General features: G+C 38.3%; 2 protein-coding genes across 19 annotated transcripts; one reads left to right on the top strand and one right to left on the bottom strand.

The window, feature by feature from the left end:
• Nucleotides 1–246: 246 nt before the first annotated feature.
• Nucleotides 247–213,371, bottom strand: nr2f2 (nuclear receptor subfamily 2, group F, member 2). 18 transcript variants are annotated; one of them, XR_006096148.1, is made up of 8 exons: nt 212,977–213,371; nt 212,600–212,690; nt 209,678–209,743; nt 209,448–209,510; nt 201,821–201,889; nt 150,319–152,658; nt 149,738–149,798; nt 147,739–149,620 (listed from the first exon to the last, which is right to left on the bottom strand). XR_006096148.1 is itself a non-coding variant. In XM_042411177.1 (5 exons), exons 1-5 carry the CDS (start codon nt 146,760–146,762, stop codon nt 1,883–1,885), a joined length of 918 nt encoding a protein of 305 aa, XP_042267111.1. In that variant the 5' UTR covers nt 146,763–146,875; the 3' UTR covers nt 247–1,882. The 18 variants fall into 18 exon arrangements, 5 of the variants coding, with proteins under 5 accessions (XP_042267111.1, XP_042267112.1, XP_042267114.1 ...); XR_006096157.1 differs by lacking the exon at nt 212,977–213,371 and adding an exon at nt 212,849–212,961; XR_006096149.1 differs by lacking the exons at nt 147,739–149,620; nt 149,738–149,798; nt 150,319–152,658; ... (1 more) ...; nt 212,600–212,690; nt 212,977–213,371 and adding exons at nt 4,719–4,744; nt 13,831–13,886; nt 61,101–61,155; nt 120,887–120,974; nt 212,129–212,296.
• Nucleotides 213,372–215,102: 1,731 nt separating this feature from the next.
• lysmd4 (LysM, putative peptidoglycan-binding, domain containing 4) lies at nt 215,103–220,774 on the top strand. The gene is made up of 3 exons (XM_042413037.1): nt 215,103–215,209; nt 218,593–218,870; nt 218,990–220,774. The coding sequence occupies exons 2-3, from the start codon at nt 218,607–218,609 to the stop codon at nt 219,545–219,547; spliced, it is 822 nt and encodes a 273-aa protein (XP_042268971.1). The 5' UTR covers nt 215,103–215,209; nt 218,593–218,606; the 3' UTR covers nt 219,548–220,774.
• Nucleotides 220,775–238,360: the final 17,586 nt, after the last annotated feature.

Raw genomic sequence — 238,360 nt, 5'->3', positions numbered from 1 at the left:
CACACGCGCGCGCGCACACACACACATACACGCTCACGCACACCACGGCACCTGTCAAAGACCAAAAGGAGCAATAACACTAAAGTTAAAATATCAGCTCCTTTTTTTCCAAACCTGCACACCCTGTTTAAGTCTGTAGCCTAATAATGAACGTTGTTTCTTTTCTTTTTCTTTTTTGTTTCTTTAAATACAAGGGCTGATTACAGATTATATCTATACAGTCAAAAAAAAAGAGAGAGAGAGAGAGAGAGAGAGAAAACATTTACATTTATATATCAAAGGTAAAATAGGTTAGCGACCTGTGGCCATGCATTCACAGTCTAAATATACATGAAAAAGAAAACATTTTGTAGTAATATGTATATACATTAAAAACATAACTTTCAGTGCTACTAGCTAAGTCTGCCACTCAATTTGAAGACGTTGTATTACCGAAAAAAAAATGGCAACCACAGATTTTTCTTAATCACATATACTTCTGTATAAAGGAAAAACTCGTTGAAATGAATTGACCTATATTTACAAGAATACTGCCTCTAATCCGTGTTTTTCAAGTGAAACACACGACTGAAAGTTCTCAAATCTAATTGTGTTCCCCCAAAAATTGTTGCAGGCCTACTTTAACAACGTTTTGATAAGAAGTCACATCATGCTTGTCAGGCACTTAATGCTTGAAGTGAATAAAGGGTGACATTTCAGGGACGCTTTAATAATACTGCTATTAAACACTACTCTGGCTAGGCTTCAAACTTTTATGACCCTTGACCTCTCCATTAAAAAACAAACAAACAAAAAAACAAGTCAGTTATGCTTTTAGTGCAGTTTGAGCGACTGCAAACGCCCTTAAATGCACAATTTACGCATTTTAGAGCAACTTGTGTTTAATATCTTTATAACAGTGGGTCTAGCCAAATTGTAGGATTTTTTTTTTAATTTGCATCCAATTTGGGGAACTGATGCCAAATATTCAGAGGTGGATGAAATAAGGGAAGACTATTCGCCAAGTAATTCAAATTGTGTAAACTCGTCTTGTCTTGCGAGCGTCAAACTAACAAATCCTTATTTTTAAGAGAGCTTATGTGGCTTTAGTGGAAAATAGTAGTGGAAAACAAGTGGATCCTGTAACTTCATATTAATAAAGAGCAAATGTTTCCGCTGGGTCATAAAGTTGAACATGAACTCCAAAAAACCTCCCTTTTCCTCTCCAGATGGAATTGGTCATCCTAAGAATATAAGTGCGCTTGCAGCATTAAGCCTAGATTATAAGCCTATACTCCTATTGCTGTGGTTTTAATTCTTTTTAGAACTTTTTTTTGTACATTATTTCACCTTCTCAAAATAAATCATTGTCTTAAAAAATAACACCACCTGTACTACAGAAATCACCGGTTTGGAACCAGAAAGGAGGAACAAAGAAAGTACAAAACACAGCTATACATGGACACAGGACAAGTCATTTGAGAAAAGAAAATTCACGTTTCGTATTTTCCCTTTCTCCAGTTTTTTTTTTTCTTTTTACCCAAATTATCATTTTTAAATGCACTTAATACTTAAAATTTCCTTATAAGGATCAACAAAATCCCTTTTCTTTTTTTTCTCATTTTCTTCTTTCATTAAAAAATGGATCGAAGCAGGTTGTTCTGCATGAACACTGGGAGCTTGTATCTGCCATTTTGAAAGTTCAGTGGATGTCTCAATTTTTTTTTTTTTTTTTTCGGAGTAGGGGGGAATTCACAGTCATTTACGTCAATGTCTTTCTTCATGAAAGCCAGCCCCGTGTAACAGCCGGTTGGTTTTTTATTCCTTCCACAAAAGCAGCTATAATCATTGTAGTCTCGCAGCCCCCCAACCCCACCTTTTGTTTGTTCGTCTCCTTCTTGGTTTACTGAATTGACATGTAAGGCCAGTTAAAACTGCTCCCCGAAAGCAACATATCCCTGATGAGAGTTTCAATTGGGGTTTTACCTACCAATCGGACGAAAAATAACTGTTCTATGACCGAGGAAGAGACTGTGCGGAGGGAAGGCAAGCGGAGTAACAACTTCCCAAACCGTGTTGGCTGGTTGGGATACTGGCTCCGGACATATTCCTCCAGGGCGCACTGGGACTTCTCCTGCAAACTTTCCACATGGGCCACATCTGAGAGGCCACAAGCATCTGAGAGGGGGGGAAAGCAAATAAACATTAATAAAGTGTAACCTAAAGTGTTCCTCTCACTATGAGTTTTGTTTTCCCACTGTGGCGATAGCCTGTCAGAGTTTGAAAAAGCAATTATTTTAGGAAATTACTCTTATCCCATTATATCTAAAAAAAAAAAAAAATTTGATTATTTGTCTCAAGGCTTGTTTTCATAAATAACTTAGTGCAGATATTTTCCAATGTGAGTGAATCAATTAACTAGAACTTGTAGTAATAATAATAACAATGCGCTAGATTAATAATTACCACATCACAGATAAAAATATGGCTCTACGCTGTGATTGCAACTTATATTGCTTTACCGATTATATTATGTTTGTATAAAAATTATAATAAAATAAAACTTGAGTTTTCCACAGTCAAGAAGCAGATGAAAATGGGAGCTTTGCTTCAACTTGCTTCACTCGGTGTTTATCGCTGTGATAAGTCGCTTATTTCTCTCGATGAAGCCACTTACAGGTGAACTAAATAATTAAGCATATTCATAGCTAAAGACTGTTTTAGATGGGCCTGTCTTTCACAGCCAGAGGGAGAACGAGGTGGAGAGGAGGGGGAGGGAGAGAGAGAGGGAAAGACAGGGAGACCTGCTGACCTTTAGTGAGCAGAGATTTAGCTTGGAAAAAAAGGCCCCATAGCCTACGGAGTTGCCGTCATACTATACCATCAGAGACGCATAATCACTATCTGTGCTGCTGCATGTGGGCGGCAGCTGACTATGTGCCAAAAACGCTTGTACGCGCATTGGTTAAGTTTGTAAAGTTTTATGCATGACAACAACCAAACCACCAGCAAAGGCGTGTCATTCAAGCTACAACACACAGCTCATGTTCAAGCCTCCGGGACTCAGGTATGGAGAAGACAAATTAAGCCATCGTGGCCCTATCAGGGTTTAATAATAAAATTCAATGACCTGTAATATGATTTTTTTTTTTTTTTTTTTTTTTTAAAGAAAAGCCTAACAAGCCACCAGGAGAACAATAGAAGGCTGCTAGAGCTGAATGAAATACAGAGACTGATGGCTCGCAGGTATGATATCATTTCAAAGACATGCATTAACTCTACGGTGAAACCTTGTAAATCTCTTCCACATTTTTTTATTCCCCCCCGCTTTAATGGTGTAGCTAATGTAACAAAATATCTGGGAAGTTTAGGTCATGACCTAGTTCTGGAGCAAGTCCAGAGACGCCTTGAATCCTACAAGGCGCTAGCGCAGAGAATATTTCTGCAAATAAAAATTAAAGCCGCCCCTCCTGTCACTGCTCAGTATCACACAATACTGCTCTGTACTGACATATTTGCAATTACAGGCGGTGCATGGGTTTCTACATGCTTTTTCTCGGACATGCCTGTCCCCAAATGACAAGAGAGCGTTGAAACCTGCGCTTTGCTTTTACTGTGTGCAAATAGGACATTAGGCTTGTCTTTCTTTTTTTCTATTCCCCTCCCCCTCGGAGCCTGACATCATTTATATCTGTCATTGCCTACAAACAAGACGTGGGGTATACACACATTGATAAATGCTGGGAAAAAAAAAAAATCAAAGTGTAGCAATTCATCTGCAAGCTATTGGACTCTCTAAAAGTGTACTAATAGCTATATTTTAGGATGCTCAAGGCTATTATTGTTGAGTTATCAGTCTTGTTTAACTCGGGCTTATTTACTGTTTCAATCAGGTTGTATTATTTCCTCTGTTTTGTCGTCCAATTTAATTTTAAAAAAAATCTTGCGTAGTCATGCCACAATTTTCAGTTTAGCCCTGTGTATGTGTCTGATAAATCAGCTGATTAATAAAGTGGTTTTATAATTTAGTAGCCTAAGGCCTATCCAAAAAAAAGCCCCTGACCATGAAGGCAACATAGGTGAACATTTAAGCAGGATGTTCATCTAAGACAAGCAACAACCTCTAGCCAGTGCAGATATATTTAGGTCAGCGGTGATTTAGCTGATGTCAGTGTGCATGTTATAGTGACATTCACAGAGGCTGAACTTGGGAGTGTGTGCCAGTCTATTGTCTTACCTGTGGTGAAGAGCACAATTGCCTTTAAGCAGCTATATTCAGCAGAGTCAACGTGCAAAGCTTTGAGCTTTTCCACTTGTTCTTGGAAGATCCTAATGTGGTCCATAAAGGCCACCACTCTGTCCGCAGACATGGGGGAGGCGTGAAGGCCAGCCGCCGCCAGGAGAGGAGCCACATGCAGGGGCATGGAGCACTGCGCGGCGTTGAGCACAAATAACTCACTCCACGTCAACCTCAGCAGAGCCACCTGGTCGGTGATCTGAAGGTCTGGAAAGAAGGGAATATTCCTGGCCCACTCCACGGCACTGAAGAGCATCCTGGCTGCTAGTTCACAAATGTTCTCGATGCCCATTATGTTGTTGGGTTGCATGCATTGACTGCCATACCGGGACGTCGGGTAGGGCTCCGCTCTCAACAGGAGAGAGATATATCCGGATAAGTAGGAATGGCAGTGGAGTGGGTCTCCATTTGTCAAGGCGAACTGACCGTGGTGTGGCTGTGTGGGTGGCACCCGTCCCCTTTGCACGGCTGCAGTAAAAAGAGAAACTACAGATATTGAAGCCTGAATTCTACAAATCATCATACAATCACTCTAAGCATGCTATACATTTTTTTTTTCTTAAAAAAGTGCTTACACCTTCAGAAAATATATGACACACAGCATGTTTGCTGTCTCAAAACACACACACATTGTAGCCTATTATTGCACACGAGTTTAAAAACAGACAGGTTGCACTGATAATAATGAAGCCCCCAGTGTGACAAAGCATGTACAGAAACGCCAGCGATGGCTTTAAACGCGTTTAACACAAGCCATGCATATGTCGAGCTTTAAAATGATGTTCTTTAGCAACAGCAACATGAGCTGGCTGTGAAGGAACACAAAGAGGGCAAGGGAGACCTTGCATGTTTAACCCTTAACCTACTTAGCAATTCATCTCGTTTTACCATACATGCAGGCCTATTTTCAAACCAATATTCTAATAATTTCTTGAGGTTATGCGGAGGCTTTGTATGCATAATTCACGCTGATGTCCAGTTTTAGACACAGTGGAGGAGGCAGGCAGCATAGATGTGGAGATGTAGCCTGAACACGCTCTCTCTCTTAGTTCGACACTCGCCATAATAGCGCAGAAGCTATATTGTATCATCTATTCAATACAGATGTATCTATACGCCCTTAGCTTTTGTCTAAATATAAATTCGATAGCCTTAGCGTGGATTTGGGTCGGATCTTATTTGTGAATTGCTGAGCTATAATGCGCTGTAGCTGGATAATAAAATGCAACGCTAAAAAAAAAAACAAAAAAAAAAAAACAGGACGATCCGGCGAGCCCCGTCTCCACCACAGCGGAGAGCGGCTCCATGGCGTGCTCCAGCCGCACAGCCTCGGAGGGAACAGTCGGGAGGGAGAACAGGCAATAGGGGAGGGGGAGACGACATAAGATGGTTTCATATTGGAAAGCCTATAAACGCACAAACACATACATCAATAAGAAAACAAAAAGTCCCAATACCTTCCCGTCTCATGCCGACTTTAAGGCATTTTTTGAGGCGGCAGTACTGACACTGATTGCGGTGGTGTTGGTCGATTGGACAATTCCTGTTGGCACGGCATGTGTAAGTGAGGTTCCGTCGTACGCTCCGTTTGAAGAAGCTTTTGCACCCCTCGCAAGTAAACTGGCCATAGTGTTTGCCACTGGATTTATCCCCGCAGACCACACATTCAATGTGCTGTGGCTGTTTCTCCGACTGCTGCGTCGTCTGGTTCGTCGGCGTGGACTGTGTGTTGTTCGGGGGTCCTTGGACCGGAGTCTGAGGGGTCGGAGGGGCGACCTGAGAGGCTGTCAGATTCAACTGGCCTGGTTGAGGGGTGGGAAGAGATAGTCCTCCTTGGGTTTGCGAGGAAAGGGCGCCTTGGGTGTCAGCCACATCGTCCTGGGAGCCTCTCCACACTACCATTGCCATATCTATCAGTCAACGTAAAGAAACTTTTTGTCTGCCGTTTTGGTGTCGCGGTGAATAATGTCTCAAGGAAACGCGGTAAACTGTGATTAACAGCCGGACACACACAATGTCAAATCTAGCCTACGTTGAATCCACTCTGGATCTCCCGAAAACTGTCGATTTATTGCTGTTGGAGACGTTGCGAAGCACGTTTTCAAAACTGATGCGATGGCGAGCTGAGTCGCTGCCTTGCGCTTAAAGGCCAAGTCCAGGGGCGCTTACAGTCAGCCATCCAGTACACCCATCAATGGGGAAGGTGGGCTAAATATTAAAATAATCAGCCGAGGTAGCATGGACTATTCAGTAAATGATGGAGCAGGTTGGTGAGACCGTGCCTGCAGCAGCATAAAACAATTGGTGAGCACACTGTAGCAGCTACTATCAAGTTCCAGCACAAGTCTTGAAGAAAATCACCAACTGGGTAAAAAAAATAGCGTCTTCTTCCTTTAATTCTTGTGAGGTAGCGCCAGCAAGCGCGCAGCTGAAGCCAATGTTTTGAGAGCTTTGGAATATGAAGACAACTCTTCCCCCAGAAAAGCGAAAGCACTAAAACAAAAAACAAAAAAACAAAGATCACAACCTACAAACCTCCTCCGTGCGCTGAAAAATAATAGGAAAAAGGAGTAGAGAATCAAAGTGATCAAATATGTTAAAAAGGCGGAGGTTAGGAAGTGATTTGCGATTGGTAGGAGCCGGGCTGGCAGAATGCTTTCTCTCTGATCAGCTCACTGAGCTCTCTATATAGTGAACTTTGACACGACTGCTGCAACTTAGCACACGTTACCATGGAGATCAGCTGCCATATAAGGAAGGAGAGTGTGTTTGACTGGTCAGAGCTCAGGGACCTCCCCCTCAACCCCATTGGCTAGTCGGCACTTGTGCTACTTGGTACCTTGCCAGAGCCAGCATGGAGGTCGAGAGGGCCGCTTGGTCCTAAAAGGAGACGATTTTCGGGAATGAAGAATCATTTCTAGTCACTCAGATTGCCCAGACTATAGGAGGCTATACTCACATGCACGGTCGGTAAAGCCTTAGAAAATTCATGAAAAAGAAAAATCTTAATTCAATTATTTGCCTCATATCGTGTTACAGTATTGAAACAAGCTGAAATATCCAAATAGATTTTGTCCCTAAGACACAGTTGCGCCTTCTCGACATGATATGTGCTCATTACAATAAAACTGTCCATCTATTGTGCCCTTATCTTGATCCTTTAGGTCCGTGGATATGCACAGACTACATGTTTGAACAAAAAAAAAAAAAAACACAAAAAAGACAAAAAGGATGGATGGTACTGTAGATGAGGATTGTCAATATTATAGGATAATAGTAAATACATGTGAAGACTTCTTGGTCTATGCATACACACAGTATAAAGCAGACACTGGACCAGGTGAACAAGACAATAATAATGCCTTTACTAATTTCTACATTTTACAACATGTTTGTGTAAATTCCTGGGATTAGTTTCGGGTTAATATATCTATTAGTGCTTCTAATGACACCAGGTACCATTCATCACAATCCACACCTCTTATAAAAATATTATGATAGGCTACTGACATCATCTGGACACCCGCTGCAGCCTGCTAATCCCCCCTGGTCACAAATATCCCCAACCAAGGCAGGTCAGAAAGGCCAGATCTGGGTCGAAAAAGTCAGAGCTTTGTCTGCATGCTTAAAACGTTAAATGACTATGTCTTTAAATAGGGACTACATTTAAAAATGCCATTTGAGGTCAAAGGCCATGCCCTGCACGTTAAAAGTTAGGATGTCACTTCCTGATAGAAAACACTATAAACGCTGTTTGTGGTCATTTAGATGCTTTTTAATGCCTGTCAGATGTTGTTCTTTAATAAATATAATCTGAAGTTCATGACAATAACAAACGTTGTGAAGGATGCATGTAAAACAGGGTCAGTGGTTGGTCAGAGTTGCTTCATATAATATATTTTACTTTGTATTTAAAGAGCAGTAAAGACTGATATACTTCTACTATGCCCGGAGTCTATCAAACTTGTACTGCAGGTAAAAACTTACACAGACATACAGATGAACATATAGCCTGAGCTGTGTGTTGGTGAGCAGCAGCAGCAGCAGCAGCAGCATGCATTGTCCAGGATGTATTACAGTATATGGGTGCCCCCTAGCGTATGAATTTTTCGCTTCAAATAAGATTCAATTTAGAGGAGCCATCCGACACGGAAACTGCTTCAGTCTTGTCTCTCGCATCGACCAAACTAACGAGCCCCATTTTAAACTGATGGCTGTTTGTTTAAATTCTGTTTTACATGACTTGGACGGCAAAGCTTTGAGAGTTGCCAAAGTTGGATTTACTTTTTGCCACTTCAGGCAGTCCCAGCGGTGGTATTTAGACCAATTATGTCTTTATTCTAAAACAAATGAGCCGATTATATTTTGTCTGCATGACTATTTTGTCGGTTTTTATTTACAGATCCCGAAAACACGGAGAGTCTGTAAATAAAATACTACGCAAGGTCTCGACTTATCAAGGATCCAGCTTTGCTCCAAATGGTAAGTATACATTTTGCAACCTTTATTAGGATAAATCAGCCAAATAGCAATGCTTTATTCCTCGGCTCTGAATTAAATTTTGTTAAAATGAAGCTTATCTGAAATATAAAGACGGGCTGCTGCAGACTGAGCCTTTAACGTAGCCTAAACGGTATTTCCACAGTGCGCATAGAAAACGGGCGACTCTGTCAGTCATTTTCGCTTATTAGCCGAGTGTTCATTTATATGATGATCACAATAAGCTGCACTACTTTGCAAATACTCATTCATAAAGTTATTTGCTAGTCATAGTGAGGCAGGAGGCTGTATTCTTATAATAACAGACCTACCAAATGCATATGTTGCGGATTCTTCCGAGGCGGGATGCATCTTCTCTCTTATTCAGAATATATTAAGTCTTCTCTCTTTTTCGACACAATGCTCAGATTGAAACTGGCAAAGCTTCCTCTTCAACAGACGGGATCAAACACAAAAAAAGCCCCCAGCCACGTTGTTTATTAGAAAACTGCAATGTCTGATCATGCAAAAACTTTGGAGAGCCCGAAACAAACAATCTGATTCACGTCAATGTGTTGCTGAGCGAGAAATTTGGAATATAAACTGACGTGTCGTCCGAGCAGACTATCATTTGACTGCCTCTGGAAATGATAAGTAGGCTTTACAGCAGCAGAGAGCCTGTGCGCCTTTTTCTCTCCTACAGTAATATGGCCAAAACGCGTTTGCACGCCGCTGCTTTGTGTGGGCTACAGAGGAGAGAGGGAGGGGGTGAAGTCAGAACAGACACCTGTCTTTAAGTATGGCGAGCATGCATTACGAGATTCAGCACATTAGAAATTATATGAGGGTGGAAGTAAAGATGCAACAAGAACTGTCATTACAGCTGTAATTAACAAATTACTAAATTTAATTTAAGCATAAAATAAAAAAAATCCTCTACGCTAAACTGGAGCCCATAAAAACAGAAGTGTAGTTTTATTATTATTATCATTATTATTATTATTGCTATTTAGCATTAATAATTATAATATAAATTAATTGTATATACATTAAAAAATAAAGACATGCGCAACTAAATAAACAATAATATCATGTTTTTTGCAGGCACACCTCTATCAATTATACTTTATGAAGAAAAAAGAAGGCCTATATAATAGATGAAATGAGGACAGCCTTAATTAACCTCGCGTAAATCTATAAGCTACTACCTTGTAAAAATAGAGCACCTTTCACACGCATAAACATTTCCACACTAACACAATTGATTTGCTATTAAAATCCCCCAATACCAAAAAAAAAGCTCTTGTGCTGCAGTTTTTATTTCTCGGGTTTAAAAGTTTCCTGTGTGATTAGTAGTTGTTCTCCCTTCCAGCAGAGGATAAAGCACTATATGCTCAGCAAGCCTGCATGCACACAACAATAGCGCAGCCCAACGGGACTAGTATCGATTAAGACGAGACAGAGGATGTCGCCTGCACTAAATATTTACTGATCACACACAAATAGCTGGATCTTTAACGATTTCCCATGCCCTGGCTGAGAGAAAGGACTAAATCACTTTATTATTGTTAGTATAACAAAGCACACGCTCTGGAACACAGGAGAGGAGAAGTGCTGATTGGGATAAGTGCGGTTAAATTAATCGATAGTGAGTAGATAATAGTTTGAGATTTACGGGCGTGCGAAGAAAAAGCTTCCACTCATGTATCAAGTTAAAGTGACACGTGCACTGAGATTGGTAATTCCCCTTATAAGCCAAAACGCGCGCAGTGGTCAAAACAGGGAAAAGTCAACAGATTATGGACTCAAAGTACGAGCGTGAATTCGGTTAAAAAATATGTAATTTTGCATATAAATCTGACTTTTTAAAAACGCTTTGAGATTGATAATCTAAAATAAAAAGTGTTATCTTATTGGCAAAAGGATTCCTCTCACAGTAAAGTGTAAAAAGTCAAAACTGGGGAAAAAAAAGTTGACTTTAATCTTATCTCTGCTCACGCAGATAGAGAGAAACTGACCCGGAGGTCTCCAAGTTCCCGGCCTGATTAACCCTTCCAGACCCGCGCAGGAGCAAAGGTTAACCAGGCTAATCAACTTCAAGAGTCTGATTGAATTAGATGACTGTGGAATCAGGACAGAAACTAAACTGCACCATTTACAAAAAAAAAGACACCATGACGTTGGTCATTGGGCTCAAATTAAATGAACTTAAAATTAACCAAAAATATAGGGGTTAATTTAAGATAAAAGAGGAGATGGTTTACTTGCAGGCAACAGGTTTCAGCTGTTATTAGTATAAAATGAAACCAGTCCAGCATAGTTTCAATGTTAAAAACTCTCTTCAGCACCAACAAATAGTTTCAAGTTCCTGCTTGATTAAGATCACTTGATTGATGGTGGTTATGCCACATATGTAATGGTGTTTTTATCTGTTGGACTGCATAATATCAATAAGTATCTTTAAAAATATCTCTTTTCTCTTCTTCTAACGCTTCATTGTGATGTTGCTTATATGCAAAGATGAAAAAAACTAGACCAATTAAGTCTAATGTCTGCTTGTACATTTTGCTTAATTTAAGTAAATTCATTTTCTGACAAAACATAATTAAAGTTTCAAGAAGTTACTTTAGACACAAGATTATCAGAGAGAGAAATACAGCAGCACGAGAAAAATACTCCCTTTTAAGCATATTTATTTAAAATAAAATCTTTAATGACATAAAATATTTAATTATTGCGTGAGTTATAAAATTATTAAACTTGAAACCTAACTTAAACTTAAATTATTATAAAACTACTGATATTGAAAGGAATTTATACATGTGGGTTTCATACATGCTGATAATGTCTGCATATTCTGTTATATATACAGTTTCTTTTGATTCGACTTCCTCTGTTTAAATAGCTTATTCTTATTCTTACTTTTGACCAAGGTGATCACATATCCTTGAAATTATGCTCCTGTTTTTTTTTTGTTTGTTAATAATATGTAATTACTAAAAATTGCATTTGATTATCACGATTCAGACCGCCTTATGGTTTGTGTGTGTGTAAGTGATTTGTCTGTGTGCATGCACATGTTGGCTACATATAGAGGCATTTACATACAATGTGAGAAAAAGAGGTGTGTATAACATTAACCTTTTTTCTTTGAACGTGTGTGTGTAAGCAGACAAATGCGTTTTGGTCGAGACCGTTAATAAAGAGTTCATTCAGTGGTGTAGATCACTTTCTCTCTGTCTGCGTGCCCTAAGGGCCGCTATCTAAAAAGGCAATAGATCCCAGATAGCTCACTGTTCAATTTGCCAATGATAGATTATAGCGCCAATTTAAACAGATAGGGATCAATTTGTCTCAATGATCACTCTTTAGGCTGACTGCCAGCATGCTCTTAATGTATTTGTAAATGCTGGTTGTTTGAATCACAGCTGTTGGGTTTAAAGTGATCAAAACTGTAGAATGGAGAGAAATGAGCGGTGTAAATGATAAATGATGTGCTGTTTTGGCTGCTAAACACTGCATAGATGAAGCATTAGTGACAATTTCTTCAGGCAGCAGCGCTGTAGCAGCAATGACCAGGAGGTCAGTGGTTTAACTCTGAGGACTCGCTGGGAAAGTCTGGGTAGGGGAATTGTGTGATAAGTGCTCTCTAACCCTTAGGAACTACTGCTGAAGTGCCCTTCGGCAAAGCAGCTTAAACCCCATCTGTCTCATTGGAGCTGCACAGTGACCAGCAGTACAAGATTGCGGTTGTACTGGGTACTTGTGAGATGTGTCTCTTTGAGTGTGACCTGGCCTCCCTTTTTTTTTTTCTTTTTTTTTTTTAAAAGAGAGAGAGAGAGTGGGCAGTCCACTCGCCTCACACATTTTTTTTTTATGTACTCAGACAGTGAAAAAGTTTGGGAGAAGACACAAGAGAGAAAACTCTGGCAGCATTCAGCCCTGCAGACATGGTTCACATGTGGCCCCAAAGGCAGCAGACAGTGTATTGAATTACTGTAACTCAAGGTGTTACATGGTAGCAGTTTGAAGTTTGAACGGCTGTAGGAGAGAATTATTTGAGCCTCAGCTTTCTGATAACTTTAAATTGTTCAGCATGTCTTTTTAAATATCAATTACCATCATTTCTTAGTAATAATGGTGACCTTACTGTGTATAGTGATCATTAAAGTCTCATTATCATTAGATTTACCAGTTACATCACATTGCTGTTGTCATGTGAAAGCACTTAATGTCCAGTTTTAGTGATCATGCATGTATTGTGTATATAGGGGAAGACGTAATACTCATAAAACCTTGCTGGACCAACACATAAATGCATGGTGGTAAAGCTAAAATGTAGTCATGTTTTGTTGTATTTTTTTTTAACATTTTGGAAGTACATGGTTTTCATGTGACAGTGAAGTACGCACACTTACGGGATGACCAATGAAGTATTGCTGTTTATAACGAAGTAGCCAATTAAGCAGTGCTGTGTATAATTGCAATTTGCAGTGTTACACCTGCTACATCTGTGACCAATAAACTTTTGTTATAACATACTTCAGCTGTGTTTTTTCTCTGTTTAATGTATTCCAGGTACATTTCAAGTGTTTTCAGTTCATGATAGTTTACTGTAAATGAGCCAATAAAGTCTGCTTTTTCTTCTTTCCACTGGAGCTATTGTTTCAACTTAAGGAGACATGCTGTAACAATCTGTAATGATAAGTTGGAAACAGTAAGAGTGTGACTCCCTGTTTGTTACCCGCAGTAACTTTCACATTATTCTCTGCGGCTAATTCAGTCTTTGGCTTCACTGATTCTGCACGATATTTAGATTCAAAACACACTCATCAATGTTGTTTCTGGAGTTTTATCCAAACCACATGGGCATTGTAAGTTTTTTGACTGTCAGTTGTTAACTTCTCATTTATTGAAAATAAGATCAGGACATTCAACATTTTGTTAAGATTATTTCTGTAGTGTAAATAATGAGGACTCAAAAACTGAAAAACATGGAATATTGTAGAATATTATCTTGAAATTTCACAAAGTAGATTTAAAGAAAATGTGAAGAAATGTGCCTGAAGTCTTACCTTCAGCGTCAGGACCGAGAAAAGTATGTTGCAGTTGAACAGTACAGTATCGCTGTCTGAAATGAAAGAATAGCTGGAGGTTTAACACCGAAATAAACAACAGTAACATACACTTATATAGTTTCAAGCATAACAATTGCAGGCTGAGAAATCAATCAAGCTGAAATGTTTTATCACATCATGAAAAGACATAATTTTAGGAACTACAAACAAAATCAGCAGCCCATGAATATTGACGATGTTAACTACATCTTTACTTCCACAGATACTGATTCAACATTGGTGAATGCAACACAACGTATAAACACAAATATTGCTATTTGAGGTTTTTCAATCATAAAAAATCCACGTGATCAATAGTCCTTGAGAAGTGACGGAGGGAATAAAAGGTAAACGTGTGAATGTGATTTGGTACATAAAACCTTCACCAGAGTGATGACTCCAAATGAAGAGAAGACAAGATTTTCTCAGTGTAGAGATGACTTCAAGCAAACAAGAAACAGACTTCGCTCATTCACAGGATTTTAGCTACTTTATTGTCATAAGAGGACAAGCAGAAGCTGCTTTTAGAGCTCATGACATGAGCCAATACTCTGTGGATGATGTCATCAGAGTCAGACCTTAGACTTTCTCCACTGACAATAATTGAGAGGGGGTTTGTGGACATTTGATAGTGCCCGGAGGTTAGAAAAAGGCCAAACTTACCGTGCTCTCACATAAATGCTACAGGGTAAACACTATTTGTGTATAATGTTCCAGTTTATGACCAGGGACCTGCTGATTAACTATCATGGCTAGGAATCATGATATGATATGATGTAATTTTACTATTTATTCAAATTTATGTGACATTATTTTCTCCATAAGCGTACTCTCGCCAACACTTTTCTACACACACAATGTCCATTGCAGTGCAGAATTTAAACACTATTTGAGACAGACAAGAGGACCAATTTTCTTTTATTAAGATTGTAAAACCCATTCAACACTGAGACAGTGACATGTCATGTCAGTTACTGAATATTTTATGTTTGGCACCAGTGCAGCAGTCAACAAAGAGCAAATAAGGAGTAAGTATTCCCTGCTGTACAGTAGCAGGATGACTGTTTGTCTACAAATAAAGGTATACTTCCTGTTCTACTGTTCCTGAGTCCACACGATGTGTCTCTAATTCATAATCTGTCAAGATGCTCTGTGCTAACAGCCTGATGACATCACAGATTAGAAGAGTATGTTAAAAGACATTAAAAAGGAGGCGTTACCAACTGTGCTCACTGGCAATATCTTACAGCGACGAAATAAAACCCCTAATGATGTTTGCTTGCCACCTCCTTCTGTCACATAAGCAGTAAAGTGATAAATATTACCCAACAGAAATAATAAAGGTTTAAGACTGAATAAGTAGATATAATTTCTTCAAAGATGACGCTTGGTCCCAACAAGATAGAGATAAATTATCAGATTATCAGAGAAACTGTTATCTGTTTTCAATGGTTTGCTTTAGCAGAATGGCTGAAGTTGTTATGATTTATTAGTGAGGAATGAGTTTAGATAACTGTCACTGTATTTGTTACCAGCGTTTTTGCAGGTGCAAGGTGGAAGAAAAAATTACGAAAAATACTAAACTTGTGTCATATTCTTAGGCTAAGGTGAGCCTTTAATGTTATTTTTATGTGTTTTACACCGCATGAATACTGCTCTCTGTGCAATGGCAGTATTTTTTTTAAAGGATTAAACTAGCAATAAACTACTCACACAACACAGTCTCACTGCACTGAGAAGATTAAGGGGTGTTTTGCACTGCTATATATTTTATGATGAGACGATATTAGAATCTACTTCAGGTACGCCTAAAAACTACAACAAAGCAAAAAAGGCACACACAAAACGACAGGGCGTTGACATCCGAGGTGATTAAAAATGTGGTGAAACCACAGAAAGCACTTGTGGCGGTGGTGAATCACCACCACCACAGAGCTACATCTGTTTGTGGATCAATCAACAGGCGTAACAGAGCTGTAAACAGCAATGGTGGCTGCGGAGCGCTGTCTGTGCAGCCATAGCATCTGGCATAGAGAAACTGGAAGGCATTAAAGCAAATCAAGAACAAAAATGAACTTATTTGCAAAGTGTAAACACTAGCGAGGCAAGAGCAAATGGATGATTATCACTGTCTTTGTACTAAAAAAACAAATGCTATAAACTGGTATAATTTCCATGACAACAGCTGGCACAGGAGTATGTGCCCTCAGGCAAAACCGTAAAAGAAGAGGGTGGCTACACATGTCTTGTGCTGTGTTGAAGTTGAGAAGCCTCGTCTGGCTCGCAGGGCAAAACGTCCGTATGAAAAGAAGAAAAAAAAAACAAAAAAACAAATCAAATGTGTCTTGAAGCCAACAAGACAAACATTAAATTACTAATTGAGAGAGGAAAGGCTTGGAGCAGCGGGGGTACCGAGGCGGTAGGTACATACTGTACTGTAGTGAGCAGTGGGTGGGTGTATTGTTAGTACATCATTTAGTTAAGTTGTTTTAATGATGATGATCTAACTGCAGCTCTTTTCTTGACATTTCATACATCATATAGCTTAAAAAAATCTATGAATTATGCCTTTACTTATCTAAATGTTTTCTTTTCTGCTTTAATAAGGAAATCAGTCATGCACCTGGATTCACATCATCAATCAGGCACATGAAAAGAGTATGTCTCTATTATTTTGTCCACTCAGTGTAAGTTAGGTTAGTCGTGTGTGAGTGTACTGTATTCTGCCCTGCAACAACAATTGAGTTACTCTTCAGTTTCTTAACATCTTAAACATGCTTGTAATTCTTTTAAATTAACGTATTATCAATTAAAATTCATTTAAATACTAACTGAGTATGCTCTAGGACATGTTCATGTATGATTATCTTCACTTTTAGAACAACTGATGAGCCGCACAGGCACATAACTCTTTGTATGCACCCTTTGGTACATATGTATGTACAGTAGATACACCCACCTACTGGCTCACCTACTTATATCCCTCGAATAGCCGCAATCACTAGAATAGAACCAATGATATTCTGTTGGTTCAATAATCTGCAGTCTGATCATTTTTTTCAGTCATAAAGCCATTAACTACAATGGGTAAGGTAATAATCTTTTACACAGCTTATTTCAGAGGAGGATTTATAGCTTTTCAGATCATTAGACTGCTCTCGAGTGTTAACTAATACTAACTCCTGGCTCCTTTTTTGATCCAGATTTTCCTCTATGAAGGAAACATTAGTAAAGCTCAGCTTGTTAAAGAAGGGTGTGACTGATCCTTTGCAGGGAAAATGGGGGACAACTTTGGACAGTTTAGTTGTGTAACTGGCAGGGCAGTGAGCGTATAATGCAGGGATTAGGTTCTCTAGAGGAAAACTTTAAGGCAAGATGGAAAGATTGTGTACACCGGCTCAAATTTCAGGTTTGCATCACTTATTAAAGCTTTTTATACGAATGTTAATATTTGTCTGAAAGGTAAACAATTAAGCCATATAGATACTTAATACATGTATAAACTGTTTTTTCTTTCTTTTTTCAGAATATACAGTACAAGTATTAATCGTAGTATGTTTTAATGAAGTTTTGGTGTGAAATGAATGCAAGAAGTCTGCACCCAAGTTATTTATGTGGCCTTTGGAGTTTGCACTGGTGTGATACTTGCCACCAACATCACATGACTTAAGCACCTTGTTTGTTTCTGAACTTGTCCTGCTCAAATTCAACTACGTAGTGTCTGTGCTTTTTAATACAGAAAAAAAGCTTCAGTTTATTTAAACACCATATTGTTTGCAGCTCAAGGTGAAAATAATACCATAAACTATAAGGCTGCCCATAATAATATGGGCTCACATAACCGGGCTGCGAAAAAAAGTAAGGCCCATTTCATCAAGCTAATTGCCTGTTTGTGAGCGGGAGCAAACTTTTCTACCGCCACTCTATTATGGAGGCTCTTTCTTAATCATAAATAGAGCCCTTGTATCCCAGAGGGACTTGCTATTCTAATTTACAATTGAACTAAAGACCAAAGCTATCAATCTTTCACAGACACTTTATTTTCTGCCCCCCTTCTCGCTTGTAATTGTGGTGACATAACCATAAACAACAGAGAAAAGGCTGCTGTGACTGATCTGTGGAAATGACAGCATTAACACATGAGCTGCACATAAGCACTCCCATCCACCATGCACGTGGTTGTGAGCAGGCACGCACGCACACACACACACACACACACACACCTAAAGGTGTATTGAGCAGCCAGGGCATACATGCAGTGACACAAGCTTGAAATTTAATCAAGGCCTCTTTATGGCACATTAGGATTTGAAGGTTTATTAAATTTCACTATTCTGAATCAAAATAATAATGCATGGAAGCCAATGCAACACTTATGTAGACTCAGATCAACTTTCTAATATGACCCTTTACAAAGAATTCATTCGAGTTGTAACTAATGGCATTATTAAGGATTAATACATAATTTACTAATGATTATAGACTTGTTAGAAGCAATTTTAGAGAACAACTTTTGGGTTGCCAGGTTGTGAAAAATCCCTTTGGCTGATGTTGCTCCTTTCTATTAGTTAATAATGTAGTTATAAATGTTGGTAATAGAGTGATAAATGCTTGTGGGATTCCCACTTTCTAATAAGATGTCAAATCTTTAATTAGAAATGATACTGTCATTACAAGGTTTGGGAGTTTCACACTTTATTTTGTTCCAGATGCTCTGCAAACCTTTCCCAGAAGGTAAGAGGTCTGGCGGTCTATTGAGGGTCTTTCTGTTGTCTCTTTAGCTTGTTAAAGTGTCATGCTGGAGGAGATGTTTATCCTCCTCAGCTAGTGAAATTTTTCACAACCTGGAAACCCAAAAGTTGTTCTTATTGATGGCTTATAACTGATCTATAAAGCATTATTAAATGATGTATTAAACATTGATTAGTTGCAGTTTATAATTACTTTATAAAGGGTGTCTTATCACAAAGTGGGATTGCAATCTTATATATCATGTTGCATTCTTTCTTCATGTACATCCACCGCACAGTGTATATGAGAACAAGGGAAACTTGATAGCTTCACATCTGCAACAAAGCACTGAGAAAGTCTCATGCTGTCAGCGTGCTGCTGCAGAGCCTTCGACACATTCCTGCTTGCAGTGGCGATGCAGTGTCACCACTGCTGCACCGTGCCTCCGTGATGCCTTTAATGATGAGTCTTTTCGTTAATGAGTTAATGCAAAAACTCTCAATGTCATCAGCAAAGATAAGAGGGAAGAAAGCGGTGCATTGTACACATAATGACAGGCTCCCTGCTTGCCCCTGAGATGTCACGGGTCAGCCATGTTAAGAATGTGTGTGCCCAATCATCCACTGATCTTTATCTGGTGGGCCTGCAGCTAACCATGACATGGGCCCAATCAGGGGTGCTGATGAATGGACAAAGGGCCCCTTGAATTGTTGAAGCTGCCACATGACTGCTTCTCTACTAAATCATGATGACATTAGCAATCAATATACCAATTACTGAACAAGATATTAAACATGCAATGATCTTTGCAAACTATATGCTGTACAGTGCAAGGATCTGAGGAATTTTGTGCATCATAATGTCACTGACAAGTGCATTTCTGTTTTACAACTTTTTATACGGATGTTTAAAGGACAATTTCATGCTCAAGATGACAGATTCTAACAAATAACCATGACAGATTTATTTTTGACCATGCCCTCTCAATTTTGGAAAGTATAATAGTTGTAATCAAATACAACAAAAACAAAGATTATTTATGTTTAAGGTAAGTGAGTGATCACACCATCTAAATTTATTTCTTCCTTTTAACAGAACCCAGATCCATGAATGATGTGCATAGTGACAAATTAGGATCTTAGATGTCTTTGGACGACACAATGAGGTAGAATATAAAAGGTTGAAGAGATAAATTCCAGCTGTCACTGACATCATAAAACCTGACAAATTGTAATAACGGACTGTGTAATCCACACCACTGTCATTCTCATCTCTTCAAGCTCTCTCTGACACAGTCACAGTCTCAGATTCAACTCTGCAGCCAGGTTCAGACAAAAAGCCCCATCCGGTCCGGTGGCATTTGTCTCGTTCTACATTATCTGAAATCAAACGCTCTATTCCACTCCCTCCGTTCCATATAGAACAATCAGTCCAGCCCTAATGTGGGAATGTCTAATCCTCACAAAAGGACGCTGACATTTATACCCGGCAGAAATGAATCAGACAGGGCCTGGATTCCTCCAGTGGCTTTGTGCATGGCACACTAGACTGGGTGGATAGATAATGACACTTTATTACAGGGTCATTATGGCAGGTAGCTCTCAACGATGAAAAGGCAAATCTAGTCAACATGGACAGCTGTGAGACAGGTGACCCAGCATGTTAACAAATATGGCAAATGGGCATTATGGGACTAATGAATTCAAAAGAAGCTCTAGGGAAAGATCAACATAATGGCTGGGCCCATCCAAGGATTGCCAAGAAAGATACACATCTTAAGACTGGTTTAAGGAAGTATTCTCAACTATTGTGACCTTGCTTTCCCACAGTACTGGAAGGTGAAAAGGGGAAGAATCTGAAATATCACACATGTTACACATGCTTCATAACTGCTATGCACAATATCTAGGAATAACAGTAAAGTAGATGTTTAGTTTGGGTGTTGTCTTAGACACTGGTATCATTCTTCTTGTCTGATTGTAATTAGCAGACTGACAACAAATTGATTAATACCACATTCTATTCATAGTGTTACAAAATATGTTCTGAAGTACTCTGAACTCTGAGGTAATCTGTCAAATTTAGTGCAAGTTGTTCTGTTGTGTTCATGTTACATATGTTGATTTTGGCAGAGCCAGACGAGGTGTTTCCCCCCCGGTTCAAGTCGTTATGCTAAGCTAAGCTAACAGCCTGCGGGCTTCAGCTATGTACTTAATACACAGACAGAAGTGTGGTATCGATCTTCTCATCTAACTCTCAGAAAGAAAGCTAAAACTATAAACAACTTCCTCAATATCTTATGAATAGAGCAAAAAGTATCCGAGTAGCCACAAAGCCTGTATTTCAAGTTAAAATAGCTGTTGAGATAATATATTATTTTTTGTTCTTTGGTTCTTTATTTGTGTATATAAAATATAAAACAGAAGAGAAGAAACATATTATAACAAAAAGAAATGAATACAAGGGTTACAATAACATATGTTTGCACTGCTTTCATACACTGTTATCATACCTCATTTATATAGTACTGTACTCCTTCAAGAGAAGCTGTTTAAGATCTTTTTTAAAAATATGAAATGAGGAGTGACTGCGAAGTGAAGCAGAAAAGCTTTTCCATATGACTGGACCTCTGTACCTGATTGAAAACCGGCCACGGCTAGTTCTGTAGAACTGACTTTATAGAAGATCAACAGATCTGATGTGATAACAGTGGATCTGAGACCTAGATACAAAGAAACTGTAAAAATAAATGGGAAGTGAATTGTTAAGAAATCGAAATACAAAAGTACCTATCTGAAGTTTATTGATGTCAGATACAGTATGTTTAATAACCCCATGGTTTGAAATGACGGGGCATTATAAGCTTTCTAGCTAGAGATAGACCATCCTAGCAATTTTTTTGGTAATAAAATGGAGGAATAGAGACTGGTCTTATATGTGCTTGCCCATACTATATTGCCATAAGAAATGAAAGGATAAATCACAGAATAATATAGATCCAGAAAGTTTTTTTCTTGACAAAATATAAATATTTTTAACTTTATTGGACACATAAGAAATATGTTTTCCAGTTAAGCCGATCATCGATGATTACACCTAAGAACTTAACATGGCAAACATATTTAAGTGCATTATTAGCTAGATTGAAGATAACCTGATAAGTACAACATTAAGGGATATTTTATTGCAGTTGAACCAGATATCCATCCTTTCTAGAAAATTGTTCATATGAGTTATCAACCTATGTTCATCTTTATCTGTAGGAAATATATTGGTATCGTCGCATATAAAATGAAGAGTACTTCTTTTGATACCAAATGTAAATCATTTCTGTATATAAGAAATAAAAGAGGACCTGGTATGGGACCTTGTGGAACACCACACTGTATGTAGCTGTATGATGAGTTAGTTCAACTCCAAATGACATTTTTTCCTGTTAAGCAGGCAGCTTTTAAACCAATTAAGCTCAGTACCAATAATACTGATACCTGATAATGCTGATAATATAATACCAATAATACCATGAGCTTGTAGCTTATTTAATAATATATTATGATCTACAGTATCAAAAGCTTTTGACAAACTGACTAACCTGTTGTAAATATGGATTGTCAGCTTTAAATAATGGGATAACCTTGGTCCATTTCAGTTGGTCTGGTACAACACCTGTTTGAAGTGAACAACTGAAGATGTGATACAGTGGTTGTAGAATAGCAGCAAGGCACTGTTTCAGTAACTTCATTTTAAGATCAACATGACCAGCACCACTTAACTTCAAACTTGATATAATATTACATATTTCACATAGCAAATGACAGCATGGCCTGGAAAACAAGGTGCACCTATTAATTGACTCAATAAAAATGGGTTCAACATAACGATCTGTATTAGGATTACCAATTACTAGATCTTGTCACAGAGTGTACCTAATAGACTCTTTAACAAAGAGGGATACTCTACTGTCTGGTCTATGTTTTATATGATTGAAAACATGATTGTAGCCATTTATTGAGTAGAGAGACACTATAGAGTAATTTAACCAAGTTTGAATAAGACCCACAACAGAAAAATGTAAATGTAGTGAGGCAAAGTAGTCAATTAATGATTCAAAGTGCTTTGCCATACTCTTAACAGGAAGGTTAGGAATGAAGTCTTTATCTAACTTCTGATCTAAAACATTGAAATGATCATCAGGATCAGTGTGAGAGAAGGGTGACAGATTTAAGTAGTTGGAAAATGCTGTAAAGTCACTCACTGGTTTGGAGGAGTCCAAAACAGGGTTATTAGTGTCCATAGCATTATTGAGACAATTAGACCCAATCTGATTTCGATAATATGGCACATTTTAGATTTGGCAATGATGCAAATGTTACTATAATACACTGTAATAAGATTCCTGTCTTTAATACATAAAATTAAGTCATTTTGAGACATGCTATCGCTTCTTTTACTGCATGTTGTTTGCTGCCTCCTTACACCTGACTGAACAAAACATAAGCAAGTGCAAATTACGAAACCATTGAAAATGTTCAGTGTTGCCCCATAATGATCAATACATACTTAGGGTTCTCTGACCTGCAACATCCCAGTTTAACCACTGAACAAAACTCGAAGTCATACAGTATTTTTCCAGTTTCTTCCAATGTGTCTCGAATGTTGCTCCTCAGTCAAACACCAGTATATGGTGAAATGTAAAAATGGTAACATCTGCATTTGTTCTTTTCCAACCAGTCACAGGGGTCAGGTTGCTGTTGGTATATCGATACTACTCACTGAACTTGGATGTTCATCCTGTTCTTTTGTCACTGTGCCAAACGTTTACCCAATGAGATCAGTCTAGGTGGCTGCAAATCCTATAACACGAGATTAGCCCTTTTGACTTCACAGACAAGATAATGACATTAGCTAATGTCTGAACAATAGAATACCTCTGTGTGCATTCTGATACCTCAGTGAGAAACACACGCACTTTGTTGCTTTGAGTTCTCTGTCTCCACCTGATCAGCTACATTGTCATTCATCTTACATGAAACCTACTTTTCAGAGCAAATTAAAAACAAAGGCTTATTTGTCTTCTGTACTCTATTAATGACTGAGCAGTGCAGTTTTCTTAAAAGTGCTGACCAGAGAGAGTAATTCTCATCACGCACAGTGGTGCTATTAGTGGGTCACACTTAATGCACAAGTGGTTTAACACTGTACCCTGTGAATAGATGTTAACCTGACGATGGCAGGTTAACATCAGATGCTAGTAGCTCCTTCACCTGCAGTTTGATCTCTTTCCTGAACTGAAACTGTGTACTGTATGTTTTTTCTACACAAGGATAAGCCCTAACAGCCTCAAGATGTTGCTCAAATATGACTCACTGAAGACCTTGGAGGAAATTCTGAGCACAAACCATGTGGGAAGTAGTCAAAGACGACAGTGTCCCCTAATGTGTAGCCTGTATGAGCCAGCTCTGGTACATGTTGCATTGTCAGCAACTTTTGCATAGAAGGTCAAATGGGGGACTTTTTGATTTTAACTTTTCTTCACCACTGAGAATTAAAGAAGTATATTTTAACAATAAAATCACATTCAATCACGTTTTTTCTCAGAAGTATGTGCATAAATTCTGATTATTATAGTTGCAATACATGTGTTTAAGATTTTCTCCAACGTGTTGCACTTGCACCCAAAATGCATATGAATGACAGTTACACCTTAAGGCAATTGAGGCAACATCAGGACTTGATTCAGTTGAAGGTAATTAAAAGACAGCTTGATTTGTTCAGCTGGATAACAGCAAAGAACATTTCACAGGCTCTGATTTCTTTAGGGAGGTGGCCACTGAATCTATCCAACGTACACAGAAAAAAATGAAACAATGATAGTTTCATAATGCAATTACATATCATAACCTTATGACAATGAGAGAGAGCACATGCTTTAACATGATGTTATCACATAACAATTAGGAAAAAGCACCAGTGGGAAGGTTCAAAGCACAACCAAGGGTGAAAGTCCCTCAGCCAGTGAACTTTGTGACCTGTGGGTTTTCCATGTGACCCCACCAATAAGAAATGCCTTAGGTAATTTGAATCAAGTGGAGGTGTGTCACTTTCAAACAGACTTGGCTTGAATAGCCCTGCTGGAGCAGCATGCTGCTCCCCTGACCAGATGTGTGGGGCTTTTTTATTACAGGAGAAGGAGAAGCTGATAGTTGCAGGTGCAAGGCTGACATGAGGACCAGCTTTGCAGGCCTTCATAAAGGGGGATATCCATTGCCTGCGTTTAATCAGAGCCAGTGGGACGGGATGGGATTCATTGCTCTTTGATGGAGAGCACTGTTATGAAGATGGACAGTCACTTTGCTCTCTAAGTGAAACCATCGTTTAGCCTCAATTCCCAGAGAAAAGGCCCATTTGTTATCCACAGGGGAGTGCAGCAGGGGTGGTTATGCTAGGTGGAGACTGCATGCATTTTCCACACATTTACATTGCATAGGCATACATTTATGGTCAGAGAAAACTGACTATGCTAAAGCGAAAGTGACATACAATATAGACTTTGAATATCCTTCCCTCTTACACCAACAGAGTAAAACTGCCACACACACGCATACAAACACCTGTGCATGATCTGTGTGCGTGTCTGTGCATGTGTGCAGACATGCTCACTACCGTTTGCTTATATACTGTTAGTGTATATGTGCACATAGTCATATTGCAACTGTGTATTACCAATTTGAAGGAGATGCTGGTGCGTCAAATCATCCAAACCCTATTGCCAGAAAAGAACATCAATATTGGACAAATCTGTGAAAACCCAGATTAAGTTTAATTACAACGTTTTTTGTCTTTTTTTATGTCCATTGCCAACGATTTTAAAATTCTTGCTCTCTTACAGCATGGCAACTACAGTATGGTAAAGGTTGTGGTACGGTTAATGTTGGACAACTAAAACACTTTATTATGGGAAGGATATGTTTTCAGTCATTAATTGCAGGTCTGTGACAGAGCACAAACTCTGCATGAAAGTCTGAAGCTCTACACGCCCATCCACCTCCACACCGTTAGTTTCCGTGTAAATACATAAAGGGCATGCTACTTCCTGCACTGGCACTGAGCGTTGGCACGAGGTGTTGAATCATCAAACAGGAACGTTATTCCTTTGGATACTGAGCTGAATTATCACCACTTGCCTAAACTGAAAGAGCTGATTAGATGCCTTTAAAAGCAGCTCCTATTAACAGTCTGTCCACTGTAACAGCGCTGACCTCCATAAGTCTGTTAGGATTCATTTGGGGACAGGTTTATCAAACTGTTTCTTCACTAACAGGAAAAGAATGAGCCTTGTCAAAGGGAGTGACACAGTGAAGAAGACAAGTGTATATGTCGCCTTAATTCCTTACTCAGTCATCCAAGAGGATGAGAAGTACACCATGTATCATTCTGATAAAGAAGGTCTACTCACCTTGTTCATGAATTTGGACTCAAATTCTAATATGCTAAGTGGGAGTGTGTCTAAAAGGTTAATATATAGCAGAACAGGCCTTTGATTGGACATGAGTTATTGTTAATGATAATAACTAATCAAATTAAAGATTAAATTTGCTGAATTAGATGGTGTGATACAGGCCCACACCCCATACACACACACACACAAATGTGCACAGACATAGTCTCATGAAAAACTCGACAAACTCTTATCAGGTCTGACATGTCCCTAATTTTCTAAGTCTGGCACCAGGCCACAGTATCCTTGCCTTAGCTTTTAGTGATTTTAAATCTCTCTGCTGTATCCACTTTCAGGAATTTTCCAGATCCATTGTTTTGTTTCTAAATAACCTAACTTGACAGGCTCGCCTTGGACCAGTGCTTTATAGTATCAGGGTATCTGTGCCTTTTCAGCCACATGTTGTATTTCACACTTGCATTGCCCTGTCTCAGCTATCATGCCTTTGTTGTGTTTAATGGTATCTCTAGCCTTGGACCACTGATACCAGCTGAGCGGTCAGAGTGTTAGCACTCCTCAATATCTATTACAATTAGTTTTTGATTAAGGAACCCAGCGCGGCTGTTTGAAGCCTTTAATGTTGTGTCAACTGGATGATGATGGAGAGAGCAGCATGGATGCCTCCCAGTAACAAAGCGGCCAGTAAAAGGCTCCAAGTGAACCATTTTATCTTCTTAATGGAAACCAGATGACCTTTCTTTCCTTTTTTTTCTCCCTTTTTAATGTTGAAGTTTTTCTTGAGGTGATACAGACTCAGAGAATTCTCTCACTTATGTAATTTATGCCAGGGCTTTTCGTTTCACCTTTCCTATTTTAACTTTGGCCAGTGTTTTTTTGACACAGCGTTAGCTTTGGAAGAATAAATACTGTACATACCAGCTTAGTAAGACAGTTCAACAGCTCTAAAGATGATGTGCTCATCATCATCAGGATTTATTCAAACAAATGAAAATATTATATTAATATTATTTGAGAGGTCAAGGTAAGTCACAATTCTATTATATCCTTATATTCTGATGTGTGTAGTGAAATGAGGTCTTTTTTTCATAATATATAAATGAACAAAAGTGCTCACAAAAGATATCTCGAGTGCGTGGTTTACGGACTGAGGTACACTCCAAGAGTAACATACAGTAACATAATATCTTCTTCTCTCATTGGGCAAAATGCAGTAACAAACTTTTTATACAATAAAACATGTATTTGTCAAGCAACAGCCTTCTCTGTCCCCAATCAGGTCTTTGATAATTATGTTAGCAACCATTAGAAATCTTTCATATACTCATTTTTTCTTAATCATGATAAATTAATATAAATCTTTTTTGTAGTCAATGTGTTGTCAATTTGTTGGATTTTTTTGTTTGAAGAGAGAAATAAACAAGCAAAGAAAAACAATTCTACTTATTTGCTCTTCTTAATTTGACTTAAAATTAAGCTTCAAATATGTACACAAAAGTGTAATGTACATTTGGTAGAGTAACAGATGTTGTTATAAATTTAGCTGTGTGAAGGTAATCATGCCAGAAAAAAAATCCACCAAAAAAAACTTAAGCAAAGCAAATCTTCTAGACTTCTACAGCTGCCTTTCATCAATTATACTGTGGTAGATTATCTTTAAAAATGTATGATATATTATTCATTCATTAAAGACAACTTAGATAATTCCTCTAAACACCGTGTGCAGCAAATACCATTATAAAACTTGGAAAACGTAGTTGTACTCTAAACAGTGCCTACTGATAAATTTCAAAGTAGCCAAAGGATTTCATAAATAAACATGTCAAGGTCAAACAACCACTGCCTTTCTGTATTTTAAAAAGGTGCAAAATATTCAGGATCTGTGTTTTGGGCAATCTGGTGGTTTTGAGTGATCACATATTGAAGCAATTCACAGAGAAATAAGTTCTCCATACTTACCAGATGAAAATGAGAAAGCAATAAAAAAAAACTGTTCTCTGCATTTCATCAAAATAAACAAAATGATCATCAGAATAGCTTCAATTATGTGCTGTTGAGGCAGAGAATTAAAGCGCTATTTCCTGCATGGCTGTGACTAGAGAACATATTCACTGTTATTCATTCTGACACTGAATAACCAGATAACTTGCCTTCCACTCTGTCAGTAAAAAGTGATAAATCAGCTGGGTAATCAATTACTTAGGAAGTAAAAAAAAAGCATGAATATGCTGCAAACAAGCGATCATAATAACACATGACTGTGCAATTATTATCAGCCACCACTCTAACATCACACATACACTGACTCCTTGTATTACAATTTTCCCAAAAACTGCACAATTTCAAATTCTTTTAATCCTCTTTATTGAGGAAAGAATATGAATTCTTAGCATACTGAAGGTCTTTCCAATGTTTGACACTGCTGAGGACTGTGAGCCCTCTCTGTCACACTCACAAACATGAGGGGGAGATAAAAAAGTCCTGGCATGCAAGCAGTCTGATAAGTTGCAGCTTGTGTAGTTTTGTTTAGTTTACTTAATCCCTGAGCTGGAAATGACCTTGTGAACTTAAGTTGGGTTGAATGTTTTTTTTCTTCTTCCGCCTTTCTCCTTTCATTTTACTCAGTCAGCAGCTAACTCTCTAAACAATACCTGCATTACAATTCGGATGGCTTTCAACGACTTAGATCTCATAGGTGAAGTTGCATTCAAGTGTCTGTGTGACTCTGCTGCTTGACCAAAGTGATCTAGAGCTTTCTCTCTACTGCATTCACACATCACAGGTCAAAGATCGTTGTCCTAGAACAATTACACTCACTCCTTAGCACCAGAATGAACCTGCTTTCATCCAACATACTTTTGTGCACACATGGCCTATAACCTGGCCAACCTTGGCTTAATCATTACCATGACCTGTTTATCTGATTGTCATGCAGGTAACCATTAATAAGTGTTTACTTACCGATGACCTCTGAAAATGTGCACGCCGCCTTTGCCCCACAAATGTCAGCCCCTGCCAGACGAGTTGGAATGATTTTTATTTATTTTTTCTCTGAAAGTGGCTGCACTCTTGGACAACAATAATTCGACTGGGCTAGTATGATAAAACTCCAGATTTATAGATTTGATTTTTCCGTAAATTGTTGCCAATTCCTTCTGAAAAAACCTCTCACAGAGTTCATCCCCGAGCACTGGGATTGCTGTTATTACTTCTTATGTTATTACTTATATTACTTGGAAATTTGGGACAAAGAAAGAAAGAAAGAAAGAAAGAAAGAAAGAAAGAAAGAAAGAAAGAAAGAAAGAAAGAAAGAAAGAAAGAAAGAAAGAAAGGAAAAGATTAATATTGAGGCAAAAATGAATCTGGCTGAGATTTGTATTGGCTTTGTGAAATCCTGCCATTTCCCAGTGACCAGCCGTGTCACCCATCTTGTGTTTAGCTGATGCAGAATGATAACTCACCAGTTGTCTTCCTCAGTGAGATGGGTAATATATAGCTGAGAGGTGTCCTGACATAGTTATATCTGTTGGTGTCCTCGAAAAGACAAGGAGAGTCAATTACAACGGCAGAGCAGAACGCCTGTACGAATGTCAACTCCCCGTGCAGACGGCTGTGATAAATAACACCTGACCTCACACCAGGCGGTGGTTTCTCTGCAGGGCCCGAGACAAGCCTGCATGAGGAAATGTGAAATCAAGGCAGAATGTGGGGCACTATAGGAGGAAGGGTGTAGGGCATAGCACAAGAGGACAGGGGACGTCTGAATGAGCAGCGAGACATGTCAAGAAACATAGTGCAATTGCACTACTGGTGTTTATTTTATGGCAATGCTGTGAAGATATGAAACCTCACTCGGGGGGTGTTGTGGCAGGCCCTGCTGTTATTCATACCTGTTTCTGACAAGAAAAACAAAGCTCCAACCCGTCCTGCGCATACTGTATTTGTCTGCGTGAGACATAAAGCAGCAGGTTGGTCTGCCTGGAACTCCCATTGCGCTTGTCTGAGTGTAATCTTTGTTGACAGAAAGCAAGTGTGGGTATCAGGTCACTTTCTATGGCTTCCAGTAATGCACCACCACAGTGTTCTGAATCCAGCAGAGACAGCGTGCAGATTGTTGATGCTCGAAGTGCACAGACTCTGTGCATGGTCGTGAACAGACTGGATTATTGGGCCCCTGCAAAGCTGACAGTAGCAAGGTGAGGGTAGCATCGAGCACTGCAGCGGTGAACGCAGCTGAATATTCTCACCCTCCCTCTGCATGTGCATGTGGTTTGTGTATATGCATGCACACGAGCGTGTGTGTTAAGGGGCAGAGAGGGGCAAGTGGGGGAGTCCCGGGTCCCATGGGAGACACGCTGGCTGAAAGAAGGGAGGAATGAGCAACAGGCAGACACAAGGGCACAGGCAGATGTGTGCAAAGATAAATGAGGGGATAAATCACTGAGTGTCTGGGCTCAAGGCATTTGCATTCCTGAAATGAAACTCCAAGGAGAAACACTGGTACTGAGCTTCAGGGACTTTAAATAAAATGTATACAATATGTACAGTGTTTGTCTATGGAGTATGTGTGTTTGAGTGTGGGAGACAGAGAGATGATATTTTTCTTTCAGGCAGTTAGACAGTAAAATGTATAACATTACTTCATCAAAACAGTACTGCAGTGATTAAAAAGGATACTAGCTATTCTTCCTGTAACTCTATAATGATGTAAAATGACTGTTACCAAGTGACAACAACTCCCGGCGGGTTCAGCTTGAATCACACGTAGCATTTAAATGAAATAATAGACTTGGGCAAATTGGAGGTAATTTTAATAACAAGCATTCCTCAGCTCTGCATGCTAAAATAAATGGTGGTAGGGGTCACCTACACATGGCTTATTTAAGGCAAGCCATGTTTGATCTATGGAGGTCCTGGGTTGTCTCAATGTCACAAGGAAAGGACACTCCCCTTTTGGGATCTCAGCGTTCCACATCTGATTTTCATGTCCACGGAACAGACAGCTCAGAGAAAAGTATGCTTGACAGATAAATGTGCTTTTAAATTCATATCCAAATCCTGATCAGATTTTTCCTGCCATTACCAACTGCTTTAAGGGATCAACAGTGGGTGAACATCGTTACGGAATAGATATTATGCTCGCCAGGAAACAGAGTTCTTGTGCTGTAAGGACACAATAAAAAATATTGCAGGCTTTGCAACTTATTCAATGCACACTAATAGAATGCTCGCACATTTACTGATTTAGTATGGAAAGTGATTCTTTTTTCCTGTTCCTACATAATCATTCACTCTGGTCATAATGTTACCAACCCTGGGACTTTCCCATGAACAGAACAGGCAGAGAACTGAGAAGACTCGTAGTGGGAGGCTCTGGGTGTGTGGGAGGGAGCATGAAGGAGAGACTGTCATCACTAATTCCTTGCCAGGCAGCCCAAGAAGTGTTGACTAACTAATGACCGTGTTTAACAAGTGAAGTGTATCATGCTTGAGGAAACACAGCTGGATATGGGCCCTGTGCATTGAGTGACTCAGAGAAAACAATTCGTTGTCTTAAATGCTATCCACCCACCGACAGTTTTCTCCTAGCGATGAGGATACGTGATCATGAATGAAGTGAAGAGGGAGTAAAAGTGGCGAAGGGAAACAGCTGGATTTTTTAAAAGTGTGGTTGGCGGTTAGGTCACAAAGGCATATCTCTGTGGTACTGTGGTGGGAGTGGAGGATAAAACGGTAGTCCAAGACTCGTAAATGAGGGATAGAAGGTTTAGGATGCGAGTGCAAAGAAGAGGAGTGAAACTTCTCTAAAGGATGTTGGTACAAAAAGGATGAGAGAAACTGAGATATTTCCTCTGTAAATCATAACGCTGTGTCAGCTTGTGAAACAATCAACAGCAGCTCATTTAGAAGAGATTTCTGCACTAATAATAAGTCAAACTGAGTTCAGAGGTGTTGTGTGGGAACAGCATGATGAACATAAATTAGTCTGGAGAAATTAAATCACCTCTTTCTACCAGAAAATGCCTCAAACTTACATGGGATTTAAGCATATGTTATCAACTTGTCTGACAATTATTCTAACTCAGATTTGGCATTTGGCAGCAACACTAACATGTGTTGGGATGATGCAGCGGAGCCAAGTTAATGTTTTATATTATAACTACGGCACTCCTGGCCAGACTAAGGCTCATGCTGTTTTGTATTCCTCTCAAGAGTGTGTTCATAACTCATTTCACATGCCAAGATTCTGTTTGCCTATAATGAGGCAGAAAAAAGGAATTCCATTTTACAGCAGTGTTTTAGTTGAACGGTGAACTAGTGTTTCCCTAAATGTTCCTTCTAATGAGCATTTTTGCCCATTATCATTTATGACCAGGCCGTAGTTGCCTTTTGACCATGTGGTCGAAAAAAAGAAAGAAAGAAAGAAAGAAACTGTCCCTATTTATGGCCTCTCCATTACCTTATTACTTACCCCATACAGTATATGCTAAGTCAGTAAAGCAGATTTTACTAATTTATTTGTACGGACATACATACTGCCCTGTCTCCTAGAAATTCTGTTTATATAGTACTAATTTGCAATAGCAAATATAATATGATAATACATTTTGTGAGGAATGTATTATCAGCTGAATAACATTTTTTTTTATCAATAATGTAAGTGAACTTTTAATGATTGCATCTGCAAAGTCACACAATATCATATTTGAACATGTCTGCAAAACACTGACTGACTTGGTTAAGATTAGGGGAAAATCATTCTTATACTTGAAGCAGCTATAATCAGTATTTAACTACATGAGATCACATGACTATCACTATTATCTGTGATGAACCCACAGAATATTATCACTTTACTCTACAGTTGCCCTCTACAGCTCTACAGAGCTTTGTAGCATCTTATAGATCATTGTTTTGGCTATGCAGCCCGCAACTTTACTGTTTTAGTTTACTCTGACCATTCTCATAGTGTAGTTTTCAGCTACAGCAGGTGGCTCAGCAAAAATGCTCTAAAAACTGACTGTACATTAGGACTATTTGGCAGATAGACAAAGTTAGCGACTAGCTTGTGACTATATCAACTAAAGAGACAGATATGGAGAGATGGTAGAGATTCAAATGGAGCTAAACACAGAGAGAATATTAGACTTTGGTTTGTCAGGTGGCCAGAAGCATGACTACAATTGAATGTTGATGTTACCCTGCCCATCTGCTGGATGTGTAAATAAGTTAAGTTAAGTTAAGTTAAGTTAACCATAACCTACAAACAGATAATATGTCAGCGTTGTGTTTACAGCTTACTTCAGCCCATTCTCACAAGAAACACAACAGTATAGATCTAAAATTCGGGCCGGCAAATACGACATATAGTTACATTTACGCCATCCAGTGGCCCTAGTAATTATGACCTGGGGAAGTGATGCAGCTGAGATGACGTCATTATAAGTTGACTTGATAAGATTATTTTTCCCTTATTGGGAGGAGGCAGGTTGGGTGGATAGCCCAGTGGACTTGGTTGCAGGAGACCACTGTTCACTTCCCGCTTCCAACCATGAGTGTTGTTGGGCCTCAAACCATGGGGTCATACAAAGTAGGCCCACATGTAACCTCTGAGGCCTGACCACGAGGCGCCTCTTCTCCTTTGTCCCCCCTGGGATGAAGGAACAGCGCCAAAAAGGTTCACAAACTCCATTTCCCCTGATGCTTTGCAGATTTCGCACCTAGGTGCTAAACAGGAAACAGTCTCAACATACAGTCTCTCATTGGAAGAGAGTTGACTGCTGTTTTCTTCACCACGCCGCTGAGGACCAGCTCGCCATTAGGCCCGCTGACAGCGGCAAGGCACCATCAGCATCCGAGCTGGACCAAAAGAGAGACTGAACACACCCTGCTCGCTTTCTGTAGCGACCTGAAGTAAGAGGCTTAAGTCTGGGCAGAGGCAGTGTTATCGTGTGTTAGTTTCAGCATCGGTGCTGTTGTTTAGCTTTTAGCTTTTTAGCTTTATTGCTATTGTTTTGTTGTGTGGATTGACGGACCGCCGAGTCCCTTTGTCTGCTTTACTCTGAGGAGTATTTTAAGTTTGCTGCCTGTTTAGTAGTTCACCACGCTAGACTGTTTTGTGTTGCATGTTCTCTGTGGACAAAGGAACCGCTTCTCTCCCTCTCACGATCGCTTTCGCTCCTCTTTCTTCCCTCTCTTGCGACACACACACACACGCACTGACATCTTTTTGCACATCTGATGGTCAGATAACATGGGACTCGTCCCTCGCTATCCGCCATCAGACACGTGTGTTTTTCACAGAATTTGGTGGGTGCAAGACGCCGACCACCAGATGGCGCCATCTTGCTATTGTCTAACCAAGAAATCGCCGTACACCGCCATTTGATTTTCGCATGACGTGACTTCCCTCCATAGTTACATTCGTGCCCCAAACCCTCGACGTCATCATGTCAGATCACGTTGCCATCTTGTCACACACACACACACGCATTCACCTGCATGTGTTCACCTTGTTCATAGCTTTGTTGTGTTTTGCTTAGGTAGAATTAGATTTTAGGGTAGTGTTTATTGAATGACGCATTTGTTAACTTTGTTAATTCTGTTAAGTTTAATAAACACTTCTATATCTTTAAAGAGAAGTTCTTTTGTCATTATTGTGTTTAACATATTGTGAAAAGTGGCTGATTGAAGCAGTCAGAGCTCGAATTCACCCTTCTTTGTTCACCCTTGAATGTTTATCTCTTAGATATTAACATTCTATGTGAACTCTTTTATGAGACTACCTTGTTTGGTTATTGGTCCCGGTTTCCGGGTGGTGCTCCGTAATTGTTAATTCATATTAATAATTCTATTAATTGTTATAATTAATTAATTATCATTGATAATTGATAATTATTGCAAATAATCAACTGTGCTCCTCACAGAGCCATCATATTGGTGCCTTCCTGTGTGAGACTCCCCTGATAGCATAAGTTGGTTCCTGAATTATTGATTGATATTAATAATCTCTTGATTTCATAATTCATAATTATCTATGATAATTATGAATTATTACTAATAACCAAACGCACTCCTACCCGTCCCAACAGTGTCATGTTTCAAACCGTGAGTCAGGACATTTAAAAAAAAACAAAAAACAACAACGTAATGTCATGGTGTTTACTGTTGCCATAACAACGAAGGTTGCATAATTTTAAGGAAGTATAAACTGTATAAACCACATTTCAAGTCATCATTTTAACCCAAACCTGTGTGCCTAAATCTAACTAGGCCTTAACCACAGTGTTGTCACACCACAAAACATCATTATTTTTTAACAGTGATTTGTAACAGTTTTGGAAAGCCGGATTGCATTACTACTGCTATAAGATGGCGTAAACCTATCTATGGGTTGTTTTTGCCAGCCTGAATTTTAGACCTATACTGTCGTTGTTCTAATGAGGATGTTTTTGGCTTGGATGTTTGGATGTTATTGCAGCTTTAATATTGAGAAAATCAGAAGTGACTTGAAGCACAGGATGTGTTTACTTTTTAATATTTATCCAAAATCATGATATTTCCCTATTCTTAGCCAAAGTGCTTTTGGAGTCTAAACATAAGCAGACTGTGAACTTGCATGAAAAGTCTCTGGTGTCAAAGTCCTACGTACACCATCATCCACCACAATCACCTCCCTAAGTGTGTGGTACAAGAACGTATGTAGCACTTCCTTCACTGGAAAAACAAAAACTTTGCCACTGAACATGATCCAGGCAGCAAAACTCAAAACATATCTGGGAAAACAAATTAGTAGTATATTAGGAGTATATAAACATAATTTCTGGGAGACATGGCTGACTAATTAAATGTATGCTTTACAAATAAGTACAAAAACAGCAAGAAATCAAATTCAGATAGGAAGAGTTTAACGCAAGCCACTACATGCATACACTCACAAACACACACACACACACACCACACCACAGCAACACTCTGTGAGGAAGCTGTCCTAAGCCACTTAAATCTGTGCTATTTGATAGTGTTTGTGAAACGTTTACTTGTGACCTGCGCTCTCAAACTCCTTAAGCCATCCACATGACTGAGGGAAGTGAAGGGCCTTTTAAGGCCCTAAGTATTGCCAGAGTCCTCCTTATATTACTGATGATATCTGTCCTGAGGAGTTTGCTGACAAGAGCCCAGGGATCAGAAATAGCCATAAAGCAGATGGGAAATTACATCTTATCCAACACATACTGAAATGGCCTGTCTGTTGATAGAAAAGGCTCACTACGGTGTCTTTAAGCAGGGATTTAGCCTTTGACCCATCCTCCTCAAGCCCATGGACACTACTACATCATGACTCAGTTGCCATAGATAGCTTTACACTGCACTGCAACACACTGTGCTGTAATACTGGTATGTCTGAAGGCTAAAAAGGGGTCAGGGAAATCCTTCAGCAAACCATCTGGCAGAAGTACAAAATATGTTCTTGTACGGAGTACAGCAAATAGATGTATATTGTTAAACTACAGTGATGAGGACATGTTTGTACAAATTGTCCTGTATGCGTTCTCACAGCAGAGTTTGATTGAATATTGGAGAGACAGAGTGAGAGCGCAAGACAACATTAATCCCTTAAGCCCTTCAATGATGGCCTCTGACCAGGCCATATGAGATCCACTACCCTCTACTAATCTGCTCCGAACAGTGATGAACCCAGAAAGTGGCTCTTGCATTTAACAAACTGTTGACAGCAGGATTATCCAGTTTGTGGCAATGCAAACGTCATAAATCCCACCATAAGCGCATGTCTCTTGATGTAAACATGCTATTTTTTCTCCAATCAAACCTATACTAAACTATTACATTTATCCTGTTGAAAATTATTGTTCCAATAGTGACCCAAAGCACCTCTGGAGCTACTGATCACTTATCCTCTGTGGGATATTTACAGATGTATTTACAGACAGTATGATTTATAGTTTAGACGACCACTACTGTCATTTCATGAAAACTGTACTAAACTTTGGAGACGCAATAGTATTTCAGGTGTATTTTTTTTGGTATTTTGGCTTAACATGGTCAAAGAAGGAATGCGTATTTCTCTTAGTAAGAATTGGCACCACACAGCCACAAAATCCTTCTTTGTGGTCTTGGCCTTGGTCTTTTCTGTGGTTTGCATGTTCTCTGTTCACATTTCCCTCCCAGGTGCAAAACTTCAAGGAAGAAACTGCCAGAATGTTGGTATTTTACACTGATTAATCTTTACCTGTTGTTATTATTTAGCTGTTTTAATTCTTTAAAATAGCAAATATTAGAAAGCATTTAATTTTCTTTTATCCCAAAGAAACCCACAGAATGGTGTCCCGCTTTCATTAGCACTGAAACAAGACCAAATGACCTTTTTTAAAAAAAAATATTGTAAACACAAAAGGCTTAAGTTCTACTGTATGTACACAACAGCAGCATTAAATATAGATTAATCAAATGATTATATGATTTAGATAATGAAAATCCCCCCCTTAGAGAATACAGAAAAATTATATTTTCTTAATTGGTATCCAATTTGTTGGAATGCTTTACATGAACCTAAAACGAGTATTTGATAGAACATACAGCATGGATCAGCCATTAGTCAAACTCTTAACATTTCTTGCCAACAAGTTTCCTCTGTTAAGACTTTTCAGATTCAGTGTTTAATTTCTGGCTAAAAATGTTATAATAAATATTGTACATTGTTCATAAAGAACACATTCTTCTTCAGCTTGTCAAAAAAAACTGGTTAAATGAAAATAATTCTGGGACATGAACAGAAGATTTACAATCATTTCAGACACTGAGGTCAACCAGATTTTTTTGTGCCTTTATTTCCCACGTATGTCTTTCTTGAAACTTTATAAACTTAACTTCACTGAAGACAGAAACTTCCGTTAACCCTCTCACACACACACTGATGCACAATTAAAGTTGTTGTGTGTTAATTTGTGAGTGTGTTAGCACCTAAAAACAAATAACTCCACCGTTCAATTCATTATCTGTAATACCGTCACCCTTTGTCTAAAAAAATCCTTGAGTATTTGACTGACACTCTCAGCCATGTTCACACTATGCTGATTAAGATGCATGAAGTACATAAAGTCAGCGTGTTGAGGTCAAATGAATTTCTTCTCTTTGAAAAGGGACAGTGTCAATTAAACAAAGAACCCTTGTATTACCTTCTACCAAAAATTGTCTTGTCACTATCCAGGCCTCCAACCAACAGATAGCAAGACACCAGATCATAAAAGAGTAATTTATTCACATAACAGTGATTTTTGTAGGTTTTTCAATCTGTTGGATTTTAACTAATAATTCACTGTCTTGCAACAAGACCAATCATCATGCATATCAAACCCAAATAAAACTTTATTAGTACAGTAATGGGTTAAAGCCAATTATCTTTTGTTCATCTTTCTTCAGGATGACAAACTCCTCATCTCATTGGGGGAAGCGTCATCCTGTAACAGGAATCTATGAGATTGGTTTCTCCCATTTTTATGTATTTGGACACAGATAATTTTTATGAATATGCTCAGCCAGTTACGTTGAGCCCATTCAACCCTTGTCAGCAACAGTGAGAACATAGCAAATTATGGTTTCATCAGAGGACAGCTCAAAATTCGTCTATTCCTGCCCCGTTTTGGTTGCGACAGTTGACTCTCTATGGCAGTACCTCGGTGTTGAGTGTGATGCTATCCAGACCAGATAGAGTGTGCTTGTTGGCAGCGGTGCGTCTTTTCTTCAGTAATGTCCTCAAATGGAGCTTTGCTGTGATGACAACACGGCCAAGTGTTGCTGTAGCTGTTCCAAGCCACACCCCTTCATTGCATTGCACTCTCTGCATTATCTGGAGCTGCTTTTCTGATGGATGTAGTGATTCTATGCTTTGTGGTGGTAAAATTAGCCTCACAAATCTTTCTCCTCCTTTGCTCTAGTAATCAGAGTGGGAAGAGTGGCTAAGCTTTCTGTGGTTTATACTAGTACCTATGATAAGCTGAGCTAAAACTCACAGCTGAAGGCCCCATTCCCACTCCACTCTACGCACTTGGTCCAGGGTGCTGTGAGAGGAGTTGCCGACGACAGCGGCCTGTCACAACATAGTTTGGCAGCCATCAGGGACCAAATCTAGGCCCAGTCGGTGAGCAGGAGGCATAATCCTGTTTTTACACAGACTGGCAGCTTAAAGGAAAGTAGGGTCCACCATTTGGATTCGCAGATGATGGAGCTGTCTTCCCAGCTGGCCTCTAATCTAGTGACGGGTGAGAGTAGCTATGCTGCAACTCTCTGTAATATGCAGTCATCCTGCCATACAATGAGTGGACATGTTTGAGGACAGGCTTCTAAATTTAATGTGTCCGCTGCTTTCTCCTTATTGCCATCGGGTATGCTCTTTGGCAGTATGCAGTCACATTATGGGACAATTCAGAAGAAGCCGGGGCTAAGCCAACAATGTCCACAGCCTTTCTAATAGGTGGACAGACTGGCAGTGACGAGTGCCAAGGTGGCCCTTCCTTTCTCTTGGCCTGATGAGCCAGAGTGGAGAGCAGAGTTTGTGGCCCATCCAAGTGAGGAGGAAACCTTGCATGTTCTCAGACTGCCAACCGAATGCAAAGTGAAATGAACCTGGAAAACGTCGCTCCCAGTTAGCAGTTTTGTTTCACATGTCAAAGAATAGAAAAAAATCATCAGTATGTTGTTTGTTCCGTCCAACAACTTCGTATTGTCAGAATGTATATGGCATCTGCTTGGGGAAGCTAGCTCAACTTTTAGCTCTCAAAAGTTCCACGAAGTTACGTGAAATTCATTTATGTATACGTACGGAACTGGTCATGCTGGAGGCTTGGTGAGGTAGTGACTACCTGCAGGTCTCACTGTGGCTGGTTTTCTTAATGTAGATAAACCACCAATAGCAGAAGGCTTCACACAGTGTCTACAAGCCTATCAGCCATGTTTTTCAGTCCTCTGTCTGGCACATGTCTGGCAGAACAGATATGTTTGTATTTTAATCAATAAAGCTGTCTACACAGACCACATTTCACTCAGCGCTTTACATGTCTATTTTCTTCAGATTTACATGTAACTACAGTGATTACGTGTTGAGCTCTGAGCGCTGCCAAAACGTGACCTACACTCAATACTGTGCCCGAACATATCCTATGTAGTCGCAGATGGAGGACTGAAGCTGCTACTGCAGCTCTGCTAACTTGCTGCTTCAATTACACGCTGGCAGAGTGGAGTTTTATAAGATTGGATGGTGAAACACAGTTTATATGATATCTTCCTCCATTCCTCTCCCAGAACATTGAAGACAGTTTGCAATTAGTCAGTGGCACAAATTAGTTTGTCAAAGTTCACTAAAGTTGCACCAGACAAAAATCACCACACTAATTTTTTTTTTTTTTCATTTGTCTTTGAGAGCAAATACTCTGATTGCTATAATTCCATTGAAATTGATTGATTTTGGGCCTTAATTTTGCTGCCATAAATGTTAGTGTTACAGGTCTTCGGTATTGTTTCTCTGTAAATTTCACAATGTCTACAATTGTTTGCTTTTTTTAAGAACATGTGAGAGAGGGAGATATAGACAATGTAGGTTTATGTAGAATAAAGATTAAAAAGTATGAATGTCGTGTTGTCGCACTATGCACTGAAGGCAAATATGTTGCAAACAAACAGAAGAAGACATTTGAAGATCCATAAGATAGGAATTTTCTGTGAGTTTTGTCAAAGGAGCACGAAACATGAAGCACCAAAACATAAGTGAATTATTTAGACTGGATTTGAAGAGCTTAAATATTGTACTGCTGCTGCACAGACCGGAAGATTTGCACAAACACTCCACACACACACAGACACACACACACACACACACACACACACACACACACAATCCTCAGTGTTCTCTGGTTGGCTAGGAATCAGACTTTGCTGGAAGAAAAATCCCTCCAACTCCCATCCTGATAGAGTCCATTGAAACCCAGACCCCACACCAAGACTAATAGCAATGGGAATCAGCTGAAAATATGTGACATAATCACATTAGTGTCTTAAAGAACACAAAGCGCATAGTCAACTTCCCTTGATCAAGGCACATCTGGAGGGGTAGGGGACTTGAAACACAGTCCTGCCTTTCCCCTACTGAAATGAAAACAAGCTGTTTCACTATGCTTCCAGGCCAAAGCAGAACAAGAACTTTGACACAGTAATGGATTGCTCCAGCAGCCGCACAGCTTAATGGGAAGATGCCAGAAAAAAAGGAGAGAAGGGAAGATCTTGAAAGGTTTCAGAATAACGCCCACTGCTTTCCCAGTGCGTTTGAACTCTGACCTGAAAGACTGAACATTCAAAGCTACGATTTTTGCTTGTTCTGCTCTGAAAGTGACTGTATAGCCCTGTGCTGTGGTCCAAACAGTGTTAACAGTGATGCCCAATTATTCCAATGTTTATGTCTATGATCTGTGTTTGATATAACATTTTTTTAAACAGTTAATAGTAAAATGGATTAAAAGTAAACAAAAATACTTGAAAGTCTTGAGAAACAAAGCAAAATGTATGAAATAATCCTTTATATATTCATAGAACATAATTCAAAATGATCATAATTTTTCAAAGCTAAACTGGAGTCCTAAAATTGTATACACCAAGTTGCCAAAGAGTTTCCAGCTGAGCACATATAGAGAGGTGACAGTCATTATAACAGCTTTGCGCTTTGGTCCAAGTGTTCTTTTAAAATATGAATGCCAGTTAATATTTTCCAGAGGTCCTTCTACACACTTTTAATGCCCACTTTTTGTCTTCTCCCTATCCAAGGAACAAAGACTGGTTTCTGTTTCTGCTCTCAGCCTGCTGTGAGAGTAAGGGCCTGGCCAGCCCATTAACACCCACCTCAACATGTTCCATTCCAACATTGGGAGCTAATTACAAACACTGGCTAGGCTTAAAAACCTCTTATAGACAGCAAAGAAAGAAAGAAAGAAAGAGCGAGAGTAAGGCGTTTGAGGGCGTTGGAGAGAGAGAGAGAGAGAAAGAGAGACATAGAGAAAGGCTTGGTGGGGATTGAAGAGGGGGGAGGCCCCAAAGAGGCTAATGAATCCATAGGCAACTCCACCGCTCTGCTACTGCGTAAATAATTGTTCACTATATGCACAGCTACTTAGGCAAAATGGGGCTTCAAAATGTTCTGCTTTTGTCGCTCATCAAATTCCTCAAGAGCACAGGCGCTGAAAGGTGTGGCTGTGTTTTATTCTCCTTGTGCCTCTCTTTCTTTTCGCCCTTTCAACATCTATTCCTGTGTAGTGTGAAGCGGGGGTGGGTGGGCGAGCAATGGCCATAACCCCCAAATAAAGCTGTTCAACTCTGCATTGTGTGTGTGTGTGTGTGTGTGTGTGTGTGTGTGTGATAGAGAGGGACCAAGTGTTAATGATAAAATTTTGTTCTATCTTCAATAAATACTAATTAATTTGGGTTAATTAGGACAGTTTGCATGATGTTTAATAACGACTGTTATCTGGAAAAACGTTGCATTTCAAAATCAACAGCTCTAAATTTCAGTAAGACTTTTAGTTAATTTGTTTGAATTTAAGAAACTCTAAAATTTAATGACATTTAAGATTATTACATGAGAGGTTTTAATAGTAGTTATATTGTTGCATTATATAATTGCAAAACTATGTGGTCTGTCTCTTAAGAAATTATTTCTACACAAGCATGCATTTATTTATTTTTTTTTAAAAAAAAGTAAGATTTCATGTCATCATGTGTTAATACAAAAGGATGAGAACCTTTAGAGGTAACAAATCTTTTGTTTGCGATGATCGACACCACCTTTGTACCAGAAAATGTACTCTCAGATCTAAAACTTTGAAAGAGAAAGTCAAAATACCTTGTGATCACTGTGAAGCGACTGCACCCCTTATCTTTGTAGTTATAACTACAAAGCTTTACCCCAATATATCTAAGCAAAAGACACATGACATGCATGCGGCTGACATTCGCTCCGAGTTGCGGTTAGCGCAGTAGTTCCCACATGTAACTGTCTCTAATCAAGTCCCGTGTCTCGACGCCTGAGGCAGAGAGATCAGACACATCTTAAAGTGTGCCATCAACCACAAATTACAGCCCTTGATTTGAGGTTAACTGAGTGCCACTCCTCCAAGAATAACAGAGACAGTTGTAATACCTAGATCGGCAGGAACCTTTGACAGAGCTTAGGAGTAATGCTCGGTATCAGATTTGGTATGGAATCAGACATTGTTACAGCCGGGTGGAGATGGAGACAAGGGACACCTTTCCTCAGATATATAACTAATGTTATATTATGTTAACAAAAAATTCTTATGGTCACCAGTGTATCCAGGGCAATCTGACCACTAACCTCTGTAATGGTCTAAGGTGATCTAAGGTTTTGAGGGTCTTTTTTTGGTCAGGAGAGGGGAAAACTGGGGGTCTTGGCAGAACACCTTAACTTACTGATAGTCTGGTTTACCTTCACATGCATGTGCAATCCAAATTCCACTTTTTGGAAAACTAAAGCCCTACACAGGTTACATCTCCTGCCAAATACCTACTAAAGTGACCCATAAAAATAAAGAGTGAAGACTGTTTTATTTCACCTCTCGAGGAGTTTTTATCATGTGTACTTTTTGGCACATAAATAAACAGAGCGGGGGTGAGTGGTAGCCTCATAAGGAGCAGCACAATGACATTTTGGGTGCCAGAGTTTAACTTTTGTTTTATGTCATGTCTTACTTTGCAGTCACCTTATTCAGCGCCTTTAGTTACCACATCATAAAGCTGAGGCAGACATTTTCCCCTACTTCTGGCACCTCTTGCTCTTAAATCTACTTTTCAAGAACGCTTGAACTCGTTTGTTAAGATGCAAGCCAAAGTAAAGCAAAAACATTTGTCATTAGTTGGCTGTGGTGGAGGGGTGCCCCAGATGTAGCCCTTGTGCTGGCTTAAATGCACAGTGTGTGTGTGTGTGTGTGTGTGTGTGTGCTAACCAGCCCAGCTCATGTGGCTGGTAGGCAAGCGGCCAAGAGAAAACAGCCTCCTACTGTTTAATGACAATAAATTTACTGCCCCACTCCGTACTGCTCTTGTATTTTGTAAACAAGGTTAATGCTCCTTTTAATTGAGCACCTGGTGACAGAATATGACCTTGCTCATGGTGACACTTACCTGAACGACTGCATCCCGCCATGGGTCAGGAATTTTTGGCTTAAACGCTCAAAAATCAAAATAATTCAGAATAACAGCTGCATCGTCTTTTACAGTAACTGGATTTCTTATTTTCACATCTGCATGTGCATTCGCTTGGCAGCAACTAAAGCCTCGAGCACAAAGTTTTTGTGCCGTTTACGTACAATTACGACAACTTTTTTTGCTAAGAGAATAATTTTCCCTTCCCTTTTTGTTAAAAAAAAAAAAAGATGAAAGTGATGTATTTCTTATGCCATCTCACATAAGGTGGTTCTTATTCTATAAGTAAAACTTTAAACCCCTTTATTGTCACCTCAAAAGAGGGATTATGGCTAATTGAGCATTGTAGCCAGATAATTGGGCCCGAGGACCTATCCACATGGAGAGAATAACCCTCCTAGTCTGATTCTGAAAAAGAGACAAAGCCAGGGGGTGGAGTAATGTGAGTTAAGGGATTCTCACCAGCTCTTGTGAGAGCTTGTTTCACATACACAGCTCAAAGTGGAGCTAATAACTTAACGCTAGTGTGTTTTCACTCTTGAGGGGTCTTTCTCCTTGGAACCTAGAACATTCTCCCAGATCCTTTGGTAAGGACTCTTGAGGGACTTTGTTGAGCTTGCCAAATTCTTTACAAAGACTTTCCCTCTCTTTATCTCCCCCTTTCTTGCTCTCTCTCACACACACACACACGCATGAACACACGTACAACAAACACTGCACACCTCAGACATAATTATAAACTGTTTAATTGAAATCAGGTTTAACTGAGTTTGTTATATATGTCATCATCTAAGCGATCCAATTTTTTATATTTTGCTTTTCCAAATTACTTCGGCAAACATTAGTGAATAAAACGTTTTATCTTCCTTAAATATGTTTTTATTGATGAACAAAACTTTTCGTGATATACTTGTCACTTCTTTTTGTGGCAAAACTAAAGACAGTTTCTCTAATTAAGAAAATACTCAATAACTGATGTTCTGATAATTACATAAAACTGTGTTCTTATTTTTATTCTGATTGAAAAGAGGATCTTAGCAGAGCTGTCTTAGATCAAACTTCTCTTCTCAGTGCTCAGACGGTGATTGAGTTGTAACATTTAGTTCTTCTTCGAGTTGGCAACGGGATCATATCCACAACTACCTGCCTGCATTTCTCTCATCGTTTTATACTCTACTAATTGATCATGAAATCTTGAAAACTCTGCCTATAATTACTGACGATCATTTAAAGTTTACCCCTACTGAAAAAAGTATCAACAAATACAAATACAGTATATAGTTAACAACCGCTCAGTGAGATGTTCTGTACAAGTTTGTTTTCATTGAACTGTTTTACTCAACTGAACGTCATCATGTTGGATTGCTTTAAGTGATGATAAACAAGCATCTTCTTAGTCTTTTGTGGTCACTGAATAATTTTCCTACTTATGATGCCAGCCAGAAAAATGATTCCTCTGCTTAAAATAGGGGCTGCACACATCTGTGTTTTTCCTGCATGTAAATTCCCCTCTAGATACCACACTAAAGAGCAATAACAGCTAGCATCTTTCCTTCTCTTGGTGGTAAAAGGCTGAGCTCAATGTCCTGACATGCTGGAGTTTCTGTCTGCAGAAACACTAAAGTTCATCATGAGGAAAAGCAGCGAAATTTAAACTGAAAATGGAGAAAAACAACTGAAAGCCTTCTGTCCAAACTCACTACTACTGTCTACTATACTGCACAGTGCATTGTGGCAGGATCAGGGTCCCCCTCCTTCTTATTACATAACTGTCATGCTAAAGCATGTTTAGAGGTGTGGCCCATAAGGCCTATATTTTTATTTACATTTCTTTACCTGTGGCTTGTAAAACACATTAGTTAAAACATGTTTTCTTTGCAAATTATATTCCAATGTCCGAGAACCTAAATGTGTAATTTCAGTAAGCTAAGCAGTCAAAAGCTAAGCAAGTGGAAGTAAGAGTAACACCGCTAATGGGGTCTCAATCCTTCTGCAGTGACCCTTACCCCCTCCCATCCTCTTTCAAGACAAACAGCCCATGACTGCCCTTGACTCCTCCTCTGGTGCTACAGCTTGATGCCCCAGTTCTCTCTTAGTGTGACCCTCGGTTGACAGTTCTCTCCCTGCCTTGAACTTAAGCTGCCTTCGCCTAAGCCTGGTCTGACGACAGGGGCATCAAGTGATCACTAGTCTCCGTATGAGAGCCCGCCCCCCAGCGGGAGGCTTGTTAGTGATCTTCTGTTGCTTACAGGAAGAAATGGCCTCACGTTTCCGCTGTCTAGAAACTGTACTCTGAGTCTGAGAAACAGCAGAGAGCAAATTAGTAACACTATAGCTTTTTAACAGTATTATATCAGTTCAAAGTCTAAGCGATGAGCTATCTGACTTACAGTTTTCCATATTTACTGAATTCAGGTTTGCTTAAGCAGGAATTTTATACTGCACACTCTCCAAACAGATAGTTACCAATAGCAGAGTTCAATTGTTCAGGTACTCGTTTATCCAGTTTGGCTCCTACTTTAAAAAGTGTAAAAAGTCTCTCTGCAGGCATCCTTACTCTGCATTTAAATCAAGTAAGGGTTCGCTGCTAAAGACTCAGGATCCCATCCAAGTTTAAAAAGGTCAGAAAGTCGCCAGAGACCTGATAACAAGATGTGGTCATCTACAAACCATTTGTACAGATGTTAAGAGTTAATACTGTTTGGGAATCAGCATGCAATAACACACCGATGCTGGAAATGCTTTATGAGAAATACATTCAAGAAGAATAGAAAATGAAGAGTCTTGTTTTACGATCAAGGTTTGCCTGCCCGTCTGCATGTTGAAATAGACTACCTACAGCAATATTTTCTATCTTTTTGGTTATACACACATTAATCTGAATAACTACAGTCTGCATAAAAGTTCAATGCCATAGAATTTTCCACTCACTATTTGTGGACCACAATTGTTTGCAGCATTACGCGTATGTCGTCTAATAGCGCTGGCAATACAGCTGTGCTCATCATCATGGCCAGGTTTCTGATGAAATAATGGGCAAGGATATGATAGTATGCATTCTCTAACTGAGCTGCAGGAAAAGGTCACAAGGAAACATATGGAGAATAATAGCTAAAGAACCATCGCAAGCAGTATGTTGCCTTCTGTTAATATCATGTAGCTTTCTATTGATGGTGAACTGTGTGGCGACCCTGGGACGAGAGCCAAATAATTCTGAAAGGTCAAAGATTTACTTTGTCTAAATTTTCTCTAAATGTGACTCATATACAAACTGTTTACAATTGCTCTGTCTCATTGCTTGAGGAAATAAAATATTGCCTACTGTCAGGGGAGAGTTACCCCTGAGAAATCAATTTAAGGCTCCAAAAAAATAATGATAGTGTATTTAAACCACAGAGAATACTATGAAGGTATTTTTAAATTAATTTAAAGCCAGACCATGGAAATAAGAAAAGAAATTTAAAAGTGACCATTAGAACTGGCATTGCATTGGCGTTGCATCATGTAGATATAACCTGGATTTTATTCACTGATCACTCACACTCTTTGGGGCAGAGATTTTCAAAATGGGATTTATGATGACCCCCCACATCAGACGTGCAAAAGAAAGTACTTTTTGATCAGTATGCTATTTTTCTGTTCACTGGAATTTTAAACTCCAGCATGGGAAAGTATTAGCTAGGATGAAAATCTCACATTCTCCTTTTACTGACCCCTCTGTGATATCTGAACAGAAACACTTCAGGTCTGCACTACATCAAATATAAAACCACAAATATTCTCCGTTCCCAGATGCTAAATCAACTGACAGGGGTCAGTAACCAACCAGTGAGCCATTTCTGCATTTCAGGGTATATAAAAATAAAGAAATCTAATTTGAAATAATTTCCCACTTAACCCAAACAAGAGCGCACAGTTGGTATGAAAACATTTCAAGCTAATTTGATTAGATAACAGCAACATCTCTTACTGCTGTGGTTTAAGTCCTCAGCACTGTGCGTGGGGACCAGTGGTAGCAGTCAGTGGTTAAACCACAGTAGCAGAAAGGTTAATACACTCAGCACATGTTGCCTCTTACAACAGGTGGTGCAGCACGATCGGCGGCTCCCAGCATTCCAGCTTTTCCATGCTGGTGGCCCCTGGTATTCTGGGATTTACGCTGCCTCCCCTCCTTTCAACCACAGAGGCCTGACTGACAAGCTAATCGTTGGGCTGGGATCCCCTCAGCTATTGATTCCACTGCAACACAACACCTCCCAGTCAATGAAACTGCAATATAATGCTTGAGCTGCAAAGAAAAGGGGAGTATTAGCGTGTTGAGCAACTGGAAGAAATTTGCTGCTGCTGCCTCCACTGCTTGCTCCTTGTTGCAGCTGCCGGTAGGTAGAAACAGAGCGGCACAAATAAAGTAGGAAAAATGTGTCTCAGGGGGTAGAAGCTTGAAGGGGTAGGTTATTAAAAGCCACAAAGTGGAGCCCATGCTGGGCATAGAGAAATAGCCGCAGCATGGTAGAGGCACAATGGAAAAGACGGGAGTCTGCTTTCTAAATTGTTCTAATCCTTTGAGTGTTTTATTTCATTCGGTTTTGTAGTTTAAAAATGCTGCCTTGGTCTGTGCGCAAGCTTTGGCTCAACTACAAGACATCCAAAAGGGTGGTATAAATATATATTTTTTAAGATAAAAAGAGACATCTGCTGTTTGATTGCAAGATAAATGTATTTAATTTTAAAAATGGTATCTTTTATAGTTTGTCAAATTTCCTCTTGTAAAAAGAATGATCAAAAGTTCTTACAGATTGCTATAAAAAACAATTTGCCATCAAATTCCCCAAGCCATTTGATCACTCCTTTTACTTTTTTAGAAATCTATACCCAGCTACTCTAAATATTGATCTGTGAGGCACAATGGCTGCAACAGTAACCGCAATTAGTCGTATTACTGTTGGTTCCAGTCATTTAGTCAAGTATCCAATTTCCATGCTGTGTGAACACTTAATTAAAACAAATGTGTTACAAATATATATTGGGGATCAGCAGCCTTCAGAAAGCCTCTTGTGGCTTGGTCAGTCAATGCAACAAGGAGGATAGCAAATCAATTTTGCTGGGCACTTATGCCACAGGGATTTAATCTAACGTGAATAGTGACAATAATGCCAAGAGAGGACAGTGAAATTATGGCTAATAGCCTCTCTGGGAAAAAGACAAAACGTGCTGTTTATGTCCAGTAAGACTTAAAAATAACTGTCGACCATTCCTCATTGTAGATTATATATAAAAATGCTGAAGTGCTTTCTGAAAAGCATACAAAATATCAATATCCAAACATTAATGAGAGCTGGCAGGAGTGTTCATATCAGTGTTTGATGGGTGGTCGTGTTTTCCAGTGTTTTCACGAGTGTCCTTTTGAATTTCAATATGAGTAACAATGTACTTACTGTAGTGTCAGTGTGACCTCTTGTGATATTTGCGGCCTGTTTATATTTGGTCTTAAACATGTCAAGATAATTGAGGGGATCATATTTGGATGCAGTGAGAGGGCTGTTATTTGTTTCCCCAGTATGATGTGCAAATAAATTATTGGTGGTACAGGCGAAATCTGTTGCTACTGTACAGCGTATAAGCAGAGGTCAGGAAAGTTCATGCACAAACAGTGAAAGACAAACATGCAAATCATCATCCTGGAATTTTTGTACTATGTGATCACTAATTTAATGACAGAACCAGCTTCTCTTGATAAAAACAAAAACCGCACTTTTTCATCAAGAGAGATTCGAGGAAAAAGCACTTGTGAACGTAACCAGTTCACTGCTTAAATCAGAACCAAAGTTCACTGACTACTTATCTATGAACTTTTATTCAATCAAAGTCAAACAGTATGACAGCTGCCCTGATGATGAATATGACATGGTGGCTAATTAATGTCTCAAGAGTTAAGTAGAACCTTTTCAACAATTGAGTCACACATTTACAGTTGACTAACAAAATGGCTTCAGTTTGGGAAAGATTGTCGTCATGGTTAAAAGAACGTTGACTGCAGGCTGGACACCGCAACCTCTGGTGTCAAAGTCATACACTTTGTACAAAAGCCCCACCATACACCCTGACCTCCTCCCTAAGACTTTTTGGGGCGGTATAATAACATCCTGCCACTTTCGTTTTTGCTTCTAGGAGATGACAGTGTCTGCAATAGGTCGCTTACTGGGAAAACATAGCCATAGGTCATTTTAAGTGTCTGAACAAATGACCAGTGCTCTCGTTTCTCTGGTGAGGACACACTTGTATTAAAATTTGATCTGAAATTTGATATTCTGCCTGCTGAATGCTCAAGGTGGTTTAAAGTACTGTAAGAGATGACTGGTAATTCTTAAAATGCTCTAAATGTAAAAATAGGACCATTCACAGATGTATTAAACACTCAGTGACTGCTATTAAAAATACTTTCATCCACACCTGTCAATTATGAGCAAATGGGACATTCACAAATTTTCACTTTCGCCCAATGCCTATAAATCTTAAAGCGTCTGAGGCACTCCGTAAAACAGAGACCTTTTGGTTGCTCAAATGTGGCGTTTCTCACTTAAAAGTTTAGCAATAAAGTGATTAGTGGTTTTAATTATTTTCAAGTGTGTTTGGTGACTTTTGATAAACAATATGTGATGACAAGTGCCTAACCTTGGCAGAGGCATGACTCTCTCCGACGATGCCCTAATCATTTTGTCGTGTTCAAGATAATGAAGGAATCAGTAGCAGATGGTTAGTGCACCATAAATAGCAAAGGTAATTAGAGAGCCCGTCATAATAGAAATGTGCTGTTGGTTCAGGTAAGAAAAAATAATGCAACCGATTCTATAACTGATAGCCCAGATTTTCTCAAGGGTGTTTCGGAGAATCCCTCAAAGAGCAGAACAGATGATTACATCGTCTTTAGGAGTGTAATTACTGGTTAGTTACTGTTTTAAGAAAATTTCCCAAAGCCAGATGTGTTATTGGACTCAGTGCCAGATGTGGATGTGTTACTGTGCAGCTCAAGTCAGAAAATTTAAATCTTCTGTAAGTGAGAAGAGTCGTTAATGTTGAGAGAACATAATGTACATGCTGTGTGGATGAAATAAAAAAAATGCTCCAAAAGTGTCGAGCAAAACAAGATTACAAAACTGCATTCGAAGCAAACAGTATAAAGAAAACACAATAATAATGACTTGCAATGCTTTGAAAATGGAATGAGGAAGTCATGCTCTGTTTATGTATGTGAGCGTCTATAAAGAGCTTCCTCTCTGACCCTGAATAGACAGTGACATGGTTTTGAAGTTTTGCTGAGACATATTCCACATGTTGCACTACAACTAATGACCTTATAACTCAATTTTGTGAACATTTTAAAACAGTCCAGTCTGTGATTTATTTCAGGGTATTTCACTTTAAACTTAACAAACACACATTAATAAAAGTACTTGCAGCGACTCTGTGTGCATCAAGTTTAATCCATGCTTTAACATTGCATAAAATAAATAAACATGTAAGTTGTGCTGCATGATTCATCATTTAAATATGGTGGCAGTTATTATTATTCCTGGGCTTGTTTTCTTGAATTGTTTTAATTGGATGATAGAATCTAGGTTATGGTTTTCAGGTCATTCTCAGGGAGACATGGGCCAAAATATCTTGGAGTAAAAGAGGGCCAAACTGTTTTCTGAATATTCCCCTGCAACGAGCCTGTGCTCTGCATAAACAATATTGCTCCAACAACATATTTTCAGTCCTCAGCCATTTCTAGGGCAAGCTCAGACCCCTGGGAGTGTACAGAAATATCCACAATATCAGAGTGGCTGGCTTTTTCTGTGGCTCACCTTTTGTTGTTTCCAAGGGCCAGAAAAGTCAACTGCAGCTGCTCGACATCTGACAACAAAAGATGAAATGAAATCCCTCTAATTTGGGTTTTTTGGGTTTTTTTTGAATTGGCAGCACTGTACACCTTTTGTTCTTTAACACAATGTGCTTGCAATATTTTTTTAGGAAGTTCATGGTCGAATCATACCATGTTTCTAAACCACACTATACTGCAAACCTAAGTGATCTAATGAGTTTACAGTCTGTAATGACATAGCCAAAACATGTAACAGTAACCATATGTCACAAATGAACAGTATTTACCCAAAGTTTAAATCTACCTTAAAATCAAAGTCATGTTTCAAATTCCTGTGGTAGCATTACTGTAATCTGAGAAAGGAAATTCATATTTCATGATGTACTGATTTTCCCAACATGAAAGCAGCGGGTGATTTTCCAGGGATTTGGGGATGTAATCTGGTTCGGAACATTCAACAACTTTACTGAAAAATGTGGATCATAAGTTTTAGAATGAGACGGATGAGGACAAACTGTGGCTTTCCTGGGTTTTATTCAATTTAAGGGTCCATAAAAAAAATTAGATTTACTTGTTTCAGTTTTGTACTTCTTATTCTGAGTGGTTAATAGATCTACTGCAAATGCAAGAATATACAAGGATAAACATCTAAACTTTGCTGGCTAACATCCAGCTAATGAGCCTGTTCTTCATTTTGTTAACAGCAGTAATCTGAACAATTTAACAGTATCATCGGGTGTGTTATGACCATCAGTTATAAATCGTTTAACTTGAATTAGGTTTTCTGGTCAGTATGGTAAGTTGAAGGGCAATAAATCCTGGAGTACCCATGACTCTCAGTGCCGATTACTGCTTAGACCACACACTTCTAGCATTTTCTTCTTGGGGCTTGTTACTTACTTATAGTATCTTCTGAGGCTGTTGACTTAAGTCTTCCACTTTTGACTTTTTTCAGTTTACCGGATTTTTCAAAGCAGTTACTTCCCTATTTAAATGGATGATTTAGCTATGCTCATCTGACAAGAACAGTCACAGTTTGTCTGTTGCACTGTAAACCCACTTACTTACCAACTCTATTGTTTCATTTCTTCTTTTAATACCAGTTATTACTAGTTGATTTTTAAAATGGTTTAAAATACTGTGAAAAATACAGAACTAGTTGCTCTTTTACACTAAAAAAAGAAAAAAGAAAAAACACTTTTACAGCTGGGCTTACTCCACAACATCTTTGTTGATAAGTTAAGAAACAGCCAAAAACTAATGAGACAGAAAGCTGTGTCTTTAAATCTCAGTGGGAACAGGACGACATCACTTGTAAACAATTGATGTCGTCCTGTTCCCACTGAGTCGTCCTGTGCTTATCAACCTGTCAGAGGCTTTGTTGATAAGCAGGGCAGCAGTAACGCTTACTATCGACTGTATCTACAATATCATTTATTATCAGTATAACAGTACCATGGCTGAAAAGGACATTTTTTTAAGTGATGAATTGATTCAAAATGATCAGTAGTGATTTTCTTGTAACTTAATTTCAAACTCAGATTTTCTCTTTGAATGTATCTGTGTTTCTGTAAATATCTCAACTAGGTTGAATGTTACAGTCTGCAGTAAAGCAGAAAAACTCTTACAGTCCAGCAGCATGTAACTTTGAACACTTGAAATGTCAGGCATAGCACAGCAAATTACTAATTTCCTGTCTGTGTGTATGGCAGCAGGAAGTTAGAGATACATCCTCCCCTCTGGCTGAAGGGAAGGAAACAGTGTGAATGGAGAGGGGATGTCACTGACCTCTCTGGAGAGAGTCAAGGCTTGACCTTGAAGCCTAGCTGACTAAACAGAGGACTTAAATCACACAGGGCTGAACATGGAGCTCAGTTCCTCTATGTTCTGATATTATTATGGTCAATGTTGTGTACTTAATAGTTACTTCATAGACAAACACAGTATATTTAAATGTAGACTGCTGAAATTTGACTGAAACGACTTCAATGTACATTTTTTTGAAAAATGTTGTCAAATGAAACACATCACTTCTCTGTTTATAAGGATTATTAAATGAGATGCATTATGAGTAGTTAATGCAGATGAAACAGTCACAGTTGAGCAGATCTACATTTTTTGCTCATTTAGCTGAAAAGACATACTGTCTTAAAGTAAACCCACTACTCATCCCACAAAAACTAACATGCTACATGCGTCGGATCATAAAGGTAAGAAGCAACTTCCTGGATTTATGAGCCTACAACATGGGATGAAACCATTTGGTTTTTATTATTCCATTTACTCTTAGCCGGACCACAAAGTGGTTCTGAGAGCCTGTTTTATGTATTCAGCTGCCTTCCCCTCAACAAGCATGTGGAGCCGCTTAAATAAACTATCAACCAGAGCACAGCTGCAACAACAACCGATCGATCGGAGGCAGGTTACCGTCTGAACACTGCGCCGCCAGCACGCTGGCTTCAGCAGGTGGGGTGGGAGTTGTAATTTGCTGCTGAAGGGCTTTTGTGCCTGCCTGACTTCAGAAAAACTGTAACTTGTGCCTCCCTTGATAGATAGCCATGAAGGCTGATAGAATGTGTGTGTTTGGGAGAGATTCGCCGCTGTATAAACAATCGACTCCCTACCTTCCACAACATCTGGGAACTCTCAAGTATTGAGGCTGAAACAAATAACCAGGGACTTGTTAGTTTCTGATTAGATTTTAAACAACTCATCATGGCTCATGGAGTTCCCCTCACTGTGCTGCGTGGCCGGTCATACAGGAATACACAAGGAAAAAAAATAATGGCAAGATTCAAAACAAATGAACATGGGGGCCTTTTCAGTATTCAGACATGCCCTCCTAGGAAATATCATAAACTACATGCTTATGTGTTGTTTTTTTCTTTTTTAAACTATTAACAGTCGAGGGTTTATGACTAGTGTTAAAGAAAGACTCTTCTGGTTACAATAAAGCAAATGGTGCAACTGCTCTGAAGAGTGGGCCTCACTGGTTTGACAATGATGGCAATCTCTCAGTGGTATTTACTTTCCTGAATTCTGTGTTCTCGCTCTCCTTAATCTCCTCGTTCAAACAAACAAGCAGCATCAGATTCTTCTCCCCGTCAGTCAACTCAGTCATGTTTGCCAGCTCTTTTTGAATAAAGACTGTCCACATTATCAGTAATCCTCTTGTCTGTCGTAGTCTAAAGTCTGGATGAGCATTGTGAGTAAAGTCTGGACCTTTCTTTGGCTTAGGAAAAAAAAAAAAGTAAAGAGGGGAAAATAAAGAGGAATTCCTTTTTGCATGAGGGAATTCTATCTATCACATAAATTGCATAAAGTTTATCAGTTTGCAGAAAGAATTATATGTATCTATGCCAATTAAAGCCAGACACAAGAAATGTCCCATTGAAATCTTTCCACAGGAAATGGAACATATAACAAAATCATTAATGATGCATAATTTAATTTTGTGCTAAATTTATTGTAACACAAATTATACAAATTTGTAGTACGCTTGCAACCTTTCAAAACAACAGAACTGTGCTTTCGCAACTTTTACTGGCACAGCTGTACAACCTGTCTACCCGGTTCTACAAGCTGCAGGATAACAGAATGTCAAACAAATTAAATCTGTGTTGCATTGCTGTTGCAATTTCAACTCACACACCTTGTTGTGTACTTAATGTGTGTCTGCGGTCTATCCATGCGTTTGGCTTACATTTACACATTCTCCCTCTAACACACAAACACACACACACATAAGATCACACAATCATGTCAGCTGCAGCTGAACTTTTGCACTGCAGCATGGCGCAGGTTCTGCCCCTGCAAATCCGGTTGCTAGACAATCTAAGCCAATTACAGTATGAGGGCAAATGGTTAACCTCTATAATATACATTTCCCAGCCTCTTTCTCTGAGCTTGCTTGTCATCCCCGGAGCAGAGTTATGCACCAGGGCCCAGTGTCCCAGGCGACCCAGTTTGAATTGGCTCAATTCATTAAGCCAGGACCCGTGCACAAGCCTGAGTTCACACGGCGAAGACACTTGCAGCAAACAGCTGCTGCACATTCCTGATGGGAGGGCCAGGCAGATGTCCAAGGAAAATCAAAGGGAGAGACAGGGGAAAGTTTATGAGCCAGCGTTTGCCAACCTCAATGAGAAGCTCTCCATCCCCTCCTCAAAGACAGGGTGCAGCTGGCGGAACTCACGGCCCCGTCCCTGTTTGGGGCTCCCCTGGTTCTCCTTCTCCCACTCAAAACACTGCAACAACTCAACATGCTGACAATATCAGTTGTCTCCTCAGTGCTCTCTATTTGAACCACAACCACTTTGGCACCGGCAGCAGTGGTCTGGCTGAGGGGTTGGAGTAATCATTAAATTTCATTCCTTTGACATTGTTACCCTGACACAATTTATTGTCAAACATTAAGAAGAATCTTTGTAAAATACGAATAAAAAATGAGTCTGTACCGAGTTTAACATTTTGTTTTTGGCTTAGAATTTGAAAACATGTCATTCTGATTTTTAGATACACTTTTATTGATAAAGTTAAGTGAGGATGAGATGATTCTATTGATGCAATTATTCTGTCAGTATAAATAAAGGTTTTCATACATAACTGAAGAACTTGCGTTTTTGATAGGAAATCATTATATTGTGTGTTCTTCAAATGATCGTAATGTAATCTTAATGTAAACAAACCTTTTACAGAATCAGAAAACAATTATTCTGAAGGTGAAGTTAGGTACTGTTGCTTTCTTTAAAGTCAACTCTCAAATAACACATCCGACACCACACTGTCCTCTCATTCATCATTTTACAAACAAGGACAGGAGCATGGTCATGCTTATACTTCTCTCTCTGTGATACTTTTTCTTTGTCCTGCATGCCACCTCCTAACCCACTACTGTCTCAGCTCTATCCCTCTTCAACACCCCCGCTCATCTCTGCCCGTGCTCCATTGCACACAAACACAGCGTGATGCCAGTTGTAATCACTGTTGGACACAATTTCAGGGACAATTTGAAGACTATTTATTATCCGTGGTCAATAAAAAAAAACAGGGGACAAGCATTTTGTGGATGTTCATTTAAAACATATTGACAGGTTTATAAGTGGATCACTGAGATAGTAATTTCTGTACATGTATATTTGTGTGTTTTTTATTTTAGCTTTTTGCCAATGAACACATTAAACATTTTTTTTTACACTGTCCTCAAATGTTGAATACACTGTATGTGCACAGTATGTGATCATGTAATTTATATGTATAACAGTGACATGAATGCTGGCTTTCCTTTTACTGTTTTAACCTTCAGAAATGTTTCTAATACACACAGTATATATCTGTGATTTAAAAGTAAGCCCGATGTATAAAAAGCATTTAATCTACAGTGGTGAGTAAGCTCCTGCCTGGTTACTAAATTGAATATGAAGCCTGAGAGAGTTCCCCTGGGAAAAAGAGTGATAAAACTACCGGTAAATGGTGCCGTATCCATTCGTGGCCTCCTCAGATTAGGTGGATGGGACAAACTCCCCTCCAGGGGAAAGTTCCTCTGCAGGGCTCCAGGTAACACAAACCTCTTAATCACACATGACCTGGCAGCTAAGAGAGAGTTAAGCAGCAGCATGGGGCCTCCCATAGTGTTCCCCTCCCTTCCTACAACATCATTAGCAGAGGCACATGGCCCGCCTGCATCCATCCCACTGTTTACAAACATCATCATCTGCGACATGCCAGGAAAACTGTGGCTTATTTTTGGAATTTGCTTATGATGAATTGGAAAGCGTTACAATCTATACTTAACTATTTGAATCGAGTGAATTTCATATTATGGATGGTGTAAACATTTTGTGTAAACACTTGTTATCTGTTGTGCCAAATGTGTTTAACCAGACTACCACTGTGTCAGTTCTGGCAAATTGTAATGGGTTTTCAGCAGTTAATATATAAATCATCATTACTAACACAAAATCTTTAAAGAGGCCATTACATCTGAAAAATGTGTCCTTTTACATGTGTTTGTATAGATTCTTTCCTCCTGTGTACTATAGTTTTAGTGCCGCACATGCACACACACACACACACACACACACACACACACACACACACACACACACACACACACACACACACACACACACACACACACACACACACACACACACACACACACAGGTTAATTTATCAAAGTGAACTTGATCTGATGAATGAAAACATCCTGAACAGTTGTTGAAGGTTTGCTGTTAGAGTGACCCAGGGTGGTGCTCAAGTTAGAGGAACAGTCTGTATGCCCTTGGTAGAAGCTGTCAGCGGAGTCGACAATATTTTGGTACAAGAACTTCTAAATATAACATATGTAGCACGTACATCTGTGACAGGCGTTGGCTTAACATTGCTAAGTGAACTTTATCTGAAGTTTCTTTATCACCTCTAACTTTATGAGCTGGTTATGATCAAGATATTCTGTGTCTTGGATTGTAAAGTTGAATTATTTTGCTTGATTATTTTATAAATGAAGGAGCTCTGTGGAAGAAATCATGAAAATTTGCTATATTCTACTTGATTTCTCTTTTTTTAAATGTAAACTTGATTTCCAGCTTGACATGGGTGCATGACAAAATCTCAGATGATTCAATCAACTTGGGAAGATAAGGAAAGTGTCTACTAAACAATAAATGGTAAGGACTGAGAATTGTTTTTCACAGTGTTGTTGGGTGGTTTAGTGTCTTTTTAATGATCACTGAACCAGAATACAGACTCCATCCAATGGAACATATATTGTGTTTTTGTAGCAGGTTCAATCAGTCAGTGTAATCAGTCAATTTAAATTATTTCTATTTTTACTGTATAGTTGTAAAGTTTATGCTTTTGGGTTGTTTGTCAGTGAATCCGCATTAAATGGGAATTAAACTACAATTAACAGCAACCTCAGATTTATCAGCACCATATGAGAGTTCACAGGTTTTCATAGGCTGTTAGTATGACTGTGTTTGATGGAATCACTGTTAAGTTTACAGCTTGCAGTCCACAATGTGCACTCGTTTGTATCAGCAACCACCTTCAACATGCTTTGACATATCTGGTGACACGTGTGCTTTATCAATTGGTGATTGATGCAAAATGATTAATAGGTTATTGCGTGACCAAATGTTAAGAAGGTGGTTTGTGAAATTATGGCCATTGCAACACTCAGGTAGATTAAAATTTAGTCAGTCTTGGCTAACTATCATGTATTGGCAGTCTAATGTTGATTAATGTACACTGTCCCTAATAAATAAATACAAAGTCCAGTTCCTTGAATATGTTACTGAGGTCAAAAGTGTAAAAGTTTTAAAAGTATTTAAGGGCAGCCTCTGCAGTAAAGGTTTAACTGCCTCAACTTACAGTCTTTTCTTTCTTTCTTTCTGTGTTTATTAGGATCCCCATTAGCACCAGCATAACCACTGGCTATTCTTCCTGGGGTCCACCGCACATACAGTCATACACACTTATACACACTCGAGCCACATAAACACAACAAACAAAACAGTTCATCTCACTGAATTAATGATCAGGTACATATGGAGGAGAAACAAAATTGTCATTGTTTCAATAGACATAAAGCCAAAGACACAATTATTAATCAATCACAATTCCTCAAGAATTCATAGCAAACTTGAAGTTTTTCCTTCTTCATACAAATAAATAGTCATTTGTAGTAAATTTAAATCTTTGTCTGAATGACCTCCTTAAATTATATATTTATTCATCCTGCGCTTTCACACATTTAATTCCAAAAAATAGGGTATTAAAATACATTTCTCATTCTCTGCCAGGGGCGATTTATAGTTTCACCCAGGTTCACATTTTATTTCTTACACCATTTTTTCCTAGTTTACACACACACACACACACACACACACACACACACACACACACACACACACACACAAACACACACACACACACACACACACACACACACACACACACACACACACACGCACACAGTTCAATTATGGTTCCTAAAATATTTGGAGATACAGTTTTAACAAAATTTTGAACCGATCTTTAGTATTATCATGAACAATATGTACTGGCAATGAATTCCACCTGCACATGGCTTTGTACACGCCTGTTTTCTGTATCCTACTTGTTTTCGCTCTTAGTAACATAACTCACATACAGAGCTGACTGATGAGGATGTATAGTACCACTTACACCATTAAGAATAATAAAAGTTGCACGAAGATAACATTAGAGTACCAATTCATTCGACACTTGAAGTTTAACTTGGCCATAATTCAGTTTGTAAACTGCATGGCTTTCGCAAAACACTTTTGCAAGGGGCAAAGGCTAAAGGAGGTCTTTAAGACCTGGGGCAGTTGATCCATGGGCTGGAATGCAGAGGGAGGCTTGTAAATTAGAGACCTAATGAAAACTCTCTGGTGTCCAACTGAAGCAATCATCTGGTTAGAATCAACCAGTTATTCCACTAATTTCCCTACCGCTCTCTCCAAGCCCTCAATGCCTAATTTAGAAGAAAAGTGCATGTTCCATTTTACACACCTGCAGTTTGAACTCGAGACTGTGATCCCTTCAGCAAAGGGTTTTTTTTTTCTTATTTTTAAAAGCTGGTTAAAATAATAAATCAAAATGAGGACATTCCATATTTGTTTAAACTGATCAGCCAAAAACGATAAAATACCAAATTGACAGTAACAGCATAAAACAATGCTGAAACATTTTGACTAAATTGTTGTTTAAAGTTTACAATATAAATCATTTACCTGCAACATGCGTCTGTAAATGCGATACACAAATGATCAATAGCACTAAATGTTTTCTCTAAGATTCTAAAGGATTAGATGGATCATAGGATAAGAAGTTACTTAAAACGAGGTCTAAAACATCTCCCAAAAGACTTGATCACTACCTTCCTTGAAGTTATTCAACCTTTCACCCACTGGGCCCCCCGAATCTGACCTTTAACCAGATGCCATTTGCTTAAAATCTCCCTGCCAGTTTCAACCTCTGGAATCTGCAACACATTATAAGAGAAGAAGGGAACAAAGGCAGTAGATTAGAGGCCAGCCTGGTTATTAGTTTGCTGATACAGTTTTACAAGGGTCAAATGCAATGATAGAGAAAACAAGATGAGGAAGAAAAAGTGTTTCAGCAACTTAAACTATAGGTTCCTGATAGAGTCGTAGAAAACCTTGTCATGATGATGCAACTTTTTGCTAAATCCAGTTTGCAGCTGGAGATTTACATTAATCTACAAAAAGTGGTCATTTAAAAGAAATACTGTGAAGCACTGTATGTGCCTGTACATTTGCAAGTTGCAAGTTTTATATCACGGCAGCAAAATGTCTTCTATTGCATCATAATGCTGTTGAATGTCTTGTTTCCATCTATTTTCAGGGGCATTTCCAACGCTACATGTGGACAGGAGATCAAATGATCTATTTCTCCTGTTTTCACTTCTCCTCTTTGCTTGCTTTAAATGTCTTTGTGGATTTCGTTCCCCCTCAATCTCACATTATCTCAGTTAGAAAGTGTGTTTTTACCAGGGAGGGCGGCAGCGAGTGGAGGTGCTGATGTATTGAGCAAAGTTGCTTGTCTTTGCTGAAAGCTTTTGTTTCCTGGGGCTCTCTATTCACCACAAAGCCTTTGGTGGGAAGAGACATAAAGACAGGCTCTGACCCTGGTGTGAGCCCTTTGACCTCTGTGAACCCAAGGGGACAGATTTTCAGCAACTGTGCAATCACTATTAGTTGACCGCAGGGTCTGTAGTGGAAAATGGCTGGAGCCAGACAAAATGAATGGAGGGACATGGTGGGAAAATCTGGTAATTTATAGAAGTTGAGAGTCTATTTCAAAAGAGGTGATGGTGGATCAGCTGACATGTGAGGTCAAAGGTGATGTTTGGGCATGATTTCCTGCCTGTGTTACTGTAACATCTGTGTGTTAAGAGACGTCTGGGACTAAAGTATTTTGACCCCCAGGGGCATGATCGCGAAAAAAAATAAAAAAATAAAGAAGCTGCAGTTTCGATTGCTGGTGTCAATGACCAGGTTTGACATAAAGCCCTTGAGAACTGCTGCTTGTGACAAAACAAAATCTTCTTGAACTGTCGCCATGCAGTTAAACATTATAATGATTAATGTAGCATTAAATTGATGTAAACAATTTTTATAACTAACTTATCACCACAACTTTCAGCATTGCACTTCATTAAATTAACTTTTAAAGACAAAAGATTCTCCCGTAAAACGGCTCCAGTCATGCATCTCCTGTGAGACCGGCTGTGATAAAGTGGATCGTTTTGGCTCTTGCACTGTCATCTACAAGTGTCCAAGTAAAGAAATACTGGGACTCCCCAGCCTCAGGGCTAGCCATTAAGTAAATTGGCCTCTCTAGACCTATAGCTGTGTCACTGTCCGTGACGAGCTGCCACCTATTTGACCCAGGGATAGTCCAGTGCTGACCAGCAGCTGTTCTGTGGGCTTGTCTTTCCAAGCCTGGGAAGTGGTTCCTAATTAGCCTCCCACACCCATAAATGTGTCTAGTAGGTCAGTCACGCCACACTCATTGATCGAACTGATGTTTTCCGTGCTGAGGTTTGACTTTAGCTCCTTCATCAAAACGAACGAGAGGCAGTAGGTGACACAAGCAGACTGCATGTGTCCATAACACTCTCAGAGATAAACTTCTCATTGGAGCAAATGGATGGGTTATCTGGAACTGATTTTTTAAATAGATTTACAAAATCCAACTTTAAAAAAAGAAAAAAAGGTGATTAATTTAATAAGAGATGTAATCCTTGACTGTAGAGGTGAAGCAGGATGAAAATAGTATATTTCTTGTTTCTATCGTCACCGGTTTTCTCCTTAGATTTATTTCTAATGTCCTATTACAGACATCATGACCAGGTCAATACTTCGGCAATAACAACCGCCGGTTATGACTGTAATGATAAATGGATGGAGCTACACTCAGCCCGAGCACAATATCATCTCTGGCATGTCAGACAGGGCTCTCTTTTAGCAGAGTCACAGGAAGCAAGTCTTGAGGGCCTGCCCTCCACAATCACTCCTCCAGATATTTTTCTCGTCCTTTTCTACCCTCCGTGAGTTGTTTTTCTTGCATTTAGCTGGCCTCCACCAATAAAAATGCAAGCCAATTTTCCAGCGCATTAACCCAAGAGATCTTTAATACACAAGAGTTTTGATGCAAAGGGGACGGCAAGGCCTCATGGAAAGATGGATGGGCCTGCCGACTAAGAGTGGGCAGTTTTCCCACTGCCCTGGTCTCAGCCTGGGACAAAGGCCTCATTGAGTGTGATGCTTGACATCAGCATCATAAACTAGTCATTGCTACAAAGACTCTGACACTTTAAAGTACCAGCTACTGCTGCTTTCTTTTCTCTCCTTGTTACAGCATTGCTTAGGCTAATCACATCACCGACAGTTGTTCCTTTTTTCTGCAGGTGCCAATACAAAGAGTTTAAATGTGAAATAATGTCAAGAGGAATTGCTTCCATTTTCACTTTCCTTTCTTTGCAGCTCTTTGCAGAATATTAAATAGACGGTCCTGCTGGATTCACGATTATCTTGATTTTGGTGACACCTTTGGTGATAAGCAGTCATTGCTTTGGTTATGTGATGGCCTGACATACTGTACAGCAATGATGATGCTCAGTGTTATAATGTATGGCTTTCTTCATAAATATTCATATTTCTTTTCAGGGTTTTAATTAGAAAATATTTAAACCTGTCTGTGCATCACTTCCTGAATAAGTTTATGATGTTTCTGAGAAAGAGGGACCCTTTTACATGAAGCCTTGCAAATATAACATTTCATATGCTGTGTACATGTTCAAGGACTATTGTTTATCAACTGGCAATACAGTGCAGGTCTATAAGAAAAATAGTATAAGATTAATTTAAGCACCTGCAGTAATTGGCTTGAGGGCACAAACCTACGGATATTTTTTTGGGGTCAATCTGATATGGGTCAGAGGTAGAACCTTTAATCTCCCTTACCTTTAACTTCTTTTGAATTATTCATTTACGTTACAGTATCATTTACCTGCAGAGTCTGATCACAGTGAATCAGACTTTTTTCTGACTGCATTTAACTCAAAAGTGCCCCTAATCAACTACAGTGGAAACAAGTAAACAGAATGAATAAAATTCATAATTTCTTGTAGATTATGGGTTTACTGCCAATTCAAATGTTCCTCTAAATAGATTATTGTCTACATTAGTCATTTAGTTGTTTGTGGTCCAGTTTAGTGTACACATCTCTCACTGTAGGCACATAAAACAATTCCAGTATTTTTCTTTTACAGAAAGGGATTATGCAACTGAAACAAAATACAGCTCAATAACCTTAAAGTCGTGGCATCAATAAGACAAGGAGATATGAGTATGCCCATGTCAATGGAAGTCTGATCCTCAAACATGATGTCAGCTCAAAGCCAGTTTCAGATTCTCAATGTCATGGAAAAAGGCAAGGGTGCACTTTAATAGATTAAACACCGAGAGCCAGACAACTGCGCTGCCAGGGAGGTGCTGATGGATGCAGTCACATTTAATATGAATTCATGCTGGATTGCAACAAAAAGTAAGGACCACACCGCATGAAACATAAACAGCACGAAGCAAATGTTTTAACATGTTAACCTTGAGGGAAACCTATACAGCATCCTTTGCAAAATAGGTAGATTAAAAAAAATGTAAATATAAAAAATGTACCTGTTGTGACTATAAAACCTTGATAATCTTAATAACCTGTTATTAGTTATTAATAACATTATTAATTATTTATCTTATGGAGCATACGCTGTCAAGCATTGTAGAATTAAACTCATATAGTCATACATATTAATTGAGGGATGAAAGCAGACAAATAAAACATACATTTAGCATACAGCCTATATTTTTTTCATGTAAATTATCAGTCACTCTATGTCCATAATTCACCCATTTACATGTATCTACATTGTCTTCATTGATCAGGTCATAATGATGTTTGACTTGAAGCAATAATTGCTCTCAAGGGCCATAGCTGCAGTACATTAGGAGACAAAGCACCCAGACAGAGAGGAGTGTGTGAGGATGGGATGACAGACACAGTGTGTTTTTGTGTTTGTATCTGTGTGTGAGAGAAGGAGAGTAAGAAAAGGGGGGGGGGGGGGGGGCGTTGTGGGGTGAAGCTCAGACTGAACTCATATACAGGGAAACAGCTGCTTCACATTGCTAACCCCTGGAACAATGTCAAAATAGTATGTTTAGACAGGTTTGGGCAAGAATGGAGGTCACCAAACCTTTAGGGGAGATGTCAGTTGTAGCTGTCAGCCACTGGAAACACACAGTGAAATAACATTAGTCCTCATTGGCATCTACTGCCGTTTTACTGCGCTCTAATCTTGCAGGGTAATGCATGAAGAATTTGTTCATTCCTTCAGTGCGTTTGTTACAGAGATGCAATTAAAACTAAGGCAGCAGACCACCTGTCACTGATGTTAGTCTGCATGGATACAGAGCGATCCAAGTTGGTCTGATCACAGGCCCTAAAGTAGGCAAAGACCTCAAAGAAGTGTGACGCTATTCATCGTCGTGACTGACAACCTTGCAGCTGCCCCGGCGATCTATAGGGCGAAGTACTCCACTGTGTTTTTGTCACCTATTTACTCAGGCATGTGTAATCGATCCTTCATGTGTTTGAAAAAAAAAAAAAAGAATACTTCAAGGTCTAAAGATTATCACCCTTGCCAGCTGGCTCACATGTGTCTGCGAGTCTATATTTAAATACAGTAAAATTATGATGAATGACTCGGCAAAGAAACCATTACACATTGGCAAGCCAGTGCCTGCTTAAACATACAGCATAGGTCAGTTCAATACAATATATCTGAGACAGTGTACCGTCTCTATCTTGTCATGATATATCGTTCTAGTCTGTGAATTTATGCACATTTAAGTTGCTCGTTTTTCAAAATAATACATTAATAGACCTTGTAGTTAAAGTTACACTTTTAAATTAAACCTTTTTTTTCATCTAACATTATCTAATATTGTTGGGTAACATAGTAATTGAGTTATTATGATAAACTGAAAAAGTGAGATAATCTTCTGAGATTATTTGCAACATCACACTAAACCAGCATCCATGCCGTCCTTTCTTTTTAAATGACTGTGGCATTATTCTGTTAATAGTAATCTGTCCTCAAGCCCTTGACCTCCTTGAGTTGTAAACACGTTTTTTACACCACTCTCAGCACTCTTTGACCAAGGGAGTTTTGTCGACAGTGGGGCCCAGAGATAAGCAAGCAGGGGCTGAACCTGTTCCGGCCTGCACTGCCCTCTGCAGCACCTCTGCTCCACACTCAAGTCAAATTTCTCCCAGCGCTGCCGGATCACATGGGTTAATCTCTCCTGACCCCGACTCCTCAAAAGCACAAGCCTGGCTCTTTTGGACTCAGTCCCGGTGTGAGCGCAATGCAGTGCCATGGAAGTAGACCCCACACACATCCCCTGTTCACTGGCACCAGTTTGCAGACTTCAGAATAGTGGAGATAAGGTACAAGAATGTCAGGAAGTCTGACACCAATGAGCGGTATGGTAAACAAACAGTTGCAGACGTCTGCCCGCATCCCCTGCCTCTTAACGACCTTCAATTCCACCCTTTTAAATGTCAAGCTGTGAAATATGGTTCTTTGGTAGGGCTATTAGTTAAGCAAATCAAGCTGCATTAACTCAACAGTCAAAAATATGAGCGTTCAAAATGAATACAAACTATTTACTAAATGGAATTAATCGAACCTGAAAACCAAATTTGCAATGTCAACCTTCAACAGATAATTATATGTATTACTATTTAAATTTTCTTTTAATAATTTACTTTTTCAGAGTGAACAAAATATAGCTGAGACATACAGTAAAACCTATAAAAGGCTGTATAGGCGATACTTAAGTACTGACCTTAAATTATAAAAATAATCAATGCAGTATTTATCTTTTAGTGTCATTTAAAAAAAAAGGGCAGGTATTAATTAAAGCTGTATGTCCACATCCAGACTTCATTTATATGCATACTGCATACAAAGTCCAACAGTCCCAGTGCAGCCTCTTGCCAAGGCACTTACGTACATATCACACAATATTGTGTGTGACATGTCCATAGAGGTTGCAGGTAACCCTGAGTGGGAACACTGACAATTATATATGCATACAAGTTAAAGAAACAGAGCAGGATCTCTCACTCTGATATCCTTCCAGGGTATTTGATCCCTCTGGTGTAGTGAAGCAAAAAGCCAATCATTCTTAACCACATAAAAGTTAACAGAGCATGGCCTGGTATTTAGCTTTATGTTTATCTGTGTTATTAATGTGGGCAAGAGGAGCGTGGCCTGTCACTGCGGGTCAGATTGGCAGGTGTTGAGCTGCTCTGACGCTGTGATTTCACAGCCTCTTTGCTCTCTGCTTCAGGTGAGTGAAATGATCCCTGTTTTAATAGGGGACTTCAGCCTGACATGTGTAGGTAGTATCATATGCCTCGACAACAACAACTGTCACACTGGAATCGCTGGGTTTTACTTTGTACTAGTCTCCCTCAAAGAATAAATAAAGCTGTGAGGAATTGTAATTAGTGTGTTGAGGGTTGAAAAAGATAATTCGTTGATCTGCTAAATAGGCAGTGCTTTGAGGGGAGATAGCATCTGGGGGACAAGTGAGTGGCGGTGGGAGAAAGGAAGATAAAGAAATGTGAGCACATTTTTACACATTCCCCGAAACCACAGGCAATTCTGATGAAGATGATAGAGGGAGTCTCTGATTAACCATCCGGTAAGCAGGATGTATGTCCCTGCCAAGGCAGACAAATGGAACTATTGTAATGCTATGACAGTCTTTGATCATTTCTGTGTTCAGGGAGATATCTTCATCAGAAGTGCCCCTTGTTGAAGCTGTCACAGGCTAGCAGGCATAAATATTTGCACTATATTAGATTCCATGGGCCATCAATATATAATAATTACATTGAACATATGAGCACCCTCAGGCAATTTAGAACATTAAAGCACATGATTTGTCTTTCTACTTAATAAAATGAATTTATTTTTATTAAGCTATTCAAAAAAATGAGGGAAGGACATTCTATGGCACATAATGTAAAAAAAAAAGATCCATTCATTATATTTACATATTAGGTTCAAATTATCTTAAATTTGTTCTACCAATGTGATTTATCTGCGGTATGTACTTACATACAGTGTATTTTTTTAGGCTAACTGACAAAAATCAAGATGTTGGACTGTAGACTAATTGACCTATAGCAGACAGCAGAAAACTTTTCACAGCCAGACGCCCATCTGTATGGTTCTGCTGAATATGCATGGGGCTAAGTATGGTCTAGCCTGAGCCATTAATAATCTTGTCATTACATCTCGGAAGTTTTTTTTTCAGTTATTGTCTAACTTATTTTCCTATCCTCTGGATTCTGACAACTTCCCATTACTACAAATGTCACAGCCTGAGTCCAAAAAAGCAATTGAAAGCAGTGGTTCACTTTTTCTTTTCATCTTTTAGTGGGATTAAACGCTTGCAAGGGACCGACCCACATACATACAAAACAACTCCCGGCTGTGTGCAGAGGAGACACTTTTAGTGATGCTAGTATGCTGAGGCTGTTACTGTGTGTGAATGTGCATGTGGGAGCTGCCCTCGCCCTATAGTGAGCAACTATCAGGAGTGAGAAAGCAGGGGGTAAGAAGACTGACGCAAGGTAGCATTTGCAATTGGGAGGTTTTGGTTTCAGGCTCTCCAGTCATCAATCATCCCGGGCCTATTCTGTTCTTTGACAGCTCACTACAAGGCTTGACATTTAACACTCACGACCCTGGACCAGGCTGTGCTCAAGACCAGAGACTTCAGAAAACACAAAAATTGAATAGAATGACACTTTCCCCCCTCTTCAGTAAGTGGTAGAACTGAGGCAAAGCAGATACAAATTAATAATTCCCATCTGCAATACACTTCACTCTGGTGAAATTACTGCTTAAGGCCCTGTGTTCCCCCTTTGCCCCTTACTCTAACATACACAAAAGAGCTAAATGAGAAAGTCAGGAGGCCTCTAGGCCTATTACACTAAATGCTAGTATGTTGTTTTTTTTTTTTTTATGTGTGGATGGACTCTATGAACTTTGTGTGAGGCAGCTTTGAAAGTTATACAAGTCACGAAATCATTAGTACTGTTTTCAAAAAGAGAGACCAAAGATATTTTTATAGCTTAATGTTTCAGTTAGCAATCCAGCATGATGGAATTTGGATTAATTGTACACATTTCAAATTATGAGGGAGCATTGCTCTGTCCTTAAGCTGCCTCTGAAATTACATTCATTCAAATTTCCAAGGGGAAATGAGCTTATGTTTTGTGACCACATTTGGTTTTCTGCCTTTTTGGGTCAGTCGGTCGCTATAAAGGGAGTAATAATGTTGAAAAAACACCGCTGTGATAATAACATGACCTGACATCAACTGGATAACACATGTCACAAATCGGGCTGCGCAGCCATGACGGAAAGAGGGAGACACACACAACCAAGCCAACAAACTATTGAAAAAGGAATAACATGAGAGCAGAGCCTAAACTAACAGTGACATGTGTAATGAGTGAGATCAGCAGTGTAGGTGAGCGCACGAGTGGGGAAATAATGTAGGTATAACGTCGTACAGTGCAGCAACACAAGCCAAACGCCAACCAAAAACCAAAGGGTGTCTCAAGGAGGAGAGCGCACGAGCAACTGAGCTCTAAGAGGGTTTTTAAAGGAGAACTGGCACACAGGGCCCATGTGTTGCTGATGACACTCTGCCACACCCACCTCCACTACCTGCAAAGACAGCAGTAACACAAGCCAAATAACAGGCAGACAGGGCGGGGGGGGGGGGGGGGGGGGGGGGGGGTCATCACACACAACACTACAGCCTATAAAATACCAGATTTACCAAACTTGGCTTTTTTTTCAATAAGCACAGCTGTCAATCCAGAGATGACTCCATGTGACCTCCCCAAAACTACAAAAAATGGTTCAGCGGCATTATATAACAAACCCCATGCACCTCTCTCTCTCTCCCTATCACACACACACACACACACACACACACGTATGCGACCCACGATAACGCGACAAAGAGCGTGTTTTTCATTTACACTGTTTTCTCTCGGGCCATACAAGCATGAACGTCACTGTCTTGCTTCTTTCGTGGATTTAGTATGTGGACACCGATAACATCTCCTGAACATCAGCCATATCCATTCACTCTTATGTCAGGGAATTGATAGCTTCTTTTGGATTGTGTGAGCCACAGAAAATCTCTTCCATCTTTGTGTGTGATACGCTCTGCTTGCTGCATACTAAACATGTTGCCAGACAACTGGTCATGTCTTAACTGTGAAACTGGCAACTATTGTTCGTGCAGCTATTGAACATGCCTCTAACGACTCCAAGGGCAACCTTTCATCTTGCACAAGGTACCAGGGCTCTTAAACCATTTACTATGTTCTGTAAGGCCTCTTATATTGTAACATACAGTAACTCTTTGTGGTTGGATAGTTTAGACAATTATTGAACTATAAACAAACTTTTAAGTAAAACATGTTTTGCACTGTTTGTCTGTTTTACTGAATAACATAAACAAGTGCATTACTACTTGTACCACAAATGTAGTCGTGCAGTATGTCACTCGCGTGTCTCTTGAGGATTTCCGTCATTCTCCTTAATTTGTCACTTTTAATGTGCGGCGAGAGCCACATGCATGCATGACACACACAAAATATGCAAGATGCACACATGTGCACACGCACACAAACAAACACACACACACCAGTGCAGATTGTTGTACAGACGATTGGTTGTGATGTCATCATAGAAAACCTCTTTTCTGAGAAAGATTCATCAGATTATGACCAAAGCAAAGCCTTTCTTGCAACACTCCACTAGCTGCACCATATGGTTGGGTCCTAAAGCCACGGGTGGAGGGTTTAATGACAGAGCGGATGTGCAGCGCACATGCCGAGGGATGTTGGGGGAAGGGCTAAAAAAACACTCATCAAGTCTTTGGCCTGGAAAGGCTGCACAAGGTCAGCTGTGCGGCGGGGGCAGGGTGAGGGAGCCAGACACATGTCTACAACAAAAGGCAGGTTACCGGAGCTAAACTTTGTATAGGAGAAATATAAGAGTGCACAATAAAATATTTTAACATCTAGTATCCTTCAAAATGCTATTCATCATTTAGTATTTCAGTATTTAAACATTTATGATAGTGCTGACCTATTTAGCGATTAATAACAACCATCTTTCCTCAAATCTATGAGGTTGATAGTATAGGCATATCACCAAAATATAGTGACATGGAGATCCAATCCTCTTGGCAAATATGCACAGCTGCCAGTGTGGGGTGTAGGGATGAGTAAACAAAGATGGACTCATAATTAATGTTTACTAAGGCTGATGCAACTGCATGACATTTCTACTGCTGCACGACTTGTCCACTGACCACAAATGATCTTTATAAACACTTAGTTTGACATCTCTCCTTTAGAGCTGCAAACATGTTTAAACATGGATTCTTAATTCTCTCACAAATTGTAGCTGCCTGACACCTCACTTCAGCAGCTATATCGACCGGATCGGATGCGGAGAACAAAATTATTTGTAGCAAAAAAAAAAAAACAAGCTCGATTTGACTTCTTCTGATTCTCTGCCCTCTAAACATCATCAATATGTATATTTTAAATCCCAAAGTTGTGGAGGAAGAATCAACTTTGTTTTTTAGTCAGTGCATGCCACTACAGACACAGCTTTAGATAATATTAGCCCAGCAGTGGTGAGGTGGGACATGGGGCAGCCTGAGGAGTAAGAAGGCTGGGCAAATGATTGATGGAGTTGTGGTTGGTCTATAAAGGTCTGCAAAGAGTGCTTGGAGATAATCAGAGAGAGGGTGTCTGCAGGCCTCATAACCACCCCCAACGCACACAAACATACCCACATGCGCACACATACGCTGACTCAAGAGAGAGATGAGACGGGCGCTTACGAATTATTAAGCAGACAGAAGCACTGATGATGAAATTCTGAAGGTTGGGCGTAACAAGAGGCACCTTACAAGGGTCACAACCTTTTCCTTGCTGGGTGTTTTGTTCTTTGTACCCCCCTCACAACATCACCTTCCCACCTTTGTGTTCACTGGGGGGCAGGTGAGTGGGGGAGTTGTGTTACATCCCTGTTTATCTGTTCATGACCTCTAGCCGGCAATTCTGCACTTGATAAGAGGAGGGCTCGCCTCATAATGTGCACGGCAGCTGATATCAGCCCTGTATCCTTGTGAAATTGATTACCAAGGCCCAGGGAGCGTGCAGAATATAATAAATAGAGATGACACATAAGGCACACATGGACTTGTAGGCTGATGGGTAACACCGCCTCAGCAATTACCTGCTACCCACTTAAAACAGGGGTCATGCAGGGCAGGCTGGCAGTGGAAGGAGTTATGGTTATTTCTTATTTTCTCTGCAGGGTGAGACACTCGGTGAAACATCTCTCTCTCTCTCTCTCTCTCTCTCTTCCTCTGCAAAATACGTGTGTGTGTGTGTGCAAGCAGGTGTGTGACAAAGACAAGTCAGAGAGTTTAAAATATGTGAGGTTTGGATGTAAAAGGCCCAGCAATGGTAGTTAACGGACTTTATTTCAATAATGTAGGCATGTTCCAATCATAACTATGAAACATAACAGGAATCATGAATAACAACCAATAATTTGATAAGAATTAGACTTAGTTGCTTTTTGTGGACATTTGTGGGTAATTTGCCCTGAAGCATCTCTCACCATTACTGAAAGATTATTTTGTTGTTGATTTATTTATTTTTGTCGTACAGACACTGGTTCATATTGCTTTTATTTCTGTCTGTCTCATCTATGGACATTACATGTTACATTACTGTAAAATTTCATAATCTAATATTTGCACATTGTGATTTTTGATCTAACACAGCACATTACATTAACGTAATTTGTATTATTACTATTATTATTATCATAATTATTATTATTATTTGCACACTGTATATATTGTTTACACTATGAACATTTGTGCATTCCTGTTCCATATTTTGTACATTTCATCTCATTCTCTTAAATTTAAAATTTAAACCTGTAGCAGCACTTCTCACTTATATATTACATATTATATACATATTCTACATATTTTTTATTGTAAATTTCTTTCTTTCTTTTTTATATTATTTAGGATTACTTAATTTTGTGTATATTTTGACTGTTATGCATCACAACACCGAGGCAAATTCCTTGTATGTGCAAACCTACTTGGCAATAAACCAGGTTCTGATTTGTGATTTTTCAAATGGGATTTCCCATCATGACGTCAATGTAAACAAAGTGAATGGGCAAAAATTCGAAAACACTGAATAACTGAGCCTTAATGGTAAAAGCCCTTCAGTGGGAGTGAATGGGTGCCACAGAGTAGTGATAAATATGCTGTAAAAGGAAGCTCCAGGCTTGTCCCTTCACCTGACCCCACCACCAGGCCTAGTAGGGCAATTAAATCATTGGGGCCCTTTTATGAAGCAACTGCAGTGGAGTACTTTTCCAGTTGGTCCATTTACATCAATGCATATAGGATAGGATCCTGTGCATGCTTTCTTTATTTTACTCTTTCCTGATTTAGGATATTTAGTGACTTTAATGACATATTGGTAGTGTATTATGAAATCAGAAGTTCGTTTTTGCTGCATGCTAGGTGATGTTTCCTTCTTACATAGTCATTTTTAATCATTGACCTTTAATGAGGCTTGTAATTAGATAGATAGATAGACAGATAAATATCTCAATATCATCTCATAACATTTAAAGTTGAGACATAAAGTGATTGTTCTCACATCTGCAGTGAGAACATAATCACACAATCTAATCGACAGCTGTATCGGCTGCACAATAAATGCTATGTGATTAGTATGTTATCACTTGTTTATATTCCATCCTGAACCATTTCACTGTGCATTGATCGGTTTTATTGATTTCTTCCAAATATTATAATTTATAGCAACTGATATGTCGTACGAGGAAAAAATTAAACTGTGCTTCATATCTGTGTAAATAGCCAAAGAAAACATTGTTTCTTATCATCTTGTTCCTCACTGTTTATTAATTATAAACAAATAAAACAATCTATTATAATCTATATGTGCTGTCAGTATAGGAACGCTGACAGCATAAAAGTTTAAAAAATTGTTAACATACAACAGGTTGAATGAAACACACACAACGTTATGAAAAACAAGCTAACCTGTTATGATGACAAGGATATTCATTCAAAGAGAGAAATGCAAATTTTTCTTGATTTAAAATTCTAATATTTTGGCTGATTGATTGTAAAAATAAACACTTTTTCAAATCTGTAATGTTGCTCTTATCCTAAATTAAAATCATAACGTTACGCTCTGATGAATAACAAATTATTAGCCAAAGCTGCACAAAAACACATTGTACTTTCAGGCTGTTGTGTTTAAACAGAAACCACAAACATCACAGTTGATTGTGTACTTTCCCAATTAATTGGCTCAAGAGAAAATGTATCTATCCATGTAACTATTCCTAAAGTTTCCACCTGAGATATCTTAGCGAGTGTGGTGCATAATGTATGGTTCATTTCAAAAACAGGCACTCCAGTTGCTTAATGTTAGCATAAAGCAGGCCATGTAGATTTGGTGCTTGCCGTTTCAATGAAGAAATCTGAATGGCTGTAAGCTGCCAGGCAAACCTTTATATCTATTTGTTCCACTTGTCTGGCTCTCAATGAGTTTAATCAGCTGAGAAGAAGCCGTGAGGGGGGTGTTGCCTTACCCGCCCATACATTAGAGGGCCCCCCTTGCACCACACACTCACACTCAAATACACACAACCCCACAGCCCCATTCTCTGTGCATCGATGTGAGAGTTGAGGGTCTCCCTCTCCCCTGTTGCCTCACGGATTATCAAGTACACTTCAATTACTGCCGATCGATACACTTCTGGCTGCAAAAGGGAGTGTGAGGGAAATTAGACAGACTTTGGGTATGGCCGTGACTACAAAGCAATGGATTAACACTGATATGCATCTCTTCATTTACATCAGGAATGGGCCCATTCTCCATCAGCATACTGCACTCTCCTCTGAACGGACGCACATTCACATAGGCTTTAAGGGGACTTTTTGAAAGATTGCTTCTTTAAGTGCTGGGCAAGGTGAGGGCAAGCCTGTCATATACTGTAGGAGGATTAAAACCTACTGTAGTCACTACTGGAAAAGAGCCACTGTAACCAACTGGATACAAGAAAAGAGGTCTTGTGTAGAACCATAATGTCATCATGATAATACTACGTCTTTGTAGAGGTGTCTTGTGTGTGTATGTGTGTTGTGGTCCAAATTGGCTAGGACTCATTAAATGATTAAAGACACAGTAAGCCCAGAGTGCTTCAACACCAAGATTTATAATCCAGCCAGGTTCAAATATTTGCTGTAAGAGAAGAAAGGAGCATTTCCACTCTTTGAAAATGCATGTCAGCAGATAATACAATGGCTGGCGTTCGTAGGAAATAATGCCGGAGTACTCGTCCTCCTAAACTGAGAGGAAAGGGAAATGAAAGCAGTACTGTGGAAGAGGATAAAAAAGAAGTAAAAGTGTAGGAAGAGATAAGCAGTGGCTGTATCCCCCTGAGGCAGGCTGTGAAGGTCTCCCAAGCACGGCCCCTGCCTCTGAACCCCCTCCAGGTCATCTGCCCTCGCTCTCCCACCCTTCCTCTCTACAGAGGCAGTAAAAACACTCCAACACCTGGGTTCCCCCTCTGTTCTGCGCAAGCTACAGTACAACACACCTCCTACTACATTTTTCATCTGCAGAAAACACAAGCTCTCATACACACACACACACACACACACACACATACAGAAAAAGAGGGAGCGCTTTGTGATTAGGGCTTGACATAAAAACAAAATCCCGTCTCTGATAGGTTATTGTGAAGGCCAAGTTATAATGAGTGCCATTACAACATCTGTAAAGAGATTATTATTGACTGACCTTCAAACATTCCTAAAACATAATGTCATTGATGGTTTTTATTTGAGGACTAAAAGGCTACAGGGTTTAATGTAAACTTTTAGAAATCATCAGCGTGTTTTCATCTATCTCAAATTAATTAGTGTTGCAAATATTACCATCCGCTTTCTGAAGCTTGTGAATCAAACAGATAATTTAGATTTGTCTGTCATCAAAGCCTGCGTTTACAAGGCCCGCTGAACCATATCCACTTCTCTCATCTCGGGGTCAGAGTCACATTACACATTACTACCCGGAGTGGGAGTTCAGTTTTGCGTCTAAAATGGCCTCCTTCTCCAAATAAAGATGCCTCTCTATTGAAAGCTCCTCACTCCGCCATGAATTTGGTCCCCCTCCCCTCCTTCCCTCGCACTGCAATCTGTCCTGCCAGCTCCCACGGTTTGTCTTTGGAAGTGATCCGTCCCTGAGCGTTGAGCAGAGCCACTTCATGTTCACATCGGCCCCAGAGGCATTCCTGCCTGCCCACTACTCTTGCTTTCTTTTGTCAGCCAAATGGATACCAATTAAATCAACTGTTCTCCAATTAGAATTTGGAAGAATCTATCTTGTTCAGCGTTCTAAATCCCACTGCTTGACTTCTTTCTCTCATGTAGCTCCTTTCCTGGAATCAGTTACAGAGAAAATGAGACTAGTTATTTCCTGCAATAGGATACTCCTGGGTTTCTTTGTTTTTTTCTGTTTGTTCAATATGTTAATAGTGCATTTAGTCAAATGTTTATAGGACTGTACACAAGGGACATCATTATGGTGCAAGTTAGGTTGAGGGCAATGGTCACTTCTGGAATAACGAATCAGGACTTTGTTACAAAGAATCCTAAAGCCGCGGCAATCATTAACAGCAACGATTTACATTTTAAACTGCAGCTTCTGTCTTTTAACTGTGCGATTCAAAAGCAGCACTTGCTCTTTTTCTCACTGGTGAAAAATAAAATGTAAAAACTTATTTGTGCCTTCAGAAATGTGCATAGGCACTACAGAGGCATGTGCTCATGTACTGCCCTCACACGGAGGCCACTATTTGATTAATACAAGGAGGGGCATATCTTAATCTGCAGACATGGACAGCAAATGGCTTGGACTTCAGCCACGTCATTATTGCCTAATAGTCGTGTTCAGAAAGTATGCCCCATTGTGTTTCATATGACCAGGCAACACCCCCTCCTGCCACTTGAAATCACATCCAGCTAAACAAACCAGCCGGCCTGCTTCCTGTGGAGCAGTGATTCAAATCCCAGGCACTAGTTCAGACCTTTCCAGCCACCATCCACATGTAGACCTCTCATCCCTTCTCCTACTCCTCTGCATTCATATGAATGTACTGCAAGATTAGTCTAGTTTAGTTATGTAAGATAGGATTTTATTTTCACATCCTTACTTGGCTTACATTGCCTATCTTTGTTAACATCAGCCTGTTGTTGGCTTTACAATACTGTTAGGTAATCAACCCCCTGTAGCGATTCAGGAATACAAATACCAATCAGGTCCTCTTGCAATGTAAAGACAATAAAGCCAGATACTAAATGAGGCAAATGTCTTCTCTCTGATTTGCTTGTGATTTATTGAAAAATAAATTGTATCAATTTAACAGCATAGAGTAGTAAAGCCAGTGACGATAACTGGGCAGTACTTCCATATCAAAATAAGTAGATTAGACATTTAATTCAGTTGTGCCTTCATCTAAAGAATCTATATAATTATTTTATCTGGGAGTAATATCAAATGACAAAAGGGTAAATGTGTGTGATTGTCAGGAGACTATTTCAATCAATACAACTTATTCAGCCTCCATGAGAATGGCTAATATGTAAATAGTGTTGCTTGGACACTTCTAGTTTTGGATGTTTGACGGCCCCCTACTTTTACTTTGTTATGCTTATCTGCTTTAAGAATGGAGGCTTATTGTGTCTGAACAATGGAAGCCCTTTTATGTCCATCACTGAACAAAGATGGTAACTGACATTGTGCAACAACACAGTGAGGGAACTAACTATTTCAAACTGTTTGCAGACTTGACATTTTCCTTCTCTAGAGATAAACAGCCTTTGTGATTTCTGAGTTTACTTCTTAAAACTTGGGAAACAACTCCCATTTCTACAGTTAATGTCTGCTTCGAATGGATTACCACTCTGCATATCTATGTATCTAAGTGATGCTCAAAGCAGCAAAAGAGACTAAATGTACATTTTGTCCACTCAACATCTTATTGCCACAAACAAATATATTTGTACGATTCAAGCGTTTTCTTCACACTGTTGCTCCTTGAATAAATACACGTTTATACACTCATGATATTAGTTGGCAGGTCAACAGAATTAAAAATGTAGTTCTTATCTAAGACATGACCTTATTCGGTCTTGATTTCACAGTATTAAAGAACCATTTATCCCCTTGTTCGGTTCTCACATCTGGCACATACCATGTCAAGAATGTATTATCTTTAGTAAGCATTTTGTTACAGAGAAAACAGAATTTATGTTAATACTTAAACTAATGGGATAGACTGTCAGCTTCTAGTTTTCCAGATTTACTTACAGTTATACTGAAATATACTATTTTGCGATCAATTAGTATTAAAGAAGTGTTTGATAATATTTTAAAGTAATTATGGACCAAAAGTCCTAAGTTTGACTGTCTGACACATGATAATTTATAATGGAACAATATATTTTTCATGGGGCATTCCTTAACCCACAGAAACTACATCAAATATATGATGTGTTGACTTAAATAAACTAAAATCCAAATTGAAAAAAAAACAACAGATCAACAGTGCAAACCCATCAGATAAAAAGACAGCAGTGCAGCAGACTAAAACAAACTAAAATAACATACTATAGCACACTGGCCTTAATCTAATCTGCAATTTAATACAAATATATTCTTTCCACTTTTAATAGTGTTTTTTCAATATGGCTGTTTCATGCATGTTGGTGCATTTTCATACAATGCCCTGAATCTTATATAAGATAAAAACTGCCCATTTTTTTTTATAAAGTGCTTGCTCCTTTTTCAGCACTTTCCAACCCCCAACCTCAGAGCTGAACTTCGAAATGCCTCCAGTCGGGAAACCATCTAAGTGAGCTCTTAATGAACACCATAATACAGCACTTGTTATTCCAGCTGTTGACACAGGCAGGTTACTGAGTGTATAAACACAAGGAATACATAATTTTCACTGTTCAAAGTAGCTTGATTTATATCATAGAAAACAGAATTAATATGCATAATTTGTATCACATGGAGAACATTTCCAAACATTAGTGCTACAGTTACATTAGAATAGTATCTTACTGAGTCTCCTATATAAGCAGTCACCGCCACCCACAGTTGAAAACCTTACTCACTGTAGGGTAAATAAAGGAACAATCACAGATTTTTTTTTCCTACTGACTAATTCCAGAAGAAGACAAAAAAAAAAAAAGAAAAACAATTAAAAGTCCCTTCCCCTTCCCATCCAGACTATTCCCACGCATTTTTTGGCAGAGCTCTGCTGATGATCTCCAGAGGCTTTGCTTCACGAGGAACTTGTCAGGAAAAGATCTACATTTCCCAGGGATGAGTGTGGGTGAAAGTGAGAAGGAAACTGCAAGACAGAGCAGAAGTTTGAGCACAAGCCAAAAAGCGAGAATTAAAAGTGAAAAGAGGAGTTCATGTATTGACAGGGGGGAGAGATGGGGTTAAGAATTTGAGGACTGGGCTCAGGGTGCGGGGGATTTGTGATATCCACAGAGAAAGGAAAGAAAAGGCTAAAGTGAATAGAAAAAAAATGGCACCTATCTGTCAGTGATTTCAAGCTGACTTTTGTATGTTAAAAGAAATGATGGCATTAAGGAACCAAGGGAGAAACATAGATCCTTTAATATCACTTTTGTTCTTCAAACTGTGACCCACAGAACACAAGTGCATTGCTAATCAGTTTAACCCTGTTATAGTGGTTCAGCTCTGCAGGTTCACATGATGTGTGGCTGACAGCAGTGCCAGGCCCACTCTAGAGTCAGTGTGGCCTGGAGCCCAGGCCAGGGCAAAAGCCCCGACCTCAGAGGCATACTGACCTGGCAGGGGGACACCTCTCATGGCATTTTGACATCAGGTTCAGAGACAATAGAAATCTTTCCAACAGCATCTTATAGACTCCTCAACCTGCCACTATTATGATATTATCCTTATTCAAATGAGGGTTCATTTCTTTTGTTTTTTGATTTGTCTTCGGTGACATTTTGTTGATGGACTGGGTCAGTCCTATGAGTAGTGGGTCACAAGCTGACAAAAATGTCAAAACTGGTTTCCTTGGCTTTTCAAACACAAACACACACGCACCATGCCTGTTTGCTTTATCTCTTGAAATGAGGCAGCAAAGAGACAGATGAGTGACTGAAACAGATATCCAGCTCGGGGACTAAGGTTTTATATGGCTTTATTCCCAGGTTACAGTGGTAAAACAAATATACTAAACTGTTATAATCTCATACATTATCTACACAGTGATTTTATCTAAAAAAATATAAGACATTTATATGTGCTGTACTTTAATCTACATATGCCATGGTTGAATAAAAAATACAACAGGAAAGATAATTTCAACTTAATGTTGAATACTTAATCTTTCCCTTATGAATAATAGTCTGACTCAAGGATAACTATCTTGTTTTCTTTCAGGACATTCATCTCAGGGGATCTTAAAACTTCACAAGCCCAACAGGAAGTCACTACCGTCACACCCGTTAGGTCAATAAGCATTTGTGCATCAGAGAGGCCCTACTCTCAACTGAGGATATTTATATAATGTAGACATGATTATTTCTTTTACTTCTTGTGCTCTTTATATTATAGCATGCTTTGATATGAAGTTTTCTAAACTTTATATGCTATTGTGAGAATCTTCAGTGGGCCTAGCTGGAGAAAACGATTAGGTTTTTTTATTTGTGTTTATTAGTTTTTCAGCTTGTTGTCTTTGGGAATATGACTAAACACTTAGATGCTAAGTTAGCATCACAACTCCCAGAAAGAACAAAACTGTATCAGTAAATAGTAAATCTACTATCATCTGTATAAACTTTGATTCAAACATGGACATCTCGCGTTGCGGATAATATGTTACCACTAGATTACTAGACTATGTACCCCAGATTTTTACAAATTAGAGGCTCATTGATTAATCAATCTTGTACCAGACCTACCTGTAATCCCACAATAATATGTAAGAAGGACTGATTTTACAATGTCACATCATTCTCTAATTCTTTAATATTATTCACTGAAGAAGGTTACGCACAACACATCTCCAAAACATGTATGTTAGATGAGCTACACTTCATGCTGACAGTGTCTGAGCGTCATTATACAGCAATGCATCTCTATCATTGCATTGCTGTTGTCAACTGAATGACTCGGGACATTAGTGAAGACACAGACAGCTACACTGGAAATTCCTTTATGATGCTATACTGTAGATCCCAGTGGATCATGTAAGTAGCAGATTCTTGAATGAGTCAAGGCCAAGGTCAATACTTGGGAGAACCTGGAGTGCCAGTGACCAGTGCATGGGTGACAGTTATGTATTTATTAAACACATTACTTTGTCTAGAGGCGTCATCAGCAGACCCACATGGCTGACGAACGACTAGCATCTTCCAAGACCCAAGTTCAATGGATAAAAGGACCCTGAGATCCACAGGTTACTCTTATAACATTTCATACAACACTAACTCTAAATCTTACACAAAGTCTACACAGCTTGTGTAGTGAAAGCAGCACATTAACAGAGCAGCCGCAGCAGCTTCACTCATCCGTCTGTCTACAGAGGATGTGTTCAGGCGCAGTACTGAGTGTAGGTCACCCACAGCACTCAGAGGCCAACACACAATCCCATAGTTATGTGCCTCAAACGAAAAAAGAAAATGATGAAGACTTGATATGTCTATAAATTTTCGATTTGGTTTGCGGTTATGCGCGTGTAGCACAAGTGAAACGCGAGCCGTCACGCAGCCTGTGCAGACAGCTGTACTGATTAAAATAGCAGCGCATCTGTTCCATTACGCGGCTGGAACGCTTTCTGTGTAGACAAGCCTTGAGGATTTAAAATGCATACTGTACTTGTAGCATTTCCTGATACTGTATATTTACTGCTTGTGTTAACATGCTTTGTAAATTTGTGATGCCAGATGGGAGATATCAAAACCTGGAACATTCTTCCACATATTCCGATGGTAGATATGATATTAATTTGAATGTTTTCTTAACAATCTGCAGATCATATTAACATAACATCTGATACATAATGAACACAATATCTAAATACAAGACCAGTGTGTATTTGTGTGTCTGTGTTGGAGAGCAGCGCTAACCAAGGCTATGCCAAGCTCTACAATAATGTACATAATAAACAAGGAAATGAGGTAGTTAGAGATTGAGAAGCAAATGTTTACACATTTTAGAATTGTGTATCTAATCCAATGTTGTTTATCGCACAATCACAGCAAAATACAAGTTCTGTTCAAGGATGAAACATTTTGAAATGATTTGGGCTATTACATTTATTCTATAACAAATGACTGCAAGAATCAGAAATTAAAACATACAGGTTTAATGTTTGATTCTTCTAACTATGAATAACAAAGCTGCTTAAGGTTGAGCTTCAATAATACTGCATTGGATTCAGTTTCATCCAAACCATATGTGCACCAGTGATAACTCACTGTTTTACGAAATATGGGTCTTATGTCTCTACTTGGTCACAGGCTACCAAAGAGTAGTGCATGTCAGTTTGTCTTTATTAAGCAACAAGCAAGTTTAATCAATGTTGGGGAAACTGTATGCTTTCTTCTCTCTAATGTGCCATTAAAAGCCATTCAGAGTGACTGAACAGTTGTCACAGAAAGTGGAGAAACACTAAGTAATCAATGATAGTTAAGAACTGTAATTTATCACCTTGCCACAACTGAGTGTTTGCAAAATGAGCCCTCCTGCTTGTAAGACAGAATGTGTTGGGGGACGCTTAGGTGATATGGTGGCCGAGGCACACAAGGGTCAGGGCCCAATTACTCTTCATCTACCTACTCCTCATCACCACTGGCAGAAGCACAGTTCAATTGCTGCATTATCTAAGCATATCAATAGTACGGAATTAAAAGTCATTGATTTTTTTGCAAGTTTTTTTTTTCTTCCTTTGGTCCAAAGAAGGTAGTGGGAGCTGTTAGACTGACTGATCTGATGTCTTTAAATAAGTAAACGCTTGGTGAGATTGAAAATTGAATGGGAGGAGCAAATTCTGTTGCTCTTTGTAATATACTGTTTAAAATAAGTGCAGAGTCAGCTTTATCAAAGTTAATAGCATGGTACACTATCATGAACTTTCTGACGATGTTAAACTTGCATTTAAAAAATTAGTTCAGCAAGCCTACATGACACAAATAATGAAGTAAAACGAGACCCAACCTTTCTACTTTTGAATTTTTTGTTACAAACTTATATATTTGGCTATGAAGTAAGTTGAGTTCACTGTAAGCTGAAGTCTCTATCATGGCCAGAGTAGACCATTCTGGGAAAATGACCCAATAGACATAAACAAAAATCTCAGCAATCATGCATCAATCACATTGTGCATGAACAGTCAGAATGACCATAGCAGGGAAGGGTTGAAAGGGCCAAAAAAAAAAAGAGAAAAATTTCAATTTCAAGAGCATTATTATTTTCATTAATCATAGCCCTGCCATCAACCTATCCTTATGCCTTAGTGAGAGATCTATTATACGCTCCATTTAGCCTCAGCCATATTACCTCATATGTTTTCCTGGCTGACCAAATAAGACTTAAGAGATAAAACAATTTACTGTTCATTATGAGCCATGTCACTGGAATCAATCTATTAACCTGTGTTAACTGGGATGGCTGGCAAGATCTCGTGGACTGTATTGAAGTAAAAAAAAATGGATATTTATGTTTTGTATGTCTACGGTCATAAAATGACTGGGCATTTAATTTGCCCCGCTCCAACTCAGTGGATGGCTTTATTTTTCCGGTGGCCAAGGCGCCCTCCTCGCCTTTAAGCAGCCCCTGACCTGTGAAAGATTCTAACAAATTAGCTTCTATTGTGAAGCCAAAGGTGCCATCAATGAGGAGACGCTCCACTGCGCCTAAAGTATGATGGTAGAGGCAAGCAACAGAGCAGAGAACCTTGACATGATTGAATTAACCCTTTGTGGGAAACGTGCTGATAAGGATGGTGGTAGGAGGTGGGTTAAAGGGTTGTATTGTTTGCCTCATCTGACAAGAAACAAGAGCCACGCCTGAATCTAACTTCCTAAACACAATGACTTTGGAGGGACCCCTTGATTAAAATTAACTGATACACTAAGTATGAAATCCCTTTTTTTTCTTTTCATATATGAGGAAAAAATACCCACAAAGTGCATTCCATAAATGTCACTTTTTAAAAATACGAAGAGAAAAATACCCAAAAACTGGCTAAACCTCAATTAAAACATTATAAAATTTAAATAGTTTCTTTCTGTATATGTTCCTGAATCTAATGTAGAGGCTGCTCATGCTCAACAAATCAGGAGCAGCTATTCAATCCAAAAAGAAGCAGCAACATCACTCCTCATACACTTTCTTTTTCAGTTCCAAACACGGCGATATAGGTAATGGTGACTGCTTGACAGACCGACCATCCTGTCCTGACTTGGAAACTGTAGTTGGTCTTTACTAGTTTTCCATAATGTGCCTTTATGTTAAGCATGTCATCAAGTATCACATTCTTTGCTCTTATTGACAGGTTTTGTCAGTGGCGTGATGAAGAAGTACTTTCAGGGTTCCTCTGCAAGAAAGGCTGTGGCGGCATCTCTCCCTTGCTCGGCTTCAGTCCTGAATTCTCCACAGTTGCTCAATTTTCCTGATGAGTGATTCAATGCTGCTTGGGGGACCCAAAGACAATCCCAACTTCATTTACCTTTTGCTACCTTTATGGCCCCATTAGGAGAATGGGCCATGAAACACACTGTCCAACTTCTGCAGCATGTACACAAGCAAAGATTTGATCAAGTGGACAACTCTGTTTCCTAGAAACTGCAGTACATTTATACTACTAAACTGCAACATGAAATACGTTTTGAGGGAAACGTAATACCACCTGAATTAAGTTTGTCTGTCAACATAATGAGAAAATGTTGTCTGGTAAGTCTGTCTGGTATCAACGTCCTCTGTTTTGTACGCCCGCCATCGACCCGGACCACCTCTATCCAACTTCTGTGAGGTATTTAAAAGTAGCGCTTCATTCATTTGAAAAAGACATTGCTTATGAACAAAATCCAGACAGTAATTACAACTGTCAGCACAATGTAATTGTGTTAATAAAAGTAATAAAATAGCAGTCAGGGTTGAATTGGAAGATAACTACATCTGATTCAAGCCAACATGTGTTGTATTTGGGTGTGCAGCTGAATTTTTCCACATTTACAGACGCCACACAAATTACTGTTGTGGAGCCAGTTTGGAAAGTGCAATACAGCACATTTTCTGCATGTGATGCCTCTGTTTAATGTCTGCTGCTCATCTCAAAAAGTGCTACCCGAGAGCAGCAACGTGAGTCATGACCATCCGATTAATGGTCAAAAAGAGCTAGAAATTAATGTAGCTTTACTATATTTTAAGCACTTTACTTTAAGATGTTTTACATTGCCATTGATACAGATTGATATTGCCATAGATTTAAAGGAATAGTAAAACCCTTGATGTACAACTGTTTATAGCACGACCAGCTGTACGTTGTCTACACTAGCCATGGTGAGCAGAGCATGAGCGGTGCAGCAGCTTCAGTCCGACACCATTGTTTACACTGGATGTGTTCAACCACAACAATGCTGTGTGCTCAGATTTGATTTGGCAGCACCCACAGCTCAACGCACCATCACTGTAGTTACGCACATAGGACGGGGAAAAAAATAGACTAGAAACCTAAAAAGATGCTCCGAGTCACAGTTACACAGATAAAGAGCGAGATTAATGCAAGCCGTCATCGGTGCAAATAGCTACACTGTACTGATTGACAAATGTGGCTGAAATGTATCTGGGGTTGACAACCTGTTAATTTTCAGAAACCTACATTCTGATAGAGCTTCTAACTTTTCTTAGAGTGAGCAAGGTCCGATGTGGCATCAACTTTAACACCAGAAAAACATGATTAATCTCCTTTTCTGTTGTCCACAGGTCTAAATGTTCTAAGCTTATAAAGACGGTGCATTACAATGCATTACAATATTACGACAACATCATTTAGGCATAAATAAAACCCATTATATTCACTGTGAGAGATTACCTATTTCAAGTCTCAAGCCTCTGCAATATTTTCGGTACAGAAAAAAAGGTAAACTATGGCGCATGTGGTGGGGGATACGACTCATTGAACAATTTTGAAAACAAAAGTATGATTACTAAAATGGATGGCAGTAATGTGAAGTGTTGTGTGATAAAATTGTGATGACATGTTCTTACCTCAATGATCCAGCATGCACTACGCAAAGTGTACAACTGTTTGATTAAAAACAAAAACAAAAAAAACAAAACAAAAAAACAAACAAACATCAAAGGCTGATGATGTTGTTGGTGTATTGTCAGCTAGTTATGGAGACAAAATGTGCTTCACACAAATCCAATCAACATTAAGTTGAGAGCTACAAAAACACACACAACACAATGTAATTTCACAGTCAAAAAACTGTATATTGGACTACAGTAGGTTTGTAAAACTGCTCCTAAAATATGTTAGATTCTGTTTGGATTATTCTTTCATTGCATTGTCAAAAGACTTTTGAACAAGGATATTTATATTATCATATTTTTAATCAGACTTCAACACCTGTGACACTTTCTATCACGGAAAAAGAGGGTGCCACCTATGAATATATGTTTGAATAGAAAATTAAGTTCATAGGTCACTAGCATGATCTGTGGGCTAACGGGAGGTGAAATGTGCTTATTTGCTTTTTAAGTCAGGACTGATTTCATTAAGACTGGGAAAGGTCAACGTGACTCGAAAAAGAGATTCAGCCTCTGTGGTGAGATCCAGCCACACACCACTGACTGAGACACTGGTGTGTCTGAGGATGCTGGGTTGTGCAAGAATCTTACTGGTTTATGCAAAGTCTTAATTCAGGTTTAAGGTTATCTTTAAGGTTATATACAACATGAAGACATAAGTATCAATAGTAAAATGAAAAAAAACTAAATATTGTGTCCGATTATAAATCAAAACAATGTGTTCATCAATATGGAAACTAAACCAAAGAACCTGCCCAGCTGATTATTAAGCTATCACCATGGGTAAACACCATTTAAAATCAAAACGTTAGCAGACTCTGGGTCTAAATGTTGGTAGGTTTACCCAAGGAAATATATGTACCTTATGCCTTTAGCAGGAGCCATACAAAGGGAAAAAAATAAATAAAGAGAAGAAAGGATCCCATACCACAGTATTGCCTTTAGGGGACTAGGAGTGTGGAGAGGACAATGGGGTCAAAGCAACTTGATTTGTATCTTATGTCCTGTGGGACAAGAGAATACACCAGTCAAATCCAAGTTACCTGGCCTTTGGCTACCCCTTTGCTCCTGAACAATAAGCTGGGATACTACTAGATGTCTGCCCCAGAGGTGGAGGAAAGGAAGGGACTAAAATTGTGTGTGTAAGAGACAGAAGACAGGGGAAAGACTGAAGGGCAGAGGTATGATTACAAATAATTGCAAAGCTACAGGGAGTGTTTTAGTATCTTTGCAATGACCATACAAATTTCCATTTAAATGTTGGTCAAATTCTAAGCAAAGCACAAAAAAAAGGCAAAACAAAATGCAAATCAATGTATCAATAAATTATATTAATTTATAAGACAGCCTAATGTTCTGTAACTGTTTTTTTGTTTATTCTTCTCCAGATACAGCTCAAATAAAATGTGTTGCTTTTTTGGGGGCTTGCCAGTCGAGTGAAGACATGTAATGGTGAGAAGCAAGAATGCAGTTCACTGATCCTGCATCTACACTATTGGAAACTAAAACAAATAGACGGACAAACTGAGGCAGATTCAGCAATGTCATCATACATCTGAAAAATCCATTTTTGATCACAGTTTTGCACAACTTGTTTCTATTCTCATGCCAACTTTTGCAGGCAGGGGCTTTGCAGCGGTTTTCTCAGCCAAGTGTAAAAACATTTTTTGGAAATCTGGAATTTCCACTCAGAACTTTAAATGGACAAATGAAAAATGTGAATAACAACAAATAGATGCAAACTTACTTAATGCCACACAGATGCGCTCTGTGAAGAGGGTAATGATGTCAAACTGTGAGGCTGCCATCATCATGAGCACTTTACTCATCAGCATTGTAATCACTCAAGTGTTTTTGTTATGTGAACATTTTACTTGTCCACACAGTGTGTGTTTCATAGTATTCAGAATAACAACACTCTACCATTGTACTGATAATTCATAATGCTTTTCTGTTATACATATGTAGTGCAGAATGAATAGAGTCAAAGCAACAGAGAAGGAAAAAAGATATGAATCCATCAGTCTTGTTTTTTTAGGATTTCAAGCACACAAAACCTGATAAAGCACATGGTACTGTAGTATATCATTTTTTCCTTGTAATCCAAGCTCAACAGACCAAAAAAAAAAAATTCTATGAGGGCCAAGATACCAATTTCTCTTAAAACAGAGAAAGCAAATCTAGGCCAGGCTTGCTGAGGAGTGATTTAGCACATAAGCTCCTTGTAATTTATCCTCTGAAATATTCAGCTAAACGTTTCATCTTTACTGTTTCATCATCATAATCAGGCACTGTGATCAGACGCCGTTTAGTAAAACACTGACCATCACCCATCCGTGTCCTCTTGACACGACTCCAAACACCTTTAGTACTGTGATTGCATTATATTTATTGGACACCTCAGTCATGGCACAGAGGTGTAATTACCAGAATAGAGAGGAACTTTGCGAAATAACACTGCAGGGTTTAGTTAAGTGTTGTAGCTATCATGTGATTAAATTACAAGTTGCAAATATTTTCCAGATGGCAACAGAAAGTCATTAACCTTTTCAAAGGTTTAAACATCAATGTTACATACACTGAACACGCTGTTGTATCATATTACTGTATGTCCAGACATCACCAGATGGAGATAACTGCAAGAAAAACGCATGACTATTTCCCAGACCAGCTTAAGTTGTTGCTCCGTGAACAGCTCTAGTCAGAAACATAAAGACTTAATTTCTTGTTGAAGACACTTCAGGAACTGTTTTGAATATATTTTTTATCGTTCCACACAGATTTTCTAATCCAGTCATGGGACTTGAACAAGCAAGCAATTGGTGCCTCCAAAAGTTTAAGCCTGTTAATGTAACTCGTGAGAAAGACTGGACAAATTTGGTTACCTTGTAAGGTCAAAAGTTTAATAATTAGGAGCTATAGTATAACTACAAACAGTTCAAATTGGCTGACAGGTGTCTGCATTGTACCAATATTGCAATGGTTGCAAATTTTGCTTAAAAACGAATATTTTGATTGGTTTTGCATAAAGAGGTGTTGGGACGGGTAGGAGTGTGTTTGGTTATTAGTAATAACATGAAATAGATAATTATGAATTATGAAATCAAGGGATTATTAATATCAATCAATAATTTGGGCACCAACTGTTGGATCTGTGAGGAGAAGTTGATTATTTGCAATAATTATCAATTATCAATGATAAGTAATTAATTATAACAATTAATAGTATTATTAATGTGAATTAACAATTACGGGGCACCACCCGGAAACCGGGACCAATAACTAAAACAAGGTAGTCTCATAAAAGAGTTCACCTTCAATCAGCCACTTTTCACAATATGATAAACACAATAACGACAAAAGAATGGAACATAAAGATATAACAGTGTTTATTAAACTTAGCAAAATTAACAAAGTTAATAAATGCTTTATTCAATAAACACTATCCTAAAATCTAATTCTACCTAAGCAAAACACAACAAAGCTATGTACAAGGTGAACACATGCAGGTGAATGCGTGTGTGTGTGTGTGTCTCAAGATGGCGTCGTGGGTCTGGGACGCTGACATGACTATGGGAGGAAGTCACCTCATGCAAGGACTAAATGGCGGAAGTACGGTGGTGTCTTGGTTAGACAATCGCAAGATGGCACCGCCTGGTGGTCGGCGTCTTGCACTCACCCAATTCCGTGAAAAACACACGTGTCTGATGGCGAATAAGGAAATAGAAAGCAAAGCTTTGTCCGACATTATCTGACCATCAGATGTGTAAAAAGATGTCGGTGTGAGTATGTGTGTGCACACGTGTGTGGGTTAGTCGAAAGAGAGGGAGGAAAGAGGAGGGAAAGCCATCGTAAGGAGGAGAGAGGCAGTTCCTTTGTCCACAGAGAACATGCGTACGGACGGCAGTCTGTGACGCAAGTTGTCTGGTTTCTGATCGACAAAGCAACTTGCTTTCTCTTTCACGGTGACACAAACACAGCAGCAGTCCCGAGTGGGACAAACACAAAACAGTCTAGCGTGGTGAACACAACTAAACAGGCAGCAAACTTAAAATACTCCTCAGAGTAAAGCAGAGCAAATGGACTCGGCGGTCCGTCAATCCACACAACAAAACAATAGCATTAGCTAAAAAGCTAAAATCTAAACAACAGCACTGATGCTGAAACTAACACACAATAACACTGCCTCTGCCCAGACTTAAGCCTCTTACTTGGTCGCTTCAGAAAGCGAGCAGGGTATGTGTTAAGTCCGTCTTTCGCTCCGGCTTGGTCCTCAGTTCGGATGCTGACGGTAGCCGTCCTCGCACTGTCGGCAAAGGTGTACGGCAAGCTGGTCCTCAGCAGTGTGGTGGAGGAAAACAGCAGATTCGACTCAGTGGAAGAAGAGTGGGGCAGAGAAGTTCCGTGTCTCTGTGAAGAAAATCCGTTTCTTTCTTCTGCAGGAAAATGAGAGCGCTGGTTGCAGCAGTGGTCAGTCGCCCAAAAATGGCCTATAGCTATGTTTGAGTGATAGATGGCATCTAGCAGCCATAGTAATAATGACCTGGAGGAGTGGCGCAGCTCAGATAACATCTATATAAGTTGACAAGTTTCCTCATTCAGAGGTGGCAGGTTGGGTGGATGAATTAACTCAAACCTGCAAAAAGTGGACTTCACAACAGGACACCACTGTTCGTTTCAAAATAATTTCCAACAGCGACTTGGGACAGTTTTTTAAAAACTGTTACTACAATCATCTCCTATCTGTGGTTCCAACAGTAAACTCTGTGGTGTTTATTGTTGCCATGACGACAAAGGTCACCTAACTATACGGAAGTATTAACTTTAACCCACACCATGTTTCTCAAACCTTAACAAAGTGATCATTTTAACCTAAACCATGATCTTTCCCCAAGCCTAACCAAGTGTTTTTTGTGCCTAAACCTAACCAGACCTTAACCACAGAGTTGTCACATCATAAAACATGAATATTTTTTAACAGTCATTTGTAACAGTTTTGGAAAGCACAGCTTTGTGTCACTCTGGAGTGCATGGTCAAACAACGCATTTAGTTGTTTAATTTGGAAGACTTGTTGGAGCGGTGATGAAAGCTCTGCTGGCTGGTATATGTACACTCAGTAGGGCTTCTTGAGACTAACATATTATTGGAACAACTGTCCGAAATTTCATCAATTTCATAGATGGCAGTAAAAGTCTGTGGGTTTTCTCTTCAGACCAATATTTTAAAAAGTTGCTGAGAGCAATTTTTACAAAAGGATTGGAGTGAACAATCCTACTTTATGCATGTGGGTAGGTAGGTAAGTACAATATATTTTTATGTATTCCATGAAACAGTGTTACTGATTACATACATTTAACCAAGTGATAAATGGTATCTGGAATCATATTGTTTTGCAGTTCAGCCAGTTCTGAAGGGGGTATTTATGGTTTTATGACTAATTCTGCTGACAGACGGCTGGGATATTTCAAGTTCATCAACACTACATCGTAAAATCTTCCATTGGCCAAGTAGTGGAGAGTTGTGCAAACCCTGATCTCCAGGGTTATTGGATTGCTCCGATTTATTAGCGAGTTGATTGCTTTCCTTATTACCCCAAGCACCATCAAAATACCCTTGTAATTGATTTGATTGATTTATACCCTTGTGTATTTTACCAAAACACTAATGTGATGAGGAATGCTACAAGAAGCAGCCAATTGATAATGATTAGGTCTTAGTGACCCAAGAAGCTTTTGGAACTACAGTATCACTAATGTCTCAGATTTAGGAGGTTTTAGAAAATACTTCGTCCAAGTTAAGTTGACTGATAAAGCTGTTAGTTACTAGCTTTACCAGTAAGGAGCTACTTTTAGCCCTGTTTGAATGCAAGCCCACATCTATTTAACACTACTACCAATTTAGTTTATTAAGTTTAACTTATCAATAAGACTGCAGTGCAGCAGTATATTTTGGTACCTTGTCTTTAGAAGCAAATTTTCAAAGAAAACACATGAAACAATAAATTGGTGACATTGCTGGTCAGTCAGCTGAACCCCAGAGGTAATCTACTGAGTATGTGAGGAGGTTCTTGTCACACTTCTCTAACTCATACACAGTAAATGGCTCTGGAAACCTATTATCAAGCTACGATATGACATGACTCACATAAATAACAGCCTCAATTTATGTTTTTCTTTGCTTCCCTTTGCCATAGGAGTTCATCAGCTGTGTATTGACATGTTTTGGCTTCCAATGAAAGCATCATTGAAAGCATGGTGGAAAATCAATACAAAAAATATTACCTAGTTTAGATGAGGTTGTAAGGTTAGTGCATTAAGATCACAAAGCAACAAACCAACACCATGGTTCATATCACCTATAGGGTGTGGGGTAGAGACGTGGTAAATAGACACAACAACATGTAGAAGACTTTCTTCAGTATACTTTATATTGAATGTAGGTGTGAAAAAGCAAAAATATGTTATTAAATTTGCACTGCATTTAAAAAGCGCGTGTTCAGGATAATACAGGAAAACACAGAATGATCTGTTTCATTTTACCAGTTCGCTCTCCTTGTTTCATCAGTTACAGTTCATGCTCTAACCAGTTTCACTTCAACAAGAGCCTATTTACTCATGTCAAATTGAATTATATACAAATTAGTTCTTACTCCTTCCCTATTATCATTCATTTTTCAACTCAGTTGCTATTTTTTCATTTGTGCATTACATCACGACATCATATTTCCTTGAATATCTACTGAATTGCTCGTACAGTACATTATCTTCCATTTCTGCTTCTAAATTGCTGCTCTTTCTTCCACTTCAACTGGTCAATCCATGACTGACTTTCTATTTTTGCTTGGGTTTATTCAAAAGTAAATTACTAGGGCAGTAACCAATGCCGGACTCACCTATTTGTGTGTTTAATTGGCCATGTTGTCGCTGGAGTTAATTGGTTCTCTGAGTCCAGGTAGTTACTAAATGTTTGGCAGCATTAGAACCTCAGCACTTTTCCATTAATGGTGCGTGAAATGAAATGTTTGATACTGCAAATAAAATCAGTGATATTCAAGGATGTTATGGTTGGTAATGTGTTGAAACTGCCATTTAATGGGTCCTGGAAGATTGGGGTAGTGTCAGCCGGAACCGCCTGGGCCCTCTCCTGACATTGCTAGTTGCCTCTCCATTCCCTTAACGACTGTCTACACTGATTACACAGACCCCCCGAAAGCTTAAAGCTGGGGAAACAGTCTCTATTAGTAGTCCAATTAGAGTCATTAGCATATTCTGCTTCATTTTGATGCAATGATTATGCTGCACAAAATATAAACCTTATATGGAGGAAAATTACAGTCAATAAGAATGTCTAAGAAGAAAAATGACTAGATCTGTTAAGGAAATAGGGGGAAACATGCAAAAAAACATGCAACACTCTTTTGCCCTGATCATATATTTGTTGTGCATTACTGTAACGATTAAGTATTAAAGCCTGGAAGGTGCTCTAAGCAGGGAAAGAAGGAAAAACAAAAACATTTTAGGACATCATTTTCTGCAGTGAGAACAAGAAATTGTCCATATTTTTTGTTAATTGTGCTTCCATTATTTTGTATTAACATTTATTAATGTATTAATATGATGATCTTTTTTTTTTTTTTTGCTATCACTACATAAAACACAGGTGGTTACTTGCAACCCACATGCGAATACGGCAAATTCACACTGTTATAAAAGGGTTGGTAAAAGATAATCTTGGAAATATAGGGGACTACCATATGCAATCACCAGTAGAAGTAGAGGAGGAAGATCTTGGGCAGAAGAGGAACAACACTGAAAGCGTAAAAGTATCTGAGGATGTATTTTTCCTTTAAAACCAATAACAAACTTTAAAATGTGAACATATTTATTCAACATTTTCACTTCATGTCAACACCACTCTGAAATACTTTCTTTAAAAATAGCAAAATTTCACCACAGTACTCTCAGTCAATATTGCTGGAGTTAATCAATCAGTCAAATATTGATTCATTCTCAAAAATGAGCAACAATTAAAGAGATTTAATCTGACCATCAATTGCAGTGACAACCAGAATTGAGCAATGTACAGATGTGAGTAATTCTGATTCTCATGACAACTCTGACATTGATAAATGGTGAAAACAAAGCAGCGCTGTTTGCGAGAGAGAAGGGTGACAGACAGGTTTTAATGAGCACAGCAGTGTGACAGTATCAGGTGAGAATAGAAATGAGGCCTCAATCTATCTTTGCAAAGGTTATGTCCCTATTTCATAAGAACATACAACCAGACAGTCTTTTGTAATGTAATTGATTTCCTATTTTTGAGCTCCAAAGTGGACACTGTGAGATGACAAATCAGCCTCTTCCAGCTTAAATTAAGTCCAAGTGTTTCACACAACAATGGCATATATTTTTTTTTATTTTAATGCAAATTACCGCTCTAAACACTTGTAATGTTTATGATTGAGGTAATTCTTTCTCGAGGATGATTTTTTTCCCCCCCTTTTTCCCCAAAATTGAAGTAAAACACACACACACACACACACACACAAACCATCTTTTTTTATGCAGGGGGCATTGCCGCTTAGCAATATACATTAGGCTACTTAACAGTCAAACCAGTCAAAAGAATGAGCCACGTGAAAGAGCAGATGTGTGACGCGTTATGGAAATCAATTCACATTGTTGAATTTATGGCTCATAATTCCTAAATCATTTAAAATTAAGCTCAATTCTATTGATAAAACAATATGGTATGTCACCCATTGAAAAACCATAAATTAGTCGCCCTATGAGCAGTCAAACACATAGCCATACAATCATTTAACTTGTGTTAAACTGCAATTTAAAGGACCAGTGTGTAAAATTTAGTGGCATCTAGAGGTGAGGTTGCAGATTGCAACCAAATCAATACCCTTCCTCGCCCCCTCCCCTTTCCTACCATGTGGGGGAACCTACAGTGGCCACAAAACTCACAAAAAACGTGAAAGGCCCTCTCTGGAGACAGTGTTTGTCCATTCTGGGCTACTGTAGAAACATAGCGGTGCAAGATGGCGGGCTTTGTGGAAGAGGACCCGCTCCCTATGTAGATATAAAGGGCTCATTCTAAAGTAATGAAAACACAACTATTCTTATTTTCAGGTGATTATACACTAATTAAAACATACTTATGAATATTATATTCCATTTCTGCCAATATTTTTGCCAATAGAGCCCCCTAAATCTTACACACTGGTCCTTTAAAGTTAGGTGAAGAGAGAAACGGTCAGTATCACTGTAGGATCCATCATGAAAAGCACAGTTACTAACTGCCAGTCTTAAATCGAATATCTTTACGTTTTAAGGGGTTGGTCGGACAAACAAAAGAGCTATTTGATGATGTCACCTTTAGAGAATTGTGATGGGCATTTTTCACTACTTTGAGACATTTTATCGACCAAATGAAGAATTGCTTAATAAAGAAGTTAATTAGCAAATTATTAGATAATGGGTATTATCCTTATTTACAGCCCTGATCAAGAACATGAATTATTGACTAATTAGTGACTAAATTCAAAGAGTCAGAATGATGTGATATAAAAAGTCATCCACTATACATTTTTTCTGATATTCTACCAACATCATTGGGAAATTGCTGTATAGGTAACTGTTAACAGTGGGACATACGCAACATGTAATTATGTGTTAATTTTGCAATTAGGATTTATAAATGAATAAATAAATAACTGTGTGATTGGCAGTAAGATATTCAAACTAATGAGACCCTTATCTAAGGCTTGATATATGTGTAAAGACTATTAAATAGAAACAAGGAAATACAAGTGAAGAAGTGAAAAAAACACAAAACAACACAATCCACAAGAGGGTATATGAATCTCCACCTACATATACTAATTAAGACTTTTTCTACACTGTCAGAAAATAAAGCAATGTTTAATTGGTCAAACTGTTTGCACATCCATTTTGTTTATATTAGTAGGTAAAGGGTTTACATGCTCCTGGTTCAAATATCGGTTGATATTTCTTGAGAAAAAAAGACCTCTAACTTGTGTATAATCTGGTAAACATGCAGGCAGGAACACAAGTCTGTTCTTTGCGATAAATATTCAGTTGCTGATGACTGAACAAGATAACCAATGTGTCTTCGGAGGTTATCAGGAAGGCTGCCACATTTGGATATATTTTATCAGAGTTTATCTGTTATCTGTTTAGCTAGTGGCTACCGCAGAAATCAAAACAGGGGAGATTTTGAATCAAAATGAGATTGCACTTAGTGAAATCAATATAGCTCTCTACACAACCTTTTGTGTAATGTATGGACAATGATGCTACTGTACATATTCTTCTGCTTTTAAATGTTAATAGAGCATTTTATAAATGCCTTAAAAGTTGTAATCTGTGTTCATCTCACTAAAATGTCTGGCTTATTTGTATTAAAGAAATGTCAATTATGCCATACCAAATTGTGTCATCAACATCAATATATTGCATTATATATCAATAAATTACATATACAAGGACCTAAAGGTTGAAAGCTTCAGAATATGAGATTACCAACATCATATTTAATAAATGCCATATATATACCCCTGCTGATTTGGTTGATGAAAAAACACACTGGTTCTGTTTCCGTTGGTAAATAAGTGAATGAAGTAGATACAAATTTTATTTTCTATCACCTACACTTGGTGAGAGAATAAAATTGTAATTAATAAAACACCCAAGAGCCCACATCTCAGATTTATTCTATACCTTTTTGCCAATTAGGCCTTTGAAGGTGGGACCTCTTTTGAAAGAGGCTTTTAGATTAATCATATTATCTGTAGGTTCTGAAACAAGAATGGTTCTTGACCTCCTCTTCCATAAGAATCCATTATCTTAAACTATCACAGTAATCCTGGCTTTGGGAGGGGAGAGAAGGAAGCAAGAATCAAGCCTAATAGATAGCAAATAAGATTAATCTATGATCTAAGTGCCGATTACACTTGGACCTGCCCTTGAACACTCAGGTGTAACCTTGAGATCTGCATCCACTCTTAGCCAGCAATTGGATTGAAAGTCCCTTAAGGGCCTCGGGTGGTGGAGGGGCACTTTGCCAAGACCTTACCCCTGAGAGATCAAAGGCCAAGCAGCTTAACCCTTACAAAACCGAAGGTGTTAAATATCATAGGTAATGGCTGGTTATAACAAATCTTAGGAAAGCATTTATTGGTGTGCCCCCTATGATATCATTTAGTGCCACATTAAGCATATTTTGAATTCCATTATATATCTATTCACATTAAGTGGAATATAAAAAAAAAGATATACCCTACTGGTAATTATATAGCATTGCTTTATTTGTAAAGAGGACTATATGAATTCAAGTACATTAAATTAATTTTAAATACATTAATGATGATATTCTGGTAAATCTTAACATGCTGTCTGGATATATTCTCCATTAACCACAGAAACGGGTAGCAGCAGGTAGACATTTTGTCTCTGCTCTGAATAATTGTTTTGTGATGGACTGTACATGTTTAACATATGGAGATCAATATATAAGACTTTCACTCAAGGTTCAGATCTGCAACAAGAACCAACCTTAGACAAACACAGACTTGCGGATCGATGCTCCCCTCAGTTTGACTCTGAAGCTGACTATTTGATTAATCTGCTGGGGCAGCCGGGGAAGAGAGACCAGGCATACAACAGCTGATAGTTTCATGCCATTAGGATGGCTAGAGTAATGAAATTTCATTTAATTTGTCAGGAAGAGAGTGCTAATGTTAAAAAGCTTTTGGGTAATAAAAAAAGTCTTGAGAGATGTGAAGGAAAGCCTTAAGTAATTACTCCGTGTATCTTGGGTCCTCATGATGGAATATTTACATTACTGTCATGGAGGTCCTAAGAGTAATTAAATTAGTGAGGTGGGTAAGCTCTTTATTCCCACATTTTTCTACCCTTTTGTGAAAGAAAAGACTAATATGTGAACAAAGCCACTTTTCCCCATGATGGAATTGCTTTGCAGTCGAGCCATGGTGTGCAGGCTTAGTGAATGACTGTTATTTTATAGCATATTAAGTGTATGGCACCTTTACCCTTGTGAACTCGAGTATGTGTAGTACTCCGAACCTTTGATGGTGCAGAATAAGCTTCAGTAAACCTATCAAGGCTTTCTTTAAGATACAATATTAGATTGGTACTTTTGTATGCAGCACTTCAATTTATGCTATTTTGAATTTTTTTGAGAGTGTCAAATTTATTTAACGCACATAACGCTCATCTGTTAAATCTCAAAAATTGAAGGCAGAAGATAAAACGCCTGTGATCATGCTAGGTAGCAAGTTGAGGATGACAACTGCAGAAGTTAAGAAAATAAATTGTATGATGAAATAATGAATGATGTGTATTAGAGCAGGAACAAGGTTAAGCGTAATGCTATTCCAGTTTACATTCCAAGGGTACAGGCTCCATGATGGTGTTAAAAAAGGTCTTCAGAACAAAATAATCATAAATCCAGAAAGCTGTGTGTTGCGTCTGACATCTCTATCAGGGTATATCAGCATCCTTTCTCACTCTATTCGAGTCTTACCAAGACAGATGTGTGAAAGGGCCTGGAAATGTATCTGACCGCTGGCTTACTCTAATGAATAACTTCCACTTTAGGTCTTGCAATGTAAGCAGAAAATCCACCTTGCAGACGCTGGAGCCCCGTCATGAATCTAACCCGACAGCCGACATAATATAAAGGCGACAACACTTGTATGACTTCCATTTTCTTTGCTTTCTATTGATTTTCAGTTAATAACGGAGGGAAATACTAAACGTCCGTGCTGAGTACCTAATAAATCCTGTCTGAGCTTTTTTATTGAGGCGAATTTAATAAAAGCAGTGGGCTAGGCATGGGGATTTGTCTCAGCGAGTGAAGACAAAAAATAGAGATGAGTGGGGAAGGGTAAATCCAGATGCTAAACACTCAGGCCTGATAACCATGGCAATTTATCCATCTGTTTTACGACTCTATGGTCTCCTTTCACATTTAAGGAAATCTTAGCTCTTCACACAGTGGTTATCAAAGAAGTATACTTTTTTCAATACTGGGTGAGATTTTTAATCCTAGTATTGCATGTTTATATTGTTTTGATGACATTGAAAAGGTAGTTCATGTCAAGTTTAAAGGCCATGGCCTGATTGTCACAAATGTATCTAGTCACAAACGACGTCGTGTCTCGTTGAATTCCTGGAGGCTTCAGTGACTGCAGATACGTTATTAACAACAACTAACTAATGACATGAATGAAAATAGCAAGTAAGTGGAGAAAAACATCCCCCCTCAGGGTGAAATATGTCAACCAATGCATAATTTGTCCTTCACAGACATCAGAGCATTTTATTAACTCAGATATCCGTGTGTTTTAAATTAAAACTAAAAAGAAAATGTCCATTTAATTTATATCAAGGTAAGAGAACTACACCACTATCTCTTTATTCACCCTCAGGTAAAAAAATAAATAGACAGCCAAGATATGTTGTATGAAGGTAAAACATCAGCTGCGTAGCTATGATGCCAATCAGTTAAGGCAGGGGTTCATTCAGCTAAAGGTCTCTATGAGGGCTTATTATGTGCCTTTAAAGAATAATTTAGAATACAGCACATCAATGCTTCAATAACAGAACAAAAATAACATACGAAGTCGAGGTTGATAACATTTTGCAGTTTCACATTCAGATTCATTACTAGTGCTTATGTCAACGTCAATGACTTCTTGACCATTTAATGTCTCTCTATTACATTTATGAATGCAATAACCGCCCTTGTATGCAATCTCATTATCTAATTTGAAACACAGATTTTCAAGGTAGTTCAAACAGTGAAACAAGCTAGTATTTTTTTCTCATACCATGACTAAAGAAGATAGTTAGCTTATATTAGATATTAAAATCTTGGAAAAAAAGATAAGACCTTTCTCTGCTTCAATAAAGACAGAAAGAGGACGAACCTACAAGCAAATGAAGGCCATTAAAACAATCAGCACACATATCACCAATGATAAGTACGACACTACTGTGGGCACCATTGCATCAACACTTAAAAGGACCCATTACACAGGACTTGTCCTAAATGTGAACACTTATTAATAGGGACTTTAGTACTCTATTAGGCAGGCACCCAAAATGTCTTATTGCATCATGAACATTACCATCACCAATCACATAATCATTTACCCAAACTGAAAAACAGTATTACAACACATCCACCTGTGACAGTGTTAATGTTTTTGCACTATTTAGTCTGAGTTTAACAGAAATATCAAAGTCCCAGGTCCATTTTCCATTGCAGATGTACTGTGGTATAGCAATTTGAAGCATATGGCTGGCAATTTCTTATTCTTACATTTTCTTATATTTCTTATTGTCAACAAATCTCATGTGCAGAGCCAAACAAAACAAACCAGCAATGAACTCATCCTACTTACAAGTATTGTGTGTGCATCCCAAGCTCTGAGCCGTAGATCCCCATTGTTGTCCAAAATCTATTAAAAGTGTGTTCCATATCACAACCTTTTGACTTTGTACTAGATTATAAATTTCTCATAGAACTCCAGTACAAAGTCAAGAGGTTGTGATATGGAGCACAACAACCTAGCAAAGCACTGTAAATGACACCACGTTCCCAGGCATGAGCCCTGGCATCTGCTTACACAGAACTTCTCTCCAGAGACTGAAAATGCAATTGCTGTTATCAATTTTGGAGCCATTTCTAAACAAACTAACATGACCATAATATTCATGGCGAAGGAACATGTAACCCAGTGTGATAGTGTGGCTCTCTGACATGTTTTTGTTTCATGTTTCTACAAATGAGATTTGTCCATAATAAGAAAAATACAGAATATCGCCTGCCATATCCTTTAAGTCCTGAGCATATTTCAACACAGTAAAAAATCTTCTATCCTCATACAAGATACATCTTGTAATCCCGATTTTCAATTTGACTGTGGGAGTCACATTTTTTAATCTACTTCACCATGGTTGCTGCCTTTTAAACTTCTAACTTCACTAACAAACTAATTAACCTTGGAGTCGGAGGTATAAAATAAAACATGGATCTCTCTATATATGTATTCAAGAACTATTTTCAATGATTATCACATCTTAATTATGATGCATTTACATGTTGCTGTGTCCTACAGTCATGGATGTCTACTGTATGTACCAACTGAATTGTTAATATAACAAAGTAGAATTTCATCAAGTAGAATAACAATCTACCATCAGCAAAATAGTAGCTTGGCACTGTTTCCTAGAAATTATGCTTATATAATTAGAAAGAAAATTAATGCCCCCTGAATTATATTTCTTATCAACATAATGAGGAAACTTTTGTTTTGATGGACATATTCAATTTACTAATTACATATGAGTATTATTATAAAAACATCATCATGATTATATTATTGCATAACTGTATATCCACTTTCTTAGTATAGTTATATATTTAGGATAGATGTTCTATTAAACTCTCAACGGACACTTAATATAAATGTTAATCAGCGTTGAATAAAACTGTATTTCATTGAAACAATAGTTGCACCATTTTACTATTAGGCTATTTGTTTTTTAAGGAAAACTTTTCTACAGGTCCTCCTAAAACCTACATGTACAAATATGTAAATTGTGAATTTTTAGTCTAAATATGCTGTAGTAGTGATATTGCTTTTTAGCCCCTGCACCAAAAGAATTCTCAACATTTATTATGCTTCTCTTTGATTTCATTACAGCCCTTTTGTTTGTATGAGAAAAAGCCACTCGGGGTCAAGCCATTAAAGGACTACCCTTGCAGTGGCTACATTTTCTCACAATTGAAAGCTAGAACAAGAGATTAACAGACAATTGATTCAGGGGAAGAGGGAAACCAGGTATTCAAGAGTGATAACCTGCACAGGTCAAGTATCAACATCAGTGACGATTACGATTATCTGCAATTACAATTCCATGCTAAGTTCAAAAGAATGAGCAAGTTGTGTTTAGACTAAAACAATTACAAAGCCATACAAATGGTTAAATACCATATGCTCTTTGACTTTTTATCGAAATGCTTCTCATGCACAGTGATAACATTGTCTGCAACAGTGGTTCTCAACCGTCTGAGTTAGAGCACTGAAGCACGCTTTCTGAAATGAAAATTAAAAAAAAAAGATTCCAGCAGACCACTTCATTGCCAACAAAAATATAATGTAAAGTCATATTTAGGAACGACTGAGACACAATGCTGCCAAATACTGGAGTTTGAAATGTCATAATCCTCATGTATTTTTGTGTGTGGTTTTCAAATTATTTACACTGTTCACAGACTGTGGAGAAAGAAAACAATAGGTCAAGTCTTGATCCGCATAGAGTGGAGTCTCAAGTAATTGAGTGGAGACATTTTAATAATCCAAGTTATAAACATCAAGTACATCAGCTTACAGGACTCACAAACATATGGTAATTAACTTTTACTACACTGGTATAATATACTGACCCCCCCCCCCTCCTAAGAACACGAGAGTCATTACCATATTGCACAAGAGGAATCACTTGCTTGATTGGACATAGCTTTTAAATGCTGAAGAGGTTCAGGAACCCAGTAGAGGTCTTTTAATCTCCTCCATCATGAACAAAATACAAATTGGTATCTATGAAAGATTCACAAGCATTATATGATTTTTGAAGTGGCCATTTGAAGTATTGCAAGTTTTGTGCTCCACCAAACTTTATTTTCTTGTGTATTTTCTTGTGGGCTTACTAAAATATACTCATTGACAAAACATAACAGTTTTAAGACTCCAGCAACAAACTACTTCATTCCTCCTAAAAGTTTTAGCTCCTAAAATGGTTCAGGTCCACCATACTGTCTCCTCACATCGGCCGGAAAGTGAAAAAAAGTAATAATTTAAGTTATTTTAACTTAATTTAGTTTAGTTCTGTTTACTCGGTGAGTAGTCTCAGCAAGTTAACAGGAAAAACTTTTATGGGTTCACTAAACTTAGTCTGTCTTAGGAATACAAAATTCTATGTTTCTGCATTTCAGACTTGCAGGTTTTTGTTGAATAATGTGATAATATAATCTGTTAAATAAAAAATATACTATTTACATTTACTTTTTGTATTTATTGTAAATTAAATTAATGAACTTTCAGACTCAAAACCCAAACATTCAAGTTGCCTTGAAATTTTGAATTTTCCTAACTTTGTTATTGCAAAGCAATGACGAAAGTCAAATTCACAACAGTGTTGTCCTACTCTTGATTCCCTATAAAACTGAAAATTCCTTGACTTTCACTAACACACACACAAAACTTCAACTAAATACTGAAACACACTATTATTTCATGCTCAGGCCACATCCCATTCTCACACTTAAAATATATTCAGTCATTAGTACCTTTCAATTGTTGAAAAAATAAGTATATCTCAAATAAATGACACTTAGATAAAACAACATTTAAATATGCTGTAAAATCCTGCCGATGATTAAAATCATTTACACAGGACCTTGCATTTGTTTTGAGGAGTGTGTCTGTTCACTTTTAATAAGGCGAGCAGGCGGCACAACAGTTTCCTGTGTTTTAGAGCTGGTGGTACCAGACCTTCTCCATCTACTCAGCTGCTATTATTCTGTCAAGAGCTGCCGTGTTTTCCCGAGGAAAGGAAGTTATTTCATTTCCACCTTTTGTCTGTGTCTGAATGTGAGCGACGCTCTTTCAGCAATATTCACTTGATTCAACTCCCCTCTCCATCCTAACCAAAATATACAAAGTTTCTATGGCCTATAACTCTTGTTGGTCCCAGAAAAATAGGAATTTCCTCAATTGGTGTAATTCCCCACACCAGTTTTCAGCAGTTTTTTCTCCTAGCTTCAATGGATTCCTGCCTTTCCAATAGCTGCATAGACTGATGTCTGTCAATTGATTGCACGATGAGGGGACAGACAACAAAGTAGATGCCAAAAAATATCTGCTAAGTTGAATGAAAGGTTATAAAAACCTAGTTGGTTTTAGAAAAAATGACGCTTCACAATGTGTAATGTATTTCTAAGAAGTGTATGTCTATTAGCAGTGCATCCTGAACAATAAATAAAGCAACAAGTCTTCCAAATTAAACAACACAATAGGTAATTTTCTAATCTGGCGCCCCTATTGGCAGTAATCAGTAGGACAACATCATTTGTCGGTGCTTTCCAAAACTGTTACAAATTACTGTTAAAAATATGGATGTTTTATGATGTGACAACGCTGTGGTTAAGGTCTGGTTATGTTTATGCACAAAAAACACTTGGTTAGGTTTAGGGAAAGCTTGTGGTTTAGGTTACAATTATCACTTTATTAAGGTTAGAGAAGCGTGTGGTGTGGGTTTAAGTTACTATGTCCTTAAAAGTGACCATCATCATCATGGCTACAATAATAACCACAGGGTTAAGGTTAAGCGACAATCATAGCTTTTAAAAAAAAAAAAAAAAAAAACTGTCCCGAGTTGCATTTGGAAATGTCACACTCACAGTTACAAACAAGAAATGAATGAGGAAATTTGTTGACATATATACAACAAATGCGCCACTACTCCAGGTCATAATTACTATGGTTGCTAGATGGCATCTGTCCCTATATAAATGTAACTATATGTATGTTTTTGGCTGACTGACATTATGACCTATTGCGTTGTTTTTCTTGGGAGGTCAGTTTCAAATAAAACATCTTGATGAGAATAAAAAAGGAAGCTTCCTTGGCCCATTTTACAAATGTCCTTATAGGTTTGAATAATGGATAGATTTAAAAACACTATGACTACACTTGCGAATAAAATAGACAAACCTTCACTGTTGCAGTAACTTCTCACCCACATCACGTTTATTTTCAAACGTGAACCAAGTAACATTTGCTGTCATCAGTCTGGCAGCCACAAGCCTACAGCACTGTTGGGTGATTAATTACATTGGATTACTATCCTTTGACCCTTTGTCCTTGACCCTCGTTTGTTGAAAATATTAGTTGGACTGAGAAGAAGGTTTTATTTTCATTAGACTGAGCCCAAGTGCAAGCTCAGAGTGGAAGTGCAACTTTCTCAGTTTTGGTAACCATATGCTCAAACGCAATCTGGTGCAATGAGGCACACTCTGGAAAAGAGGCTAGAACGGGATAAATACATTATTAATAGAGTTAATTAATTATCAGCAGGTACAGTGTGGGTGGACTTGGCTGTTCAAATAAACTCATTTCTTTTTCTTTTTTTTTTTAAGCTGTGCTCTGCAATAATGTGTTAACAGTTTTCTAGTGGGCCATGAGGAAAGTCCAGTATGGCTTCATATTAGAAAGAGACTGTCCTTGTCAAAGAGGTGCATGTCCCAAGGTGCAATTACAATGTGCCCAAATTATGTAATTATACAGCACTGCAAGTATGCTTCAGAGGACATATGATGCCTCTTTCAGTTGAATTCAAGTTTTAGGACACACAGATATGATAACGGTGCTATTAGGTCACGATTTGAGCAACTTTTAGTGCAATAAGATGTTTAAAATGCAAGTAATCTACAGCTAAGATGGCAAAGTTGATGTGAAAGGTTGGTGGAAACCATGTCAATTAATTTGAAAGAACTATTGAGAAATTGGAAAATGGGTCAGGTACCAGCTATATTACTGAGCTTTTTGATTTGAATGCAAAGTGTGACAATAGAAACTGTGAGAGGGCGTTAAGCCAACACAGAGGTGACTTACTTTACAATTCATCTAATGCTTGCTAGATACTGGCTCCAAGACAACGCTGTCTGTTACAAAGTCAGTGAAGAAAACCTCTCGTGAAATGGGAGTCTCCTTGGATCAGTAGCCACACAGATCAAAGGTGAGGAAAGTGATACTTTGACTCTGCACAAAAGAGCTATTTTTGTCAGGTACCCCTAAAAATTGTTACATGACACAGTTGAAACATTTCTGCAGCTTGGATGTACATGAAACTGAATGGAAATTATATCATCAGTACAAAAGATTAATGACTGTGTTAGAAAATATCTGGTTACTTGATGAAAAGTCAAAGGTACAAGCCTGTGTACATGAGGTAGAAGTTAACTACAGCTCAAAGTGCATTTTGGCAAGAAACATCCAGTCACAGAGCTTAAAATTATGTTATGTGCGATACTAATGGGGGGAAAAAAGCTAAAGATTACTATTTTGTATTGTTAAGAAAACTGAAAACACCAGCTTGAATCAATTCACTGTTAAATCCTTGGTCAATTTTGGATGAATTCAGCAACTACGATCTTTACGTTTTATTCTCAACTGCAATCGCGGAATGTTTTGAATACACTATAAATCTTATTCTCACCTCTGACTGACCTCTTCTCCATGGCATGCCAAAATGAAAGACAAAACACAATTTCTCAGATATGAAGCTGAAACTATTTAAAATGGTGTAATACCATGAACCAATAGGATCGTTACATAATCAAAGAGAGTCTGAAAGAAAAAATTAAAATGGGAATTCACAATAGGGAGAAACACTTCCAGCAGCTTGTCCCATTTTGAAACTCCATGCAGGCCCTTCCATCTTTTGAATATAAGGATTCAGGTTGACAATTGGTGAGGTGTCTCTTTAAGTGATGGAAATGACTCAGATGCCTTGCACTTCATGCGGCCAGGTCACTTGCAGGCAATAAGTGTCGTCATCAATGACATTAAAATTGTTCTGTGCCACTGAATTGCCAAACAAACACTACATCCTCATTGTGCCTCAAGAAAATGTAATTTCGCCTGTGCAAAGCTGTGTCTTGCGCTATGCACCTGCATGATATAGAACTAGTGTCCCATGCTCCTAAGAGTCATAATTTAAAAGTCATGGGTGTCCTTCACATCCCACCACTCCTGTTATTGTTGCTGCCTGACCTAGATGGCCTCTCCAAAAGAGACACTTTGCTCTGCAGGACTGCTGTTAATCCTTTAAGAGAGCTATGAGCTTACCCATCTGCTCCTGCAAAACCTGCAATAAAAATGCAAGTCTATTTAATGGCACTGTCCTTAATATTGCTATCATCTGAAATGTCATCTTAGTTAAGCAACTGGTATCTTAACTGAGTACACAACTGTTTTGGGTTTATATTATGTTATTATTAGTTCATGAAACACATTTTTTCTCTTTTTCTAGTGAGAAAGCATTTATCCAGTAATCTCTCACTCTTGGCTTTTGTCCACTGATGTGCACAATATATGACCTGTCCTCCTGCAGGGGGGAGCAGACACATTAGGAGCAATGAAGCTAATGATATCAGAGCACTCTATAGAGCACATCAGTGCACAGGGATGACAAACCTGTCAGAAGGCATAATCTAGGAGGAGGTCGTAACATCCTCAGAAAACTGTAGCGATTTGCTCTTCTTTCTCTGCCATCCCGTAATAATGGAGCACCAATAAATTCCTTACCTGCCACAAGGCAGTGAGTTCACACGTAATAGCCAATGGCATTAAGGGATGAAACATATCAAAGAAATTGGTTGTCTTGCCTGGCTCCCAAGACCGTGTTACAGTCTTAATTTTCAAGATGCCCAGAAACCTTTTATCACTGGCTTGTTTTAGGGTGATTTCTCTTCTTAACGCTCCTTAGCAATACAGTTTTCATGTCACCAGATGTCCTGTGGGTGTGAAACAACAGAATATTCCTCTGAGACTCCCCAGAGGTATTTGCACTGTAGCACATTGTAGTGACGTAACTGTAAGATTGTCTGAAGCAAAGTGCCATTGTTCTTCCTGGAACTGACTGAGACCATCTTATTTGTTGTTATCATTAATTGTATCAAAGATGGACATCATGACAGCTCCCTAAAAGTGAAGCCAAAACTTCTCGATCACCCCTGGTGGCTGGCTGCAGTATAGGTCATAAGTCCCGCCCCCTCTATGTTCACAGATGGGACATGAGCCAAACTAAAAACATCAAAGTACATGTAAAAAAGAAATGTTTCCCAAAGATGGTTTCTGTTATTTTTGGTAGTTCTTACCATGCTGATGTTTGTTCAAGTGCTCATTTTTCCGATGTTTGTTTTTAATAAGTTATTTGATGATATAAAAAAGGGGGTGTGACATCATGATGGACAGCTCTAACGGCCACTCCATCAGGCAGTGGAACAGCTGAGGGGGCCCAACTCTACTGCGCAGACTCTGGCTACAAATGACGTCACACAAGCAAGATGGCAGCTTCCGGAAGGGAGATAATTTGGCTTCACTTTGGCATAGCAGCAGGAAGTGGATACGCGTTGTCCAAATTTCTATCCAGTCAACACATGATTCTGCAACTGCATTGTGTTTTTGTTGTTTTTTTGTTTTTTTGGGGGGGAGGGTTATATTTGCAGAAAAATCTTGTTTTTTTCCCCAGGAAAAAAATATTGAAAACAAACATGTTTCTGATTTGAAAATCAGGAGCAAAGACCAATGACAGCAAGTGGTATGTTCATCCAATCAGGTACAGGAAGGGTTTATGTTGTTAATCATCTTGAGCCCAAAAAGATTACAGGAAGCAAACTGGTGTTGCTGGGCCAATACATCATGACTGTGAGATCTCTCACAACAGTGTTCACATTCAAAAATAAACCTGAAAATGTTCTATTTTCTCAAAATATGATTAGTTACTGTTTGTGTACTTGTGTTTGTGTCTGTGGCTGGATGAGGGTTTTGTTACAGGGTTTGGTTACTGACATGACAGCTATAAAGAATTTGCCATAAACTGTTTATTATGATGATATACATAGCTGTTTTCTCAAAAACAAACTTGGTATCACTAGTTCATCCCTGAAAAATACATTAAGGTATTTGTTTTTTTAAAAAGTGATACCTAATTATGTTAATATCTACCAGCACTAACTGCTTGCCGAAGACTTCCACAATAACTCCTTAAAATATAAGATTAATCTGTTGTATCATACATCTTATCTGTGTTTGTAAGAAGTGTGTTATGACAAGATGTATGTATCTGGATCAGGAGAGAGGAAAGGTATGTTGGATGTCAGAGATAATAGAAAAGATTGGTGAATAGGTCTGAATCCTGAAGCATACTTGTGTTAATCCTGCTCTAGGTTGCTGTGCTGAGACTGCTTGTATTTACATATGCAGAGGATCCCGCTGTTTTGAGCACACCATTGACAAGACAGAGCAATTAATCATCCCCAAATACTCCCGCCGTGCAACAGACGACCCTTGCAGAACATGCTGCCACAGAGGGTGTGCAGGTGTGAATCAAGCTGCAAGAAAAATCTTCATGGCCAGCCTCTTCCTCAATCTTCCATGTTTGTCAGGACTATCTCTATATTCAACAGAAATCATACATCTAATATTTGCTCCTACCCTGTTTTTTGAACGAGAGACACTGTGTGCTAAATCAATTTAGATTATATTGCAACTCACTGCAAAAATATGTACTATCTGTACTTGTACTATCATCTTTGTTACAAGCCCAGTATGTATAGATGGGTGCTTAATTCCCAGAGGCAAAAAACAAAACTCAGGAGAAGAACAGCACTCTACTTAGGCTAAATTGGTTATTCATCTGCTAAAAATGGCTGCTGTGGTTGATGAAAGCGAAGAGACTTAACTGTACAGGAAATGTGGGTGTCATAAACCCAAACAATGAGCTAAATGAGGCTAAAAACTTAAGTAGAGCTACAGAGTTGGATGATAATTCTCCAGTACATCACATTTTTTTGGAGAAAAACACAAAGATCTGAGAAGAAATGTTTAAATCTTAATTTTTGGTGATCTGCAATCATTACAAACTGTATCTATACTACTATTACATCTATTTGTCATAAGAGTTAAACAGCAAATCACATTAACAACAAATACAAAACCTAATTGGGTTCACTGCTTGCAAGAGTCCATGCCAACAAATCACATGCTAGGTTGTCTTATTTCATATCAAGAGACATTGTCTCCCAATCGTTTTCAAACCCCTGGAGCAAGGGAAGATTGTTGAATTTCTCTGAAAACCATCTGCTTGTTCTGAACAACAGGGGATAAGAACATGCTGAGGAGTAAGCTCTCCAGATAGCTTGCATTGGCTTCTGATTCTCTTGCCTTTAACGTTCCTTCTGGCATCCTATCTTTGGAGATACCACATCCACAGGCCTCTGGGAGGTTCGACTTGTTGATGAGTTGAAATATATCAGCTGTCCATACTTTGTATTTAAGGGTAATATCTCGTCTGAACCATGATGTCTTACACTTACATTTTCCACATTTTTCACAAAAAAAGCTCCTCAGTGATCACCATAATCAGTTACACTGTGATAAATATTTCTTGTTTTTTTAAAAGGAGGTACTGTCCAGCACTGATAAATTCAGACCAGGTTAGACAAACGGCACACCTTTTTTAAGTACTGCCCTTACAGCCAAGGGCAATATGAAGTACAGAAAATAACACCATTGGTTGTATGAACATCTGCTCCCTGGGTATTCGATTTCCCAGGCAGATGTTAGACCCCAGCTGCTATCACAAGATAATTTGTATGTTTGTGGTGAGAGCTCCCATTTGGCTCTTCTGTTGATGGTTATGTCTTCCTTTTGTGAATCAGCCAGTATCATTGTTAAGTATATTTTACAGTCGCTCCCCCCCAGATGCCCTCTATGCCCCTGACTGTATGAATCCAACTTAATGTTTTTAGATATTTTGTCAGACTAAAAGGTCAGGTGAAATATTTCCCTCCCTTATACTGTACTGTTTATACATATAATAAGTGTTTTGTGCAATTATTGTATGCTGTTCATTCTAGCATGAAATAAAGGTGATGTCAAAACCCATCAAACAACATTTATTGTTGGTTAGCATTCAATTTATTTACATTTAATATTATTGTATTTACCTCTCTAGAATAGTAGTTTTTGTTGGTAGTGGTGGAGTCCACCATTCCTGCAATTGATTCAGATTGTTTACCTAAGCACGACGGATATACAGGAAAACATGAATGCACCAGGACTGAAATCTTTATAATTACCAATTAAAGTAGAGCCAGAGCAATTAATCGGCTATGTCGATATTAGCTTATTGCTAATTTATTAGTATCAGCATATAAATTGGCTGAGTTACAGAAAATGCAGAACAGAAATCCCAAAGATGTGTTTGGTAATTTAAAAAAGTTTTACCATTGCAATGGTTTTGCCACACAAGAGCAGTGATACAATGATTTTTCAATTATACAATGCCCTGCTCAGTACATCCTGGTCGCAATTCTAAAGTAAATTTAAGTGATCCTTATAAAAATGTTTATGCTATGTATTTATTTTAAAAATTAAGCCAATATATAATTACTGAATTTTAAAACAAATATCAGTATCACAAATCCAGCATGGACTGGGCTCTAGATTTAAACATACTACAAAGTCCAACTTTAAACTAAATACATATGTGTTTTTTGTATAAAGCTTTGTGTAACGAACTAGTATCAATGTCAGTTAATCTTTTATTTAAAGTGAAATAAGAAGCCATTGCTTTACTTTTCATGTTTTCCTGTTCATTCAGTGACCTTGTCCCACTCATGACAACACTGGACTCAAAATGATACTCCCACTGAAACCAGCAAGCACACGTTATTGATCTTGTCATGTTTAGAACTCAAAAACTACGTAACTGTTGCAGCATGTTCCCTGAAGCCTGTAACATTATCTGCAGGCATGTATGTGTGTGTACATCAAGCAAAAGATTAGGTAAAACAGCACAAACTGTATATGACAGTGTTTTCAAGCGATAAAGTGATCACACAATCTGGACAAACTATAACTATATTTTGTAAATATTGAATATGTAATTGTACTGTGAAATGATAATGGCAGGCTGCTCCTTCACAGTATCTACAAAAGAAATGCCAGTTTAAATCAATTTGGATTGAAATCAAATGTACTTCAAATTTTCTTCATTTTATTTAATTAAAATATTCCGATTCAAGTTGCTGCCATCATTAATACATAGGTCTCCATATCATCAAACTCCTCTTATTCTAGCTCAACACTACAACTGCATAGCTTTGTCCTTCATTCTGTGGTTTCACCTTAGCCCCACACACCAGTTCACATGCAGGTAATGTCATCATCTATGACATGTGAAAGAGTAGGCAGTCTACGAAAAAGATAACTCAAAAGATATTAGTCTCACACCTGACCCGGGAAAAGAAATGTAGCATTATCTGCTAGAAAGAAGCATGTCAGAGTCTCACAGGTCTTAACTTGACCCCACCACTCCTCACTTTTGTTGAAGGCTTTAAATTCTCCCCTCCCAAGTTCAGAGTCGATTTGTTATCAAATCAAGCGTCGAGCATCTGATTCATTGCTATTCAGCACTCTGGCTGATTTATATGCAGAATGTAAAACAGATGCCTTATGCGATACATATTTATGGTGAGCCCTGCTCTCAGAAGATTTATTATAGGTTCTTTCATCGGGGTGTGCATGAGCTGCGCTATGATGACTTGTATTTCCTCTCAGCTGCCAATGCCAAACTCATTAAAAAGAGGTGTGACTATTAATATACATTGTAATACTGACAGCGCCTAATTTATAACCCGAGTACATGTTTGGGGTTTCTTCTTTCCTCTCCTCTCATTGTTGGGGTGGGGGTAGTGATCTTTTTCTATCTTCATATACTGTACATCCTTGAGTGTCCTCATGTGCATGTGCTTGTTTGGCTCATGTGTGTACTTCCATACATGTACCAAACAAACGGAGACACCATTTTTCAAATGCTTTTTTGTTCTCTTATTATATACTATATTGATTTATTGGTAGTAGTCCCTTGACCCTTATATACCCTCCTCCCTTTGGGCAATATGAAGTCTAAACCAGATTCTGCTATGTTCAACCTTACCATGAGCTCCTACTAACATAGATTTATGTTCCTGACTTTTTGACGGTGAGTATTTTGTTTTTGTTTGTATATGATTTTTTTAGTGGCAATGTTGGCATGTCAGTTGGTCAGTTGGACTGCCACTTTGGTCCAGACTGAAATATCTCAACAACTACTGGATGGATTACCACTACATTCTGCACAGACATTCATGATCCTCAGAGAATGAATCCCACTGACTTTGGTGATCCCTTGACCTTTCCTCTAGAGCCACCATGATGTTCACATTTGTGGTGTGGAATGATATGACTCAATAACTATTGGATGGATTGCCATGAACTTTGGTCCACACATTCATGGTTCCCTCAGGGTGAATTGTAACCACTTTGGTGATCCTCTGACTCTTAATCTAGCACTACCACTGGGTCAAAATTTCAGTTTGTAAACTGCCATAGTTTATAACCAAATACCTACAAAACTTCTGGCATTAGTATCAGCCTCAGCTGTACTTTGTGTTTAGTGCTAATTAGTACACATAAGTATGCTAACACTCTGAATTAAAATGTTGAACATGGTAAAAAATACCTGCTTAATAGCATTGCTGTGTCTCAGACAGCTTAATGGAGCTGCTAGTGTGGCTCAGGGACTCTTAGTCTTGTTTTAAAATGACACTTTTACATTTTTTGAACATTTCACCAAACTAGAATGATAAGTCTTCACATTCTTGAAAAAATATTCTGTACAAGTATTCACAGACAAACACACACACAGAAAATATGAGTCAGTCTTTGGTAGCTGATGATTAGTCATCTCTCTTGTGATTACTAAAGCTTAGTGGTTAGGTGCAAAAAGGGCATATGAGCAACATGTTGTTATAGTCTCAGTACAAGCAGGTTGAGGCAAGTTATGGTACCGTACCAGTGGTTTTACATATTTTACTACAAATCATGTTCTTTGCTGGTAGCAATTTTCCTCCCTATACTCGCCTAAAGTAAAGAACACCTCTGCTAACATCAGAAGAAATTACATTTTTATCAAAGATAATATTATATAATATATTATAAGGCTTCTTAAGCTTCAGGGAAAACAAGTAGTGGCACTAGCAAGAACTACATATTTAATGAGTGAGGCGATCTTTTAAGCCAACATGTCGTAACTGCATTGATAACGAGATAAGATGTGTAAGGATCTGTCAACTAAGCAGGTGATTGAATGATTGATCACATTGCGTTGTTACTTCGCAATCAAAGTAATTAATCAGAGCAGCACAACATCAGAAAAAAGATTTCAGTCATTATACAACACCAACTGAAATCTTCAAAATGTGCAATTTTATCAGAAAGTATGCCGGTGGCACCACAAAACCTGCAACTCTTTTGAGAAGGTGTCATGTGATTGTAGAGTTACCAAGAGGCACCATTAACACAAGGCAAATAATGGTAGCGTTTGCAACTAATGCTACTTTCAACTGGCCCCAACTCCTCCCCATTACTAAAGCCATAATCTGTTTTATTTACAGGGAAATGCAACCATACAGCATTACTGAAAATACCAATTTCAGTAGGATGAAACTAACTAGTTTCTTTGGAGGAACCCTACATCTCCTTCCTTTCAGTAAGAAAAAAAAGCTGCTGTCACTTTTCTAAGGGCTAACAGTTATTCTACTTCATAAGTAAAGATCTATTTTATATCAAGAAATAGAAGCTAAAGGAGACAAAACAGAGTACATATGAGGCAGTAAGAATATGGAACAACTTCATGGCCAGGTTCATAGTGCATATGTGTATATTTAAAGGAATGGTTCAACATTATGGGAAATGAGTCATTTGCTTTCTTGCTGAATTAGATGAGAAGATTGAAACCATCCTTAAATCTGTCCATTAACTATGAAACTAGAGCCAAGAGGAGATTAGATTAGCTTAGTTTAGCTTAGCGTAAAGACTAGAAACAGGGGGTAATGGCCAGCTTGGCTCACCCCGAAGGTAATAAAATCTCCCTAGCAACAACTCTAGAGTTCTCACATTAACATATTATATCTCATTTATCAATGTAAATGTCTTGGAGTCTTGTTGTCACCGTGATATTGACAATCAACAGCAGAGATGTAAGGAAGTTACTGTTTCCGGCTGATAGTCACCGAAAAATAGTTATATAATTTTGATGTACATGAGTGACTGCACTTTTTGTGAAGTTCAAAAACTCTCTAAGTATGATGCAAATTCATCATCAGTCAGAAATGTTTGAGCAGAACACTCAAAGAGGCCATTATATTTAAATTCACAGTGACAAAAACAGTGATCTGTGGATTAACTGAAAAGCATGGGTCCAGGTAGCCTGACGCTGTGGAATTTATGCTGGATCTTCTTTCAGCTGAAAATTATTGCAGAAAAACAGTCCAAAATATTAACTGATTTTAACACTCTTATGTTAAAGTCACCTAAAACATAAGATTCAAATAGCCACTTATTAGATAGATAACAAGATAGAAGAACAATTCATCTCAAATAATTCCATAATGATATATTACGTTTAATTATTTGTGAAGCAGTTTTAATGGAAATTCTTTGCAATTTAAATGTACACAAAATATTTACATTGGAGTAAATGTGATGGACTGTTTTGAATAGTAAGCTAGCACTGTTAACTGAAACAATGTAATTCAAGGAGAAACCACTAGCTTGCAAGAACAGTCTGAAATAATGTATTAATACTGATATACTGTAGAAATATGGACTGGCTGGAGTGCTATTGTTTAAATGTTGGCACTGACATAAAAGCCATTAGATTCATTGCACTCACTACCTCTTAATAAATATTGGCATTTAAGTAAAAAGGTTGAGTTTCTTTTGCAATTGTTTATTTGAGCTGTTGGAGTACATGTAAAAGTTAAAACGTAAACGCTTCTCCTACTTGACATAACAAATATAAACAGCGTTTTTCTTAAGTAAACAGTCACAGACAATAAGTCACCTGGCGAGACTACACAAGCTAGAGCAGAAAAGAGTAGAACAATTTTGTGCTTTTATCCCTTCTCGTTCTAAACGCATCCCAGTCATCTATCCCCATTTCTGGCTCTCTGTGTCTCTCCCTCGGCCCACACTTGAGGTGCTTTTATGTTGCACGACCACTCGAATTTGAGCCCAGGGGGACTCTACGGGTCCCTGAGCGAGAAAGCCCCAAAAAATCTATAGACCAGATGTATGATGTTATATGGTCAAACTGGCAAACACAAAAGGTCTAAAAACAAAAGCCATGAATTAACCGAGAGGCTTTCAACAGTGTGTTTTCAAAACAGCCCAGCTGAGAGCTCAGATGCCTCTCCTCCCTCTCAGTCACTCCCTCGCTCCAGTCTTGCTCTCAGCATTACCCCATCTCTCTCCTTTCTCCTTCACTCACTATCTCCCCCTTTTCCCTGTCTCCTCCTCTCTGTCTTATTCTCTCTCTGCCACCCCCCGAGACTAAATGCTTAAAAAGAAAAGAAAGGACACCATTTTTGCTAATTAGTTGAGGACTTAACAGGCGCAGGATATGCTGCCTTAGTTTTTCATCTGCTGTCCACGGGCTGTCGACTGTCCTGTGAAGTTGAGCCTGTGTGGCTAAAAGTAGAAGAAAGGAGTGGGGTAGACACACACAAATGCCTCAGTGGAGATCCTGAACAGGCCTCCAGTGGGGGTTGAGCTCAAAATGGGGGCCAATCATTAGTATTTAACATTTGGGAATAAAGAAGCCTTAAATTAGAAGTGTAAATGGCTCGGTGCCCCACCTCCATCTTTAGAAATGTTCACAGGCTTTTTTTTTTTTTTTTAATCAGTGGGTTGTTGTTTTTTTTGGTATGTTTGTATGTGTGGACTGTGCTTGTGTAGTAACAATAAACTTAAAAAGAGAAAGAAATCAATCTAAAACAAAGTTTTTAGCAAAAGTTTTGGCAGATTTTTTTCAATTATTTTTTAATTTATTATACTGTGAGTGTTATGCTTTACTACATTTTTAAAAAGCTTTAGAATCACTTAACATGTCAAATTGTGTAAGTGTACATAAATGTGTCTGTGCAGTGATATATCAAAACCTCACATACACTAGTAACACTAATGACAGAAGACCGCACACATTCTGCAGACGCCGCAGGATGGTATGGACAGTGATCTATGTTGTTCATTGCTAAATGTTACATAACCTATGTTAATGACATTTAGGGGATTGATCTCACTAGCTATATACAGTATGTAAAACCTGGTTTCACATATTTTCTATGAAATATGCTGCTGCTTGTTGAGCAAACACACTCAACATCAGCACCATGTTCCCAACTACTCAGTACGGCAGCATGCCAATACTTCCTTAGGAACCAAAATCATGTCCAGCAAGTAAAAACAACAAACACAGAGAAGACAAAAAGAAGTTCAAGGCATAAACTTGATTTACATTTCACAAACCGCCAGGTCAGTTACAAGGTTATTCTAAAAATATGTATTCATAATCACATTAACATATGCAGGACATAGCAGACAGCTTTCAACTCTAAACCCTCTTAATACCCATAACGTATTTCATGTCACTGAGTCAAGGGGGGGGGGGAAGGAAACTGATGTTAAGCCCAAGCGTCTGAGGTTTAGAGAAGCACAACAAAGTGGAAAATTAACAGAGTGGAAACTTAATAAACAGTTGCTTCACTACAACACAATTTAGAATAATTCCCGCAGGAAGAGAAAGGCCAAGAGCAGAGGAATGGCAATGAGACTCGCAGCAGAGTCCTCTGCTATGTTAAGACAGGAAGTCAGGGGTGAGGAGAGGGAATCTGTGAGTCAGAGTTCAGCAATCACTATTAAAGAGGGGCAGAGTGTCTCTGACTTGGAACAGCCTTTCAGCCTAAAAGTGTTCTTACAAACACTTTATTTTCCCTGATAACTGAATCAGATAAAGCAGCTGTCAGAGGTAGAATTGGTAGTTTTGTTGTCATGTCCTAAAACACTGGTACAGAGATCTCTAAGTGTCTGTTATATTGTACGTTAAAAGGGAAAAGGATAAAACGACAGGGGCTGCTAGCATTCTCAGCTACTTAGCTCAAATGGGTGTATTTATCAGAGATGTAAGACACACATCCTATTAAACCAAGGGCACCAGAGAAATTCCTCACATGATCACCACAGCCCCATAACTGTCTGGGACAAAAATGGAGGCTGCGCCGTATGTCAGTTATATGGAGCAATAACCAACTTAAAGAAGTGTGGTAATAAAACCATTTACCTGATCCTGAAAAATGAGGAGAGGAGCCCCCCCTACCACACTAAAACATAGTTGCATAAACACATGCTTAAAGTTTGTGATCTTTGTTATTTTGAAGTGGGTTTTTTTTTGCAAAAGATAAAATAAATATTGTATTTTAAGATCCATATAGGCAAAAAAGCAAAAATGCACATAGAAAAAACTGGATGGGCAATGCAAAATAATTATTTCACTGTTATTTCCCTAATTTTAGAGATTTATTTTTTTTTACAATTAGTAGGGGGGTAACAGTCTCAGGTACTGTATCACTCTTTTTTATTTGGTTGTTGATGTCATGGTGTATAACGAAACATCATATTTTCAATATAATTAGTGCTGACAGTATGTAAGAATTCAAACTTTCTTTTGTATGATTTGTGCATTCAAAGGTGTATTTTTGACAAGAAAGTGATACAAACAGTAAAAGTGTCTGAAATGAAACACGTTCTATATGTTATGTTATTAGAGAGCAAGATGAAGAATTACTTGGCAGTTATTTTTGTCACACGGCATGAAGCTAGTGAAGACGTGCCAGGAGAAATGGATTAAGCAATTAATTACTTTTATAATGGTACATACACTGTGCTCTGTTTGTTCTAATTCAGTCATCACTTATTAGTGTACTGTACTGGATATTAGACCCGAAACAATTAGCTGTTTAATCGATTAGTCGATCAACAGATAATTTAATCAGCTACTATTTTGGTAACCTATTGTAAAAGGTATTTTTTAAAGAAAAAAAAAAGCCAAACAGTATCTAGTTCCAGCTTCTCACTTGTCAGGATTTTCTGATTTTCTTTGTTTTATGCGATAGTAAACTGATCCATCTGTGACTTTTGGACTGTCGGTCGGACAAAATAAGTAAATTGAGGCTTTAGGAAATTGTGCTGGGCATTTTTTTTTACATAATAGGTAAAATAATTGACAAGTGTTAGTTGCAGCTCTACTGTATATAGTATATACAGTAAATGTTATATGTGCTCCACTGGATTTGTGCAGCGCTCCATTTCCAACCGCTGACATACTGTTACTGAATGTCATGATGTATTACCGGCGTGTGAAAAAATGTTTTGTTGTTGATGTTGTGGTTTGTCTTGTTATTGTTGTTGTCATTGTGGCGGCTGTTTTTGTCACACATATCTGCACAAAGACTTGTGTTATTGAAATTGTTAGAGATTGCTGATGCAGGGAGGTGAACATACAGTAGTTGTATATTGTGTTTCTGTCTTTTTTGACAGGCAGAATGGAAGTGCTGAGTAAACTGACTGAAAGAATAAACTGACTGAAAGAAACAATATGAGGGTATAAACCAGCTCTCAAAGACTGCTGAAACGTGGAGTAAAAGCGACTAAATGGACCACTGCTGTTAGCAAGCAACACTAAATTTGTTGTAGGGAAAGCTTAATAATCATTGTGTACAAGGTAGCAGAATTAATAAAGATTAATTGAAAGATAGTCAAATAAAAACTGCCTTCTAGTATCCACCTATCCATTCTTATAGTAATATCTATTTTGATTGCATCATTTTAGATTGTAGCAATAATTACAGAGCACAATTTCATAACAGTACAACCTGGGAGAGTGGGTGTGTGTGTGTGTGCGTGTGTGTGTGCGAACGTGTTTGTGTGTGTGTGTGTGTGTGTGAGAACAAGCATGTTGTTCAGGAGTCAGGCAGGATTATGCTCTGAAATCCTCTGAAACAGGAGCAGCGGGGGCCACTTGAGGCAGGGCAGTTGGGCAAACTGTGAAGCTAGTCTCCAGTAGAAATGTGCTTATTTATGTAATCATCCAAGAAATATCTATTCTATTGCTTGTGAAAGCATCTAAGATGGGAACTCCGAGCTCCTGTTTTCTCCAATTCAGGATCAAAATAACAGTATAACTGCTCCCCCTGGTGTGCTTATTGCTACATTGCCTGGGAGAATAATCTGTAGTGTAATTAGTATGCACCCTTAGGTCAAAGTACTGACTTGGTACGAGTGCGTTTTCACATTATGCTCCAGCTCAGCAACCTCTCATTCACCTCTCTTGGCAGCTGGAGTTTCTTGCAGCTCTTCACTGAAAAAAAAAAGAAAAACACAATACAACTGCTTTAAATGGTTAATTGCACGGCTCAATAGATTGGCTATCAAAATATTTCTTAAGTTCATTTTTGTCTTGAGTGTTACACCTTGAAAAAATAAAGATTTTTATCTCTCTCAGGGGTTCCTGAATGGAAACAAGTACATTAGGTGACACACTTTCTTCCTCCCATCCCCTTGCCTTCCCACACACACACACACACACACACACACCCACACACACACACACACACACACACACACACACACACTGTACAAGCTCACACATACACAAACTTGTGTAAAGACAAAATGTACTCCTCATAATTCTGTAAGCTCATAAATCACAGCAGGTTAATGCTCCGCAAAACCCCTTCAACATCCTTTAAGTGTTAAATCATCACTTTGTGGAGGGAGTGGGAGAAAAGACAGGAAAAGGGGCAGGCGGGCAAAAGAGATAGTGCTGTACTTTTTCAAGTATGAAGTCTGGGAGTGTGTAGATCGAGCCCTTCAGTCAAATATGTTGCCATGCAAGGGATTAGAGCTCTGTGTAGCACTAGGTCTTGACCTGCAAGTCTTGGAGCCTGGATGTAACCTGACCCAATACCAGGTGTATGCCTGTGGGTCAAAGGGTTGGGAAAGCATGCAACAAAAGACAGCTCCTCAATAAAACCCTCACTGCTCCAATTAACCATTTTAAACCTTGTTTTCAAGCCCTCATATAGCCCCTGTAGTGTACAAGCATGGGTTGCAATGTGTGGTGAAAAGCCTCATATTTCCTTAATTGTAGAAGCCCACACAAATGTCAGCTAAATGAAATGTGTAGTGTGTATATCCTAATAGAGGGAATGTTAATGGCATGCTTACTCCCTGCACCCGCCCGGCTTTGCTTTTACTTTCAAAATAATTTACTGCGCCTTTAAAGCACCCCGTCATCTGCAGCCGGAGACCCATAACTGTCATGTGAGTCGATCATTTACCCAGCGATCTCCTAAGTGTTACGTGTTAATGGGTGGAAGCTGTAGAAAACATAGGGAAATAACTAGAACCAACAGATCATCTCTTCAGAGAGGAAAGCTGTATCATTTCATAACACATTCAGGACTGCGGCGGTTAAATCAAGCTACCTGACAAGAGGACCGCTATATCTCAAGAACATGTCAGAGTAGAAGTCTTTGAGTACGCTCATAGGGAAGTGTATAACTGAGTGGGATTCTTCTCTCACTTACATTAGTTGTTGACACTTGGGAATTGGGAACATTATATTTTGTTGTGACAAGGTTAATGTAACATAATGTGAGCCGCTAATATCTGGTGCTTATCTTTGGCCACATGGAATACCTGATTTTGCAGATCACCTACTATAGATGTATTTATTTGTGTCTAATTGTCTGATTTGAGAACTCTAAAATAAATCGATGAAATATGCGTACACATGCATGCGCACACAAATCCACCCTGAAACCATTTCCATGATGAATTTTCTGCATAGAGATCTAAAATAACAGTAATTATAGTCCTGATTATTTCAATATTTATAAGGCATTCCAGGCTAGGGTGACCTACCGGCTGAAATTGACTACACTTGAGCAAGTCTACAACTGGCTGGACTCGGAGGGTTATTAATTGCTCCAGCATGCCCTTGCACAATGTGTTTGGATAGGTGTTTCTTGTAGCTAACAAAAAAGCCTTTGTATTGCTTCACTTTAGTCTGTGACTCAATTAGGGAAGGAAATGAGAGTAAATACAAAAAGCCATTGTCTTTCTTCAAGCCCCAGCTTGAGCTGAAGATGTTACATAACTATACAGTATCTTGTCTGTAATATGTATTGTAATTTTTATTTGCAGTGAGGAAGACATGGAGGGTCCCGCAGTAGGTCAAGGTGATGATGCAATATTGGTGAGATGAGAGGTAACCGAGCGGCATTGTCAATACAACATACGCTGTACTGTTGAACTAAATTATTCTTGCTTTCTTAGTATGGATTACATGTCTAAAATCATTAAAAACATGCCATAAAACGCAATTCAGCATTAAAGTATGTATGTATGTGCATATGTGAACAATAGTAAATACAAAATAATTTTACAGTGTAAGCTCAGCTTTAAGCTAGTTTAAATCTCTACAAAAAAATAAATAATACGGCACAGTGTGAAATAAAAATGTATTAGGGTTACATTAAGATGTATAACTGGTTAACATGGAGATACATCACTATGCCATTAAAATCTAAAAAACATACAAGCCTTTCAGACAGTTTCCTTTGTAATACTGTCTGCTTTGTCTCTCTCTTTCACCTCTGCATGTCTCTCCCTGCCCAGCTCCTCTCATTCACTCAACTAGCCTTGGAAAGGGGTTTCCTATTGAGGCGAATTCCAACGTGTACTTGCCAAGTGACCCATGACCATGGACGGACAAGGTTACCAGTCCTGACTTTTACAGCCATTTCTGCCTCCATACGTGTCTCTGTGTCTCCCCGCCTGAAATAGTAAGTCAGATACCGTCGTAATGAAAAGCGCAGAACTGTGAGGCTCAGGACGAACCTGCTGCTCTGATGCCCTCCAGGCTCAAGCTGACAAAAACATCAAGGCAATGACAGCAAAGTATGAGAGGTGAACAAAACCCCAAAGGATGTTAGAGAGAGAAGGGAGCAAAAGGTGACAGAGCACTGGAATCTACACACTAAATAAAAGTGCAATTTAGCACCTTTATGGGTTCTTTGTGTTGTACACTGCACCTGTGAGGTGGAACTCATAGCTGCAGTGTACAACCTTTTGTAAAAGGGCCCTTCTACATGGATCTACAATAGAAATAAAACACTGTACAATACAATATTGTTGATCCTAGCTGTACAGTCACTGTTTAATAATTAGCTCTCCAGCTGTTCTGTGGTAAATCTGTGAGCTGACATATTGTACATCTGACATTTGATTCAAATCAACTTGTCAGCTGTTGATGTATTAGAGTAATTTATTTTTGAGATAAGTTTTGAGATAAATGTGTAACTAATTTTCATGTCCCAATAACATTTTGTGATACAGACCTGAAGATCAGCATTTAGTAGTGAGTCTTATAAAACATACATAACTTTGTTATACTGTACATGCAAACAGAAAATAATTTGCACTCACTTATTACTTATACAGCATATAATTATACTTAAATATTAAACCTGCAGTGCAGAACTTTTGTCTCCCTCTTCCGACAGTGAGAGTAATTATACAAACACTTTCAACGTCACGCTTTTTATACGTGAGCCGTTCCCCGCCCTGGCGATGCAACACGGTTCGGGCACAAGGAAGACAGTCCACCCTGGTCGAGAGTCACAAACTAGTCATTGCAGGTTGACATAAAACGCATCACTACCGGTTCGCCAGCGCAGGAAAGTCGCCACAGACACCAGATTTTAAAACTCCAGCATACCACGAAATATAGAGAGATTTACCTGGCGGTGATAGGCTTAATCAGCATTGTGTGAACTTGCTCAGCAAGGGCCTGAATGTAACGGATGTTCATTTATATGTAAAAGTCCCGCACTCCAGCTTTAAATTATTATAATGTATACAATTGCCAGTTGGAGGAGTTGTGTCTTTTTTAAGGGTCTAATTATTTTACGTTAGCTATTACATACAAGAAACATGTGCTTCCCATTGTTTACAACAAGAAACATAATCCAGCACAACAAAGAGATGTCTCCTGTTGACATGTACTGTAGTCTAAAATCTTTTTGTGAGTAACGCAGTGTGACAGAATGGTCAGGAAAGGCTGATGTGAATGTCAGTCATGCAGAACATGGACAAAACAAACTGTACTAGAGATATGAAGTAAAAATAATCTGATCTATAATGCAATAAGTATTTATATATTATAGTAAATAATAGTTTTATTTATATAGCACCTTTAAAAAAAAACATTAAATGGCGCTTCACGATGAATATAATTATGCTTAAAAAAATTTATATATATATATATATATATATATATATATATATATATATATCCCTTCATTCATTTGAATGGGACCACTCGTTGACACAGCAGGGCGCCCAAAAAAATGCAAGTTGTTAGGCAGAAAAGTTCAACTTGGCTCAACCTTTGCCGCAACACAATGCAACATTCTGGTTAGGTGCTGCAGCAGCTACCAGAGAAATGCACTGCAGAACTACATCATATATAAAATGTAGATGCCTCACTCACATTATCACCTTAAGACAGTTATTTGGCTATTAGATAAAGGTAGTGAACAAGCAGCAGTAGAAGACAGTCTGAAGGCTGAAGTCTACCATCAGGAACTTCTGGGTCAAGTTTGAGCATTAGACCTAATTTTTGCCCTACACCTGGTTGTCATTCATAGATCAATCTTGAATTGCTGTGTAGCGCTTAGACAGATTCATAGAAAAATACACAAACATAAAATAATTAACACAATACATATCTGGGTGTTACAAAAAGAATCTGCTGTGCTTAATACTAACACTTAGTATATGATATGATGTTATCCTAAGTATGAATGAAAGACTAAGAGGGACAGTAAAAAATAACCCAAATATAAACTCCAAATTATACAGCAGTTATTTGTGTGTGTATGTTTATTTATAAAGATTGCATCAAGGGGGAGACAGAGGACCAAAAGGGAACATGGCTTTTTTTTTAAGAATCAGATGAAGAATAAAAAAGGAAATGTGAGAAGAAAAAGCATGCATGAATGGTAATCGGTGCAGGGATGGCAGTCAGCAGCCAGTGTGTGTGTGTGTGTGTGTGTGTGTTCATGAGAGTATGAGCTCCTGGTCCCTCAGGGTGCACACTCTGTCAGAGAGATCATAATAAACTGTCATCTGTACAGCCAGGGGCAAAAGTTCCATGCTGGTGCTGAGACCACAGGAAGACTGAAACACTAAGTGATGCCATGCTTTAGAAGGTTTCTGTACACACAAGCTGTGAACACACAAGCCTGGAGACAAGCATGAGCTTTTTTTTTTTTTTTTCTCTTAAATGACAATGACACAGGATCAGATCCACATACGTATATATATGTTGGTGAGCTACAATCCAGTCCCAGTCTCCTGTTTTTACCATTATGTTTTGGGGGGAAATGTACTTGCTACATGAATTATGTTCAGTGGCAGCATTTTTTTCAAATGACGGAAGTGTTATGTTCTTATTGAAATTATGCATTTCAGCAAAAAGGAAGTGCTCTGAATCTGTTTTCAGTTTTTTTCTTTTAACTTCCTGTCTGCACCGTAAGTGGGAATGTGATGCGTTGTGTGAGTTGACTCTTGTGATCACCTCGTGCCTGCATTTTATAAAATATCAGACCAGTTTTACAATAGAGCGTACAGGACTACCATTGGTGTAAGAAACTGAGACACATCCTTTTACAGCAGTCTTACAAACACTAACTGCTATTTACATAGCTGCGCTAGTTATATCTCTTGCAATTTTTCATCATAGAAGCATCGAGCTACTGCTGCAACACAAAGTATTGCTACTTGAGCTAGTTGTAAGCTTGTTAACACCAAACACAAATTTGTGCCAAAGATCATCTTTTAATCCCTCGTCTGTGGTGGATGTTGTGGTGTCAGGCCATATAAAATGAGAAATGTTTGGCAGGCTGTGTGAAACTTTTGACTTGTGTTTACTACAGCCATCAATAGCAAGCAGAAGTTTAAAGACAAAACCATAAATAGGTTTGGGTGACATAAGAATTGCAATTTTGATTTTCTTTGTTTCTTAAGCCATTCACAACTGCCAAAAATAAATTTCTGTAATAATGTCAGCTAATAATGTTATGTTGATAAAAGAGAAAAGGCTGAAATCAACCACAGGGGCACAGTGCAGCACTCAGGCAGTATACAGCGTCCACATGCTAGAATTATCTTGTGGTTTCTAACAAACAAGATTAGTGGACAAAGACACACTGCAGTAACTTACAAAACTTCAACCAACTCTGGTGGGACAAAGAAAATAAATCGGTCTATAGTTTCATTTCAAAGGCCCCGCATCAATACAGCACTATGGATAAAGATGGCTTTCTCCGGCACTAGTGTAGCAGGGAGGCTGTTCTCCTCTGCTTGACACATAACACACTCAACGTCTGTTGTTACAAAAAACATTTAACCTGTGAGGTTGGTAAATGACACTTTCATTTCATTATTCTCATACAGGCAGAAGGCCGCAGGATATGCTTCCAAATTAACGCAGTCAACTTTTTTAAATCAAAAGGTTGGGTACTCTCACACACTGTTCTGTTTTTTTTTCTGACAGTGTGACAGTGACCTTCATCAAGACCTGTTAGCTTAACTGTCAGTTATGTTTCATATTGCAGTTCACTGGACAAAGGACACGAGTCAGAGGTTTGGCACACAGTGCACTGGAGTCAGGCCTAAAAATAGTGTGTGTCCCCTTTTCTATTCATTGGATCAAGAATGGGCTTTGGATTGAGAAAAGATTCTGATTTGAGTTGTGCCACAAAGAACCTGAATCGAATCATGAGATTTCCAACCCTGACCGAAAAAGGAATAAACAAAAAAAAAAATGGGTGAGCTGCAATAAAGTAGCACATGCAAATCATAAGCAGGTGGTTGTTGCCGAGGGTGGACTTACGAGGTGCAGGATTTTGACACTGATGACCCAAGTTCACATCCTGAATTCCTTGTGGGTACATTTAGGCACTCAAAGCACTTCAGTTAAAGTTAGGAAAAGACTGTGGTTTCGGCTAAATGTTAAACACATCGTGTCTTGTGCTTCAGGGCAGTGTTGACTTTTTCAGTATTTAACAAATACAATGATCTTTCCATAAATTTAACCTCAAGTGCTTTAAGTGGTTTAACATAACCATAAAAATCATTGATCATGCTGTATTTTCTATAGGCAGATATTATACTGAAAGAGTGGAGACTGAAGGGAAAACAAACAAAATACATTGTCAGTGAACATTTTGCAGACACGTTCTTTATGAATATATCAGGCCTTGGCATATATGTTCCTTAAAAGACTTTTCTTATTATGTTTAGGCAGCATGTTTCTCTCAAAACATAATTGCTGAACGTAATTTCTGGGAGATTAGGTTGGAAGTCTCTGCTGCGTACAGTAACCACATTATCTCATGACAGTCATGTATAAGTGCCAAACTCTTGAGGCGTTTGACCCGTCAGTCCCAGTCATTCATGTCCAACTGTTTGGTCATTAATATGGGTAGCTTCAAAAAGTCATATATACTTTGAAATAATACACAGAACATTTACATGGATTTAGTGAGGCTGACATGGCCCACCCACTCTCACTCCATTACAAAAACTAGGAATGCCACTTGCAGGCTTGGGGGTCAATTGTACATGTTCAGTCACTGTAGTGTCATGTGAGGAATTCTTCACCAACCAGCTCCCAATTTCATGGCAAATTTCCACCACGGACTACATCTGTTTGGGGAATGTAAAGTGAAGCAGCAGGGGGCAGTTCTACAGGATTAAGTCTGCTCATCAGTTTATCATTCATCAGACAGCGGGAGTTTCAGTACAGAAGAAAAAGGGAGGAGGAAGAATCCCCAATTTTCTACAGCCATACCTTCCTTTGTACTTCAGGATTAACGACAGGGCTGAGAGAACCTGATGAGTTTAAAGCTTCAGAGGCAAGCAGGGTGAAAGAGAGCCAGATCAGAACAGAGATACCATTAGAGAATCTCATAAATCAAGGGCGCTTATGGCGGGGGAATACAGTCTTAAAGACCATCTGGACTTTCCAAACTTAACATTTATTTTGAGCATCCTCCGTTGGGAATATGCTTTTAAGGATACAATTTTTTTCAGTATCACTACACTTAAGGAGGCTCACTTTATGTTCTCTCGACATTTTCTGTTGAATGGTCAGGAATTTAACTGCAAGGGCCAGCAGCTAGAAAGCAGCACTGATGTCCAAAGTTCAAAAAACATTGGCAAGAGTCTTGCGGTAGCTAAGTAATGAAGTGTATACAGTTTTGTGATGACAGCCGATAAAAAGCCTGTCACCCATTCTCCATGAATATCATGTCAGAGTCGGGGTGACACCCAGGCTTCTCAGAAAGATAAGTGTGATTCTCACTGAGGCCTTCACAGGCCTGCCAACTTCCTGCAGACACCTCTTCCTTTCTGCTACTCCTGATGTTATCATAATCCGGGACCCAGAGTGGACCTTTGTGGCTCATGGCCTCGTTTTCCGCTAGCACACGTGTGCGTCACATTATCTGCTGAGAGGCCAGACTCTGCATCCTGTCAGGTGGGGGAGGGGTTGTCCAGCAATGTCGGGAACAGGAAAAGGAAGTGGACATGACCAGGATTAGGTGAGAGAATGGAAGGAACAGAGTACAATATCTATCCCCCGTCTCCCTTCAATAATTTATAAACAACTGTGTCATATTTTCAAAACTGTAAAAACAGGTTTTGTACTATGTCAGCATGGGTAAAAGCATCAATTGGGAATCAAACTGGCTGACCCGGCGGTGAGCAGTTTCAGCATTCATTGGATTCCACTGGCGGTCTGCTGCTACACTCTGACACAGCTAGTCCTTAAGAGCAATAGCCTGAGCGGTTAAAAAATTGAAAGAAAAAATGTATCTCAATGTGAGGTTGTGTATGTGTGCTTGTTGACCCATCACTTGGCTGTAGTGTGAGTGAAAGTCAAGCCATGGTCTTGGTCTGACTCTGCACACTTAACTGGGCTTGAAGCTCTTATTTCAATGGATGCCTAAGTAGAGTTTGACTTTGAAGGCTTTGATCCGGAGGCAATGCTATGGCATTTGACTTCTAACTAAAAAAAGCAGTGTGTCAGACCTCTGGGGTCACTGGGATCACTTATCGCGGCTGAAAATAACCAGTGGCAAGCCACGTTTTGGGGAATCTAAAAGAGGGCTGACATTAGCAGGTGCCCTGAGGTGGAATAGAGACAGCTACAGAGCAGGTCACTGACCTCAGACCACAGAGAACGTCTTTTTCTTTTTCTACTTTTTTTTTTTTTAAACCCGAGGGCCTAACTTCCAAAGCTATAACTAAACTGAGTGATTCCACAATCATGCACAAAATCATTCATAGAGGTTATAGGTTTTTGTTCCCAAAAGGAAATTCAGAGCCTTTGTAGCACAAGGGCATGAACATGAATACTGCTGTTCAACCTCCGTCTCACCACTTTCTCTGTCCCCTGTTGTTGTGTTTTTAAAAATCAATAGATGTACACAACTGCGTTTACAAGTTCATCTGAGGACAAAGTGCCACAAAGGATTAACCCGCCGACAAGTGGTAGTGAGGATTTTAAGCTATTGTATTCATAAATTTAAAACAGAAAAAGAAAAAGCCTGACTCTGGAACAAGTCAGTCATGTTAAGACAATTTAGTCCTCCATATCAGAGCTCTATCTCTCTTTGGTAAAAATTATTTTCTACATGTCATATCTGTTTTTTATGATATGAATTATATATTGTTTAAACTTAATATAACAGAAATGTTGTAGTATGGTGCAGAAGTAATTTGACTTTACTTGATTTAAGTAATTAAGACTTAACACACTGGAAGAAAATTGACTGGCAGACCATTGTACTGCCAGTGGTTGTTGTGCCAGATACTACAACATGTATTCATGAAAATACAATGAAATGTGGTACATTTTTCCTTGATAAACACTTTGATTGGTGAAAAGATATCTCAAAAATGAATAAGGAAATTTCTCTTAAATCTGCTATGGATGTTCATGGGCCCTAAAGGATGAATCTCACTTTTATTGGTAACATCCGGATTTCTCTTAAATCATCATCAGGCCAGAAATGTACAATTATAACATGTAAATAAAGCATCCTGGTTCACTCTGAGATTAAAATAAAGAGGGAGAAAAAGACGTTTGCTGAGCACATATGTGCTCCCAAGAGGACAAACCCATTTCATTTTAATGACCCCCCCATGGCCTTTTCTTTTTTGCCACCATCAGGACAAATCTACCACGGTAAGGCTCTAAGATCAGCAAAATTGCCAGTGCATTGTTTGTTTAGTCGAATGCTTTTGTGTTGCAAGGTGTAATGAACATTGCAGGCTGTATGAAAGGTTCTATATTTTTTGACTTGTTAAGCCCAAACCAAGCACTGCCCCTGATTCAGCGGCTGCTCATCCAAATAAGAATGGTGTCCTAATAATGGCAATAATGGTGCCAAAGGAGCCCTTGGAGCCCCAGTACAAAGAATCCCTCTCCCATTAGCTTTGGGGTCAGAAAAGGGAGATGCAAGCATTGATGGCATTAATGAGTGTGACTAGGGCTGGGTACCGAACTTCAATACTTTTATGGCACCAACTGAATTGCTTCAATATTTTCAAGAATCAAAAAAATTCTTGACATTCAGTAACAAATTTTGATACCTAGCAGGATCCTGCTGGCAAATGGCTGACAACAGCGTCTTGGAAGGCTTGGCTAACGTTAGCTAATGTTAGCTGTGGATTCCTGTGTTGCTATGGTCACACAGAGACTGCTTCACTAAGTTACGTTAGCGGCCATTCACCAGCCACCAAACCACTGCTGTTTTGATGTCAAACAATAGGCAGTACCATTATCTTCAGACATACTACACAAAACAACTGTCATGAAGCAAAATAATAAAACCAGTTATGCTAATGTTAACTAGCTGTACAGAGGCACTCAACACACTTTATATTTAAAACTAACCAACGTTAAAACTAGTGGATTTTGCTGGTTGGTGAGTTTGAATGTCATTATAGTATAGTATAGTATAGTATAGTATAGTATAGTATAGAATAGTATAGTATACTATAGTATAGTATAGTATAGTATAGTATAGTATAGTATAGTATTTGCAATTCAATCAACAATTCCAGCTGCAAAGTTCAATTTATAATGGTGAAACAAAAATTTGTGAGTACACACTGATAATAATAATAATAATGATGTTTTCTTTTTCTCTGAACAGAATTAATAAATACATTTACATGAATGCTGTGTTTGGTGTAATCAAAGAAAACAACAAAATAATTGTTCACTTAATAACTCAATAAAATATGTTTAGATTAAAAGACAGTTACCCATTCAAAGTACTCTTTAACAAAACTAAAAGTCAGGCCATACAAAAAAACATCTGAAAACCTCATTCTTTGTGTGTTCTACACAGGAATGTTTGGAAAAAGATTACACAAAGCAGAAAAACTGTTCCTTTATGCAGTTAATAGCCCATTAAGAGTCTTAAAATATGGTAGGGTTGAGGAGACATGAAGGGGAGAGTGAGGTGGCATGTGAAGGAGCAGAGTGCAGAAGGCAGACGGGGAAAGGAGAGACAGATCGATACCAGTCAGGAAATAAGCTAGAAAAGGTTATTTACTTGACATTGATCCGTTGTAGCAGCAGCAGAGCTCGCCCTGTTTCTCTTTTGTTAACCTTTAAGCCTGAGTATACTCACAAATGATGGGGGAGTCAACTAACAGGTGTAAATTATGGATCGAAGAAGGTCGCAGTACCCCTTGTCACTGACTGGTGTCTATATAGTTACGGCCATGAAGATATTTCAACATCAATGAGGATAATAAGGACAATTTTACTATGCACTGAGGAGGATTGAACCAGTTGGGAGACATAACATTTACTTTACTAATCCTAGATGCATTATTAATGCGCATGTACATACAGTATGTACAGTATCATGTGACTCCTGCAGTTTATGTCAGGAACAGAAACCACTTAGTTAGATAATAAGTAGTCCAGTATTCCTGCAGTACAGTCATAAAAGACAATTCTGCATTACATGATTTACATATCCAATGTAAAATGAAGGAATTAGTGTGCCAAGGTGAAAAGCAAGTACTTGGAGGTCAGGGTGGTGGATGGGAACGTAGCGTGTCTGATTTTTATGATTGAGTCCTGAGTGTGCGTCTGGTCATAGACTAATCTTACTTAACCATAACCACAGCCGTTCCCTAACCTGAGCCAAGCCTTTTAGTTGGCTAATGTAAACCACACCTAAACAATTTTTTCTGACAGTCTGGATTTTTTCCCCCCAACTTGAATGGTTTTAGTTGCCCAATTTTAACCACATTTTAATCATAATGTAGATGTCATGCACAGATAAATCATAAATATTTTTGTTAAGTTTGCCGTCAAGTCATTTTTCAAGCAAAAAAAGCCAAATGTTAACACAACATTTTAAAACATCATCTTGAGCTCTGGGAAATCCTGATATACATTCTTCACTCTTTTCTGACATTTAGATATAGAACAAAATATGAATTGATTAATCAAGAAAATTATCCTGAAAATGATTGTTAGTCGCAGTCCTAATGATTACCCATGACCAGATTGTATTATTTTAGTATTATCAATGTAATTTCATTTGAAATGGCATTGCAATGAGGGGCTAGACTGAAGGCAGCACCATGGAAAAGGTTTAAACACAGTAATGACATATCTAAGAATACTAGGCAAAGACCACCCTGTTTCCAAATCATTAAAACAGACCGTCTCAATCCTGATTGTACAAAAACATGTAAACATTTAGTTGAAAGGACATTTACTGTCCACAGAAGGGTCATGCAGCACTCTTTCACCTCACATCAGCAGAACCTGGCCCCAGCCCAGTGAGCACTTCCACACATCCATCATGTCTCTTTTTTAGTCCATGAAGATGGCACAGACCTGATGCACTGAATGAGGAACTATTTGTTGGTCCATATGCCGGTACTTGTAATCGCTTTCTCAGGATCCTGCCAAATTTTGTCCTTTGCCAACAAGGGCCACATGTTTCCACAAAGGAAAATCTGGCAAACGGTGCGCTGATGATTTTGTAGTTTGATACCACATAAATTTGTACAAGCATATTATTGTTTCACCTTACTTTCTTAGAGTTATTTCTTTCATTCTTTCACAAATTAGAGATTACTATTCATGGTATTTACCTAAAAAATGTACAACAATGTTCACAAAATCAAAGATATATGTAGTAAAAAGAAAGTAAAATCTTTCTTTTACTTTCTTTCTTTGTCTTTGTCTGGCTGTAGTAAAGACCCGCCCACCTTCAGGCACTTTGTGTCTGAATGCTGACACCCCGATAACCTCACACTTCCTTCTACTATTACTGTTAAGGCATTGTAATTTTAAAATATGGAATTTTTTCATTGGCTACACTAACTGACTTAGTCAGTCTCACATAGTTGGCAGGGCTGCTAAATAAACATGCATTGGTTGCTGTGGTTCACAACCTTTCCACAAGGCACAACCATTTGTTCTAATGGAAACATTCAATGTTGCGCTAAAGGCTGTTGTTTTTTTCACTCACCCTCTCTCTCTGTCACACTCCTGAATTTCATTTAGGTAGACAAAGATGACTGCATACACTAGAAAGCAAATGTAGGTAAACATTTATGCTAAACTATGAATACTTGAGTAAATACATGCCTTGCCTTGACACAAGGGTCATGCAACCCTGTAAAAAGAAGAGTAAAAAAAAAAATATATATTTTAATGTCTTGATACAGGTGAATGTGGAGGCCCTTCTCAAGAAATCAGTCCATTGTGTATTCTGGTGACTCATTTTCAGGGAGGAAGTAGACCGATGGGGTGAGTTGACCCTAAAAGAGCCAGGAAATTTGTTTTTTTCCTCCTGAACTTGGCTATATCTCACTTTCTAGAGGTGCCTGTCCCACTCACTCACTCTCAAGGACCAAGCCAATCTCCCTTTGTAAATAGAACTATGTTTTATAATTCCCCCCTCTCTCTCAGATGACCATATCAATAATGCAGAGGAACCGCATCTGTCCAGAGCCATGAGATTATTTCTCTGATTTGGGCTGACAGTTATGGTAATAGTTTGGCAAACAATCTACTCTAGCAACAATGACCACAGATTACAGCTGTTTTCAGATCAAAGAGACTGCAGAGAGGCCCATGATTGATTGTTCACCAGGAGACAGAGTCAGGCAGTTCAGCCCCCCACATCTCACTTTTGCCTCCATGCTCTGATAATGGAAACATTTCTTTATTTCTAATCTTCCTGGGAATTCTATATATTTCAGACACCGGAGGGTCCATTTAAGTACTTAACAATCTCCAACAGGTGCACTTCTGTGAAAACACTGTTTTTGTTTATAAGCACATAATCCAAAATTTATAGGGAAAAAGTATTTTTTAGTAACTGTTAGGCAAATTTAGCAACAAATAAGGGACCACAGTTTATATATTGACAAATTTAACTATTTTGGAAAGGGTGCAAGCTGAGTCTAAGACCTACGAGAGGCCAAGCCACATGTCCAATCTGACAGTAAACTATGTATGATACAAATCATGCTCTAATCGGAGAAACTTCGCTATACAGTAAACCTGAAAGATTGTCAATTTACTTCCAATTTCTAGGAACAGATTCTTTTTTCCTGTATTTGCAGACACAGTGTAGCCAATAAATATTTTACAAAAACTTGCAGTACCAATGCTTACGAGAATTTACATACTACAATTGATCAATTGATACTTTTTATATTTTATGGAATGTATCTTAAAATATGTGATGCACCAAAGAGTATTTCTTGGTCACAATTAGTAACACTTCACACCATTACTGAGGTTACCTCTTACATTGTCAACTGTTACTGATAACTGTTAAACCAAATGCTTCATCAAAACTAACTGCATAGTCAACAATACATCATGTCTTCAGTTATAATGTGCCTGAACAATGACGAGCTCAGTGCAGGCTTTCATATAACTTCAGATTCCCTAGCATCCATACAGCATAGCCCTTAAATGTAAAATTACACAGTAAATCTGACTCACACTCGCTTGCTGCACATCACTGTTTACTAGTGTGAAGACTTTGTATCTAAATACCTTAGATATCCAACAAAGAAGCTCATAATTTATTAATGACACAAAAGCTGTAACACCATTTGGCTAATATAAATTTGCATATTTATTAAAAAGGAGACATTTGTGATTAATGGCATCCGACCATGTCACATGTGGATGAGGAGAAAAGTCATGGATCTTTGATGCAAAGCCCTGTTCAGTACAATAGTCTTCTAACATTGTTCCCTACCAAGAACTGTGAATTACTGGTTATACAGTATTATACACATTTTGGAACAATTATGCAGTTCAACAGCATTACACAATACTGTTATGGAATATTATTTTATGTATAAATATAGCAGTTTAATCAAGCACATATCTTGTAATCTGAGCAGCACACTTCATGACACTACATTACCAGAGAGGTGTGAATAAACACTAATTACAAGTTAGTGACTGTATTGAACTGTAAAATACTAGGCAGAAATACTAGCTTGTCTACCCTTGATTCAAATGTAACCTATAAAAATGGGAAAAATAAAAAAAGAGAATAAAAAATTGTCTTGACGACAAGGACATTGTCAGATAAGTGGAGAAGGGCAGTCAGAGAGCTATTTAGAGTGACGGTAAATGGCCTTTTTACCATTCCTACTACCCCTGCCACCCTTCCCCCGTTTAGGGATGGCATTAGAGACTGCAGACTGACATACATTTTTTATAGCTTCATAAAGTCGTCCAATGACCAGGTCACCCTTCTCATAACTAGGGAGCAGAACGCTTGAAAAAAGCCATTCATCACCATGAAAGGGCCTGCTTGTCCAAGCGCCTTCAAACATGCACACAGTCTGGCAAGAGACGCTCAGCACAAATGCTAACGTACTTCTGCCACTAATGCCAGATGACCTTCTCACATCTATTAGCGGGCTGGCTGACGCAGAGGGCAGACACGAGCCCCTCTTGTCTCCTGCAAAGATTTCAATGACAAGGAGCAGAAAATATCATGCATGATAATGGCTGTTGCCACCAACAAAGCAATCTTTGGCATTTTTTTAAACAATGCAAGGTAATGTCAGGTGAATATTAAATAATCTGTGATTAATTACAAACGCAAGAAATCTTTGCCTCCAAATACATTGCCCTGTAAATTAGTCGTTATTCTAGAGGTGCAGTTAGAGGTAATATAACAGAATAACATGACATGCTTTTTTAAATGTGTCCCCTTTGATTTGGCAAGCCAGAAGGACCCCCAGTGTAGAATTGGAACGCCCCTCACAGATAAACCATCAGACCACCAAACCCCATTAGTGGGCAATTAGTGACAGCTGGTGGGTTGTCAGCTTGGTAATGGCCTCAAAAGGAGTACCCATGGAATACAAAAACTACCAGCGACGCAACGATTTAAACCTTGCCGATAAAAGTCAAAGCAGAGAGCTTGTGGTATGGAGAACTCATGTCCATTGATCTCCATTTCTAGATGTAAAAACGTAAAATAACATGTTAGTCAATACTATCAATCTGAATAATTGCTGTTTTTAAATGCATGGCATTATAACAAGTAAAAAAAACATAGGATGACTGCTTTTGAACCTCGTGAAAATGTAGAGCTATTTGGCTAATCTCATTTCAACCAAAGGTGCTATTTTAGTGCTCTACCAGTTCCTCCTCTTGTTGGCCTTTTATTTCAAAAGCAAGGGCTAAGCTATGAGAGGCACAAGAGGTGGACGGGCAGAGAAGGAGGAGGAGGAGGGGGTGAAGTAGTTTAATAATTTATTTAAGAGGGAAAGAAGGCAGCCAAGGGGAACAAATAGTGTTTCTCCCAGAACTAAGCCCCTCTGACCCCAGCCCTTCGTACCTGAAGCCCAAGCCCCATCGCATTAGTGAAATTCTTATTTGATGGCATTTTAATATTCTGCCTTGATGACTTTTTAGCAACATTTACTTTCGGAGGTCTCGAGCGCTTCCCCCAGAGGAAATGAAACATGTCAAAACCCATTACGAAAAAATCAAAATTTAAATACCTCAGCCGTGTTAGCGGTAATACACACAATCCCCACCGCTCAGAGGCAAGGCTCACAAACACTCATCTGCTTGCCGGCTCGTAATGAGTCTGTTTGATGGGTAAGCGATTTGTGGGTCACCGAGCATACGTTACAGATCCAATTTAACCCTTGATTGCTTGTACTCTGGAGGACCTGGGAAAACGTGTTATTGAAATTTAATACCAGATCATTTCTTCTTCCTCCCATGCAGGGACAAAGGTATGCTTACATGACTCCTTCGATGGCCTGTGCAGATGGGGGAGGCAGTGGGAAAAGCAACCAAGGAAGAAAAGGGAGAGACAAGACAACAGAGAAAAACAAAGACAATTTTATGCATGAATCTTTGCCTCACCTGCAGGTCTTGCTAAACACCAATCCAATTAGCCCCTGCAGGCGCTACAGAGAGCACCAACTCAATTGAGTATGTGTTTCCTATCTTGTGATATATCACTTTTATAATAATCTTTATAGCAGTTTGCTATTGAGTTCCTGCTCTCCTACAAGGACACAGCCATGTTTAAGGCAGAGTATTGTAGGATAACAAATATTAAAGGCACCCTGCGCAGATTTCTTGTAAACAAACATTTATGTTAACATTCTGTGCTCTAACCACAACACATTGTGTGTATCCTTGAGGCCAAACAAATGTTTCCTTCCACATAAAACATTTAAAAAACATTTTTAAAATATGTATATCTAATAGAATTTTGAAATCTGGATTACTTGCATCCATGTTGATTTCAACCAAGAGACACAAGACAGTATTTGTATCTAAAAAATAATTCATTAGGATTTTTTGATGCACTATGATTTTAAAATCTTAAATAAAAAAAAACTCTACATTGCCCAATCAGATAAGCTGCATCCCAAATGAGAAATATTAATGGGGTCTTTGGGGTAAAACAGCAAAACTTTTGAGATTTATTGAAAAGCCTTAAGTTTTTGCTTGAAAGATTTCAGTCATGGTTGATCTGGTGACCGTCATAACAGCAAGTGTAGTTTAATACTACTGGAAACACTCCCGTTGGCTGCTCTTTCTTGTTTCATTACTCCCTTCAGTATTTATCACTTGTCCACTGTCAAACACTCCTGAAAATGACTATTGTCTTGTTTTATAGGAATATTTTTGATAAATCACTGTTAGTGCTAATTGTGACAAACACACTGCGTTTCATATTTTTACAATTTTTTTGTAAAAATATTTAATGAAAAAAAGATGACCATAAAGAGTATCAAAAGGTATCAAAACTGTAATGATTATAACTTTAAATATCATACTTGTGGAAGTGAGAGAGCGGTTGCATGTCCTACTGAAGTATCCTTGAGCAAGACACTGAACTTGAGTCATTACTGATCAGTCTGTATAACAGAATCTGCCAACAGCTTTGGGTTGGATTGAAATCAACCCCAAAGTTTAGAAAAACTCTTAACAGTTTTAAAATGATCGCTGCTGTGGACAGTTTTTACTTATTAATCAGTGCTGTCTAAATCTTTTTGTCACTGTAGTCTGAATACTACTAGAGCTTTGAACAGACTGGTAGAGGAAACTTACTGGTAAGGGGGCTAATTGAGAGCTCGAGTGAGCAGTCGGCAGGCTGGCATGGCTCATTCACAATATTTGTCATTAGACCCGACTGGAGTGAGAGAATAGAGCGCACCGCACCATTCGTGTGTAACCAAGATTTATGCTAATGTCTCCCTGCATATGCTTATTCTACATATCTATATTAAACTTAATAGACTGTTACATTGCTTCTTAACCTCGGCTTCCATACATGATTACCTTCTCTGATTTCTTTGCAAAATGGCATATAAACACGGGGCAGGGATTTTATCAGCGTGTCAGTGAGTTTGTTTCCAGTGGCAGCCCATGGCTCTCATAATCGTTTTGATACTTCAGGGACTCTATCAAGAATGCTTGCCTAAGAGGCTACAGTTAACATGTCACTCTGAAAGCTGAGTAGATCTTGTGGTAGATTTTTTACTCTACATTTGCCCAGGAAATAATGAGTTATGACATGAATTTGACACATCTACTGTTTTTCAAATAAATCTGAAACAACATTATTACAGCACATATCAATTACAAAGAACGTGTTAAATGTGTTCAGTACTAATTTGTACAAACTGTCAAACTATTAATTTGTTTGGTTTAGAATATCATTTGCGCTCATGAAGTGGGTTGCTGAAACAAAAAAAAGTACATTTAAATGTAATTATGTTAAAGCTAATCTAATACATATTTTTATATTCACAATTAATCAATCAAATGACTATGTGTTATGTGAGAGGTGTTGCATAACAAATCCACAGATAATTATTACCAACTCTGCAATTCCCCTCAGCTCTATGGAGCATTTCAGCATCTTTCAGTTCATAAATATGGTTTTGGATTCTTTGATAAAATGTCAAATATACAACAAGCGTGTGTACATAAAAGAAATGAATTACAAATCGCAAGTTGCATTTTGGCGAGGAACATCCAATCACAAAGCTTAAAAATCTGTTATGTGCATGGTTAACAGCAGGCAGAAGCTAAAGATTACTATATTGAAAAAACTGAAAACACACAAAATAAAATCAATTCACTTTTAAATTTTGGGACAGTTGTGGGTGAATTCAGCAACATTGTTGTGTTTTGTTCTCAACTGCAACCGCTTTGATTTACAACTCAGGACTGGCTTCTCTATAGCAGTGATGGCCGAGGTTCATGCATACTGCAGTATTTTGAGCCGCCTGCTATGCCAAAATGAGGGACAAAACATGATTTCACAGAAACAAAGCTGAAATCATTAAAACTGGTGTCTATACTTATAGGATTATTAAGTAGCATTGAGGATATCTTCGACAGAAGAAACTGAAATGAGAATACTGAATGGAGAAAAACACATCCAGAACCAACGGCTCCTCCTCACACTTCACAACTCTGTTTCAGTGTTTTTCACAAATCAGAACAAAACATGGCAGTTCACTATGTAGCGCTATGTAGTGGAGACACTCTGCAAATAGTGTATATATCAATTTATCAATAACAGAGAAGTTAATTATGCTGCAGGAGTGGTTCAGGAGTTCATACGGACATTTTGATGTTTTCTGGTTTGTTTGTTGATTAGTTTTGCCACTGAAATCATTGTATATGTTGTGAATACCACTAACTACATCCATCTGCTTTCCCTAACAATGGAGAAAGCTACAATATTTTAGAGCAATCTCTCATGTCTACCAAATCTTTTAATGTGTCAAAATTTCATATGGGTGTAATGTGGGAGCTTCATGCTGTTGAAATGACATTTTCTAGAGGTGCAGAGAGAGGTACTCATCGCCTGCACCCATTTGGCATTTTGGTGACTCGCCCTGTGCTGAAGTTGGAGGAGAGCCGCAGTGGGGATGTGCCATTGGCAAGCCAGCACTGCACTTTTGGTGTCAAGGATGACAATGCTTAGCACTGTTCGCCCATCTACCAATTAGACAAGCTCAACAACATCGCATTTTCATCAGAAAATACAGTTTTATTCAGACTGCTATAATGTCAGTGAGGCAGGATCTAGACTGATGAGTGATTCATGACATACTGTATATGATTTATTAAGTACGTCGCCATGTCCTATGCACATGGTGCATTTGACTGCATTTCAAAAGTCTGCTAAGTATCTAGGAGAAATTCAAGCATTACTTGCTCACTTTTTGAGAAAGTTCAGTGATTCAAACACAAACTCACACAATCGTAACCCTAAAAATCTTCACCTGTTAAAACTGTTATGTACCAAGAGACTAGCGCAAGCAGTGCTATTACAAGTTGTTTTTTTCCTGACTTTGGAAATCACATTACCCAAATCTAAACAAATCTTTAATATGTATGCCAAGTCCTAATGTTCTTCATTTGAACACTGATGCCCATGTTTCAAAGTGTGTGAAACTATTGAAAAAATAAACAAACAGTCTTATATGGTCGACTTGTATCTTTGATATTTTAACTTTTTCATATATGGGATTTTCTTTAATGATGATTATCTTTCCAGTTGAATACATGGCTAACTGAGCCAAGCTAAAATCACTGATCATCAGTTTGCATGTGAAAACACTACCAGGGATTAAAGCAAGGAAAAGATTTGTGAGCCTGAAAAGTTGTCCAGGAGGAAATGTGTACAATGTATTGAAATAAGTACTTAAAACTGCTCTATGCCTGAAATTGGGCATGGTGCCTGGGAACTATAAGCCCTGCACTACAGTAGTTACTTCTCAAATGCCATTTATTGACTTTTCTTCTGACATAATTTATGGTATCGAACAACAGCATATAACAGTGACTGATATATCTATGGATAAAAAGGGCTTTTACAGTGTTGGTGGTGTCTATACAAGCAAGCTGCAGGAAACCACTTAAGTGGCATGCAAAGCTGACCAGAGCTCCACTTGCCCCAAACAGACCCTCGGCTCTCACTTTACACACTGTGCACTTTCAACTCCCTTTTCTCCCCACACTACCCATTTTGCCAGGCTCTTGACTTACAAATTGCTGCTTTAGACTTGGTTTCATTCTAACGGCTTTCTAGGGAAAAGGGAAGAAACATTTGAAAAAAGCCCACTCAGGACACTTATGTCCCCATGCAATACAGCAGAGCTGGTCCTTGGCTAACAGTCAGCACATTGTTTCCGCTTGTCCCTCAAAGTACAACCTCAGCGCTGTCAATAACCTCTCTATCCATTCTCTAACCTTCCCATCTTTTCAATCTACTTGGACGACTTCCAAGAACCATGAAAAAAAGTTAAAATGCCTTGGACGTAAGCCCTCAATAGCTCAGCGTAATTCCCTCTTTAAATGTAAGACAAAACTATCAGGGCTCTTTAGCATGCCAATGAGACTGCACAGAGAGCAGTGTTCCCAGTGGACGGGTGACAGGAAGAAGGACAAGTCCTTCCTTGGCATAAAGAGGCACTGTGTAGAAGAAAGACATTGAGTAAAGGAACCATTTGAGCTCAGAGGTGACACACACACGCACACAATTACCCACACACTATGCTAATACACAGATATTGAAACTCTAAATACAAACATTCGCTGAAAGCTACATGTGTTCTTTCTCCTGCAAAATGTCCAGTACATGATAATATGCTTTATCATATAACATATCTCAGTGCCAAGAGTCAAGGTCTCATCTTGTAAATGTTTTAATCACCTGCAGAACATTTACCCTTTGGTTCAGATCTACTATCATAACAGCAAGCTTTTAAAACTCCAATCTCATTGAAAGCAGTGCAAGCCTTTTTTTTTTTTTTTTGTTCTACCTAAAATCTCAAATACCACTCCACTCAACAGCCTTGTACATTCCATCACACTCACCATTGCTTAGAATTAAAAGAGTAATCCAATGAAATATTAATTAAATTATTGTGGGGTTTTCACTTAAGCGCACCATTTTCATAATTGTTCCATAAATTATATTTTCCAGTACATTTGCTTTAGATGGATAATTAATTTCTGGCTTTACCCTTTTCAATTTGATTTTGTTTATGGAAACTGCAGAATGCAAATGTTTGTGTGTGTGTGTGTGTGTGTGTTTGTGTGTGTGTTGGTGGTGGTTTCACATACAGATTTAACAGAGGCATGCCAAAACATGATAGTTATTTGCTCAACTGTGTATATGACAATTTCACACTAAAGTTCAAAGAATCAAGAGGGTCATGGCCAAACAGATGCATATTGCAGGATTTTATCATAATGAAGAAGAGCTGAGAGCTGCATGACAACAGCTCATACAGCATTTTAATGCTTCTTATGTGCATAATAATGTTATCTGGTGTCACAAAGAGCTCATGAAGAAATAATCGATTATGAGCATTATTAGTATTATTAAACTGCAAATGGACCGTTGTTATGAACAATGACAAAAAGCTAGAGACATGACAAAAAAAGAGGCGTATTCTAGAGCAATATTACAGGGAAATATTGCTGCTTTGTCAAGCATTTTAATTGACTTAATTGACTTACTGCCAAAGTAGACAGAGTTGGATACAAGCACAACAGTTTAACAGCATTTGACTGTGTGATTGTTCAGGGAAAATCCCTGTACTCACTCCCTGTACTCTGATCTGCATACATGTTACCGTGGTAACCAAATAATATGTATAAATATATAGATAGTTGACAGATTGCTTATTATTAGATTGATTTCAGAACAGATCACAATCAGCAGATGGATTTAATAGTAGTTTAGCCTTTGAAATCATGATAAAACCACATATCTACTATCACATGCTCCGTTTACTACAAACAAACCACACCAGACTCTGTGTAGTTGTTTAGTCCACACCAGAGTTTGACTGACAGCTGTCACACCAGCCCAATAAAACCATACGTACTGAACAGGCAAAAATGAACCAGAGTTTGTTTTAACCAAACAAAACAGGTTAGGTGTAAAAGTACCCTAACTGTGTCTTTCTCCCAGCTCATGACTATGCTGGCAGAAAGCAACAACAAAAAAGTAAAGATACAGCTAATTTCAGAAGAGTGGGAAAGCAGAGAAGCTTCTGAAAGTTAGAGAGAGCTGCACTCATCGATAATTCAATACCAGTGAGTTTAAAAATTACTATGTGTAATGTGAACAGTGTCACTCGTAGTGACAAACTCAGAGAGAATCATCACTCAGTCAGCACAGTTTTAGTGTCTTTCTGCTCACAGTTTTGGTTTTATAGACCGCAACTTTAGTGTTTGTAAGAGCCAAATATTTCCCTTAGGAGTTTGTGGAGTCCTAAACAGTGATGAAAAAAAGAGTGAATATTGGACTTAAATTCATCACGTAGCCAGAAACATGACTCCAAATTAATGCTAATGTTGCTCAATGTCTTCTGGACATTGGCTATATATACTGTGTACAACACATTCACTATAACCACTTTATAAGATGATATGTCAATGATGTGTTTACAGCTTGTTGCGCTCACTATACATGATATTTTGTTAGTCAATATTCCTTAATTTCTATGGTCAATGTTGTTACATGGACTGGAAATATAAGCAGCAAAATATATTTTACTACAGTCCTACTTGAAGTGTTAGTTTTAAGTTAAATGAAGTGTCAACAGTTGCTGCAGCTCGTAGTGTCACCCGAAACACTTACAACTTAGACCATCTTAAATAATGAAGTGGGTATTGTTGCTCATGCTGCCGTGCCAAAATCTGGATATAAACACTGAAGTCTAGTAAAAATTGGAGCATTCAAAATACATAAAAAACACCATTTCCTAAAATATTGGTCAACATCTTCAGTTACATCTACAAAAGTGAAATGATGACCATAAATGTAGCCAGAAGTTCATTTTTCACAGTGCTGCTATGTTGTGGAACAGTCTTCCACTTCACATCCAGTTGTTAAAAATGAGATTATAGAGGTCAGGTCAGGACTTATTTATGAAACAGGGTCACAGATTTATAATGAAATCTTCAGTGATGTTTTTAGTTATCATATTGTCCTTGTTGTACTTAGGCAATTTGATGTGGCCTTTATTGTTTTTTTAATTTAAATTCCAGTGATGTGTTTTTGAATTTCAGGATTTTATTGTTAGTTTTATGTTGAATGTCTTGTTTTTCTTTGTCTATTAATATCTTGGGACCATGTTGAAAATAAATGTTTTGACTTTAATATATATATATACTCATATAGTGTATATAAACAAATCCATGTTTCACTCAACTGTCACTGTGTTCAACAGTTAAGAAAGGTGACGGTGAAAGAACAGACTCACAATAGCAGACATCAAACACATATGAACACTCAAACACACACCGCCATTAACACACATAGTTGGTCAGTCGGTTCCTCCATGTATGTCTTCTGATATTTCTTGCTACTAAAAATGGCAGCTCAGTAGCTTCAGAATCTTGTTTAAGTGAGGCCACATTATCATTTCACAAGGCAAAGACAGAAGGCAACATATGCCCAGCACTGTCCTTTGGTCCCTCTGACTCAAAGTATTCATCAAAAAGCTATACACTCCCATGAGCTTGCTGCCATATGCCCGTGGAAAATGTCACCAGTAAAAGTCATAATAATTCACCGGTCTCAGACTTGCATTTGATATTCCTGTTTTTCAAATATTGAGACCAGAATCTCGTAGTATGGCATTATGTTCTGCTCAGTAGCTCTGAACTTGGATTGACATGGGTTATCTAACCAGAGTTTAGATCTGACATTGTGTGGCTTTGGTATTAAAAAGGTGACTACAGGTCAGTATAAATTAACTATGGTAACTGTTCTTCTTGCCATTTGCCTTAAGAAAGGCTGTTGAACATGATTGCAAGTAAATTTTTGTATCAACTTTTTGAAAGGTGACTGCAAAAAGACAAAAATCTTACCATGTTATACCATATCATCTAGACCATTAATCATGAAATGAGGAAGTATAAGCTACATTACAGCAAACATTTTTGTTGAATGAGCGCACCAACCCTGTTTAGCTCTTGGAATTATGAGGTCTTCTTAAAACCATACGGAACCACATCAAGTTGCATACATTTGTCTTGCATGAACGGCGATGATATATTATTACACCAATGACAATATACCCTTTTCATGCAGGAGAAATGAGAACAACAGAATGTACGTGGATCTATTAATATGAAATGCTGTCACCGTAGACTGTAAATAAAATAATGCACGTAGCCAGCGTGACCTTACCCACTGGTTTGTAGTCTCCCATTCTGAAGCCTCGAATTCGGCATTTTGACTGTCGCCATTTTGGTTTTTTGGAGCCAGAAGTAACCATAATTGGACGAGAGGGTGGAGCTGACCCTAACGCTAGCGTTAGCTGCTAGCTTGGTTAGCACAGTGCCTTTACAGCATGGAGCTTTACAGTCTATGGTCAACATTATGCATTATGCTAATGCTAATTATGGCTAGCAAAAACAGGCTTAAGACAAAGTGTACTTACCCGAAAAGCTGAACAGCCGATTCATTAGAGGGTCTTTTAGTGAAAGCAAACACTGGACAAGACTTCTTAGGCAACCAAGATGCCACAATTAACTTCCATGTACTGAAAACACACCAAAATGGCGACGGCTACGCCTACGTTACGTAACGTACGTAACAAACGTTGTCGCCGAGGTATCGAATTGTCAATCACAAGGTAGCCACGCCCTACAGCATACCCTGCTTTATTGTCTATTTTACTCTAAATGGGACCATTATCGACAAAATGAACATCATGCTGTATTGACGAAGACTTGAAACTAGAGATTGTCAAGAAACACATTAAGAAAGTGTTTACTAAGGTAATAATGTATGTTTGAAGTAGGATAATTTTCCCATATAATCGGACTTCTTTTTGCAAACCAGTGGAGTCGCCCCCTGCTGGCCTTTAGAGAGAATGCATGTTTAAGTCACTTCCGCATTGGCCTCATTTTTCAGACCCGGAGCTAGTCATTTGTCGTCATGATCAGCATAGACTCCAGTCAGGAGTGTACAGTAGGTCCATAGCTACACTTTTGATTAAATTTACACTGAATTACACTGCATAATTACCATATTAAGTTTCTGTTGCAGCTTCTTTTGCTCACACACACACGCACACCTTGCACAAATTGGTCTCTCGTGCTTTGTTGAGTATTTTAAAATGAGGTTAAAACTCAACATTATTAAAATTAAGTTCCCATCTGTAATGAAGACTCCTTTTCACAAAAGGCAGGCAGTAACTGACCCACATTCAACTTCAAACACATCCAGGTCAACTGACTGGCGCTGAGCCATTCAGATCTGCTGTTCATGTCACTGTGTCCATCTGCATGGGGTGAAAGTCTGGTATAAATGTTCAAAGGCAAGTTGAACGTGATAAAGTGGTTGAATAAATGCCATATGGGTAATAAAAACTAAATTCAAAGAAAAATGATACTTTCTTTTTAATGCAATACACTTTGAAAACATGTATGATTTTAAAAAGCTCTTACAAATTATAGTCTGACCATTGGATACATACTTCTCTCACAGGGCTGGAAGTCAAGAGTCAGTTCTAATTAACCACCAGACCACCAGTCTACTTGAAATATGCAGCAGCTTTGAGTTTGAAAATAAAATTTTAAACTTGTGTGGCAGTCATTTCATTACCATTCTGTCACATGTTCCTGCGCTTCTTTCGGATGTACCACCTTCAACAGAGAGGTTATGTTCTAAGGTAGCAGAAAACTGACCACAACTCCAAAAGGCTGTTGGCGGTCAGTGAAGGAAGTATCAACAAGACTATTTTTTTTAATTAACACCTTCAGACCTAATTATCTTTCCAGTTTTAATGCACCACCACAGAAAATTAGTTGGAAGAACTGAAAATGAGTAACAACAACCAAATAATGTTGCATTGACATCGCTCTACTCTGAAACTGGGGTGTTGATTCATTCACATGTGCATATTTCATTATGTGCATACAAACACAATGACATGGACCTCCTTAAAATAATATTATTGAAGTAGTAACATCATTAGTCCTTGCCTACTTAATTTGGGGAATGTGAACAATAATATACCATCTAAATGTAAGGTAGACTGAGAAAATCACAAATTCAGTGATGTCACCAGGATATCTGCTATATCCTTCAGTGTCCTTGAAAAATCCCCCTGACATAAGTGTAAATGCTTGAATAACCGGAAAATTTAAATAGAATTGACACCTACAGATTATCATTTTATAATTGGTTTTGAATACGGGAACATGGGTCCTTCGTGACCACTCTTCTCAGATAGCACTAGATTCCGCTTACATTTCAAAAGAGTGTTACAGTTTGCATGATGGCCCACTGTGGAGTACAAAACTCAGGTGGGAGGGATAATAGTCTGTTGAAATCACTAAATTGGCAACAAAGTCCAGACAGTGTAATGCAAAATGTTAAAATGTTTAACAGATAGTATTTTCTAATTACAAGATGTATTAACTTTGTAACACAAGATGTTGAAGTTGTATGAGACAAAGAGTATATCATTCATCCTGATTTTAGAGGACAATATTTTATACTTTAAAGAGGAAATTGTGGGGTTTTCCAAAGGAGAATGACACTTAGGTCTAAATAATGGAATTTTTCAGATGGTTAAAATCGGTGTTTTCCTTATTCATGCAAGGACAGAGAGACAGAGAGAGGCAGCACTATTCTGCGTGTCAGATGAGGGAGCTGTGCTGTTATCTGCTGATCCCAGAACTTCCCTTGGAGCACCGGAGTGGGTCTGTATCACGTAGTGCACCCTGCACTGGGACCGTGCAGCCTGCTGACAGGAAAGCTCGATTAGCGAGCCACAAAGAGGCCAATATAGAGGAGCACTTCCTCAGCCAAAGAGGGTTCGTCCGGAGAACACGCTCCAACCCTCTTTCCTGACAGGGGACAGTGACAAACACACACACTGGCTGGCCCACCTTGGGGAATGCATGATGGATTGGGATTTGGTTTCTCCGACACATGTGCATGCATGGATCCCAACACACAACATGACATAACATGCACACACATACACACCTACAAGAAGCTATGTAAATAATCACATATACATTTTTTAAAGGGAAAAAACAGACTGTAATCTTTGTTCCATTATAAGAGACAACTGTTAAATTGATTTGGAAAGTAACAAAGTTTACATTTTTCAAAGAATGCTGGCAGCCATCCAGAGAGAGAGATGAGTATGTTTGGACTGGCCCCAGCCCTGCGCGTGCTGCCTTCACTCAGACAATGGGATGTAGATGTGGAAGTGGGCCTGGGCCAGATGAGGAAAACGAGATAGCGAGGGTGGGATGAGGGGTGGAGGTGCGCTGAGCACAGACTGGTAGGCTGTTATGGGACCCTGTGGCGGAAGGGCATTGTTCAACAGAGGAAAAACACAACAACAATAAAAAACAACTCTTCCTGAATCTTTTTATATGATTATGCAGAGAACAATTGAGTGGGTGGGATCCTCTACTTTGAGGATATTGAAAGAAGCCTCTCCTTTGAGACTTGGAATGATCCTTTCACACCTTACCCTGGAACACAAGCAGGAAAATAAAACAATGTGAGTTGCTGAGCAAGAAGCATATTGATCAAGAACAGTGTGTCCATTGAGAGAGATTACAATGGCCTTTGACCTGTGACACATTAAGCAATGAACCAAAGGTTAATGAGGGGAAAATTGAATGATAATGGATATATTTTATTAAGAAATCGCACATTATGCATTATGTTTTGGCATAATGCAAAGTCAATCTGTATTAAACCAAATTCAATTTAAAATTAACTCATTTATGCTATTAGCATGTGGAAGACTTGATCCAAACTATCTATGTATCTATCTATTCAGATAAAGTACTATAAAACCTTGTGTTTGTGAAAGTGTGTGAGTATTGTACGAGGGAGTGTGTATAGTAAAAGAAAGAAGTCGCGTGTGTGCATGTGTGTGTATAATTGTATACTGGCCACAAGATATCTAGTTCTGTGTCGGACTTTTTCAGCTGATACTGCTTGGTTGTGGATTTCAGTAACCCTAAGGTCATGCACCTGATATACCTTTGAATCCTGCTGTTTGCTGGAGTGTGGAATCCTCTCAGGGGAGAGATGCATCCAGAGATAAGAGTCTGGTGTGATGTTGCGCATCTTTTCCCTCAAGGCCCAGACATTGGTTTTCTCTTCATCTCGTTCTCACATTTTTGCAGCTTTCCATTGATTTAGTACTAGTTCAATTTATGGGTTGTTCAAGCAAGGGTTGTATTAGCTGGTGTTGCTATTGTCTGGATGCAGACAGTTGGGGATATAAACATTCATCGTAAGTCCAAATTTTATCAGCGTAGGTCAATGTAGACACACACTGTTATCTCCTTCACACGATTTATCAGGATTCCATTAAGATATGTTTTCAAGCTCTTGAACAATGTCTATGCGGTTGAGAGCATTTATGAGTAATTATCACAGGAAACACGATAAGATTTTGAGAATATTACAAAAAACATATTCTAAATATCCTCAGGTGTTACTTCTTACAGGTTTGTGGTCAGCTCTACTAGAAATACAACTTGAGGTCATTCATTTTGATAAAGATAAACAGCTTATCATCAGTTAAAACAGTGTTTCAAGAGACCAGGGGTGTGATTTCACTTTTCTTACACAAAAGATTGCAGAGGTCACTGGTTTGCATAGAAATCTGGTTGTTTTACAGTGTGAATTACAGGTTGGGTGACACTGAGTTATGAATTATGTTGGTCATGGCTGTGGCTTTTATCATCATGAATTTCTCAACAACGATGTTTTTGGCTATATATTTAAATACATTATTATTATTCATGTATGTGATTCTACTATATGTTGCTGTAATGTTTGCAATATTATATATAGTTCAATCAATCTTTTTTTTTTTTTGGCGGGGGGTGATACTCTTTGATGTTGATGTATGAAATATGCCTACCATCTTTCAATCCACTTAATTTTTTTTATCTTTCTGCTGAGTAACTCAATTTTTAACTCAATAACAATTTCACAAAGTCGGTAATGGACTCCACTCCCATCAAGGCAAAGATAATACTGCCATTTAACTACATTTATTTAGTAATATACTTCATGGCAAAAAAAGAGAACACATTCTAATTTTAAATACAGTTTATGCGACTAAAAAAAAAAGCTAATGTGAATAGGTATTAAAGCACTAATACAAATGAAACCAATTTCTTCACTTCGGTGTACATTTCAAATAAAGGTGTATAGATGTGGAAAATAAGAACCCAGTGTACAAAAGAACCTTCTCACATCTAAAGAAAGAACCTGAACCCACAGACCTCTTTCTTAAAGGTAAACATTTATTACTTCTGGGGTGCCTGAAGGGCTAGCTGGCAGTCACTTCAGCAGGCTGTAAATGTCATCTTCTCTTTGACACATTAGTGACAAATGAGTCAAGGCTCCAGTGGTAAGAGAGATGCTTTGCCCTTCCTTTGACTGGCTCAGCTAAAATCACGAGCAGTGCTCTACAGAGTACTGATAGTAGTCCAAGATTCAAAGAAAGTTTAAAGTATAAATCAAAAGTAAAACCAGTAAAGACAAAGTCCTCATAATCATTCTAATTGCTTGGCTCTATGGCTGGACTACAGTCTTGAAATTTGAGGCCTGAAAGAGGGTGGACATGTTTTCATTTTTTTCTACTCTAATAAAAGAATGTATTAGTGTTGTTCTTGCGAGTGGTGATGCTAAATGTATCAATCAGTGTATCAATTGTGTAAAAAATATTTAAGGATTAAAGCATTAAGTCCTACAGGATTCGAAAATGTCTGACTATGGTGACAGATATTTGGATGAGGAAATGCATGAAAATTTATGACATGTAGTAAAATATATTTGAATATTCATAGTAGGACATTTTGACAAGATTAAGTGTTGCAAAATGAATGCAAAGAGTAAATAAGACAAAGAGTGCAAAGAGTGAATAAGACAACAACATCTTCAACAACAGCAGTAAATGTCCGGGACAGTTGAATAGATTGTTTATAAGCTCTATTAGATTCACTAAAATTACGTTCACTAACATGATAATTCAGCTAGTTAGTACATCTTCATTAGGAAAAAAAATACAAATTTTCAATTTTTCTTATTAAAGATTTTACATCCCTTCATCAATTAATTATTTTTATAGGCAACTTTTTACTGTCAGAACTAAAACTAACTTGGGTACATTACGTCCTGATCATTTTAAAGAGAGCACAACAATCTCTGAGGGTTTGGTTTTTTTTTTTTGGAGTAACATTAGGTTGCCTTCTGGAAGTTTTGACCTGGGCCAGACAGCAAGGCTTCAGAACTGGCAACTGTCTCTCCACGCCATTAATCAGGCACACAGAGGACTGTCTTCCATCCAGATGGGGAGCCTCTCTACAACCAGAGAAAAATAAGCAGGCTAATTAATTCTTATTGTTATAGACAGAGGGAGATTAGATGGAGAGAAATTGAGAGAGGGACAAGGAGGGAGAGAGAGTGGAGACTAAGTCACCTTTAACGAAGCTGCAAATTCACAAGATATTCTCCCTACATAAGCATTGTTTCTTCAGCAAAATATATCTATGACTTGAAATGCTGTATGACTGGGGTTAACATTATAGCTGGAGGTTAATGAATGATAAGGAGGCTGGAGCACTCTGGGACACAGTGTGGCAGTGATTAGACGGGTCCAATATGAGGCAATCAAACTTTGAGCCACTTTACAAGGATGAGTGAGATAACAGAGAATAATTCCCACTGGTTATATTATAATGTAACTACTCTTGAGAACCAGCTTCACACTGATGCTATAAGATTAACGTAGCAGACAACTACAGCATGGAGTTAAACTCATATCTGAAATTTCTCTCTTTTTTTGCCCATTCTAGATTTATTAATTGTTGTGATAACTGGGTAAATATGAAGGCAAACGTATATTAGATGGATAATGTGCACACATCCAACCCCAGATAGGTCTTTTTCCACCATAAATGAATCTAGCCTTGAGTTTCTTTCAACACTGCCACATATCCATTGAATATGTGAAGACACAGCATAGTTATTCAAAGTGTTAAGTAAACACTTTTTACATCAGCTTTAATTCCAATGAAAGGCTGCTATGCTCATCAATATTTCTGTATATTTCATCATCATATTGCTGCAAATATTTCAACTATAGTTCAGGTATAACCGAGAGTAACATTTTTTCAGGGTCAGTCAGGGTCAGTGTGCAGCCCTTTTGTGTCCCTCATGTGGCACTTCCTGCTTTGGTGGGCTTTCTTATGCTACAGCAGCACAACACCTATTGTGCAAGCATGTTCGTGACACTTGAGAAGAAAACACCATCTGAAAAACTTATAACAGTGTTTATGTTCATTGATCCATAGGCTGATTAGTGAAGTTTCACATTCTATTCACAAGAACATTACAGATCACCTCTAAGCTTGTTTTAAGACACATACAAATAACATGCTTTGAATAATAATCTGTGTCTGATATGCTCTATTACCTTGTTTAAAATGTCCTTAAAATTACAACGACCTTTTCTCCCTCATTGAAAAATCCAAAATCTATGAATATGCAAATAGTAACTTCTCAAGAGAAGATGTAGTCCATCCTCACTATGTGTGCTGGAGGTTTCAGGATTCCACATCACACTTGTGTAGGTCGCATATTGAATCACGATTGGCTCCCAAAACCAACTGTGATGTCACATAATTATGTTTGTAGGTACACATCGTAAGCAGAGATTTAAGGTGAGCTCAGAGTAATCAAATTAAATCAAACGGTAGATGTAGGAAAAACAGCCTTCCAGTGTCAAACTTTGTACACACATCATTTATTGAAGGTCAAACAAAACACATATGTAGGTGGAGGGGAACTTTAAATAGTTTGCATATTTTATGTTTACATGCACATAAATACATTGCTAAATGAAATACATTACTTGCACAAAAGATGACTTTTTAACCAGATGTTTTTGCATGGGGACATCTTTTTAATACCACCTGTATAAGTTCCAATAGAAATAGAAACTAATCATACTAAGTGTAGCACTGAATGGTTTTGGATTAGCCAGTAGTTAGGCGCAGTCAGGCACTGCCAAGATGGCAAAAGCCGGAGCCGCCTACTTTGAGCTTCTCTTCAGAAAACAGTGGGTGACATCACGGTGGATACGTCCATATTGTTTTACAGTCTATGGACCAAATACACCCTCCAACAGCTCCAGAGCTGTCTTATTACATGCTTTATACTGTTAGCTACATAACGCCAAGAGTTACCTGGAATTTTGTTCAGTGTTATGAAAGTGTGCAAACTCCACTATTAAATGAACAGCCTAAAGAGCACCTTAGACAGCTTTTTATTAATCATAGACTGTAGAAAAAAGCATAACCCAGTCCATTCCTGTCATCAAGGGCAAACAAACTGCAGCAACAAACGGTGGATAATGATGGAGGGTGTCTCTGGAGAACCTGCGCAATTACCTCATCTACCATGAAGGCATCAACTGGCATCTGTGGTTCCCCACCTGAAAATGTGACTGGACAACTGGATAGTAACAGAATGCCACATTGTGCTTTGGTGATACAGCATACAGTGTTGCTAGTGTTTTTTTGCTGACCTATGTTCCCTTAAGCATTCACAACTGCTTCAGTTAGCTGTGTGTGGAACAACAACTCATAATTTGAACAGTCAAGGAAACTTTCTGGCTATGGAAATGCATCCTTGCAAGCACCACCTAAAAAAGGCTGGTAAGAGAATTTTACATGAACTCTTACTTTTGCCTTTATTTTATAAAATTCTATTGGACAAAATGAGTAAAATTAAGGTATATCAAGCTAGTAGGAATAGTAACTATAGTCAGATTTTGTAACACTATCATTTAGCTACAGGCTACGAGGTCATTGTCATTATTTGCGCAGATAAATCTTGCAGCAGTTTGTGAACTACATTAGGTGTCCATTATGTGTCCAACTACAACTAACAGCAGAAGTTTAATCAATTTCATCCCTCACAGTCACTGCTACACCACTGGTCAGGTCCTAAAAATAAGTCTATATCAATGTTTTGGTCCTGCTTATTTGAAAGCACCATTCTGCAAATTGTCATGAATGACATTTTATCTTTATTTGCATAAATATATCCCTACTCTTGTTCATTAACTAAGACTAACTCACCTAATGGGCTGTTCTTTGCACACAGCGATGTATGTATGGGCCAGGGACACTTGCTCTCTTTCTTGTGCAGACATTGTCCCTCATGAACCTGCGAGCATGCTCCTCAACCCCATGTGAGGCTGTGAAGGAATCTATTATTTTTTCAATCCTGAGGGAAGGAGAAAGGTCTCCAGCATCATTATTTTCCTTCAAAATGTAACTGACTTTACTGCACACCCTAATTTGCTTGCCGTAATTATAGGTCATGCTCCCCTTTTGTAATTTATAAAACCTTTTGTTCTTATCAATAATGAATGGGCTTTAGCAAATCATGGTGCTATAATATTTTGATATTATGAAAATGCTAATGCGTCAGGGACCTTAAGCCTTATCGGCCAGGTCCGATGCTCTATTAAACAGCCGGCAGAAGAAGTTGGACGCAAATTGCTTATGTTAATGCCCCAGTTGTACCCAGACAGCATGAGGAGTCTGCAATTAATTTCATCCAGGCGGTGGATGGACAGGCAAATTTATTTCCCTTCCAGAGGAGGATGGCGGTGGCTCCCCCTCCTTTCTCACAGGTCTCTATGCATAGAATTGGAAAGGCTCTGAGAACAAGAGATAGAGGCTAAAAGGGAAAGTGAGAGGGGAGCGGTAACTTAGGAGCAATCTGTGACCTAATTGAACAGCAGCAAAATAGGAGGGCAGCGTCAGGGAGACAAGAGGCGAAATCTTCGTTCATTCCGCTGACAAGTGTTTTCACAACTTAAACCTGTTTTATTAATTATGTTTGACATTTCCCTAATTACTTTCATTTACATCACATCAGCTCCTAGCAGATGATTAGACTGCATATCAATTCAGTGTGGTGTTAGAGCACAGGGAGAGGAGTGGATAGTGACTTGAGTTATAAAGTGCTGTTTTATTACAAGTAGTCTGATACAATAAGCTCTCACATACTATTTGATTAGTTTTCTGTCAACTTTTTCATGTATTTATAGTGTGTAAATAAAGAAAATAAAGTTTCAGCATGTTAGATGCTTGACTAATGAACATACAAGTCTGCAGAGAGCCCATGTTTCAAATAGCCGTCTTTGCTGAGAGTAGTAAACTTTGATGTGTTGTAGAGCATGGCCTATAAACACTTGATTAATTGACACCACTGTTTCCAGTTATATGAGCCCCTGCCTTCCAAATGCCATACCATGACAGAGACACACACAAAGTATGTTATTTTTATCCTGCCATGAGATGGAAAGCAGCTTCTCTCAGGAATATGGTAAGGGAGAGAGCTTAGGCATAGTATCTCTGGCCTCACTGCTCATCTTGTTAAGAACCCTCATTGGAGCTCTCACAGGAGACTCCACACCTTCTCTTTCACTGTCCTTTTATTTGTAATCGCATACTCCCTGGGCAATTCCCACCGCCGTGATGACAGCATTTTTTAAAGAGTTTTCCTCAATAGACAGGTTGTGGGACACTGACTACAGACCATGATGCCTCCAAGCTAACCTCAAGCTTCTCTATATCATAACCTGTACAAACATAACCACAATAAAATGGTTACAGAGCATTAATTAACAACTGTGGTTCCATAAATATATTGTAAGCTGAAAAATGTCCCATCAAATTGCATTTTAGTTTTCATTCACTGCATTCTTTGTGGGGCTGTCAGAAGAAAACTGCAGATTCCTGAATGCAACCTCTAACCTTTAATCTGTCTGCTTGAAGGAATGCACTGTATGATTGTCTGTTTAATCCAAATAACAGCGATTCTTTCATTTTTAAACACATAATAGAAATAGATGAGGATGACTCATAAAAATTTATACCTCAGTTCTCCATTTTAATTTATAGCCCACCCTCCAGGCACATATTATTCAAACATTAATATAAAAAAGAACTATACATCAAAAAGTGTCGGGTTTCACTTTTACTTCCATTCATAGTCATGCATATTATATGTAGACTAGGCTTGACTGCTGCCCGTCTTGTAACAGTCATACATTAAGTAATAAGCAGATTGATGGATTGATAGATAATGTCCATATTCTACATTCAATGTACTTAAATTTTAATGACCTTTTCAACACTCTTACTTTTCACTTATATGTTTAGATAATACACTTTATGCAAATTGTAGAATTCTATAAATTTTAGATTTGTCTCTATTCATCTTTCTCTGTGTCTGAGAGAGATGTTCATTGTGAAATGTGATTAAAATTAAGCTTAAACCATTCATTTTCTGTGTCATAACAACATAGTCATAGTCTCTGCTTTGTGTACACACACACACACACACACACACACACACACACACACACACACCAAAGGTGGTGTAGAAGTGAAAACAAACATCCATCCATCAATCAAACTAACTTATGTCAAGTACAGTATTACACTTCCTCATCTCTGTAATCAGTATCAATACTACTGAGATCAACTTCTGGTCAGGGATAAATTAGAAAATAGATGCAGGCTAATCGTCCTGTATAATGTATTGATGTGTAATGTTCTTGTTACAATCATTAACAATCCACTCATGTGATTTGATAATAACAAACTGTTTGTCTTAGCTGCAGGGGGCTAGGCAAACACTCAAATGGCAGTTGCTGCTTTTTTCTTTTTTGTCCTCACCAGTTTCAGTCCCTTATGTTTGGTAATCGGCACTGGTAAGTCAGAAGACATCGGCTTGACTCTATTAATTACCACCTGATCCTTTCTTCCTGGATAATTAGGTACCCATTAGTTCTAATCAAGTAGTTACTTAATTATTGCAGTAATTAGTCTAATGGTCTAGCAAATTGAAGCTTTATCACTTTCGGATACTTAATGTTCTTGGCAGAGTACATCACAAGTGTCAAGGCTTGAGCTTCAGCAATCAAGCGGTAGAAAACAAAGTTTATACGATACTGGTTTATCCGTGTTTTAATATGCGTATTACACAATTTCATGTTAAGTGTAGCTTGGAGTTCAATGCACTAAGCTATGACACCTAAATTCCTACTTCCAACATGCTGTGTGTAAAAATGTGTACTGGATTGCATTTGGTGTCAGGTTATTGTGATACACTTGCATTAACCTGCTTAAACGAGGGAAAACACCTTTGATACCACTGAAAGAGCGCAAGGTAAAGAAAGCAGCAAGGCTAATCTACTAGCATTTTTTAAAAAGAATGCATGGTATTCGCTTCATTCATTTTTCCTTATGTGTTATTTCAGTATTCCATCACACAGTTGAGACATCACACTCTAAATGTGTGCTTAGGTGTGGGTGAAAGCTGTGCTCCAACATTAGGACCTACCCGGGCCACAGTGGGAAAGTGAATGGGTTGTCTTCAAACTGCAATAAATTGGGCCTGGCTTGTCTGTCATCACCTACCAATTAGTTGCAGTTTATTGAGTCTGCCAGAGATGGAGGACGTCAGCAGGTGAAGAGAGGTGTCTGAAAGGTGCCTGCGCCAGTACACTACAATAAGACAGAGCTCACTTGTGACCCAGACATCCACCACCAGCCACCTTGACCCAAAGACTTAACAGGCAAAGGCCAAATGCATACAGGCACACACAAAGATACTGCAGAAAAAAAACAAGCAACTGTATCCAGGCCACAGCCTGTTTATGCATATTTAAGACTATGAAGGCTAATTTTCAACTCAATAACAAAAAGTATGTGGGAGAGCTGGGAAATATGGATAAAAAATAACATCTCATGATTAAAGGCTTGATGTAATAGTCTCAAATAATATACTTCAAAATCAGAACAAGAAACATATTTACATATTTTATGACTGAAATATCATTAGAATTTTTAATTATTTTAGCTACAAAACAGCATTATACAAATTTAGAGAAAAACATAGCTTATGGCTAAATAGCTAGTTGGTGCTGCAAAATGGTTGGAGCGGAGCAAATTCTGTGTGTAGTAAAAACAATCCTGATGGGATTCAGACAACACAGCAGGCTGATACAGAATTCACACACTGTCTTCCTAGTCCATGAGTGAGTGACCCCAACTAGCAACTTTCCGGCTATTGGCGTATATGCTAGCACCTTAGCCAAAAAGACAAAACAAGAAACAAAAAAACTGACCAGTAGTACTGTAAAGGGGGCTGTAAAAGTCATGCACAGGTGCAGTTTTGAAAACTTGCCCTCCCCTTGCAAAGCTCAGTATTGGATCCAACCTGTTACCTGCAATTATCTCTGAATTATATCCAGTCCTGACAGGTGATCAAATAGGCTTAGAGTGCTACATGTAGCTGCTGGCATAGGCAGTAGGGGTAAAAGTTATACTTTAGGGGCAGGGGAAATTAATTAATCATAAAATAAAACAAAACATCAGTGATATGCTCAGTTTGCAGAAGCAAAAGCTTGATCCATGTGGCCAATGGATTATGTTCACTTGTGTTTGCACCTTGTCAGTACAACCCGTTGACACAGACGCACACTCAGACCTCCGCAAAATCCTGGAGACCCACTTCAGGACTGTACTACACATTGTGGCTTGAGCTGTAAATATAACCAATACAGATATGTTACTGTTTTCACACCGGGCCTGGTCAAAACTTTCCGTAGGCAAAAGAAATCAAGACTCATTTACAGAGTGCAGTTTTATGAATCTTTAAAACAGACATAAACTAGTCCTCTTTACTTGACCTATTTGTCAATGCAGAATGCCCCACAAGACGCCTTCACAGAAAAAAAAAGACAAAACTCTACAGTGCTCCTTGCCATATGATGAGAGTGTGTGAAAACTGACACGAGACACAAGAGTTTTCAAATTGGGGCCCAGGGAGCCGAAGCATAAAATAACTTCAATCTCAGCAGCTCTCCAAGGAATAGAGCAGAAGTGCGACCAACAACAACAGAACAACAGAGAGGCAGGAAGGGGTGAAGGTAGGAGTTATTAGAGGATAAAACATGCCTCTCCATCTCACTCCCTCTCTCTCAGGAACCCCAAGGATGATCAATGGATTTAGTCAGAGGGATATTCAAGCAGAAAATTGCTGCCTTTTTGCTTTTCTTTGAGGTATTTCCAGAATACATACCAAACCCCCTGTCCACCAAGGTTGAAAATAACAGCACAAGTGCAGTCTCTGCCAGTAATCCTGGAAAAGGGAGAAAAAGGTGGGGGAGGGTGTTGGTGCGGGCACCAAATGTTAAAGGACGCAGGGAGGGCCTAGATTGAAACTTTGCAGGTATAAAATTGAAGGCAGCCAGCAGAACAGACATACTCAAACTATGGCTATTTTTCAAAAGGGAACCGCAATGACCAACATGGAAAGTTAAAAACAAATAAATAAAACAGGAACAGTCTCCAGGCCAACTCACAGGGCAAGGCTATGCAGATATGGTAGCATGATTTATTAGATGCGATTCAAAACTATTAACTTTAAAGATCCAGTTCACTTTACTGTAAAAATGTTTGCTATACCTGTAAATCCTAACTTGTGTAGCTTGCATGTTTTAAAATTGTGAGCTACTGTATGTATTATCAATTTACAAACCTAAGTGATTGCTTTTCATTACTTAATGGGGAAATATCATGCTTTTTGTGATTTTCTGTTATTTTTATACTGTTTTGATGTCGGATGTCTATGTTAAACATGGTTTAAGTTCCAAAATTTGAGGTGAACGTCTGTATAAATGCTCCCTGCAAGTCGAAAGTCTCCGACGCTTTGTTAGCAACGTTACCTCTACTTCCTCCTCGTGATGACGACAGATTGTTCACTTATTCCCACAAACGGACGTCCATTCCGTAGCCCTTTTTGCTAAGGTTGTTGCTAAGGTTGCTCCATGGGTCATTCATGTTGTCCACATGAACGGATGTATTTAAGAAGTTTATCTTTCGAGAAAATGAAGTGAAATCCTACAACTATTGTTTGTTTACGTAGCCTCCAGAATCGATGGAAGTGTCCCAAGGGGCAGCTTCAGGGAGCTGGCCAATCAGGACAGAGAGGGCTCTTTAGGAGGAAGGACTTAAAGACACAGGAGCTGAAATGGCCTGTTTCAGAAAGAGGCTGAACTGAGGGGCTGCATAAAGGGCCATTATGTTAAATAAGGAGTTTTTGGAACTGTAAATCGTGCAAAGATACTCCAGCAGAGCCCAAGAATATGAATATAGACCTGGAAATGTGCATGATATATCCTATTTAATAAGAAACAGGTTTATAGGGGCACTACAATGGTGAAGGTTCTCTAAATGAGTCAATGAGTCTGAAGAGAGAGGCTGAAGTGTTGGACAGAAAGGACCTCCCTGGCCCCTGGGGGCCCCGGTGGCACTATGCAGATGACAGCAGAGGCTTGTGGCACACTCGTGGCATTATGGATAGGACACAGCAATGGGGGACCAGACTCCTCAGTTCCCTGCTGTGTGGTGTGATGGCCTCATCTGTTTTCCCATTGCTACTCTAATACATCTGCAGTGAATCTCCTCCTAATTAAGATTCCACTGCTCTATTTGTAATAGGATGGAAAGGATATCACAGAGGGTAGTTTAGCCACAGTTTTTGGATTAATTGCTGGGCAAATCACCACACGAAGAAAACTCAGTGAGCCTGAACAAGAATACCAGTGATACATGTTTTCTTATGTTATTTTTACAAATAAATCTCATGGGGAGCCGGATCTAGAAACTATTAATCACAGGCTGTTCCTCGCTTACATTGTTAATGCTTAAAAGTGTGTTGCCATTGTTGTTATTGTTTATAGGTAAGGTTGCTGAAAATTGAGCACCTTAAGTATTTGTCTAGATACACACAGATGAGGTTTGGTTTTATATCATATGGCTTGCAGTATTTTTGTAAACATGGTGGTCCATGTTGTATATGGATTTCCCAAAATCAGTGATTTTAACTACACAGAAATATTATTAAAGTATCCTGTCCAATATTATTACATTTAGTTAACCAAAACTAACTCAAAAACCTTTTAAATTCCAATTCTCAACATTAAAATTCAGGTCTAGTGCAAAAAAAGCCACTCAACACAATCTAACGATCACCTGGGTTACGATAATTTGATGTATTTCCATTCCCATTTAAATTTGGGAATGGAAAACAAGTTTTACGACAGTATCAGCAAATAAAGATATACCATTATGTCCAGTCTTCACAACTCCCTTTGTAATATTGGGCGTAATTCTGTTAATGGTAGCTCTCAGTTGTGAGACACATCTTCGTTAGTTATGTCCAGTAAACTCTGTAATCCAAATGACAGATTGAAATACTGTAAGCGACTTGTGAACAAAAAGGAGTCTCATCGATAGACAAATATCCTATTGATTAAAATTTTAACACTTAAAAAAATATTTATGGAAAATCATTCCTCTTCAATTTGAAATATTTTGATACATATTTTGCACATTTTGGCAGTCTTATTTGCTTTTGCTCTTTAGAAGCTACAGTAACAGTGCTGATATGAGATTTTGTTTTTAGTTCTCCATATTTTTGTAAATAACATTTTGTGTAAAATATCATTTGAAAATAGTATGAAGCACTTATTTTTCTTTATAGCTTTAACATTAAATGTCATACAACTAAATAAACATATAGTGCACTTTCAAGTGTCCTCTTTCATGCGGGGAGACATACAAACACTCCATTGCACATGAACCAAAATACTGCAGGTAAATCCTGGAGAGAAAAAAAAAATCCTCCATTTTCAGCATGGTTTCTATCATGTCAAGGGGGAAGGATTTCTTTTTATGGTTTAATTCAACAATAGCATTTGCGATTGGGGTTTTGGGCATCTCAAGGGCATTCCTGGTGAAATTACTGAGACTCTGCACCATTTATCACAGCCTGACATGTGTCATGTTCCAGATTCTGGTGCAGAGAGGTTACAGCTGAAGACAGCTCTCTCTTTGTTGAGCAGCCATCAAAGACAACATCTCGTATTTATCAAAAAAAGGAAACCTGACAAGAGAATAAGAACTACAAAAGTGCTGTCATATGTTCTCAAATGCCCTCATATTCAGACATTAATCTGATACAATATATATATATATATATATATCCAAGGACCTGTTATTAGAATGTATCCAACCAGAACACCATAAAAACATGAGTTCATTGGTATGTTTACAATCTGGTTGGAGATACACTACATGGTGCACTTTCACTTCAAAAGATGATTATCTGGAACAGAAATAATACATTTTGAATGGAATCAGGACATGATCCACACAGGACAGCTGAGATTTCGTGTCAGCTGTTCTGGTTCAGACAGTGTTTGTATTAGGCAGCGAAATCAACAATAACTGTGTTTAAGTTTGTAAAACACTACCAAAGTCAAATATGACCTACAGTATAGACATTTCTGAATGTGTTTTTTGCTGTTTACATGCTAGTTTGTGTTTTTTAAGCATATATGTTTGTTGAGTAAAATGTTATTTAATTTTTTTATAATTTGTTAATAAATACTCTTTTATACTTTACTCCCTGCATGTACTATCATGTACGTGGCCCGACTGTTGTTTTTGCAGTAGTGTCATTATTGTTGTGTATTGTGTTCAATTATAATTAAAGATGTGATTGCTCTGTAACTTTTTGTAGTTGCAGCCTAACTGCACAGGACAAGAATTTTAGAGGTCTCTCTGTAAATATTCTTCATGTCCACACTGGCCGTGAAGCGATCACTTTCCAACACGTTTCAATATGACATGGAGGACAAATCAGTCCAAGTTCCATGCAAAACTGGATTCAGAAGTTCAGCTGAAGCTAATAAGGGGATTCAGAAGTTAGAGTTAGTCCAATCACATGGATATCTTTATCCTAGTAGTCATGTGTGGGCATATTGCTGGTGTCTTGTCCCAGCAACAAACCTACGTTTGACAACCAGGGCACATACCTCCACTGTTGCTCAGCAAGGAAAGCTCCCTGGGAAAACATAAAGAGGGAATTATGTAATAAAATATTGTAACTTTGAAAGTTAGACACTTGATTTGGCCTCAACTGTGCTTTTGAGAGATTTTTTGTGCAGAATGAGGACTGTGGATTTGTTCGATCATATTTAATAGAATAGTTGCATTAAGACTAGAACTCTTCACAGCCAGTATAGAGTAATTACAGTGGCCAATAACTTTTTCATGTGATTACTTTAGTAAGATGTACTGTAAAATCTCAGCCCATCCTTTTAAAACTCACAAGGAGAGGGGAATTTGCCCAATGGTCATTAATAACATTTAAAATCAATGGTAATTTACAACCATATCTGTACCTTGTCCTTATTGGGATAATTGGCTAATTTGCTGATTAAGGTTTAATGTCAGCATACAGCCACTTAATGTGTGCAGCTACTCAAATCAACATTTAAGCAATCAGGTAAAACTCTGTCTTTCACAGATGTAAGGTAAACTTTAATTAATCCTAGATAACTGATTCTTTAGGGGCAACAATTGATTTGAAAACTTAATCTTTACAGATGTTTTGTGGAAAAAGAATGCTAAACTGTACAAACACTTTAAACCTGTTTTCTTTGCAAAATCCTGAAGTTATCTCTAAGTAGATTTTACCATCAGCGTCAGCGCCTCACAAAAATAGCTCCCTTTAAAAGGCATGTAAAATGTCGTTGTTTAAAGAGTGCATCAATAACTGCTGACATAGTTAAATGTAAAGTACCACACAAGGGGGAGGGGTGTGTATAAAATTAATTAATTCTACTGGCACATTATTTATGACTTAATATGATATACTGGTGTGCTTTATAATAACACTGAATGTGCATATTTCTGGAGGAGACAGTGGAGTAATTATGCAGAATGCCTTTTACCATGAATGTACAATATTAATTACAGGCACGGTTGTTTATCAATTGTGAAACACTGTTTAAAAGCTGTTTGGAAGATTGCCATGATGACCCAGGCTTGTCTACTATCTTTTACTTTCAACTGCTTATATTGTGACACGAAACATCCCTTTACAGATCAACAATGTAGCAGGCAAGCAGCGAATAGAGGGACGGACCCATGTGTGTTTGTCCTTTCATTGGGAGTTTACCACTGTCAACTCAGGTGGATATGATCCCAGGGCCCTCTGTCTCAAGAGTGGCCTGTAATAATCATCTGACATAAGTGGCCAAGCACCATGCACTGATGAGTACACTGGTAGAATTGTTTGTCTTCATATGTGAAGTGCCTGCTGAGACCGGATATTTTTACTGCAGCCTACATATAGGCAAAAGGTGTGTTCGGAGGCTGTGGACTGAAAGATGGAGGAAAAAGATTGGTAATATATATTTTTTTTTTTTTCAGATTTTTAAGTTGTGATGCAGACATTAAACTCTTGTCAGTTGGCATTAAGATACAGAAAATGTCAAAACATCCTGCTTAAAAATCTGACCCTGGATATTTTCAGCATGTCATCTCCCTCATTGCCTCTCTTACATAGCTTTGCTGTCCAATAAAATAGAAAAGAAAAATTAAGCAACAAGGATCCAAAAGATCAATACTTACCTGATTATGTCCCTCATAAAAATGGCCTCAAACTTTCAGAGGCATGAGGTTTCAGCAAACCGATGTGTGTACAGTTTTTTTTTTTAATAAAACCTATAAATTTACATAATGGCCACACAGCAGAAACAATAAGGAAAGCAGAAAACCCAACAATTCTGATATAAAAAATTGTGTCAAAGAGGCAGAAAACGATTAATTTCTCTTCACTGGCGAAAGCAAATTATATAGTATCTGAAGCATTTTATGGCTATAATGATAGAAAACAGAACAATTTACAATATAAATTGAAGACAAAAGCCAGATGCCAGGGTCACAGGTAAAAACAGAGGGAACAAACAAGTCAACAATCCAAACTGAATCCTCACCAAGAAAGAACACAAAGATCCAGTTCTGAAACACCAGGAGGGTACGCTACTACACTCACTGTGTATTTCATCATAGCTGTAGAAAGTCAAGCTGAGTTTTGAATGACATGGCTGTGTAGATAATGACCAAATTCTCTATTTGAGGAATTTAATAATCTAGAATTATTTCTACTCATTTAGAGAACACTTTAGTACTCTCACTATGGTGATTAAGTGAGTTTTGAAAGCCTCCAGAAAGGGATATTTCTATAATAAAAGCCTACCTGTATTGTTAAAGGGTTGCTGGTACTACTGAAACCACTGATATTCAACAGTCTCATCAGCAGTTTACGAAGCCTTTAGCTGTTTAAATCCTACAGTATGGTTGACTCTTAACAGCTCTCATCACCCCTAGTACATAAAACCCAAATAGCTGCTCCCGACTCACAAGAACTAACAATTGGCTGGTAAAGAGTGTTAAGAATTTTGTACTTTATATTTGGACTAAGGCATTTAACTACTACTAGACTTTATTAGCTGTTTCATTTGCCAAAAAGAATTGTACCGAAGTTGTGTTATGTTCAAATTTAAAAGCAGTACAGGGATCCTCAGTGAAAAATGTAATGTATTATGGCCAACATGTCTTTTTATTCAACTTAAATACGCAAACTTTTAGTTCACTAGATTTCAGGCCAGTCATTTATACTTTAATGGAGAACATTTTATACAAAATAACTACTTTTAACTTAAGTAGAGATTTTTTTTTCAGCCAACTAGCAGCACTATCACTGGCAGTTTTATCCTGCAGATGAGTGGTTCTATAAAGGTTTCATTTATTACATGCCACTACTGTATGTATGTATTTCTGTTAGAGCTGCAATGCTTGGATAAATTACATGCACAGCTGTGAGAAGACAGGACAGAGCCCAGGCTAACACTGTGCCATGTGTCTTCACTGCCCTCTACAGGATGAAGAGTACCTAGTGATCTATGATATGTCCTTTGCCCCCCCCCCCCACCCAAACACTATTTTTACACCCACCCCTTGCAGCACTCAAACCCTTTGCCTTACTTTACACACTTGGGTTCCACTATACAGTAAAGGCTGTCTGTATTGAAATAATCAAATTAAAGAGGGCTCATTAAGGTGGTATGAAAATGACGTTTGCACCCTGGCATAATGTGTCGTTGCTCAAGGGAGCATCATAAATTATCTTTTTATTCTTACATCCTCTGACAGGTTTAAAAGTTATGATTTCCATCCAGTGTCTTAATGGACCAGGTTAGTTGTAGGGTAGTTGTGTTGTCTGTCACCTGCTGCACTTCACAAAGCAAAGAGTAAGATTATCGGGAGCTAAAGTCATTGACCTGAGTGGCCGAGACCTTAACCAGCAGAGCAATTAACTCAAATCTGAAACAGCCAGTTGTTCTGGGAAATGTATACAAACCTGCTTATCCTAAAAGCCTAGTTTGTCTGCATATTTGTCAGATTCAGAACCATTTTGCCTTGAATCTTACAGATTAGGAAATAGGACAAGAAATGTTTCAAATGTACAACAGCTGATACACTTATCTTCCTTGTTATTAAATAGTCTGATTATACAGTATGTAAACTTTTCAGCACTAATCTCAAATTACAGCTACAAGCAGATACTTGTTACAGTATGGTACCACCATCATCATACTGAGATGAGAGAGGAGCCTTCTGCTAAGTTATCTTGTTGCATTGACACTTATGGCAATTTTGTGCACTTGTAGAGAAAACTGAAGTCTTAAACGTTTCACAGTTTAGATAAAAATCATAATGATGGGCTTTTCTGTTTTCTTCTACTGTACATTTAACTGTCTACAAGATTCCCCTCAGTTCTCCAGATTGCAAACTTTAAGATTTTTCTTTAAGATTCAGTAAGAAAGCAAAGCAGAGCTAAAAAGAAAGAAAGAGAGAAACAATAGCTCACTGCCCCTTCGGGTCCAGCTGCCTAATAAAAAGTCAAAGTTACTCAACATACGTAGTCATGTTGGTACATTTGATGACACTGCTTATGATAATGCATTATAACTATTGAAGAATAAAAGCAACATTGCAGTGTACATAAATACATGACAACTGTAAGTGGTCATCGACACTAATCATTGCTTTTCACTGAAAGAGTTAATAACTTGAACATGTCAAGTCCTACACATTTTACTTTTGGCTGTATTATTGTGTTTATTTAGTACTTGCAGATTGTCATTTGAGATAAGAGCACTGGTTACCTATCTGTATCTCACAAATGAACTAGTCAACACAATAATAACAGTGTAAACTGTGTTGTTTACGGGGTTCCAGCATTTAAAAGTACTGATGACTTTAGGTCATTATTGTACAAGTCGATTGATGTAAAAATAGTCATGCATGTGAATCATTCTTCCATGTTACTGATTCACATTTTGCACTGATAGCTGGATCTCTGACAATAGTGCCTGACCCATTAGCTGCAGAGTACAGAGTGATGAATATGTGACACACATTTCAAAGAACAATTTTGTACAATATTTTGAGCTGAGACACATAGCTTTACACAAAACTTTACTTTTAACTGCTGTTGTATTTGGGATGTATCTTTTAAAAACATTATTGCTGAATTTGTCCTCAGTACAACAATTTTGTCAAAGCATCGAAGTGCAAATTGACCAAATATTTAGACAAGACACAAAAAACAGTAGGATAGCAAACAGAATATTAGATAAAATACAGTATATCAACATCAAAACCGTCCAAATGTATGTGTATATGTATCTTTGTGTGCGTGTGTGTGTGTTTCTGACATAGAAACACAAATTTCAGACTAAAGACCAGTTAACTGGGGACTGCTTGTCCAATTGGGAAAAAGATAATTTTTGGGCTAGTGGTTAAGTTTAGGGTTATGTTAAGGTTAGATTTAGGGTTAGGCAAGTAGTGGTTATGGTTAGGGTTAGGGTAAGTATCCAGGAAGTGAATGTAAGTCCATGTATGTCTCCAAAAGTGACCTAAATGTGTGTGTGTGTGTGTTAATAAAGTATTACTATAACTACTCTATTAACTCTACTATATAGTCACATTTACTGTACAGTGCTTGCTTTGGCAGGACTATGTAGAGTCACAATGTTGCCATAGAAACAGTGTTTAAATAAAAAGAAAAAACAACAATAACATGCCATTCACAAAAGTAATCAATAGATTAGATAAAGATATCCATTTGTATAATAGGCTATGTCAAGATAATTATTTGTCACATTCAGTGATGTTGTTTTAATTATGTGTCGCTCAGTTTGTGACATGCTGTCACATATTTTGTAGCTAAGTTTGCTGCATGTCCCTCCAAGTAGAATCTGTTGCTTTTCACTGTCATCTAGCTTCATGAAGTTTGGGATTAACAAATCAAATTTCTTGATGATATTATGATATTTGTCACATTTTAAGAAGAAGTGCATCTCTGTCTCTACCTCACTTGTGGTGCAGTGACCACATACTGTTTTCTCTGTCGGTAGACATGACTTCTTGTACCATCCTGTCTCTGTGGCTAGACTGTGGTCACTCAGTCTGTATTTGGTCAGGCTCCGTCTCTGCTTCGTATCTCTGACAGTAAAGAGATATTCTACCTGATATTTTCTATTCATGATTTAGGGCCAGATAGCAATTAAGTTTGTTTTGAGTTTTGGTTTGATTCGTCCAGTATTCCAGATAAGCACCTTTTGTTAGTTTAATAATTTGGTTTACTTTAAGGTTGGAAAGCAGTGCTGGTCTGAGTTAAACAGTATTGGGTGTTATTTAATCATGTAAGTCTCAGGACCAACTGACAGACGGGACTCTTTTGGGGGTTCAGTTCCTGGGTTTGTAGTGCCTAGAATCTCAGTGTCTCTTGGGGGGCTCAATTTAAGATGTAACCAAAATTTAAGTGTTCTTTTTTTAATGTTAATAATCAATAGGTAACACTCTCACTCTCTCTCCTCCTGGCTCGACCTCTTGTCCTCCTCTCCATCCTTCTTCTGTCTCTGTGGGGCAACTGAGGTTAATGTGCCAAACTGCCCTATTTAGGTCAAACTAATGACACAGCAGAGCTCTCTTGGGATTTAAACCAGCCAACTTTGACTGCATATACAGCGATAGTGCATTTCAGGACATGGCATCTTCACTGTGAACTCATCACCATATATAATAGAATAACTGCACCACCAACATGAATGTGCAAGGCAGAATGATCTATGGATATTCTACGCTGCCACACAAAGAAACACTTATAAAAAGGGTGGTCATGTTGTGTCTGAGCACCCCTATAAGTACAAGGGCTCTTGGGTCAATAGAGGTAAAAGTGACCTGGCTCTTTAAGAAGTGGCAGAGGGAATCACTGATACTGTGCACAAGGACAGACAGAGCAGCTGCTGTCACTTTTAATGGCATCATAGATTGCTTCAGAAGCACCACCGCTGGCTTTAGGTTCTTCTGTGATTCTAAGAGCTGGACAGAGTAGCCCAAGCCTCACTGCTTCATTGCATCCTCTGCCCAAATGGTTTTCATCCATTGTCAGGGGGAGGATGTTATTTTATAAATCTTTGAAAATATATCTCACAGTGAGCCATACTTTTATGTGGCTACACCTTTCCTGCAGTATATTGTGAACACTTTTTTTTTTTAGAATTTGCTAAAAATATAATATCTCAAAAGACATTTTCATCCAAAGTAAGTTACATCACCATATATGTATATTTTTAGCATGGGTAACAGTAAGACCTGAAGCCCCAGCCTGCATATATGTGTATGCCCACATCAGCCACTCAGAATAAGTAAGTAAGAATAAGTAATTTTTGAAGAAGGGGTTCTTTAAAATCTTCATGGTCTGACTGACATATCTTACTCCCAAGTATATGACAGGATTTGTGCTTTGTTGTCCTGCCACTCATTCTTCATCTGTCAAAATATACTTGCTTCCACACTGAGAGGGCAGCAGTGACAAGCTGACTGTGTGTATGTGTGTGTGTGTGTGTGAGAGGCGTGGGGGCTTCAACCGCCAAAGCAAAACAAGCTGCACTAATCTGGCGTGATCTGTGACTTCCCCTCATCATCTCATTGGGTGTGAGGTCTTGGGTGTGGTTATTAAGGACACTGATCTTAAATGGGCCTTCTGCTTGCTCACTGATTATTACTTGCCGGGCAGCTGTGGATGGGATCACTGAGCTGTTAGAACTTATTCAAGTGAAGCCAGTATAAATATTGCATGGGCGAGATTTCCTGCAAAAAAAGTATCAAATAAAGATTAAGGATCAGGTTTAATAAGCATCTACCTCAAACCACAGTCATAATTAATTTGTGCACATGCTATAGCTGCCACAACTACAGCTGATTTTCTTGAGAAAGTTCTCAATTGAACTGTATGTCCATGATAATTTTCAAATGAGACCCAATGTGTGTTGTTACTCATATGTCAGACAGAAACTTTTTTTTTTTCTAAGGAATGATACCTTTTTTGAGCTCTGTGTTTATAACTTTAAAGTTTTAATTTGCCTCATGTTAAAGAAAAAGGCATCTAGTAATCACAGCAAATTGATAGTCTATCTAGTCAGTTGTGGTAGTGTGGTACTTATTATAATTCTAGTTCACGTGAGGGTCGTTAAGTGTGGCGAATACAGTAACAAGTTATAGTACTTAGCTGATGCTGGAGGGAAGTAGACTTGTTCAAGCTTTGAGAATAAGCGGGAGCTGAGTGTCAGGACCTGTTAGAGGTTTAGAAGTACTATCCACAGTTTACACCCATGTCCAGGGGTGCCTGAAGTCCCAACCCCCAACATACCCTACCAGCAACCTCTGCCCTATCCAGTTTAGCTGTCTCTGGGGTTAATTCCATGTCCTGGAGCTGAAACAACAGGATCACAGCCACAGCACTAATACTCAATAGACACTGACCTACTTTGTTGGATTATACGGGGGAAAAAACTGATCCGCTGCCCTAATGCCAGCAAAGAAAACGATCTAATGGTCCTAACTGCTCTGTTTAATCTGAAAGCATGCTCATGTTATTAATTTCTCATTATGGGAATGCAGTTCTGCTGATGGGATTAAATGCCTGCTCTGGCTCTCTTTCATTTGGTGACCTCTCCACAGGAACACAAAGGCTAAAAACCATCTGGCTGGACACTCCCTCATGTCCCTTGTTTATTTGTTTATGTCTCTCATGTGTTTGTGTGTGTGTGTGTGTGTGTGTGTGTGTGTGTGTGTGTGTCTGTGTGTGTGCGAGAGGCAGTGGGTTACTCATCCATGTTAAGACTTCACAACAATTTGAACCCAAGACAGTGGAAGGGCTGAATTTTTGTGATTATGCTATGAGAATGAAAAAACTGTCTCACAAATATTGCTGTTATGTCTCTCAGTAGGTTTTATACAATTTTGTACATTAAAATAATCCTCTTTTCTCTATATGGCAGAGTCATACATTCAACAGCAATATACAACCTAACATTGTTTGAGGCTTGTATAAATGACTTTACATGCTGTTTCTTCCAACGCAAATTAATGCTCAAATGGACGTGGAGTGCCCTTGGCTGGTTATACATCCAATTTGAACAATCAAAATCTATTTTTCTGGTCCATTACATCACCACCAGGGGGCACTTGATTCCTCAAGCATGCAGTGTTGTGTTTGACAAATTGCCATAGAGGTAACACATGCATTCAGCAAGGGAATTAGGGAATATGACTGGGTTTACAACCAGCCTCCCACCAACCCACCCATCCCTGATTTTCTATGTGTATAATCTGCTATATCATGACAGTCAGCAGCTGCAGAGGAAGAGGTGCTAAACAATAATATCCCTGGTCCATACTGTGCCTCTGTGGCTAAATAACAGTAATAAAAAGTTAGTGATCAGGAAAGTAGTAAAACATAAAACTGATGTAACTCACAGAAATATTGTGTCTTGAGAAAAAAAAATAAAAATAAAATAAAATGCTTTCCCAGAGGTGTATAATCACAATACTTCACAAACATTTTTTTTTACTGCTAAATCATTGGTAGTAATCCTTGGTAAAATGAAAACATTGCAAAATGTCAACAAAGTTCTACCTAGGATTCAAAATAGTGGTGACAAATTTACTGGCCATGTAATGACAGTTTTATCCAGTGTCAGGATTTCTGCACATATGTACTATAATAGAGAATATAAGACAACAATGAAATGTACTTATGCAGTAACAGACGCTTGTACTGAAGTGATCACCTGTGAAGAATTCATATTGAATGTACTGGTCTATATTTATCACTATCTTTATCAACAAGGAGAGAACATCTTTAAAGCTTCTTTGAATATGCAGAGAAGCTTGTAGCATTTCCTCCAATCTATCACAGCAAATTTGGATATGAAAGGTAACAATTCAAATGGCTGAATAAGCATAAAATATGTCCAGACCTAAGGCTTTCAGTATACCTAACAATACAAACATGACATGTAATACATCATATCACCCATTACCAGTTAGCCGTATAAAACAAGATGAAAATATGCAGGCTGTTGACAGATCAGAAAAGGTATTTGCATTACCCTATGGTATTTTCTTTTCAGTCCCACTAGCAGTAGTTGTAACAGTGTGCGATATTTTTGTTAAAAGACTATATTCAGGGCAATAACCTTTTTATTGCTCTGCATTTTAGCATCCATTCATAAACAGAGAGCCGTTTAACTCTTACCATCAAAAACTGTTTATTTTTTTAAATGTGACAGATTTCTCTCGAAAGCACAAAATATATAAATTTGTCCCTTTGCTGTAACAAATTTCAAATGTGACATTTTTAAAAGCACATCTATAACAACTATATTTAAAGCTTGTACCTTTAAGTTCAAAGACTAAACCCTGGGGGGCTAGTGCTATAAATTATTTGCAAGGGAAAAGGCATGATGCATCTTTTAACATGTGCAGTCATTTCAGAGTGCAAAACCTACAAATGTCATGTCCTCTTAAGATCAAAAGTAATTGGTCAGGCTGCGCAACGAGGCACAGGGGTAACGAGGCAGTTTGCCACTGTAACAGACTCAAATGACATACTGTGTAGCATGTCGGTGAGCTAATAGACCCCATCGCACAAGGAGAGACCACAGTTTCACTCTGTCTTATTAAATTAAGCTAAAGAGGTGTGCTACTTTTTCACCCATAAGCAACATTATTCCCCTGTACTACCTGAGCCTTCAAAGCTACTATGGCTTGGCAAATATTAGTAGCTACTGTGTATCTGCATTAAAACTAAACATTATATCACCAAGTGCTAAAAGTAAAAATAGATATTATTTTTTACAGTAAAGCATTAGTTTTCATCTCATGAAGATGCTAATACTAAAACATAATATATTGAGATGAGAGGGATATATGATATCACAAGGGACAATTGTGACCTAAAGAGATAAGCCTTTGCATCTTAGTGCTGTGGGTAAGCTGAGGAGTGACATTGAAGTGTAAAGGCCAATATGAGGGCAAATAGGGGGATGGTGTGCATTAGCGTTGGCTCATAGAGCAGTGACCAGACCCTGTGGTGCCTCACAGCTGCAAGGAAGAGGGTGACAACAAGGGAAGCAGGTGATGTGCTCCAAGTGGCCCTCCACCACTTTGCAGCCTGCAGTGTGCTTCTTCATACCCCTAAGAGATCAGATGTCAACTCTGATGAATATGGTTCAGATAACAGTGCAAATGTAGTTCCAGTTTAAAATGAGGTCTGTTCCAACTTCAAAGCGGAAATTAAAAATATAATAAAAGTAATGTGACACAATTTTATATATTGCATCCTTTAGAATTGCTTAAAGGTGCAGTGTGTAGGATTTAGTGGTGTCTCTTTCCAAGTGTGTAGGAGAATCTACAGTGGAATGGAAAAGGCCCTCTCTAGAGCCAGTCTTTGGTTTGTCCGTTACTGGCAAACCGGCTACTGTAGAAACATGGCAGTGCAATATGGCGGGCTCCGTGGAAGAGGACCCGCTCCCTATGTAGATATAAAGGGCTCATTCTAAGGTAACGAAAACACAACGATTCTTATTTTCAGGTGATTATTCACTAATTTAAACATAATTATGAATATTATATTCCATTTCTGCCACGTCCGTTCCGCTAGATGTCACTAAATTCTACACACTGAACCTTTAAGATGTTAGCGCTATATTAAGGATAAGATAAGATGCTATTTTAGCTTGTTTGTTGATCAACTTTCAAACATACATACTGGATGGCTTTTTCAATATTTTATGCACTTGAAGTGGGCACTAAGTAGTTATATTAAGCAGGAAGGTTCAAATGTTGCATTGCAACTGCGACCCTAAATATCCAGTTACTGCATTCGAGATTGGGGCAAATAAGTCTGAAGGATACATCACTAATAATAGCAAATGGCATTTTTAAGTGGCTTAAACTAACATACAGTATGTACTGTTTACTCTTCAGGCTGATATTCTCAAAAGTAAACTCAGATGAAGAGGTAAAAAACTTTTTGGTCTTTATTATACATCTTTGTGCCAAACACGACATTAAATGTATCTAATCTGACAGTACTACAAGTTAACATTGCAAACAGCAGAACTGTTATTTGAAGGTGAAGTTGATGCTGCTTCATAAGAACATGACTGTCACATTCCCATCAGTTGGTAAGTGGGTCATAGGACTGTACATGACCCAGACATGGGTCTTGCCCCTCAGGGTCATGGGCCAGTCAGGCATGAGGTGCCAACTGAGCGCCTCTGATTCGACTCCCTGTTAGGTGGCCTGAGCTGAGCCCCTTAGTTGAGCCCCTGGCTTCCACTACTGACACAAGGCACAGTCTGTGAGGAACCTCGGGGTTCACACAGTCACAGTCACATGTCTTGGGCAGTACACTGCTATAGTATGCTTGGACTGACACCACTATCCTTCAGTTTCTCCTGCTCTCCCTGTTTTTTCTCATATTAACTTAAAAACTTGAAATGTATTTATAAATGTGTTAATAATGAACTTGTATCAACCTAGTTTTCATATATAAGCATTTTCACTTTCAATGAATTCAACAAAGATACATTTTAGCTATATTTCTGCCTCTTTCTAAAAAGCTAATTCAGTAAATTAAGGATAAAGTATGGATCAAAAAACTAAATCTCTAAGTAAATATAATTATATCTTTGTAATGTGATATATTTGAGATAATCAGTGTAATTATGTAATGGCAGCAATAATATGCAGGGAAGAAGTTGTTCTTTTGATAAAATAAAACAAAGGCTCAATATGGCATTATGTCACAGAGTAAAAAAATGATCTTTATCATAATATGTATAAAGATTGTATAAAAGTTCAAATTTTGTGTGTCAATTCCCTGTATCAAAGCATATACCCTGTGATTCCTGTGTATTTTCAAATTTTGCTTGTACTGATCGAGAAAAATATTGTTTGTCTTTGTCAGCTGCCTTAAACATAGCGGAAAGCACCTACCTATGAAGCACACTGTGGCCCCAAAATGTTCTTTTAGCCAAGAAAAGTCAAAAAAGCAATTCTGTTTTACCTGCCCAGAGCCTGCTGATGGAAATCACAGTAATACAAAGAGGGTAGACATCAGTCTGTCTGTGGGACCCCCTGCAGAGACAGAAAAGCTTTTTCCAGAGCTGGTTGATTGACATGATTTATAAAACTGTTGCAAAGAAAAAGCTGGGCCAAAATGGACAGGAGGACGTAAACAACAGCCAGTATACAATGCAGGAGGCATACCTTGGCAATATTTGTACAGAATGAAATTCTCATTTTTAGCAGTATCCACGTAGCATTAACCAAAACACCACTGTATGTGATGGACAACAGCTTTGTTTCTCTCCTTAATGAAACTACCCAACAGCAAATAAAGAGTCAGAGGCTACACACATCCAGCACCCAAACAAATGGTGCTTGGTCAGAAAGTCAGTGGGGGATATTAGAACGCAATACTAATTAATTCAGCCGGCCTGTGTAACCCTAAGACAATTCGTACTCCAGAATGTAACATCTTTATTGATCTTGGGAATGCTTCAGTAGACTCCCAGTGCTTATCTCGCCATTAAAAGCATCTCTTGTGACAATCCACGATTTAATTAGATGACAATCACAGTTAACAATGCACGGCTAACGTCACAAAATTTGCACATTAGTGCTGGCAGTGATAAATTTCAATGTCCCAGCATGGACAACTCACATCCTTCACTTAACCCTTTCCTCACAATATTGTGCAGTTCTATGACTCTATACTGCAGGATGACACCTAAGAACATAAGAAAATACCAGCAATCATGAATATAATCTTTGCACAGATCTATTCACAGGATTTTACTGCTGTGCTACAAAATATCAAAATTACATACTAGTGAGATTATAAATGCAACTAGTTTGGTCCCTGCAACAATACCAAAGTTTATCTCAGGTCACAGATCTCTCATCACACTCTGCCATGCAGTCTAGCAACAGGAGCAATGTATGAAAACAACCACTAGAGGGCAGCATACAATTTAAACACCATGAACACGTACTGTTATTTTGGACAGAATATCATAAAATGAATAGAAAAAATGTTTTTTTTAAAGATATTAGAAATATTATTCAAAAAATGAATTTAAAAAAAGTCATGAATCTTTGGTCTTTTGGTAAGCTAAAAAATTATATAATTTTATTAAAAAAACAGAGGTATAAGATACTATTACAGTGATATTCATTGGATGTTGTCAACAGTATGATTTGTGTCACTTCACAACCAAGAATTTGGTCTGCAAAGCTAACACTAAATACAAAGGGTCATCAAGACAACAATAGGAACATAGTCTTTTTGGCAAGGGGCATAGGTGGAGGCCAGGGGCTAATAGCAATGAGGGATTTGTCAGTCATCCCAGTATTTAATAATCCCTAGCTCTCCATTTTCTGCTGTTTGTTTATATTAACCTGTGGTTGAACCCTCTTTAGTGGCAGCCTCTTTTGCCAGAAAGTTCAGTGAACATTCAGCACGGAAGCGGAGAGCATGTCATCTCGAATCTATTAGCCCACAGGGGAGATTGCAGCATCCAGCAGTCTCTCTCTCCCTCTCTCTCTCTCTGTGTCTCTCTCTCTCTCGTTCTTAAACATGCACATGCGCACACGTACACACACATAAACTAGGTGAGCTTCTAACACACACATTTTCCATACTGATGGTGCATGTAAGTGAGATTATTGCATACAATGCCCTGGTTCTGACCTCGCCTTTTCACTCATGCCTAATAATCTCATCATACCATGCACTACATCACTCTACCAAACAGCTATACTGAGCTAAGAAACTAGAGCTTCAGAAACAGAAAAGAGTAGATAAGTTAAGTTAAGTTTGTAACTATTTATTTTTATCATATAATGTGTATAATTCTTTTATACTGAATCTTGTGGCTAGAGAGAGAAAAGAAAGAGGATGCTATGTGACACACACAGGTCACATGCCAAATTTAACTGCCTGATGTTTACATAATGTGCACCACAGTGTGCTGTGTCAGCATGATGCCCCTTTTCTTACAAAGCTATTAGCAAAGCCGTAGTGACTGTACATTCAAGTAGGCTGAAGGAATATTAAAGTTGAATATATGAGGATGTGTGTTAAATTTTTAACTGCCAGCCAGTGGTCAGGTATTCAGATTATTTACATGTAAGTAAAAGTAGCAAAACCACCATGCAAAAACACTCAAGTTCAAGTCCAGCATAAAAAAGAATATATATATATATAACATAAATATCATCAGAAAAATGTACTTATGAAATGTAGTAATTACAATGAAGAATAGCTCTTTTCAGAGTGACAACATGATATTTTTGGATTATTACTGATGTATAAACGTTCAAATAGCATTTTATTAGTGTTATTCATTATTTTATGTTGTCGCTGGTTGAGGCAAAGCTAACTGTGCTATACTGTTGGATAGTTTAATGTATAACAATGCAGCATATTCTATAAACTGTCAATGTAATGGATTAGAAATATACAGTGGCAAAAAAGGAAATACTTAAGTCAAAGTAGGTCAAAATTGTACTTATGTTAAGTACTTATATTCACCACTGCTGCCAACATGTTTTTCCTTTGTCCCTAAACTGATACACGTAGAAAACAGTAATGTATTGGAAACATACAGAATCACCTCAGACTGTAACAACAACACAACAGACTTTCTAAATATAGCACATAAATGTGCTAGAACTGTTTTTGCTGTTTTTGTTTTTGCAGCTAATTAGCGATCAAGCCTGCAAACTGACGTCATCAGTGCTCTTTTGATCATTCATTTAACTATGCTAAGGTACAGGACTGATCTCTGGGTTCAGATTTTTTTCTCAAAGGAGAACACAGGACATGTGATTTACAGAGCATATATACTGTACATGCTGTAGCATAGTTAAATCCAGATGGACTTTAATATGAAGGCAGGTTGATATAAGCTTTATTGGCAGATGAATACATGATCCTATTTATTGTATTGTTTTCTGTTTGTGAGGTCTCTGTTGTGTCAATCAAGATATTGACATGGATGGATCAAATGGTGAGGTGGAAGAATAAGATTGTGAGAGCTAAGTAGAAAAAATGCATGACACTTATTATATCCCCAAGTATCCTGAATATCCTGCAGGTAAAAACTTAAGGCAAAAGTTGCAAGAAAACCCATTCAGCTCCCATGTACTCAACAGTTTTATGTGGCCACATGAATGCTTTAGATGGAAAACCTGTTAAATGTTAAGGTCTTACTGTACATTAGCTGCAGTTATGAAGCCATTTGTGTGACACACTGGTTTTAACTCTATCTTATCTTTTATTTTATTGGTGGTACAGTTCATTCAGTTCACAGATCATAATGTCATCACTATTTTTTTTTTCAGATCTGTGTTGAAGATATTATTTGTAAAAACGTGACATTATTAGCACATTCTAGTCACAGGGAGCTCATCATCAGAGTGTGACATACTTGGGCCAGTAAACATCTGATTTAGTCACCTTCTAGTTACCTCTACACATGACAGACTCCTATCCCGTCGCCATCTAGATAAACATGAAGTGCTGACACATAAGACTAGACATATCCTTACTTGAAATGCAGTCAGTGTACCTTAAATAATAAGATGCAGTTTAGTTTATTCTAATGCACTGTTTCTTTCTATCAAATCATGTCTGGAAAGCCGCGGACCCAAGGTCACAATTTAATATACAGTATATAGAGTACATTTACCGTAGATGCTGTTCTTCTTCACACCTAACACAAAATATAGCCTATGAAGAAAGTGTATAGATTAGTCAGACAGAGAGAGGGAGACATTTGATAACAAATTTTTTGATTGACAATAACGACATCAAAACCTGAACCTGAAGCTTTACACAACAGAACGTCTGGGAACTCCATTTCAAACTCAACAGGAGGTTGAAAAAATTGGAGACACAAGATTGAAATGATCTCCTTTTTACTGACCCCTCAATATCACAGGAACTTGTAGCTTGAGACTTATTTATTTCATATATTTATTTATTTATTTATTTATAAGGAAAGTGACAAAATCTGTGATAGAAGGCCATTTTGATTGTAATAGGCCTTTAAAACAGAGTCATAAGTTGACATTTTTTTTGTTTGGTTTGGTTTTGTAGTTCTCAGTTCTCAAAGGGGGATTCAAAGCATCACATTAGGAAACAATTCATTTTAAAATTGGTACTCAGCAGGTGTGAAGTTAACGCTTTATAAACCAGACATGCTCCAATTATTAAAGTCGACCCTGACACTTTTTCCTCGACTGTTAAACTGCGGGCTGGATATTCAACTTTAACCTTGATTGTCTGGATTTGATATTGTTGTTCATATTAATCTAATTTAATTTTAACTTACACCATTTTCCTAAATCAACAACATTATGAGCTCTTTACTTTTCTCACACCCCCACGATCATTCAATAACCAGGAACATTTGACAGTCCCATTCTTACAAATTCACAACTTGGCTAAGATTATTCCTGTTGGGGGTAAAACTCATTAAGCATGAGTAGAGCCTTATGGGAGAAGTCAGTTTCATCCTCATTAAATACATTTTAGTGTCCCCATTTATCTTGCTGGCCCATTTTCCTCAAAAACATGCTACTTAACCCGGGCTGTCTCCTGAACACTAGAAGACCTCCAGCAAATACCCACAGCATTTCTCTGCTTGATCATATTAAAGCAGCCAATTCTCTCTCTTAATTTCCAGAGGCGTGTTCAGATTAGTATCCCACCACACTCTGGGACTCTAGAGATTTAATACAGAACCTTTTATAAGATCTGCATTAAGATTCATGAGGGTGGAGCAGGCCACAGTAGTTTAACATACACACAGTTAACATATACCCTCCAAGGCTAGAGAAGTAATTAGAGGAACTTTATATGCATCTTCAGGTAAAAAGGAATGCGTGCTATCCAGGGGTGCCACTTTGAGAAAAGGGTTACAGAAAGAGCAGAATAATGTTCAGTGTATTTTTTTTTTTCTTTAAAACCTACACTGATGATTTTTTGGGCTACTGGGGAGTCAGTAAAACACTGGAACACGCTGACAAATACACAACCATCGATATAACACTGGTTGATCAAGTTATGCCTTATTTTACCTAACAACTGAAAAATATGCACATCTATCAGATACAGCAAATAATATTGTAAATCCAATATTCCAATATTCACTCCCCTGTTGGCTCCGTTTTGGTCTCCTTCAACTCCAGAGAAAAATAGCTCAGTACAAAGAAGTTGTTCATTCTCTCCCATCTGAAGAATTTCTTCTGCATGGAGGGACTAATGGGCTGCACCAGACATGTTTTAGTAGTGTATTTCACATTTCCACTTTACCAGCATAACTGCAACCCGAAGTATATTTTTACACTCCCTATTTTCTTTCTCTCCTTCTTCCGACTTATACCTTGATTTTGTATTGGGCTATGAACACTGCTGAAACATCCGTAGTGTACAACAGCACTATGGCTGAACACATGCAGTGTAGATGCTGACTCAGAACTGAAGCTGTGGCTGACATGTTGCTTTCACTATACAGAGTAATGTTTGTGTTGTTAAAACTAAGACATACTGTACATGTCAACATTATTTCAAGACTAACAAAACCCTCAGTTCTGTTAACCAAGTTGCACTTAATCTGATTACAACTCTCAGAGTAGAATCAGAGTATTGCCTTATTTTTGTTATGTATAATATATATATATGTATAAAAATATATAAATTATTTAAATGCACTCAATATCAAAAATACAGCATAGTGTAGTAAAACAAATAATTACTTAGATCACACAATTTGTTTACACAAATAGTTGATTATGGAGACACAATCTCACGAGAAACTAATTACAATATAATTTGGCATTTTTGCTGTTTATAGGGAGTTATGATTAAGAGAGTCAGAGTAATGAGGTACAATATGTAATTTCAGGTCATTATCTGTAGGATAGTCCCTGCAGCCAAATACGATGGGTCTATGAAGATACAGAGATGATGCAGAGAGGATATATTCTAAGAGAGTATTACATAAACATACATAACAAAGACAATCTAAGTTCAGCTCCTTATTGAACAAAAAAATAAATAAAGTTTGTAAACTGCTTCACATACATGGAACCTGTGGTCCATGGCCACACCGTCATGGCTGTATGAATTCAATCAGAAATCTTTGGGGATAAGCCTCTTATTCAAAACCCAAGGGTGATGTTACATGTCTTGAAGCCAGTATTTCCCCTGTATTTTTATGAGGGGTTAAGTGACGGTAGTAAAGGTTTGTTTGCTTCCATATCGCTCCCTGTCGTCACCAATAAGCAGCTACAATGTGTCTTGAAAGTCAACTTATAAAAGTTTTATGAAACTCAGAAAGCTTAAGTGATCTTCCCCAGCTCTGCGGTAGCCTGCAGCGTGCAGGATGTCTGCTTATATTAATTTCATGGAGTTTAAGAGGTCACCAAACTCATTTGGAGATTCTTACTCATTTATGAACTCTGCAACCCTTCTGTTCTGCAGTGCTCTAAGCTACCGGTCTTGAGATGCTTACATTTACATGGAATATTATATGGCTAGGTGGCAAAAAGTATGGTGCATTTGGAGTTTAAAATACATGGGGCTGAATGAAAATGCACTTTGAAATGACATTTACCTGCATTTTAATGAAAAGTAAGGTGAGCAAGCTGGTGTTTCATCTGCTTTGTGTGTTGGGAATTGGGCGGCTGGGGCAGAGGTGGCTGGGTGGGGATAAGGGCTCTGGGGAAATTGGTTTATCCAATATTCAGAAGATTTCCAATAAGACAATGGACTTCTCAGAAAGCAGCTTAGCTGGAGAGCAGTGAAACCGTGAGAGTGAATCTGAGTAAATGAGCTCACTAGCTGGTCTTAACTCACAGAGAAGCCATACTGACAATGAAACAGAAAAAAATAGAGAATTCCTTTCAATTAAAATGAAGATACTAAAGCAGGAATACAAGAGGGAAGTAGTTAAGGCTCAGCTCAAAGGTTAATCTGATGGTGATCTCTCACACTGACCTTCCCTCAGAGCAGCCTGACATCCATACTGGGGACAGCTTCACTGTCCACTGAAGCCCTTTGACAAAGCCAGTTTGTGGCAGTCTTACGTCTGCAGCAGATCTCCCAGTGAGAGCGTTTAAAACCAATGAGGCCTCACATCTGTGCACGGACTGAGCTTGGTCAGGGGGTAGTGGGTGATTAATTGATGGTCACATCTCGCTGACTGCTGCCCACACCGCTTTGATGAAGAGGGATTAGGTTGTGCACCACAGGCTCAGCTGATAATAGGAGAACGGAGAGGAAATGCTCATGTCACGCTCCATGGCAAGGATTTCAATCAAAGAACTACTTCATTCAGAGAGCCCAGACTTTATAAAACAAGTAAAACCCTTAGCTTCCTGAAGCCTTTTTTTCAGAAAGTGACTGTGTCGCGATTAAAAGTTAGGTTCTTTCTAATTGGCTTCATGATTTGAAGTAGGGCTCACTTTTTATTCGAAATTGCAAAGCTTTTGTGCGAACATGGGGAAAAATTAAATATCCGAACTGTAATAACCTGTTTGAATTCAAGATTTACAGTCTATAACTTCAGACTGTTTGAAGTAGTTTGCCTTGTAATCCAGCAGAGGGCCTTAAAATTTATTATAAGCTTGACCTATTGCATGCTCTTTGACCTATCAGTAAACTAAGCTAATAAATAAAAATGGAGAAGGACCATATCAAGCAAAGCCGTGCTGATCGGATAATCACAACACCAAAACATCTGAGAAGCAGTGTGTAGAAGTATTTTGGTAAAAAGCAGCTGCCTTACTCTACAATGACAACTAATCTGAGGACTCACCAGCGATCTTAACACACAAGTGAGCCAGAGGAGGCAATTAATGAGCAGAGCAGCGTCAACTCTACAACCTTGTCTGACTGCCTACTGCAATCTCAAGACACATAGTGCAGTTGTAATGACACCACACGGGAAAATATATAGGCTATACTGAACGGTAAGACACTCATTCTGACCAGTGACATCTCTGGCCATATATGCTTATGACAGTCACAGCAGATTGTATCTGAGACGTTACGAATTAATTTGAACAAATTACTTGTTAGTTTGAATTCGTTTGAACTTGACTTGAGAAAGTGATCGCCCTAATTTGGGGGGCCGTTTTTTGATAAAGAAAAGAACCCACACATTGCAAATAGACTAAGTGAGCAAGTCTTTGTAATATATACAGAAATTTGTGTATATTTTTTCTAAACAACACACAAGGCATTCTGCTCCCTACAAGCCAATGTATTCCTCACTTAACATATTTGGTGTGGGTTTTCCCCTTGAGACATACAGGGTTAAGTGTTACAAACATTAATACAGTAACTGTGATGCAATGATGTAATGTTAATGCAATGCTATCCACCTACTTAAACTGTAGGTGGATAGCATTAGAGCAGATTATCCCAGTATTTTTACATTCAATGTGATATCCCTGTGTGTTCAGTTATCGTAATACTACAGATAATGTTAGCCTTGTTCACATTATAAACCGTATGTTAATCCTTGTTACAAACATTGATCGTCTTGTGAATTATAAAAAAGCAAAAGTATAAAGTATGGTAATAAACAGCATTCATTTCAAATTTAAATTTCGGGACGGAAGCGCTATATTTTGTATAATCTGTGTTTTTTAAGAAGAAAATAACATTTATTCTCATATAAAATAAGAATCTTCAAGTAACGATATTGTTTATATGATGAACATGCACGTCATAGAAGGTGGAGGGAAATGATTTTCTTGAGGTTGTAAGGTTTAGGTAGAGTTTCATCTATCTGAGCCTTTATTTAGCCCCCTATCCTGTCTCGGTACTTGCTGAACTGAGATCACTCTGCAGTTTTCCCTGGAGAAAACAGTAATGTCACATACCGACTTGGCACACCAATATTTCACATCCAAACCAAAACCTATTAAGAATGACTACTTACCATAGACAAGATATGTCCTTCACAGCAGCAACCTTCACATTCGGTGTAATCTACGCACACCCACACAGATACATACATGTACACATACACACAGATACAGACTGCTGTGCATATTTTGTTGTGTTATATTTCATCCACTGGCACATGTGATGGTGTTGTCCTCCCTACAAACACCCTTATCATACCCTTGAAATCACATATCTGGATCTGTACTATCTTATTCAACAAAATTGTGGCACAGTACAATATTGTTGCAAACTCAGTATACTGTATATAAATTTAATCATATTCATCCAAAGGCTGAAAGAATGCTTAACTTTTTTTTGTAAAAGCCCACTCAAATACTGTAAAATATCAAATGTGGAAATGTGGAACCCAAAAAACTTTAAACCTACACAGCAATTATTTTAATTTCAACTTTTACGAATTGACTGGCGGTACCACACCACAATACACTTAACTGTTCACTCCATTAAAGAAGCTCATGTACAGTATTGTGTTTCAGTCAGCACAAAGACTCATTTTATACACACTGAAAATTGCAGAGCCTAATAAGTCTAGGGGGAAAAAAAACACTATTTGCTCTCAAGTACTTAACTCATGCTCTCATATAATAATTTGTCTACACAAATTACATTTTACCAGTATAAGGGATAGGGGTCGACAGAAACAGAGTCAGAGACAGCTTCAGGACACACTACAGTAATGTTACTAGTAGTTGTGGGTTGAGACTGAGAGTATGACCGGCCTTGATAAATGACGTGTTGTGCAAGAAATAATGTTAGCCTATCAATTTTTTTTGCTGTAGTCAGGTGGCTAAATTATGGCTCAACAAATAAACCTGCTGATGTTCACTATCGCATTCACGTTAGCTCTACGAGACTCAACATTAGCTTAACTTACGTTATATCACTGCAACAAAGTGCATTTTTGGGCATTTTCAGCGGTGTAACTGGGAAACTGGACATGCTTGTCATCATAGAAATAAATAATAAGATTGTGGTGTTTTTACAACTTCAGCGTAGAGGACTGTGACGTTTATTGCAAATCCACTCCAGTCTACAGACGCTTCTCTGTGCCGTCTGTGGCACGGCAGCATGCGCAGCCTCCAGTGTTGATAGGCTATTACTCGTGACGTGTAACTAATCAGATAATGCTGCGGGCGGGACAGTGCTCGTGACCACAGAGTGGTGACTACAGACAGAGAGAGGCGGCTGCATCAGTAGCACATATCGGCAATCAGATTTAAAAAAAAAAAACAATTCTGATAATCGTAAAAATATTGAATATCGGATCCGATAATCGGGCAGGCCGATGATCGGGCAGGCCGATGATCGGTCGACCCCTAATAAGGGATAACAAAGACAACACAACACTGGTTAACAGGCAAAATCCAGCATAATCTAACAATATTAATATGACAGAATAAATTCACCAATTGTTGACACTTCAAAACCAAAACACACAGAGTAGCCACAACAACCTGTAACTTCAATTCCTGCTGTTACATTACATGCAACTACTATTTCATTGTAGCATCAGTTCCAAAATTGATTACATTGGGCTGTTTGATCTGCATTGACACTACCTCCGCTGCACTCCATGAGTTTGTTTGGAGCAAGGAAATTACCCCAAACAGCTGCAAAAGCAAAAAGCAACGAGTTGCACCTGACAGAAATAACATTGTGAATATAAAGGCCAAAGTCTTAACCTAACCAAATCCTTGTTGTAATCCATATTTATCTCCAACTTTAACACCACAGAAAGTTGCAGAGAAGATGAGGGAAGTTTAATCTTTCTGGAAGCACTGTACTTCTGTTTTCCAGTGGAAAATATTTTGTTAGTAGACAAAGGTCCAGCAGATGACATAATGTCATAATGTATTTATTGTAACATGGATGTTCCCTCAAAAAAAAAAAAAAAAAAAAATTGGCTCATGGAAAAAACTCTGTTTGTGTTTATATCAAGCTAAATGACAATAATTTACAACCAAAATACTAAAACAGGATGGAGACATCAATCCAGAATTTTAAAGAAGGCACACTGTTTTGTGCTCAAGAAAGGCATTGTTTTTATCTTCATGGTGTGACTAACATGCTGAATGTATTTCCTACTTCATGAACCATTTGTAACCTCAAGCCAAGATAACCAATGTGACATAACTAGGGTTGTTTTTTTTCTGACTTTACAAAGCCACTTGAGCCACAGGAGATATTTGAACAACTTTTTACACAATGGTTAGTAGCGCGTCTCATGATATGTGATATGTCAAATCGTGGTTGATGTGTAAAATTACTTTCTCTTTAAAAGCATATTATAAATTTCATGTCTTGCCACATACCCAGTTATTGCGAGGAGTTGTGTATACCAAAACTTAAAATTTGGTGTAAAAATGTTAACATAAAATCTTATGTTTTATTTTCTCATATTGATAAGCATAAGCACAGTCCATCTTAGAGTGTTTTTTATCATGTTAGAAATTAGAAAATACAGCATATCTGTTGCCTGTACCAAAGAACAGCAGAGTTTGATTTATGTTCTCCCCTATTCTATTGAACTATACAAAGGAACTCTCCACCTTGACCGCTCTATTAAAGTAAGAAGCAAAAGTTATCAATCGAGGTGGTGAAAGGAAGAGAAGTCTTCTCAACAAGCCATGCTTTCTCAGCCTAATGGATCATACTATGCTGCAGAGAGCAGAAGAGAGAGAGACAGAGACCGAGTGAGTGAGACAGCGAGAGCAAGATGTTGCTTCTACTGTATGCTTTTGACTGATTATGCATTTTTTTTTCTTAAGCTATTCATAGAAGATAGATTCATCATTCCAATTTGTCAAGCTAGCAAAGATTTCAATTAATTATGTGCAGCGAAAGACTGGGTGTATTAGGCCTCTCTGTCAGCACTAGTCTGAGTCCCCATTTACCGGACTCAAAATAAAGAGGTATCAGAGAGGTGCTTGGATCCACAAGTAATTAATTTGATGAATGCCTTAGTGGCACAAATAGTGGCAGCCGTGCATCTTTTCATCACACACCAGCAGTAGTCTCCATGCTCGGTGCTAATTTGAAGGGGGCAGCTCATCTGTATAGTGGATGTGTTTGTGGCTGGGTCTATTCTTCAACCCATGTACTCACAGCCTCCTGCTGTCCAGACAGTGTGTGGGGGCCTTATGTTTTCTGTCAACTTTGTCCTTGTGCCAAGCAACTTGCCCAGTTTTTTGACTTTGTGGCCTGAACTTGATAATGGCAGGCCTACTGGATTAATGGAAGTTACAGTCATGTTGTTCCCTGGCTGCTGCTCTTGTGGTTTCCCCAGACACAGTATTGCAGTTATCGCCAAGGTATCACATACTATACCTGGCACGTGTGAAATTGATAAACATTGTGATGAAAACTCCAATCTCATGAACTACCAATAATCCATTAGGGGAAAATGTCTGACTACAAAATTTAGGGATAAAGGGTGCATCTACACAGTGATAGATGAAGTAGGTAACGTGGTGGGAGGTGTGATTGGGCCAATCTAAAATGATTGATCATATTATTGTTATTAGGTGAAAGCTTCAATGGCAGCTATTTGTGATGCACACCGTCAATGTCGACAGGAGCTGCAGCCGAACAAAGAAATAATTGGACTGGTGCCACATAATTCAGGTTCATATTTTCACAAGTGGGGGAACCTCATTATAAATCAGGTCAGCCACTGATACAAGACCATAAATCAAAGAAAGACATAGCTCGAACAATTAGATAATTACTAGACCACCATGTCACTGCTGCTGAGATGTTTTGCTGTGCCACTGAGATGGAGCGAAGAAAGTAACGACTAGTGCTAAGTGCCCACAATCACATTTTCACCATCAAATGAGAGGAGAGGCAATGTAGATTTTTAAAAAGAAAAGGCATAAAAAGCCAATTTGAAATGTTGCTTCTGCTTTGAATGGTCTATAAATGTACCTTTTGCAGCAGTTGCTTTGTAATAATGATAATTGCAGGACCACAAATAAAATTGCAAAAAAATGAGAATTGCTGCTGAAGTGTTGGTGAACATAAAAAACATGTCATCTTTGGTCACCTTCTATAAATTCTGTCCTCTGATCACATCTAAAAGTGATGATATCCATGTTGGTAAGGATCTCTTCACTACATGATTGCATGGATTGCCACTGACCCCTAGTGTTGCTCAAATGCTCAGTTACACTGCTTGAACTACAGTATGAAAGCCTGTTACTCTAATTATATCTACAGCCCTTCATTACCCCAAGGCAGAGAAGCTGCCTGAAATCCAGAGGCAGTACTCCAATTGACCCCAATTGAAAGTGTCATTTCACAGGATTGCCAAGTTGGAGATGCTGTTTCGGCCCAGGATGAGCGGATGTTAATTCAATGTTCCTCCTCAGCTTCACTGTTTGATATTCGAGCAGCTATTCCACTCTGCCCCCCTTTGCTCGGCTGGGCGGGTGTAGAGCCGCCTGCGCTGTTCTTGTGTCAAACCAGAGTGCAAGGAAGCTCCAACAGCAGTCAAAAATTGAGGTCACAGCACAAGAGTGAACCAACTGGAACAGATTGTTGTGGAACCTCCAGGCTTTTGCAGACACGTGTTGATCCCAGCCCAGCATGTCCTAGCTTTTACCTTCCCAAACCCTTCTTTGCAACTCCCTTGACAGCAGCTTATGGACAGGGAGTCAGAGACTATGACCAGGTCTTTCAACTTAACTGCAGCCTTTTATTATCACATGCACTGCACATCTCCATCCCTGTATAAACTATATGACATGCATCCTAATTACCAACAACTAATGTTTTAATGTAAAATAGTGGGTTTTTGTAAAATTAACTTTTTTAGGGGTTGTTATTTTCAATTTATACTTTTCAAAAAATAGAGATCTGGGAGCTTCCTAGAGGTAAAAAAAAATTAAATTAAAATTTAGATAAAATAAATACAGTATATAATGCAAAATTTCAAAAATAACAGTTGTAGCGTGGATAGTAGCCATTTATTTATTTAATATTTTATAGGGAATCTGGTGCAAATTCATAATTTTGAATATGAATATGTATGCTGCAGTGATATCACATGACATAATAAAATGGAATATGAATTTTTCAACATTTTATCAATTTTCCACAAAAACAAACTATGTGCAAATGATTATTATCTTCACATCTGTAGCCTAAGGCCTTAGGTAAATAACAAAAAAAAAAAAAAAAAAAGAACTACTTACATTTTTATCACAACTGTCCATATTCGTTTCTGGGAGATATTTACAACAAACAACTATGTTCAAATGTTTACTGTTTTCACATTTGTAGACCAGGGCCTCAGATGAAAAACGAACAAAAAATAAATAAAATCTCTATTCATAAAGTCTCTATAACACAGGAAAAACAGAACTATTTACATTTTTAACAAAACTGTCCATATTTGTTTCTTGCTGTGTTTTTATGAGTTTATTGTTTAATGGAAACCAGCATTTTCACCACGTCACTTCCACCGAGCTGATTTTGTCATTCCTCAATTTCTGTTCAGTAATAAACGTTTTGCCAAAAGAATAAAACTCCAAACAGAATAAAAACACACATTTCGCTTTATGCGTAATGTGATCATGCTCCAATGGTCAAACTATGCACGGAGGTAGGAACATGTCTTTACGTAGCTCAATAAACTTCAGATAACTATCTTGGCACATTATTTCTGTGTTTCAGTAGATTTCTAAATGGTCAGGACACAGCATTGATCTATCCAATCACGTTTTTAAATCGGCGATACCCATTTTGCAACCATCATTGGTTCAGCTCTTTGCGCACGATTCACCAACCAATAACACAACTTGTAATTGGACGAGAGAGAGTCAACATGACTGCCTGAGTTGTTTGTACAGTCAATATTGGATAAATAAGTTCATAAAACATAAAATTATCACTTTTATCATTTTTCAAAAGTGTCCAAAAATAACACGGTGGTTCCCTGATGAATTATCAAGACCCTGGACAGATTATAAGAACAAGTTAGGGCTTGTTGTAACGGCTGGACAGTGTGCTGCAGGGCAGTTTTTAAAGTAAGTTGCTACATACATCCGTTACAGAGATATTCTAAAAATAGTAATTTGAGTACTTTTATGTCTTTGCAACATCCTCGACCCCAGAGGCTTAATACAAGACGCGTTTATTTAGCTGTGTCCTCTGTGTAAGAGCACTTTGTACACTCAATACTGTAGTGATAAACATCTTCTCGTGGCAGCAAAAAGAAAGATCTTTCAGATGCATAAAAAATCCAGATCAAAATAAATTCAGTCAATCTGCTCCTTAAAAAAAATGGGGGGGGGATGAAAATTTGTGAAAACCAAAAAAATGCCCTATACCCTATAGACTTAAGTTTATACCATGCATGTGTATCAGCTAAATTTAAGGACATTTATGCTGGCAATATCGGTTGACAGTTGCTTCGGTCTGAGCTTTCTCAACCCAGCTGAACAAAATGTAAATGTCTCATTAGATCATTGTCTCTAAAGCACTTTAAATAGATATTAAAGCCGCTCTGCATAAGCCCCATCTGTTCCACTACATATCCCCATGGAGGCGAGGCAGTGTTTTAAGGCACAATTGATCCTTTAATAATGTCATGACCGATGTATGACCCATAGCAGGGGGTGTGTTTGTTCTGGGGGGGGGGTTGAACAGAGTGTGTTAAGGTCTGGTGATGGGTGATGGGTGATGGGAGAGAGACAGGTACGATATCGCTGTTTAAGATCACTGGAATTCAAAGTGTCGTCTTGTGTTAACTGGCTACATTTGGTAACATTTCTGACATTCTGTCATTATTGTCACTTTACATGAGAGCTGGGACAGCAAAAGGGGAGCACTGACAGCAGATTGACCCCAGATGCTGTTCATTTGATTGATATCTCTACAGACAATGATCTTTTTCTGCACTGCAGTGGTGGTTACATAGGGAGGCGTTGGGAGGGGGCAAATACAGGAGAAATGTCACACCAGGGAAGTCAGCGAGGCGTAAAGCCCTGCCTGACGAGCACAGGGTCAGTGGCTCCTCTCTGCCCCCTTTATGCCCCGGGTAAAATGATCTAAGTGATTCTGGACCTCTGCCACCGATCCGCTGGAGTGCAGGAGTCAATCGCGTAGGCATGGCACAGTGAAGGCTGGCAAAGGATTTGCTGGTAACCGCATGTGCTGTAGTGTGCTATCGCCTAGAGGACAGACTCATTCCTTTTAGCTGGTTTCATTATGTTTTTCCATAACTAGGACATAACACCTAATATGACTCAAACTATTTAGATGCTTGTGTTATACCCTAAATATACACATTAAGAAAACTATTAGGAAACACAAAATAGTGAAACAGCCATTTCTATCAAATAGTGTTGCAAAGCTTCTCAATTTCAAGCCATACATAGAAAGATTTTTGATGCTGACAGTGTTTCTTTATTTATAGCAGGATTGAGCCTCCCAGACGATGAATAAAGGCGAGAGGTTAAGATTACATTGTTCTGCTAAATTACTTGCACAGAATGGCTGCAAGGCAGAAACCATATCAGTAGATACATCCTTAAAGACTGCAGCGCAGAATGCACATTATGTCTAAGCTAGCTTCTGGTTGTAAGCTGTCCGTGTTTGATGATTGTGATCAACCTTAATTAAATGTGCTAATACTGTCTTTGTCTCAGTTCATTTAGGGAGATGGAGAGTACAATAAGCAATTCTGACACACATATACAAAACCAACAGCTTCTCTTTTCTTACTGACATATTCCAGGATGGTATCCACACATTCAGTAACACTGTCTTATTTAAGTATTTAATGAAAATGTCTTGTTATGGTTAATGTACTTTAAAGGTTTACATAATTGTATATTTTTTTATTGTATGAATTAATTGAGGTATAGTCAATATATTTCATATTTAAATGTTTTTTATGGATGTTTATAAGTAATATCTGCATCTAGATGTGTTTGTGTGTTAAAGAGTCAGAGGGAGCAATTTATGTGGCAAGCTCGTCACTGTGCAGGGTAATAAGGTCAATGCAAAAAATAACCCAGGGGCACATTTCCCAGCAAATGTGCAGAAACACACATACACACACACACATAAACACACATACACACCACTGTCCCGGCCTTATGTTGCAGAATCCAAACCAATCGAGTCAATTGCCAGAAAACATGACATGACCTTTCAGATTCACTGAGCATCAACCGTGAGTGGGACTGGCGTACTTTCCGTTTCAGCGCACCCTATGCCCCTCCCGCCCACTCCGTCACCCCCAGGGCCCTAAACCCTCCACAAATAATTACTCTCAGTGGAGTTTGTACTCCACAAGACAGAGCCAAAAAAACTTGACTCTGATCTTGACCCATACTTACGGTACTCTCACTATAAAATCATCCTCTTACAGGGGGTTTTACTATTTGAACAATTCAGTCACTATAAATTGAAAATGAGAAAGGTCAAGTTCACGTTTAGACATATTGTGTTTGAAATATGTTGTTGGCTATACTGCATTCTGAGGAAAAATACAACTTTTTTCTGAAAGATATATGTATTTTTTTCTGAAAGGTATGATTGCATTAATCCCATTAAAAGTGAAAAGAATTTTCTTTGATTTTGCAAGAAATAAAGACTAAAATCTTCCAAATTGCTTAAAACAAAGCTCAAAGCAAAGCAGTTATACTACTCTTATTATCATTATAAATTTTTGCAAGCCAAAGATGGTGTTATCATGCCTGATTACATAAACCCACAAATGTATCTCTACTTTCAGAAAATCCATGAACCACAAAGCAAAAAACAGCAAACAGAATCATGTTGACATGTCAGTAACTTCTTTAAAGTCCCTGTGAAACAAAAGTTAGAGCATCTTTAGCTTCTATACTGTGACATATTTCCCGGTAAAACTGAATATTTGGTTGGTCTACAGTTAAAAGTGTCCAAATATGGTCACTTCTGGTTCCAAAAATCCAAGATGGTGACGGTCAAATAGCCAAATTCGAGGCTTCAAAACGGCAGTCCACAAACCAATGGGTGACATCATGGTGACTACATCCATATTTTTTACAGTCTGTGGTTCAGCCCCAACATAACGTAGCAAAACATTTATTTAAACGGAAACGGTGGTGCGTTGAACACCCTGTTGTGTTACGCAAGCACACTGCCTTTTTAATTCAGTGGGGTTTATATACACGTCACTGCTGCTCGCTTCCAGCAGTTGGGGAAACAATAGACAAGACTTTTTTTTGCCTTGGGAAGCTAAATGACACACTGTAGCCTGTACTGTACATTTACTGCCATATTGACAAATTACTGCTAACCTTTCATTCTGCTCCGCTCACTGTCACTTTTCTGCCACTTGCTCAACCACACACTCGCTACACACACACACACACACACACATACATTATGCACTGTCCTATTCCTTAACAGAGCTACGCTACTCTTAACAGTCACGACAGGCCCATGAACTGCAGCAGGTACGCAGGTAATAACTATTCACGTCACAGTTTATGGAACTGTCGTGGTTTAAAACAGCTAATGTAGCTAGCTCACTTGACTACCGCTGTTCTCTCCCTCTCTCTCGCTCACTCGCTCATGGAGCCAGGGAGGAGGGGCCAACATTGAATGCTGTTTGTTCACAAACACCAACCAACAAATCCTGCATAGTATACCTTTAAGCTAGCACCCTTTGTTGATCTGCATACAGCTAATTTTAGTTTAGATAAACTAATTAATTTGTACAGCAACACTCATTTCCTAATCCTGTTTTTAATGGCTGCCAGAGTCAAAGCTGCCACTACTGCATTAATTCATTCTTCTTTTGTTTTTAATATTATATATGGCAATATGATGCCTGTGTTTCAACTGTAAACTGTAAGTAATGCAAATCAAAACTGTAAGTAAAGCAGGTCCTCCTTGAAATTTAAACAAGTGTGGGTTTACATTGCCTATAAAAAAAGAGACATCTAACCAGGTATTTCTGTCCAATTGTGTGATGCTTGAATTCTAGTGGACAAGGTCAAAATATCAGAGGTCGAACAACCGGGTTGAGGCAGTGAGTGGACTAATTCCTGGTTTGTGCCACCATTCTGCATGGCAGCACCTAGTAAAGTCATGGATCACTGGGGATTGTAGCAACTTACACTCAATAGTGAAACAATGTCATCAGTAACCTTAATGGTTATCCACTGAGCTGTAACCAAGAGACTGTTACTCACCAGGGTGCAAAAAGTATCTCTTCATAATTCAACGGAGCAAAAATGATTCTCTTTGTATGTTCAAATTGTTTGCTATTGATATAAGACACAGTTTGTATGTTTTTCACCAAATAAATCACAGATTCATTATTATAGTGTTTGGCCTCTAGATAAAAAACAGCATTTTGTAATAGTTAGCAGATTATAATGTAAAATATAAGCCTGTTTTACTCATAGACTGTAAAAAATATGGACGTAGCCATCATGACATTACCCATTGGTTTCTGAAGAGTAGTTTTGAAGCTCTAAGTGGGCAGTTCTGGCCGTCACCATCTTGGCAGTGCCTGACTCCACCTCACTCTCAGCTAATACAAAATGGGCAAAGAGGTGGAGCTGAGGCGGGCCAAGTGAATCCTGGTTGTTGAAACAAGCCACCTAGTGCCTAGCAACTTGTCACTCAAAGCAGCCACATCCTTAATTATGCATAACTTTACTGCTTAATAAAATTTAAACGGGTGAATTATAAAAACATCTGTAAACATGTTTATTTCTGCTGTAAAGTTGGGTATTTTAACATGGGAATCTATGGGGATTGACTCGCTTTTGGAGCCAGCCTCAAGTGGCCATTCAAGGAACTGCAGTTTTTGGCACTCCGCGCTGGCTTTATTTTTCAGCCCCAGAAGTTGCCGTTTGATTTTACTGTTGAGTTTCCAAAGATTACTGGTATGATGAAACCTTTAACCCCATCAGGACATTAATAATTTTGACTTAGTTGTTGTATTCTGTGTGCTGAAAAGTCAATCAATTTTAAAGTTATAGCATGTTCCAATCTTGTGTTTGTTTTCTTTTGGATCATCGATTGTGGGGTTTGTACATGTTTTAACCTATTAACTAAAAATAACATTAATTTTATATTGCTTTTGGTCACTTTTACAAAGCATAACATAGATTTTAAAATTCATTTTCAATTAATTTAAAAAATGAATGAAAATCTACTTGCAAAGATTTCAGGTACTGTTTCAGATAAATAATCAATCACAATTCTCATATTCTTCTTTTCACAACATCCATGTTGCTTAGAGTGCCTAACTGCTTGCTCCAGCAGACGGGTTTAATTGCTCGTGTTCGAGACTGTAAGTGCTTGTACTGTGTGCGTTATTAGAAGGCCAATAGCTCAGGAAACTAAGTTTACGGTATTTCCCGTTTTTGTTGCCACAGATTTTCGGTAGAGTTAACAATACACTTCACTGATCTGTTTCCTGTTGGACTTTTGCCTTGCCCCATTTAGGACTGTCTCATCTACTGGGTGGCCAAATGGGGCTTAAAGTAGCCACAGATGTCTTGTTATCTTGTTTATCCCCAACAGCTCTTTTAGTTTAATATTGTGGGGACTGTTGATCATTATTTCCTGTCTTTTCCATCTATCCAACTTTTGATACCAAAATAATAGCATGTGGTGTGTTGGTTAGGCACAGATTTATTTTAGTGATAGGCAGAAATATGCAAAACTACAGATATAGTATTTAAGACACACTTATTAAAGAATTATTAGTTGCACAAGGCTACAGTGTACAAAAGGAAATATGAACATTCATTGTCTTAAAATTGATGATGCTTGATACCAAAGTTTTTTTGTTTTGTTTTTTTATTCAGCATAGGCAAAATATACACACATAGGAAAAGTGTGTAAAGTTCAAATGTCAGGATTTTGATCACTAGTTTGTATTTTGCCTTTGATTGTGGCTCTTCTATTATCCTGTTTCCTGCTAAACAGATTTAAAGCCTGCTACAATGCAAGGTCAAGCACAGTTAACCCTGAACATTTAGCTTATTCCACTGTCACATCTGCATCTTCGAATTAATGTCAAGCTACTACACATATTTGTCCTGTGAGATGCTAAACCTTTGTGACACACAGCAGGGGGGATCCAACAAGTCTCTTTTCATTTACCTCAAAATGAGGAAGGCGGAATGATACGGGGCCAAAAGTCTTAATACAACAATCTTATTTCATGGAGGATACGGCCCTTTCCCCTTTTTTGTGCCTGTGAAGTTGATTTGAAGTCATTGTTAGTCCTTTTGATATGAGGTTGGGTCAGACCAATTTGCCACCTGGTGAGGTAGGGGAAGTAGGGAGGTACATATTTTAATTGTCAGGTCACTTGGTGCAGGGACAGAGGATCCTTTGGGCACACTGTCTGTCTTTGTGTGAAGGACCAGCCATCTGAAATCCCCCACCTCATTATGAGAGAGGGAAGATTAATTGACCAGTTCACTAACTGGCAGCCTCAAGACTAGATCAACTTAGCAAGGGAACTCACCAATTAAGACTGGACTACAGCACCTTTTCTTATACCAAGACTAATCATTTTTATTATCATTAGTCTCTATAGTCCTGTGAGGAAGATCAAGGCTTAGGTGCCCTTTGTCAAAGGCACAAAAATGACTATAAGGCACGAGAGCAAGATTTAATGTTAGTGATAGTATGGGTTACTCCAAGTACTGTAGAAGGCTGCACACTAAGGTTGCAATAAACATGCACATGCGTGAGCTTATCAATTTAATTAACAACACGGTGATGGAAATGGTCTGAATCTGTTCTACTATAAATGTCAAAGCAGTGGGTTGTTAATTTTTTCCCCATGAGATTTCGATTTTTTCTAACTAACCTAATAATTTTAACAGATGGGGGCATGATCAAAGGCAGATTTAAGAGATATTACATTCAACAACACGAGGCAGAAAGTATGAATTTCATGAAATCCCTAGGGCACTACAGTCCTAGATTATACTGTACATCAAATTGCTCCAGGTCAGAGAAAATGTAAACCCATTACAAGCATAACAACTGTGTATGTGTAAAAACCCTATGTGGCAACTGTTTTCATTTTCCCACTGAAGGCCAGGCCAATTTCCTTTATAAACTGCTGGACTGATGAGACATTTTGGCTCAGATTAACCTTAAAATAGAGCATTCTTCTTTTCTCTTCCCTTATAGCTTTTAAGTTCCTGATCAATCTTTCTCTTGAGACTTCAATTCCAGTAAAGAAAGATGTAATCATCATTCAAAAACACACAAGCAACTGAATTCACACCTGTGATTTGTCAAAAGCTACCACGATGAAAGCTTTTCAAAAGTGTTTAAAAGTCTTGAGAAGCAGACTTTAGTTTTACCATAATTATCACTATTATATTTGTCATATTTATAACAAAAGGCATATCAGGCACATAATGTCATTTATATTCTTCAGCAGAGAGGATGTTGTCAAATTACCATGTGTTATGATAGAACTAACTGGAGGGGATGGATATGTCAAGACCACAGAGGTGTCATAGATCTGGTGCCAACACCTGTCGGTTCCCAGTGAGCTTGCATCTCCAATAACAATACTGACTTTGACATAAAGCATAAAACACATGCATACATATACACATACTCGAACACACACACACACACACACACACACACACACACACACACTCTCGCTTTGTCTTCTATGCACACACAAATGCTTTGAGGGGGAACAGAGTGCTGAAAAGATGTCATCATCACTCTCTTCAGGAGGCCATTATGGATAGGAAGCTAATATACTGGGCAGATATTCCGGCATCTTTTTCGCCAAGGGCTGCATATCCCTCGCGGGTGATCGGTAAAATTGGTTGACATTTTCCTGGCTCCAATTAACCTTCGATTTGACTCTCAGTTTTGCCTGTCTTCTTTTATTGTCTTCTTGGAAAAGTGGCAAAGGGATAGCACGGTTGGAAACAGTAGCATTGTTTCCTGATGTTGACCATTTCCTTTTTTGGCCTAATTGTTCTCTTTCCCAGTGGATGACCACTAAATGGAGAGAAGATGTACTTCATCAGTAGGTCATGGCATTCTCCACAGAAGGTTAATACAGTACTGCTCTTTATTGTATTGTATGAAATTCCTTTTCAAATGAAAGATGAGGGTCATTATGTTTTGTTTTTGATACTATTGGCAGATACTACCAATAACATAATAACAGCAATATGATGATGGATAGTTTAGTCTCCTTGTTGAAAATATTGTTTTTTATCCTTTAAATAATTAAGTTCAGAGTTATCTCTATTGATCACTAGGAATTCTATTTTATCTTGAGCTGAAATAACTGTGGTATTATGGGTCAGCAACTTTTATTTTCTGGATTTAAAATGATTACAATAATGTATTTTTCGTTATTACACCCCTTCCCCATCTCACTATTTCTATCTTATACTGTGTTTTATTCAGAAGTTATTGACTACTTGTGTTATGCAAGACTTCCTCATGTAACAACCATCAAAAGCATTTTACACATCGCTTCATCTTTTACACTCTCTCCTTCCAGTCAGTTATGAATTGTATTTATTAATATTCTCAAATAAGATAAAGGTGCTTCAAGTTTCTTGTGGTGATCAGCTACTTGCATTGATGACCAGCAAGCTGCCAGCTCAAACATCAACTGAAAGAACTGGATGCCAATACAGGAAACAGAAGAAAACAGCTTACTCAGTAAATGTTCTTTGTAATATAACTATATTTATAATTCTCAGGCAACCACAACACAGACTGAAATGTTGATATGCTTCAATTTTAACCTTTAGGGTACTATAACAATTCTTGTCAATAAACAGACACTCCCAGCTGTGGCTGACGTCCACAGAGACAGGTGAGAATTCTGATGTCCACACACACCTCGGGTATGTGTTGATTGGCTTTGTGATGAGAGTATTGACAGGTTTGCACTAAGTATTGAGTATTACTGAAATAAAGTGAAATAAGAGTTAAAGGAAAATTCTGGTTTATTTCAGGCTGATGTATTTCCCTAAAATGTGGCCATTGTGGCTCTATGGGTCATGCTAACTTTGCTCTCTCCAGCTCCGTTATAGAGATTCGGGAAAACGCACAAAAAGACGTATATTGCACAAAACAACTAATATCGGGGCAAGCTGCTGAGCCTCCAACATCTTTCCAAATAAACATTATTTTTACACAAACATTTTCAAACGTTTGTGTCTGAGTCTGAATGAAAGTAAACACAGAAACTAGGCCACTACAGGCGACTAGTTTGAAACGATTCATGTAAAAATCTGTAAGAACGACACATTTCTTCAAAGATGTTCTCGTAATTAATAAGAAAATCAGAGATCCCCTGCATAGTAGTATAATGCAGTCAGATGCTGGTCAAATGCAGGTGATGTGAAAGAAGGAAAAATGAAAAAAGTGATTGCCGCACATCAAAACTCTGCTCTGGACCAGTTTAAAACTTCATGGTATCTATTTAAGCATCGTTTTTCTTTTAAGAAAAAGCTTTCCTCATTTTTTACATTTGTCTTTTTCTTTATTTTTGGAAAAAGCCAGAGAGTATCTTCACACTGTAGAGTGTGTAATTGTACAGGCAACACTTTGACCCTACTAGATCCTGATTAGGAAAAAGGCTTTTTTTTTTTGTATTTTCACTCCCATTCCTCACACTCAGGGGTATTCATCAGATCCATGATGCATGATACAATAATCAATATTTTAATGCATCTCATTCTCCCCATCATCAGTGATGGTTTAACGGCAGGAAAGTTGAGGTCATAGTGGTTCAACTAAGGCATATCACCACAGTGCAGTGCCTGAACACAACTGGCATACATTATTAAAATCCCATGGTCACAAGGAAGCTGACATCCTATTAAACAACACAGCAAAGGATGTGCAGCTCGTGACTGCAGTTTGAACTCGCTCTGAGGATACCAAGCATTACAAGCTAGAAAGTCTTCTCTCAGAGGGGGAATATTTTTTCCAGCATAGAGCATTACATGAAGCCTTTCAACTCAATGTTTCCTGAGAGTATATGCATTAGATGGATAGCTTAGCAACCCAGCAGAAAGGTAATTAACTTTGGCTGTCACTAGTATTTCTAGGTTTGTAAGTCACATACCTGGCTTGGAATGCCCCTGGTGGTCATTTTCATACTGGAGTAGCCATTTGGTTGTACCTCAAACCAGCCCTGCAGAGCAGCAAACAGTGAAGTACTGACATTTGGGAAAAACTTTGTCAGTTTTAAGCCCAAAGCTCGTAGGTTAGCCCAAAGCTATTTTTGCTCTAACAAAAATGCATACTCATACCTATCAGTCATGGCACTACGTTAAAATTTTAGATGTTACTTACTCATGTAAAAATAAACTCACTGAAAACTGAAAAAACTAAAACATTTAAACAAATTTACAAACACTTGTGACAACAGAAGTACAGGCCACAAACACAGATGGCATCATGATCCAGTACCATGCCCCAAATGTCCTAGCCCTGGTACATAGCTAGGGCGAGGTTATACAGAGCCTCAGATCTCATAGGGCTGGAGTGCCGGCTCAACGTCAATCACAGTAACGTTAGCTGACACACTGGTGAGGGTGGTGACAGGGCAAGGTTATGTGTCACTGTATGCTCATGGCCTGCATGAAGACCAGGACTGCCAGAGCTCTGTCTCATGTGAGGGGTCACCCTTAGGGTCTGGGATCCAAATTAATATACCCCACCAGAGTTGCACTGCACCTATCAGCAAATTGCTCCCCCAGTCCTCTGACTGGAGGCCTTCCTTGCCTGAAATTGTACCCATGGCAGCCTGAAATATACCATCATTGACACGCCATTACAATATGTATGTAAGCTTGCTTTTTTTTAGCCAGCATGTTAGCACTCAATCGCTGTCCTCACAGAAGCATAGTTAACCTTGTATTTTGTCATCTAATATTCAATTACATACTTAATGTTATTATGAAAACTCCGTCTCATCATTATTACTTATCTGCAATTAAGAATAGGGCCACGAAAAAAAAAAAGAGTTTCATTATCATTTAATCTGCCAATTGTTTTGGTCTATAAAACATCACAAAATATTGGAAAATGTCCAATGTATTGCATTGTTTTTAGAGCCCAAGGGGATATCTTCGAATCACATCTTTTATCCTCCCAAAATTTGCAAATATTTTCCTATTTGAGGAGCTGCAACCATCAAATGCTTAGCTTTTGTGCTTGAAAAATTATTTAAACAATTAATCCAGGGTTTCCACCAGTGTACTGCAAGCCCATCAGCCCACCAGGCCTGAGATGACCCCCTGCTGGGCTTAAGCAATTTTTCAATGTATTTTAAGATGTTTTCTAAACTAAAATATGTTATACAAGTACATGGCTCCTTTAAGGAATAGCTGAGTGCATAGCAAGTGTGTGGTCAAGATTATGTGACAGCGAGGCTGCGACGCAAACAGACGCGGGGATGAGCCAGAGGATGGCCGCCGCTTAGAACCAGATCCGGAGCAACCCGCCTGCCATCCAGAGATAGACACACTGAGAGCAGGCTGAGCAGGCAGAGAGCAGGAGAGTTTGCACAAATGCACATTGGTTGATCTTAAATCAAAACTTTTCTCTTAGTTCACAAAAACATGGCATTATATGAAATGCCACGCATATTTGTCATAATCTTTAAAGTCTTTGCAGAACTTCAAGAACAACTACCTTTTAAACAGTATTATTGCTGATGATTCTAAAAGGAATTTGAAGGATAAAATGGTTTTTGGTGAGTTCCTACTCATAACTTCACTGCAGACAGCACTTCAGCTATTCCATAATTTTAGCTATAACGACCCAACTTCCAGCACAAAATGTGTCATCAGTCTTACAGTGTTGTAAAGTTATATTACAATATATGATCTAAACATGCGGTTATGATGTGTTGGTTTGAATGTTCCTCCACTGGTGATGGATTGTTGAATTAGGCTCCTCTGAGATGTGAATCACATTCACCTGGGCAGTTGACATTTAATCAATAAACATCTGAACTGTTGCCATGACCCTGAGCCATATGGATTCAATTTGGTTTCCCCACACCAACTGCTGCAGACCCCCCACAGATTTCCAGGACAACCCTCCAATCACCTGTGGTTCATCTCAACATCCACCCAGCAGATGAAAACAAAAATCTTATGCTCTATTTTTTTCAAGACAAATAATCAAATGTCTCTCACGGTGTACAACAACAGGGTGTAACAAGACCTGTGTCAACACTTCAATAATTCGTACAATAACTACTGTTGATACACTGGAATAACTGTAATATGTTGACATGAAAGATTTGCCCTTGATGTGCATGTGTATAGATTTGGAAGTTACCTGCTTGCAACACTACCTGTAACAAGTTTAAACAACACAATGTTCCCTGTAGAGATTCTGGGTAAGGAATCTTGATGAAAACAACTTGTGCTTGAGAAACTGAAGAAATATTAAACTATTTCACCAAACGAAGCGTTCATTGACATTCATCCCTGATCTGTTACCACTGATTAATCAAAGGCATAATTAGAGCATTAAGACACTGCATTTAAAATTTGTATCAAAGCAATGGTGAATTGTGGGTATGTACTTTATATCTGAAACGAGCTTCCCTTCATTTATAGTGTATGTGAGTGTGTGCTTTTAACATTTTCAACATCATGTACATGAGAGCAATGGTTCAGTCCTTTAGCTTTAGAACTATTTGGGGTAAATCTCTCATAAACCGATGAAATGACGACAAAAACTTTTTTGTTTTTAGTACAAGATACTGGACGACATAATCCAGCCATACAGCAATGAGTTCATGGATGTGGCATACATGAATCTTTCACCTCAATAAATATTTAATCTTTGCTCTGAATCATTTAAAGCAAAGCCCTTTCTGTTGTTCTTCGGGCAACATGTGCATGCAGTGTACATGGTTTTATCCCCACTTCTCTGTCCCAGCCTCCCTCCCTCCCTATCCCCTCTCTCTCTTTCCCTCTTTTCCTCCCTCTCACACACAGTCTCGTTCTCTCTTTCTATCTCTCTCTGTCAGTTGGACAAGCTGCTCAGTGGCCCTGAAATATGGCACATTATGCCGCTCTGTTGATCATCGTTCAGCGTTACACCCTGAATCTGAATGCAATGTAAATGATATGATGATTCCCTCTAAGGCAACATTAACTTTACTATCGTTCAAGCTTTTTCAAGTGCAAAGGTTGACTTCATGAGACAATGAAGTAAACAGTAAGGCTCACTTTAATGTGGTGGTTGTGCTGGCAGATGAACATACAATCATGAAAACAATTTCTGAGCAATCGAGGTTAAAAAGGGGCAACAGTATAAGCACATAAGGCAAATGGCTATCAATTTTTTTTTTTTTTTTTAATTAAAACACTGGTTTATATCCTTACACATAAAATCAGATCTGCTTTGAGTTGACTATGCTGTCTAGGTAAAGAAGTCAACTGGAGGTCATTTGTGGTTTCCAGCTGAATGGGTAAGCATATGTGGAGAGAAACACTAGAATATGCATGACTGCTATTAACTTCATGTTTAACCAGTCTTGCTTGTAGCTTAGCTCTGTATCAAATGTGACTTAGAATAATATAAATATATACTGTATTTCATAAAAGGCAAAACTAAAGTCACTGAAAATATGAAATATGCTCAGTCCTTGACAAAGTGATTGTTCAAGCCAACCCAAATGAAAGCTTATTTACACAAGTTAATTTAGTGAAAGCATTCGCCCACTGCAAGGGAAAATGAATCAAGTGACAGGTCAGCCACAAAGATTTGTGCACACATTATTCTCATGCATGAAAATGCACAATTCTACTTGTGAAAACCAAGAATCTTGCAGTTGTTCTAGTCTTGACCAATTCACACTAAACCATCTAATGTTTAGTCACAGATTCATTGCACATCCAGCTATAGTTATGAAAGCCTATAGGGGACTATATTAAAATGATAATGTAAACTTGAAAATGAAAATATAATTCCACAATAGCATTATAATTTCATATATGTATGTGTTATTTGAGTTAAAATGAAAATGCGATAATCCAATTTGTATTTTCATTTTCACATACTCGTATGGGTGTTATATGACCATTTTAAATAGAAAAATATACCATTTAAATAGAAAAGCTGTTCGACATTTAATTTTCAAAGTCGCACCCCGCTGTACAGCGGACAATATTCAAATGCAATAAGTGAAACAGCGCCCCCAGTCAATTGCATTTACACTTACGTCATCACGCTCTTTTGGTGTCAAAATGAAAATGAAAATGCAATCTGTCAGTCCTCCCATCAAGGCGTATCTTCATCAGTAATATGTAAATGTAAATGCAAGAGACTGGGGGCGCTGTTTCACCTGTGGAAAACGATAATACTATTGTGGAATTACATTTTCAAGTTTACATTATTATTTTAATATAGTCTTCATAAAGCTTTTAATCAAGCTACAGTGATGCTTTATTCTTTCATCTCTATAAAGTTTTGACAAATTTTAAAATATAAAAACTATGATCATGAGAGAAACAGACTTGTAGCAATCTAATCTAAAAAACATGACATTATATCCATTATATGCAAACATAAATATAATGATTCCTTCAAGTTTTTTCAATGTCTTACAGTCGTATTTACACAGAATCTTCCCTCAAATTACAGGTCATAGCGGTCCATCAAGAGTCTCCTGTGACAATCTCATCACGTTTGTCAACATTTTAGATGTAGTTTGTTGGCCAACACGGCTCCTTACATCTCTACCTCATGTCTTAGCGCCTCCCAGCAGGAATGGAAAAGAGATACCAGGAAGAGACACAAGGATGGAGGAATTTAATTCACCGGACATCCTTGCTCACTCCAGCATCACTTTGAGGAGAGAGCAATTACTCACATGATGCACAGCATCTCCACTGCCAAAGGTGTCGAAAAAATTAAGTAACAGTAGCAGTTTAAAAGGAAAACACCAGGCGCCGGTAACTGCTGCTCTTATAGTGATTATGAAACGACTGCAGCCTCAGCCCTGATAGAAATAAAACTAATAGACAATTAAAATGTGTTTATTACTGAAAAACAAAATGGACATCGGAGAGCAATAAAAACAGCTATAAATGTTCTAAATAAAATACAGCCTAATTAGTTTGTGAAAGAGCACAGGTACAGTAATTCTGACGTCCCGTTCAGGCTCAGACTGATATTATGGGAGTAATAATAAGACTACGCAGCTGTATAGGACTGTAAAGCTGTAGCCTAGATGAACCAAAATGCATTTGGAACAGAAAAGATCAAAAGAAGAAAATGAAAGCCTTTAGGCTTATGAAGAAAAATACACAGCTTACAAGAATGTTTTCATGATTCATTCATAATTCAGATTCTACACCCATGTAATATTTTTATTTCATGAATTAATATGAATAACTATAGAGTGGTGCTGTTGGTGCTGTCATTCCTGTTTTCACCGGTATTTTTCCTAATCTACCATATTACAATCATGCAATATTATTAATATTACAGTAAAGCTGTTTCCACAACAGCTCGATTGTCCTTTTACTGGTTTTACTTACCCATCAGAGCAGCTGACCAATCAAAGACTTTCTGATTGAAGGGGTGTTGCCATCCGATAAAAAACTTCTCATATACAGTACTTCTCATATACTATAATATAATATGTGTGTGTGTGTATATTATATATATATATACATACACACAGAGACATTATGAGAAATATTATTCATGCCCTATCCAGCTGAAGTACAATCCAGCACACCTGCCACCCCCCCACTGACCTCCTATAACAGCCTGTATGAGTCTCATGTTTCACCTGTAAGACTTACATTTTAATGGCGTTGTTCACCATCTCTGATGTTAACAGTCCAAAGTCAGAAATAAAAAGTGAGCGTCCTGGTATTAGTTTAGTTCAAAAGTAGTTTAGCCGACTTCATTGACATTCGATTCCGGAGCAGAGAGCGTTAGAGTCAGAGCAGGAAACAGAGTCACTCTGCTCTGCATTGCACTGTCCCCGGTTTCTATCACAGTTATGTATTTAGGTCCTTTTGAGACAAGAATCTGCAAAGTTTGCAGCCTCCCATGCTGTCGACCAGTGTTACCACTGTTGCTTGTTTTTTTAGCTGTGTCATTGTAAACAGTGACAAAATTGACAAAACACGAGTCGACTCAGGGGCTTCTCTGCTGATGCATCAACATTTTAGGGGGCAGCCCTAGCAAATACCATAAACCAATCTTATGAACTTCTTGCTGATGTTGTCCTCTCTTATTTGATATCCTCTGGGGAAAATGCCAACTATGACTGACATTTTACCAAAGCTCAAAATCCATGGAATGTGAAATTATGACTTTAAATAGACCAACTGAAATATGCAGATAAATCGCTATCAGTGCTCATATTGGCCAAAAAGTAACAAGAAATTAAAGTAATGGATAGTCAAAGATAGGTTCTTGAGCTACTTTATTACCAGTGTTGTTATTGCATAGTTTCTCCAACAGTGAGCACTATGACTCCACTGTTGTGCAACACAATAATCTCTGTGAGTTCACTGAACGTATTAAGCCTTGTTTATACTCGTGCGAGACACCGTGGTGAGGGCCACCACAGATGGCGCGCAAGCCACGAGCATGCAGACGCGTTTATGCTCAACATGTTGTTCATTGTAGTGTTCTCCTTCTCCGAAACGCCAGGGGGTGTACAAACAAAATATAATGTGAATAAGCAAGAAGTCAACCAGTGCAACTGGAAGAACGTCACTATCCAACACGGCTACACACACTGCCCTAGTGCTCGTCATTGCTGAGAAAGAATTTATCTGCTGATAGATATTAAAACTACAAAGCTTAGAAGACAGAGTGTAATGCAGACACTCGTCATATCATCCCTCTCATTTATCTTGTTTCTGCAGCAACATTTACTCTTAGTCACTGCATCCGTTGACTGCATCATTAAACACCATATTTTTAAACAGCATTTTAAATCCGGTGACTTGAATAATGGTTGGAAAATGCTTTTGTGTAGCTTGCACCGTATAGATAAAATAGCCTGTCACCAATGATAATGTTTCTAACTATCAAAAATTAATTCAGCCCAATACCTCTTATATGATTTGTTTTGTCTACAAAGAAGAACTCTTACTTATTCTTACTAGCCAATTATAATTAACAACAATAATAGTAATAATTCCAGTGAAGTTTACTGTTGCAGTTGCTGCTATGTTTTACATTTTGACAATAAAATGATTTATTTTTCAACTGCATAATGTACCGCGAACTACATATCACGTTCAATAACTAAATGTAGGGTAACCTTATTAAAAATGTTTAATGTTTATGTTACATGTTTCCATTTTAGAAAAAAATCATATCGGCCGATAAATTGTTATCAGATTTTTTAAATCCTAAAATATTGAAATCGGATTTGGCCTTAAAAATCTGTATCAGCCAGGCTCTATTCTGAAACGTGGTTGGCTCTGTTTTAAAGCTAAGCCTGGCTAGTTAATGTAGCTTTTACAGATTAAGGAAGGAGATGAACAAGAGATTATCATTCTGTGGCAGTAAACACAACACATCGGCCTGCGGATAACTATATCATACTCACCTGATTCAGACCCGACAAAATATAATGTTAACCACTATAACAGCGGGGCTACGACTAACATTATGTACTGGCACAGCGGGAGTATGAATGTCACAAGCCCAGCGACAACACTGTTACCCACACAGTGACAACAACTTACCTCCTCACGTCTCTCTCTATGTTCTGGGTGTTCTTTCTCTGTCTCCATCTGAAACTCTGATGCCTGTTTTGACAACACATAATGTCATACACTGATGTCTGTTTTGACAATTTTTTAAATTTTGTTCAAATTTAATGAATTACCAAAAAAGACATAAATTGCAGTGACTATTCAAATAACATGGATTTTGGCCATATTAGATAACATTACTGTGAGGTCTAAATTCTCACCTGTTCATCCTTCTCTCCCTGATTGGCTTGGGCTCCCTCTGCATCACTTTCCTCCTGAAACTGCACCTGTATTGAGCACGGGTTAGAATCAATATCAATGTACATAAAGTCACAAATCTTTGGAAACACAGTTTAATTGCTTTTGTGAAGTTTTTATATTATCTAATTCCAAACTCTCAGTCCACTTAATCTCCATCAACACACTTTGTGTAATTTATTTCCGATTAGACAGTGGTGGAAAGTGACTAAGTACATTTACTAAAGCATTGTACTTAAGTACAATTTTTAGGTAATTGTACTTTACTGAGTATTTCCATTTAATGCTACAATTGATTACATTGTAACATTATATATATGACTGAAAATAAGGAAAAACATAATAGGTCCCCTTTAATCTACAAACATAAAATGTCATATAAATGTAATCATTTCTTTCTGTTGATCAGTGTCAAAAAAGCCACATTAAATCTCCTCTGATTCCATGTTGTAAAACAATAAAACATGAAAAACTGGCAACTTCTACATTTGTACTTTTACTAAAGATGACCTAACTTGTAAATGAGCATTTTTATACTGTGGCATTTATACTTTTCCTTAAGTAAAAGCTCTCAATACTTCTTACACCACTGCAATTAAATCACCTTTGCCTCAACCCCGCAAAAAAAGTACCGTTTAACACTACAGAGTGACTAGCAGCACTACAATGTGTAGTTCAATCTTTACAATACCATGATGTATCAAGCAAGGCCCCAAAAAAGTAGCAAGTAAGTAAAGTAGCTTCATCTGCTGCTTCTGCCAACAGCTTTGCACATTGTCGCGTTCCCCTGAGCGTATTTCCTTATAGGGCTCTGCGATATGACGATATATATCATGTGACGATAGAAAAACGTCTATCGTTTCATATTACACTCTATGGTTTATTTTGTTGTGTCACAAATCACACTCTTTACAGCAATATTTTTCGTCATTTGGAGCCTGTCCATCTTTTGCGCGGATTACATATATAAATTACTTTTCTTGGCTTTTTACTTGCAAAGCTTTTATTGCACTTTTAGTAATGTAATGAGAGTAGCTGTCATTAACTTGAATACTTCACCTGGTTCACTGTCTCTCCACTGCTGCGCTGTGTGTACAGCACACACACAGAGGGCTCAGCTCTGCCCTCGGTGAAACACAGGGAGCAGAGGAGAGTAGCGCGACTATAAATGACGGCAGAGAGACAGGAGAGACAGCGAACCAGGTGAAGTACTCAAGTTGACAACAACTAAACTCGTTATGTTAGTGTAAGCAGACCTGCCAACCCTGGACGAATTTTTTGAGTACAATTTTGGTGACCTATATGCATCAGATACGAATCACTGCTGTTCATGCAATGAATTATTGTACATAATTTGCATACATATGCATTACAGTACATCATTTGTATACATGCAGCAACCAGACAAAAAAGTGAGGGATGCACTGATATGAAAGAGTTGGTCATTTATGTCTATGTTTGTCCATTTGTCTTTCACTTGCCTAAACATAGATTACCAAGGAACACAATTTCACTTAGGCTACACACTAACCCACCACCAGTGCTGTTTCTATGTTTACATCTCCACAGTAATCAAATTTTAAGCCAATGTGATTTCTGAAAATATGATTTTCGGCTAATTTAACAAGATGATGACAATGTAGCTGTAAAACCCTAACTAGCCTAAACAGACTATTTTGTGGCCATGGTGAAATAAATATTTTAGAGCTGGTTAATACAACTGTTCTCAATATAGGGAGCGTATTTCTTAATGGTTTGATGACCTAATAACAATACAGGCTTAATATGAACATGGCTGTTCAAACTGTAGAAGCAATCACATCCCTCCTTACATATTGAACTTAATTTGCAATGAGGGTATTTCCTTTTCTTAAAATTTTCCTAGAGTAGGCTAAGTTGTAGACTACACAGTGCCAAAATACACATACCGCTCTCTCCTTCAGTTTATCATGATAACTTTTCCTTTCTTTCTCTCCGCACTTCAAAGTGTCCTCAATGAAAAGTTGGCCAGGTTAACTTACTTCTTGTGTGTAACGATAAGTGTGAAAGAGCCGGTGGGTAATGTAGGCTAGAGAAGGTTTACTGCTGGGTATTGTGCACCCTACACTGCATACTGGTAAAGTTAAAATAATGAAAACGTCTGTGTCAGCAGTTCAGCGGCTGAAGACAGCAACGCGTCATGTAGCCCCAAAGTTAGCAACAACCTGTTAGCGCCGTTAGCTAACGTTAACGCTACTGAATCATAAGCATTCGTGGTAAGACCGCCCGTTTTGCCCGTCAAATGTATATCAAACTTGTGAGTGCTATAGCTCATTTCGTTCAGAAAAATTAGGACTTTTCAGTCAATACAATCTCACATAAAAGCGGACATATCTCAGAGCGTGACAAGTGAAATAGAAATACATGGGCTTTACCGATTCGGGAGCAACTTCTAGGTCCACACAGTGTAGCATGACTGACATTAAAAGCTACTTTAGGAGATAAACCGTCATTGGTAAATTTTTGTTGATAGGAGAAGAAACAATCATCCCAGCTTAATGTCTCGATTGGTTCGGCTATATTTTTATTCATTAGTTAGGTGTAAAATTAAAAAAAAAGATAACTTGCCTGTTTTTGCGTACCTTAAAGTAATAACTCACCAGCTTACTTTGATGTCAAAATGCCTGCTACGCAAAATGCGTATAGGTTGGAGGGTCTCGGAAAAGGTTTTGCTGAATAACTTAATTGACTTGGGAAATCCATGCTTTTGTTTGGCACTTAATCATTTAAAAGAGGCTATCAACGTTGTGAGATGATGTGCAGACCTGGATTTTGTACCTAAAAGATTAGATTTAAGGTTTATGAGGTGACTCAAGGCTTAACAGCATACTTTGAGTTAACGTTACCTGTTTTCATCAGGGGTCCATGAAGAGCTTTCAAAATTTCAAGATTCAGCGTGGCTTGAATAATAACGATTTTAACAGATTTCTTCATGCACTACAATGCAAAATTAAAGAAGGTAAATTAACAAAATTACTTGGATAATATTTTACTGAAAGTCTTCATAGAGGCTTATGTTTTGAACTAAAACCAAAAAAACATCTAAAAATAGGGGTAATTTGTTTTCAGTTGATTTTTTTAAGCTACTAGTTTACCCTCTTGTTAATGCTAGCTCAGTTATACATCATATTTATGCTATCGAACTAGATAACATTTTATGACCGTGGATGGACAACGGGTCGGACCAAGTTTACTACATGGTTTACTAGCTAATAGTAACTACCGTTAAACCGCTGACCATCTTCGCCATGCATACTGCAGTAGACCGGTTGACTGAAGGGACTAACGTTAATGCTTGGCAATAACGGAAGAAATTTTTCTGAGTTTGGCCTGGCCAAACCCCTATCAGAAATTTCCCTTGCCGCTCCCATTTAAAACAAGCCCAAGAATCACTTTTCTGTAACTAAATTTGTACATATCCTGGGTTTACTAGCATTAGCAGCTAACCGACAAAAATTCAAATGAAGGTGGGCGACGTTCAGCGTCAACCAATCAGGTTCCTTGTAGGCAGGACGTTGGTCACGTTAACGCCCGGGACACACTAGATGCGTGAGCATCGCGTGTGCTTGTGTGTCGCTGAACTGCTGCGTCTCTCACGCTTGCAGCGTTCCCACTGGAAGCGTCCTGCTGCAGCGTGACGCGCGCGCCTCACGCGGGCAATGTGGCCGCTCTAACCTGTTAACATCATGGATGTATAAAGAGAACTGTTGAAGTTCTCTTTATACGCAGGTGTAAGACCGACCGTTGGCGCACAAACAAGCAATGCTTTTAATATTAATAGCAATAATTATGGAAAACAGAGGAGGCATTTTTAAACAGTTGGTGTACACAGATATATGATTTGCTCATGATATAGTTATTTTTATACTTTGTAAATTCTGTCTTGAAAGGACACATTGTATAAGTCATGTGTTAGTGTATCAGCTATGAAGGTCAGCCGTGATAATCTCGATAATTGTAGGCTATTTTTCTGAATGCTTAATACAATAGTGCATTTATTTGTAGGATCCTGGCTTTCACTTAAGATAAACTTTGAGTTATTGTGAGGAAAATGGTCTAACTGGGCAAAGTTTGGGGTAATAGTGGTGTGTACAGGCCATGAATATCTTAAAAAACATGGACAGAGGAACAGAGCAATATCATGCTGACCATACTTTTAACTTGTTCTTCTTGTAGTGATGTAATTGGGCAGAATAATTTACTTTTATTGATTGGGTACATGTGTAGGACTCATACCTTTCTTCCTGATGGTCCTCATCATATTCCATCAGTTTAGCACAAGAGCTGCTCTACGCAGATGGCCTAACATATGACAGACCAATAGCCCCATCTAGTGGTATGTTTATACAACAAGAGGACATCACCACTACTCTGGCCTTTGGTTCTTTCCCCAAGGATCCAGAAACTAGTATTCACTTTCAGCATCCTCTCAGCCCAAGGCTGTGTGCTATTGCTGTCCTCACCACCACTTGTCTCCTACTGGAAAACTTAAAAAGACATAAGGTAGAGAAGGAAAATTGACCTCACATATGCTTGGCTTAAAGGAGATGTAATATGTATTTCTACCAACAGATGTCAGAAGAAGAGGAGCCTTTTAGTTACCAAGTATTTTAACATCTGAGTTCCAGATTTAACAAGCAAACAATAAACTGTGTCCTGCAGTTTTAGTGCTAATGTTTGAAAAAATATTTTAGTGCACTGACATAAACTACTTAGTAACAGGTACTTCATGGCACAAGGCAGAAAACCCAATTATGTGTAGCTGTTATTTTCAGCTAATAATGATAGTGGTCAAAATCAGAAATGAAAATGTTTTTGTTTTTTGCTTATTTTTTTCACTGATTCACTGTCTGAATATGAAATTAGTCACATGTGGAACCTAGTGTTTGCACAGTAGTGTTACGTGCATCTTTACTTTATATCACAAATGACTAGAAAAAAAGATCAAAATAGTAGCAGCAACAATCATAATCATCATCATTTTCATCATGTAGCGTTAGTTTAACTTTTGTTTGGTAGATTCCTTAGGAAATAAAACGTGTGTGTGACATTCCAGGTCAGTGGGAGGCAGTAGTGCTCCTTTTCTTTCTACCTGCCACTTTTATAGAGGGTGAAAAGAAGTAGACTAGCTACCGTTAGTCTATTTTTTTTCCTAGGACGGCGAAGTCATGACCCGCCCTACTCTGCCTCTGATTGGCTAATACTCGTTGCCTTCGTTGGTTGGGTTGGTTAGGTTTAGGCACAAGAAGTGAGATTGGTTAGGATTAGGGTACGAATATTACGCTAAGCCAATCAGAGGCAGAAGAGGGCGGGTCATGACTTCGCTATCCTAGAAAAATAATATCGCCTACCGTCAGCTACTACTCACTTCTTGATGTTGTAATAAGTGAAATCCGGGGAGGACCGCACTGGGAAGGCAGCGGCATATATTACTGTTGGCAAAGCATTTGGAGAAGGTAACTAGATGGGAACAGGACAGTCTAAAAAGTCTGTGAAACTGTGTTTATCCACCTGGTCGGAAGCACGTGAACTAACTGTCATTGTCGCAGAGGCTTGTTTTTCTGCCACGGTGCCGATAGTTTGGTGAACACATGCTTAACGTCAAAGGCTAAAGCTAACCTGCTAGCTTTAGCCTTTTAGCTAATGAAAGCTAACGCTAATGCTGCCTTCAAGGGCTTCTGGTAAGCCCCGCTTTCTGACAACATGACACTCAATAAATCCGGCCTGGCCGTGCTAATTATGAAGTCATGTTTCGGTTTAAAGTTAAATTAACACCAGTGATGTTGGGAAAGCGTTTGGCTATTGCTGCATAAGTTTTTTTTACTAACAAAATTAAAGCGATATCTTTCAGAATGCTTCACAGTTTTTATCCAACTAATCACTCTTTGTGGATTGATGTCATTGTCATTGATGTAAGTTGCACTTTCTGTGGGGAGCTCAGAGAAACGCTGATACATTTATATTGGTCTGTGGTCTACATACAAAACACCTGTTGAGTGAATTGTCACAAATCATTGCCGATCATATCTATCTTCACTTTTTATTTCTTTGGAAAAATGTATTGTTTGGATTCACTGAATATGATAGGAAGCTATTTGATTAATTTGCGTTCTATTTTGACCAAATTTTATATTCACAAATCCAAATTCTTAAGGAAAAAGACAAACTTTTCAGAGCTGAGTGTCCATATCAAACAATACATTTCTTCGGTATCTGAATGTACAAACAAAACAGCTGTTAAAACATATAACTACTGTAAGCTTTACAAGATATTTATTCAACTTTTAATTTTTTTATTACAACTTTTAGTCCCCATGGTGTGTTTGAGATTGTAGCCTCAGGTCGTATACACAAGGCGCTGTAAACTTGTTGTATATTTGTTTCAATAAAGCTGTTTAAAAACATTAAACACCAATGAACTGTTGTAAATATAGTTTACTTAAGTTTGTAATCTGTGTAAAAGTAATACTTTAAGTAACTTTAAACATTTTGTAACTCATGTTAGTAAGGGTGCTCTCACTCCCAACCTAAATCACTATTAAAGGTGCAATATGTAAGAATTTTAGTTTACAACATTCAAAAATTAACTAGAATTATCAACAGAATGTGAAGAAATAATAAAATGAGACCTTTCCCAACTTTCTGGGTTGCCTGTAACAGCCTGTGGACTAATTTCTTTGTAAAGGACTTGGGATGGTTTTGCCAGGAAAATCCAAAGGATGTAATGTTTATGTGCTCCTGAGTGCCTTGCTTCTCTCCCATACTCCTACAGCGGTGCAACACTAGCTAACGTTAGCTTAAAAATGTCAATGTCTGACCGCGAGCTGACTTTATTCCTGTTGATTGCAAGTAAGCTAACATTACTGCAAAGCATGTGAAATATATTGTGATATTGTGGTTTTAGCTGGCTAATGTTAGCACCATGGCTAGCTTGCAGAGATGGAGTGCGAGCATGCACGCAAGCAACAGGATGCTGACTGCAGCTCATTTAATGGCCACTGGTGTCATTAATCTATCTACTAAAGGAAGGAATCTCTGTCTGTCTGTATGTATGTATGTCCTTTGTGTATGTCTTGAACTGTCCATCCAATTGACTCCACACTTGGCGGGTGTATGGCTGGGGATCCAAGGGAGTGCTGTGTTGGATGTGGTGCAATTTGGACCCATGATACGTTAAATGTTAAGAAACTTTGAATAAACCAGCAATCAGCGAGCCGCTCCACTCTGTGCTGAGGCAGGGCAGAGCTCCAGAGCTCTGCTGACTGAGTCCATTGAAAAGTAGACAGCAAAAAGCTTTTAATAAAGAATGGACACTCTTACCTGGTGTCTAGATGGAAAGCATAGTGTTAGTAGCACATTTAGCAGAACAGCAGCGAGTTACTACACAAGAGGCGTTCAAGTACAGTGTTGAGTGTAGGTCACCCACATTCTAGAAGAGCTCAGGGTCCAATATACAAGGACTGTAGTTATGCATGTAAATAGAGCAAATACTTTGACGGGCAGTTCAAAAGGACCAGTTTGTCTCATATGTTTCAAGACTGTGGCAATTGTGAAGCGTCACTACAGACAAAGCACAAATCTTTTGAGCAAATATGGCATGAGCAGCACGTTTAGCAGATCAGCAACAGCGAGGGAACCACATGTCTACACAAGAGGTGTTCAGGTACATGGTTGAGTGTAGGTCACTAGCGTTTTGGAAGCACTCAGAGCCAAATACACGACGACTGTAGTTATGCATAAAATGAAGGAAATACTTCCTAATACTTTGTCTAATATGGTCTGAGACCAGCGATTGTGAAGCGCCACTACAGACAAAGCACAAATCTTTGGAGCAAACATACTCACTCAAATCCGAACTGAAGGCACAGAAAATAGGAACGATCTAAGAGATAATATGATCAATCCATGCACATTATTTTATTTTGAAATGCAGCCTTTATTTTAGGCTACTTGAAATGAGAAAAGAACATTTATTTACTAATTGAGAACTTATTATTTATAACCCGTTCCGAACAGGCACTAGTGAGAAGGAATTTCAGGTTCCTACATATTGCACCTTTAAATTCACAAGATTCATCTAATGCTCATGGGAACTGCCAAGAAAGTGATCACCTATATAACTATTTCTATTCAAGCTCTGGTAACCATGGTAACATGTTTTCCTGATACCTAAGAAAGTTTAAAAGCATTTGAAACATGGTACCCTACAGACCTATCATCTCAATAAGATGGTTATGACGTGGTCTTCTTTAACTCTAGACTTTGTCCGTTGTTAATCACCTGAGCTCTTTTTGACCACCAGAGATGATGAATAAATCTAAGGTGCATAAGTTTCTGTCAGTTAAAATAAACTTACTGTTTTCTTTGGTGTAGCCCTGATGAGTCACCTAAGCCTCCAATGAATGCGTTGGTGCTTTCCACCCACTGAATATGACACAAATGTACTTTGACAGATCAACATTATCAGTCAGCACTGGCATGGAAAATTGATTCTGTTATATAACACGAACCAGTTTAACAAAACAAAATAAAGATACCTGTAGTTCTGTACTGAGCAGATTTTTCAGTGCTTGGACGCTCACCACCTCAGGAGAGATGCAGTCACTGTTTGACAGTGTGTTAATGGCTGATACAAAATTTTCATTTGATCTGTATTAGTCTTGATTGATGAGGCGTTTAAATTTCATTGTCAAGTACAGTAGTGGATATGGACAGAAACGGTCCAAAAACATGGTTCAATGTGTCTATCTCAGATGAGAGCTAAGTTTTAAAAAACAAAAAAACCTCTATTGTGACTTTTAAATGTGCTTTAATGTTGGAATTGGGTTATTCCTTACAGGCTGGATTGTAATCATGCGGCGTGGGGAGCATGTTCCACAGGCTTTCCAAGCTCCGGTGGATGTCCACGCCAGTGCAGATGGCCAGGTGTACATGTTCAAGAGGAGGCCGAATGAGTCTGCCGCATCCTCAGACGATGACGAGCTCAGTGTCATGGAGATGAGGCCACGGGCTTTCCAAAGGCAGGAGCAGGACAGACTGAGGAATGTCCAGCTGCTCGAGCGGGAGGTGTTGGATGGTGACAATCTCAACAAGCTCGCACTGCAGTATGGCTGTAAGGTAAAAATATTTTATAGTCACAGGTGTTTTTCTATCATTTCTGGTGTTAATGATCTGTCTCTTCAGTGACCTTTTAAGTGTTGACATTAATTTACCTTCATACCTATTTCTGTTAACAGGTGGCAGATATAAAGCGGGTCAACAATCTTATACAGGAGCAAGATTTGTTTGCACTGAAATCCATCAAAATACCAGTTCAGAAACACAGCTTTTTAACAGAGACTTACTCAGACCTAAATGACCCTCAGGAGGAAATGCCACATTCATCAACCACACTGGTGGAGCCTCAAGACAGAGCCAGAGCCCAACCACATCTACATGAGGTCACAGACTTTCTTATGGAGGTGGACAATGATATTGAGAAACTGATTCAGACCACAAATGATCATGATACGGATTTCATGGATGACTCTGAGAGACCACAAAGGTTTGGGTTCAGAGGAAAGCGCCTCATCAGTCACGGTGCAGACTGGGGCATCCAGTGGTGGAACGCTGTGGTTGCTATGCTCCTGATAGGCATTGTCCTGCCATTATTTTATGTGATTTATTTCAAAACAAAACATAATGGAGTAGCTTCGCCAGCAGATGGTAGTGGTGCATCACTGTCAACTGTCACGTCTTCAAACAGCTCAGAGCCAGGCCTTGGTACTGGAGGACCTAAGCAAGAACCAGGATAGTGCAGACTTCAGTCTCAACAAAGCAGTCATTGTTAGGAATTTTGGGTCTCATAAGTAGGCGACAATCAAGATTAAGCCAAATCTCTTACGATGTAAGATGAACTCAATACCAGCATGGGTCTAATTTCCAGCAGTTAAGTTTTATTATACTGTAACTGTGATGCAGATACTTGAACTGAAATAGCTGCACACTGGTTTCATTTTTTACATTTCATCAAATAGCTTTATAAAAACTTTATGAAATACACTTTATAAAATACACTTCCCTGAAAATGTCGCTCTTGATGAGGTTGATCGCTGATCCTGTGACAAAATTTTGATGCTTGTTGGGATTACTGTTCCTTGGTTGGTTTATTAAGTTTGATGATTATGTTTTAAGTTTCAAGCTGAACATTATTTGCAAATGGAAATATCTTCTTTTTTTTCTGGGGAAAAAAAAATCCACCCTGTTTGCATTTCTGTATCACAACCTGCCTTTTCAACAGTGCCTGTTGTCACTATCTACACATAATGTATCATCATATCAGTATAATCTATCAGGCATCATTTTGATATCTGTCCCAATAGAGAAACATATTTTTACAGCGCTCCCCTCTTTAAACAGTACTCCCCTTTTGCAAAACCATGTTGGGTTACCAAGTATTTGACACGGGTTTGAGCTTTATTTGTGTGCTTTTTTGGATATAACTTATTTTGTGTGTTTATATGTCCTTTTTTTTCATTGTTTATGTTCCTCGTGCCTTCTCTCTGGGTCTGAATTCAGTGCCAAAAGTGTGAATTGTGTTTACAGTAACAGTGTGGTGCAATATACTGTATTTTGTTAGAGGTTGTATTCATTTGACAGTGCAGTCTTTAAAATACAAGGATGAAAACTACATCAACTCATCTACAAGTTCTCTGAATTAAATGTGAGCAATACATTAGGAAAGTGCCTTAAAGATTTCTTGTCAAGTTTATATAACATTGCACACTTCATCTTACATTGTTTGATGGGCAATTAAGTCAAAGTGGATTTGTGTGGCTTGTCCAATGCACTTTTTATAGTATTTTAATTTAATGAGCCTGGAACGATTCTTCTGTTGACACATTTTTCAAACTTTTAAGTCAATTTGTAAACCATTTTTAGATGGGAAAATTGACATGATGGATGTGTTAGACTGAATCTCTTCATTCAGCATGTTCCTATTTGAATACAAACTTTAAAGTGTGAATTGAAGTATTCTCTGACATGTTGATGTGTTTTCTTTATTGTGACAGATTTTCCCCCAAACATTATATTAGCACACTGGGTTGTGTGTAGATTACACACAGAGACAGATAAACAATATACTGGTACAAGTCAATCAGTCAATGATTACTGATAGCAAATACAAAACAAAATGTTAACAAAAAGTTAACAAAAGATGTTTGTTTAGGAGCGATCAGACAATCTTATTGCTTGAAAGCTCCCGAGGACTGCATGTAGGATGATTATATGGTTTTATACATCAATTTTAGAAATGCAACAATTGACTAAATGTATTATTTTTTATTTAAAATGACCATTCATTTAAAGTGAATCATATGGTATGCAGACTTTAAAAATATATAATGAAATACTTGAAATTATCCTAAAGCTACAAACAAGGTTCTGCATAATAGCAGCAGGTATAAAATGATTGAAACTATTTTGGCATTTACATCTGACATTGTGGCTCCATACTTTCATGTCTTGGCATGTGAAGCTATACCTCAAAGTCTTCTGAGCACACCTGATTGGAGGTGAGGTCAAGTGAACTCATCAGAAGTTGAATGTATCCCCTTTCTAGAGAAGCCTAGTTTGTCTCTGGCCAGTTCCAATGAGATTTTAGCCAAAATATTAAACTACACTATGTGAGGAACAATTGCAATCAACATTTGATGTGGATTTGGAAACATTTCCTACAGTAAATATTCTCATCATCATACAGATGTTCTGGTTTAATGTTTGTCTTCCCAGTGCTTGATTCAACTTTTAGAGGAAACCAGTCTTCATAACTTGTAGCTTTGGTCAACCAAGTGAAAACACATCATGTAGTGATTGAATTTAAAGGAAAAATCCACCATAAAACATGTCATTTTTACACCCTTGGACACCACACTCAATTCTTTATATGAATACTTTTGCATAGGAAAAAAATACATGCATAAAGAAAAATACTTCACTCAGTGACATAACTGGCAGGATTTTAAAACCCCAAATATAAAATAAATTGTTTCCCCATCCATGCAGAAGTCAAAGCAGAAGGTCAGCATCAGAGCAGCACTATAGGAAATTCAATGTCTGGCCCATGGATACTCGCTGTAATGGGGTCTGAATTTGGATTTTCCGGTTGAAAGATTGTATCCCCCAAAACTGCTGTCCAAACAATTTGTACCTTAAGCAAAAAAACAGATTGATGATACATCCTAAAGAGACATTTAACTGCTGTAGGAACTTAAAAGCACAATGAAAGCTGAATTGGTTTTCATTTTTGTGAATATGTAACCACTGAATTTCTCATAACTGTTGAATATACATCTATAAGACCTTTATTTCAAACAGTAGTCCCATACATTTAGATTCCAAGTGAAAGGAAAACTGAGCTATATCAACATTCGCCGAGCATAATCGCCACAGAGGAGAACAAAAGTTGTAGTTTAGCTCTATTAATGCAGAGGCTCTATGCCTTTTATTATTCCATGACCTGGGACCCTCGTCTCATAACTACAGCTCACGAACCCTGCTCTGATGTAGCTCCAGGCCGCAGAGCTCTGGCCTCCTGCCAGCTCCCAAGCTGGGTCTTATCCTACTGTTGATACACGGGCCTCTCCCCTTTTTCCTTTACCTCCAACCTGGACAGTTCTGCTCCCAATCCAAGCATTCCCTTATTTGATGAAATCCATATCAAGTCTGCTCCTGTTGAAGAATATAACCTGATTCTTACCTTGAACAATCCAAACATACATACATATACAGTAGGCTATACACCCACACACGTTGTATATGGGTGTGTTTTGGAGGCTGGTGTAGAATTCAGCGCTTTTTTTTTTTGAGTGGAGTGTGCTGTTTTGGAGGTGGGGGCCGAAGTGGAGGGGGCTTTCCCCCCTGAACAAAATACAACCATCCATACAGTCTGGGTGGAGGGTAAATAGATGAGAAGATTCATGACCAACCCGAAGCTCTGCAGCTTTAAGAAGTTTGCACACTTGAGCAGCTGGCAGCGGGCCACTTGGCCAACATAAACAGCCCTAATCCTTTTTCCAAGGAGCTTTCAACACTCATCTCTCTGGCACATCGGCCACTGACTCACTCTCGCTCTGACATTCCTGTCTGTTTGGAGTTCTGCAGAGCCGTCACCAGGAGGCACTGTGACCCTTACAATGTAAATGCCAGCGTTCATGCTGTTGATCATTATTCACTGCTAAAGTATGTGCCTTCCTTTGATTTTCCCCTGAAGCGAAACAGGTCTCAGTTTTCACTCTTTTTTAGTGGGAATGGAGGCTTAGTTTCACAATGTCATGTTGACCTGAAGCCCACAGAAGTGAGGGTTGTTCATAAAATTGGTGTTGACAAACATAAACTAAAACCTTTCATATGGTTTCTATTCTTCACCTCTAGACGATTTTATTCAAATCAGCTTTTTGGTGAAAGTTTAATAGTAGTTTTTAAAGCTTTTCTCTACTTTTAATGCCAAAATAAACTCAGTTAATACTTATAAAATAGTGATTAAAGCCCTAAAATTCAGTGGAACAAAAATGCCAAAACATATTATATACATTTAAATTAAATAAAAACAGTTAGTCCTAGTATTATAAGCAAAAATACAGTCAAGATATTTTCTGTGTGAGTGAGGCTAAGGCCTGTAGCTGTGGGGGCAGGGAGATCCAGGGTTTTGATTTCCTTCGCTCCCGGGGGGATTTGGCAGACACAGGGTAATTTGTAGTGAAATTTCCAGCACAGTTTGTTTTGCAGGTGGCTGAGAATGAAGGCAGGGCGTGGTGGGGAATGAGAGAAGCAATTTGCTGTCTGTGGGCTGTGAATATGTGTATTGTTGCACAGCAGTAGGTTTAGTGTTGTGCCGGTATGTGCTATGGTCGGGGCTGGACTAGTGGAAGGGAGGCAGCAGGACAACCACTACTACTGTATATACTGAAAAGGATTTCAATAAAATGCATTTTTGATCTGTGTGGTGACTTCAGTTGTTAGAAAGCAAGTATTTCCTGACAAAACCAAGAAGTTATTTTTATTCTCTATGTATCAACAAGGAAAAAAACATATCAGTTTGACAGAGTCAAAAAAGGGCAAAAGAAACCCCCAAAACAGTTCCAACTGTGAAAGAGGTCCCATGACAAAGCAACATGAGTATGTATTTGAAGCTTCTTGCCAGAAGACATTTCAGTCTCGCTGGCTTCAGCGTGGATTCAATTAAAAACTCTTCTCTTTGAATCCCCAGCCAGGATTTCTATGTATAAATCCATACCAGATGTTACAGCGCCACTTGAAGAACACACAAGGTGTCAAGAAAAGAGTGAAGATTCTTTCATTTGTTTTCGTCTGCATGTATTTAGTCTTATGAAAAACATATATATATATCTGTGCTATCCAAACTAATCCACCAGAGATAACAGAAAATGTACGATCGAGAAATATTTAATCACCAGAGTGTGATTTTTTTTAATGCAGTCTAATATGAATCCATATTGCACACATGCTGTATGTTATCTATGTTATCCCTTAAGTCTGACTCTGTAAGTAAGGGATCATCTGGAGATACAGCTGGCTGGAGAATGTGATGTTCTGTCAGTCATGTTCCTGCAGGGGCGGCTGTTTTTCTTGCGCCCCTCCTGTGGAGGAGCCAATTGTGCAGCACCTGTTTTACATTCCACCAACAGTTTCAGGGGGTCTTCACTCAAGGAACAGTTCTAGTTAAATGACACAGAAAGAGTATATGAAGAGTACAAAGTTGTACTGCCCTTCATTATTGTCTTGAATAATTCTTATGACACCTCTCCGACACTAGTAATAGTATCTGTAGTGGTTAGTGAATGATTGTTTGGACCAGTCTCGCATGTTTCCTCTATTAACCACACAGTAATAATATAGTATTCCAAATATTTTTGAAATGATCTAACAACGTAACATGTTAATCCTGTCAGTCATAATCATTAGCAGTGGCTGTTCCATTTTGGATACTGAGTTTATTGTATTGTATTGTACAGTATGTATTATGTATAAATAGAAAGATAAAGTGGTGCATTTTTTATACTGAATTTACTGTTCTCTACATAGCACCTTTTTAAAATTATGTTCTACATACATGAATTAAATAATAGCATTTTTTAAGGATTTTTATAGATGTGTTGAACATATAGAATAAAGGACAATTAGTTTTATAGGCATCACATAGTATTCGTAGTGGGAACAGTGAACCCAGGTTGAATGCACTGTATACATGGATAAGAATTTGGCTATATTTTGAAAAACATTGGCTTCCTGCTTTTCTCTTGCAATTACTGCATTCATTTTATCCTTGCAAAGCACTTTATAATCTCTGTTTTTAATAAGTGCTATATAAATAAACTTTATTATTATTATTCTTTATATTTAGAAATCAAACTGTAATAAATTGAGATTGTCTTGTCATTTATAATCAAATGCAGTTTTATCTAACTCTCTAATTTTATAAGTTAACATTTAGTGTTGTTTAGTGTTGGTTTTAATTGTTGTTCTATATATTGTTGTACTATTTTGCTTAAACTAGCTGTTTTGTCCCCTGCATTTCTGTTTATTTTTCTCCCATATTGACCATACGTTTACTTTTGTTGTGCTCAGAAAATAGTATTATTGCACAGTATGAGACATAACTGGTTCCCTTATCAGGTCTACAACTTCAGTCTTTGTTATTCTTTGTAAATCTATTATAATACTACTCAAATATGAAGCACAAATTACATTTAAGTCCTCTTTCACAACAGTTTAAAATGAATTGGACCAATTCAACTCTTTTGGCTTTATACTGTATTCACTAAGCTACATAATTGCTCTACAGTACTTGCATCATAGAAAAATCAATCAAACATAGAAAAGAAAGAATATTTTTGACCAATTTATTGGCATGACCACTGGATCTCAATCCTGTGGCATGAACAGTAATGTTCTCTCTGGCTGAGCCGTGGGGGAGTATTGTCTGGCATGACGGATTCAGTTTTGGTCCGTGGTTCGCTCATCCTCCTCTTACCGTCACCCCATCTCCCCCTTTACAGTGATGCCATTTATTCATTTAACTGGAGAGCTCACCTTTGGCCCTCTGTGCCTTTTTGAAATTGAACAACTTAATAGCTAATGTTTCTAAATGTGGAAAGTCAGTGTGCCCAGTTTTGGTTTGCTGTTTTGCATGGCAGTAGTTTTCACATGAAAACAAGATATTTTCAATATGGAGATTTTGCCAGTTGTTCACAATTGTGGATAGTGTCTTAGACGCTTACACTACAGAGAGAAAAGCGTTTTTTTTGGGGGGGTATCCAAACTGTTTTAAGGATTCACATAAAAAAAACATTTTGTGCCAGCAATTTAGAAAAGAGAGAGGGGGTTTAATCTCATCTTAAATTGTATTTCTGAGATTATATACTCTCATGTAAACTTGCACTCCACTGTGTTCTTGTTAGCTGCAAAGGACAATGTAAAATGCTGGCAGGAAGAAAGAATCCACTGAGACAGGCATGGATGAAGAGAGGATAATGGGTTGGACATGCTACTCAAAATCACTGGATGCGACTCAACTGAGCACCTGCTTGCCTGGAAGGAGCACAAGAAGACATAAACAGGAGGCTAATATGGGCTCTCAGTTCTCTGTTTGTACATTACACCTGCAGTGCTGATAACATTAAACCTTTATCCACAACCTCTGAATGTATGCCTCAGAAGTGACCACATCCTCAGTTGCAGGAGCTTTTTGGAAAAATTTCCTCTATTTTCAAGAGGAAAAACACAGACTTTACAGTTTGTTGGAAAAACGTACCATTAAACTAGTAATGAGCTAAATGCCTTTCTATAAAATATATCCCCCTTAAGACACGCTGATGAACAATGAACATTCAAATTAATCACCAGGATATTACATGAGCTAATCAGGTGTAAATGATATTAAGTGGATTCAGACATTGAAAGAATGAAGAATTTTCATCTTCAATATAAGAGGAATAAATGAGTTATTCTTCCCTCCAACAAGCTTATGGATTCCAAATTAAACATTTTATACTCATTAGGTTTTAAAAAAAAACGACCAAAGAGAACATTTTCCTTTTCTATTTTCTGCCTCTGAGACATTTTAAAAGCCGTAACACAAAATCAGGCCTCTGAGCTGCAGAAGTGTGTGCAAAACAGCACCAGGTGCAGTCTGTTCATTTCTCCAGTCTCAGGCACAATTTATACTATAATTCCTGGCGGATTATTCGTAGCTCCCCACTGCCAGATGAACACTATTAAAACTGGTTGGCTTTTCAACTGGAACTGGAATGCCCCCCCTCAATCTGGTGGGGGGATTCCTGTTATTAACACACATTTATTGTCCTGTTATTTCATTCCACATAAGGACTTTTGGGATTTTTGTGAAATAAATAATGCAAATATAGTGAGTGTTAATAATATGGAAAACCTATGTTGTTGCCTCCATTCAAGTCACATCACGCCAAATACATTGTTAACAACGATTGGAACACTATCGTGGACATATTGTGAAAGCACAATATAATAGTAATTATGCCAGGAGAAAAAAATCACCCCAGCACCCCAGCTGGGAGCCCAATACAGCAATTTGTTTGGAAGATGACATGGGTAATGAGAACCACTTGCCGCTGGACTCCATAAATTCTGTCAGTGTTTGGAGGTTGCAGGGCTCAATACTCTGCTCATCCCTCTGAAGTACTTGAAAAACATTCATCGCACGTCACGCTGAGAGATGCCGAATTTCCTGCCATTCCCAGATGTTCCCGTCCAGATGTTCTCAGAGGAGTCTTTCAAAGGAAAAGTTATTTGCTTGCAAAAGCTGCTCTGTTTGCCGTTGCTCACACGTCTGCGCAAAGTTGGCATTTGCAAATCATTCAACATAAAGACGTGTCTGAAACAAACCACAGATTACACAAGACCTAAATGCCACATGAAATAAATATAATGGCAAAAAACTGTGCACACTTAAAGACCTCCCCATCTCCATTTTGTGTAAATCAAAATAGGAAAGTATTTTTAGTGTGATTTGTGGATATTCTTCAGTATTAGATAATTGAATAAGAACTTATTTTTAATTGGTCTAAGTCACTATAACACTGAATAAATGTAAAACAATGGAGGACTCATGGCATAAACATCCATTCAGTAAAACAAACGAACAAAAACATCAGGCAGAATTTTTGTATTTTGCATGGAATAAAGTGCAAGTAAACTTGAAATGTTGTATTCAAAGTTAATTAATTATTTGTTTTTTAATAAGCATATTCAGCTGGACGCACCACAGTTTATTTGGATATACTATGTAAATATTATGTTGGGAAGTGGTATTACATCATGCTGTAAATACTACAGGTAATTTCTCTTTGACCCCATTCGACTCCCTCATCTACCCATCCCAATATCCATTCCCACTTATTCCACCACCCCTACCAATTGGCAAGAAATAATAATGATAATGATAATAATATTTTAACTATAACAAGACTACAGGTTTGTTCCGGAAAGCAGGTTCTGCAGCTGCATTTTACACTTTACTGACTGACACAACCAAGTGTCAGATAATGCTTTTTGAGGCACCATTGATTGGTGAGGTCAAGCAAAATTGATTAAAACACAATAGAGGACTTGGTCAACAATGAGAATGGACGCAGGGAACAAGCATCTATCTGTCATCACAGGACTCACAAAGCTGCCATACATTGGGGAGAACTTGTCAGCCTGTTCCCCTTGGCGAGTGGCTCCTGATCCAAGGCCAGATAAAGACACAGTGACAGACCCTTTATACCTCAAGACTGAATTGTATCCTTGAAAACTGTTTGACATTGGGGAGACGGACAAATGTTTTCATCTCAAAATTAAGCTTGACATGATGACAAGTTACCCCAAATTGTTGTTTTTATTCTTAGATGCTCCATGGATGCCAGAAAATCCAGACGTGAGAGATGTAAACAGATCTGTGTGTTTGTGTGTACACAGTCAGGTTGATTGGTCATTAATTGTGCTTCTAGTCTCCAGACGCAAGCAGATCTTTCAGCAGATTACAACAATTGAAGCCTGTGTATAAACTGAGGGCAATGAGTGGAATTTTGTGTGTTCTTCTGTATGTGAAATGGAAAACTGGTGGTGTAGGACAGCAACAGGGAAATCAAGGGTCATTTAGGGTCCAGCAAAGGATGTGCCTCCCAGTTGACAATTTTTAACTATAGCTGCTCAAATCTAACTCCGCTTGTCTTGTGGTCAGTGCTCTGTCAGTGCAAGTCAGAGCTTATATTGGTCTCTATATTGGTTGTTCTGGCACTTCAATTGGAGAGATTTGCGGTGGGGATATTGGCTTTGTTGGTCTGATTGACAGCTGGTTATGAGGCTCAATAACTCTTTTCTTAGAGCTTGATATGGTATAAGAAATGATGATGTCAGGATTTTTCAACCTAAGCACTTTTCTGTGACCTTAATCAAGGTTGCAAGTCTACAGCCATGCAAGCGCCTCTGTGAGGCTGTACTTAGGGACAGCTAAATTCTAGCATCAGCAGGCTAGCATGCTTACAATGAATACGACAAGTTTGGTTTAGAATGTAAGAATGCTAAATTTTGCTAATTAGCACTAAATACGAATAACAGCTGAGGCCGATAGCAATGTCTGTAGTTTTGCAGGTATTTGGTCATGAACCAAAAGTTCAAATTTTGACCTGCTGGTCGCACTAAAGAAAAAATCAGGGGAATCATAAAAGTTAATAGGATTGAATTGCTAGAGACCTTGAACATTTATACCAAATTTCATGGCAATCCATCTAATAGTTGTGGAACCATTTTGCTCAAAACCAAACCAGTGAGCCACATGGTGGCTCCAGAGGAAAGGTCAGAGGATCACAAAAGACAGTATTTGTCGAAATATTTCAGTCTGGACCAAAGTGGTTGACTGACCGACTGACTGACCGACATCCCAAGAGTCATGCTGCCAGTACTGGCTAAAACACATCAGATGGCCAAAGAAAGATGAGAAGGCCAAATCACAAAAATTTGGAAAAAGATAACCAATATGCCAGGAGAGTCTGAGAGAACTATTTGACTGAGCTACAGAAATATTTTAAGTAGGTCACCAATGTGCGGCCTGTGTACATGGGATGACTTTTCAATCAGTCTTTTTCAATCAGCAGTGAAGCACCTTTCCAAAGCATTAGAGAATTTAATCAGCCTTTGATGATGGCTGTCAGAAGGAAAACGAGCTAATCAACACTTTTCAACCATAGATGCTCACCACTTTAATAGTACCAAGATAGCAATCAAGATTAGCGGAATATGCCCCTTGAGAAACGTAAGCACACTCTTCCCCTCTGCCTCTCAGCCCTGTGATAAACATAAACTGTGTAAACTTTCTCTGTGTACAGAGAAAGATCATAGACTACTGGGCTTCAGACACTCTGTGATCTGTCTTAATACTGTATCTGCTGCTGAATATTCAAGCAGAATCAAGCATGCAAAGGCTTTTTAGAGCAACTATTAAGTAAAGCTTGATGTTGATGAAAAAAAAGTAAGATTAACAATGTTGAAAACTATTTTACATGAGCAAAGAAAGTGTTTTATTACACCCAAACATTTAAGATTTAGAGTTTTGGAATAAAAATTATACCCAATAAGAAATAAAATCAGGATAAATCAACAAGCTTTATTGTCTTGGGAGGAAATTTGTTTTTTACACCCTGCACATGTGCATGTTTCAAATAAAAAAACACTATTACATACTTATACGTGCATCTAATTTACAACTGCCATGGTTGATGTGAAAAACATCCTGCCAAAGCGGGCACCCCACCATTTTTAACATTGTGTATTCGCAAGTAAATAGAAGGAAATAAATCAAGTGTGATGAAAACAGCTGAAGGCTGCAGTGCAGTTCCAACTACACTGAACAAAATCTGTAACTGGTTGGATTACCTCTGGAAGCAGTTACACTACATACTTGCACTAAAGTCTATTTATAGTCCATCATTTCTGATGACTTCAGATTGTATACATGGAGAAATACTTGACTCGGCTGACTTGTGTCACAAATCTTTACTTGATTGTAATATGATGACTTGATAGATGAACGCGCTATAAAATCACACTTAGTCATTTTCTCCTCACTCTGGAATAGATATGATTTCCCTTGTGTTGTTATGTTTTTCTGACCTGATTTGTGCTCCCATGGATACAGCTGCAGCGAATGAAGAGTGGGGGGGAATGGAAAACATGATTCCTTTCTATGCTTGGTAGGTACGGTGTACACAGACTGTACTCAAAGTGATGACAATGAAGCCTCCCAACACTCTGAAACCTGATGCAAAAGGTCAGACTTTGTTCTACACTTGAAAATACCCTAAGCCACTTAGATCAGTGGGTAGATGTGCTTTTATCTTTTAGCTCCATCTAATGTAAATGCCACCCTGTAGTACTTTTATATCTGAGTCATTTAGTCAGTCATTGAGTCTGTCAGTCAGTGAAACTCTGAGTGGCAACTCTAATTGAAGGAGTTTGCAGCTGTCTTCTTGGACAAAATATGAAAACTGTGCAGTATTCCTTTGTTGAAAGGAAAAGTATGAACAATAGATTCGAGCAAGGTGAATAGCTGTAAGGCTGCCAAGAAGAAGAAAAGCTGGCTGTTGACTCTGAATCCAGTAATCTCAATGATCAGATGATTGTGTTGCATATGACATTATATATCAATAATAAATTAATTAATTGTGGTGAAATCTGGCTTGACTTCTTCATGCTATCAGAGTTGGCAATATCAGTCGGTCCAGACCAAAAGATCTCACCAACTATATTGGAAGGATTATCATGAACTTTTATACAAACCTTAATGGTCCCTAGAGGATGACTCCTACTGACTTGGTTGATCCCCTGACTTTTCCTGAAGTGCCACCATGAGGTTGACATTTGTGGTGTTAAGTGAAATATTTGACCGATCGCCATGAAATGTGGTACAGACATTCATGTCTCCCTTAGGATGAATCATAATCCCTTTTTATCTAGTGCAGTGCTACTCATTGCTCAGCTCGCCAAGCTTTAAATGGTGGCTCGCATTGGAGCTAATAATTATGATAATGCGGCCAATACACATAATTCACAAGGATTGTAACAACAAACTGCAAATATAACATGAAGAAAGGCAAGGAAATGAATGCCTGCTTCTGCACATCCCAGTATTAAGGTAAGCCTGTTTTTAATTCAGATTGTATCAGCTGCATTACAAATTGTATGTCATGGGATGACAAATTAGTAGGCAGATTTACTTAATGGTTAGGGTGGATTTTGGTGTTTAGTGATAGAAGTGGCTCTTCTATTGAGTGTGTCCTGCCAGTGTGGCTCCCATGAAAAAAATAGTGGAAAACCACCGAACTAGTGCATTCATCAGATTAAAATGTATGTAATATGTGTAAGTGCAGCCTCACAGAGCTGCTAGCATGGCTGTAGACTGTAAAAAATCCCTTAACAGATTAAATGAACAGAATCATACTTTACTACTCATTGATCGTCATGGAAATGTGTATGCTGTATGTTCATTTTTTAAAAATATTTACCGTACTGCAGGACATATATATTTGATGACATGCTGTAATTTACCTTTTGGATAAACTTTTAGTATTGGGATTACTTGTCATGTCCAAAGCTTCAGCTGTTAGAATTCTGGGTGGGGAGGAACATTTCAATTCAGAGAGTCTAATCCTAATGTTTACCATGAAAGCAAAACAATCAGAAATCTCCAACCCCTAACTCTAACCCTAACCCTAACCCTAAGAAAATAAAGAAAATAAACAAACAACAGTCTCAGGAATGGAAGGTGGTGTTTACGGGTGAATATGTTCTTTAAATTTCCCAGGGATTTGTACTTTCTTGTCAATCTCTGCACTCATCCAAGCTTGATGAATAAACAGAGCTTTCTCTTCACATCGTGTTTGTGCAGTGAACAGAGGAGGTGCTGAGCTGCTCCTGCTCTCAGGGCCTCTTCATTGTCACCATCTGGTTCTCCTTGACACCCGAGAGGTTTTCGAGGTGTTGTCTAAGCTTCATCAGGTCAGACTATTGAAGCCCCTCTCAGCACAGCAATGAGTGAGTGACAACAGCCTCCCAGAGATAAGAGTGGAGCTACAGAAAGACCTCAGGATAGCCTCAGTGTGTGTGTGTGTGGTTGTGTGTGTGTGTGGTTGTGTGTGTGTGTGTGTGTGTGTGTGTGTGTGTGGGCGGGTGGGGGGGGGTGGATTGTATTGTGCATGTGTGCATGCGCATGTCCCTGTATCTTTCTGAGGAGGTGATGAGTGAGAATCAGGCCCAAGGGGGATCACGTCACCACGGAGATAGCCACCATCGCCTAGCAACCTCAGCCCTCAGGCCCACTGAAGGAAGTGCAAAGTGAAAGCTGATCCTCTTTAAGAAATGTGCTAATAATGGATCTTTTCAAGCAAAATAAAACCTGGAATGTGATGAACATGTTGTCTTTGTTTGATGTCTTTAAAGGATGAGGCTGGTAATATTTTATATTTTTGTTATTGTCAACAAATCTAATGAAAAAACTGAAACCAATTAATCTATCCTACTTACAAGTACTGTCTGTGTAGCCAAATCCTGAAGTATCTTATTCCTCTCTGACCTCTGAGGTTGTCTTAAAATGATTAAAAACACATGAATGAGGAACACCGTTGCACTGGGTTACAAATTCCTTCATTACCATTAACATGTGCAATGTAGCTTATTTTGAGTCGATCCAACGCGACACTTGCTAGTGCACCAAATCCCCAGCTGAAAATAGTCTAAAGCCAATTTATTATTTACTCCTGTTTGAGTGACATTTACTTAAGACTACAGAGGCCAGCTGTAGGAAAAAACTTCGCTTTTTTATTAAAGTTTATATTCATGACACATTTTCAAAGATTTACATCAATGGGAAAAGATCAGCTTGGGGCAGAGAGCTACAGAGAGGATGAGGATGTTTGATTGAGAGATGGACTAATACATTGCTGGTTTTGGACTTTTAAAGGGATTTGTTGACAACAGATAATAACAGAATGTCTCGTTCATTCATTTATGATCTTACTGTTTTTACAATCCAATTTATATTTGATTCATATAATTTATCAATTTTATACATGACAGTACAAAATCATTGCAGCATTATTACCACAGATGAAAATATGTAACAAATATGCCGGTTCATGTATCATTATTATTATTATTGCATTATGTGCAGTTTGTATGCTGAGTCTAAATGACTCCTCCTAATAGGACATGTCCTTTATAAAGTGAGCCTGTTACTAGCTGTCCCTCTGCCCCCAGCCCACAGCGTCCAGACTCTGAGCTCATTTCAGTGTGACTAGACAAATTATTGTCTTCCTGCTAGACACCCCTGACGAGGCATGTCAATACTGCAGGTGCAGCTGGGCCTGAAATTGCTTTGTTTAAACTTGTCAGCTTGGAATGGAGATTTTTAAGACGGATCTGTCCTCATCTGCGCTGCTAAGGCGCTATGCAAACCTGCAGAGATTTACACTTCAAGCTGTTGCGGTTTTTAGAAAAAAAAGAGACATTTTTTAGAATCTGAAATTTGACGAGTTAATAAGTTAGCTTTCTTTTTGGAGTTAATAATTAAAACTTTAATTAAAACTCCAAGTATTGATGTTTACTTCTCTTTTTTCTCTCCCCTGTGCTACATTGATTGAAAGGAGCTGGTAAAAATGGAATGTGAAGGAATATGCAAATTGGACGCTGGAGTAAATCACATTAATGTTTAAGGATATTTGAAGTGATGTTTTCAGCATGTAAAATAGTCAATCATGCCCCAAAATGTGGTGCATTCACATAGTTCTCTGTGTGTCAATACACTTCCTTAATACACTTTGTAGTTTTTGGTGTTTATTTTCTTATTTTTCATATCATGAATAATAAAAACCCATAATGTATGTAGCACTTTTATAATAGTTTTATAAGGTTACTTATCTATACTGTGCATTTGTTTTTGTACTTCCTTTTGCTGACGTGACACTTAAAATTCCAGTTATGTGATCAATAATGTTTATCTTACTTTAAAGCTTTATCCTACCTTAAAGTCCCCCTCCACTCAAAAACATGTTTTTCTTCCTGTTCCTACAGTTGTATGTTTGAGCTTCACTGTACAGAAGGATGTTTGTGCAGAGTTTGACACTTGAAAGCTGTTTTCACATCCATCTGCTGAAAGTGGAAAGTCTCTCTGTGCTCACTGAAAATCTGATTTTCAGGGGGAGATACGAGCATGATTTTTGACATCACAAATAGTTTGTAAGCCAATCCTGGTCCAATATTCAGCTTACACAAGTGTGATGTGGAAACTTGAAGCCACAAACACTGACACTGGACTTTATAGTGAAATATGAGACATCTTGTGTCCAACAGTTAAACTTCTGAAATGAAACATATTTGCATATTTATAGATTCTGGAGTTTTTAATGAGGGAGAAGGAGGAGATGTAATTTTAAGGATTTTAACAAGGTAATTGAAGTTTTTTGTGTCAAAACCATATCAGACTCAAATTATTATTCAAAAAAGAGTATTTTATATACATCTTAAAACATGTGGAGGGGATCTTAAGGATTCTCAAAACTTTACTTTGGTTTTCTGTCTATTTTAAACAAGAAGAATGCGGTTATTTTAACATACTCCCTCAATGTAGAAATAGATATTGGTGTTAAGCATTTTTGCAGGTGTCGAGATTGGTTTAAGATGAAAGAATTTAAAGTATGAGCACTTTGAAACACCACTAATGCACGGATTATACCGGCTTGAGTAGTCTTTCTCCCCAATTTGTTCGGAGGACAAAGGGCAATGATGCACATTCCTGAGAGCAGCAGCGGAGAGACATTCCATCCACTGTTTGTAATTGTTCACAGCTGTAAGCAGAGTCTGCTTCCTATTTGTCACATTCACGGGTCAAGCATTGCCATATTTTTCATAATCACTTGCAAAATAGAAGTAAAGCTCTAGCAGGGAAGAGTGTTTATGTACACTTACTGCAGTAGGTGAAGCAGTGCAGCTGTTAGTCTCCCTCTACCCCCGCTACTTGTTCATCTTCTTCGCCATGTTTTTGTGAGGATGTACCCACCATTTATCTATTCCAGCAGATGACTGCAAATAAGACCTTGTCAAGAGTTTCTGTATGTTTTCTCTGCCATATCACAGCATGAGGTTGTCACTGTGTGAAAGGAGTCTCTCCTTCTCCCTTCAGTCTCAATAAAATCAAAGCTATTGCTGATTTGACTGTTTGCAAGGTTTCAGACTACACTCACACACCATGCAACATGTCCTCATCAAGCAATCAAATAATTTAAGGGGGTCAGTAAGATTTAGGTTAGTAGTGTTAATCTTTGTTACAGAGGGATTTTTTAAATGCCACAGTTAGAGAAAAATGAATGTGGATCGTACACTCTCTTTTCTCAGTGACAGCATTCCCTCTGTTTGAGCTACTCCAGAGCCATTACATTAAAAATAGGTGTTATGATTGTGTGCGTGTGTGTGTGTGTGTGTGTGTGTGTGTGTGTGTGTGTGTGTGTGTGTGTGTGTGTGCACGTGCGTGTGTGTGTTTGCACAGGTGCCAAAAAAATTCAGCTCTGTGTACAATTTGTGCTTGTGCTGAGAGTGAATGTGAGTGGTTCTCCACTTGAGAACAAAGCGGCACCACAGTCAGCTTTATTGTTTGGATGGATGAATCATACAGTCAGGACAACTTACAGCACAAGGTGGCTGTTTTTTTATCTGCTCAGGCCAACTTTTCCAAAACAGATCAAATACACAAACATGTATTTGCTTTGTTCAACACACAGAGTGCTAAATAATATATTTTTAATGTCCATTGTCTCAGAGGCAAGACAACAAACACAACAGATTCATGCTAAGGAACTGACATCAGCTGGAGCAGAAAACCTCAGTCATCTTGCCCAAATAAATCACTTTGCCCAAGCCACGAAATTATAGTTTTCAAGCTTGTGGGCAAGGGAATGTGAGTGACAGTTTTTCTTGTGGACCTTGGGTATGTTTTCTGGAACCACAGAACCAAAAGACATCTGCTGCCAGTAGAGGGCACTGTAGCTCCTAAGGTCTCTATTTGGAAAAATTCTTGTGCCCACAAATACTTGTGTTGTCACCAGCTTGAAGATAGAAACTGCAGTAACTGCATTGTGCTCAGCTAAATGCAGTGTGCTGTGTTTTTTTTTTTTTTGTTTGTTTGTTTTTTGGCATTTGGAATCAATATTTGTAGCAATGCCTCCTCTGTCATGTGTTTTATTATCAGTGATGAGTGACAATGGTTTCAATAGACAAAGGCTCAAACTCCAAACAATGTGATGGTCTTGTTGCAAAACTTTATGGTCCTTTCTTGTTTTGACTGTGTAATAAATTAAAAAATAGTCTTCTTATGTGTCTGTATCTCTGTTGAAAATCATCTTCATCGAATTAGCCCCCTAAATTAAATAAAGGTTGACATGTTGGTCTGTCTGCTTAGTTCTTTTTAAAGCTGCACTTTTACTCTTTTGCTTCCTTATTGAGTGTGATGTTTGCTTGCATAAATACGTGCGCGGGGGCATGCGTGTGTGTGTGTTTACTTGCACTGTGATGAGCTGTACTGCATGCTAATGCAGTGTTATGGTTTGCAGTGTTCCCCCCCTCCTCCTCTGCTGCTCTGAAGTGAAACAGCTGCCTCGACTGCTTTGCCTCCAGCTGCTTCCAAATTGTCCCGCCATTAAGCTATTATATGTTTACAACCACAGCAAGCCCACTATGTGCTAGAAGTCCTGATGATCTTCTGTTGTAATGGATCATTATCCTGGTTTCTTATTACACAGCTTTCGCCACGCTGTAATCAGCTGTGATACAATTAGGCACACTATCTAAACTGAGCTGTAAAGGTATCGGGCGATACTCCGTGCTCTCCAGATGACCTGAATATGTCAAAAAAAAAAAAAAAAATTGCTGAAAACATGCATATACCCAGGATATATAGTTTTACATATGCTGCTATTAAATTTGTGCATCTGCTTAATCCAAATTTGTGAAAATATATGAAGAAATTATGCATCTAAATTATGTCCCTTGATACCGTGAATATGTAATTTTATAGAAATAAGTTTTTTTCCCCCTCTGAAATGGGCTGCATATATGCAAACTCTCATTTATTCCTTCTTTCAGGCTGCTCGGCTCTGGAGCTGTGGGAGAGTGCCCACTCAGAGGAGAGGAGCACCAACACATTGATCTTATTTGGACAGGCTTTTGTCTGGGACACGTCCAAACCCAAACAGCCAGAGGAAGGACCACAACAGGGTGTAAGTAATTCTCTTTGCAATCCAGACACACACTGCATAGGTTACAGACAGAGCAAAGCCACTTGTATCATTCAAACCGTGTGATTTCTTTATTCTGCACTCTCCCTTGTTTTTTCTGTTCAGTTTTAAAGAGCGGTTATGCTGTTATTTTAACATACTCCCTCAATATGCTGCATAAAACTGAACTAAAAGCTGTATGCCAAAGAGGTGTTTCTCTGTCAAAAATGCAGCCCAAAAAGACATCTGGCTTTAGTTATGACAACATTG

Source organism: Thunnus maccoyii, chromosome 5, assembly GCF_910596095.1.
Source record: "Thunnus maccoyii chromosome 5, fThuMac1.1, whole genome shotgun sequence".
Classification (NCBI taxonomy): domain Eukaryota; kingdom Metazoa; phylum Chordata; class Actinopteri; order Scombriformes; family Scombridae; genus Thunnus; species Thunnus maccoyii.
Note: the sequence above shows the minus strand (reverse complement) of the source record. Positions and strands in the feature narration are given on the sequence as shown.

What these genes read in the sequence shown, in the direction of transcription:
- nr2f2 (XM_042411175.1), bottom strand. Translation starts at nt 6,184, where the DNA reads ATGGCAATGGTAGTGTGGAGAGGCTCCCAGGACGATGTGGCTGACACC. An exon ending in AGTCGGCATGAGACGGGAAG is followed by an intron (nt 4,763 to 5,733) that starts GTATTGGGACTT and finishes CAATATCTGTAG; the next exon opens with TTTCTCTTTTTACTGCAGCC. An exon ending in AATTGTGCTCTTCACCACAG is followed by an intron (nt 2,158 to 4,216) that starts GTAAGACAATAG and finishes CCCCCCTCTCAG; the next exon opens with ATGCTTGTGGCCTCTCAGAT.
- lysmd4 (XM_042413037.1), top strand. Translation starts at nt 218,607, where the DNA reads ATGCGGCGTGGGGAGCATGTTCCACAGGCTTTCCAAGCTCCGGTGGAT. An exon ending in CACTGCAGTATGGCTGTAAG is followed by an intron (nt 218,871 to 218,989) that starts GTAAAAATATTT and finishes TTCTGTTAACAG; the next exon opens with GTGGCAGATATAAAGCGGGT.